The sequence below is a fragment of the Cervus elaphus genome, chromosome 19 (genome assembly GCF_910594005.1).
Source record: "Cervus elaphus chromosome 19, mCerEla1.1, whole genome shotgun sequence".
Taxonomy (NCBI): domain Eukaryota; kingdom Metazoa; phylum Chordata; class Mammalia; order Artiodactyla; family Cervidae; genus Cervus; species Cervus elaphus.
In genome coordinates, this window is record NC_057833.1 from 41,690,430 (window position 1) to 41,978,787 (window position 288,358).

A 288,358-nucleotide genomic window follows, 5' to 3' on the forward strand; every position below is an offset into this window, starting at 1 on the left:
CTCTGTGTTGTCAGGGATGGTACAAAATGGGGATTTACCCTGACTCCCATCTCCTGAGGCCTCTGCTCACTGTCTGTGCGACTGAAAGGAAGACTCGCTGCTGGAGTCCTGGCCTCTCCCAGAGCACCGGGAGCACCCAGGAAGCGGGGACCGCATTGAGCCAAAGACGGTTTTCTTTGTTGATGCCTTGTTGCCAGAAAACAGAAATTAGATCCTTGGCCAGAACCTCCTATCAGCAAATCTGAGCGTCAGCAAACACTTCTCAGTAAAGGAGCAGACAAATAGCAACCTCCTGTTCCAAAGCTCAGGGAATTTCAGACCTAAAATTAGGTTCCGGGTTTTAAAATCACATGCACACATAATGAACCCATTCACAATTCTCCAAATGTTAGTAGAAGTAAATTTGGTATTTGTGAATATTTCTAAAATCAGATTTTTAGGTTTGTTTTCTTTTGGCTTTGTTTTGTATTTAGATCAAGAGGGACGATTTCTGGAAACAATTACTGGCAATGATGTCATTTTTAGAGGAGACTGAAGCCCAGAAAGGGAAAGAGACTAGCTCCAGGTCACACAGCATAGCATATTTGATCGGGCTGGGATTATAATCTAATGGTCTTTCCACTCCCCCAACCAGAGGGCTGGGTGAAAAACAGATGGCACACAAGTCATTATGACTCAATTTTTCAGTCTCAAAGGATGAATGTTCTTACCACTACCCAAGATCATAAATGGCAGAAAGCAAATGTGATTTTTATCAATTTTTTAATAATGATTGAATATATTTTTGCTATTTTTAAAAAGTATTTATTTGGCTGTGCTGGGTCTTCATTACAGCACATGGGATCTTCGATTTTCACTGCAGCATGTTGCAGACTATCTTGCAGAGCTCTTAGTGCGGGATTTTAATTGCAACATGTGGGATCTAGCTCCCTGACCAGGGATGGAGCTTGGATCTACTGCACTGGGAGCAGTCTTAGCCACTGGACCACCAGATAAGTCCCTAGAAAATGTTTTTATCTGTTGGCTTTCTTAAGGGCTACAGACTCTACCACTGCCCATCAAAGAGGCAGGTGATCTCCCCTGGTTTAGTGGAGCAGACTCTCTCGGCCAGAATAACCCCATTCCCCACCCCCGTAAAACACTATCTTGGCAGTATCTTCCTTAGAACCAGCATCAAGGACCCCAGATATTCTCTGGATTAACACCTTTTTGCTAACCATCTCTGTTTCTTCAGTAGGAATGCTCATACCTTCCTTGCAGCCCCAAGCCCCTGCCAACAAAATGAACTGTGACCCAATATTATCCCTGGGTGGTCCCCAAAGCTCCTGTTTGGATTACCTGGAGATAAACCAAACATTTGGGAGAAGAAAAACAAATGCTAGATATTAAAACAAGCCTCCCTTTATTAAACAAATCAGATATAAACACTAAAATCCATGAGCTGGAGAGTGCCAAAGGTGGGGGAAGGGGGAGGGGGGCTCAAAATACACTCAGATGAAGAGTGGAATCAACCAGAAATCCATTTTTTCTCCCTGAAGAACAAAACATCCCTCTCTCGGGCAATGTAGCCATGGTGCCCACATTCAGGTAGGATTAAAGATTTTCTTCCAGAATTGCTGGGATGAAGAGCCATTCTACTTCAACCCTTGAACAACAGTTTTTAAAGACAGCAATCCTAGGGCAGTCCTTTCTGGACTAGTGCATAGTGGAGGGTGAATCAAAGCTTCCAGTGTAAGGGTGCTCTGTGCTAACAACACCAGAGTAAAAAACTCCACCCAGGCCTGGGGAGGCTGACCCCTCCATCTCATAGTCTTCATCAGAGCTGCTCCTTTGCAGAGCCTGGGGGGCCCTCAGGGCAGTGACTTGAAGCAGTTCTGACCTCGCCATAGACTCTTCAGAGTCACAGCCATCAGCTCTGGGAGAGACATTGGCTGAAAGGCACAGAGCCAGAAAAGCCTTCTGAGTCCAATCACACTCTAACTTTAGATCTGGGCATGCATGGGAGTTGTTTCGCCAGGAATGGACTTATTCTTTCTGCTTGAGTTTTAGGATCTGCAGCAAATGAAGTGTGTGTGTGTGTGTGTGTGTGTGTGTGTGTGTGTGTGCGTGTGTGTGTGTGTGTGCGTGTGTGTGTGTGTGTGTGCGCATGCGCACGGCAGGGAGGGGGGGAAGGGGTGACTGGGCTTTGAGAGACAATCTGCTGGGAAAACCAAGACAGACAGACAGACTGAGGCAAAGCAAGCATCCTTAGGCACAGAAGGGAGATTCGCTGACTCATATTAACATGTTAATTTATACCGTGGCTCTGTACAAAAATAAAAAAGTTCTCATAAGATTAACAATTTAAATAAATATTTGATAGAGTACTCTTCTTCTCATTTTTATAGCTCATCTTTGGGATTGATATTCAGTTCGTGCTTCCCTTGCTGTTCTTGATCCAGGATCGCGATCACTTCATCGGCCTGTATTCGCTCCTGTAAAAAAAGACAATATAAACATTGCTGTTACAAGTGATGCCAGCGCCAGATGCTCCCCCAACACTTCCAGGCATCATGTGTACATGGATGGACACTAAATCCAGCTAAAGATGTAGCCTCATTCCGTCCCTATCCAGGTGTCTTCTCTTGACTTCCCTGTGTACTCAGCAATTACCTTCCAAGACTCCTCCCTTGTCAAGAAATCTTATATATTCAACTACAACTCCTATTTCTAATTTCTGGTCCCACAGACATCTCCAACTCAGTTCTCCAGCTCAGCGGTCAAACTGAATTCTCCAGCTTCTCCTCCGCAGACCTACTCTGTCCTCTTCATAGAATTCCTCTCTCAGTAAAGACCACCATGACTTCCACATTCACCCCAAAAGCCTGATGATGGTTTCTTGGATCTGATATATCACGTAGTCCTCTCTATTCTGCCCCTTTCATTTCAGTGCATGTACTGTTGTCTTAGAGGAACCAGAGATCAAATTGCCAACATGCACTGGATAATCAAAAAAGCAAAAGAGTTCCAGAAAAACATCTATTTCTGCTTTATTGACTATGCCAAAGCCTTTGACTGTGTGGATCAAAATAAACTGTGGAAAATTCTGAAAGAGATGGGAATACCAGACCACCTGACATGCCTCTTCAGAAATCTGTATGCAGGTCAGGAAGCAACAGTTAGAACTGGACATGGAACTATAGGCTGGTCCCAAATAGGAAAAGGGGTATGTCAAGGCTGTATATTGTCACCCTGCTTCTTTAACTTATATGCAGAGTACATCATGAGAAACACTGGGCTGGAGGAAGCACAAACTGGAATCAAGATTGCCAGGAGAAATATCAGTAACCTCAGATATGTAGATGACACCACCCTTATGGCAGAAAGTGAAGAAGAACTAAAGAGCCTCTTAATGAAAGTGAAAGAAGATAGTGAAAAAGTTGGCTTAAAGCTCAACATTCAGAAAACAAAGATCATGGCATCCAGCCCCATCACTTTATGGTAAATAGATGGAGAAGCAGTGGAAACAGTGAGAGACTTATTTTTGGGAGCTCCAGAATCACTGCAGATGGTGACTGCAGCCATGAAATAAAAAAGCATTTACTCCTTGGAAGGAAAGTTATGACCAACCTAGACAGCATATTAAAAAGCAAAGACATTACTTTGCCAACAAAGGTCTGTCTAGTCAAGGCTATGGTTTTTCCAGTGGTCACGTTTGAATGTGAGAGTTGAACTATAAAGAAAGCTGAGCATCGAAGAATTGATGCTTTTGAACTGTGGTATTGGAGAAGACTCTTGAGAGTCCCTTGGACTGCAAGAAGATCCAACCAGTCCATCCTAAAGGAAATCAGTCTTGAATGTTCTGGAAGGACTGATGTTGAAGCTGAAACTCCAATACTTTGGCCACCTGATGCAAAGAGCTGACTCATTTGAAAAGATCCTGATGCTAGGAAAGATTGAGGGCAGGAGGAGAAGGGGAAGACAGAGGATGAGATGGTTGGATGGCATCACTGACTCGATGGACATGAGTTTGAGTGGCCTCCGGGAGTTGGTGATGGATAGGGAGGCCTGGCATGCTGCAGTCCATGGGGTTGCAGAGTCTGACACGACTGAGCGACTGAACTGAACTGAACTGTTGCCTTAGTGTAGGTCAGTGTTTCTCAAGCTTGGCCCTGCTGACATTTTAGAGCAGATAATACCTCATTGTTTGGGGGGTGTGGAGAGGTGTCTTGTGCATTGAGGGTGTTTAGCAGCATCTCTGGCTCTGCCTACTACAGGTAGCCAGTGGAACCAAGCCCAGAGTTGTGACAATCAAGAACAACTCTAAATGTTGCCAACTGCACGCTGGCAGGAAAAAAGCGCTCCTGCTTGAGGACCCTGTTGTCTCCTAACTGAATTGCTGTGATAGTTTTCAAATTGATCTATTTCATACCCCCTCCCACATGCTCCTGTTGGACTCTCTGCACTGGAATCATGACCACTTGCCTTTCCAGCTCACTACTCACAGCTCTTGCATGGGTTCCCATTGCTGGATGCTCTAGGTGCACATTTCTTGATGTGCTTTGTAAGGACTTGGACTTCTCTCTTCTTCAATTCACCTTGTCTTCTCCTTTTGCCTCCCCTTACACTCTACCTTCCTGACTTACCATGAGATCTCTGAATACAGCAGTCTGAGAAGGACTTCCTCCTCCTAGTCTAGGCTGAGTGTCCCTAGGATTTGAAGGCTGCTTCCATCACATCCTGTGTTTCTCTTACTGCTCCCCCACCATTGACCCAGTTGGCCTACTTCCAAATGACAACTCCAGTCCCCCACATCTTTTTCACCTTCTCCACTATGACTCTAGTCTATGACACTTTAGCTATGGCAGTCTTTCCTATCCTATAATTCCCAGGACCAGGGGAGGCAGTGGAAAGGGTAAGGGACATGGCTTCTTTCCCCTTGGGCAGGTCAAAAATTTTGTTCGGATTTTTTCTATGCTGTCTTAAAGAATACATTGGAAGAGAATTCATATTTCCTAAACAGCTCATCAGGGCTAACTGTTGCCTGTTCTGTGTTCTCTCTTCAGCCCATTCTCTACCTTGCATACAATGTTCTAGCCACCTTGGCCTTCTTTGCTTCTTGACCATTCTGTGCTTCTTATCTTTGGGCCTTTACAACCTCTTCTCCCCTGGAACACTCCTCCTAAGACCTTTATCATGGTTGGCTTCTTCCTTTCATTTGTCTGGGGAGCCCTCTCACACTGTGCTCAGTTCAGTTCAATTCAGTCACTCAGTCGTGTCCAACTCTTTGCAACCCCATGAATCGCAGCACGCCAGGTCTCCCTGTCCATCACCAACTCCTGGGGTTTACTCAAACTCATGTCCATCGAGTCAGTGATGTCATCCAGCCATCTCATCCTCTGTCATCGCCTTCTCCTCCTGCCCCCAATCCATCCCAGCATCAGGGTCTTTTCCAATGAGTCAACTCTTCGCATGAGGTGGCCAAAGTATTGGAGTTTCAGCTTCAGCATCAGTCCTTCCAATGAACACCTAGGACTGATCTCCTTTAGGATGGACTGGTTGGATCTCCTTGCAGTCCAAGGGACTCTCAAGAGTCCAACACCATAGTTCAAAAGCATCAATTCTTCAGTACTCAGCTTTCTTCACAGTCCAACTCTCACATCCATACATGACCACTGGAAATACCATAGCCTTGACTAGATGGACCTTTGTTGGCAAAGTAATGTCTCTGCTTTTTAAAATGCTGTCTAGTTGGTCATAACTTTCCTTCCAAAGAGTAAGCGTCTTTTAATTTCATGGCTGCAATCACCATCTGCAGTGATTTTGGAGCCCCCCAAAAATAAAGTCAGCCACTGTTTCCACTGTTTCCCCATCTATTTCCCATGAGGTGATGGGACCAGATGCCATGATCTTAGTTTTCTGAATGTTGAGCTTTAAGCCAACTTTTTCACTCTCCTCTTTCACTGTCATCAAGAGGCTTTTTAGTTCCTCTTCACTTTGCTACCCGCTCCTTTTTACTTTCAAATCAGTTGTCCTGTTTTCTTTCCCATACATCATTTCTCACTACCTAAAATCCTTCAACTGTTTATTCTTTATTTATTTGTTGTCTTTTTCCACTAGAAGTTAAGCTCCATGAAAACAGGGAATCTTATCATTTGGGGGGCACCGTTCTATTTCCTGTGCCCAGAAAAGCAACTAACATTTATCAGGATGGCTCAGTGGTAAAGAATTGGCCTACAATGCAGGAGACATAGGAGATACAGGTCCCATCCCTGGGTTGGGACGATCCCCTGGAAGAGGACACATCAACCCATTCCAGTATTTTGCCTGGAGAATCCCGTGGACACAAGAGCCTGGTGGGCTATAGTCCATAGGGTTGCAAAGAGTCAGACATGACTGAGTGACTGAACACAGCACAGCACAGTATAATAGTTAATTAATAAATACATGGGTAGATGTCTAACATGCCAAAAATGTCTCTCCCTTAAGAAATCATGCTCATCCTTTAAGGCTCCTATTAAATGCCATCTCCTCCATGAAACCTTTGCTGGTTCCCTCTTTCTGTCTCCTGAAAACAATGCATTTTTGGCTCTAATAATTCTTGCTGAACTTTGTCATGTGTTTTAATTACTCAGGTCCCTGTATTGTCTCTTCACTTTGACTTCAAGTTCCCTGAAAATAAAAGTTATGCCTAAAATAATTTGTATCTCCTATAGGTAGTCCCCAGCACAGTTCCCAGCATATTAAGTTATACAAAGAACTTGTATATTTTATGACTTGATAATAAAATCCCCTTTATTCAAGAGCTTATAATTGAGCATGATGTTGACATAAAAGCACCTACAAGGACCAGATATACTAAATAACAAAAAACTAAATTGTTGTCATAATGTCCAAATAAAATGTGTGAGTTGGTGTGTGCATGCTCAGTTGTGTCTGACTCTTTGCGACCCCATGGGACCCCATGGACTATAGGCTGCCAGGCTTCTCTGTCCATGGGATTTCCCAGGTAAGAATACCGGAGTGGGCTGCCATTTCCTCCTCCATCGGGTCTTCCCAACCCATGGATTGAACCTGCATCTCCTGTGTCTCCTGCATTGCAGGCAGATACTTTATTTTGGAGCCACTAGCAAAGCCCCTGCATGAGTACTACTTTATTAATACAGGGAACACACCTCACTGATTAGCAAATTGATATAGATACAAAATGCTCTGATCTGACTGCAGAAGAGACTGTTGCAATTTTGTCTCTCTTGAAAGAAAAGAAGTTGAAGAGAGAGATGGAACTGTCTAACAAGGAACCAAAGCTTCTAATGTTGGGCGTCCATAAGAATTTATGATGCTTAATACTCCTTGAGAATTCAATGCCTTTAAAGTAAACTCTAATGATCACATAAGTCTGCCAGCTCTGATAACGTCTTGAAAGGCAGGCTTTCTTTGCTCAGGGATTAAACCCTAAAGGAGGTGCCTAACTCCTGGTTCAAAATTGGGAAAGGAGGGGGGAGGAGCTAAGATGGCAGAGGAATAGGACAGAGAGACCACTTTCTCCCCAACAAATAATCGAAAGATCATTTGAACGCTGAGCAAACTCCACAAAACAACTTCTGATCACTAGCAGAGGACATCAGACACCCAGAAAAGCAGCCCATTGTCTTTGAAAGGAGGTAGGACAAAATATAAAAGACAAAAACAGAGACAATAGAGTTAGGGACGGAGATCCGTTCCGGGAAGGGAGTCTTAATAGAGGAAGTTTCCAAACACCAGGAAACCCTCTCACTGGCGGGTCTGGGGGAAGTTTTCGAATCTCGGAGGGCAACCTAACTGGGAGGAAAAATAAATAAAACCCACAGATTACATGCCTAAAAACAACTCCCAGCAGAAAAGTACCCCAGATGTTCGCATCCGCCACCAGCAAGTGGGGGTTGAACGGAGAGGAGCGGGCGGCAGTGCTTAGGGTAAGGACCTGGCCTGAATGCCCTGAGGGCAATGGGAGGGAGCTAATGTAAGATAGCAACTTAAACTGTGGGATAGCAAGAGAGAGAGAATTAACCTGGGAAAAGCCCTAAACTTGGGCACTACCCGCCCATTCCCAGAACAAAGCACTGAGCGAATACCAGAGAAGAGCTAGCCAGCGGACTGGCCCATCCCCCACCAGAGGCAGGAGTCAGGGAGGAGGGGAAAGGGGCAAACTTGGCCCCAGAGACAGCATCCCCTACCAAACTGCAAACAGGCTTCCAGCTTCTAACCAAAGACTTCCTGAGATTCTGGATAGTTGACATCTGCTGGGAGGGTCACAGCCAGAAATCAGCTCCCCAGAAGAGACACAAGGCGCAACAGACCAGCGCGCCCGGAAACTGAGGCTGGGACCGCAGAGGGGATAAGGCGCACTGCACCCGGGGAGAGTGCGCTGGTCAGGCTCCTGGCTGCCTGAGCTGCTTGGATGGAGAAGGCACAAAACACAGGCCCAACCGAGTCTGCGTCTTTGTGGAGTACCCGAAAACCTGAACCTGAGTGGCTTAGGCCTGGGAAGTGCATGCAACTCAGGGCCCGCTCCCTGGAGAGCAGCCTGGAGCCCGAGCAGTGTAGCACACGTGCCGTGAGCGGGGGCAAACCCAGTGTGGCCGGAACACTGCGAGTGCTCCCCACACACGCCAGTGAAGTTTGTCTGCAGGGCCCCTCCCTCCCCACAGCGCGACTGAACAAGCGAGCCTGAACAAGAGAGCACCTCCACCCGCGTGTGTCAGGGCGGAAATTAGACACTGTAGAAACCTGCAAACAGAAGCCAAATAAACAAAGGGAACCGCTTCAGAAGTGACCGGTGCAACAGATTACAATCCCTGTAGGTAACACCGACTACACTGGAAGGGGCCTATAGATATCGAGAAGTGTAAGCTGGAATGTGGAGCTATCTGAAACTGAACCGAAACCACACTGACCTCAACAGCTCCAGAGAAATTCCTAAATATATTTTTACTATTTTTTGAATTAAAAAATTTTTTTTCTCTTTCTTTTTTTTAAAAGTCCTCTATTACTCCTTAATTTTCATTTTTATAACCCACTAGAACCTGGCAAAAAAAAAAAAACAGACCCTATTTTTAAAGTGAACTTCATATATATTTCTTAAATTTTTTGTGTTTTTGTTTTTTTTAATATTGTATTTTTAAGAGTCTAACCTCTACTCTAGATTTTTAATCTTTGTTTTTCAGTATTTGATATCAATTTTGGACATTTAAGAATCCAACCTTCATTACCCATTTTTACTCAGGAGTGTGATTACTGGTTTGATCACTCTCCTTTTCTCTCTCCTTTTTAACTCTCCTTTTAAACTCTCCTTTTAACTCTCCTTTTTCTCCCCCAGATCACCTATATTTCCTCCCTTTTAACTCTCCTTTTTCTCCCCCAGATCACCTCTTTTTCCTCCCTCCCCCTTCTTTTCTCAATTCAATTCTGTGAATCTCTGTGGGTGTTCTGGGCTACGGAGAACATTTAGGGAACAGAGTACTGCCTAGATCCATCTCTCTTCTCTTGAATATCCCTTTTTCTCCTCCTGCTCATCTCTATCTCCTTCCTCCCTCTCCTCTTCTTCATATAACTCTGTGAAACTCTCTGGGTGTCCGTTACTGTGGAGAATCCTTTCACCATTAACCTAGAAGTTTTATTATCAGTGCTGTATGGATGGAGAAGTCTTGAGGCTACTGGAAGAATAAGACTGAAATCCAGAGGCAAGAGGCTTAAGCCCAAAACCTAGAACACCAGAGAACTCCTGACTACAGGGAACATCGATTAATAAGAGATCATCCAAAAGCCTCCATACCTACACAGAAACCAACCACCACCCAAGAGCCAGTAAGTTCCAGAGCAAGACATACCACACAGATTCTCCAGCAATGCAGGAACATAGCTCTGATTGTCAACATATAGGCTGCCCAAAATCACACAAAACCCATAGACCCATCTCAAAACTCACTACTGGACACTCCATTGCACTCCAGAGAGAAGAAATCCAGCTCCACCCACTAGAACACCAACACAAGCTTCCCTAACCAGCAACTCGACAAGCCAAACGTCCAGCCCCACCCACTGGGAGAAACCTCCACAATAAAAAAGAACCACAGATTACCAGAATACAGAAAGGCCACCCCAAACACAGCAATCTAAATAAGATGAAAAGGCAGAGAAATACCCAGAAGGTAAAGGAACATGAAAAATGCCCACCAAGCCAAACAAAAGAGGAGAAGATAGGGAATCTACCTGTAAAATAATTTAGAATAATGATAATAAAAATGATCCAAAATCCTGAAAACAAAATAGAGTTACAGATAAATAGCCTGGAGACAAGGATTGAGAAGATGCAAGAAATGTTTAACAAGTACCTAGAAGAAATAAAGAGTCAATTAAAAATGAATAATGCAATAAATGAGATCAAAAACACTCTGGAGGGAACCAACAGTAGAATAACAGAGGCAGAAGATAGGATAAGTGAGGTAGAAGATAAAATGGTGGAAATAAATAAAGCAGAGAGGAAAAAATAAAAAAGAATTAAAAGAAATGAGGACAACTTCAGGGACCTCTTGGACAATGTGAAATGCCCCAACATTCGAATCATAGGAGTCCCAGAAGAAGACAAAAAGAAAGGCCATGAGAAAATACTCGAGGAGATAATAGCTGAAAACTTCCCCAAAATGGGGAAGGAAATAGTGACACAAGTCCAAGAAACCCAGAGAGTCCCAAACAGGATAAACCCAAGGCGAAACACCCCAAGACATATATTAATCAAATTAACAAAGATCAAACACAAAGAAAAAATATTAAAAGCAGCAAGGGAGAAACAACAAATAGCACACAAGGGGATTCCCATAAGGATAACAACTGATCTTTCAATAGAAACTCTTCAGGCCAGAAGGGAATGGCAGGACATACTTAAAGTAATGAAAGAGAATAACCTACAACCCAGATTACTGTACCCAGCAAGGATCTCACTCAGATATGAAGGAGAATTCAAAAGCTTTACAGACAAGCAAAAGTTGAGAGAATTGAGCACCACCAAACCAGCTCTTCAACAAATGCTAAAGGATCTTCTCTAGATAGGAAACACAGAAAGGTTGTATGAACACGAACCCAAAACAACAAAGCAAATGGCAACGGGACCATTCTCATCAATAATTACCTTAAATGTAAATGGGTTGAATGCCACAACCAAAAGACAAAGACTGGCTGAATGGATACAAAAGCAAGACCCCTATATATGCTGTCTACAAGAGACCCACCTCAAAACAAGGGACACATACAGACTGAAAGTGAAGGGCTGGAAAAAATATTTCATGCAAACGGAGACCAAAAGAAAGCAGGAGTCGCAATACTCATATCAGATAAAATAGACTTTAAAATAAAGGCTGTGAAAAGAGACAAGGAAGGACACTACATAATGATCAAAGGATCAATTCAAGAAGAAGATATAACAATTATAAATATATATGCACCCAACATAGGAGCACCTCAATATGTAAGGCAAATGCTAACAAGAATGAAAGGGGAAATTAACAACAACACAATAATAGTGGGAGACTTTAATACCCCACTCACACCTATGGATAGATCAACTAAACAGAAAATTAACAAGGAAACACAAACTTTAAATGACACAATGGTCTAGCTAGACCTAATTGATATCTATAGGACATTTCACCCCAAAACAATCAATTTCACCTTTTTCTCAAGTGCACACAGAACCTTCTCCAGAATAGATCACATCCTGGGCCATAAATCTAGCCTTGGTAAATTAAAAAAAACTGAAATCATCCCAGTCATCTTTTCTGATCACAATGCAGTAAGATTAGATCTCAATTACAGGAAAAAAACTATTAAAAATTCAAACATATGGAGGCTAAATAACATGCTTTTGAATAACCAACAAATCATAGAAGAAATCAAAAAAGAAATCAAAATATGCATAGAAACAAATGAAAACGAAAAAACAACATCCCAAAACCTATGGGACACTAAAAGCAGTGCTAACAGGAAGGTTCATAGCAATACAGGCTTACATCAAGAAACAAGAAAAAAGTCAAATAAATAACCTAACTCTACACCTAAAGCAACTAGAGAAGGAAGAAATGAAGAACCCCAGGGTTAGTAGAAGGAAAGAAATCTTAAAAATTAGGGCAGAAATAAATGCAAAAGAAACAAAAGAGACCATAGCAAAAATCAACAAAGCTAAAAGCTGGTTTTTTGAAAAGGTAAATAAAATTGACAAACCGTTAGCCAGACTCATCAAGAAACAAAGGGAGAAGAACCAAATCAACAAAATTAGAAATGAAAATGGAGAGATCACAACAGACAACACTGAAATACAAAGGATCATATGAGACTACTACCAGCAGCTATATGCTAATAAGAAGAAATGGACAAATTCTTAGAAAAGTATAACTTTCCAAAACTGAACTAGGAAGAAATAGAAGATCTTAACAGACCCATCACAAGCATGGAAATCGAAACTGTAATCAGAAATCGTCCAGCAAACAAAAGCCCAGGACCAGATGGCTTCACAGCTGAATTCCACCAAAAATTTAGAGAAGAGCTAACACCTATCTTACTCAAACTCTTCCAGAAAATTGCAGAAGAAGGCAAACTTCCAAACTCATTCTATGAGGCCACCATCACCCTAATACCAAAACCAGACAAAGATGCCACAAAAAAAGAAAACTACAGGCCAACATCACTGATGAACATAGATGCAAAAATCCTTAACAAAATTCTAGCAAACAGAATCCAACAACACATTAAAAAGATCATACATCATGACCAAGTGCGCTTTATCCCAGGAATGCAAGGATTCTTTAATATCCGCAAATCAATCAGTGTAATACACCACATTAACAAATTGAAAGATAAAAACCATATGATTATCTCAATAGATGCAGAAAAAGCCTTTGACAAAATCCAACATCCATTTATGATAAAAACACTCCAGAAAACAGGAATAGAAGGAACATACCTCATCATAATAAAAGCTATATATGACAAACCCACAGCAAACATTATCCTTAATGGTGAAAAATTGAAAGCATTTCCCTTAAAGTCAGGAACAAGACAAGGGTGCCCAGTCTCACCACTTCTGTTCAACATAGTTTTGGAAGTGTTGGCCACAGCAATCAGAGCAGAAAAAGAAATAAAAGGAATCCAGATAGGAAAAGAAGAAGTAAAACTCTCACTGTTTGCAGACAACATAATCCTCTACATAGAAAACCCTAAAGGCTCTGCCAGAAAATTACTAGAGCTAATCAATGAATACAGTAATGTTGCAGGATATAAAATAAACACACAGAAATCCCTTGCATTCCTATACACTAACAATGAGAAAACAGAAAGAAAAATTAAGGAAACAATACCATTCACCATTGCAACAAAAAGAATAAAATACTTAGGAGTATATCTACCTAAAGAAACGAAAGACCTATATATAGAAAACTATAAAACACTGAGGAAAGAAATCAAAGAGGACACAAATAGATGGAGAAATATACCGTGTTCATGGATTGGAAGAATCAATATTGTGAAAATGACTATACTACCCAAAGCAATCTATAGATTCAATGCAATCCCTCTCAAGCTACCAATGGTATTTTTCACAGAACTAGAACAAATAATTTCACAATTTGTATGGAAATACAAAAAACCTCGAATAGCCAAAGCAATCTTGAGAAAGAAGAATGGAACTGGAGGAATCAACCTGCCTGACTTCAGACTATACTACAAAGCCACAGTCATCAAGACAGTATGGTACTGGCACAAAGACAGAAATATAGATCAATGGAACAGAATAGAAAGTCCAGAGATAAATCCACGTACCTATGGACATCTTATCTTCAACAAAGGAGGCAAGGATATACAATGGAAAAAAGACAACCTCTTTAACAAGTGGTGCTGGGAAAGCTAGTCAACCACTTGTAAAAGAATGAAACTAGAACACTTTCTAACACCATACACAAAAATGAACTCAAAATGTATTAAAGATCTAAATATAAGACCAGAAACTATAAAACTCCTAGAGGAGAATATAGGCAAAACACTATCCGACATAAATCACAGCAGGATCCTCTATGACCCACCTCCCAGAATATTGGAAATAAAAGCAAAAATAAACAAATGGGACCTAATTAAACTTAAAAGCTTTTGCACAACAAAGGAAACTATAAGCAAGGTGAAAAGCCAGCCTTCAGAATGGGAGAAAATAATAGCAAACGAAGCAACAGACAAAGGATTAATCTCAAAAATATACAAGCAACTCCTGAAGCTCAATTCCAGAAACATAAATGACCCAATCAAAAAATGGGCCAAAGAACTAAACAGACATTTCTCCAAAGAAGACATACAGATGGCTAACACATGAAAAGATGCTCAACATCACTCATTATCGGAGAAATGCAAATCAAAACCACAATGAGGTACCATTACGCGCCAGTCAGGATGGCTGCTATCCAAAAGTCTACAAGCAATAAATGCTGCATAGGGTGTGCAGAAAAGGGAACCCTCTTACACTGTTGGTGGGAATACAAACTAGTACAGCTGCTATGGAGAACCGTGTGGAGATTTCTTAAAAAACTGGAAATAGGACTGTCATATGACCCAGCAATCCCACTCCTGGGCATACACACCGAGGAAACCAGATCTGAAAGAGACACATGCACCCCAATGTTCATCACAGCACTGTTTATAATTGCTAGGACATGGAAGCAACCTAGATGCCCATCAGCAGACGAATGGATAAGGAAGCTGTGGTACATATACACCATGGAATATTACTCAGCCATTAACAAGAATACATTTGAATCAGTTCTAATGAGATGGATGAAACTGGAGCCCATTATACAGAGTGAAGTAAGCCAGAAAGATAAACACCAATACAGTATACTAACGCATATATATGGAATTTAAAAACATGGTAATGATAACCCTATATGCAAAACAGAAAAAGAGACACGGGTGTACAAAACAGACTTTTGGATTCTGTGGGAGAAGGCGAGGGTGGGATGTTCTGAGAGAATAGCATTGAAACAAGTATACTATCAACGGTGAAACAGATCACCTGCCCAGGTTGGATGCATGAGACAAGTGCTCAGGGCTGGTGCACGGGGAAGACCCAGAGGGATGGGATGGAGAGGGAGGTGGGAGGGGGGATCGGGATGGGGAACACATGTAAATCCATGGCTGATTCATTTCAATGTATGGCAAAAACCACTATAATATTGTAAAGCAATTAGCCTCCAACTAATAAAAAATAAATGAAAAAAAATTGGGAAAGGAGTACATCATGGCTGTATGTTGTCTTCCTGCTTATTTAACTTATATGCAGAACACATCATGCAAAATGCCAGGCTGGATGAAGCACAAGCTGGAATCAAGGTTTGGGGGAGAAATATCAATAACTTCAGATATGCAGGTGACACCACCCTTATAGCAGAAAGCAAAGAGGAATTAAAGAGCCTCTTGATGATGGTGAAAGAAGTGAGTGAAAAAGCTGGTTTAAAACCCAACATTCAAATAAACGAAGAAGATGGCATCCGATCCCATCACTTCATGGCAAATAGATGGGGAAACAATAGAAACAGTGACAGACTTTGTTTTCTTGGGCTCCAAAAGCACTGCAGATTGTGACTGCAGCCATGAAATTAAAAGGAGCTTGCTCCTTGGGAGAAAAGCAATGGCAAACCTAAACAGTATATTAAAAAGCAGAGACATTATTTTGCTGACAAAGGTCCATGTAGTCAAAGTTATGGTTTTTCCAGTAGTCATGTAAGGCTGTGAGCCAGACAATAAAAAAGGTTGAGCACCAGAGAATTGATGCCTTCGAATTGTGGTATTGGAGAAGTCTCTTGAGAGCCCCTTGGACTTCAAGGAGATCAAACCAATCAATCCTAAAGGAAATAACCCCTGAATATTCATTGGAAGGACTGATGCTGAAGCCGAAGCTCCAGTACTTTGACCACCTGATGTGAAGAGACAACTCATTGGAAAAGACCCTGATGCTGGGAAAGATTGAAGGCAGAAAGAGAAGGGGATGACAGAGGATGAGATGGTTGTATGGCAACACCGACTAGATGGACATGAGTTTGAGCAAACTCCGGGAGATGGTGATGGACAGGGAAGTCTGGCATGCTGCAGTCCATGAGGTCGCAAAGAACCAGACACGACTGAGCGACTGAACAACTCAGGGACTCTCAAACTGTTACACATTGAAATCATCTGGGGAACTTTTAAAACTTCCGACACCTAAATTAATCAATCTAGAATTTTTAAATGTGGGAGCTAAAATGTCAATAGTTTGTAAAGACCCCCAGTTGACTACATTGTGGAGCAAAGTCTCAGAATCATGTCATAGGCAAGATTTTCCTGGTAGCTGCCATAGAAGCTCTGGTCGTTTTCTTCTGTGACCACTAGATGTCTCCACTAGCCTGGAGACTGGAGGATTTTCCCTAGTACTTTCAGGTTAGGAAGGAAAAAAGAGAATTTTGTGTTATTTGTGTGTGTGTGTGTGAGAGAGAGAGAGAGCTTATTTTGATAGAAACAAATATCTTGAAGGAGACGCTGAGATACTGAGTAATAAAGCAGATAAATGTTTGTTGAAAACTAAAGATTAAAAAACAACAGACAATTATCCAACAATGTTATCTCCACTGTGTACTCATGTACCTAGATTCTTTAGTCAAGAAGGGGTGATGTGGGGAACGCTGGCACTTTGGCTGTGGAGAGGCGAGAGGAGGGAGGAATTAATTACATGTAAAGGAGACTACTCAGTCCCTTGCGATGTTTTCAGATCTCTCCCTGCCCTGGTCCCTCTGCAGGATTGTTCTTTCTTCCGTGCCCAGCTGTCATCCTCTGCTCTTTTAGGGTTGCCCTATATTAGCAGTCCTGGAGAAGGAAAGGAAAATGGCACTCCTTGCCTGGAAAATCCCATGGACAGAGGCCTGGTGGGCTGCAGTCCATGGGGTCGCAAAGAGTTGGACATGACTGAGCGACTAACGCTTTCTATGTAAGTAAGTCTTCTTTGATATCTCCCTACAAACGCAGATGGCTGTCTTCTCCCTATCGTTTTCCTGTTGGCCTCTCCAAGCTCCTTGTGGTCAAAGCTCCGCTTTGTTCAATCATGTACCCCTGGGGCCCACTGAGTGGTTTCCCAAGCACACAGTAGATCTTTTATAAACATTTGTGAAACATATGAAATAATGTTTAGGAATGAGGCCTAAAAACTGAGTTATGTTTGGATGGCAAAAACAGTATATAAGAAAGAGAAATTCATTTTAAACTGTTTCTGATGCAATTGGATCCAATTTAGGGATCTAAAGAGGAAAACTGGTTCACATGCCAGTTTAAAGACTAGAATTTCATAGCTTCATTAAGACTCAAGGCTGGAGGAGACTTTGAAGTCATTCGGTTTAGCCCCTACCATGACGATTTAGGTTCAGGCTCAGCTTTCTACGCCAAGAAGTTGCTGAGGCTGTGATTGGAGTCATCCAATGACAAGTAACCCTGTGCTTCCAAAGAAGAGAATTCCACCAAATGGTGGAGTCGATTTGAAAGTTATTCCTTATGTTGAGCCTAGACATGCTCCCAGGGGCTGTATCTGTAGGATTTAATTCATTCCTCTATAGCTTCATGTGCTGTGCATGCTGTCATTTTAGTCATGTCCAACTCTTTGCGACCTTATGGACTGTAGCCCACCTGGCTCCTCTGTCCATGGGATTTTCCAGGCAAGAATACTGGAGTGGGTTGTTATCCCCCTCCACCAGGGGATCCTCCCAACCCAGGGATCAAACCCAGGTCTCTTATGTCTCCTGCACTGGCAGGTGGGTTCTTTACCACTAGCGTCACCTGGGAAGACTTATAAACACGATAACCTCTGCTCAGAACATCCAGCAGGGTGAGATCACAGTCTCTTATCCAGACTGTGTCCTCAGTCACTTATAAGAGAATAACAATATTTTAATATTTAACTTAATAGTAGTAAATAATAAATTTTCATGTCCCCTCACTGATTTCTATGTGTTTCATCAATGATTTGGTGAACTTTTTAAGGGTTTGTTGAGAAAACAAATCAGTCTTCCGGATGACCAGTGGAAAATGATTGCTCTCTCCTGATGCTACAATTTGTTAATAAACTCTGGACTAATTAGGAGAGTGCTAAATATCACTGAGGTTTCTATTTCTGCAAACATTCATCTATAAAAACCCATCTGATCAAGAACTGCATTCTTAGCCCCTTTTCCTAAAACTTACAGTGCAAGCATCAGATGTGTAATTGCTAAGTCATGGATCTGATTAAGAAAATGTGTTTCTTGAAAAGGTGCTCAACATCACTCATTATTAGAGAAATGCAAATCAAAACCACAATGAGGTACCATTACACACCAGTCAGGATGGCTGCTATCCAAAAGTCTACAAGCAATAAATGCTGGAGAGGCTGTGGAGAAAAGGGAACCCTCTTACACTGTTGGTGGGAATGCAAACTAGTACAGCCACTATGGAAAACAGTGTGGAGATTCCTTAAAAAACTGGAAATAGAACTGCCATATGACCCAGCAATACCACTTCTGGGCATACACACTGAGGAAACCAGATCTGAAAGAGACACGTGCACCCCAATGTTCATCGCAGCACTGTTTATAATAGCCAGGACATGGAAGCAACCTAGATGCCCATCAGCAGATGAATGGATAAGGAAGCTGTGGTACATATACACCATGGAATTTTACTCAGCCGTCAAAAAGAATTCATTTGAACCAGTCCTAATGAGATGGATGAAACTGGAGCCCCTTATACAGAGTGAAGTAAGCCAGAAAGATAAAGAACATTACAGCATACTAACACATATATATGGAATTTAGAAAGATGGTAACGATAACCCTATATGCAAAACAGAAAAAGAGACACAGAAATACAGAACAGACTTTTGAACTCTGTGGGAGAAGGTGAGGGTGGGATGTTTCAAAAGAACAGCATGTATACTATCTATGGTGAAACAGATCACCAGCCCAGGTGGGATGCATGAGACAAGTGCTCCGGCCTGGTGCACTGGGAAGACCCAGAGGAATCGGGTGGAGAGGGAGATGGGAGGGGGGATCGGGATGGGGAATAAGTGTAAATCTATGGCTGATTCATATCAATGTATGACAAAACCCACTGAAATGTTGTGAAGCAATTAGCCTCCAACTAATAAAAAAATTAAAAAAAAAAAGAAAATGTGTTCTTGCTTAGAAAACAGAGCCAGTATTGGAAAGCAGACAGAAAGGATTCTGTAAAAGTTTTTTCCGCCATGATCTCTAAGATTCCTGAAGGGTTATGAATCAACTCATAAGAATTTTCAGGTCAGTTAGTTCATGAAGCAGTTCTATAGGGTGTCTCATTGACTTTCTGAGGGTGAGGGGTCAGAAACTCACCAATTCTCTATAAAGTGGGTCCAAGGTAAACCACAGAGCCACAGCACACCTCTGGCCCTTGGTGACTGCCTTCACCCCATGTGGGTTCTCTCCTCCAGACGAGAAGCTGATCATGCGCCCACACTTTGGTTTTATAGAGGCCTGAGAAAAAAAGTGAAAATATGACTCTTAGTTTCTATACTGTGAACATTTCTACAATCCCCCTTCTCTATCCTTCTGCTGAATTACTTGAGTCAAGTTTTGAATCAAAGATCAATGGAATCCTGGGGCTGAAGAAGACATAGATCATTTCCAATTTCCTCATCTATGAGACAAAGATAAGGTCAAAATAATACCTAATTCAGGAAATAAAGTTATCAGGTAAAATGTCATCACAGTCCATGGCACATGGTAACTGCTCAATACATGCTGTGTTGGTGGCTGGCAAACCCCTTGACAGCAAAGGCTCTCTCCTTTAATTCATTTCTCTAATTTTAGTACCAGCACAGCCTAAGTAAATATACATTTAATATTTGTAGAGTGACAAAAACAAATCGAGGGGAAATCTGGAGTGCTGGTAATTATAATTGATACAGGTAGTGGTGTGTATGCTTAGTTGTGTTCGACTCTTTGCGACCCCATGGACTGTAGCCCACCAGGCTCCTCTCTCCATAGAATTTTCCAGGTAAGAATATTGGAACGGGTTGCCAGTCTTCCTCCAGGGAATCTTCTGGACCCAGGGATCGAACCTGCATCTCCTGCATTGGCAAACAGATTCTTTACCACTGTGCCAGCTGGGAAGCCCAGGTAGTGATGCACACTTTCTAATTCCTTAATAGTGTTATTTATGTTTGTGGACTTTTCAAAATACAAAAGTTTTAAAAATTCAAGTCTAATCTTAGTGGCTATTTTAATTCCTGTTACAATATTCCTGCCCTGTCGTCCTCAGCCAATATTTCTATACCCCTAGTGATGAGAACACATCACTCCTTTAGGTGACCCATTCCATAGCCTCCAGGGCTCTGAAATGATTGGCACAGTCCTTCCAAGCTTGTGCATGGCTCAGGTGGAGTTGCTTAGGGAGAACAAGGTATAAGGGAAAGAAGTACTGCTTAGATCAAGCAAGCAGGCTCCCTTAACTAAATAAGCTGAAGCAATGGGATTTTAGGGGTCTTGCTTCCATGTTTAAAGTATCTGATCTAAGCAGAGTTCATTTTTCTTTCTTGAGAAACATAGAAACCAGACTTATTCCATAGTTCAGCTTAGAAATAAAAGCAGGAAAGTGGTACCAGTTATTGGACTATTTGATAAGACGGACCGGTTCTAATTAGCTATTTTCTGAATTGACTTGAGTTGATAGATGCCCATTAGAAGAACCTTTGGTTCCCTTCACCATAAAATTCAATGGCTAAGTTTTCTCACAGGCAGCTTCAGGAATAATAGTTGGAAAATTTCCTGAAGTTCTTGAATGCTAACTAACTTAGACTGTGCGCCAACAAGTGGAAGGTCAAAAGTAAGTGGAGAAGTGAAAAACCCTGAGACCCAGGTGTGTGTGTGTGTGTGTGTGTGTGTGTGTGAAAGGGAAGAGCAGAAAAAAATAGTCACTTTTCTGGTTACTCCTCTTGTCTTTGCTGGAGAGAGTCGCTTTTCTTAAGCAGCTTTATCAAAGTCAAAGTAACTTTCTGATGTAAATTTAGAGAGCTTCCTAGTTACTGGTGCCTTTAGTATTAATCTGATTTTGTGTTTCTGGAGGAGGAATAGCAAAATCACTGATAATTGAAGCAAATGAGACAGGGCAGGAAAGCCTTCCTATATACATGACTATAGGATCTACTTTTAAGTTTTCTGAGCTGCTCATTCCCTGGTGCTTGTCAGGACTCACTTATCCACATGTGGTTGCTATTGCTTCTATGTGATTATGGAGTCTTGGCATCAGCATCTTACAATACTAAAGAGAGGGCATGGGGACAACTTAATGCTTTGTCTCTGATGGAAGAATTGAGAGTATGTTTACACATAAAGGTCTCTGGGAAAGCTTAGAAGAAGAAGCTATCAATTGCTTGAAGCTATTGGTATGGGTTATAGGCGCGTGGGGTCACAAAGGACTAACCCTCATCAAATGGAGAGCATCACCTCTCATAATTCAGGTATGTGAAGAAATAAACAAGTTCCACTGATGATGTTGCTTCTATGAGAAAATGTGTTCTGAAGTTTAGCTAAATGATTGTAAACACACTTTTGGAACACAGCCCCACTGAGTTTAGTTTTTCGTGAAGCGAATGGAACTCATTAGATTTTATCTTTTTCAAACTTGCACAGAGAAACTAAAATTCCTAAATAACTGTGTTTCACAAATATACTGCTGTTGAAAATAATCCACGTTTCTTCCAAGTATGACAAAAGAAAGTTCCTTTTGCTTTATATCTAACTGATGATTAAAGTCAGAGAAGGCTCTGTGCCGTACTTGTCTTGAATAAATGTAAATCTTAAGCCACCATTCAGTAATTATACAACTTCCAGATTTTTCTTTAATTTTTTTTTTTTTTTGGCTGTACCACACAGCTTGTAGGGTCTTAGTTACTTGTACGTGCATGCTGCTAAGTCACTTCAGTTGGGTCTGACTATTTGCAACCTTATGGACTGTAGCCTGCCAGGCTCCTCAGTTCATGTGATTCTCCAGGCATCAATACTGGAGTAGGTTGTCATGCCCTCCTCCAAGGGATTTTCCCTACCCAGGGGTCAAACCCATGTCTCTTACATCTCCTGAATTGGCAGGCAGGTTATTTACCACTCAGTTCAGTTCACTTGCTCAGTCGTGTTCAATTCTTTGTGACCCCATGGACAGCAGCACGCCAGGCTTCCCTGTTCATCACCAACTCTTGAAGCTTGCTCAAACTCATGTCCATCGAGTCATTGATATTATCCAACCATCTCGTCTGTCGTCCCCTTCTCCTCCTGCCTTCAATCTTTCCCAGCATCAGGGGCTTTTCCAATGAGTTGGCTCTTCACATCAGGTGGCCAAAGTATTGGAGCTTAGGCTTCAGCATCAGTCTGTCCAGTGAATATTCAGGACTGATTTTCTTTAGGAATAACTGGCTTGATCTCCTTGCTGTCTAAGGAACTCTCAAGAGTCTTCTCCAACACTGCAGTTTGAAGGCATCACTTCTTCAGTGCTCAGCTTTCTTTATGGTCCAACTCTCACATCCATACATAACTACTGGAAAAATCATAGCTTTTACTAGATGGACCTTTGTTGGCAGAGTAATGTCTCTGCTTTTTAACATGCTATTTAGGTTGGTCATAGCTTTTCTTTCAAGGAGCAAGTGTCTTTTAATTTCATGGCTGCAGTCACCATCTACAGTGATTCTAAAGCCCAAAAAAATAAAAGTCTGTCACATTTCCATTGTTTTCCCATCTTTTTGTCATGAAGTGATGGGACCAGATGCCATGATCTTTGTTTTTTGAATGTTGTGCTTTAAGCCAGCCTTTTCACTCTCCTCTTTCACTTTCATCAAGAGGCTTTTTAGTTCTGCTTCACTATCTGCCATAAGGGTGGTGTCATCTGCATGTCTGAGGTTATTGATATTTCTCCCAGCAATCTTGATTCCAGCTCGTGCTTCATCCAGCCAGGCATTTCTCCTGATGTACTCTGCATATAAGTTAAATAAGCAGGCTGACAAAATACAGCCTTGACATACTTCTTTCCCAATTCGGAACCAGTCCATTGTTCCACGTCTGGTTCTAACTATTGTTTCCTGACCTGCATACAGATTTCTCAAGAGGCAGGTCAGGTGGTCTGATATTCCCATCTCTTTCAGAATTTTCCACAGTTCGTCATGATTCACACAGTCAAAGGTTTTGGAGTAGTCAATAAAGCAGAAGTAGATGTTTTTCTGGAACTCTCTTGGTTTTCCTATGATCCAACGGATGTTAGCAATTTGATCTCTGGTTCCTCTGCCTTTCCTAAATACAGCTTGAACATTTGGAAGTTCTCGGTTCATGTACTGTTGACCCTAGCTTCACCATTTCTCAGGGAGCTTTACCACTTCCCAATGGCTTTCTCACTAGCTCCCTGGGAAGATCCTTAGTTCCCGGACCAGGGATCAAATCCCAGTGCCAGACATAGAGTCCTAATCACTGAAGCGCCAAGGAAATTGCAGATTTTTTGAAAGTAAAGAATTTAGAACAATTTTCTTCCTTGTGTAGCCAAATGTTGGGGTATTTCCCTGCTTCAGAAGGAAATCAATTTTTCCCTCCAGAATCAAAGAGGTGAGAGATAAAAAGTAAAACTACCCATTTCTCCTTGTTATTGGCACTGGTTACCTCAGAATTTTACTTAGCTACAAAATGTCCCCTAAACTCAAGCATATGCATTCATCTAAAGTAGAACTTATTTCGGCAAATATGTCTTCTCAACTTGGAACTTTTTCATTAAAATATTGTTTAAATTAGTACCCTTATGTACATTTTATGTACACCTTTATTTTAAAAATATAAATATCTAAAAGGGGAGTAGTGTTTGATTTCACATCTTTAAACATCAAAATTACAGTGAACTTGCATTCAGAAATTGGTGAATTCACATATGTTAGTGATTCATTAAAGTAACGATTCATACATAGTATTCCCGGCTGGTTTACTTTCAAACATTGGACATTTCCAAATATGGCCACTAGATGGAGTAGAAGCAAAGAAATCTTTGAACCACCTGTTTGATTCCTTTTCCAATTGTGTGAGATGCAAACATTTCTGAACCTGTTAACAGAGCTCAGAAATCAAATACGTTTTGCACAGAGGACTTTCAAAAGGTGATAGTCGTATATTAGGATTTAAACTGAGTGCAGATCATCATTCTTGATTTAATTTCCCAGATCATGAAACATCAAAATGCTGACATGTTAAAATTTAAGCTTTTTACCAAAAAAAAAAAAAAAGTTTGAGGCACCATGACCTTTTAAATTACAGTATATTAAACTACATGGAATATTTTTCTTAATTATATCAATATTTATGGACAATTTTAGCCAGAATTCTCATAAGTTTTCCTTTTAAATCTGATAATACATTTTTTATATCATCTGCTTAAACCCCAGTTGTATGGCATAAATGATACTGAGAAAAGTACAAAATATGAAGGAAAATACATAAAACTCATATAAGAGTTGTGGAAATAGCCTATATAATGCAAAATCCTTGAAGTTTATCACATACATGTTTCAGTAATTTTAGCTCTGCATAGAGGAAAGAAATGTGTCATAATCTATTTATAATTCAATTATCTCCTCAATCAGAAATTATGTTTTTTCTACTGTGGCACATGCTATTTGACTTAAAGACCAAAGATTCTGGCTATATGGTTTATAAGTGCTCAGTAGGCTGGTTTTCCAAAGGCATTAGTTTATTTAGGAATATGGTGGCTGATTTTAACTTTTGATTTTTAGTCTATGATGATGTGTTTAGAATCTCTTCCAAAGTGTGAACATGTAACACATATGTGTCTGTATGAATGTGTATATATCAATTTTCAAGTATAGGTTTACTTACCATCAGAATTATGTGAATATATATATACACACACATATGGTAATTTGAATAATGACGGGTATGATGACCAATGTTCGCTCTAAGCACGCAGGACACCAGGGTACATGAAATCATTCTGTAGAGACATGTGACTTATCCTAGTAGTGGGTGATTTAAGAACAGGTGTTTTTATGTCTCCATCAAATTACTTGAAAAAGAATCTGAAGACCTACATTCTGGTTCTAACACTAACCATATGATCCTTAATAAATATTCTTTAAATAACCCATATGTAAAATGGACAAGAAGATTTTTATTGATGATTCCGTTTCTAACATTTTATGATGTATAAATTTACTAGGTCTCTGTTCGCTTCTTGAATTATTCTCAAGCTCAGGAATATTTGAAATCCAGCAGCCCTTGGAAAATGGCAAAATTGAGACTAATACTAGATAAATTTGCAAGAACAGACTTGCTTACAGTCACAGTCTTGGCATCCATCTCAGTGAATATGAATTCTCCTCCTTCAAAGTCATCATTCATATATAGGAGAGCACTGTAAGAAGAAAGGGAAACCATTTGTCCTCTTATATGCCTGCACGACATCACCGCAGAATACCGGAAACTGGACATGAACTGACCAGCCAGAGTAGTAAGTTTCCTCTGAGCTAGAGATGAAAATGATTGACTTTCCTAAACTTCAAGAGTAAGATCAGATGTAGGGTCATATAAAGGGAAAGTGAAAGTCGCTCAGTCATGTCCAACTCTTTGCGACCCCACTCCATGGAATTCTCCAGGCCAGAATTCTGGAGCGGGTAGTAGCCTTTCCCTTCTCTAGGAGATCTTCCCAACCCAGCGATCCAACCCAAGTCTCCTGCATTGCAGACGGATTCTTTACCAGCTGAGTTACAAGGGAAGCCCAGGGTCATATAGGAAGTATTTATTTATTCCACTTATGTTAAAATTTTAATTATATTTCAAACCTTATCTCACATTTCACTTTCCAAAATAAAACCTAACTAGGTTTAATCTTGGAGAAGGAAATGGCAACCCACTCCAGTGTTCTTGCCTGGAGAATCCCAGGGACAGGGGAGCCCGGTGGGCTGCCGTCTACGGGGTCACATAGAGTCGGACACGACTGACGTGACTTAGCAGCAGCCGCAGCAGGTTTAACTTAGCTCTTCGATGTTTCCCACAGAATCTAAAACTCTCTTCTTTTCTTTTATACTAGTAACTCTGAAGGACGCAGTTTTTCCTTAAGCAGCTGGAGAGTTCCAAGGGGAGTAGCCTAGCCTTGCAGGTAGGGGGCGCTCAATAAGCGCTTTTGTATAGAGCACAGTGTAGTAATGAACACATTATATATACATGGTGACTACAACTCTTGACTCTTTCCTTTACACAGTAAAATATAATTCAATAAGAGAATACATGCTTTCCTCCTGAGTTTCTAGTTTCTTATTTACAAGACGCAGACATAGGTAAATTATATGATGACATCCCTCTGCATGTGGAGATGCATCCCCTCTGTTCTCAGACTGAGATGCATATAACACAAGGATATATTTAACTGAAAGCCAAGTGAGGAAAAAAAAAAACCCATAAAGTTCACTTTTTGTGTGAAAACAAAATGGATGTTCTGTGAGATAGGATGCAACAAAACGAGCAGGGATTTTTAACATAAAAATATGACATGCTGAAGGCACTTCCGGGTTGTGGCAGCTGCTTAAGAAAATTATCGGAGTGTCTCTGCTTCATTGAGATGAGTGGGATGACAGCAAAACAGATCAGCTTTCTAATTTCCATGGGGTTTTGATAACTGTTGGGCAAAAGTTTTATTTTGAAGCAGGTGCTGGTGGTACCTATAGTCCCGGAATGTGTAAGCAGGAGGCTCCTTCCAGCATTCATTGGCCTCCGGATCCAGCAGGCAGTTGTCAGCATGGATGGGATGACTGAGGTCATTTCTTCTATCTTGTTGACCTGCCAGAAAAGGGAACAGGGAAGCATGAAAGATGGCGTGCCATAACCTCCAAAGAGCAAAGCTGACAATCTATCTGTCTTTTCCTATGGATGATGCCTCTTGCAAATTTGAGGAGTCAGAAGGCAGAGCAGACTAAAGAACACTGGGCAAGCACAGTCAAGTGACTCTGATCCTGTTTTGATACGAACTCGTTGTGAAAAACTGTAAGCAAGCTGCACCTGTCTTCTTCAGCTATAAAAGCTCTCTGATATAAATATACATGCGGAAATTCCATGCATTTCATGTGCTCTGCTTGTGTGCAGCAGGAAAAGGTTGAGGATAACATGCCAATGTCAAAAAGAAAAGAGTTGATGCAGCTGAGAATTCACAAGTGGAAAGTCTATATCTGTGACATTCTTTGCCCCTTCCTCCATAGGAGGGTGTAGAAGAGAAGACGTGGGGAAGAAATAATGATGCCAGTGAGTGAGGAGGTCTCTGTCTTTTTAAAGAACATTTCTTTTAATGTTTCCTTTATCTTCCAAGCACTTCCCTTCAATGCTTGTGGATATAGTGGTGACTAATTTCCAGGTTCTTAAACCCTTAAAAGGGAAACCTAGAGCAGAAAAGTTTTTTTTTTTTTTTATGTGATTGAAACAACCAGAAGCAATGGATTTGGAAAGGAACACAGGCAGAGTGATGGCCTTCTAATAGTTTAGGGCCGAGCAAAGTAGAAAAAGAGGGAAGGGAAAAGTCAGAATGAGTAAGCTTCTTTTGTTTTAAAAATGTAGAACTCTTCTACATCAAGTCTGACACATTCCTAGAGCTTTGTTCCACATTGTTTTCTTTCTCATTTCACAGAGAGTAAAACGGAACAAGTTCAGACTCTGATATCTCACCCGACAGGGCTGTGCGGCAGACCATGTGCGTGTAGGAAAAATACAGGGTTGAGTTCAGCATGAAATAGGATTCTACAATCTTTCGAGCCTTCTCGCTGATGTCATAAAACAGACGGGCGCTCTTCAGGGGGACTCGGCCTTCATAACCAAACTGAAGAAAAGGAAGAATATTAGAAACCACTGGGTTGATTGGAGGGCTCGAGGCAATCAGACGCCAATTAATGAGGAAATCATTAAGCCAACATAGGATGCTCAGCTCTCTGCTGGCTTGTGGGAATACTACTACAGACTTGTGGGTTTGGGTTAGGAAAATGAGCCCTTGAAAGAAGCCTAATCACAGAGGGGAAGTTAAAAGCTAATCACCCTCTTTTCTCTCAGAACAGTTCCCTCACTCCTTTCCAAAAACATTTCTAGCAGTACAGAATGATAACCTGAGTATGTTTTCACCATTGTACCTTGAGCTCCTTGAGGACAAGGGTGTTGCATATTATTTGCCAGATGCAAACTTAGGAAATAACAGAGTTTGGTAAGTTGATAACTGAATGGATTGATAAATGAATGATTAGAAACAATGAAGGTGTCATTTCTTTTATTTATTTATTTATTTATTTTATTATTATTATTTTTTTTTTCCAGTGGGTTTGTCATACATTGATACTTGCTCCCTTCAACGACCTGATAGGTCTATATTCTAAACCCTTCCCTTCCCTGAATCTGGCATTCCTAGATCTTGGATTAACACTTAGGAATTTAAATCCAAAAGAGTTTAAGACTTTACTTTGAGTGCTTTCAGGACAGTTGCACCTTCGAACTTTTCATTGGGTGTATGGGGTGAAGTTTTTCCTCTGTATCCATCACCAACAAGCATGATCCCCTGGAAGCAAAATACAAGACGCTCTATTAAGGATGATTATGGATTCATCACAACCCCCTTTCTGCCTTGACTGCCAGAAAACTAAGAACCAAAGTCAATAGTCAGAACCATCCCCATTTTATTCCAGGATTCCAGTATCAGTAATTCTTCCAATCAAAAGAGGGATCTTTACTTAACTTTCACCCCACATTTGCATTATAAAATGCCACCACCACATGCTGTAGAAATATCTAGAATATAAATAATTAATATATTGACTGTGCTGTGCTGTGCTAAGTCATTTCATCTGGGTCTGACTCTGTGCGACCCTATGGACTGTAGCCCGCCAGGCTCCTCTGTCCATGGGATTCTCCAGGCAAGAATACTGAAGTGGGTTGCCATGCCATCCTCCAGGGGATCTTCCCAACCCAGGGATGAAGCCATCCTCTCTTACATCTCTTGCATTGAAACACAGGTTCTTTACCACTAACGCCACTTGGGAAACCCAATATATTGATTAATTTCTGTCAAATATAAAGAGATTTCCCCAGTGACTTCATATGATAGCGGGACACATGCTGGATACTGAAGTCCTAGGAATTAAGCCTCTAGCTCTTCCAGACCCAACAGCCGTGTCCAGATCTGGACAAAACTATAATGACCCAATCCAAAGGCTCCGAAAGTGCCTCCACAATCAATGTCCTTCTCCTACAGACAGCGGTATTTCAGGCCTGGTTCCCTGGCTTCAAGTAAGCCCAGGACCAAAGCACTTCCAGGCTGAGGCCAGGCCAGCTCAGCGTCAGGCTTCCAGTCCTCACACTGGCCACGCTGTGCAGCTCCCGGCACTGCTCCTCCGACAGGACGTTATCCAGGAGGACGCGCTGAGTCCCGTTCAGCTGCTCCGAGTTGTAGACAAACGTGATGTCCTCATAGAGCAGAGGGCCACCTGCAGAGACAAACACATGGCTGTCCTTGTGATCTCGGTCCCTAAGCCGGGAAGGCTGGGACACCCAGCAGCTTTCAACGTGCAGTTCAGGAGAGTCGGCTTCCTCACTGATGTTGAGGAATGCAAGGACACAGCCACACACTGGGAAGCTCGAGAAGCTCCATATAGATTCAACAAAAAGGCAAATGTCTGGCTAGCAGGTTTCTCCATGATATCATAATTAAAACGTATTATATTTGTATAGGAGTTTCTATTTTTTCACTTGATTCCAGGGAAGAGTCTGCAAAACAGACTGGGCATCTTATGGGATTTGGCTCAGAAAATCATAGAATTTTCCAGAATTCTCTCAGCAGTTGGCCCCTCCCTTCTCCACAGCCTCTCGGTTCCTACTTCAGCTACAGCATCTCATGCAATTACCGGGTGACACAACCTCAAGATAGGTGAAGACCTTTAAAAAAGACAGCAGGACAACCAAACACTTGAGAAAAAAGAAAGAAAAGCATTTACTTGATGACATATTTGTGCTGTCAGTTTCACAAGTATCTAGAGCAGTGCCTTCACCAGATAAGTCAGGGAATAAATGCACATCAGGAGAGTCACATTCAAGTCACCTGACTCCTTCTCAATCTTCTTTCCACCACCTATTGATTCCAGATCGTCTGGCTTTTGGAATACTTATTTTTATGCGCGCGCGCACACACATACACACACACACACACAGAGTTTATAAAACTAGCCCCACATAGACTCTTCAAAATGTGGTGCTTTGGGGCTACGTTTTATGTGGTAAAATTACAAAATCTAGATCTGACATGGTCCTTTCCTTACAGAGAATAAGACTGAAGGACAAAGCCTCTGATGGTGAGAAGAAATCTTCTACTGTAGCAAAGTACAACCATCTTGAACCAGAAAACTGAGCAGAAAAGCAGAACTTGTTTTTCTCTTTATAATATTCCTAAAGGACCTGATGTCTGTCAACTGTAGGACCTTACCGTGGAGGACACGGGGGTGGGTGGGGCTCCCACAGTTGTTTCAAACAAGAAAGAGACAATTGAAATTGATGTCTACCCTCTGGCTTTAAATTAGATTAGTCAAACTAGAGAACAGCACTGAATGTTACTAGTCCATTGGGATGAAAGAGTCACTACAGCCCATGATTAATGGAATATTAAAATAATGATTCAATGTTTCTCAATCTTCAGTAATGTATGTTTATCTCTGCTGACAAATTATTTGCACTGCGATTTTACTTTCACATTTACAATCATAAAAATATGAGTACAGTATTTATTTTTATAGCTTCATATAACTATCATATCCAAACCAATTTACAAGATTAGATAAAAGCAGGACCATAAAATGAGCTAAATTCAAATTAACAGTGTTAATAAAATGGCTAATGTTGTTTTGTGGAAACTAAAAGGCAATGTTCCACATGAATATTCTACTGAGCAATCTGGCCCAGGTTCTTCTGAGCTAGCATTCCTCGGAGTGCTTTTGGTATGTAATGACTCACTCTACTACAAGTTTTCTCTGTTGAAACTACTATGGAATCTTACTGGACCATGATGAATTTTGGCCTTCATCTGGTCCTAATACATTATTCATAAGTTTGTCCTACTTCATTTCTTATTAGTCTTTGACCACTGAAGTGTTATTAACAGATGCCAATGTGACGGTAACTGAATCCATACCCACTGAGGTATGAAATCTCATGGCATCCTTGGATAGAAGTGGTTATTCAGATGACCCACTAGTTGCCCCTGTTAATTTTTCTAACTGACCAGCAAAATTTATAAATATAGAATTTCTTGGGATCCAGGAAAATATCAATATACCCACAAGCTCCCAGTTTTAGTAACAATCTTTTGGATAAATAGAAAATATACACATAAACTCAATATCTCAAATTCAATATTTCTCAAACTTTATACTACAGAGAACTTTTTAATGAAAAAGGGGTTTCTTGATCAAATATGTTTGGGAAGTAGTGGGTTAAACAAAATTTAAGAGGATATCTTAGAACTTTTAATATGTGAACAGTGATTATAAATATCCTAAGCATCAATATAACATGCAGCAGTTCTCACCCTAAAATAAGCATAATGTCCACCCTTTCTTCCTCCCCTCCTTCGTCTCTTCCTCTTTCCTTCCTACCTCCCTTCCTCCTTCCCTTCCTTCCTCCCCCTCTTCCTTCCTATGGCAAAGAGACTCTAGGTTGGCCCCTAAATATCACTGCCTACTGGTACTCATAGATTTGTGTACCTCACTTCTCTTAAGTGTAGGTGGGGCCTGGTGTTTGCTTCTAACTAATAGAATATGGCAAATGTGATGGGCTATCACTTCTTTGATTGGTTACATAAAATTGCAACTCCTATCTTCTGGTTGACTTAACCTGTCACCTTCTCAGCGTACTCTCTGATGAAATAAGTGGCTGTATCGGACAGGCTCACATGGCAAGGAACTGAGGGCATCCTTCAGCCAACAGTCTGCCAGAAACTGAGAACCACAGTCCAATAGCCTTTAGGAACCAAATTCTGCTATTAAACTTGGAAGAAGATAGTTCTTCAGCTTTAGAAGAGATGTTAGTCCTGATCAACACTTGATGAAGCCATGTGACAGATCCTGAAGAATGGACCCAGCTAAGCTAACCTCAGAGTCCTGTCAGAGACCGAGATAGTAAATGTATGCTATTATACGCTGCTATCTTAATGCTCAGAGAAGGGCATGGCAACCCACTCCAGTATTCTTGCCTGGAGAATCCCATGGACAGAGGAGCTTGGAGGGCTACAGTCCATGGGGTTCCAAAAAGTTGGACACAACTGAAGTGACTTAGCATGCATGCACATACCTTTGTGCAATTTTTTTTTTCACAGATTGGAATGGACGTCTTAACAAAAAACACAGTTGATTTGAGAAAGGTTGCTCTAATCCATATAGTTAAGATTTATAGGCAGTTCCTCAAATATTCAAAAGCAAACTGCATATTCCATTTCCATTCAGAGATATAGAGAAAGATGGTCCTTCAACAAAAAAGACAAGATACTTGCAGATTCACTGGAAATAACTTTCTAGTATAAAATTCAAAGAGAAATGGAAGACAGATCAAGGGTTTAGTGGAACAGGTTGGTTTGTACTTTGCTGTTTTTCTCATTTTCTATATTGAGAGTATATTTAGCTTATTTCAGAGCATGATTTCAAAAGTTCCCTAATACTAAGACATTCAGAAAAATGCCTACCATGCACTGTATAACTATTTTCGATGATGATGATGATTGAATTGGTAAAATCTGCCTGGTATATTGTGTTAAGCTCTGAATTAGATCTCTCTCTAAATAAGCACATGGCATAATGGGGTATTTTTAAAAGCAGGCTTATAGTTCAAGCTATTTTGGGGGCAGGAATATAGAGGCAGATGTAGAGAATAGATGTGTGGACTTGGTGGGGGAGGGGTGGGATGAACTGGAAGCCTGGGATTGACATATACACCCCACCATATGTAAAATAGAGAGGAAGCGGGAACTCGCTGTGTAGCACATGGAGCTCAGCTCGGTGCTCTGTGATGACCTAGATGAGTGAGAGGAGGGGCGGGCAGGACGCCCAAGAGGAAGGGGGGATGTATATGTATACACACACGTATAGCTGATTCACTTCATTGCACAGCAGAAACTAACAGAACATTTTGCAGCAACTGTACACCAATAAATAAATTTTTAAAAGTCAGTTAAAAATAAAAAATAAAAGAGGGTTACTGAGATATTGCAAAATTTCCCCAACCATGCCATAAGTAACATAACAAAGATCAAGTTAAGGGACAAAGTGTAACACGGAGTCTAAAATACCTAAGTTCCAACAGGTTCAGGCAGAATCTATTCTAGAAATCTGTCTTTCATGTAGCTATAACAATCACCACTAGGCACAGAGTTTCATACGGAGGCTTCCCACGTATACATTTAACAAAAGACAATCAAAACCCTACCTACTAATCAAAAGGAAAAAAAAATATAAAAGGAAAAATAAATCCTGCCATTCAAAAATGCACGTGGTAGAAAAAATTCTACCAACCTATGAATGACTAGTAGCACACTAGACAGAGAAAAACATTAAAATAAAAATAAAAATGTAGTCCAATAAGTTGTGGTTCCTGGGATCTGATTTGATGGGTTCAGCCAACTCTTAACCACAGCCCAAGGAAAGTTAGTTGAACAACTTAATTCTCTCATTCATAAAGTATGTGCCTGGCTCTGGCTCTCTCATTGCAATAAAGAAGAATCATCTAAGAAAATGCTCCTTTGTGTTCACTGCCCATGACTTATGGCAAGAAGATCTATTTTACCATAATACAACAAGGTCATACAAGTAACAACAGGAGTGTGCTACCAAGCTCTTATATGAGCACAATCCCTCACAGTTTACAAAAGACTTCATGTTCATCCTCTCCAAAGAGTTGCTATTCTTCTGTTACAGGTGAGGATCACAAAGCTCAGACAGAATGAGTCTCCAGTTACCCATAACTCTGGAGAACATCAGACTAAGATAAGCTTCCTGATTCCAAGGTCAAAGTTATTTCTACTATATCCCCACTGACTCAGCGATTATTATCAAGCTGGGTTTTTGGAAAACCGGTGGTTGAAAGAAGAATGGATAAATGACAGATGTTTTTAATAAGATGACATGCATATTCCATGGACTGGAGTCACTCTGGGATGCAGTAGCCCTGAGTCACTCCCATCTAAATGCCTGGGAGTCATCCAATATGAATACTACTAAATACTGTTAGATAACCAGAGTAGATGACAATATTTTTGTGGAAGATGAGAAAAGGTGAAATATATTCTACTCTGGAAGCATGCATTCTTTTGTGCTTCCCTGACACACGCTTTCAGCCAGACTGATGAAAATGTTTTCTGGTTGGGAACTTCACCGCTGTCTACCACTGTACTTAACTTAGACCTTATTTTGATCTCCAGTGATTGCACAGAAGGCTTTTGAGTAGGTTCCCAGAGGACATTCTAAGATCCTAAGATTACCTCATTTAACTGCAGAAATGACAGAATTTGATAACCCAGTCAATCATGACCTTGCTCCATCCTGTGTAGTCTTCTGCTCTACTCTTCCCACTAGCTTTCCTAGTCAGTTTCTGGACATCAGATCCCCTGGTAGCCAGGGGAAGGGGGGAGAAAATGCTCTGAAATTTGGCGACTGTCCTAAAGTTTCCCAAACTTTTACAGCAAAGTGCCGGCTTACTGGCATGCACTTCCTGGGTGATTTCTCGCCTTAAAAAGTAGCATGAACTCTGGCTGACCATGAAGCTCCCTGGCACTTGTAAAACAGCCTGGGCTTCGTGGCCACAAACCCAGGTCCAGGTCAGATTAGATGAGCATATTATCCTGTTTACTGCCTCAAACTGACTTGGCAGCTGAGGAAGGAAAACGGCTGGGAAATGTGAGAGGTGCACAGAGCCAGATGTTTTCAAATCAGCTAGAGGAAATGTGCTGACAGCTCATTTGTTAGAGAAAGGAGGACTGTACTTCTTCTCCATGCAGGTTTTTGAAAACTTCTTATCTTGCAATGACTTAATCAATGGGGGATACATTTTGGATATCTAGACATTTCTATGTTCCATCATCAGACGAAGAGGAGAAAACGAGATTTGGATTCAAAATCCTCCTCAAGCTAATACGAGCTCTGGGGCTTTGGATGGATCAGCAAGTCTCTGTGACCCTCAATTTTCTTGCCTGTGAAGTGGGAGACACTTGTCTCACAGGAGATGCTGCCAGTGTTAAAATGAATTGTATATAAATTTTCTGGGAAAATTGGGAAACATATAGAGGTAATAAAAATTATAAAGGATTGCTACTGTCATTTGTACTACACTTGCCAGTAATTTATGATAACAATAATGTTTAGCTCTATTTAAAAACTACTTTTGGCAATACTCCACTTATGTCTCCTCTCATTTTGAAGTTATGCAGGTAGACATCTAATATCCTGTTCTCTCCTTCTCAATGCCTTTGTGGCATTTGTTGTATCCACTTGAATGGCTCCCTCCACACTTCTGTCAATCCAATCTAAATTCTACTGGTTTATCAAAGCCCTGATCAGATATATGCCTTGAGGATCTTAGGTTAACTAATCGAATATCCCTGTGACCTGTCTCTTCAAGTTTCCCCCAATACATAATCTATTCTATGAGTTTAGCACTCACCTGCCATGTGAGAGAGGCAAGAGAGGTAACCTCTGCAAGCCTGGGGTACTCAGCTAAAGACTGCATAATCATACAGTTCCTGCCTAACTCACAGGACTCCTGTGAGTGAATTTGGAAGCCCTTTTGTTGAAAACCAAAGGTAATAATATACACACCTGAGGCATTCTTGCTACAACTTGCTTTCAGAATGTTATGAACTGGTGTAGTTTAGTCCTATCCTTCATTTTTCAGTGAAAATGCTTTCTGCCCTGTTCTGGGTAAGAACTGGTCTTGTCAACAATACTTACCTTCTCTTAGGTCTCGGCCTATCTTGGGCAATGACTTTTTCCCCATTGACAATCCATGAACTTCTGCCCCCTCCACATTCACTCCTGAAGGGACCCTGCCCATTCAAAAAAAAAAAAATGTTGTTGCTGTTTGGCAAAAATCAACACAATTCTGTAAAGCAATTATCCTGTAATTTATAAATAAACTTAAAATTAAAAAAGTTGAAATAGCAATATCCTATTGATTAAAATTGTTCAAAGGCAAAGGATACCTTACCCAAGTAGTCTATAACTTCATACTGTATGTTTATATCATACATAAGTCCCCATCTTTCAAGATCAAATTAGATGTCATTGCTTTCATGAAGCTCTTCTCTATTTCCCCAATGAGTGTGCTCTATCTCACTTCTCTAAATCTTTGCAACCTTTATATTCCTTGTATCCATAATGTAACTCCTTGATATTAGACTTTGAAAACCAACACAGCAGGAAAAAAATGACCATGTACATGTTTATAATGCTAGGAGCATTGTGTGTATAATGCTCAATGTGTTCTATGTCTTGAACATAGAGTGCATCACTGAACAATGATCAAACTGACATAAATCATGTTTAAATGTAGTGGGTCTTGAAATTTCCAAGAAAGAAGACACAATTTTGTGTCAAACTTTGTAAACACACTCATGATAGCATGTTGCCCTTTCAACATACACAAATTGAGCAAATCCAAATATGCATGTAGCATTCTTGGATATCTTGCAAAAAGTTGAGGCTAACCGGGGGTTGAGCCTGGCCTGTTGTAGTTCACGTGGTGACTTGGCGACTGAATAACAAGGGTTGAGCTCTTGATTCTTAGAGGAAGACCATAAGATTTTGAACAAGAAGATCTGGATCTTCCAGTCAGTCCTTCGTGGTGAGATACTGAGTCCAAGTCCTTTGCCCTGTCAGGGCCTCAGTTTCTGATTTTCATAATAGTCTGGACTTCATGATCTTGTGGATTAAGAATGTGTGTGCTGCCTCTGACTCTCTGCAACTCCATGGACTATAGCCCACCAGGCTTCTTTGTCCATGAAATTTTCCAGGCAAGAATACTGGAGTGGGTTGCCATTTCCTACTCTAGGGGATCTACTTGACTCAGAGGTTGAATCTGCTTCTCTTGTGTCTCCTGCATTGGCAGGCAGATTCTTTATCATCTGAGTCACCAGGGAAGTCCTAAAATAGCTGAGTGCATAGCAAAGGAGTTATTTCAATGAGCCCAGGCACTTCCATCTTCCCAAACAAAGGAAAGTGCTAAATTAACTTGAGATGTTTTTCTTTACAGTACTCTTTTGATGTTCTGACTACCTGGTTTTTGTAACAAAACTCCTATACATCCCGGTTCCGCCCTTAGCTCTTTGGAGCAGTCACTCAGAGCAATCTTAGAGTTTGTATCCTGGGCTTGCAGTCTTCAGAAAATTTGCTGAATAACATATAACTTTCAACTTGCAGACTGTATTTTTTTTTTTCTTCAGTTGACAAAATCAAACATATAACTATCAGTCCAATGTTCTATGAGTCCTTGAACTGCTTGGAATATGTAAATTTTTTGACATCTGTCATTTTTTAAAATTGCACTTATTTATTTCTGATTGAGTTCATGACACTTAATGTTTTAGCTTGCAGAAAAACTTTCCAAGCTTGATGCTTTCAAATTAATGCAGTAAGAAAATTCAGTATTGAAAAGATAATTTTGTTGCTTTGTTTCCTATTAATAAATCTAAAACAGCATCCAACTTTCTCTGATTTAGAGTCATAGAATGTTTAGCTATCAGAGATTACCTGATTTAATCCATTCACATAAGGAAAAACAGGAGACCCAGTTTTGTTTTTTATTTGTTTAGTCACAAGTCATATCCAACTCTTTTGCAACTGCATGGACTGTAGCCCACCAGATTCCTCTGTCCGTGGGATTTTTCAGGCAAGAATACTGAAGTGGGTAGCCATTCCCTTCTCCAGGGAAGCTTCCCGACCCAGGGATCGAACCCAAATCTCCTGCATTAGCAAGCAGATTATTTACCACTGAGCCACCAGAAAAACCCAGAGACTCAGAGAGGAAGATAAATTATTTAAGGTCCCTCAGAAATAAGAGGAAGAGCTGGGGACAGAATGCAGAATTCCTAATTCCCAGTTCAAAGCTCTTTCAATTATGTCATGTTGCCTATTCCCTAGAGCCAAAGTTCCTTATGATAAGTATAATTCTAAGTGTTCTGTCTCTTTAAAAACAAACATTCTATATGGAGAACTTACCTATTCTCATCTTGTCTTCCTCCATAACGAATCCAATAATTCTGTTTTAAATTAAAAAAAAAAAGTTGGTAGTTTTGTCACTAATATTCCATGTACAGAAATAAAATAAAACACTCAAAAGACCTAAAATATTAGAAAACTTGCATATTATATAAAGCTATAATATATTTATTTATTTTAAAAGTTTAGTGAAAGGGAAGGCTAAGGTTGATGTAATTTTGGCAAAGACAGATGGATTTTTTAAAAAATAGCATGGAATTAGCTTAGGCATCCACCTTTTGGTTAAAGAAAGTTATTTAGAATTTGGTGGCAGGAAGACACTTATAAAATCATTAAGTACAACTCCTACCCCTTTTATAAATAAAAGAAACAAAAAAGTTAAGTTTGGTTAATCATTTGTATAGCATCATAAAGTAGGTGATTTTTTTCCTAGGGTCATTTGGGATAACATAACTTTCACAAATAGCAAGTAAGACTGGAGCTAAACATATTAGAAATGTATATTAAAATCATCTTAATTTTAAAAATGTGTCAATAAAAATATAAACAATAAAGAGATGAAAATGTATTATATATAGTATATATTACAAATAGTGTTTTTTAAATAGTATTAACATGTAAATATATAAATTACTTATAAATAACCAACAGATAACTGAACAAAATACATGTCCAAGTAATTCAAATAAGAGGGAAAATAATCAATTATAATTTGTGAAAATTGATTTTTTCTGGTCATCAAAGGAACACAAATTAAAACAATAGTGATGCACAATTTTGTACACAATATATTAGGAATGTGGATGATTTTAAGATGCTATTTCTCATTGCTGAGATGTTCAGGGTAAACTTTATGTATTGCTAAGAATAATAAAGGTAGCAGAAAACTCTCTTAGAAAAACAATCTCAAAACTTTAAACCTTCTCATATCTTTTTTGGCAGAGTTATTCCACTTCTGGGAATTTATTCTATGGCTATATAGCTCAATAGAACAAAAATACTTAATGTACTCATTTTGACAGGAAAAAAGGCAAACCAAATGTTTAGCAGCAGGGAAATCATTAATTTATTTATTTTACATCAATCATTGTTGTTGTTTAGTTGCTAAGTTGTATCTGACTCTGCAACTTCATGGACTGTAGCCCATCAGACTCCCCTGTCCATGGAATTTCCAGGCAAGAATATCGGAGTGGGCTCCCATTCCCTTCTCTAGGGATGATCTTCCTGACCCAGGGATCAAACTCGTGTCTCCTGCCTTAGTAGGCAGATTCTTTACCACAGAGCCTCTAGGGAAGCCCAATACCAACAATAGGTGTAGCTAAAAATAATTTTGAAAGGTGTAATGATATAGAAATTGCTTATGCTATCTTAAAGATCAGAACAGAAATCTGTCTATACTATAGCATTAGTTCTACAAAAGGAATATATTCCTATGATTAATATTTAAAATAAAACATGGACAAGTGGAGAAAGACCAGCATGATGGTAGTACAATTGTGTTTGATTTTGTTCTTTCAAAGTCTTTTTAATTTTTACAATGTTTAAGAGAAAATACAAAATGTACAGTAGTTAGGAAATAAAACAATCCTGAGGCAATCACATCATGTATAAAACACTTCTTTCCCATGCAAATATATTTGCTTTGACTTTAGTGCTCAGTGACATGGAAATCTATTAACGTTTGTTAAAGTTCATCACATATACAGAGTAAACACCCCCGCTGCCAGTTTTTGTTTATGCAAAGTTGGGGGTTAGAATCATCAACAAATGCATCTGGGGAATAAAATTATAAGTAAGAAGCACTCTGAATAGTTCTTTTAAATAACTTTTTCTCTCTACTCTTTGCTCTTACTGGTTCAGTGTATGAAAATCCCAGACCCTCTGCAGCTGATTTTATTAGCTCTGATTCCAGCTTATGCCGCTTCACATACATCGCCAAATCCTATAAAAAAAGGAAAGAAAACATATATTCAAATAAGTTAAAGGTTAAATGTATGTTTAAATAACAGTTAAGGTATGATTAATGTTCAAAGCAGAGACATTACTTTGCCAACAAAGGTCTGTCTAGTCAAGGCTATGGTTTTTCCAGTAATCATGTATGGATGAGAGAGTTGGACTATAAAATAAGCTGAGGGCCAAAGAATTGATGCTTTTGAACTGTGGTGTTGGAGAAGACTCTTGAGAGTCCCTTGGACTGCAAGGAGATCCAATCAGTCAATCCTAAAGGAAACCAGTCGTGAATATTCATTGGAAGGACTGATGTTGAAGCTGGAACTCCAATACTTTGGCCAGCTGATGTGAAGAGCTGACTCATTTGAAAAGACCCTGATGCTGGGAGAGATTGAAGGTGGGAAAAGAAGGGGACAATAGAGGATGAGATGGTTGGATGGCATCGCCAACTCAATGAACATGAGTTTGAGTAAACTCCGGAAGTTGGTGATGGACAGGGAGGCCTGCCGTGCTGCAGTCTATGGGGTTGCAAAGAGTTGGACATGACTGAGCAACTGAACTGAACTGAATGTTCAAGTGGAAATTTTTTCTTTAGACAGTAAGAAATGAGCTAAAAAATATTCACAGCTTCAAAAACTGTCTCTATTTCCAAAGATTTTGACAAGTTAGCATGTATGTGAAATACATGCTTTTATGACTAATATTTAAAGTTAGAAAGAATTGAATCCTAGAACCTTTACTCAGTTGCTAGCTATCTTTAAGAGAAGTGTTCTGTTTTTGCCAGCTCTCCCCAGAGCACCCAGCAGGATTACGAGTTTCTTCTCAGACATGGGTCTCACCTCTCTGGCCTCGACAGATGCTGGGTCAAGGTTGTCATCCAGTAGACTCTCATAGTAATCCACATTGTCGAGGACATCCTCGTCATCTGGATGCAGTAGAAGATAGGCCTTGGCACACTCCAAGGCTTTTACATATTCGCCAACTGAAAAACCCAGGGGTTGGGGCATTAGAGTCAGCCTAGACTTATACAAAATTTTTAAGAGCTATGTCCACATGTCTATGACAGCCAGCATTAAATGATCAAAAGAGGGAAGGTGCTACCTTCCTGTATAGCACAGGGAATTCTACCCAACACTGTGTAATAACCTATATGGGAAAACACTCTGAAAAAGAACAGATATATGTGTATGCATAACTGAAACACTTTGCCATACACCTGAAACTAACAAGACATTGTAATTAACTGTACTCCAAGATCAAATAAAACTTAAAAGAGGAAAGATACTGTGAAGTTGCAAAAACAGTGCAGATAACAGGAAGGATGGGATTTCAGATATTCCAAAAGTACTAATTTTGGTCTGCTAAGCTGCTTGATGTCTTCAACAAATTATCAAAAGCCTACACCCGAAAATGTTTGTTGGCAATTTATATTATTTAATCCTGAGTAGAAATTTTGGAGTTAATTCTGATTTCTGTACTGAATTTGAAAACATGATATCTAAGACCAACTTTAGCAATCCAAATTCTAGCAATTGCTTTTAAACATAAAGGTACTCATTCCTTCTGTATTTCTCAATAGGACAAATGGAAATTAAAACTTTATGGAGATACCAGTTTTCACCTAATATAAGATTTGGGAATATCTAAAAATTTGATAATATATTTTGTTGCTGAGCAATGAAAAAGGTACTCCATGTGGAGGAAAAACTGGCAACATCTGTCAAAGTTACAAATGAATAAACAGTTTGATGCATCAACTGTAATTTTGGAAATTTATCCTATAGATATTCACATGCAAATGTAAATGATATACATAAAATATTTATTTGATCCCTGATTGTAAGAGTAAAGTATTACAAACAAAATAATGCTCATCAGTAAGGAGACACATTAAATAAATTATACTATGATGATACCCAGATATAAATATGAAAAAATTTATAATGAAGATCTTTATGTATTGAAGCTACTAGATTGAACCAAATAAAACTGTCAAAACTTGACCATTTTTCATCAAGCAAAAGGGGATTTCATAAATCCAAACTACCAAAAAAAAAATCTGATATGTATTATTAAGTGAAGTAAACAATGTAGGGGCAAGTATAAATAATGCATTATCTTCTATTTGTAAGTGGAAAACATAAGTCAGAGACTGTGCTTGTGTGTATGTGTGCTGTTTCTGTGTAAAATTTTGGAAGAGTAAATAAGAAACTGGATTGTAGGACATGAAACTAGGTTGTGGGGAAAATAAATAGAGAAGCTTTTAAATATTTAGTCTTTTAAGCCTGTGAGTATATTATTTCATTTATTTTTTTTTTTGCAGTGCTTTTATTTATTTATTTTTTTTCGTGAGTATATTATTTTTAAAATTAAATTTTAAAATCACATAAAATATCAATGTAGTATAACTTTCAGGGCATTGTCACAACATTTGTGCACTTGTAGCTTCACCTTCTGCTCTTGTTCTGAGCTGCAGCAACATGAGGTGAGAGAGAAAATGCATCCACTCCCATCTCTTGATCACAACTGAAGAAGGCAGAGGACCAACTCACTGACAGTTCGACATCTGTTATGATAATCCACACCCCTCCCCTAAAGGTCTTCACAGATAATCCACGCTTTACCTCGATAGTAGGCAAACTGTAGGTAGTCATAGTGCAGGGGAAGAAAGTTCTCGATTGGCGAGAGGCGGCCGGGGCGTGTGGCAAGCTCCCTCACACATTCATGCTGACAAACCAGCACTTGCACATAGTGATCTGGAAAACAAGAGCCAGGATGTGGTCCCTCTCCACTGCTCAATGACCAGACTTCAGAGTGAGGGCCACGGTCACACACGCACTCTAACCACACACTCTGAGAGCAATATCATTATTCTTCTTCTTCTCACTTATGACCAGAAGTTGTTTTCACAGCAAAAAGAAAGTAAGTGACTTGTCAAGGCTTCCTAACCAGCGATCACTAGACTAATTACTAGTAGACTCCAAATCTTCTGGCTCCCAGTCCTTCCTCCATACATCACTCTTTCTTTCTGGGATCCTTTACATGGCTTCTGAAATTGACTCAGGCTATCTCATCCCACCCACACCCAGCTGAGTAGTGACTTCCTTATTTAACAACATCAGGTCTCTCTTTGGACTTAGATGGTCTGAGGTGTCCTGGAGTTGTGATGGGAAGTTCAGATCCCAGTTACGTTAAGGACCAGATGAGAGAAAGGAACTACTCTGTTCACGGGGAGATCATACAGAGAAGTGAAGCCACAATGCTCCTTTTTCTTGGTTAATATTTTCAAGCAACCTTTACTAAAGGAGAAATAGAAACAACACTCCTTTGCATCTATTGAGTAGGAACCTATTCTACCCAGTTACAAACTAGTCTATCACCTGGACTTTATAAATCCTAATACTGTTGGTGTTTTAGTAACTTAAGTTGTGTCTGACTCTATGACCTCATATCGCATATGTCTATGCGACCCCATAGACTGTAGCCCTCCAGGATCATCTGCCCATGGAATTTTCCAGGCAAGAAGACTGGAGTGGGTTGCCATTTCTTTCTTCAAGGAATTGTTCCAATCCAGGGATTGAACCCTTGTCTCTTGCTTGGCAGATGGGTTCTTTACTACTGAGCCACCTGGAAAGCCCCCTAATACTATAGAAATTGGTAAAATAGGAGAAGGATGAAAAGTAAAGAATTTGAAGGAGCACTTTGTCTCTTTTTCTCTGTTTCCCTTTCTTTGTCCCTATTCTTGTCACTTGCAAATGGGTGGGGATCCTGAAGTGTAGCAGTTTTCATGCTCCTTTTATTAACAGCTTTGGATTCTATCTCATCCAAGGAGGAGCTAAGGAAACACAAGAGGCTAATGTCCCAGAAAGAAAACCCTTCTTATACTTTGCCCTGACTCTGATTTTTACAATAAAGAAGGAGGCAGTCTTTTCCATTAAGAAAACAGTCCATTCACGCTTGTGCAGAGCGAGTTCTCTTGAGAATAATGATAAAACTTCCCTACTTTATTACTGTATATTCTAATTCACAACTGCCTCCTTTCAAAAGGCTTTCTATTAGGCAGAGTTTGGCTTATATCTGGATGACCTTGAAGATGGAACCCAAAACAAAACAGAAAGGAAATACATGTTTTCTGGTGTGTAGGACAATATGCCAGTTCTCTAAAACCTGGCTAATCAATCCAATATAGGACAGAAAATAGCATCACTATTATCCTTTGGTTCTTAATTCCATTTGGAGGATGTGAGGAGAAGAATGGGTTCTGTTTATTTGATTGGTATGTTGGAAATAAATAGCTAACTATTTTACTTCTTAAGAAAATAACAAACAACTCTCAAATGTTTCTCCTAGGTTTGCTGGCCATTTGCTTTCCTCTTTACCTTGTAATAAGCACTACTAATTTCAAATGACAAGCAAAAGGAAAAGGTGGGAAATGCACACATCACAATCTGAATGAAAGTATTTTTCAAAGCAAGGTATAAAAAGCAGCAAAATAAGAGTGGCAAAATTATATCCTTTAGGGCTTTCAGTGAGCATGGCTAGCAATCAATAACTTCATTCAGAAGACATTTGTAGTTTTCTCCAATTTGCAACATTCTTCTAAATCTAAAATTAAAAAATTCTGGCTTTCTAAATACATTCTGTAGTTTAAAAGCCAATTTTACTCCTAATTGAGAATAGTTTTGAATCTGATAGGAATTTACATAGAGTAATGATATCCCTTTTATTAGCTAGATTCCTCACCTCCATTCTGTATCAAATTTTATTGTGCAATTAGTATGTTTTAATATGTTTGAGACTCAAGATACTTGTATGGAAATACTTTTAAAGATTCCTATCTCATAATAAAGTGGCTATGCTTCAAATTCCCAAGAAGACAACATACTTCTGTAACATATAATATTTGATTGAACTTAGGGACCATGATTTTTTTTATTGCTGTTCTTTATTGGAAGTGGGGCGATGGTGGTGGTAGCTGTGTAAAGTATTAATAGCCTGAGTGAGAAGACAGTATTCTTTCCCAGCAACCAACAGCTGTGGTGACCTCAGAAAATGACAAAATGTTAATCTGTAAGAATTTGTCAGTCATTTCTCTTTAACCAGATATAGGATATTTGCCAGAACTGTTCAGTGGCCATTGGTAGAGGTAGGCATAGAGACGAATGTGGGCATGAAAGCAGGGCACCTATCCTTAAAAAAACAGAAGATAGTAAACTTTAATAAAGGAAACCAGTAAACTAAATAATAAACTTTAATAAAGGAATCAGTGAACTAAAATGGACTGGCGTGGGTGAAGATGACCATTATATCTACTACTGGGGGCAAGATTCCCTTAGAAGAAATGGAGTAGCCCTCATAGTCAACAAAAGAGTCTGAAGTGCAGTTCTTGGATTCCGTCACAAAAATGACAGAATGATCTCTGTTCATTTCCAAGGCAAATCATTTCATATCATAGTAATCCAAGTCTATGCCCCAACCAGTAATGCTGAAGAAGCTGAAACTGAATGGTTCTATGAAGACCTTCTAGAACTAACAACCTTCTAGAACTAACAACAATGTCTTTTTCATTATAGGGGACTAGAAAGCAAAACTAGGAAGTCAAGATATACCTGCAGTAACAAGCAAATTTGGCCTTGGAGTACAAAATGAAGCAGGTCCAGGCTTGACAGAGTTTTGCCAAGAGAATGCACTAATCATAGCAAACATCCTCTTCCAGCAACAAAAGAGAAGACTCTACACATGTACATCACCAGATGGTCAATTCCGAAATCAGATTGATTATATTCTTTGCAGCAAAAGATGGAGAAACTCTATACAGTCAGCAAACACAAGACTTAGAGCTGACTGTGGCTCAGATCATGAACTCCTTATTGCCAAATTCAGACTTAAATTGAAGAAAGCAGAGAAAGTCACTAGACCAGGAGGCAGTGATCAAGACCATCCCCAAGAAAAGGAAGTGCAAAAAGGCAAAATGGTTGTCTGAGGAGGCCTTACAAATAGCTGTGAAAAGAAGAGACGCTAAAGGCAAAGGAGAAAAGGAAAGATATCTGCATTTGAATGAAGAGTTCCAAAGAATAGCAAGGAGAGATAAGAAAGCCTTCCTCAGTGATCAGTGCAAAGAAATAGAGGAAAACAATAGAATGGGAAAGACTAGAGATCTGTTCATGAAAGTTAGAGATACCAAGGGAACATTTCATGCAAAGATGGGCACAATAACAGACCTAACAGAAGCAGAAGATATTAAGAAGAGGTGGCAAGAATAGACAGAAGAACTATACAAAAAGATTTTCAGGACCCAGATATACACGATAGTGTGATCAGACATCCTGGAATGCAAAGTCAAGTGGGCCTTAGGAAGCATCACTATGAACAAAGCTAGTAGAGGTGATGGAATTCCAGTTGAGCTATTTCAAATCCTGAAAGATGATGCTGTGAAAGTGCTGCACTCAATATGCCAGCAAATTTGGAAAACTCAGCAGTGGCCACAGGACTGGAAAAGGTCAGTTTTCATTCCAATCCCAAAGAAAGGCAACGCCAAAGAATGTTCAAACTACCACACAATAGTACTTATCTCACACACCAGCAAAGTAATGCTCAAAATTCTCCAAGCCAGGCTTCAATAGTACATGAACTGTGAACTTCCAGATGTTCAAGCTGGATTTAAAAAAGGCAGAGGAACCAGAGATCAAATTGCCAACATCTGTTGGATCATAGAAAAAGCAAGAGAGTTCCAGAAAAAATATCTACTTCTGCTTTATTGACTACTCCAAAGCCTTTGACTATGGAGATCACAACAAACTATGGAAAAGTCTTCAAGAGATGGAAATACCAGACCACCTGACCTGCCTCCTGAGAAATCTGTATGCAGGTCAAGAAGCAACAGTTAAAACTAGACATGGAACAACAAACTGGTTCCAAATCAGGAAAGGAGTACGTCAAGGCTGTATATCGACCACCCTGCTTATTTAACTTATATGCAGAGTACATCATGTGAAATGCTGGGCTAGATGAAGCACAAGCTAGAATCAAGATTGCTGGGAGAAATATCAATAACCTCAGATATGCAGATGACACCACCCTTATGGCAGAAAGTGAAGAAGAACTAAAGAGCCTCTTGATAAAAGTAAAGAAGAGAGAGAAAAAGCTGGCTTAAAATTCAACATTCAGAAAACTAAGATCATGGCATCTGGTCTCATCACTTCATGGCAAATAGATGGGGAAACAATGGAAACAGTGTAAGACCTTATTTTTTGGGCCCCCAAATCACTGCAGATGGTGACTGCAGCCATGAAATTAAAATACCTTTGATCCTTAGAAGAAAAGCTATGACCATCCTAGACAGCATATTAAAAAGCAAAGACTTTGACAACAAAGTTCTGTCTAGTAAAAGCTATGGTTTTTCCAGTAGTCATGTATGGATGTGAGAATTGAACTATAAAGAAAGCTGAGCCCTGAAGAATTGATGCTTTTGAACTTTGGTGTTGAACAAGAGTCTTGAGAGTTCCATGGACTGCAAGGATATCCAACCAGTCCATCCTAAGGGAAATCAGTCTTGAATATTCATTGGAAGGACTGATATTGAAGCTGAAACTTCAATACTTTGGCCACCTCATGCGAAGAGTTGACTCATTGGAAAAGACACTGATGCTGGGAAAGATTGAAGGTGGGAGGAGAAGGGGACGACAGAGGTTGAGATGGTTGGATGGCATCACCAACTCAATGGACATGAGTTTGAGTAAGCTCCAGGAGTTGCTGATGGACAGGGAAGTCTGGCGTGCTGCAGTCCATGGGGTCATAAAGATTCGGTCATGACTGAGCAACTAAACTGAACTGAATAAAGGAAAAGCCTGCCCTTTCTCAAAGAAAAAATTAAGTTAAAAGAATATTCAGCACTTGAAATATGAAGCACACATAAACTGACATTCAAGTGAGCAGTACTTTCAAAAATGCAGGTAAATGGCTCTGGCAGAGACGCAGCAAAAGAAAACCTTTTGAAGAAAATTCCCCAACAATTCTGTATTGATTTTAAATAAATTGAGTTGATTTTTGGTAACTGAATGTGTATGTAAGAAGTCACTTTGCAAATGATATAGTTAGAACTAGATGAATATATAAAGATGATGTGATATATATATGTATATATGACATCACATGTATGCCATATATATATATGTATATCTCCTGTGCAATATTACTCAGCCCTCAACCATAGAAAAGAAAGAAATTTTGCTAATAGCAACAACCTGGATGGACCTAGAAGGTATTATTCTCCTAAGTTAGACACAGAAAGACAAATATTGTATGGTTTCACTTACATGTGCAATCCAAAAAGAAAACAAATGTACAAACATAACAAAACAGAAACAGAGTTATAGAAAACAAACAGGCCAGTGGGTCGGGGTGGAAGGCAGATGGGTGAGGGAGCTTAAGATATACAAACTTACAGTTGCAAAATAAATGAGTCATGGGTCTGAAATGTATAGTATGGGGAATATAGCCAATAAATATATAATATCTTTGTAGACTCCTTCATGTATCACAACTTTGTCCTGGCCAAGGGACTCGTATAACTCAATGAAGCTATGAACCATGTCGTGTAGGACAACCCAAGACAGATGACTCATAGTGAAGAGTTTTGACAAAATATGGTCCACTGCAGAAGGAAACAGCAACCCATTCCAGTATTTTTGCCTGAAGAACCCCATGGACAGTATGGAAAGGCAAAAAGATATGACAGAGATTAAGAAGAGGTGACAAGAATACACAGAAGAACCATATAGACTAGGTCTTAATGACCTGGATAACCAAGATGGTGCAGTCACTCACCTAGAGCCAGACATTCTGGAATGTGAAGCCAAATGGGCCTTAGGAAGCATTACTACAAACAAAGCTAGTGGATGTGATGGAATTCCAGCTGAGCTATTTCAAATCCTAAAAGATGATACTCTTAAAGTGATGCCTTCAATATGTCAGCAAATTTGGAAGACTCAGCTCTGGCCACAAAACTGAAAAGGGTCAGTTTTCATTCCAATCCCAAAGAAAAGCAATGCCAAAGAATGTTAAACTGCCACACAGTTGTGCTTATTTCATGTGCTAGCAAGTTAATGCTCACAATCCTTCAAGCTAGGCTTCAGCACTAACTATGTGAACCAAGAACTTGCAGATGTGCAAGCTGAATTTCGAAGTAAAGGAACCAAAGATCAAATTGCCAACATTCGTTGGATCACAGAAAATGGAATTTCCAGAAAAACATCTGCTTCATGACTACGCTAAAGCCTTTGACTGTGTGGATCACAACAATTTGTGGAACATTCTTAAAGAGATGGCAGTACCAGACCATCTTAGCTGTCTCCTGAGAAAACTTTCTGCGGGTCCAGAAGCAAGAACTGGACACAGAACAATGGACTGGTTCAAACTTGGGAAAGGAGTACAACAAGGCTGTGTACTGTCACCCTATTTATTTAACTTCTATGAGAAATATAGCATGTGAAATGCCGGGCTGGAATCAAGATTGCCAAGGGGAGAAATACCGATAATCTCAGATAGGCAGAAAATACTCTCATGGCAAAAAGTTAAGAGGAACTAAACAGCTTCTTGATGAGGGTGAAAGAGGAAAGTGAAAAAGCTAACTTGAAACCCAACATTAAAAAAAACTAAAATCATGGCATCCAGTCCCATCGTTGTTATCATTGATCAGTCACTAAGTCATGTCCGACTCTTTTGCAACCCCATGGACTACAGCACATCAGGCTTTCCTGTCCTCCACCATGTCCCAGAGTTTGTTCAAATTCATGGCCATTGAGTCAGTGATTCTATCTAACCATCTCATGCCCTGCTGTCCTCTGCTCCTTTTGCCTTCAATCTTTCCCAGCATCAGAGTCTTTTCCAATGAGTCAGCTCTTCACATTAGGTGGCAAAGTACTGGAGTTTCACCTTCAACATCAGTCTTTCCAATGAATATTCAGGGTTGATTTCCTTTAAGATTTACTGGTTTGATTCTCCTTGATGTGCAAGGGACTCTCAAAGGTCTTCTCCAGCACCACAATTCAAAATCATTAGTTATTCAGTGCTCAGCCTTCTTTATGGTTCAACTCTCACTTCTGTACATGACTACTGGAAAAGCCATAGGTTTGACTACAGGGACCTTTGTTGGCAACGGGATGTCACTGCTTTTTAATAGGCTGTCTAGGTTTGTCCTTCCAAAGAACAAGTGTGTTTTAATCCCATGACCACAGTCAATGTCAGCAGTGATTCTGGAGCCCAAAGGGGTAGAAAAAATGTCACTGCTTCCACTTTTTCCCCTTCTATTTGCCATTAAGTGTTGGGAACAGATACCATGATCTTAGTTTTTTGATGTTGAATTTTAAGCCAGCTTTTTCACTCTCCTCTTTTATCCCCAACAAGAGGCTCTTTAATTCCTCTTTACTATCTGCCATTAGAGAGGTATCATCTGCATATCTGAGGTTGTTGACATTTCTCCCAGCAATCTTGATACCAGCCTGTATCAAATAGAGGCTCTATCAAATAGCCTGTATGGCAAATAGAAAAGGAAAAAAGTGGAAACAGTGAGAGATCTTATTTTCTGGGGCTCTAAAATCACTGCAGTGACTGCAGCCATAAAACTAAGCAAAGGAGACACAGATGTAAAGAACAGACTTTTGGACTCAGTGGGAGAAGGCAAGGGTGGGATGATTTGAGAGAACAGCATTGAAACATGTACATTACCATATATAAAATAGATGGCTAGTATAAATTTGATGCATGAAGCAGGGCACCCAAATTCAGTGCTCTGGGAAAACCCAGAGGGATAGGGTAGGGAGGGAGGAGGGAGGGGGGTTCAGGATGTGTGGGATGCATGTATACTTGTGGCCGATTCACGTTGATGTATGGCAAAAACCAACACAATATTGTAAAGTAATTATCCTCCAATTAAAATAAATTGATTTTAAAAAAAAGACACTTGCTCCTTGGAAGAAAACTATGACAAACCTAGATAGCTATTAAAAAGCAGAGACATTACTTTGCCGACAAAGGTCCATATAGTAAAAGCTATGATGTGAGTTGGTCCATAAAAAAAGCTGAGCACTGAAGATGCTTTTGAATGGTGTCACTGGAGAAAACTTTTGAGAGTCCCTTTGACTGCAAGGAGATACAACTAGTCAATCCTACAGGAAATCAACCCTGAATATTCACTAGAAGGACTGAATGCTTTGCTGAAGCTGAAGCTCCAGTACTCTGGCCACCTGATATGAAGAGCCAAGTCATTGGAAAAGACGGATGCTGGGAAAGATTGAAGGCAAAATGAGAAGGGGGTGGCAGAGCATGAGATGGTTAGTGGTTAGATAGCATCACTGACTCAATGGACATGAGTTTGAGCAAACTCTGGAAGATAATGGAAGACATAGGAGCGTGGAATGCTACAGTCCATTGGGTTGCAAAGAGTCAGACACAACTTAGCGACTGAACAACAACCTTTGTATCATGACATATTATAACTAGACTTATTATGGCAATCAGTTTGAAACGTGTAGGCACATACATTTCTAAAATGTAAAAAAAACAAAGGCCAAACAAATGCAAATTGATTTTCAGTTTACTTCCTAAACTGATAGACAGTTTCCTAATTATTTTGATAGATATTTCTAAATTTTGATAGACATTTCCTAATTATCCCACTAAAAAACCTCAACAATTTGACTTATATTTTCACAAATACAGAATATTATTAGCCCTTTTAATGTTTGCAATATGATTGATGGATATGTCATCTCCTTTCTTCTTTCCCTCCTCCCTTTCTTCTTTTCTTCCTTCCACCCATTCATTTAACAAATATTCACCAAACACCTGCTATTTGCCAGTCACTGTAAGTAGGCTATGGAGAAGAAAAGGGCAACCCACTCTAGTATTCTTTCCTGGGAAATCTTGTGGACAAAGGATCTTGGTGGGTGACAGACCATGGGGTCACAAGAGTCGAACACAACTTAGCAACTAAACCAACACTACCATAAGTAGGCACTGAGGATTAAGTACTTAAGAAGATCGACAATAGCCAAGTGATAGAAAATATTTTCAATTTTCTATGAGTGGAAATGAGTATGACATACCCTAGGAATTAAAAGAAGTACAGCAGGAGTGGATTAAAGAGAGAAAAAGACAGAGGAAGAAAATGTATACTACTATGCAGTGATGAAAGTCTTTGTTAAAGGTTTTGGATTTCAAGTGTAGTGGAAGCCACTGGGGTGTCTAGGGATGTCAGTATGTCTATAAGCAGAATTTCCATTTTTTGAAAACTGTCCTGTCTGCTCTACAGAATCAAACCTGGTCAGAACATGAGGACCAGGAGGGAGGCTATCACAGGGGATTAGTTAAAATACACTGCTGATTTGAACTGGAGAAGTAGCAAAAGGAGTGGAACGAATTAGGAAATCTTAAATGCTATTAGGAAGCAGTCTCCATCAAAGTTTAGTAACAAGTGAGAGGGGAATGAATAGGAATTGAAGGAATGTGAGAGTTAAAGATATCGAGGGCTTTGGTTTGATCTGCTAAATGAGTGATGCTTTTGATGAAGACAGAAAACACTAGAAGTTGGGGAAAGCAAATTGACTTTATTAATTTGGATTTCTATGAGTCTGTGTGCAGGTGAACATTGTTTTTCATGCTTTTATAACTTGGAACATAGTATACACTCAACAAATATGCATTAAAGATTTATTATTGACTAAATAAACTTTGCCAATATTTCAGCTGTGTAGATCTTCAAAGTATGGGCTACAGAGTGACAAAATCCTAGGTTTGATTATCAACTTCACCTTAATACCATTACTTAATCTTTCTGAGGTCTAAATCCTCATTTAAAAGGGGAGAGGAGGTTGAATAACAATACCCACAGGGAGTTGTTTAGAGGATTAAAAGAAATATAAAAGCAATATAACTATATAAGATGTGTACTGCAACTGCTAAAAACTGTTACTTATTGTTATTACTACCAACAAGCAAAAATAAACTGCTACTAATAATAATTCACAGACTGTTTAAATATTAGTGATATTAACTGCTTACCTATAAACATTTTGCAACTTTTCCACTTACCACTAAAAGTCAACTTGATTTATAGTACCTTTTGTGTTTATCAATCTTTTAAATTCTTTTTCTTCAAACTTCTCATCTTTTATCTAAGAACTATCCTTTTGTTATATTAATATTCTCTTACATTTTCTTCTAACAGTTCTATTTTTTAATATATTATTAGTATAATACAATTTGTTTTTGTGCATTTTTTTCATATGCAGCAGAGAACTCAATTCCCACCATAAAGTTAGGTTAGGTTAACTAGTTAACCTCTCCAGTTAATGTATAATGCACTTTACTTAGTATTTTAAATGTCACTTTGTGATATATTAAATTTCTGTATGTAATAAGTTATTCATTTAAGTAATTGAAGAAAACTATACAAAGGTATTCATTACTACATAAAAAATAATGAAAACATAATGAAACACAATGTTTAACATAGTTAAACATAATGAAAAATTGTAACTTTCTTGATATTCATCAGTAAAAGACTAGTCAAATAAATTATGCTTTCCCCATATAATGCAGTAAGGTAGATCTACATGTACTTACATGAGAAGAAATCCACAATATGTTGTTAAGCATAAAGTAAAACAAAAACAAAACATATACTGAAAACCAGTATTTATAATATTGACTTATTTTAATAAAAATGAAATAATAATTATAATAAATACATAGATATTTAAGTATGCACACAAAAAATCTTGGGAGCACAGTCACCAAAATTTAAAGTAGGAAGAGTAATTCATGGGAGACATGATGCAATACGTACATAAGAATCTTTGGACACTATTTAATTTTTACAATACATCTACATTGTTGGAACAGTTTGGCATCTAGTGTTTCTACAATCAGGAAATCAAAGAAAAAATTATCTTTACCTGCAATGGCTTCATAGAGACCAGCTTTGTACCCTAGGTATTCATATTCCTCAAATCTCTGAGGCCCCTCACACAGGACTCTGCACTCCATGTCTTCATTGAAATATTCTCTTAAAGCTTGTTCAAAGTACTTGATAGCTAGTTCAAAGTCATCAGCTTCATAATGTTTGACTCCTGCACTATAACTCTCCTGTAAAGAAACAGAAAAAATAAAATTTTTTAAGATCACCCAAGAAGAACTTGAATGGCAAGAGACAGGCAGATTCGAGATCACTTAGGAGGAGGGGCAGGGGATTCTTTCACTGTGGAAGATAAAGGGTCACACTGGGAGATAAAGGGTAACTGCCCTGGCTTCAGTTCAGTTCAGTCGCTGGCTTCAACTCATTATAAATGAGAAGGGATTGACTGAGTAAGCCTATTGCTGTGGCATCAATCAATTTCATTTTCTTCCTGAGATCACTCAAGACTTTGATTTCTAACCTGTTTGAATGTAGGTAGGGCTATGCAACCAAGTGCAGCAAGACTGATGTGGATGGATGAGATGCTCATTTCCAAGCCTGGTTCAATTTTTTAAAAATGAGGAAAAAGGACTTCCACCTAAAATCTCCCTCTCTTAGCCTTTTCTTCAGTCCCTTGAAGGCCATACTTTGAGAATGGTGATTTTATTGAAAGGAATAATTGTATGCATGCATGCTCAGTCTCTGCATGGCAGAAAGCAAAGAGGTACTGAGGAGCCTCTTGATAAAAGTGAAAGAGGAGAGTGAAAAAGCTGGCTTAGAACCCAAGATTCAAAAAACGAAGATCATGGCATCTGGTCCCATCACTTCATGGCAAATATGTGGGGAAACAATGGAAACAATGACAGACTTTGTTTTCTTGCGCTTCAAAAATCACTGCAGATAGTGACTGCAGCCATGAAATTAAAAGATGATTGCCTCTTAGAAGAGAAGCTATGACAAACCTAGACAGCATTTTAAAAAGTAGAGACATTACTTTGCTGACAAAGGTTCGTATAGTCAAAGCTATGATTTTTCCAGTAGTCGTGTATGGATGTAAGAAGGCTGAGCACAAAGAATTGATGCTTTTGAACTGTGGTGTTGGAGAAGAGTCTTGAGAGTCCCTTGGACTGCAAGAAGATCAAACCATTCAATCCTCAAGAAAATCAGTCCTGAATATTCATTGGAAGGACTGATGCTGAAACTGAAGCTCCAATACTTTGGCCACCTAATGCAAAGAGCTGACTCATTGGAAAAGACCCCAATGCTGGGAAAGATTGAGAGCGGGAGGAGAAGGGGACAACAGAGGATGAGATGGTTGGATGGCTCACTGGAAAAGACCTTGATACCATGAAAGATTGAAGGTGAGAGGAGAAGGGAGCAACAGAGGGTGAGATGGTTGGATGATGTCACTGACTCAATGGACATGAGTTTGAGCAGGCTCCAGGAGTTGGTGATGGATAGGGAAGCTTAGCATGCTGCAGTCCATGTGGTCACAAAGAGTTTGACATGACTGAGCGACTGAGCCGACTTGATGCTCAGTCGCTCAGTCCTGTCAGACTCCTTGTGACCCCATGAACTGTAGCCCTTCAAGCTCCCTTGTCCATGGAACTTTCCAGGCAAGAATACTAGAGAGGGTTGTCATTTCTTGGGGGACAAGAAATGTCCTTAGGGGATCTTCCTGACCCAGGAATTGAACCCACATCTCCTGCATTCACAGGAGACATGTGAATTCTGCATTCTTTGCCACTGAGCCTCCTGGGAAGGAATAATTATGTAGCTTTGTGGTTATTTTTCAGTCACTAAGTCATGTCCAACCCTTTGCAACCCCTGGACTGCAACATGCCAGGCTTCCCTGTTCTTCGTTATCTCCCAGAGTTTGCTCAAACTCATGTCCACTGAGTCAGTGATGCCATTCAATCATCTCATCCTTTATCATCTGCTTCTCCTCCTGCCCTCAATCTTTCCCAGCATCAGGATCTTTCCCAATGAGTCAGCTCTTTCCATCAGGTGACAAAAGTATAGGAGCTTCAGCTTCCTGCTTCCGTTTCAGCTTTATGTAGTTTCTAAAAAATCAAAATTTGAAAAGTATGAGTACCCTGGAAAAACCACTGAATTGGTTTCTGGGAAATCATGGGGTGACTTTGAGCAATTCACATGGGTTTCAACTCTAGTGGGTAGTATTAAAGTGCTGAGGGTGAGAGGCATAGGGGCATAGGGGAAGGCTGAGGCCCAGAAAGGGCTACACATATTTACTTCATGTCTTACTTTTCACCATATCATACTGCTTTTCTAAGTTAATTTTCATTTCTCTCTCAATATTTTTAACCCTGAACTACAATGTTTCATCTAGAGACTCTTAAATTATAAAAATGATACTGTATTGGAAATTGAGAATCAATGTGAGATATCCACTCATAAGAATTTGCTCTGAACCCATTGAACCTTGGTAATACTTAACTCCTCATGGTTAGTGCGGGGTCCCCAAAGCTCACCAGGTGTGGTCTGGCCTCCTGGTCTACCAGTTGGAGGTCTTCAACGCCCGCCGTCGTTCTGTAATTCTCGATACTCTGCTGCATTTCCATGTGCTCGGGGTTGGCCATGAAAAATGTGTGTGCTGCTGCTGCTGCCTTTTCCATCTGGTTAAGCTATAAAGAGGGGAAAAAAAGGACCAAATGAAGGCAAATATTTCTAAACCACATTCAGTACCAGTCCAAGGGTTCACAGACTGAAAGTTCCAGGGCTGGGTTCATTCCCTCCACCCAGTCTCCACTCTAAAGGGCAGGAGGTTAATAAACAAGTGCTCCTAAAATGATATGTGGGTATGGGTATTTTAGCTATGGTGAAAATGGATAAATGTGCTTTGTTCTAAGTTTGTTCTCTTCTCCCTCAGTTTGAAGCCATCTGTGTTTCCTGGCAAATTGAATCTACATGCTTCCATTTGTTTTGTGATTGATCAAAATTAAAAACTGCCAATGCTGTGCCGTGTCTGAAAAATATTTTCAATATTTTTGTCTTTTTTCTCTGAGTTTCTTTTTGTTCCTTTTGCCTTTAATCCTGACAATAGAAGAATAAACTGTGACTTTCTGAAGTATGAGATTGGGAATACATCCCACTACACCAAGTTTGTTATAAAGGCTTTAGAATATGAAGAACACAGATTTTAAAAGATTTAATTATTCCAATCCATACGAGATACTAAATATAGTACAAAAAATGTACTACTATATTCCTTTGATTAAGAAATTGATTCCAAACTTACAACTTGGATTCTTATTAATACAAAAGGAAGGATTTTTAATAAAATACAAAGACTCTATAAATTTCCTCTTAAACCACTTAATATGCTGTTCCCTATGTAACATGCAGTGATGCATTTTTTTTTACACAAAATGGAATTAAATTTACTTGATTTAATACATTTTGTCCTATGTTTTCTCCATGAAGAATATCTATAAACAGAGTCTGGCCTCAATTCAGAAAAGTGAATATTCACACTCAGTTCAGTTAGGTTCAGTCTACACTAGCACTAGTCATTTTCACAATGAAATACAAATTACATTAAGTCTACTTTAAAGTGTAGAGAAAAGAAATTCAGTTACGGAACAAGTAAATATGGAATCATGGAAGACATAAAATATATTCAACTGAGTTGGCTTTTGACAGTCTGGCCCTCAAGTATCTGTAAGAAATCCTGAGCTATTTCATGATATATAAAGAATCTTATCCATCACTATAGAAAACATAAACTGCTCTATTTTAAGATCGGGCATCCGTATCTTTGTCCCATAATATAAAGCTTCCCTTTGTAATTTGCATATTCTTAGCTACCGCTCCTCCCTCCATTAAATCTTCCCTGATACCAGCTTTGCCTGCCACCTTCACCCTTGTTCTCATTTCTGTGGTTTCAATCATTATTTTTGCTGTCAAAAATCACTAATTTAGGATTTCTTGTTCCTTCATTAATTAAAATTTCCTCAATTACTCACACACCAACACATACAAATATGAATTATATGGACTCTACATAATGACAAATATATACATACAGAGGAAGAGGAATAGGTTCTAAATTGGGTATATGTTTACACTGACTGAACAAATGAACCTGAAAAAAGTCATTTAAACATTTGTGTCTTGGTTCTACATTAAGAAACCCCCAAAACACCACCTACTACATAGGACTTTGGAAGGATTTATTGATACTACATAGGACTTCGGAAGGATTTATTGATAGTGCTTCAGGAATCACTAAAACCTTGAAAAAATAAATAAAAGGATACAATTTATATATGATCTATTAATTTCAAGGATGTAAATATATTAATGCTAAGTATGTATAGTCTGCAACTGCCATAAAAATATAATTTATGAGGATATAATAAGGTACTGGTGGTCGGTGAAAAAGGCCTCCAGTTAAGAGTCTACTATAAGTTATGAACATAACAGGTTAGCATTGACACACTCTAGTTTTATAACACTGGCCATTAACATTGAATGAACACAGATAAAGTTTTATGTATTGTTCACCTTCCTACCTTCATGTTTTGCTCAGACTGTAGCCTGATCTTGAGATCCTTTGTTGATTGTTCTTCTCTTATTGAAATCTAACATATCCTATAAAGGCAAGCTTAAATCCTGGCTTCTCTAAGAGATTCTTTCTCAACCCTAAAGCTATAGTCAAGCACTGCTTATCATCTTACCCTTATTGCTCTACTGACATTTAGACTTTGCCATGCATGGCACTTAGCTGACTGTACTTGTTACTTCTAGTAAAGCTCTCTGAGGATAGGGACCACAGGACTTGTTTATCTTTTTTTCCATCTACTTTATAAATAGATGACGTCAATGACATGTCCAAGTAAAGATAAAAACAAGTTCTAAGAAGCAAATATTTATACACACATCAAAAGGTACATTACATATGAGTGTGCTTCACAGGCTATAATGGACTAAAAAGATGGAAGCTTAATAGCAAAATCTCTGAAGCTATTATTCACACTGAGAGCTTCTAATACTGATTATCACTGATGAATGTGACTCAATAGCTCTTGAGAATGGTCAGCCAACACTGACAAATTGGTTCCATCTCTTAAATTTGACCACATTAGTTTTTTGCTTATTTGGTGCTTTCCCCATTTATAGCCCATTATTAAACATAATCCCATGTTCTCCAATATAAATATAAAGAAGATTCAATGACTTAAATTTAATCCATAAAACTGGCTTTTAAATTATTGTGAACCAGTTCAGGAAACTAGCATTGCCTGCCAGAGACTATAAAACAGGCCATTATTTTAACTGGAAGCCTGATATCTGTGTACACCTTTTTAGAAATTAGACACACGCCTAACAGGGTAGAAAAAGTCCAGGTGAACATGTGTATGCTACATATGCAGCTGAACTGTTAGATGGAGATCATTATAGGGTCTTACAAGTATTAGGTTTCAGCTAAGGAAGCCTCTACCCACTATTCCACTGAAACAAATAAGAAGCTAACTGCTTTTAAAGGCTTCAAACTGGACTTCCTTTAAGAACAAGTTAAAATATACCCACAGGAGAGAGTAACTCTAATGCATTAGAAATATAAACTGTAAAATAAAGAACAGCTGGAGAAAGGAAAATGATTCAACAAGATGGTATGACAATTTTAAGGGACTTTGCTGCTCTACCGTGATATGAGAAATACTGGTAAGAAATGCCTTTGAGAAGCACTGAGCCATTTCATCACAGGCTATGAAGAGCTAAGGCAAACATTTTCTCCTGCCAGCCATGCTGCATGGAAAAAACTAATTAAATCAACACCCTGCTGATGTTCGGAAGTTACTCTTTCCACTGGTGAGTGAATCAGCCTCTTGCTGTTGTAGTTCAGTCACTAAGTTGTGTCTGATTCTTGTGACCTCGTGGACTGCAGCACACCAGGATTCCTTGTCCTTCACTATCTCTGGGAGTTTGCTCAAACTCATGTCCATTGTGTTGGAATCAGACTCTACTGACTCAAAAATGGTTTTTCACAACAAATAATAAAGGAGTATTTCAAAAATATACATTGACTACTGAAAAACCTTCAATAGCTATCCAGTGACCACCGTGGTAATTTCAGAAACTATGTTCCATGGCATTCAAGACACCGTAGGATTTGGTCCCTGCTCTATCTTTCTATTCCTATTCACCACTATGCAATTTTTCCCAGGAAATTTCTAGAAAAACTCCTAGAAATTTTATAATTTCCTATCCTCTTATTTAAGAAAACACAGATAGACCCAGAACTCCAGTCATACCAAGTTCTTTATTTCACTCATTCATTTATTCAGCAAATATTTATCTTGCACTAAATCTATGCCAGGCACTGTGAAAGTCAATGAGAATAACTACACAGCCAAAATAGACAAAAACCCCACATTCCAGGTGCTTATGGTCTCATCCAAGGGGACAAGACTTAAGTAAATAAATCATTAATGAAAGTAAGTGTAGATTGCTTTAAGTGCTAGGAGGAAATGAATGAACAGACAGTCCAGTACAAGCTGACTGGGTTGGGATAGGACTCCTTTAGATGAATTCGTCAAGGAAGGACTCTGCGATGGGATTTTTGAGCTGATACTTAAACGCTGAAAAGCCAGTAATGAGCAGAAGAGGTGGAAGAGTGATTCAGGCAAAAGAAAGTCAAGGGCAAGAGCCCTGAAATGGAAAAAGTCTTGACATGTTTCAAAAGCAGAGTGAAGACTAGGGAGAGTGATTTGAGAAGTCAGAGAATGGATAGCTTGTAGGCTATGGTATAGAGTTTGAAAATGGCATCATCAACTCAAAGGACATGAGTTTGCACAAACTCCTAGAGACAGTGAATGACAGGGGAGCCCTGCGTGCTGCAGTCCATGGGGTCACAAAGAGTCGGACACAAGTGAGCGACTGAACAACAATAAAACTAAGTGCAAGAGGAAACCATTAAGGAATTTGAAGTAATACTTAATTCATATTTTCAAGTGATAATTCAGATTGCTATGTGGAGAAAGATCTTGGGTAGCAGGCAGGAGAACATTTCAGTAATGCAGATCAGAGGTAATGTTTTTACATAACAAAATACAAATAGGACAGCACAGGCTTGCCACCCCACTCCTCCTCTTTCACCCATCCCTCTTCCATTCCTTTCTTCTCCTTTCCATTTTTGCCCATTCTTGACATAGCAATGTTTCTCAATTCAGAAAGCAGACGCATGGCCCAAAATGAAACAATTCTAATATTTTCAAACTTATTTTAGGGAAGATGCACAAATTTCTTCACTTCTGAATTAGCATAAATATGAAGCTGAAACATTTGGAATATGAGTTTAGAACAGCTTGTAAGACATGGGCAAGAAAGGAAAGGGATTGATTCTAAACCACATTAAAACACGTTGAGAACACTGCGTACTTTTGAAACAGTATTTAAGATGATGTTGCACCTTCTGAAGGCTTTTTATACAGTCAGGGTAAAACATCAAGCCTGAAATAAGTAATTTCAATTCTTGTATGCAAGCAACATTTTCAATAAAGAAGGGAATTCTTTCTCTATTTTTATCACCCTAACTTTGGGAATTCATCTGATACCATGCATTACAGCTTGATGCAATGTTATTAAAACTTGGCTCTTTGCTTAAAATTTCATGATAGTGACAAGAGAATTTTTAACCCCATGTGAAGTTTCTTACCTACTACCAAATATGTAAATAGACAGTGAAGATATCCCTTTTCTAAGCCATAATGAATTTTTAAGCTTTGATTAGCAGTATAATCACACCAGCTGGAGGGAAGGGATGTCACCAGATTACAGCATGCATATAATGCAAAACACTAAAAATTTATGGGCTAAAAATGTCCATCTTTCTTTTATGAAGCAGGAAGATTTTTTTTTTAAATAATAGTGAAACCCAATCTTTTCATAGATATTTCAGCTCTTGTTAATGTCTCCAAATTTACCTCAAATTTTTGCTAACCCAAAGTTAATTTTCCTTCACAAAACCACATCAGTAAATAAGTAAATTTTACATAATTGAATAACATATTAAAAGAAGACCGTTAAAGACCCACCAAATTTTGAAAAAAAAATTGGAAGCAGTTTGTTCAAATGACTGAATTAAACTAAATCCTACAAATTACAGTGTTTCAAATGTAAAGACCAGGCTTTTCAATGAAAATTCAAACTTAGGAAATGCCCCAACATTTCCATATAATGGAGTCAGACTTTCAGAGAGTACAAAAACAGCCATATGAAGCATAACTTTACATTCTTATTCCACAACTTCTGGTGAGGTTACCGTCTTTAATGTTGCTAATTTAACTTGTAAAAAGCCCCATATATTGAGCTATTTTCATAATTCAGCTATGCTAGATAATTGTTTGATTTTCCTAATTCATATAATTAATTTTACCAGACATTGAGGACTACCTGATAATCTGTGTTGTCCTTTTTGTCTTGACTACTAGGAAGCTCAGAACTAAATTTTATTCTCATTTGCAGTAACTGTATTATGATGCATTCTAGTATATCAAACAGAAGCTAGCATATTTTCATTTTTTTCTTTGAGTTTGTTTTTGTTTTTTTTTTCCCATTTCAAAAATCTCATTACAGAAATAATTGATTTAGCAAGGTAACTTCAAGTTCTTTTGGACACAGAAAAGGTATAATTTACTCAAAAGATAATGCCCCTCATTAAAGGAAATTTCTAGTAATTAAATTCTTTCCTAATGTCAAGGTAGAAAATTTAGAATTTTTTAGCTTTAAAGACCATATATTAATTCACAAATTAGGTGTTCATGTTAATATAGAAAGGGAACTTATCTTTGCATTTATGGAATGCTAGTCTAAAGTGTAGTCATGGTTATGAGTAAATATTTGTAGCTTTCAAAGTGCTGTTTGGTAAGGATTAGATGAGAAATGACACATTTAAAGAGTAACATTTAACATTTTCTCTTGAGGAGTAAGTTGGAAAGGAAACATAGGTTTTTTTAAAGCACTTTCTTTTGCCAAACAGCTTATACCCTTATTTATTGTCCTGAGCCTGATTAATAGACTTCTGTTTTTTTAAACACTCTGGTGCAGTTTTAATCTGATGTTTACAACTCAATGTTAAACACAGATAGTAACTCGCCACCATCAAATGAGCTCTGTGGAACAACAAATCTATCAGTGTAGCATGCTAGAAGATTTCTTATCTAAATAAAAACCATCTTTTAGGGTAAGGAAAACACTAAAGTGAAGAAGCAAAACTTTTAAACATATTATTTCATATTAGAGATTATTTAAAACAAAAAGTCCTTGACTTTTTGAGGGGAAAAAAAAAAACACTCACACACACAGGGAACTCAAAGTATTAGCCAAAAAATATGTGTGTGCTTAATTTGGACCAAATCTCTCAAGCTGTGTATTGTCTAAGTTCCTAAGAAGACAGCAGCCAAGACTTGGATGGCTGCTGGATGAGGAGAGAGGACTGTCTCAGTGATGCAATGTGGACAAGTCCTATCTACCACATATCAAATGAAACTGATGTGTGGTTTACTGGTATGCCACTGTTATTTTTGGTTTTAAACATTAGGCCAGGGTAAGACTGCACAACTGAGAAAGCATCTCAACCTCTGTGGTGTTGTCCAGACGTCTCCCTTGAGGTGTCAGAGAATGACTAATGGTTACCGAAAAGTGAGTTTGGGCCAAGACCTCTCTGACATTTGCTTCCTGCTACTGTTTTTGGAGACACAGCTTAATCCTCTTTGAAAATGTCTTTGGAAGGTGGCTGTCACTCATTTTCAACTCCAGTTTTGCCAATGTCCCACGTCTGTTGTAGTAGTCATTACCAACATGTAAAGAATCTTATTCATGTCTGATTTTGAAAAATAAATAAATTTTAAAAATCTAGTATTTCTCTTTGTGAGCTCAGAACTGCACTTTCCTTTGTGACTCCCATATCATGTGAGCACCATTTCGTTTGTGAGTTTGTTAATAAGAATTTACCCTTGTATACTATTGTATAGTTTGCAACACACTTTACAATATTACTGATAAAAATATTATGATCATTTATCAAGTGTATATTCTTCTTGTGAAATTCTTGAAAAATGTGGAAGATGAACCCCCACCTCACCTTAGGTCCAGTACAAAAGTAGTTGACTATTATTTACAAGAACACATTATAATACAAACAATGAGCTATAATTTCATGGGGAAATAGTGCTGGCACAGACTGAGTGGCCCTTAATGAACTCAGTGGTATAAAAACAAAGTTTGTTGTTCTAACTGTTCATGCATGCTTAACTTCTGCCTGGTTTTCATTATGATAAATGCAGATGAATGCTGTCTATCCCTAGTGACCCATTAAAAAAGTTCTAGCTAGCCATCACTTTGCTCGAGCCAACAGCCTAATTGCTTACAACCAGAGTTATGTCTCTGTAGCCATCAGCAGCCAGATCACAGTTTTTTCACTCCGAACTGTACAAAGGTGCAATCTCTTTAATTTATCTGTCAAATGACTGACAAATAATTGCAAATGCAAACAAACTAGATTCGGGCTTTCTGCTTCTAAGGTATCCTTTAAAAATCAGCAGTGAAATAGCTTAATATAGATCCGACACTGATTTTTTATTTCTTGAGAATAGAAAAAAAGCTTTTCCAAACTTTTCTGTATGTTAGTGGCATGGTTTTGTGAAATAAAAAAGTGACGGGTATAAAATGCTTGTCGTAGGTGAGAAGGAATGGGAGAACCAAGGACTGAGACTCCAAGTTTGTGTTTATGTTCTGTTTCTCTCATAAGCACTCAGGTATCCTAAGGGGACCACAGATGGAAGAGTATGTGTCAGGGAAAAGAAGTAACATACTGGGTTTGGCCTTGATAAAAATTGTAACAGTACTAGCATAGCACTAGAGATAGCTTGCCAAAATTGATGACTTGGGGAGGGGCTTTAGAGTTTAGTGAGTATATAGAAAAATTCAGCCATTGCAATTTCTCTTTCTTTATTGAGGTGGACCATTTTTAAGGTCTTTTGCTGAATTTGTTACAATATTGCCTCTATTTTAAGTTTCAGTTTTTTGGCTGGGAGGCATGTGGGTTATGAGCTCCCCCACCAGGGACTGAGCAAGCACCCTCTGCAATGGAAAGTGAAATCTTAATCCCTGGACCACTAGGGAAGTCCCACGTTGTTGGTTTCTAACATCTTTTCATTTTGGTCTCCCTTCCATTTTGTGTTTATGAAACAAAATTTAATTTTCTACCCAAACCAGTCCACTGTGAGAAATGTAAGAAAAGCAAACAAGCAAAGCAAACACTTTCACACGTGCACCTTTTTGGTATAAATATGCCATGTTCCTCTATGAAATACCAACTTTTTCTTACTCTTATAAGGGTGGAGAGACTTACTTCAAAAAGTATTTCAAAGCCTTCATTTCAGCTCATATGGAAAAAGCACCATAGCTGCAAATTAAACGGAGAGTCACTCCAAAGACCACACTTGGAGGGGGGACGTCTAAAAGAGTCTAGGGTCCTTTCATGTTTTTAACGCATCAGGCAGACTAATGGGACTCAACCTGATAGGTCACAGGGTCTTACTAAAGAGGTGGTTTTGATGATAAGAGTTCTTTCAATGTTTCATAAGCTCCTCTGGCATCAAACCTGCACTTTGTGAAACATTCAGTCACAGCAATAACCTTAGGCTATATTGTAGATTAAATATTCCTGCATATGCACAGGTTAACTATAAACTCAGATATTTCCTCCATATCTCAGTCAATAGACTATACTGGAAAGAAGTTCCAGTCAATTTGAATTTCTGAGGAGGCTAAATCTTGTAGAGCATTTGCTTACTTATTAAACATATCAGGTAGCATCCATTTTCTGTTACTTTGGTGGCAGCTGCATTGGTCTTCTGAAAACTAACTTCTATTAACCATAGATAACCAGGGCTAGAAAGGCCCTTTAAATCATATAGTACCATAGTACCACTGCTTCATTTAATGTGTGGATAAAACATTCGCAAAGAAAATCAGGAGCAAGACTATGGTTAGAATCTGTATCTTTTCTTAAAACATTCACAAACACATACTTGGGATTTTAATCCCTGTAATTTCAAAGTAGAGGTGGGTTCATGCATATCTGGCCAATGTAAAAAGTGTTTGCTGATCACCTCTTCCATAGAAAGAACTATGTAGATGTTCTCTGAAGATATAAATTATTTATAATACTATCCTCAATCATTTGTTAAGTACAGTTCAACAGGACAAGGAGACACACACAGATTGTTAATCTCAAGAATTAAGATTCTAAAAAAAAAAAAAGAATTAAGATTCTATGTGATTAGAGGGGAGAGTAAGTTACACTCAACACAGTACTATAGAAATTGAAAGAAATTTGAAACCACAGTAACCTATAATGTACAGGAAAGACATCATTGAGAAAGTGGGATTGAAACTGGGTCTTGAAGAATAGAAAACATGTAGATATCTCAGATGCAGAATAGGATGAGCTGAAAGAAATAGGGGTGACTCAAATGTTTTTATAGAATAGTAATTTGGCTGAACTGACTCATGCAAAAGGTCTAGATTGCAGAGTAATAGAAAACAAGGTTGAACAGGGATGGAATTTGGTGATCTTTGAACACTAAACTAGAGTGCCTTGATTTTTATTCTTGGAAAAAGAGACTCGGATGTATCTATGTGTGCATGTATGTGAGTGTAGTCATGAAAATCTCCCCTGCTTCATTTCAAAAAGAATTTGGAAAATAACAATTACAATATTTGAGGTAACTACAAAAAACTTGTCCTTAAGATTTTATTTTTTGGAGCTCTTTTAAGTTCAGGGCAAGATTTAGAAGGAAAAAAAAAAACACAGAGATTTCCAATATCCCCTATGCCACCAAACAAGCATAGCCTCTCCTATTATCAATATTCCTAATCATAGTGGTATATTTGTTACAACTGAGAAACCTATATCAACACACCATAATCACCCGAAGACCACAGCAATCTCTCTTGGTAGTGTACAGTCTATGGATTTAGAGAAATGAGTAGTGACATGTATCATTAGAGTATCATATAGAGCATTTTCATTCCCTAAAAATCCTCTGTTCTCCCACCTATTCATCCCTCCCCACCCCAGCCCCTGGCAACCATTGATCTTTTTATTGTCACCAAAGTTTTGCCTTTCCCAGAATGTTATATAACTATAACCACAGTAGAGTGTCTTTTCAGATTGGCTTCTTTCACTTAGTAATATGCATTTGAGATTTCAATGTCTTTTCAAGACTTCATAGCTCATTTCTTTTTAGCATTAGTATCTGGATGTAACACAGTTCCTTTAGTTATTAACCTACTAAAGTATGTCATAGCTTCTTCTAAGTTTTGCAAATTACCAATAAAGCTGCTACAAACATCTGGGTGCAGGTTATTTTGCAGAAACAAGTTTTCAACTCCTTTGGAGAAATACCAAGGAATGAGATTGCTGGATGGTGTAGTAAGAGCAGTTTAGGTTTGCAAGAAACCACCAAGTCATGTTCTGGAGTGGCCTCACCATTTTGTATTCCCATCAGCAATGAATGAAAGTTCTTATTGCTCCACCTTCTTGCCAGCATTTGATGTGAGTGTTCTGGATATTGGTCTAATAAAAGCATATTAGCATTTCATTTTTCCTTTGATTTGCAATTCCCTGATGAAATAAGCTGTAGAGAAATTTTAATACACTTATTTATTATTTGTATATCTTTATTGGTAAGGTGTATGTTAAGGTCTTTATTCATTTTTAAATTGGGTTGTTGGTTTACTTATTTTTGAGCTTTAAGAGTTCTTTGCATATTTTGGGTAAGAATTTTTTATGTCAAATGTGCCATTTGCCAATATTTTTCCTAGTCTGTTGCTTGTGTTCTAATTCTCTTCCCATTGTCTTTTGCAGAATAGAAGTTTTTAATTTGAATGAAGCCCAGCTTATCACTTATTTCTTTCATGGATGGTGCCTTTGGTATTATATCCAAAAAGCTACTTCCATATCCAAAGTCATCTGTGTTATCTTCTAGAAGTTTTATATTTGTGCATTATACATTTAGATCTATAATCAATTTAGAGTTAATTTTTGGGAAGGACATAATTTTTTTTTAAAGACTACCTTTGCTACATGGTATTGTCGTCACTCCTTTGTTAAAGATAACTGAATATATTTCTATGGGTCTATTTCTGGGCTCTTTACTCTGTCCTATTGATCTACATATCTGTTTTTGTGCCAGTACCATACTATTTTGATTACCATAGCTTTGTAGTATAGTTTAAAATGTGAGCACATGATACATCCAGCTTTGGCTGTGTTATGTTTGGTACATTTTTCAAGATTGCTTTGGCTTTTTGGGGTCTTCTGTGGTTCCATACAAATTTTAGGAGGGTTTGCTCTAGTTTTGTAAAATTGTCCTTCATATTTTGATAGAAAGTGTATAAAATCAGAAATTAATGACAAGAAAAAATTGGAAAAAAAACACATGGAAACTTAACAGCATGCTACTAAACACAAAATAAGTTGATGGATAAATCAAAAAGGAAATTAAAAAAATACTTTGAGACAAATGAAAATGGAAGCACAACTGTCCAAAATCCATAGGATGCAGCAAAAGCAGTACAGTGAGGAAAGCTTGCAGTGATACAGGCTGAAAACTTTTCCTCTAAGATCAGTAAAAAGACAAGGATTACCACTATCACCACTCTTATTCAAGATATTGGAAGTCCCTGCCACAGCAATTAGAAATAAAAGGCATCCAAGTTGTAAAGGAAAAAGTAAACCTGTCACTATTTGCATATGACATGATACTATATATAGGAAGTCCTAAAGACTCTAGTCCTCCTGAAAAAAAAGTAGAACTGATAAGTAAACTCATTAAAGTTGTAGGTCCTTTCCCCCCGGTGACCTAGTCTCTGATAACACTGAGGCAAGTTAGGCACTGGTTAGTTAATTTTTCCTGAGGATGAGCCTTGTTAAGAAGAATGAAGTTTCTCTGGTGTACTTCAGAATGGTTTCTTGTCCCCTGCAAGGAGCATGAGCAGATTTTTCTCTAATACTTACTGTGAGAACCCAATTGAGTTCCCAGAGGTAAATCTCACAATATTGAGTGTGGCCCTACATGGCTGCCTCCACCAACACGAAGTTTTTAACTCTCAGAATTGTCCACACTGAACCAAATGCAATTTGTTGACTACAGTTCAGGTTTTCCTACCCCTGCACTGATTCCCTGAATGGTTTCTGCTCATGGGTCTCTGCTTCATAAGCCAAGCCAACCTGTATTCATCTCTTTATCTTTCCAATCTTGGAAGCAGTTGGTTTGCCCTGTAGTCTCAACCTCTTTTATGGATCCTAGAATAATTGTTGATTTTACTGTCTGTTTAGCCTTTTACTTGTTGCTAGGATGATGGCAACCTTCAAGCTCCTTACACTCAGACCTGGAAATCAGAAGTCTGAAATAACATTTCATTTCTCATCAGGGAGAAGAGTATAGGAATGGTGCTATGTTACCAACTTGATAGCCTTCCTCTTGTAGAAAAGTTAGCCTGGTTTTTGTAAGATAATCCAGGAGTAAAGAGAAACTGGAGAAAAGGCAAAATTCCTGGGAAACATAGCAATATTTTTCTCACAAAAAGAAGAAGCAAGTTGATTGTCTTGGCTTGAGCTGTTGTAATGAAATACATTGAATAGGTGGCTTAAACAAAAGATATTTATGTTCTCATATCTCTGGAGTCTGGATCTCTGAGATCAGAATGCAAGCAAGGCCAGGTTTTGGTGGAAATTCTCTTCTTGGTTTGCAGATGGTCACCTTCTCCTTTTGTCCCCACAAGTACTGAGCAAGCTCTCTAGTGTCTGTTCTTACAAAGGCATTAATCCTATCATGAGTGCCCCACTCTCATGACCTCATCTAAACCCAATTACCTCCTAAAGCCCTCATCTTCAAATGCCATCAGGTTGGTAATTAAAGATTTAACATGTTAACATTGGGGTAATTCAATTCTGTCAACTGCATTAGTCAAAGGAAATGTAAAAATTAAGAACATCCTTAAAATTTCAAAGACAGTCAATTTTGGAAAATGACTGAAACAGCAGTGGAAATCAGCCTTTAGGCAATTCCAAAATTTTATTGTGGGTTGAAGAAAATAATCATTTCATTTTGAACTAGGTTGTGTTTGGTATAATGGTAGGCATGCAAAAGAAGACAACCCTTTAGCAGTGAAGAATCTAGACTGGAGAACTGATCAGTTGAGGACTGGGCAAGGCCTTCACTTGAGGCAGACTTGGAGTCTATGGCCAGAGAAAGTGAGAAAAGACTTTTGAGGATGAAGCCATGATCAATTATTACAAGTAACTCAGAGCAATCCATAAGCACAGGGGGGAATGTCATTGAGTTTGGAGTTAACCTTTATCTTGCTAAAAAGTGTACTTTCCTGGATGGTCATGAGACATTTAAAACAAAAAGTTTTTATAGTTTGTTGCCAGATAAATTGTATTAAAAGGTAAACATTTAAATAGGGGAAGACTTTTAGAATCTTTAACATGCTACTGTGATTGTTCATGTCTATGAATGGAATATATATATATATATATTTTTTTTTTTAGCCAGAGAGCCACCTTCCTGTTTCAGTGACTCAACGGACTGCCAGCCAATTTTCTGAGGCTCTACTTCATTGGTATGTATATAGCAACCCACATTTTGGGTAAACTCCATTACCTTTGATGAAAGAATGGCCTTAAATTTAAGTGAGCCCAGAATCACAAAATGCCAAGACTGAAATGATCCTTAGACATTATTTGGTGTAAGACTTCCTCCTCTATTATACTTACATGATTAAGGTAACTAAAAGATAGGGTGAAAAATTGTTTTCAGGGTCACATGAATCCTAATAGAAGTGTTAGATCTTACAATATGGTCTTCTGATTCCAAAGTTAATGGTGTTTCTAGTAAACTTCATTTCATTTAAGACTAAGTGGCCAATCCTCCATATTCAGCAGGAAGATAAAGAATGTACCATTTTAGACAAGGACATACAAAAAAGTTCACCTAAAACATATCCCTCCAAAAGACATAAAAGAATGTTTTCCTCCATGCCACCTAGGGTAAGCCAAATTAAAGCTGCCAAGTGGCTGCTAATGAGTGCAGTAGAGAACTGTAGGATTGGGTTCAAATGAAGGACTGGTGTGAATTGAACTACAGCCTAGAAAAATCATATCAAATAAACTATAAAATTATACTCAGTGGTTAAAAAAAACTCAGGGTTTCTGATTTTGATTTTGCACATACTGTGGGTTTACACTGGCTTCTTTCCCCTCAAAATGTTACTTTGTGGCAGAGTTTAGCAGCTGCATGTTCCCTTTGTACTAAGAAAAAACTGCCATTATGAAGTTCCACATATGGAGTTCAATGTTCCCATTTCATTTGCATAGGACAATATAAGCTTTGTACTTCTAGGGAAGGGCTTCTCAGGTGGCACTAGTAGTAAAGAACTTGCCAATGCAGGGGATACAAGACTCAGGTTCAATCCCTGGGTTGGGAAGATCTCCTTAGGAGGGCATGGCCACCTACCCCAGAATTCTTGCAGGGAAAATTCGATGGACAGAGGAGCCTTGTGGGCTACAGTCCATGGGGTTGCAAAGAGTTGGACACAACTGAGTGACTGAGAACACACATACACTTTTAAGGAAACTGAGATTCAGGCTACTTCACTTTGTCGTTTGATTCAACCTGACCAACATTTAACAAGAAACAGCAAGGAGAGACAAGAAAGCCTTCCTCAGCAATCAAAGCAAAGAAATAGAGGAAAACAATAGAATGGGAAAGACTAGAGATCTCTTCAAGAAAATTAGAGATACCAAGGGAACATTTCATGCAAAGATAGGCTCAATAAAGGACAGAAATGGTAGGGACCTAACAGAAGCAGAAGATATTAAGAAGAGGTGGCAAGAATACACAGAAGAACTGTACAAAAGGATCTTCATGACCCAGATACTCACCTAGAGCCAGACATCCTGGAATGTGAAGTCAAGTGGGCCTTAGGAAGTATCACTATGAACAAAGCTAGTGGAGGTGATGGAATTCCAGTTGAGCTATTTCAAATCCTGAAAGATGATGCTGTGAAAGTGCTGCACTCCATATGCCAGCAAATTTGGAAAACTCAGCAGTGGCCACAGGATTGGAAAAGGTCAGTTTTCATCCCAATCCCAAAGAAAGGCAATGTCAAAAAATGCTCAAACTACCACACAATTGCACTCATCTCACACGCTAGTAAAGTGATGCTTAAAATTCTCCAAGCCAGGCTTCAGCAATACGTGAGTGGTAAACTTCCAGATGTTCAAGCTGGTTTTAGGAAAGGCAGAAGAACCAGAGACCAAATTGCCAACATTTGCTGGATCATCAAAAAAGCAAGAGAGTTCCAGAAAAACATCTATTTCGGCTTTACTGACTATGCCAAAGCCTTTGACTGTGTGGATCACAATAAACTGTGGAAAATTCTGAAAGAGATGGGAATACCAGACCACCTGACCTGCCTTTTGAGAAACTTGTATGCAGGTCAGGAAGCAACAGTTAGAACCAGACATGGAACAATAGACTGGTTCCAAATAGGAAAAGGAGTACGTCAAGGCTGTATATTGTCACCCTGCTTATTTAACTTATATGCAGAGTACATCATGAGAAACGCTGGGCTGGAAGAAGCACACGCTGGAAGCAAGATTGCTGGGAGAAATATCAATAACCTCAGATATGCAGATGACACCACCCTTATGGCAGAAAGTGAAGAACTAAAGAGATTCTTGATGAAAGTGAAAAAGGAGAATGAAAAAGTTGGCTTAAAGCTCAACATTCAGAAAACTAAGTTCATGGCATCTGGTCCCATCACTTCATGGAAAATAGATGCAGAAACAGTGGAAACAGTGGCTGACTTTATTTGGGCTCCAAAATCACTGCAGATGGTGATTGCAGCCATGAAATTAAAAGACGCTTACTCCTTGGAAGGAAAGTTATGACCAACCTAGACAGCATATTAAAACGCAGAGACATTACTTTGTCAACAAACATCCATCTAGTCAAGGCTATGGTTTTTCCAGTGGTTGTGTATGGATGTGAGAGTTGGACTATAAAGAAAGCTAAGACCGAAGAATTGATGCTTTTGAACTGTGGTGTTGGAGAAGACTCTTGAGAGTCCCTTGGACTGCAAGGAGATCCAACCAGTCCATCCTAAAGGAGATCAGTCCTGGGTGTTCATTGGAAGGACTGATTCTGAAGCTGAGACTCCAATACTTTGGCCACTTGATGTGAAGAGCTGACTCATTTGAAAAGACCCTGATGCTGGGAGGGATTGGGGGCAGGAGGAGAAGGGGACGACAGAGGATGAGATGGTTGGATGGCATCAGCGACTCAATGGACATGGGTTTGGGTGGACTCCGGGAGTTGGTGATGGACAGGAAGGCCTGGCGTGCTGCAATTCATGGGGTCTCAAAGAGTCAGACATGACTGAGTGACTGAACTGAACTGATGCTGGGTATTGGGTGGATAGGGATGGTATAGGAAAAGCGAGATTATTACTCCTTTTTTAGTAGCTAATCTGGGGGTAGGTGGCTTCCCAGGTGGCACTAGTTGTAAAGAATCCACCTGACAGTGTAGGAGACTTAAGAGAAGCAGGTTCAATCTATGTATCGGTAAGATCCCCTGGAGGAGAGCATGGCAACCCACTCCAGTAATTTTGTCCGGAGAATCCGATGGACAGAGAAGCCTGGTGGGCTTTAGTCCATAGGGTCACAAAGCGCTGGACATGGCTGAAGTGATTTAGCACGCATGCACACTGGCGGGTAGGGTGGGAAATCTGACAGACACCTATAATTCAGGGATGTGTGTGGTACCATAAGAGAAATCAAAACATACACTATAATTCTTCATGGAGATTTTACTATGAATATGGCATTTCTAGTAGACCCTGAAAGGTGAATGGAATTTCAATAGGGGCACCAGGAAGGGCATTTCATCATTGGTAAGACACCAATGAAAAGTGTTCTCCACACATAAGGATTAGTTCGTTGGGAGTACAAGTGCTGACTGCGGTTTAGAATACACGAGAATACTTAAAAATGAGGCTGAGGCCAGCATGGTATGGGTTTGAAGTTAAGCACATATTTTGTCTTACTCAGAAGGGCACTTGAAACTTTGAGAGCAAATAGAGTGACTGAAATCTTTTGAAACTCACTTCCTGAAACATCTCCATCTCATTGGAAAGGAGTAAGTCTAGGTTACTAGGGTATACTAGGACAGTCTGTAGTGAGATAAACAGCTAAGATCAACCCACTGAGCTCCAGGTGCCAGTTCTCCCCTCCCCCTCCAAATAGGTCTTGGTTTGGCCTTGGTTCCCGATTATTAAGGAATCAGGTCACATAATCACACTCTGAAAGTTACAACTGGTCAAGCATGCCAATAGAGTGCTAAATTGCTGCATTTCCCATTACTGAAAGACCAACTTTCTGTTAATCTAAATCCGATTTAAGGTTTTCAAAGCATAAAGCCTTTTAAAGACTCCATGGCAAGTCCAATTTTCAATGAGAAAGGAATCTCAGCCAAATTATTAAAATGAATACAGCCTTTCATTTAGGAGTTGCCATCTCTGCTCTTTCTACTCAGAAGAACATGTGGTCCTACTCCAAAATAAAATAAGCGGCGTTCATTCTTTGCATTTGAAAACACTCCCACGAGGCACTAAAGGAATTCTCCCTTGCCTTTTCTTAGAGACAGTGAGGCAGAGAGATTCTGTTACATTTTCATTAATCTTTGCCTCATTCCCATGTGATCAGATGAAGTCTTATAAGAAAGGGTATATGAATTGTAATTATTAACCTTGTGCTTTCCTGTCCAGGAAATGAGGATGCTGAGACCTGCGAGTAAAATGAATCCCTAAATCCTACTCTTCCTCCTCCCAGTTCTAGTGGAAAAGAAGCTCACAGCAAATGTTTACTTCCTTAAAGGGAAGAAAGTAAGTATGCATGTGTGTATACTTAAGATAAACAACAGTGCCCTACCACTTATTTTATGAAGAAATTTAACATAACTAATCTCAGGTCATTATCATATGTAGGTGGAGCAGATGTAAGTCATTATCATATGTAGGTGGAGCAGATGTGAACTTCCCAATTTCCACAATGACAAAAACAGCTCAGAGAGGTTAAATATTTAGTTGCTACTATTATTAAGCATATAATATGCCAGAAACATGAAATGAATGTCACATATATCATCAATTTGTATGTGAATATTTGTATTCATATATCACATTCATATGCGAATTTAGCTGAATTCTCACCCTAGGACCTAAGAATGTGACTGTATTTGAAGACAAGGCCTTTAAAGAGGCAATTAAGTTAAAACGAGGACTTTAGGATAGGTCCTTATCCAATCTGACTGGTATTTTTATAAGAAGATGAGGACACAGAGAGAGGTATCGGGGCACTAGTGCACAGAAGAAAGACCGTGTGAGGACAGAGGGAAAGGCACCTGCAAGCCAAGGAGAGAGGCCTCCGAAGAAACCAATCCTGCAGACAACTTGATCTTGAACTTCTAGACTCCAGAACTGTAGGAAAATTAATGTCTGCTGTTTAAGCCACCCAGTCTGTGGTGTTCTGTTACGGCAGTCTTAGCAAAGTAATATATTACATCCTAACAATGAAAATAACAGTGAGGGAGGAATCAATACCTTAATTTACAATTGAGAAAACTAAAAACCATAAGTAGCTGAATCTGATTTTAAACCCAATGCTGTCTTACACCAGAACTCTGGCCCTTCATCTCACTGCTGTATCTTCCCAAGTGATAAGCTGATCAATGACAATGCTTGCAACTAAATTAGGACATTATACCTTTTAATTCAGTGTTCTTTTCATCAAAATATCATGAATTATGTTGGTAGGCCAGTTTTGACTTTAAAGGAGAGTGGGAAACAAGGTTAAGAAAAAAATAGAGTTCCAAATGAAAATTAAAATGCCTGTTTCCTTTATAATTTCTCAGGATAAGACCAAAATATTCAAGGCAAATGAATCTTTTCCATTCTGGAATGGTACAGCTGTTTTAATTTATGGTAATTAAAACCTCTCAGTTTGGTTTATTCTGAAACAGAATTTGATCAAAACTCTTCCTCTAAGGATCCCTTTCACTTTATTATAAGCACAAAGTTTTCCTAATGCAAAAAGCTCCTAAAGGGAAGATACTTCCCTGGTATTATTTTAACTAGCTGGTAAAGTTCCTGCAAAATGCTGAAAACCCATAATACCAGAGAACTAGACAGAGAAGGCTGCCTGGGAAATATCATCCCAATTTTGTTAAGCAGAATTTTTGAGACTCCACACTAACTCTGATCTGATTAAATTAAAAGTGAAGTTTATAACAATAGGAAGAGATTAAATCATAGCATAATTATCTCGTAGAATATTATACACCCACTGAGACTAATGAGCCATGCAAAGATGCTCATGATACACATGAAAGAAAAAAAGCAGACTAGATAAAGCTATGTATAGTAGGAATCCACTGATGTTACATCAGTTCATAAAAATATTTCATACATCAAATGCTAATAGTAGCTGTGTTCAAGTGGAGTCAGGGAACTTAGAACTTAATAATTAATCACTATTGTTTATCTTGTTTTCTAATTTTCAAACACAAATATATGGTATAGGTGTGTTATGAAGAAATAGGATGGAAGTCAAGTGGGAAAGTAAGCGAAAGTCAAGGTTTATCATGAATATATCAGGAAATCAATATACCAGGCCATTTTGATTTCTAGAATTTTAGTAAGACAAATGAAATTCTAAGAATCTGTCTCTGTGTGTATGCATAAAGGGCATCATATTTAAACGTAAAAAGGCACACAGTGTGGGGAACTTCTTGTAAACTGTTACCCTTAATCTATTTACTGTATTGAAGCCAGAATGATGTTTCTAAAATGCAAATCTGATCTTATCTCTTCCTGGTCAAAATTTTCAGAGGACACCCCCACCCCCGCGCCAGTCTAAGGATAAATTCATATTCCTTAAGCATCTCACAAGCTTCTGCCTAAATGGCCCTGGTTTACCTGCCGAGATTCACGTCTCACTATAGTCTGTTTCTTTCTCAACAATGCCCTGTTGAATTTTGTCTCAGTTCCATTTACACTCTTCCGTCTGAGTTTCTATGTCCCTTTCTTTCATAAAATTCTCCTAAATCTTTGCATTCTGATTTTTTCTTACTCATCTTTAATGGTTTGCTTAGACATCATTTCCTCTGCTGTGTCTGCATGAATAACCAAATCTCACATGCCTGGACAGATTCCTGAATTCCCCTCATAGTGCTTTCCTCAAAGTGTTGCAATCATTCATTGATGTGCCTAAGTTCTCCATTGGTTCTTTGAGGGGCAGAGTTCTGAAGATGTTGTTTACCAGTAGACAAAAGAAGATTATGAGATTTTCAAGTTAAAAAAATTAATGCACTGTAAAAAATAAAAAAGAACAATATTCTCTCTTTTAATTTGAAGGTATACTCAACTCACAAAAAGCTGTGTCTCTCTGTAGCTCTGATTGGCTATTACATTGCTAGGGATTAACCTCTTTGGCAGATCTTGGGTTTTCAGTAACTGGACGAAAGGCTGTTCATGAATTTGTCCGCTCATCAAACAGTGGAGAGTTTTGCTGAGTGTGTCACTGTAGGCTAGTCAGCAATTACACATGGCAGGCATATGAAGTGTGAGTCTATCTCTCAATATATATCAATATCAAGAGAGTAAGAGATGATAGCATCATCAGAGGTACAATAAGTAGACAGACAATAATCAGATAGTCATGTGCAAAAGAGAATGATGTGGGAATGCAGAAAGAACACTTAAAATATGTGGCATTCATTATATCATCAATTTTTCAAATTATGGAAGCTGATTAAAAATTATAGCCCTATCCTGATAGCTGTTTTCTGAAAGGAGTTTGGTTCAACGGGAACTAGCAAGTCATTCTTAAACAATTTTTTTAAAAATAAAGCAAGTTAATGGTAGTGATAAGGATCTGTTAGCAAACTAACTGAAAGACATTTACTCAATTAGGCATAGATTTCAGTCAGCTACCCGATGACAAATTCATTACTGAAAAGACAAGCAGGTCTGTTTTCCTGCCACATGGGTTGGGGAGAGGGTGAGAAGAGAAGAGAAAAATAGACAAATAAGACCTGCAAATTCCAACAGAAAACAGATTTTCCTTGTAAATACTTTCCCTTAGGACTTCTGACATCCTTTAGGGAAATGATTACTTTAACAACCCCGCCTTTGCATGCTGCTGGGTTTTCAAATACTTTTTCCAGAACTGGAGGGTAAATGGAATGGTGCAGACTGCCAAATGGTGATGGGTTCAAATCCTTGATGAGAAGAGAAAATTAAGAGTCAATTAAATAATCATTTCCTCATTTTTGGATATGAAATATTGCACTGAGACCAGGAATTTGGTATGGGTTAAGTATCAGTAAATTGGATTTCATCCAATTTTTTTTTTACTAGGAAAAAAAAATTTATTTTTTCTTTGTATTTGTCCTCAGTAAAAATACTTCTTTGGGAATTTACTGTCTATGATGGAGAAAAGATTTTGGTGGCAAAATTTAGACAATAAACAGCTGATATATGAGGAGCACTGATTAATGAAAGGTGAAGAATTAGGGAGAGATACATGAAGAAAAGTTATGACCAACCTAGACAGCATAATAAAAAGCAGAGACATTACTTTGCCAACAAAGGTCCATCTAGTCAAAGCTATGGTTTTTCCAATCATCATGTATGGATGTGAGAGTTGGACTATAAAGAAAGCTGAGGGCTGAAGAATTGATGCTTTTGAACTATGGTGTTGGAGAAGACTCTTGAGAGTTCCTTGGGCTGCAAGGAGATCCAACAAGTCCATTCTAAAGGAAATAAGTCCTGAATATTCATTGGAAAGACTAGTGCTGAAGCTGAAACTCCAATACTTTGGCCACCTGGTGCGAAGAACTGACTCATCAGAAAAGACCCTGATGCTGGGAAAGATTGAAGGCAGAAGAAGAAGGGGACGACAGAGGATGAGATGGCTGGATGGCATCACTGACTTGATCAGCATGAGTTCGAGTAAGCTCCAGGATGGACAGGGAGGCCTGGCGAGCTACAGTCCATGGGGTTGTAAAGAGTAGGACATGACTGAGTGACTGAACTGAACTGAACATGAAGAATATAATATGTGCTGGTTTTTGAGGAGAAGATGCAATTTGCATATGAGGTGTAGGCACTCAGCGAAGGTTTGTTAAACTAAAACAATAAATGAATGAATGAATGCTTATTTCAGGTCTACATGAAATTGGAGAATTTCTTGAATTTTGTTGTCACCAAAATTGTATTTTCCAGTTTTACTTTTTAATATAATTTTATTTTCCAGTTGTATTATTTTAGAAAATAAAATTATTTTCATTCTTTCTTATAGAAAATTGGACAGAGGATCAAGAGGTATGGTTATGTGAGAAAGCATATCATTGGGGAAAGAGAAGTAAGACAAAGGAAGGGAGGCTTGAGATCAACCTTGACAGATGGATAGGGTTTGATAGGTGAAAATGGATAGAAACATGTGTTCTAAGAGAAGTAACTATACTGAAAAAGCATGCTATGTATTGACAGAGAAGTCCTTAATCAGCTGCGACTGAGGTTGATGATGGGCAGAGTGAAAAATTAGGCTGAAGGGGAGATTTTCATTGTGAATGTACTTGAATGAAAGAACAAATGTAGACATCAACCCTGAGCCCAGAACATCCTCTGTGGCTTAGGTCAAAATGAGGGGTTCACTGTCTTTTATGCCATTCATGGGGTCTTATGACTTTTCCACCGTGTTGATCTTAGCATGGAAACCATCTTTATCATTCTGCTCTAAATCACTCTTCCCAATAGCGAGCATCATGTTCTTAAGCTAATGTCTTCAACTGCAGAAAGTTCTTTGCAGAGGAAAGAGGAAGGAGACACTCAGGTAACAAAGAAAGTGTGAGACCAGGACACAGGAGACTTGAACTCTAGTTCTGGTTCTGCTGGCAACTTGTTGAGTAACCTAAGTAAGCCTCAATACCTCTGAATCTGCCACTTCACCTGTAAAATGAAGGCGTGGGGCCAGATGATCTTTAAGATGACTTCTACCTTGCTACCTTTATGTAAAAAGATGATATAAATTTCAAGAATGAAAGGCATAAATAGCAAAATTAACTTAGTCCATTTTAGGAACTTAACTGTGAAAAACTTAAGAGTGTTTCAGAATATACAAGCTTTACCCAAAGACTCTCTGGCTCACTCTACCTCCCTACACTCAGTTCAGTTCAGTTCAGTTGCTCAGTCGTGTCTAATTCTTTGCGACCCCATGGACTGCAGCACGCCAGACTTCCCTGTCCATCACCAACTCCTGGAGCCTAGTCAAACTCATTCCCATCGCATCAGTGATGCCATCCAACCGTCTCATCCTCTGCCGTCCCCTTCTCCTCGCACCTTCAATCTTTCCCAGCATCAGGGTCTTTTCCAATGAGTCAGTTCTTGTATAAGGTGACCAAAGTATTGGTTTCAGCTTCAGCAACAGTCCTTCCAATGAATATTCAGGACTGATTTCCTTTAGGATGGACTGGTTGGATCTCTTTGCAGTCCAAGGGACTCTCAATACTCTTCTCCAACAACCACAGTTCAAAAGCATCAATTCTTCAGTCTTAGCTTTCTTTATAGTCCAACTTTATAGTTGGACTTCTTTATAGTCCAATCCATACATTCCTGAAGAATAATTCATTCTCATCCCAGGCTCTTCCTTTCATGCCAATCAAACTGTATTCTACTAGAAATACCATTTATCTAGGAATCTGGCATGAACTCTCTTTGTCTAACTTTCTCATCCCCTTTTGACCAACCTCGAACTATTCCTTAAGCTAAAATATCTACTTGATAATGGGTTCAGCGTTTCTGGTCTTTCCTAAACTGGCATCTTTAGGATCTGTTTAGTTCAGCATCATTGCACTCACTCTGGGCTCCCTACAGAGGGCAAGTTGGGGCCCTCATTACTTCAGCCTTTTAAGGGTATTTCCAGAACTAGCTAAGGTTCAGCACCTTTGAAGAACCACTTTGGACAAATCATAATTGCTATATTCTTGCCTGGCCTTAGAGTCTTCCCTAAGGATAGGACCGGAGATGAATGGTCCACTGGAAGTAAACAGTTAGGAAAATCTGGATAGAGGAGTTTGTGTATATGTTTGTGGTGGGAGGAGGAGGAGTATTTGCATTATGCTTCTTGAATGAGTATTTTCCCTTGGAGTTCAGGCATGCTGGTGGGTTTCTAGTAAATGTATTTCTCTTTAGTTTGCCATTCTGTCTCCCAGTCCTCTTGCTCAATCATCATTCACTCTATCTCTGTAGGAGAAGAAGATCACTGGTGGGATTTCCTTTTCGTTTGCTGATTTTGGTATGTGATGAATCATAATCTAATTGCCTGGTGTGTTTAATGAGAATAATAGTAGTATTTAATTTTTATTCAGTTTACCTCATTTTTTAACCTGGAATGTGATTTGTGGAAAGAATGACAAGTTCCTAAGTTACAAATCTAATAAAACTTTACTATACTCCCACTGCTTTTTTCCAATTCAATCTCATTGCAATTGAAAAGATCTCAAGAGTCACTTGGCCAAAGCTCTACCCTCTCTTCTGGTGCTTAATCCTCTGCAAAGTTCTATCAATGATCATATGACTTCTACTTGAATACCCCCAGTGACAGGAAATTCACAACCTTCCAAAGCAGCCTATTTTAGCTTTGGACAGCTCTGGCTATTCCAGTGTCCTCTCTTGTGCCGACTAGTATCTCTCTTAAAATTTCTACTAACTGGTCTTCAATCCACTAGCCACAGCCATTTCAAACAGGTCTAAGGTAGCCCTTCAAATGTGTGTACAAAATCAATGTGTCCTTTCAGCAAAAAAATGTGGTTCCCTTAAGAATATTTTATCAGTGGCTACTAATATGCTATCTTAGATCTGAAGCCAGATAGGTGGCAGAACTCTATGGACCTGCTCCATCTTCTCCTTCTGTGTTCCATTGCATTTGGTCCTCAGTCCCTTTCCAGCTGTCCTGTCAGCCAATAGTCTCCCAAATCCTAAACAATTTTGTTCAAGGAAGCAGTATATCATATGACAATGTCATTTATTTTTCCTTCATAAATCAGCCATGACTTAAGCAGTGCAGTGAAATTCTACTTACAAGTACAAATTTAAGCCACCTCAGCTGCTCTCTCAGGAAAGAAAGAAAAAAAAAAAATTACTGTTGGTTCTCCAGTTACCAAGTTTGGGAATCATCCCAAAAAACATTTCAAAAGGATATATTACTTCCAGAGGGTAAATAGCACACACATGGGATGGGAAAGTTTTGTTGATTCTATGGAGCCAGTTAACAGCATGGTAAATATGTCTAATTCTTGACAATAACCAAAACAAGTCCCAAAGACATCTTGGTTAATGTGAAATGAATTTAAAAAGAAACTTTCCTCTGGATTTCTCCTTAGCACATTCACTGCCAGCAGTACACAGTTATGTGTTTGCTATCAAGCCACACCCTAAGCCACAACACATTATAGATGTGGTATGAGGTGTGGAGTGCTGTGGATGCTACAGCTCCTGTTAGTCTTGGAACAGGAGTCAAGCTTTGTTTGTGGATTCACAAGCAAACAGATGAACACTGTAACTCTCCACAGTCTCCATTTTCTGAAAGGTTTCTCTCTTTGTCTTTGTGGTTAAAGCCAAACATTTCAGAATACTGGAATGGTGAAAATTGATCCCAAGTGGGCAGAAAGTTAATGCCAGAGAAAACTCTCTGATGCCCTAGACCCATATACACCGATATACATATATACACATACATATTAACTCAAGTATAAGGGATTTGAACAAGTCAGTGAAAATGAATGTGTTTGGCTTATCTATCCCATGAGCTGTCAGATAAATGAAGACACAGAGGTCATTTCTATAGACTTCTTATGAAGTTATCCTCTTATTAGTCTGCTTTTACAATTAACTGTTTAAGAATTATATGAAACTTTATAAGGAAGTGTTATTCTACTCAGTTATGATAATTTCTAATAAGAGGGCATTTAATTTATTTTCTTAGCCACTGCTGTCTGTTTTGATAATTATTCACATTTCTCACCAGTTCAATCTCACTTGTACACAGATGCATATTTCTGCAAAGTAACAATGATAATAGTAACAGCAATAACAATAGGTTACCATACATTGTACTGCTGTGCTGAACACTTAAAATATATTATCATATTTAGTCTTCTTAACATCACTATATCGGGATTCCCTAGTGGCTCAGCGGGTAAAAAGTCTGCCTGCAGTGTGGGAGAACTGAGTTTGATCCCTGGATTGGAAGATACCCTGGAGAAGAAAATAGCAACCCACTCCAGTATTCTTGCCTGGAAAATTCCTTGGATGGAGGAGCCTGGCGGGCTACAGTCCATAGGGTCACTGCAAGGTGGGTGGGAATAATCTCACTTTAAGATGAGAAAAACAAGGCTTAAATTTTCAGGTCATTCTAACTCCACAACTTCACACTGGTAGTTTGTTTTTATACTATAAGCATAAGGTTTGTTGTTGTTGTGTAGTTGCTAAGTTGTGTCCAGTTCTTTGCAACGCCATGAGCTGTAGTCCTCCAGGCTCCTCTGTCCATGGAATTTTCCAGGCAAGAATACTGGAGCGGGTTGCCATTTCCTTCTGCAGGGGGCTCTTCCCGACCCAGGAATCGAATCTGTATCTCCTGCTTGGCAGGTCAAGTCTTTACCACTGGGCCACTTGGGAAGCCCATAAACGTAAGGAGAAAATGAATTATAAGTGGTTGTGGATATATTTTCAGATGTTAATACTTGGATTGTTACATTCCTCTCTTTAAGTTGTTCAAAAATTTAGGGCAGAGTAAATGTTTCTCTTTCCCTCTAATACAGATGTCTGCAACCTCCTTATATGGTAGTAGGTGAGATTATTATGGAAATAGATGCAGAGACCGTAATGCCACTGTGACTAACGCAGGAAGAAATCATTAGATTCTGCACCAGCCATCCCTATCCAAAATATACACTGGAGACTTAGAACACAAAGGAATTTTAAACTTAGTTTGACCAGGGCTCCCTTGAAAAAGCCAAGAGAATTGCCATTCATTCAATAACTGGGAAGATGCAGTACACTCACTTCTTTGACCTGACATTTAAGGAAAGGTTAGTTAAACAAACAGGAGGAAAACCCCCATGGGGAACTGGCCCTCCCAGTGTCTGTGAACATAGACTCCTCTCAGGCAATGGAGATTAATGATACCAATATTACTTTTAACCACACTTCCCCCTAGAATAGACATCTATTTTTATGCCAAAATACAAGGTATTTCTTTCGAATCCAGAAGTACAATATCAGAGTTTCATATTCAGAATGCTTGGAGAGGTTAAGCTTAGTTTCCAGAACTAAGGAATGGTCAAAACACTCAGTGGTATTTGTTCAGTGATTTATTGATTTAGTCTTACATGAGAATATTCCTTTCCCATAGATGGTAGGATGCTCATGGTCATTCCCACTTCAGCTAACCATTGAACAATGCATGGGACCTATCCTCCATGAAGTAAAAGTTTTCATATAGCTTTATAATCAGCCCTCCATGCAGTTCCCCCATACCCACAGTTCAGCATCTTGGGATTCAACTACTGAAACCAGCGTGGGTATAAGTGGACCCATGTGGTTCAAACGTGTGTTGTTCTAGGGTCAAGGATAGTGTTAAGTTGACACTTTGCAACAGTAAGCAGACAGATGAGGTGGGTCTGTCTTACATGTACAGAACCTTACCCAAGGCACCACTCTTCCCTCCTAGTTTCAATAACCTCATTAATGAAATAGCAATGATGATTTCTAGATGGTCTACCTGAGGAGCTGCTGTAAGGAACAAATAGAAATATCTATGTGACTCTACTCCAAATCCCACACATTAATGCATATACAAACAAACACACAATTGATGTTGCTGCAATTATTTCTATTTAAGTATGTCTTCTCTTCATTCTGATAACAAAAACTTGTCATATTTTCTTGTTATTGGGTAGGCATTCAGTGGATGTTAATGATAATGATGAGAATGAAATTTATAATGACTTGCCCATTAGACACAGTTCTGTCAGTAGTCATGATTACTGGCAGCAGGAAACAGCACAAGCCTGAGGACTTTTATTAGAAAGGTTCACAGTTGGTCTACTTCTGTAATAAAGTAGGATTTCAAAGTTTCTTCCATTAGCTGTAGGGGCCACTACCTCCAGAAAGCCTAAGGTTTCTGGTACAAACAAAGGTAGTGATTCAAGAAACCTGTATCAAATGTCTCCATGGCATTGGACACAAAATCAGCATACAAGTGGGTTGTATGAATGAAGTAAAAGTCAAAGAGATTTAGGAAAAAGTAAAGTCAATTAAAATAGTCCTTTCGGGAAACACTGGAAGAATTTTCCCAACGGCCAAGATGCTTCTTCTTTTCCATCTTAATCCAATCATATTTTCCTTCTTTTTTTTTTTTTAATTGAAGCAGCTTACTGGATCCCCAAACATAGTATCAGCAGTAACTTTGAAGAAGCTACAATGAGTCCTTCAAGAACTATCCCTCATTAGCATCGTTTTTATGGCTGAACAGACCTGACCTCCAGGTCTCATCTTAAAAGTCAAAGCTTTCCCCTTTCATGAAAGCCTCCTATGTCTGATCAGTCCCAGTTACACAGCAAAGTTAAATAGGGTCACAGTTAAGCATGGGTCTCTAGTGTGAAGTCCATCCAGGGGTGGGGTGATTTTTCCTGTGCAAGCCCTACTTGGGAAGCTGCCATAGACACATTTTGAGTATTTAAAGCCCACTGAAATGCCTGAAGCCTAACTGGCCTTTCAGAAAGGCTTCCTAAGGAGTCATTTTTCCAAGAAGGAGCAGACTCAGTCAAAAATGTAAAACAAAAGGAAGCAATGTCTACAGAGTCCCAGTTAAAATGCTGGAGTGAAAACTGGCTAGTTCTGGAGTTGCAAGAAACTTTGAGGCAAATTTCAGTACAAATCCCACAATTTTATGAGAAGAAACTGAGACCCAGAAAATGGAAATTATTTTCCTAACGTCACTTGGGAAAATTCCATCCCCAAGACCCTAACTAACTATCTTTGCCTTATACTACTCAAGTCTTACAGATGTTTAGTCTTAATAATGCCCAACTACTACAGGCATTTGGAAACCCATGCTTACAGAAAACCCAACATGAAATGCTTCCAAATAATAAAAAATTTGGATTGAAAAAATCAATATAACAACAAAAAACATTTGGGCTATTTCAGAAATTTCACACCAATTATATAAATGTTTTAATCTGCTGAAGTAAACATATCAGAAAGTACAAAAGTGGTTCCTTTTCTTATGCATCATTGTGGCTTACTAAAGAAATAATAATTTGCTTCTGTCTCTGTTTATTTTTTGGCATTTCTTGAGCCTGGAAAAGTGAAATTCAATTGGCCTGTATCACTTTGTTTTTAAAGTCTTCCTTTTTTGAGATTTTCAGCACTGCTATAATACCTAAGTCCAAAACAAACACATTTTTTTTTCATTCATAATTTCCTTTTTTTAAAAAAGTAGCTTGCTTTTCTCTGCAAATATTTTATTCCTAGATCATGTAAACCCTTGATGATCAGCCAGTTTTAAAAGATGAAGTCTATATTTAAATCTTAATTGTACAAACTTTAATATTCATACTGACAAATACTTACCCACCTGGCTATCCACTGGCCATCCATCCACCCATCCATTCATCCATCCATCTATTCCTTGACTTCCTTTTTGTTAGCTTATTTACTTAAAAATTAAATTCTGGAGAATTCTTACAGCTCCTCATAGTATTGTTATAACAATTAAACTGAAATGAGCAGAGTTTTGTAAACAACATATCATATAGATATTACTTCTTCTAACACTGCAATATGGTTTTCCAATCAGTGAAATTCATGGCCCTGATTATAAGCTCAATGAAAATTTACTGGGTATATAAAAGTATAACATTAAAAGTTTAGGCTAGGAGAGAACCTCTAAATTTTATTTAAAACATTACACTTTCTAAAAGCCAAGTCCTTTTTTAGGTTATTATATGAGTTATTAAATTAACTCATTTAATCCACATCATAAAGTGGGTACTGTTGTCATTCTCATTTAAATGCAGGGAAACTGAGGCACTGAAAGTTAAAGGAACTTGCCCAAGCTAACAGAGCTAGAAATAACAGAGAACATATTTCCAGTCCAGGCAGTTTGGCTCTGAGGCATGTGGTTTTAAACTATGATGCTTAATTAATTCCATGTGCCACCTAGCTCTGGAGAGAAAAATGCCCAAATAGGTAATATCTTGCTATGAAGTACAGATGATATAAATTTGCCTTGTGGTATTATACCTCTGTGTTCTATCCATAAGAGCAATCAGGAAAGTATATCATAGCCAGCTAATTCAAGCCCTATGTAAACTAGCTAATGAGAGAGACTGGCTATCTGGGTACCTGAAAAGTCTAAAATAAAAGAATTCACTGTGAGAAATTATGACCATATAATGAAACAACAGATTATAAAGAAGGAGGTTATTAGTTAAGCTGTATTGTAAATATGTGTTGCATTTTCTATAAGATAAAATTAAGAAGTTCTCTAAATAGAGAAGATACTGTTAATATTACTGACTCTTACATGTGAAGTGGACTCATACACTATTATTTTCCAGTCATTCCCTGCTCAGGATTTCATGTAGCTGTCTTGCCTGTCTCCAAATGCCAGTGCGTACATGTGTGCTAAGTTGCTTTAGTCATGTCCGACTCTTTGAGCCCTCCAGGCGCCACCGTCCAGGGGATTCCCCAGACAAGAATACTGGCGTGGGTTACTATTTCCTTCCTGAGGGGATCATCCTGACCCAGAGATTGAACATGCAGGTGGGTTCTTTTCTACCAGTGCCATCTGGGAAGTCCTCTGGATGCTGGTACATGTGTTTTACACAGAGGAGCTCCTCTGTCCCAGGTCTGAGCAACCACCCTCCTCCCTGTTATCACAGAGGACAGCTTTAAGGCCAGGTTTCTGCCACCTTGTTTGCCTATATTGCTGCCTGAGGCCTCTGTACTCCATTCCTTGGCTTTTCATTAGACGTGACTCTCTTATTCATGTCAACAAGTTCCCTAGATTTCCAGAAGAGTGACTGATAACCCCCACAATTTTCATGATTTGCAACCCAATTTATAGTGCCATGCCTAATAAGAGACAAATAATAAATGTTAGTCCTTTCCTGAAAGGAATAACTACCATATTTGGTAAGCGACTAGGAAAGCCATTCTTGTGCAGGATACCCAAAAATAATTCCTTTCAGCCCTACTTTCCCAGAGCACAAAGCCAGGCTTAAAGTCAGGATTGGGAGGAACAGAAATACATGTTTAAAGAGCTTGCTGGCCAAGCCCTGGAGTCCAGAAATTCCCCATCTCTTCAGCTGGCACCCTTGAACAGGATATTCTTTGCAAGAAGTTTGCATGCTGAAATGCTCTTATACAGATCATTAGCCACAGATCAGACTGAGAGTCTGTTTGACCACAGATGTCTTGACTTAATCTTTGTAGCGCCCTACACTGGGTTTGGTATGCAGTGAATGCTCCTAGAATTAATCGAAACTCTATGATTCTTAGAATGGAGACCCCATGTTCTATTATGATACTATCATTTCTGCTTTTATTTGATCAAGGCAATGGTTTTTCCGGTAGTCATTTATGGATGTGAATGTTGGACTATAAAGAAAGCTGAGTGCCAAAGAATTGATGCTTTTGAACTGTGGTGTTGGAGAAGACTCTTGAGAGTCCCTTGGACTGCAAGGAGATCCAACCAGTCCATCCTAAAGGAGATCAGTCCTGGGTGTTCACTGGAAGGACTGATGCTGAAGCTGAAACTCCAATACTTTGGCCACCTCATGCGAAGAATTGGCTTATTTGAAAAGACTCTGATGCTGGGAAAGATTGAAGGCAGGAGGAGAAGGGGACGACAGAGGATGAGATGGTTGTATGGTATCACTGACTCAATGGACATGGGTTTGAGTTAACTCCAGGAGTTGGTGATGGACAGGGAGGCCTGGCATGCTGCAGTCCATGAAGTTGCAAAGAGTCAGACATGACTGAGTGACTGAACTGAACTGAACTGAATCCTTTTCTCTTAGTTTCCTACAAAGTCCATTTTTTAAAAACCCAAACATATCTCTGAGATTATCAGAAAAGAAAACAATGATGTGTCAGCACCTGGGCTAAGTCAGTCTAGGGAGAGGAGAGTGAGGAACACAAAGGAGAAATCTCCAGAAGCCAAGATGGAGGTAGAAATCCTGAAATTACCACTGACTCACAATGTCACTTATAGGTCTTTTTGATTTTTTTTAGGCTTTGCCAACTCCTAGAAAGCTGACCTGTATTTCTTAAGTAAATATTTTATTACCTCTTAAGGACTAGAGTGAAGGTAGATAATATTTACTGAGTGTCTATGGAGAATTTAGCATCTTGCTGGCATCTCACATATACTATCTGATTTAACAGAGCTCTCAATAACAGAATAGAAGAAGCTGGTGATGTCAACACCACCAGTAAATTGATTCAATTTACCATGAAGCCATTATATTAGATGATGCCAACAGCTGAGACTGATTCAACTCACCATGAAGTGGGCTAAATTGATTCAGTCCTGTCCCACTCTTTGTGACCCTATGGGCTGTAGCCCACCAGACTCCTCTGTCCATGCAGAGTCTTCAGGCAAGAATACTGGAGTGGGTTGCCATGCTTTCCTCCAGAATATTAGAAGTAGAAAGTGAAAGTCATTCAGTCATGTCTGACTCTGCGATTCCATGGAATTCTCCAGGCCAGAATACTGGATTGGGTAGCTGTTCGCTTCTCCAGGGGATCTTCCCAACCTAGGGATCAAACCCAGTTCTCCCACACTGCAGCCAGATTCTTTACCATCTGAGCCACTAGGGAAGCCCAAGAATACTGGAGTGGGTAGCCTATCCCGTCTCCAGTGGATCTTCCCAACCCAGGAATTGAACTCCGGTCTCCTGCATTGCAGGCGGATTCTTTACCAGCTGAGCTACTAGGGAAGCCCTATTAGAGGTAGACCTCTAATTTAATCTCCTGTTGATAATTGTTAAGAAGAACACTTTAGGAGCTCAAAGAAATCTAGGAATTACAAAAAAAAAAAAAACCTGCAGACTGTTATCCATAATTATTCTTTAATAGCCCCAAGTGTACAATTTCACTTGGTAAGAACTATATATTTGCATATTAGGTTGTGGTTAGTCCCTCACAAATGATAATCCTCTAGAAATGCCAGTAGGCTACAGGAAGTTGATGACTTTCCTTTTTTTTTTCAATTAAAGTATCTCATCTGTGTCTTGCATTCAACTTAATTTTGGACTCAAAAACATATTTAATGATAAATATTAGAGAATTGTTAGCACAGTGCTATTAACTCTGTTATGGAAATTTGATCAATAAATCAAGATATGATAAAAATGAAAGTGACAAAATGTATCACTATTTGAGGAAAATTAAACTATTTGCAAAACTGTTAATTTAATGAGTTCAATGAAATAATTGTATAAAAATTGATCATATAAAGATGTTTCATTTTCCTATATTTAGTAAACAATTTAAATATATAAAGGTAAAAGATAGCATCTACACATTGAATATGCAAGCCTTTAAAATGATTACCTTTTATAAGTTATGTATTATAGCTGTATGAAGAAAACTATAAAATTTCACTAAGAGGTAGAAAACATCTAAATAATTAGAAAAACAAAGATTTGCTTAGAGCTTGACCAAGTGATTCTAATGTTCACTTAAAAAACTGAAAATATCAAAGAGATAATATTTTGAAAATCAAAAGCAATGAGGCTAAACTTGCTGCGAAAGATCCACAATTATGAAAATAATCTAGTAGTGAGGGACAACTGCACAGAAACCAAAAGAACAAATTGTCCATGAACAGATCTTAGAACATAAAGGAAATGACTGTAGTAAAAATGAGGCACTATCAAGTAATGAGAATAGTACATGAATTCAGTTAATGATATTAGAAAAACTGGTTGCTATTTAGAAAACATCATTTTGATCTTAGCATGATATCAAACTAAATAATAAACTGCTGATGAAGTAGAATTACAGGTACTAAAATGCATCACAAATTATATATTTAAAAAATTTAGAACAAAGATAATGTGACTATTTCTTATACCTATGTAAGGATGATTTTATTATGCTTACAAGTTATAGAATACACAGTAAACTTGAAGTGAATTAAATACTAAATAACATAAAACAAGCTATAAAACAACTAGAATAAAATACTTGTAGATAATTCTTATTTTCAGATAATAATTTCTTATCTAAATGATAAAACATATCACAAGTTAAAAGGTTTCAATTTAATGTACATAAACTAGAAAAATAAAACCAAAACAAACCCTTATGTATATCTAATAAAATAATTATTCTGGGAGAAATATTTTAAAACTAATGTTAAAATCTTAGTATACATATATGAAGTTTTTGTAACTTTTAAGCCAAAAATCACTAAAATTAATAAATATGAGCAGGTAACTCAAAAAGCGAAAAGCAAAGGAGAAAAGGAAAGATATACCCATTTGAATGGAGAGTTCCAGAAAATAGCAAGCAGAGAGAAGAAAGCCTTCATCAGTGATCAGTGCAAAGAAATAGAGGAAAACAATAGAATGGGAAAGACTAGAGATGTCTTCAAGAAAATTAGAGATACCAAGGGAACATTTCATGCAAAGATGGGCTCAATAAAGGACAAAAATGGTATGGATCTAACAGAAGCAGAAGATATTAAGAAGAGGTGGCAAGAATACACAGAAAAACTACAAAAAAGATCTTCACGACCCAGATAATCATGATGGTGTGATCACTCACACCCACCTAGAGGCAGACCTCCTGGAATGTGAAGTCGAGTGGGCCTTAGGAAGCATCACTATGAACAAAGCTAGTGGAGATGATGGAATTCCAGTTGAGCTATTTCAAGTCCTAAAAGATGATGCTGTGAAGGTGCTGCACTCAATATGACAGCAAATTTGGAAAACTCAGCAGTGGACACGGGACTGGAAAATGTCAGTTTTCATTCTAATCCCAAAGAAAGGCAATGCCAAAGAATGTTCAAACTGCCACCAATTGTACTCACCTCACACACTAGCAAAGTAATGCTTAAAATTCACCAAGCCAGGCTTCAGCAACATGTGAACCATGAACTTCCATATGTTCCAGCTGGTTTTAGGAAAGGCAGAGGAACCAGAGATCAAATTGCCAACATCCACTGAATCATCAAAAAAGCAAGAGAGTTCCAGAAAAACATCTATTTCGGCTTTACTGACTATGCCAAAGCCTTTGACTGTGTGGATCACAGTAAACTGTGGAAAATTCTGAAGGAGATGGGAATACCAGACCACCTGACCTGCCTCTTGAGAAATCTGTATGCAGGTCAGGAAGCGAGAGTTAGAACTGGACATGGAACAATAGACTGGTCCCAAATAGGAAAAGGAGTATGTCAAGGCTGTATATTGTCACCCTGCTTATTTAACTTATATGCAGAACACATCATGCAAAAAGCCAGGCTGGATGAAGCACAAGCTGGAATCAAGATTGCTGGGAGAAATATCAATAACCTCAGATATGCAGATGACACCACCCTTATGGCAGAAAGTGAAGAAGAACTAAAGACCCTCTTGATGAAAGTGAAAGAGGAGAGTGAAAAAGTTGGCTTAAAGCTCAACATTCAAAAAACTAAGATCATGGAATCCAGTCCCATCACTTTATGGCAAATAAATGGGGAAACAGTGAAAACTGACTGACTTTATTTCTTTTGGGTTCCAAAATCACTGCAGATGGTGATTGCAGCCATGAAATTAAGAGGCACTTACTCTTTGGAAGGAAAGTTATGACCAACCTAGACAGTATATTAAAAAGCAGAGAGATTACTTTGCCAACAAAGGTCCGTCTAGTCAAGGCTATGGTTTTTCCAGTGGTCATGTATGGATGTGAGAGTTGGACTATAAAGAAAGCTGAGTGCCAAAGAATTGATGGTTTTGAACTGTGGTGTTGGAAAAGACTCTTGAGGGTCCCTTGGACTGCAAGGACATCCAACCAGTCCATCCTAAAGGAGATCAGTCCTGGGTGTTCACTGGAAGGACTGATGTTGAAGCTGAAACTCCAATACTTTGGCCACCTGATTCAAAGAGCTGATTTATTTGAAAAGACCCTGATGCTGGGAAAGATTGAGGGCAGGAGGAGAGGGGATGACAGAGGATGAGATGGTTAGATGGCATCACCGACTCAATGGACATGGGTTTGGGTAGACTCCAGCAGTTGGTGATGGACAGGGAGGCCTGGCGTGCTGCAGTTCATGGGGTCACAAAAGAGTGGGACACGACTGAGTGACTGAATTGAACTGAACTTAATTCAAAAAGGGGCTTACAGTTAATATCGTGGTAAAGAACGAGCTTGCCAGTTCAGGAGATGCAGGAGACCTGGGTTTGATCTCTGGGTTGGGAAGATCCCCTGGAGAAAGAAATAGCAACCTGCTACAGTATTCTTGCCTGAAAAAGCTGATGGACAGAGGAGCCTGGTGGGCCACAATCCGTAGGGTCACAAAGAGTTGGAAACAATTCAGAAACTGAACACACACACACAACTAACAAAGAAACAAATGCAGCCTGGTAACAAATGCTTATTTATTTATTTATTTTATTTTATTTTTTGGGCTCCAAAATCACTACAGATGGTGACTGCAGCCATGAAGTTAAAAGATGCTTGCTCCTTGGAAGAAAAGCTATTACAAACCTAGACAGCATATTAAAAAGCAGAGACAGTACTTTGCCTACAAAAGTCCATCTAGTCAAAGCTATGGTTTTTTCAGTAGTCACGTATGGATGTGAAAACTGGACCATACAGAAAGCTGAGTGCTGAAGAATTGTTGCTTTTTGACTGTGATGTTGGAAAAAACTCTTTCGAGTCCATTGAATTGCAAGGAGATCAAACCAGTCAGCCCTAAAGGAAATCAACCCTGAATATTCATTGGAAAGACTGATGCTGAAGCTGAAGCTCCAATACTTTGGCTACCTATGCGAAGAACTGACTCATTGGAAAAGACCCTGATGCTGGGAAAGATTGAAGGCACTAAGAGAAGGGGACAACAGAGGATGAGATGGTTGGATGGCATCACCTACTCATGGACATGAATTTGAGCAAGCTCCGGGAGTTGGTGAAGGACAGGGAAGCCTGGCATGCTGCAGTCCATTGAGGTCGCAAAGAGTCGGATATGACAGAACAACTGAAGTCAACTGAACAAACATTTAAATTTTCAGTTAAGATTAACAACAAACTTTTTAAAACTTCAACTGCCATAATTGACCACTAAAGGTTCCAAGATTGACCACTAAACGTTCCGAGAAAATGAAAGACAAATATTGACTGAGAAACCATCACAAACTCAAGGAGACTAAGCAGACATACAACTGATACAATGTTAGATCCTGGACTGATTCATGGAGCAAAATAGTGATGGTACTGGAAAAATTGATGACATTGGAATAAGTTCTGTAGTTTACTTCATAGTATGGCATCACATGTTAATTTCCTGGTTTTGATCATTGAATATACCATGGTTTTAGTAGTTAATAAGAACAACTGGGTAACTGACATCTTATTTTTGCAAGATGTCTGTCCTATTTTTGCAAACTTTCTGTAATTCTAATACATTATTTCAAAACACAAAGTTAAAAATTAAATCACCATGTGACTAAAGGGGAAGAAAGAAAGAAAAATAAGAAGTGTTGTATGTTACCAATAAAAATAAACTACAAAGTTTTTCTCAGAAAAAATAGCTCAATTGCTATGCAATTGATACAAAGATACAAAGAATTACAAATAAGAATTAAACCCTATGGTTTAAGCAGTTTACAAAAGAGTACAGGAGCCTGTCTAGCCTGAAATCCCATGTTTATGTTTCTTTTCCCAAGCAGAAGGGAGTAACATTCACATCCTGTCACTCAAGATGAAGGTTTTCCCCCTTTCAACAGTTTTGTTCTTTCATAGTAAAACATTCAATAAACAGAAATTTGCATACAACAGTTCCCTTGGCAACCAGGGAAGCTCATATTTTCTGCTTTTGGATATACATTTAATTTCCTAACATAGCTCTTCCTACAGTTTCATATTCATATTATGAAATGCTGTTTAAAGTAGTATTCAAAATGAGCATGATGTTCTAAACAGATTTAATGTTGTTTCCTATCAAATGGCAATGTAAGACTCCAAATTATGCAAAAATATGAAAAGGAATTTACCTAGACCTCTATGTAATAATGTTGTGCAGAGGGCTTGATTAAAGAGGAGGCTGATATACCTAATCACATATCAATAACTGTTCCTCATATCAATCAAAAGTTCGACTTAGTAATGATGAAGACACAAAAATAGTAACAGCTGGATTTCTATTCTCCATGGTGATTTTACCTCTAGACATATTAGGTACAGCCTTTAAGTGGTATAATTTGAACAATGATTTACCTCAGAAATTGGACATCACCTTTCACAATGAACATGGGAATTCAGCAGTTTCTACAGGATGGGAGTTTCAGATATAAATACAAATATAGGGAAATATTCACAAATATTTCAGGTAATTCTAATCATTCAAAATATTTTTGAAAACAAAAAGGCAGACTCAAAACTTTAAGAATATCTATAAATGAGGCTTTGATTTCACTTATAGATATTGCTGAGGACTTTACAGCTGACTCAGTGGTAAAGAATCAGCCTGCCAATGCCAGAGTCACAGGAGATGTGGGTTCAAACCCTGGGTTGGGAAGATCTCCTGGAGGAGGGAATGGCAACTCACTCCAGCATTCTTGCATGGAAAATTCCATTGACAGAGGAAAAGTGTGACAGGCTACAGTCCACAGGGTTGCAAAGAGCCAGACACAACTCAGCACACACACAAACAGAATATTGAAATCTGAGGAACAAAGAGATAACTAGTAGTCAGGAACTGGGGACAAGCGAGGGACTGACTGTAAAAGGGCAGCATGAAGAAATTTGGGGGATGATGGAATCTCTGAATCTTCATTTTGGTGGCAGTGGTTACTTGACTCTATCAAATTATCTATCAATTATCAAAATTAATAGAACTGCATATCAGGAGTACATTTTACTATGCAAATATCAAAAATATATTTTAAATATCTGAAATACTTTACTGAATATTTCCTCTCCTCCTCCACCTTTTCCTTCTTCTCTTTCTTCTTCTCCTCCTCCTCTTCCCCTTCTAATCCCCCTCCTTCTCCTGGTCCTTTTGTTTCTAATTGGCTTCCTTTGCCATTAGAAACAGTTGGCCAAACAAATGACTTGGCATCAAAAGACCAGCATTTGAACTGACTCTTACGCTACTTGTTACACGATGTTAAAAGAGCATTTTAACTTCTCTGGTGCATTATAAAGAAAATAAGTAATAGGAGAATTGACACCCCACACATACCATTGTATTTGGAAACTGAGTGAATTTATTGATGTAACAGACTATTAACATTATCACATTTTATATGACTATAAAGCTCACTAAAGAGATATAAAAAGTTTTAATTCACTAAAGATTACAGGGTCTTAAATTCTTTAAAATTTTATTTTCTATTTTGAACTCTTGATTCCATTTTGGTAGACATCCTCTTTGACATTCCCTTTTGGTCCATCAGCTATGATCTATAAATTAATTTCCTATCACCCAGGATCAAGGATCCTATGGGTTTCCCTTTTACTTCTGCTATTTTGTTGATACTGCTTACATGACCTTTGCCTTAATTTTCACTAAAAGTACCAAGGGTGGAGGTGTGGTACAATCGATAATTCAAAGTTATTCTCATTTAAACAAAAGCAATGACCAAGAACCATCTCTTGAGCTTGGGGGGATTGGGGGATTTAAAACAAACCCAGATCTCATGTAGGAATGTCTTATTGGGCTTTTTCCCCTTAACATATATGACTAATTAGAAGTGAGATTTGGAGTTAGGGCTGGGAACAAGCGGTATAAACAGAATATGGGCCCAGTTGTTAACTAAATTTAAGTCATAGATAGTAGGCTGAAGTGGAAGAGTCCCTGGAAACTACCTACCTACCAGTTGGATGAGTATCTTCTACTAATAATTTTATTCTATTACAATCACTGACTCTATTGTTTTGCTTTTGCATTATTTTGCTTCCCATTTTTCCATATTCAGAATAAAATTTACTTCTGAAAGTCCTAGCTATACCTACTACCTCTTTCTTACCTCTCTAACATGAAGTGGCAGTTTCTTTTTGTCGTATGACTTTCCCTTTTCCAAATTCTTTCTCACTGCTGTCTCCTATTCTCATTTGAGAAGTTTGCTCTCTACTAATGATGCATCCCAATTATCTCATGTGTCCCCAATCAAATACTAAACAATGAGCATACACAGACTACATATATATATATAATATGTATATTACATATATATGAGTGTGTCTATATATGTATATATTCAAATATATTTTTAAAGAAATAAAACACTAGTTAAATCCCATCAGAACAACTCCAAGAGAGTAAGCCAGTAATTTCTCACTTTGGAAATGTGTTGAAATGATTATTTCCTTAATGATTAACAACATTTAAAGTAGTGTATCACTTTATAGTTGACAAGCTACAATCTATAGTTATAATTACATCATGCTTACTATAATCTTGTGAGATTATTCTTTTTATGTCCATTTTTAAAATAGTAACATTGAGTCTCAAAAAGAATATGAGAATTTAGGATTGCATGGAGGATACAAGGCAGGGAATTCCACTCATAATCTAACCTCAAAACACATGCATTTCCATTCTTTCCACTTCTTCCTCAGTCTCATTCACTTAACCTACCATTAACCTTTATTCAAAGCAAACAAAGTTAGTTCTTCCAATTTCCCTTTGTAGAGCCTGACACAAGCCAGTGATATTCCAGCTCTGCCCTAGCACATGGCCCCCTGCTCCTGCCCCTACTATAATACAGAGCAGGCAGTGGTCATGGTATGTTAGGTAGTTATATTGATTCACTTAAAAACAAAGGCCTCCAAAAACATGGAAAATCTATAAACTGGAGAATCATTCTTTGAAAAACTAGGCTGACAAAACTTGCAAGATAGGAAGGATTTGTTGACTTGGTAACACAATACAATTTTTAACTAAAAAAAAAAATGTATCATGGATTAGCAGACGCAGAAACCCAAGTAACTTAAGACAACAGTAACAATCTCTATAACACATATCTATTATTATTTATTCTGGTCAGTCACATAACCCATCTCATTTGACTCTCAGAAGAGAAAGGATTATCTGCCCACTTAAAAATAATGATACTGTAGTAGAGTAATTTGTCTGAAGTCACATAAATAGAAAGGAAAGTATTAGTACTATAATTTATGTCTTTTCACTCCAATTTTAGGATCCTTTCGCCAAGCACACTGTCTTCCCTAAGAGAAGAAACAATAAGTCAAATATGCATTAGTGATTCTTAATATTACTGTAATACTAATTAAGCAATTAGGATCTAGGGTAGCTCAGTCAGTAAAGACCTGCAATGCAGGAGACCAGGGTTTGATCCCTGGGTCAGGAAGAGCCCCCAGAGAGGGAAATGGCAACCCCCTCTAGTATTCTTGCCTGGGAAATCTCATGGACAGAAGATCCTAGTGGGCTACAGTCCACAGAATTGCAAGAGTGGGACATGACTTAGCAACTAAATCACCACCATCAGTGTAAACTTTAGAAAAATGTACATAATTTTTCTCATGTATACACAATTTTGCATGTAATACAAGTGGATCTCATAGACCCCCTAAGTCTCAATGAAAATATGGACTCTGAGGGAATATCATGCTGCTCTGGATAAAATCTGCAGAAAATAATAAAATACTATGATTTGAGATTTTAGCAAATGGATTATTTTTTACTATCAATCCTTTTCCTCAGTCTCAATCCCTCATTCTTTCAAACCTATGCATTCCATTTGCACGACACTGCTTTCCTCATATAGTTATTAATCAGTATGCTTTTCAAGGTTATTTTAAATTCATTTGAAGCATGAATATTGATGATTCTATGGAAAAACATTTTCATAAATCAAATCATAAGCAATTTAACTATGGATGCTGTGACTAGTTCTTTTTTGGTTGTTTTTGCTTTCCTTTTGCTGTCATATATTGGAGCAGACATTCAACGTTTGTAAAACGAAATAATGATTTAAAAAAAGGGGGGCACGATGGATTATTCCCACTGCAGTGAATAAACAGAAGCTGTGAGCTTCTACCCAGGGAGCTAAATACACAAATTTGATAAGGCTGGCCCCTACCACAAGCACCCTTTCCTTTCCTCTCCTGACTATGATCTGGTGACATTCAACACTCAGAAAATCCTCTAGTGCCTTTGGCTTATGTATTCTACCCTCGGTTCAGTTCAGTTCAGTCGCTCAGTTGTGTCTGACTCTTTGCAACCCCAACAAAAGCAGTTGCCTATGGGTCCTCTCTCTCGCTAGGTTCCCCCAGCTGCTTGGTTGCACTGGTCCCTCAATGTTCCCACTGCATGACTCCCTCATGGCATGCAATGCCTCTCTCTCTCACCAAGCTGTGAATATAATAAATTCTGTTTTCTTAAACCTCTTTCTTTTCTCTTCTTGCAACCACACCTGACTAACCATCTCATGAAAAATGCAAAACACGCTCAAATGGTTTCAGAAAATGCTCATCTACTGCACCCAATGACACAAGTCAAGACTGACACTGGCATGGAATCGTGATTGGTCCCAAGCCTCCTGGAGACCATGAGTGAGTAACAAGGGAAGACACACAGATGAGAACCTTCCAGCACTTGACCTGCTGAGGTCTCTCTGTCTCCTGAGTATCCACTTTACCTCCAAACTTTAGGCACAACTCTGTATTATCTCAATCATCTCCCATATTCTAGGTAAAAACCTAGATATACACAAGAAAAACTCACTCCAGAGTGGGAAAAAAAAAAAGTAAAAGACACAAGCAAGAGTCAAAGAAAATAGCTATCTAAAATAAAAGCTAACTATTTTTCAGTTCAATTTCCATTTAAAATTCCAGGGATGAAATAAGGATAGCAACTGGTATTGTAGCCTAAAGAAAGTTGTTCCTCTAAGGTGCATTAATCATCAAAACCAGAGATGGAAGTGACTGCATAAGCCATTTAATTCTTCCTCAAGGCAAGCCAGAAATACACCTTATAGTTTCCTTCCTAAAGTACATACAGTATTTATCATATCCTGAATAGAACCATATGCCATAATAATTCATATTTTATGGACAAGACAGAGGTTAAAAGTTTGAAGAATAAACTTTAGACTTAGTATGCTTCATTATAACCTTCTTTAATTTTTTTTAACAATTGAGCACTATAAGGAAGGAAAATTTTATGGGACATATGATGGCTAAGTCTTCTACTAATAATAAGACTTCTGCAAGCCCTTTAAACACTATTGCCAGTTGTAGTTAAATGGCAACTGACAACAGTTAAGTGAAAGCATATATTTCATTTTAATATGAGTGATTCTGTACATCAGTATAGTGTTTGACAGTTTGCAAAAATTTAATGCATATAATTTTGATATCATGCAAAGTAGCATGTTTGAGGTGTGGTGAAGGTTTTAATTTAAGACACGCACATGTTTTAGTTTGTTGGTTTTATACAAAGTGACCTCAACTAACAGCAAACTGAATTATTGTCTGTAAAGCTACTGGCCTTGCAGATAGATTGAAATCATATCTATCATACTATATGCAAAAAATTGATTTAACCAACATGCAATCCATTCAACCAATACTTACTGAGCATCTACTACATAGCTCCTATGTAAGAGTCATTTATAAAGCTCCATTTGGTGACTTGTGTGACCTTTAGGGAAGCACTAAAATCTTCATTCTATACAAATTCTTCATTTTTTATTTTCATATCCTGTTTCCTTTACCCTTATTTTCACCAAGAGGGTGGGAATAAAGACAAGAAATCTTTACTGCCTACTCAGCAAAATGTTTAAAATCTCAGTCCAATAAAGGGTCCTGAGAAGCTCACAGCTGGCTTCAACTCAGTGCAATTACGGAATGAAAACAGTGCTTTGGTCAAAGCCTGCTTAAAAGTTTCCATGCCTGACTTGCAAATACTTAAAGGAAGTAATAGCTACTCTGCAACCTGAAAGGTCCCAAAGACCTGGGTCAATAGCTCAGCATCTGGTCTGGTCACTGTTTACCTTCTATTAACATTTTAAAACTTAAATGAAGTAATTTCTCTCAATTGCTTTTATATGGCTTTATATGTCCCGAAGGACAGAGAGAGACAATCTGCCTTTATTGGCCATAAGGACAATTTTGAATTGTTAAGTGGAAAGTAATAATATAAACGGAACTTAGACTTCATGATCACAGGAAGTTCAGCTTTTTTAAATTTCTCAACGAAAGAAAGTAATTACTTAATTTTGCTTACCTAGTATTTTTTTTTTTACAGTTTAGAATCACATAACACAAAACACATTCCTCAAAGGGAATATGTTAATGTTAAAGTTTATAATTGCCTCAAGGTCATCTGACAATTAGCTGATTTTAAATACCATAAACTGGCCCCAATTTCCCAATGCAGTGGTTGGAGCAGTGCAGAGTGGGAGGAAGAAAGATATTTACTTTGTTGAAGACCTATGTGGAGTAGAGTCCCCTGATGTGTAACTAACCTAGCAGACATGAATAGGAATCTCAGATTCTACTGTGTTGGGGACTGGGGCTCACTGGATATTTGCTGATTTTTAACAAAAACGATCCAGTCCATAAAGTATGTTGCAAGTATCTACAAAATTGCAATAAAGAGAGCAGAAAGAGTACAGTGTCAGGAGACAGATGACATGGCTGCAATTTTTTTTTTCACTTGTTTACTTTGAGCTTTTGTCAGGACACTCTACAAATGTCATAGTGTGTGTGCGTGTGTGTGTGTGTGTGTGTGTGTGTGTGTGTGTGTAGGAATATGTGTGTCCACCTATCTCACAGGAGTATTGAGGGATACAACAAAGTATATCAAAGAATGTTACAAACGCTAAAGCTAAATAGTAATGTAAGAGATTATTGTATTTGTAAGGAATGATTTTTAAAAATTAATATAACATCTTCCTTCAGAACAACTTATAAATAAAACTATAATACCGTATTTTCTATTTCACATAATTCCCAGTTCTTACATTAAAACTTTTGGCCTGGATTTAAAGGAATGGTTCTTATTTTACACTGGCATAGTTATTGTTACCTTTTAAGGGTATGTGGGATTCCAGAATGCTGACTGTTCTTAGTAACAAGAGGCAGTGAAAATTTGTCCCCAGAGCTCCACATTCTGGAGGAAACTGGTGAAATCTTATGTTTGCTTTTCACGGAAATTAAGAAAAAAAGAAAAACAAACAGTTTGGTAGAAAGCCCAAGTAGGAAAGGAAGCTGATGACTCTACTGAAAATGAAGGTAGGTAGAGATTTTCATCTGACATGGAATCATTAGAAACCGTCACTGTATTTTTTACCTAAAATAATCTCCAGTAACTGAACAGAGCCAGATATATAGCCTTTTAGTGAAGGCTAGTGAGAGAGCAAATATAAGAAAGTGCTTGGGAATAAATGGAATGAAACAGAATTCTAAAATCACTTTTACAATATCACTACTATAAAAGAACAGAAATGGAAGTATGTGTGTCTGAGATGGAGTCTTACATTTATCACATTTCTAGTTAACAAGATCTCATCTAAGGCTTATTATATGCCTTCATGGAAATGTAGGCAGTTCTCACCTGCTAAGAATTGGAGCAACAAATCAAAATTAAGGAGCCAGTGTCTCTAACATCCAGAAGGCCACGCAGGATTCCACAGACAAATGGAGACGCTGAGGCCCCAGAGTGATGAGTAGAAAAAGTCCTGATTTGCTATGGGTAATTCACAGCTTTCAGCAACTTTTCATTCTTGAACTAGTACCTTATACTGGTGGAAACGACAAAGGCAGCTTGTAAGATCTTTACTGGCAAAATATTTCTATTAAGCCCTTATACTGTTTGTGATATTGACTTTTTATAGATCATGATTAGAAATGATAATGAGAATAATGATAATCAATTCTCAACTGAAAGCTCCACATATCCTCAGCAATGTCTCCCAGGGTTGGGAGGAGGAGGCTGATGTCACAGAGTGACACAGTGTCAGGGCTGCAAGGAAGCACAGAGGCCATCCTCTTTGATTTTTCTCTAGAGGACACTGCAGGTCAGGAGCAAATAGGGTGAGGATGAGAGGTTTGCTCAAGGTCTTAAGGGTCAACAGCAGAATCAGAGCTAACTTTCAGGTTTTCAGACCCTTAGTAAAATATTCTCTCTACTGTATTCACAGTCTCCTTTATAGTTTTTTACAACTGCAGGAAGAGGAAGGAGATAAGGAAATCTAATGAATTTGACTGCTAAGTCAGCAAGTTCATTTTTGGTGGAAAAGGGAAAACAATTAAAACACTAAAGCTTGGAATCCAAAAAGACTTTGAATCTCAGTTTTATAAACTACTGGCAAAAGTACTGAGCCTCTATGACTCTTACTTGCTTGTCTGAAGTTTAACTAGGATATGACTTATGTTTATTTTCTCTTCCTAGTTTCTAGAACAATATTTTTCATTTAGTAAATCTTTAGTAATTGGTAGTGCCTGAGGGAGGCATGATATTTTAAAACAAATTTGGGGCTTTATTAATACTCCAATCAATTTCCTCCTGTATGTTTGCATCTACAACATCACTGGACTGTCCAGGCTCTGTGTGAGGTCTTTCAGGGATGAGATGCTCATTGGGTTATTATAATAAATTATAAGAGAATATATAATTACAATACATTGGACCATGCTGAACTGTGACTTTATAAAATCCTTCCATTTGTTCTGATCTGACTTCTCCAGCCATTTCTAAGAAGTCCCATCTTATTTCTTCCTTATATTCACATTGAATATTGAACACAGCTCTTAAATTTTCCCATTTCTTAGACCTAAATGAATATACTATCTTATTTTCATTGGCAACTATTATAACACGTTTTATGTACAAGGTAGGACAAAACATGCTACTGATGACACAAAACCAAATCAGAAGCCCATCTAACTACAAGATGGTTAATCATTTGATGACAGTTTTTCATCCTGCCCAAAGGTAGTCCAAAAATTTGTATAAATGACATGCTGTTAGTTGGACCTCCATTAGCAACATTCCTCTCATTCACCATTTTAGGTTTATAATTACTAACCAACTTCAGCTGGAGAAGACATTCCTTTTGTAATTTATGAATATTAGCAATGCTCCTGACTATGGGTCAAGGTTAACCTCTTAAATAGTTAGCATATGTAAATAAATATGAGTCTCCTGCCTTTATCTATATTGGTGAAATATTCTGGGAAAAAATTCAGTCAATCTAGTTATTTCATAATTCAAATAATACTGGCAATATAGGTGATCTTTAGTGCATTGAGATACAAACAGAAAATTGCATTCTTGCAATTGTGACTTCATAAAAGCAAATGACACTTGGGGAAACTTTCTCCTCCTAAAACTAAAACACTCACATTTGCTGAAGAGCAATCATAAATCACAAGCATTCTTTTCTGATGATTATTAAAAATATAATTTTCTCTTTTGAGTTCTCTTTTGCTTAGTAATTACTTTCTATCCTATTGTATACCCTTTCATGACTACCCAAGTAGGAGCTGGTGAAATTCTATGTAGTCCCTTTCCAATTCATAAATTCTCCAGTTCAGTTCAGCTCAGTCACTCAGTGGCGTCCGACTCTTTGTGACCCCAGGGACTGCAGCATGCCAGGCTTCCCGTTCATCACCAACTCCTGGAGCTTGCTCAAATTCATGTCCATTGCGTTGGTGATGCCATCCAAACATCTCATCCTCTGTTGTCCCCTTCTCCTTCTACCTTCAATCTTTCCCAGCATCAGGGTCTCTTCCAATGAGTCAGTTATTTGCATCAGGTGGACAAAGTATTAGAGTTTCAGCTTCAGCATCAATCCTTCCAATAAATATTTCAGACTGGTCTCCTTTAGGATGGACTGGTTGGATCTCCTTGCAGTCCAAGGGACTTTCAAGAGTCTTCTCCAACACCATAGTTCAAAAGCATCAATTCTTTGGCACTCAGCTTTCTTTATAGTCCAACTCTCACATCCATACATGACTACTGGAAAAACCATAGCTTTGACTAGATGGACCTTTGTTGGCAAAGTACTGTCTCTGCTTTTTAATATGCTGTCTAGGTCTGTTACAGCTTTTCTTCCAAGGAGCAAGCGCCTTTTAATTTCATGGCTGCAGTCACCATCTGCAGTGATTTTGGAACCCCCTAAAATAAAGTCTTTCACTGTTTCCATTGTTTCCCTATCTATTTGCCACGAAGTGATGGAATCGGATGCCATGAACTTAGTTTTTAGTTTAGTTTTTAGTTTTCTTAGAGTGGACATAATCACTCATCTGTTACCATTACTGCCCCTATGATGTCCTGATAACCTATATAAATTCATATTCTTCCTACCAGTGAACAATATAAGTGGTAGAGAAAATAAAGTACAACATATTTCATAAAATATGTGCTGACAATGATATTCAAATTGTGCATTTATAATCTGCCCATAAGATGATGCTTTTTTTGAACACACACATAGCAGAGTAAAAAAAACAAACAAAAAAAAAATCCAGAAAATCTGTCTTAAAATCAAGTCTTTGTTACTAAAATAGAAGTTTTGGAATATTATCTGGATGAATTCCAGGGAAAAATCAAAACAACAGAAATATCTTGCTTTACAGGCTTTCCCAGGTTAAGAATAAATACTTTGCAAAAAAGTATAAAATAGAAAATAAAGTTGTTTACTTTTTATTTTACTTTTAGCATATTGCACATCTGTTAAAATATATCCAGGGTCAAACAAATGTTTTGAAAATGAAAGCAAAATAAAAGCCCTAAAAGGGAATGAAAGGTGTCCAACTTCATTTTCCAGATAGTTTGAAAATCATCAGCCCATTGTTCAGCACAAGTGAGAAGTAGAAGCTATTCCCTAGATACTCACCATCTTCTCACGACACTTCATAATCCCAACACATTACATATTAGTTTCGGCTGAACAAGATGCCAAATGGGAGGAATTTTACAGTACAGAGGAGTCAGCATGGTGGAATGATACAGAAAATTTCAGCCAAGGCACATTCCCTTGGCTTTCAATTTCCTTACAGCTGCCACAATACTTCCCAGAACACATCACATACAGCACACTCTCCTGACATCTGCCTCCCTGTGGTCCCAGTGAGAATTCTACAGGTTGATATATTATATTCTACTCAGGACTGGAGCATGAGACACCTCACCAGGGACACTTGATTAATTCTGCAAAAGCACACATTTATCAGCAGAGTGTATACACATAAAACTTCCAAAAATAATATTTATCCTAAGGCAGCTTACCATAAAAATGTATATAAGAGGAAAATATAGTGTTAGAAGGAAGGATCAAAATTATACAGAAGGAGTGATACCTGGAAAGTAAACTGAGACTCATCTATTCATTCCTTAATTATGGAGTAAAGCTCTACAAAATGTCAGGTAAGGCTCTTGTCACTATGATTCAGTGAAAAGCAAAAACAGTCTGTTCTCCAAAGATAACAGAGAAAGTGAGATATACAATAAAATTGAATAGTGGGATACAGTGGATGAGGGGACCCCTTAAACTAGGTTGGCCAGGAAGACCCCTCTGAGGAGGTAATATCTGAGTTGAGACCACAATAGCAAGACCAGGAAAGAGAAGACTTGGAGAAAGGTATTCAAGGCAAAGAGAAAAGTGCAAAGGGTCTTAGAAGAAGTCCTTTGGTTTCTTTGAGGGAAAAAAAAAAAAAAAAAGTGCTGCTTTGTCTGGAAACTCACAGGCTGGATAAGAAAGCAAAGTCCAAATCATCTAAGGCATTGCAGGTCAAGGTAAGGAGCTCAGATTTATTGCTAAATGATAGGAAAATTAATGCAATTAAAATTAGTGCAGTTTATACTTAGACTGAGCTCCCTAGCAACTGAGATCTTTATACTTGTTTTTTCTTAAGCAAGGAAAAATAGGGCTTTCATTGAAAGAAAAGGAATCTGAAAAAAAACAATCAACAAAAATATTCTTTCTTCGATTAACTTACCTTCCTATTTACTAGATTTTATTCTTGCCCATCCTCCTGCCCCCAGATTCTTTCATAAATCCTAGTTTCAATTACAGCAGAAAGAACGGGACACACAGAGATAGAATGAAAACTAACAACAGAACTGTGATGGTCAGTTTCATGTGTGAAATTAGATAGGCTACCATCCCCGATCAAACTAACCTAGATGTTGCTGTTAAGATGTTTTGTAGATGTGACTGATGTCCATAATCAGTTTACTTAAGTGAAGGAGATTACCCTAGATACTCTGAGTGGGCCTGATTCAATCAGTTGAAAGGCCTTAAAAAATAAAATTTCTTCTTCCCTAAAGAAAAAGAACTCTCTTCTATAAGTAGCAGCTTCAGCTCATGACCAAGAGTTCACGTTTGCTCTTCCTGATGGACTGTCCTGTCGAATTCATACTTACCTAGCCAGCCCCCAAACTGTGCAAGTCATTGCCTTGCAGTAAATCTCTTAAAATATATCTTGTTCTATTGAACCTGACTGATGCTATGTCACACTTACTTTGAAGTAAAACAAAATGTATGCCAAACATCAAAGGGGTAAGGATAAGCATAATTCCTTCACTTCTATGACCACACAAAATGGATTTGTCTATGTGGAAGATGAAGAAAACAGCAACAGTCAACTTGTATAATGGAGCCAAATTCAAAATTCCTTGGTTCTGGACAGATGACCTCATGGGTTTCCCAGGTGGCTCAGTGGTAAAGAATCTTCCTGCCACTACAGGAGACACAGGTTCGATCCCTGGGTCAGGAAGATCCCCTGGCGAAGGAAATGGCAACCCACTCTAGTATTCTTGCCTGGGAAAACCCATGGACAGAGGAGCCTAGTGGGCTACAGTCCATGGGGTTGCAAAACAGTCTGACACAATTTCGCGACTAAGCAACAATCAGTATCATGCTGGCAATTGAAAGCACTAACTGCTTTAGACTGAAAACCAAATGACACTATGATTCTTCCTCTTTTGTGGGGAGGAAGAAAAAGGAACCTAGAGCAGCAGTAGTTCCTAAACCTGGGGGCACAAAAGACCCACTTAGGTAAGTTTTATTAATTTATTTATTTTAATATTTTGGATGCAAAATATTAAACATAATATCTACCAATTCAGACCTTCCAGGACTGTGAGCCCCAAACTTGTGTTTTAGAAAGCTTGAGATGGAGCCTGAGATAACAGAGCTGCTTGGGACATCTGACCTAAGAATGTGTCTTCATGTTTCCCTGCTTCAGGATGCAGTGACACTAAGAAAAACAAAACATAAGTTGGGCCATATTATCTTTAAAAAAAAGAGGTAATTCTTTTGGCTATCGATCTAGATTTGCTTTATACTTAATCACAGAGAGCTTATTTCATCTGTCCTGATGCATATGAGACTTCTGATTTCCCATATTCTAAAACAGTGGTGGTCACACCAAGTCCCTGGAGGACACAGAAGAGACACAGTTTTACCACTAAAACCCTCTTCATTCATTGTTATATTTCGCTTCTTTTTTAAAATCAAAACCATTCAAGAATTTTCATTTGAAAAATGACTTCTGCTAATTTTAAGAAAAGCGGTTTGAAAATAACGGCTCCAGATTTTGCGTCAATTTTTTAGAGACCTTTTTGACTTAGGTTATTGATGGACTCTGACATTAATAACTAAACACTTTAAAAAGAGAGCAAGAGACAGAGAAAGTACAGAAAACATAAGCTTGATATTATATCTTTGACCTATTTGAAAGCTACTATTTTCCATTTCTTTGGCTAACTGTACTTTATGTAATATTTATATAAAATATTCATACACATATTCTCCTGGAGCAGCTTATCCTATTTGAAGACTTAATGTCTGATTGCACTTAGAGACAACAGCTGGAGATCAGCTGCAACATGTTTTGGAGGCACTGTTTCTTCTTGATCAGTATCACATCATTCACAAATTCAAAAAAGTCCTGTAAGACAGAGGGAAGGGATTCTTCTTGCTCTTTCTTATCCACATATACTAAAAGTCCTAGAATCTTCCAGAGGAACAAAAATAATAGTTTAAAAAAAATAGCTTTGCAGGTGTGTGCATATGTGCCAGATAGCATTTCAAGAACTAAACAGCAGTATTAGAATTTGGTTCAGATTTTGGCTTCAAATTACAGAAGACGTGAGTAAGGGCACGTCCATGACTCAGTGTTCAACCCTTGCCAAAGTAGTAGTTTTCTAGGAAGAAAACTAGAGGCGGAAAAAACCCAGAAAGTCGGAAAAAACCCAGAAAGTCAGAAAAAAGAAGAGGCAAAGAAACTGCAATACATGTTGATAACTCATGCTCATAACTAAATCTTGACAATGCCATAAAGAGCACAGGCTCAGTGTTTAGAAAAGAGACATTTCTGTATACACGTGGTTATTTTCAGTCACATTAATTAAGCTCTGTGCATGGTGCTTGCACATAAATAAAACCAGATGTTTAAGCTGTGGTTCAACCCTGTATTCTTTCACATCTACTCCTGGCCTCCCTTACCACGCTCCAGAAATTGGCTTTTTGCCTAAACAGCAAGGGAGGGAAGGAGAGAATTAAAAAAAAAATTGTTCTGGGGTTGCAGGCTTACTTTTCTCTTGATGAGCAGTTGATGATGTGTGGTTACTATAACTGGCTTTCATGACTTCTCTAAGGGAAAGTGGAGAATTGTAGTTTTCTTGAGGCAGTTGGGATCCTAAAAGGATTATTTATTCATCATGCTATCAATTTATCAACCATCGAGACATCTATGTTTCAATTTTGTCAGTTACAAGCATGCCTTAAAACTCACTCTCTGAGGGCATTATGCCAAGTAAAACAAGCCAGAGAAAGACAAATACTGTAGGATATCACTTATATTTGGAATCTAGAAAATACAGCAAACTATAGAGAATGTAACGGCAACCCACTCCAGTATTCTTGTCTGGAGAATCCCATGGACAGAGGAGCCTGGCAGGCTTTATAGTCCATAGGGTCACAAGAGTCAGACACGATTTAGCCACTAAACCACCACCACCAGAGAATATAACAAAAAAGAAGGAAACTCACAGATATAGAGAACAAACTAGTGGTTACTACTTGGAGGTGCAGTAGAAGAGTAGGGGACTAGGAGGTGCAAACTAGTATGTATAAAATAAGTTACAAAGGTATATTGTACAAGACAGGAATACAGTCAATATTTTCTAACTATAAATTGAATGTAACATTTAAAAACTGTGAATCAGTAGTGCATACCTGTTACTTATATAATATTACATAACAACTATCTTTGAATAAAAAAGAACAAATCAAAGTCTAACAAATTATATAAAAAACTCACTCTCTGATACACAAGCAGAAGAAATGCACACACATAAATACAAATGTTAGTTAACGTGTGAATATGTTAACAAATATGGAGAGAATCCTTTCATGGAATTCAAGTCATTGGGTCTGCCTCCTATAATAATGCATTTCTCAATATGTATTCTGAAGCACACTTGTCCCACAAAATGTAACATTGTCTTTAGGATTTAAGGAAGTTTGAGAAATGCTAGGTTACAGGGTTACAGAGATTTCTTTAGTGAGGGACTTTCAGAGCTTCTACTATGCTGATGCACACTGAATATTCGAGAGAGCAACATCCTTTATATTCTCTCTTAAACAGAGTTGACTCAGAGCTTTGTGGATTGTCCTGTGGGGGCAGTGATCTTCAGGACATGTAAGAAATGTTAATCTCAGTTAACCTAAAATATCTGTCCAGGCTCTGGTTGAATTTTTCCTGAGTGAATTGCTACTTTCCAAAAAAGCCCATTGTGTCCTACAAAATATCTAAATCAAACACAATCTCACTAACACTGAACCATAATCTACTTCCCTATACCTTCCACCACTGCTCTTATTTTTGTATTTTGAAAGGCCAAAAGCAGGCATAATGTAATCCCTTTTTCTGGTGATATATGTTAGGCAACAATTAAATTCCCACACAGGCTTTCATTGTGCAGAAAAAAAAACTCTAGTTCTTAAATAAATGTGTTAAACTACATGCTCTAATCCTAGCTGAATGTCTTCTTTAAGAGAAGGCACCCAGAAACGAACACAAATTTAGATATGCTTCAATAGATGAAGTCTTAGATCTCATTAGTTTTTGTCTGGTGGACATGTCTTACTGATTCCTATTAATTTACCAAAGTTTTTGAGTCCTCATAAATTTCGTGACAATGCATGAATGTGTGTTTTGATTTTTTGAGAAATGTTGGGAGAACACAAGTCTGCTAGATTTCATTTGCCCTTCGGCACAGAAACTCTTCTGTATAATAAATTGGTTCTCTTTTCTCAGTCATCTTACCTCAGTCTCATGCACATTTTATCATTCATGAGAATGGGGTGTAGCATCCTGGTGCATGTGTGCTCAGTTGTGTCTGACTCTGAAACACCATGGGCTATAGCCCATCTCTGTCCATGGGATTTTCCTGGCAAGAATACTGGAGTGGGTTTCCATTCCTCCTCCAGGGGGAGACCCAGGGATCAAACCCACATCTCCTGCATCTCCTTCATTGACAGGCAGATCCTGGTATTTTCTACCAAACTCCTCTTTCCAATTTAATACTACTTCATTATCTGACACCATATAAATCCTTCTAAGCCATTACAAAACCACATGATATCAATCAGAAAACAATTCTCTAGATGATCATGAATATTAGAATACAATAAAAGGCACTGTCTGAAATAAAATGCCTTCTGAAATTAAGATATTGATCTGTAACAATTTCCTGGTCTGCAAACCCAACTAGCCAGTCTCCTAACTGTAAATAATGCAATTCTTATTAATCCACCATGTATGTCATCTTTAACAGTACCATCACATAATTTGATATGTTGTGAATGTTATGGAATGGAATAGGAAAATGTTCACTGTAGTTGATGTAAGTCCAGGTTAGGATTTGAAGAAAATGTGTTGTCAACAGATGACAGGTCACTTTGAATGACAGGAGAATGAGGAAGCAAATGAAGAAAAATATCACCATAGTCATGATGATAAGCAATCAGTACACAGGAAGGCTTTTGCTTTCATTTTTGTTTTTTCTTTGCAAAAAATGGGAATGGGAAAAGAGGTGACATAGACTTTTATAGCATCAAAATAAATAATGTCATTTCACTCTTTGCTCAAACAATACACTTTAATGTGAAAGGGATAAATAATTTGCTCAGTCTTCTGTACTGCTAAAAAACCAAACACCCAAATGGATTTTTATCCTGGATATTCAGTAGCTACAATAATAAGATTTTACCTAAAGAAGAGATGAATTTGAAAAGTTATATAGCTTGGTCTACTTCTTTTGACAAATTAAAATAAGCAAAGGAAAACTGCCACTTGGCAAATTCAAGTCTTGTGAATTGTCTTAGTCCTTACAAAGTCTCTCATCTGTAAAATCCCCAATGATTTAATTGCAACATTTAAATAAATATCTGCAATACATGTTTGTCATTTTAAGAACAAACATTACTTTCAAATTACTTTTTCTCCCGAGGATTTAATCTGCCAGGTTTCAGCCCACAGTGAATTCTTGCAGCTGGGTTAGGATCCCCCAAGAAAGGGCGTTCGAAACAAAAATGCTGAGGGAGGCAATTCAGCCAAGGAAGGCATTTCAGCTGTGGAGGAGGGCAGAACGCTTCTGAGCTCAAGGTTTTCCTTCTCAAGCCTGGAAATGCCATCTTACAAGATTTGTTCTATTCATGCTTCCACAAAAGTCAGATCTTACCAAAAGAAAACCAAACCAAAACAAACAAAAAATCCTCTAGAAAATAGTTCTTGAGGGAACACAGTTTTGCTCCTAATAACTGACATTCTCAAAAATTAAAAAAAAAAAAGGCAAAATCAGAAAGGTTTAAAAAGAGGTGAAGTATTACTACAGGGGAATAGTTTTATTTAGCATTCATTGAGTTCTTGCTCTGTGCCTAGCATTATTTTTCTCCTTGAGGGAAATGATATCATATCACCACTTTATACAAATAAAAACTGAAAGCAGAGAGCTTATTAATTTGACTAAGAACATGTGGTTGTGTGTACACAAGTGTAAAGAAAGTATATGTATGTGAGTATGCATATGTGTGTGTATATATGTGTGAGTGCATATACATGCATATATATAATCTTTAGTTCAGTCCAGTTCAGTCGCTCAGTCGTGTCCGACTCTTTGCGACCCCATGAATCGCAGCACGCCAGGCCTCCCTGCCCATCACCAACTCCTGGAGTTTACTCAAATTCATGCCCATTGAGTCAGTGATGCCATCCAGCCGTCTCGTCCTCTGTCGTCCCCTTCTCCTCCTGCCCCCAATCCCTCCCAGCATCAAGGTCTTTTCCAATGAGTCAAGTCTTCGCATGAGGTGGCTAAAGTACTGGAGTTTCAGCTTCAGCATCAGTCCTTCCAATGAACATCCAGGACTGATCTCCTTCAGAATGGACTGGTTGGATCTCCTTGCAGTCCAAGGGATTTTCAAGAGTCTTCTCCAACACCATAGTTCAAAAGCATCAAATTTTCGGCGCTCAGCTTTCTTCACAGTTCAACTCTTACATCCATACATGACCACTGGAAAAACCATAGCCTTGACCAGACGGACCTTTGTTGGCAAAGTAATGTCTCTGCTTTTTAGTAGGCTATCTAGGTTGGTCATAGCTTTCCTTCCAAAGAGTAAGCGTCTTTTAATTTCATGGCTGCAATCACCATCTGCAGTGATTTGGGAGCTCAAAAAAATAAAATCTGACACTGTTTCCACTGTCTCCCCATCTATTTCCCATGAGGTGATGGGACCAGATTCCATGAACTTAGTTTTCTGAATGTTAAGCTTTAAGCCAACTTTTTCACTTTCCTCTTTCACTTTCATCAAGAGGTTCTTTAGTTCCTCTTCACTCTCTGCCATAAGGGTGGTGTCATCTGCATATCTGAGGTTATTGATATTTCTCCCGGCAATCTTGATTCCTGCTTGTGCTTCTTCCAGCCCAGTGTTTCTCATGATGTACTCTGCATATAAGTTAAATAAGCAGGGTGACAATATACAGCCTTGACGTACTCTTTTTCCTATTTGGAACCAGTCTGTTGTTCCATGTCCAGTTCTAACTGTTGCTTCCTGACCTGCATACAGGTTTCTCAAGAGGCAGGTCAGGTGGTCTGGTATTCCCATCTCTTTCAGAATTTTCCACAGCTTATTGTGATCCACACAGTCTAAGGCTGTGGCATAGTCAATAAAGCAGAAATAGATGTTTTTCTGGAACTCTCTTGCTTTTTTGATGATCCAGCAGATATTGGCAGTTTGATCTCTGGTTCCTCTGCCTTTTCTAAAACCAGCTTGAACATCTGGAAGTTCTCGGTTCAGGTATTGCTGAAGCCTGGCTTGCAGAATTTTGAGCATTACTTTACTAGCATGTGAGATGAGTGCAATTGTGTGGTAGTTTGAGCATTCTTTGGGATTGCCTTTCTTAGGGATTGGAATGAAAACTGACCTTTTCCAGTCCTGTGGCCACTGCTGAGTTTTCCAAATTTGCTGGCATATTGAATGCAGCACTTTCACAGCATCATCTTTCAGGATTTGAAATAGCTCAACTGGAATTCCATCACATCCACTGGCTTTGTTTGTACTGATGCTTTTTAAGGCCCACTTTACTTCACTTCTTTACTGATGTGTAATTGGTGACCAACAAATTGCAGTATTAAAGAACACAACTTGATAAATTTTAACATATGTATTCACCATGACGGCGTATCATAATCAAAATAATGAATATATCCACTGCCCCTACAAATTTCTTTGTATCTCTTTGTAATCCATCTTTTTTCCTTTGTACATTCTAATGCAATTACTGATATGCTTTCTATGTAATAGAAATTTCTATCCAATTTTCTATCCAATAGAATTTTATGTAAAAGGATTTATGCAACATATACTTTTTTAACTGGTTTCTTTCATTCAGCAGTTTGAAATTCAAGTGTGGTGTTGCACATATCAGTATGTGAAATTATTATCAATTATTCCTTTTTATTGCTAAGCAGTATTCCATTGGATGGCAATACCACGATTTGTTTTGTCATATTTTTGTTGATAGACATCTTCTTCCAATTATTAACAATACAAATAAAGCTGCTAAAAACATTCAGGAACAGGTTGTTAAATTTCTCTAGTGATTTTTAGTATCTTTTCAAGTACTTTTTTGCCATCTATATATCATCTTTGGTGAAGCGTCTGGTCAAATATTTTTTTAATTGGATTATCTTATTATTGAGTTGAAAGGATTCTTTACATAGTCTAGACACATATCCTTTGTCAGATACATATTTTGCAAATAATTTCCCTTGGGCCATGTCTGTCTTTTCATTTTTATTATGGTGTCTTCTGAAGAGCAATACTTTTAAATTTCAGTGGGGTCCAAGTTCTTCATTTTTCCTTTAGAGTGTGCGCTCCACTCCCAATTTAAGAAATAATAACCAAATTCAAAGTTACCAGGATTCTTCTCCTATGTTTTCTTATAGAAGTTTTATATTTTAATTCTTATATGTAGGTTTATAATCCATTAGAATTAATTTTTATATATAGTGTGAGATAAGGATTTCAGTTCAATTTTTTTTTACGGCAATCCAGTTTTCCATCACCCTTTGCTGAAAAACATTATTCTTTCTCCATCAAATTCCCATGGTACCTTAGTTGACTATATATGAGGAGGCTTATAACTAGACTCTATTATACTATGCTGTTAATCATTACAGAGAATTACACTTAGAGGTCATTAGCTAAACAATGGGGTCACTGAAATAATGCCTAATCAGAGCCCCCGACACCCATTCCATACTTCAGTTTCCAGATGTCTAATTAAATTAAAAGACGTTTGCTCCTTGGAAGAAAAGCTATGACAAACCTAGACAGTGTATTAAAAAGCAGAGACATCACTTTGCTGACAAAGGTCTTTATAGGCAAAGCTATAATTTTTCCAGTAGTCACGTATGGATGTGAGAGTTGGATCATAAAGAAGGCTGAGTGCTGAAGAATTGATGCTTTTGAATTGTGGTGCTATAGAAGTTCTTGAGAGTCCTTGGACAGCAAGGAGATCAAACCAGTCTATCCTAAAGGAAATCAACCATGAATATTCATTAGAAAGACTGATGCTGAAGCTCCAATACTTTGGACACTAGATGTAAAGAGTCTACTCATTAGAAAAGACCCTGCTACTGGGGAAGTCTGAAGACATGAGGAGAAGGGGGCGACAGAGGATGAGATGGTTGAATGGCAGTACTGACTCAACGGACATGAGTTTGAGCCATCTCTGGGAGATAGTGAAGGACAGTTAGGCCTGGCGTGCGGCAGTCCATGATGTCGCAAAATGTCAGACACACTGAGCAACTAAAAAACAAATAAATGAAGCAATTTAGGCAATGACAGTATCTGGCTTATATAATTATAGTGTTCAAAAGAAAATCATAGTCCAAGGAACCTGCATTTTGAATAATCTGCAGTGGACTGGCCTGGTCTCTGAGGAGCTGGTAAAGTTATCACTTGCTACTCAGTTTGACCTGAGAGCTCATCTCAGAAGGGATATTCAGCTTTGTCTTATCTTTGGGGTGTTGGGGGAAGGCAGGGAGAAGATTGCAGAATCTCAGAACCAGTCTGGCAGTTCAGCTGTTTGACAACATCTTTATCATGCTGATACCTTTATTCGGTTATCAAACTTTGACTGGATTCCTACAAAGAAGTCAACTCTCTCACTTCCCTTCTCAGGGCAGCCTGATCATCTATGGAAAGTCCTTGTTCTATGATCTTGCATAGAAGTTGCTTTCTATGCAACTTCTATGATCCTGAAACTCTCACCTATGAATCCAAGTTTTGTGGCCTCACATGAATTTTACCTGCCTGGCCGTCAGTCATATGAAGACACAATCAGTTACTGCCCTAATCACCCTACCCCATTCACTGTTATTGGTGGGGAGGGAACTAAGGAAACTAATCTTAACATTCCCCACTCTTCACATTATAGAGTTGCATGCCCCTTACCATCTTGTTCTCTACTTTGAATAACTCTCCTTTTATAATATCATTCTTAAATGATTAGCCCACAACTGAACACAACCAATCCTTCAACATGGATATCACATGGTAACAAGAACACTGACCTCTGTGCCTATAAACAAGCTTTAATAGTGCATTTTTGGGTTAGAAATAATAATAAGGTGTGCATAACATATGGCCTCATGTTTAGTAGTCTCCTTCTTACTTATCCAAGTTTGTTTTAGTTTGGATAAAACTAAACAGTTTCAAGTCGATTCTGCTGCCAAAGAGTGATGTTACAATTAATTTTTTATAAATCTAACTTCTGCAAAATTGAAATTCACACTAATATGTTTTTACTTATACTCCTTTACTTGAATAACAACCATATATAACACAATGTATTTCAGTTCTTATAACAAGTACCTTTAGATGTTAAACAAAATGTAAGCAAAATTCTTAGACAGAAAGTCTTGCCAGACACAAAGTATTATTTTTCTCTTTCTCTAGTTTCACCAAATACCAAAAGGCCCAGTACTTAGATATGTGAGGCATCTGCTAATTACATTTCAAGAGTCAGGCAATGGTCATATTTACATTTCACAAAACTATCACATTCTCTTGAGGGAAGTCAAAGATTATTATGTGGGCATTGAAGCAAGTATGAATAAAATAGACTCTGGTTTCCAAAAAGAGAATATAGAATATAATATCATTCTCAATTTTATCCTTCTGGCTTTACTGATATCTTTGATGAATGATAAAAGTAATATTTATAAATTAATTCCAGGTAATACAACTCTAAAAATAGCCTCTATCTTCCTTATTCTTGGCATGTATCATACTTTGCAATTAGGTGTTATTTGTATATTTAGTTGTGTTGTAGGGATGCTTATGTTCCTCTCGCCCCTTCCCCATTCATATGCTGATGCCCTAACCCCAGTGTGGCTACATTTGGAGATAGGGCTTTTAAGAAGGTAATTAAAGTTGAATGAAGTCATAAGGATGGGACCCTGAGCCATAGAATTGGTGTCTTGGATCGGGCTATAAATCAGAGGTTTTTATAACACCCTCTTCAGATTTGATTACTTTGCTGGAACAGCTCACAGAACTCAGGAAAACCATTTTACTCACTAGATAACTGATTAATTATAAAAGAAAATAACTCAGGAGCAGTCAGATGAAAGAGAAGTCCTGGGCAAGGTATATGGGAAGAGGCACAGGGTTTGCCCTCTTCAGTTATGCCACCCTCTCTGCATCTCCATGTGTTCACCCAAAAGCTCTTGGGGGTTTGTCCTTTGGGACTTTTAAGGAGGTTTGGGAACAGAAGTATGATTAATTAGTCATTGGCCATGGGCAGCCGAGCTCAGTCTCCAGCCCTCTCCCCCATCCTGGAGGAGTGGAAGCTGGGCCTGAAAGTTCCAACACTCTAATCACGTGGTGGGTTCTTCGAGCAGCCAGCTCCCATCCTTAGGTGACCTAAGGGCTTTCAAGAGTCACCCCATTAACATAACGCAAGGCGTCTTCATCGCCCTTTCCCTGGGAAATTTCAAGGGTTTTTGGAGCTGTGAGGCAGGAACTCTGGACAAGCACCAACTGAGAAGTATATTTTGGTCATCTGAATGACCAAATATATATTTCTTACAAATCATAATATCACACTCTGAAAGGCCATATCTATAGGGAACATTATTTCAGAAGGGTATGGGTGATAATCAGGGCTAATTCTTGCCTCTTTAAGAGACAGACCGCAATCAAGTTTCTAGGCACTAACAGAAATGGCAGAGACGTTTTCCTAGCTGCAGGCTACTGGATGCCTTAAACACGCCAGCACGGCCTTATTTCATGAGTCTAGGAGACTGGATTGGAACAGCACATGCAGCTGCTCAGGCCTCCCCACTTCCTCTGCGTGAGACTGTCCTCAAATCTGTGCTCTGCCCAGACACTGCTCTGTCTTACACGGGCTACCCTTCCCAGGCCTCAACAGCCCAGACAGGCTCTCCGCCTTCACCACAGGCTAGAAACACATCTTTGGAAAATATGACCTCATTCCAGGGTGACCCGGGTTCATTTATAATGGAGAGAACCCATGAAGCTGCTGCCAACCTTCAGACAAGGGAGCGGGGATAGAGGGAAACAGACAGTGATGTAGAGCAGAAAGAGATGGAACTCAAAACTACTTATAAATCAATTCTGAGACATTTGAAAGGTCTGACTTTAAATATCTTCTTATCCAGCTGCCTTTTACATAGTGATGAGTAACTTAGAGTCTTGCATCTCGGGTGTGATCCCCAGAGCAGAAGCAAAAATATCACGTGGAAACTTTTCAGAAATGCTACTGAATAGAAATCACATTTTAATGAAATAGCCTAAGTGACTTGTACATATATGAAGGTTTGAGAAGCACGGGTTTTCAGGGTTAGGAATAAGTTGAAACCTACCAGTTCTGGTTCCCAGTCAGGCCCTGGATGAACTCTTTGCTTCCTCATAACTCTCTCCTGAGATCTCTCTCTATCAGGGCAGTCCCTTCTCTTGTCTCCTGGGGACAGAATCCTGCATCACTCCCCACCTGAAGCAAGCACTTGGTCCTTTGAAGGTTTCTCATAGGTGTCTACCTAGGTTAATGATGTGGATGTGAAGAAGGAAGAAAGAGGCTTCCAAACCTCACAGATCCTCCTGTAGGAGACAAAATTCAACCAAACTTGCTAAAGGGTGGGGCAAATAGAGATGGTGTGGGATGAGGTCTTTGTTTTAGGTAGAATCTAAATTCATCTACAGATTTCCCTGGTGGCCCTGTCTGCAATGCAGAAGACCTAGGTCAAGAAGATCCCCTGGAAAAGAGAATGGCAATCCACTCCTGTATTTTTGTCTGGAGAATTCCATGGACAGAGGAGCCTGGTGGGCTACACAGGGGGTGCTACTCCATGGGGTCGCAAAGAGTCAGACATGACTGGGCAACTAACACTTTATCTTTCAAGTTCATCTGCATTCCAGAAAAACAAAACCTTTGGCTATCAAGAACATCTTTCCATAAAAACATGGGAGTGGAGAAAAAGATGAAAGGATAGGAACAAATCTATTTTCAAAGCATATGGAAAATGGCGGGGGGCGGGGTGGGTGCCGGATCACCATTACAGGATCCTCTCCCCTCTTTCCTTCTCTTTCTCCATCATTTCCAGCACTAATAATGCACAGTTGACCTTCAACCTACAATAGTCAGAAAGAAGAAAACAACGTGAGATCTGGCTGTGAAAGATGGGGGTAATTGAGATAGAGAAGCAGCGAGGGCAGATCAAAAAGGGGATGAAAAGCTATCCTCTGAGCACCCTTCCCCCAAAATAAAAGAGTACAAGGGAAAGCATGGAAATTCCCAAGATCACATCAGTAGTCCCTGAGTGAGTATAACTTGAGAGTGAGTGCATATTCTTAACATGTACCCGACGGGGGCCAACACAGTGCCTTGTACACAAAAGATTTTAGTCCATATCTTTTAACTGTCTTGTTGAAGACCTAGTCCTTTTCCAATAATATGGGGATATGCTACACTCTCCTGCATACAGTTCAGCAGCACTTATCAAATATCTTATAAGTCAATTCTTTTTAATTTTACGTTAAGATAATAGGTCCTGATGACCCTTCAGGAGGTAAAAGTATCTGAATTAAGGCAAAATCTGCTGGGATCTACAGGAACTGCAAGAGACAGACTCCTGTTGTTTCAACCCCGGTCAAAGTTCTGAAGATGGAATGGGGAATAAATGATCCCAAGAATGCTGGAAAAACTTGGTAACAGAGTGGGAGTGAGGGCAAGAAGGGGAATGACCAGGAATGGAAAGGATGAAATGTTTATATCAACTTAAAAGTGATGTATTGTCTTGACAGGTTCAACCACATGCTGGAAGCTGGAGGGAGAAGGGGCCTCCTGCTTTGCTGATAGACAGCAAGTTACAGGGACGATGTAAAAAGGTCAGCAAAGTCAATCTTCATTTGAGCTACTGCTGTTATTTTAACTCTGTTGCAAAGGGTCACAGCATTCCATCCCAGATAATGAAAGGATGTCGGGAAAAGATCAGAGAACGCACACACAAAATGGAAACTAACCAAACAAAGGCCAGATTTCATGCAGGGTGACATCAATTGGCTTCTGTTGGAGAGTGTCTGCAGTGACATACTGTGGCTCCCTTTTCCCTCTGCTGTCTGATAGCTTAATGGATTGGGGAAGGAGGACATTATCATTAACCACCAACAAGGCACAACCAGTGATGGAAGTTCCTCCTTGATAACCACTTTCTGGGATTGCCTCCTGGTACCCAGGCCCTCCCTTGGACAAAGCTAGACCAGAGAAGACAAGCATCTGCTTCATGGCAGGCAGGGAGGCTGCAGTGGCTTCCTACCCGTGCGTCCAGAGGCCTGTTGGCATACCTCTATTAACATCAGTCAGAGCCGCATAATGACTTGTCTTCACATCTGATTGTATGTTCTTTGAGCAGAAGATCTTCTACTTTCCATTTTATAAAGCTGGTGTACATTGCAGGTACAGAGGAGCCTGGCAGGCTACAGTTCATAGGGTTGCAAAGAGTCAGACATGACTTAGCGACTAAACAGTAGCAACACTGTCGGTGCTCAGGATGTGTTTGGGAAATACATCCCAGAGAGACCTTCTCCATGAGTAAGGGGCTCCAAGCACGGCTGCAGCAGACAGTTACACTCTCAGTCCAGCTGCACGAGGCAATGTCAAAAGTGCATGATTGTCATTCAACACTGGAGAATGAGAAATTGAAAAGGTCACTGGTTTCCATTATGGAGACCCTTCCCTCCCTGCCTCTCCAGCTATAATGGCATCTTGAAAGAAGCAAAGACCAAAGGAAGGAGAAAGCTCTGAATTGTCAGAACTGGGGGGAAAAAATGACAATTTCCTGTTCACCATCATACCCTCATTTCACTGCTCTACTTGATTCCCAGGACAATTTGCCTCCACTGGATCTGCCACCCACACCCTCCAACAGCTCTGGACACCACCCACTAATGCAGACCTCCTGGTTCTGTGAACTTTTTAGGATGTGAGGGAAAAAATAAAACAACAACTGATGTCAACTAATGGACCAGGCCAAATAAATTTCTTGAACTTGCTTTTGTATCTTGCAAGAAGCCTAACCATGCTCTCTTCACAGCACACATATGTTCATAAGTCTAACTGACATCTTATTTTTCATACTGTGGAAGTGAGGGTTTCTGCTCATAAGCTGAGTTTTTGTAAGGCCAAGGAGTACCATCATGATTCTAAACTACATTTAAAAACCCTAACTATGGGAAGCCATACTTAACCCTGAGTTATGGTTCCATATATGGGAGAAAAGATAAGTTTTTACCAACTGCAATTTAATGAAGAAATTCAAAGAAATAATCTTGGACTGCTGAGATATGAAGGTTTTGCCAAAATAAAGATTTTTTTTTTTTAACAAAATAGGCTTTATATGTAACTTGAGCATTTCAAACATTTTGATGAGAACATTTCACTTAAATCTAATCAAATGCCTAAGGATTACCTAGTTTTGTAACAAATAGCTGGAAATGTTTGTATTCAAGTAGTCTTTAGAAGGAAGCACCAAATTTATTGAAATTCACTTCTTTAGAAGTTCCTAAAATGGGTGGAAGTTAAGGGAAAGTGGCAGCAGTTAGAAAAATACAGTATCTGTCACTACTAATAAAGCATATGGCTAAAACCTAATCTAGGTCTCTATTTTTAAATTAGGCTTAAGATTTTAAGGAAGTCCATATCTAAATTGTAACTCATTCAACAGTCTGAGCTGCCAAGTTTCTGAAAGTTACAAGTGAACACAAAATCTATTCAGGCTCACATACTAATTTTGTAGGAATTGGAGGGACCATCAATGCCAAATAAGAAAAAAGTTCCTGTATTTTTAAACAGGCGTTGACTCATGGAAGTATTTCCCTCTTACTTGCTCTAATTCCAACTCTTTTTTATTTTTTTCAGCAGTTGTTCGTGCTTTTGGTCAAGCCATCATTTCTCTGTTTTTAAGTAACTAAATGATATACTGTATCTTAGTCACAATAGCCTAATTTAGACAATGATCTCTACTTCCTAAGATGAGGTATTCCCCCAAGGGCAAAGCAAAGATTTCACATCAAAGTATATTTTGCTCATCTATCTCATAAATGGGTGAATCCGATTATAAAACTTCAGAGAAATAAGAGTGGATTTTAAGCCAAAATCCACATATTAACATGCTAGAAATGTAGAAAGAGGGTGGGATGGAGGGAATAACTGCATGGCTTGCTCTATTTTGATTACCCTTATAGAACACCAAGAGCCATTAGTAACGTTCATTACCGATGGTGGGGTTCTCAGCACAGCCAATGCTGCTGTTTCTGACCATAGAGCATTTATAAGTGAGATTGAGCTGGAATCAAAAACAAAACTAAAACATCTTATTTCCCTGCTTTCCTTTCTTCTTTCCCCACAACTGCTGGATAATTCCTCCTCCAGTTTATTTTTCCCTCAGCCTCAGGACAGCATTCACAAAATATGCTGTTTGGGAAGCATCATGTCCTAATCTCAACTGAGGGAAAACTGATGTCCCATCTAAGTCCACAGATTCCACTGAAAGGTTGATGTCAAGAATCTATGGGTAGATATTACTTACTGCTACATGTATCGATGCTTTTGATCAAAAACTCTGGTGATAAGGTAGAAGTGAGAACAAAGGTTCAAGGAAAGATCAGGAATTACAAAGACTAGCAGCAGGATGATGGGAATGGAGTTTAACCACAAAACCCAGAGACAGAGACAGGTCACTCAGTCTGTGTTTACCATGCCTCCTACTATAGTTAAACAATTGCAAGCCTTGCAGATTTCAGCTCCACAATGTTCTACAGGCTGTTTCTTATTTCTGTTATTTTATCAAATATCCTGCTTAAGGCTACCAGTATCTCTCAGTCTTGCCTTCTTCCTACTCATAAGCAAACTGATGCCTAAACAGTAAATATACTCATGCATTCCTCTCTTAAGAAATCTTAAGGGTTCCTCATCGTCTTCAGAAGAAAAAGAGTACCATGGAATGAAAAGAACATATGTGAGGATCCATGCAAGTTTGGATTCCAACCCCAGTGTACTTCCCGCTGATCTTGGGCAACTTCCTTAGTCTGTCTAGGCTTCGATTTTCCCCTTGGTAAAATACAGAAAAGAATAACTATCTGTGGTTGTGAGAATTACATAAGAAAAAGCATGTAAAATGCCTGGCCACCTTCCTGGTCTTTTGTTTCTTACATACCCTACATCAAAAGTGTTCAAATGCTACCCACCCTTCAAAATTCAACCAGAATACTATCTCTTTGTTCTCAAATATATCCCTACTTCCTTCAACCTCCTATTCCCTTGTGAATTTCATAACTCTTTACATTTACTGTCTTTTGGCACTTTTTAATCCTGTGCCCTGTACTGTAGAGAGGTGTATATATCACACTCCCTCCTACTGGAAACTTGGATGCACATATCATTTTAACTTTCTAATCTCAGTGTGTTTTGCAAGGAATAGCCCCATTTAACAAATTCAAATTGAATATGTGAATAAAATTATTTCTTATTCTCAAGAACAGCTCTGATAACCGAAACCCCATGGGCAATGCATTACCCACTTTTCCATCACTGAATGTTGAAAAACTATACTTATCATAGGCTTTATAGGTGTCCAGTGAATACTTACCAATTGCAATAATTCTGGCATTATTTTCATGTGTGAGCATTGCATTTTAAAGCAAAGCTACCATACCTATGTTGAAATCCTAGCTCTTCTATTTACTAACTTGGGCAAATATCTTAAGTTTCTTAAGCTCTTTGTGCCCTGGATTGATCATTTGTAAAATAACATCTTGCTTCAAAGTGAGTAACTTTTTCCTCATAAATACAAATATCTCTTATATCCACAAACCCTACTCTCTGCCCTAACCATCCCCAAGGATTTCAGTAGGGAACAAGTTCCTGATATAATGAACTGGTAAGAAGAGAATACAGAATACTAAAGTGGTATAATACCAACACTGGAAGAAAAGATAAGAGTGTGGAGGCAGGTGGTAATTGGGAGGTAAGCAGTAGCTGGGAGCCACGTACAAATCCTATGGGACAATTCTATTTGTGTTTAGTTCTAAGCTTCCATTACCACATATCTTCATGTATTTAAAGAAGTTATGTCAAGCTATTTTTCTATTAAGCCAGTATACTGGGTCCAAACCAAATTCTCCGATAAATGGCTTCTGAGATGTTTTACTTCAAAGTTAAAAGTTCTACCTTAACAAATTGCTTCATAATCTATGAAAAATGTGCCATGTGTGGAATGCAGCTACTGGCAAAGGGCAGGTTGCTTCTCGTTAGTCAGTGATGAATAGTCTGCAGATAGCATGAGCTGTGAGTTATTGAAAGGTAAACAGTCATTTTGCCCTGGAGAGACTCAGAATTCATTATTTTCAAGCCCAAGCTCAGAATTCTAGTTCCCAGGATGCCAAAGGCAAAAGAAAATGTTCTCTGGACAAAGATATTTTGCTAAACTCTAATGCTGGTCAATGCATTTGGATATTACATTAAGGACAGACTGCAGTACTAAAGGTTTTTTGTTTTTTGTTTTCAATAGGACAACTCCACCAGACATTGTTTGGTTAAAAGAAGAAAAAAAGTTATTTTTAAAAGTCATGTCTGCAGTTGCTTCCAAGACTTCTGTTTTGCATTTCTTGGTTTGAAAGGCTCTGTTTGAATGTTTTATGTTCTATTAAATACCAGGTATGTGCTTTGTCAGAAATTCAGATGATAGTGCTTCAGTAAAATTTCCACCCCTGGTGTTCAGTGACATGTGAGTGTGTCCAAGTCTCCTCCTCCTCATTGTCATGGTTGTTGTGATTGTAGGTAATATTATTCTTGGAGTGAGTGAAGCCTGTGGTGACCAGCAGAGACCCAAGTTGCCTCTGGAACTAAAGTTGTCACTTGGGACATACAGAGAAATAAGTGGGAAGAGAGACACAGAGGTCTTAAAGGAAACAGCTCATTTCTTAACTATTCTCTGCAAGGAAAGAAATTGAGGAGCTTCCATTCTTCTCTTTGTGATGAGTTAGTCATGATGTTGTTTATGATTAACTATGTATCCATGTAAACAGTTAAATTTAACTCAATCTTGAATAAAAAGTAAACTGAAATAATTTTAGCATAAACATTCCCAACAACAAAATTCCAGGTCAAAATTAGGTCATTTTGTTTCTGATCCTCTCTGAGGAGTGAGTGGGGAAACAGGGCAAATGTGAATGGCCAAATGATCTGAATACTTAGAGACTAGAACTGATAGATTCAAGCAGGGGCACATTTTGTAGTTTGATATAAATACAAACAACATATGATATACCTGTCCAGTCTTTGTGTGTTCACATATGCATTTATTGTTTTAACCTAAATTTTCTGAGAATCAGGGTGTGCAAAGCACGCTGATAGGCACCAGGAATAGATGCAGAGAAAAACGGCAAAGCTCTGGGTTTTACTGAGATGATTTAATGGCCTAAATTTATATATGTTAAAAGTCAGAGATGCTCACATTTTATTTTTTTTATTTATTTATTTTTTTATTATTATTATTTTTTTTCCAGTGGGTTTTGTCATACATTGATATGAATCAGCCATGGATTTACATGTATTCCCAATCCCGATCCCCCCTCCCACCTCCCTCTCCACCCGATTCCTCTGGGTCTTCCCAGTGCACCAGGCCCGAGCACTTGTCTCATGCATCCCACCTGGGCTGGTGATCTATTTCACCATAGATAGTATACATGCTGTTCTTTTGAAATATCCATTTTAAAAAGATGAAATTTGAGCCATTCTGTATAATTTTGTAAATCTTCCACTAAACGAACATGGCATCTTGAGCATATTCCTGGTAGGGGAAATAACAGGAAGACCTATTGGAGGATCACAGGTAAGCCTTCCTGTTTTATGCCAGGCAAGCTTCAGGTACACACAAAGCCTTTGGATACAGAACAAATTCAAGATGCAATGCAAACATATTAGATTCAAACGGGAGACTGCAGGGGCTGTTCAGCTAATTTTATCTTCAAGGTTAAAGCTACTTTTGCATAGAGTTGGGCTCTAGGCTGGCTCACCCTGATTGGAGGACTCCCTGCCTAAAGATTCCTTGCTACAGAAAGCAAGATGTTCAAAGTCTCTAGGAAAGTATGATCTCTATGGAAGAATCCAATCTCTCCCAGGATCAGACATTGCCAGTATTTCAATGTCTGTCTGGCTTTTTCCTAACTAAATCTGCTTTCCTTTCATCTTGAGCACAAAGCTAGAGCATATTTCCCAGTCCTTTTGCATTAATTGTGGCCATAAGACTGAGTTAGACAGTGGGGAAAGTATGCAAAAGATACGTCATTTTCAGGTTTGATCCCCCAAAACCTCCCGTGTAATCCTGCACTCTCTCTTCCCTTGCCTACCAACTGGCTGGCCAATGCCAATTATCCAAGATGACCTTGGAAGCCATTTTAAAGTTGAAAATGGTACGGTGTTCCCTACCACCGCCTACAACCAGCTGGACATTTAAACTCGTTGGACTGCAAGGAGATCCAACCAGTCCATCCTAAAGGAGATCAGTCCTGGGTGTTCACTGGAAGGACTGATGCTGAAGCTGAAACTCCAGTACTTTGGTCACCTCATGCAAAGAGTTGACTCATTGGAAAAGACCCTGATGCTGGGAGGGATTGGGGGCAGGAGGAGAAGGGGACGACAGAGGATGAGATGGTTGGATGGCATCACTGACTCAATGGGCATGGGTTTGGGTAGACTCTGGGAGTTGGTGATGGACAGGGAGGCCAGGCATGCTGCGATTCATGGGGTCGCGAAGAGTCAGACACAACTGAGAGACTGAACTGAACTGAAACTTCTATTATTTTAAGTCTTGAGATTTATAGTTTATCTTTTACAAAAGCCAGAGGTTATATTAATAAAGAATGCAGAGGTTTTTTTTTTTTTTTCCCCCCCCTTTATGGAAACTTCAGTTAAAGTTTCTCTCTTTCTCTCCCTCTCTCTTTCTAGCCAAATCCTTCATTGACATAGCATTCAAGGAGAGATATCGTTTGATATATTTTACCATTTCCTTAATTTTATATATAACAGCCCAGAAATATTTGGTTACCATATCTGTCTTTGTCACCATGATATGAGAAAATCTTTCTGGGCTACTGCAAAAGCTAGTATTTAACACTGGCATTTAATTCAGTCACACATCAGTCTGTCCTCTCACAATCTACTGTCTGTACAATTTAATGAAGCAAATCTGAGAGTGCAGTTCCTCTACTTAAAACCATTGAAAACCCACCATCTACATTACAGATTTCTTAATGGGTCATTCATACTCATGGGCATCTGGCTCCAGCCTACATCTCCAGTCTTGCCTGTTCAGAACTCATGGAAAACAAAAACAAAAACGCCAGAGAGCCACTCATCTGGGCTTTTTCTCACATTGATCCTCCCACCTAGAATGTCTTCCCCTCCTGCCTTTCAAGATCCAGTTCTTCTCTGGGTAAAGCTTCTCTGAAAGTCACTAGCTGAACAATAATTCTCTCCAGAATATTCACAAGTAGTTTATCTTGACATTTAGCTATAATCATCAGATTCTTAGGTCTTTGTACACACAAAGTGAATCTGACCCATCTTTTTAACCAGTAGAATGAATGTCTTTCAACAGCTATTTATTGAATAAATAATATATGAGGAGAAAGGGGAAGGAAGAGAAGAAGGAAGGAGAAATATGAATAACTGTGAGGTCCTTTTCTACAGTCTAGAAACTTAACTTTCATGTGTCTTCCACAGAAACAAAGATACAAATCCTTCTGCGATCCTCATATCCCTCTTAGTTATTTTTTCCCCTTCTACACACAAAAGAAAAGGAAATAATTAGTGACAAAAACTCCCAGTGACAAATCTTCAGTGTCCTTTCCACCATATGGTGTCAGCTCAGTTTCTCTAGGGCTTTTCTTTTGATACTCAGTGGTTCTCTCATGAGGTTACTCTCTGATATTTAATATTAATTTACCTATGGTGCTTACCCATTTACCTATTAAGCATACACTTATGATCCTTCTCACCCATAAGTGTCCAACAAAAAGTTATATTTTAAGTATTTACAAGAGCATAAATAAATTTTAGAAATATTTAAAGCATCCTTTCTCAGAACTTTAAAGAGGATTTATCATCAGCAAACATTTCAAAAGGAGCTTGAGAAGGAAAGCAACCTGTTGAATGTCAATAGTCAGTTAAAACTAAAAGCAACATTAAATAACAAGAATGGAAGAAAGTAGGCAAGTTAACCTTGTTCCATCCTCTGATGCTGACAAGACTCCAGATACCTCAACCCTAATGGTCACTGAAAGTCCCCCATTGGTCTGGCCACACGAGGGGATGCCCACCCTGAACACACATAGATGTTGGTAGGAAGTTCAGTTGGTAGCTAGTTCAGTTCAGCTCAGTTCAGTCACTCAGTTATGTCTGACTCTTTGAATGACATATTTGGTAGACTGGACTTACTCTAAACCCTAACTGATATCAAAACTGGACAATTTTCTATTTTTAAAAAACATTTCTAAGAACTTGGCAAAGACACATAAAGTAAAACTATATAGTAGATTAGTCTACTTTGAAAAACTACCCTTTCATCAAACTACCAACGCAATATTCCTGGAGGATGAAACAGGAGCAGAGAGGCAGTTTTATAGTAGCCAAAGCTGCAACTTCCTGAGTGAGAAGGCTTATCACTAAGAAGGGTCACCTGTTTTGTTCAGTGGAAAGACTGACACTTGCTGATCTACATAATGCAGTTTTCTTTGGCAATAATTTTCAGTTCCCCTATATGTTGATTCTTTTACATCCAAAAACAAAATAAGCATAATTTTTAAGACTTTTATTTTTTAAAAAGAAGTTGCAATTTTTTTTTTCAGAGACCAGATATAATCTCCTATTATGACTCTCTAAACTTCTGGTACATACACCATTCCATGCCCAGTGGTATCCTAAGAAACCATGGGAAAAAAATGCTTCATATTAATGAGGTCAATGTTTTCATAGGTGACAATTTAATTAGTTCCAATAAAAATTATATTCTCTGGTATATTTGTCCAAGACAGCCTCACCCATCAGTGCCTTCCATGAAGCAGAAGCTCAATAACTATTCAGGGAATTAAGGAACAAATGGCCTCCATGTGGTTTGGCCCCAGACCATAGAGTTGTACCCTTTGCAGATAGTACACCAAGAAGAATAAGAAAGTCTGTGACACACTTTTGGTTTCTTTTCTGGAACATTGCTAAGACTTTGGTTCCCAATAAAACAAAATTGCAACCTTCAGTGCAGGGCCATCTCTTCAAGACTGAAATGTCCAAGCTGTCCAAAATTCAGAGGTAAAGTAAAAGAGAAGATCCAGCAAAGGAGATAGAAAACAGCTAGTTAAATAGAAGGAAATCTAGCAAGAGCAAAGGAAAGGAAGGCTAGGGAAGGGAGAGTTTCAAGATACAATGTCATGAGAGTGAAATAACAGCTGAGAGGTCAAGAAAGTTAATTCAGATAACTGACCATCAGTTCTAAGAAGGTGTAGACCACTGGGGATGTTTATGAATGTCATTACAATGCATGGTATAGATGGAAATCTAGCATCAGCACTGAAATAGGTGAGAGGAAGTAGAGACAGAAAGTCCAGATAAGTTTTTAAAGTTGTGATAATGGAGGGAAAGTGAGGTCAAAGGTGGTTTCTTGTTTTAAGATGGGTGAATTAAGGCAGGTTTGTGAGCTGATGGCAGTCATCCAATGGTTATAGAGAAACTGACGATGTAAGAGAGAAAAAAGAATAATTGCACGCATGAAATCCTTTAGAAGGCTAGGAGAAATAGGCTAGGTTTAGGGCACTAGTCAAAAATCTTGATACCGTGTGATTTTGCATAGAGATTTATTTTATTTCCTTTTATGTTGTTATTATCATTAGCATTAGTATTGAGATTAGAGGGAGGGGCTTCCCTGATAGTCCAGGGGTTAAGACTGTGTCTCTAGTACAGGGGATACAGGTTCATCAGTCCCTGGTTGGGGAACAAAGATCCTACATGCTTCATATAAAAACCAAAACATAAAACAGGAGCAATATTGTAACAAACTTAATAAAGACTTCAAAAATGGTCCACATCAAAAAAAAAAAAACAAAAAAAACACTTTACAGAAAAAGAAGAGATAGGAAGGAAAGAAGCAGTGTCTGTCTACCTACAGAAGCCGGTGGACCCACGGACTTGACTTTGACAAGATGAAACTGTTCTCATCACATGATCTCTACCTCATTCTCTTGAAGTCATAATACATTAGTAGCTGTAGAAGTGGTTCTAAAAAGAACCTTGATTCAATCTTCTTGTCTTGCATGCGAGTTAATTGAGGAATTAACCCAATGGACATTAAGGGCATTGGGACAAAGGACATTAAGGACATTGAGGAATGTCCAGTGTGTTTCTAGTTACAAAAATTGATGCATCCTCTGAAAGAGTATTGGGAACTTTGCTTAGTCTTGCTCCCTCTCCTTTTCTTCTCCTGCTTATCAAGAGCTGTAATCAAGAGCACCCCATCAAAGGAGTGAGAGCTCATACTTATAGCAAAGAGGCAAGAGTTGACAGGAAAATAAATCTCGACTATATATATATATGTATATATGTGTATATATATATATATATATATATATATATAGCCATTTATCCCTCCCATGTTAAACATTCTTATTTCTAACAAGTCATATTCACAGTCTGGCTTCTCAGAACTTATCTTTAGTAAAAACAAATTATCTGCCTGAAGTGGTAATTTCCATTACCTCAAACTTGCCTCAAATACCAGACTTCTCTACAGTTTCAAGTACCATGTTATATCTTGCCATCACTTCATTAACTTCTGTTAATTGAGTCAAAGGTTAGTCTTTAAGCTTAATCATATTACACAGAGACTTCTCAAGATCTTTCTTCAATGATTTAAATAAATAAAATTAAGAAAAATAATTTATTAGAGAAATTTTAGAAAGTAAAATAACTTGGCTCTAATCTACGTTCTGAAACATTTTTTTCCCCACTAGCCTCCAAGAGATACATCAAATCTAAGTTCCTAATTTCCTCAGTAAATCCCAACATATTCCTGGATGACATCTTTGCACTGAAACTGATGAACTAAGCAAAGTTCCAAGACCTTGGCTTTAGCTGTCATGATTTGTTTTAAACAGTAACCAAATGTTGACCAGCTGAACGCTGAAATAAATTTCCTTTAAAAGGCTTACATTAATTTTGAAATCTTTTATTACAAACTACAGTAAAAAGGCTTTTCAGTACCAGTCCCTAAAAGGAATTTGTTGCCTAGACGAAAACATTGAAATAAAATATTCAGTAAGTGTTTCCCAGCAAATCAGCTCAATATGCTAACAGTTCTGAAGACACATAAATCCATTCTAACTTCTGTAATTACTAAATAATCCTGCATTGCATAATCAATGAGCAAATATTGATTGATAGCCACTATCAATTTTTATTAGAAAGGTTAAAAATAGGATAATTACTACTCAAATTATTCCAATGAGAATTTTAAAAGTACTGTTGGACTATTTCACTACTTTCCATTCCAGAAAAGATCACAGTCACTATCTTCTTGTACTATTCATGGGTCTTCCTAGGCACACATGTTGAAATCATAAAGAAAAAGTTGCAAATGTAAAACAGTCTTTTGAGACTGAATAAAAGGGGATTTATTTTTCTAGTCCTTAGATTTATTTCAAATTAGCTCTGGGTAAATGTTCTGACCTCAAGTCTGAGTTTGAGTGATAATTCAAGAAACAAAGACAAACAGAAGAATATGTGTAAGATTACTATCTCCTTAGTCATAACATAAATCCTTTATAGCAATAAGAGAAATAAATGATGCCTCAGTATGATGGACAAAAGACATAAGCAATGATCAATAAATGTACTTTTACAGATGATTTATATTGATAATCAACAATGCATATGAAGACAAAATGAATTTTTTTATCCATCAAATTGTATAGTTTCCTTTATGTAAGTATAATTTAGAAAGTTGGCAGTGCTTTTAGGAAACAAATATTCAGCCTCTGATATTTAGAGTATTAAGTGATACCAACTTCCTCAAGGGCAATTGGCAATATATATCAAATGTCTTAAGGCATGTATACTATTTGACCCAGCAAATCTACTCCTAGGAATGTATTTTTAAACAAATGATGAGAAATGAAAATTTAAATTAAATAATGAGTATCATGTAATATGTATGGGAGTGTAAAACTGAACACAGTTCAAATAACTAAGCAAGGATTTGTTAAATAAATTGCAATATATACATACAATAGCTACATTATAGCCATTTAAAATTTTAAGAGATTTATTTCATATTTTTAATTGATAAATATTAGATAATAATATGCCTTGTATGATTCAAATTTGTTTAAATATACATGAACATGTGGTGTGTGTGTATCTGAAGTGGTATACATTAAAGTGTTATGAATGGTTAAGCTTAGGTGATAAAGTTGAGTAAGTATTGATTACTCGGATTTCTTTTTTGTACTTTGCTTCTCTGTATTTTTCAAATTATCTACAATGAACATATAGTATTCCAGAAAAATAAACATTATTCTTAAATCACTTAAGAATAAACATTATTTTTAAACTGCTATTTTAACAGCTTCATATCGTAGATACTATCTTCCTATACTAAAACTGCATTTATATCACTGCAAATAACAAAAGCAAAATCAAACTCTATATAAAAAGATGATATAAACAGTAGCAGGTAATCAATCCAGTAAAAATATTGATTGTCAGAATTTGGCAATAATGAAACAGACATATCTAATTTGGAATTTTGAATAGATTGCAAATGATGATAAATAGTCTGCATTAAGCAGATGCACAGTGTGTGACTTACAATGTGTGCAATTTTATGTATGTCATACTTCGGTGAAAAACATTAAAAGCGAATCCAGCCATTGAGCCCTGGCTTGGTCCTAAAGACTCACAGCCGAGTTGGCAGGAAACCAGGAAGGGCACTGAGTCTAACCCCTCACCCCACTTCCTCAAAGCTACAGATAAGAAATGCTTCAATGGCTTGGGAAGCATTCCACTGTTTAAACAGCCCTGATAAGACCTTACTCCTCACAATGAACCACAAACCATCTGCCTCCTTTCAACTTCCAGGCATAGTCTGAGATAATCAGCTACAGGCACGCTTGAGTGTAGACAGTGAAAAGATCATCAACCACAAAGGCCTAGAATGCATCCTGTCACGTGGCCTGGGGACTGTGGCTGCCATCACAGCTCTGGTGGGAATGATCGAAGGATGATGACAGTTGTGTGCCCAGAAACTACAGTGCGGTCAAAGAAAGTAGGACAAGTGCAAACAGCAGGGCCAGAATTTCTATGGCTTGGCTGATGGTAAGCTGAATTTCTTTTTCCAAACCCAGTGGTGCAGTGGGGTATGGATGCCCCATAATCAAGAACTAAAGGAAGAGATGCTTGCGATAGATAATGGAAACAGACAGTTCAAGTGCAGCCAAAGACTTTTGCTCCTTTGGAACTAAGGCCATACCTCAAATGAGCTACAAATAAGACTGTTTGGTGAATATGGACTTTGCCTGAATATTTTAAAATTATAAAGAGGACTTACTAAGAATTCTTTGAGGGCAGTTCGTTTATTTTGACTCAGATCACTCAATGAACGATTTATCATTAGATTAAAAAATATCCCCAGACCAACAAAAAACAGGATATTTAACCTATGATTTAAGATTGGATTTCACTCTTGAGTCTTTATTTAAAAAGCTATACAACTCTAACTAAATTACTCGCTCTTGAATAGTTTCAACTTATTCATTAGTAAAGTGTCATTGAACCATTTAAGATCACATTTATTCCAGTGAGTCTGAAAGTAAATCTAGAACACTAAGATTCTAAATTTATAATCCCACAGTAAAGACATCTCTGTAAAGAGAAAGCAATCTCCTAAGATTTTTAAACACAACATAATTTTCATGTTTACAAAAGCTGTATTGTGTATGAGTATTATGGAACCAATCCCATCTCATTACAGTCACAGGGGGGAAGATAAAGAGAGAGAGGGTGTGTCCACAAGTAAAGGGCAACCTATTGTCTCTGTAGCCAATCAGTGAAACCCCTATATATGAATGAGTTCCATTCAGAGGGCACATTTGTTAAGTTCAATTGTTCCTATGTCCAACAAAGTTAGCCTAGGTATCTGACTAACACCATCAGCAATATAGTATTGGACTGTAATAGATGTACAATTCTTCTCACACAAATAATACATAAGAAATCAACACAAAAAATAAAAAGAAAACACTTTAAATCTTATAGTACAGTACCTTGAAAAGTACAGTAGTACCAGCTACCTCACTGCTGTTTTTATGCTTGCTTCCAGAATCCTGGGCTTGAAGTAAAGATACTGTATATCTGTACTCTATACAGTACTATATAGTAAAGCACAGAAAAGCATAACTATTTGTTCAAGATGCACACAGGTGACAATACACACCAGACACATGAAATAACTTACGTGACTGGACATGTGAATGCATGGTCACATCTTTGAAAGTTTGCAACTTGAAGGTTCATATGTAGGGGACTTACTGTAACTTTTGATTGTTTCATGCCTTTCTCTTTCACTTTCTCATGCATCCTCTTAGTTCCCTTTGATAAATTCAGGTCAGTTCAGTCGTTCAGTTGTTCAGTTGTGTTTGACTCTTTGTGACCCCATGGACTGTAGCACACCAAGCTTCCCTGTCCACCACCAACCCCTGTAGCTTACTCAAACCCATGTCCATCAAGTCAGGGATGCCATCCAATCATCTCATCCTCTGTCATCCCCTTCTCCTTCTGCCTTCAATCTTTCCCAACATCAGGTTCTTTTCAAATGAGTCGGTTCACCGCAGTTCTTTGATAAATTACAAAACTATAATCAAGAAAGAAAAGATCTGAAAGTACAATAGAGAGAGGAACATTTGCAAAGAATTAAACCCTTGGACAATTAAGACAGCTCTGCCTACAATCACTTCCTTGTGAAACCTCTCCTTTTGGTTAGAATGGATTTGTCCTCTCACTTTGCACACTGCTGCTCTCCCTTCACCCTGCGTGAGGTCACCTGACAAACAGCACTTCCTCCAGATCTCACTCATCCACTCCATCACTTATTAGCATATAATCCATTCATCCACTCCATTACTTATTAGCATATAATTAGCATATTTTGACCAACCTGGAAGTAAAACAGAAAGGGCCCTGTTCTCAACGAGCTAAGCACCTAGTAATGAATAGAAAACTGGACCACGAAACAACTGATCCACAAGGTTGAAAAGCATAAATGCACTCAGAGATAAAACCTTGTGAGATTTCTGAGATGGGAAAAAATTCTCCCAAACTGCACAGATCTGAGGAAGCTTCCTGAAAGATAGAGCACGGGAGAAAGGGCTTGAAAAGATGATAGGATCCAGACATGTAAGATGAGAGGGAGCAGGTACCAAGGAAAATAGAAGTAGGAAAGTGTTTGGGTTGGTACCTGGGAGACTTAGAAAGGATTAGTGGAAGATCAGCCTGAAAGATAAGATGGCTCAGATCCTAAAAGTCTTGAATTTCAAATTAAGGCAGTCAGACACTATACACGCCATAGGAACCACTGAAGATTTTACATTAAAGCAGCAATATGATGAATCTGTGCTTTGGAATGGTTCATGCTTAAACTTCTCCAAACGAAAGTATTTTTTCTGAAGATGTATCAGCAACCTTTCAAAGAAAATCCTCTAGGGAAATTTAAACACAGCTTTGTCTTATACTACTCATGGTAACATAAACTGTTGCTCTGCACAGTATTCAAAGGAGATTAAGCAGATTTTATTTCATCTATTCAGTTCATATTTCTTGGACAACTTTGGGTTCACGTCTTCCTGGGCTCAACCTTCACTGTCAGCATTGGTAGCTTCCAGCTATTTTAGGATGTGAAATTACATATATGTTAAAACTGAAACAATTAAACACAAGTATCCTTAATTTTGAGAGACTTATATGCTTTGGCAGGAGTACACTCTGAATTTTGAGAGCCAAGAGCTCCCTGCTTCCTATAATCTTGACAAGTGAGAGAATGTGTTTTATCAAAAACCAGCAAAAGCCAGAACATTCCCTGAAGTTGTTCCTGGCTCTAGGAAATGAAATGCTGAGCAGTCCTTAAATACATTGAAGTGCTAACTTAATCATGCAAAGAGGAAGGATCTATTATGGCTCCAGCAGTGACAGGACTTGCTTAGTGACCCATATCATCTCCAAGTTTACCTTGTGATCCACATAGGATGAATGTAATTGATCAGTTTGGTGACATCTGTCTGTGGTCATAGAATGAAATAAAGCTAAACATTTCAGAAGATATTGTAATCCACAAACCTGGCCTCAGTGATCTGAGTAAAAGGAAACCCACAGAGAAAAGAAGACGTGCATAAGACTGTAATGACTACTTATATGAGTACAGAGATGAATAAAAAGGTTTCTTGAGTCCAGGTAAGAACACACCATGCTGTCTTCTCTTACAAACAGTAAAAAGAATCTTAACCTTAACTCAGTAATGATGATTCATTTGATCAATAACTTCAACTACCTCAAAGGAACTCTGAAAACAAGCAAGTTAAAAGTCCCTTTTAGCTTACTATTTTCAGAGAAAGTGTTTCTCATTCTGAATCATGGTTTAAAACAGTTTATAACCCTCTGCCTCAGGTGGTACTAAAAATGTCTAAGTATTCCATATTTACCACTGAATCTTTAATTAGGGGTTTATACCTAAAAAAGTAAAATTTTTTTTAAAAAAAGAAAGTAGGAAAACTTTCTTGACAGCTTTTAGCTCTGGTTGATTCTGACTCAGCCTCACTGGCATGCGTGATTCAATAGTTTATGTCAAACACAAATTCCAGCCCAATGCCCTCCATCCAATGTGTTCTCATTCCCGAGCCTGACGGCAGAACTGGTCTCCTAGCAACACTGGACATTTTCTCTGCCTAGTCATCTGTAGCAATTGGCTCTTTTTCAAGGTTTCCCTCTCACTCTCTGTCCAGACAAACCAAAAACCTTTATGCCATTAAAAGGATCTGAGGTCTGGATTCAGATCTGGAACATCTGTTGAAATTTTTTTCTCTCCTAACTAGATCGTCTTTTCCTCTTTTCTCTAATCTCTTTTCTCTCTCTCACTCAAACACACACACACACACCAGCAAAGAGAGTGGCTGTTGATATGTATTCTGAGTAATGGCAGTATTGTGCTTAGTTAGTTGCCCAGTCATATTTGACTCTTTGTGACCCCATGGAATATAGCCCACCAGGCTCCTCTGTCCACGGGATTTCCTAGGCAAGTATACTGGAGTGGGCTGCCATTTCCTACTCGAATGGTAATACTGTCTAATACAAAAACATGGAGTATTCTTTGTTGCTGCTTAATTTCTAAGTTGTGTCTGACTCTTTGTAACCCCATGGACTGTAGTCCACCCCATCCATGGGATTTTCCCAGGCAAGAATACTGGAGTGGGTTGCTGTTTTCTCCCAACCTCGGAATGGAACCCAAGTCTCCCACATTGTTGGGTGGATTCTTTATCACTGAGCCACCTGGGAAGCCCAGGATGCTCCTTAACTAGTGGTCAATTCGGGAATCCTCTTCACCTCTTTAATTACCTCATTATGTAAAAGTGGGATGATAAATATCCATCTCACAGAGTTTTTGTGAGAATCAAAAGAGACAATGAACAATAAAGGGTTTTGAAATAATAAAGGCTATATGCACATCATATTGGAGAAGGAAATTGCAACCCACTCCAGTGTTCTTGCCTGGAGAATCCCAGGATGGGGGAGCCTGGTGGGCTGCCAACTATGGGGTCACACAGAGTCGGACACGACTGAAGTGACTTAGCAGCAGCAGCACATCATATAGCCTTGGTTATGATTGTAATAATTTGGTCATTACATTAACCAAATTAATTTTAACAAGCAGAGGAAGTATCCTTTAGATACATATTTAGGAAGAGAAACAAAGGAACAAGGCTGTGAAAACTAGTCATTATTCACTTAAGATCAAAGTTCGTATCATGACATGACCGGAATTTACCATCTCTTCATTATCCAAATACCACATTTAATCAGAGCCTCCCAGAGAGTAGTGATTGCAACTGATGGGAATATGAGACCAAGAAAAGGAAAATGTCATTAAATGTAACAGTTTGCAGATGGTTCAAAACTCATATGGGCCCAAGGTGAATAAATAGAGGGCCCTTCCAATTGCATCCAACATAGCTCAAGAGAAAATAGGGGTACCGTAGCTACTCTGAACCTCTCCATTGCCTTCCTCAAAAGACAATATAGTAAAACTGGAGTTTAGAGATAGGTGGGGGGCGGTGTGAGGGGGAATACTTAAGGGGAAGAGGAACTTGGTCATCCTTCAAAGTCCCTAGACTGTAAACTTCATAAATCCAGGGATCAGAGTTGCTTGTTTTCTCTTTTATTGAATTACCATTGTATCTTCATTGCTTAGAATAGAGTCCAGTATTTGGTAACCTTTTGATAAACATTGAGAGATGGAAGAATTCAGTAGTCAGGGCTATGAAACTGCTCATTTTAGCAGTTTTGCTTACATTTACAATGAATTTGATTCAAACTAATATGATTACTGCTGTTCAATCATTCGGCACTTAATAAGATCCTAGTTAGAGTCAGATATGGCTTAGCCACTGAACAACAACAGTATCCCAATAAATGGGCGCTGCTGTTTTTTCATCTTCTACTACTATCTAATTCAATCATCACTCCTCATTACCTGCTCAAGGCAAGTGATTACAGGAAATTATATACTAGAAGCTTTATAATCTAGCAAAGGAGACTGACAAGCAATAACAGCCCCATGAGACAGGAGAGTATATGTTAAGACCAATTGGTATATGTGTCCATAGACTGGGAAGGGCTATAGGGAGCAATGTCAAGTATTATTATCTTCATTCCTAATTTCATAGGGAAGGAAACCCAGGTTCAGTTCTCTCAGGTCTGATTGTACATACAGACTTGTCATTTCTTTTTCATTTATTCTTTCTAAGATTATCACTTACTTCCTGCAACAAAGATTTTGCACTTTCAGGGAAGCAGCAATGAAGGCAACATATATGCCTGAATATTCTTATTTCAATGGTGCAAGAATGGTTAAACATTTCTCTTGGACTCCTCAATAGAAGGTGCAGGAGGGCAAGAGGACTATTTGAATGAAGGCCATATGCAGAGCAGTTAGAGGTGTGGGCTCTGGAGCCCAAACGCCCACCATGCCTCAGTCTGAGCTCAGTCATTCACTAGCTGTGTGACTCTGGATAGCAACTTAACTTCTCTGTGCCTCAATCATTCACTTTGAAAAGTGGGAACATAACAGCACCTACAATAAAAGATTATTGTGACAATAAAGTTAACACATGTAAGCACAAGAGAGCAATAAATACATTTTAATTTAATTTAAATTGGGTCTTTGTTAGGATATGATTTGGCAGCATTCCTTTAGATATATTCCCACAGCTCATGACACCTTATTTCCTGGTTTTCCTGGGATTGTGTGAAGGACCTTCGGTGTCGTTATCATGACACCCAAGAGTTTCAGTCTTTATCCCATTGTCTCCAGATGATCTTAATGACAAACCTGGCAGAGAATTAAATTTGAGCAATTTTTATAACCCTCACTATGGGTGGGAATAAAACTTGAGGGAAAAATCATTTAAAAACCCACTAATCCAGTCAATGTCTGTGATGAAGGAAATATGGGAGAACAAAATTAGAATAATGGCCTGCTGGATTCACAGACACCTTCTAGAACCTCTTAGTTAAAGAAAAAGAAGCATTCTGTTTCATTCCTTCACAGACAATAATTTACTTCAAAAGAAGTGCAAGGTTTAGATTACTATGTTTATGTTCACAACTGACATTCATACCCAGGTAGACGATCTAACGCGTACGGTGACACCCAGGAGAAAAATGGTACTTCTGTGCCTCAGTTTCTGAGTTTCCTGTGTAATAAGAAAAGCATGCATATCTTTTTCACTGTGTTATAGAAATTACCAGAGTATGGTATCATTCATTTAAATAAAGTCTTTAAGGTTTTCTTATCTGATTTATTATTCTTATTTTAGTATATAATATATAAAAATATAGTTTCATGTTACCATGGACCCCAAAATAAATGATTATAATAGAAGGGCTTCCTACATTGAGTTGTATATTAGTATATTATATGTTCACAAAACTGAAATTGAATATAAGCAGTAAGAAAAAGAGTGATTTGAAAAGGGGAAAGGCCCTTCACACTTTTTCAGGAAAGCAAGTCTGATTCCTAGAGTACAGCATCATCTGGTTTGACCGTATTTTGCTCTTTAGGCTGATAAGAACGAGAAATGCTTTCTAAGCCCATCATTCTAGTCTGGAACAGAAGCTAAGTGATACATCTGCCAGCACTGTTTCTATGCCTACCCTAGATATTATCATTATGCATTGTATCATTTTCCTCAAAATCTTAAAATGATCAATTTACTTTAACTCAAGACTATCTTAGAACAAAAACTAGGTTATAATATGAAATGCAGAAAAACTGAAGGGATTCAAAGAATCAATGATAGGACTGTTGCAGTAGGAAGAATGTGAAAATACCTAGCCATTCTGTCTAGCAAAATTACAATTCATGGAGTTAGAAATGTTCTGAATTACTATGGCAGTCTGAGGCCTGAGACTCAAGACAGTTGGCTTAAGAGGCTAAACAAATTTATGGCTAAAACACAGGCCTTGCTGTGAGAGGACCCTCAGATGCCAGTCCTGAATTTGCCTTTCCTAATTGTATGATGTGCAGAAGGCAGTCTGTTTCCTCAGCTATAAAAAAAGAAGAATGCCTACCTCAAGACGTATGGGAAATGAGTGAGTTTCTGAAGGGCATGTGCTTAGCAGAGTGCTTTGCATAGAGTAAATGCTCAGGAAGAATTAATTACCACTACTATTATCCATAAGGAAAGCAATGACAAACCTAGACAGCATATTAAAAAGTGGAGACAACACTCTCCCGACAAAAGTTCATATAGTCAAAGCTATTATTTTTTCAGTAATCATGGATGGATGTGAGAGCTGGATCATAAAGAAGGCTGAGCTCCAAAGAATTGATGCTTTCAAACTGTGGTGCTAGAGAAGACTCTTGAGAGTCCCTTGGACAGCAAGGAGATCAATCCTAAAGGAAATCAACCCTGAGTATTCATTGGAGGGACTGATGGTCCAGTCCTGAGCCCTGAAGCTCCAATACTTTGGCCACCTGATGTGAAGAGCCAACTCATTGGAAAAGACCCTGATGCTGGGCAAGATTGAAGGCAAAAGAAGAAGGGGACAAACAGCGGATGAGATGGTTAGACAGCATCACTGACTCAGTGCACATGAGTTGGAGCAAATTCCCCCAGGAGACACTGGAAGACAGACAAGACAGTCTCATAACAACAAGAAACCATTCATAATAAGGGTAAATGGAGAATAACTTTCTGGAAGAAACTAACACAAATGCATTTTTTTATGAAAATTGAAATTTTATTGCAATCATATTTTGGTTAAAGAACACAATATGCCAAGTTTAAGTGGGTAAATATATATGTATAACTAGAAACCCATAATGCAGAAAATCATGGAACTTACCTGCATCTGCCTAAGATCATCAAAACTGAGAAGCTAATAAGGATGTCTAGGATTTCCTCTTATGATAAAATTGATTTTCTGAAGTCTTGAAAACCAAATTATGAAAATAATTTGCAGTCTTCCTTCTTCAGCATTTATCCAAGATCACATTTGGCCTAAGAAATGCAAAACCTCTTATGTATTTTAAGGAAAGACAGGGAGAAAAGGTGGGAGGCTCTTGTCAAAGTCTGAAAGGCAGGAAATATTAACGTCATCAAAAGTGCTGGGGAGGAGGTGTGTCTCATGCATCCACATCAAAGGGAGAAAGCCCACACCCTTTCTATTTTGGATAAGGAAAAGAAATCAACTCTCTGATGTGTTCTTTTCCACTAAAAACTACAGCCTGCATAAATTTCCTCAAGACTCCAAAAAAAAAAAAAAAAAAAATCCACATGTGAAAAAAAGGACCAAGCCATTTTCAAAGTGTTTTTAAATGTTAATCTTTCAACTGGGGAAAAATGAGGGGATAGAAATTACATCTGTCATCAAATGATCCTCCCTTCTAAAATGTGTAATTGTGGTATGGTCTGCCCCATCACTGGCATAAAAGCAGCTCTAAATAAAAGTACTTTCTAAAAGAATCAGCTGTGTATAAAAATTCTCGAGGCACCCATAGAGACCAAACCCATCCTCAAATCATGCACAGCCTTTCAGGAACATTTCAGATTAACATCAAACATTGTTTTCCCCTTTGCCAACTGCACTCAAGATCAACCCTGGGTCCATACAGGACAATCATGCCTTGTAGCTCCCACCGGGCTTGTATTTGTGTTCCGACAAAGTAACTAGCTTGTTTAAAAGTGACAAACAATAACCACAGACTTGTTTGGAAGTTAAAATGGGAATTTGGATGTCTTTATTATAGTAACAGTTGATAGATTAAAAGCCTTTTAATGTATTCCATGCTCATTATTCTGAAAACTTATTACCTAAAATGCAAAAGATATGTGTCAAATCAAATGCATACATAGCAAGAAGTTAATTCGAAGAGTGATATGATCCCTCAGTGATTTAGTTGGGATCAAACAGCTGTAAAAAGGCAGAGTCAGGGTTTGAGTTAACCCATGAAAAGCTCAGGACTCAAATAAGCTGGTTGTGTATTCTGTGCATACTGTGTGTATAGTTAGAATTCCTGAATAATTTCTCACCAGTCACCTCCTTTATTTTACAGCAAAGCCTGCTCAATGTGTTTGTAGCTAATAATGTTCAGAATGGAAAGATTTCATAAATAAGAGGTCTCTACTAACAATGGGAATGTGGGTAACAATTAATTTGAGGATTTTTTTTTTTAACCAAACTCTGCCATGCTTTAAAGCAGCATTTTTCCATCATCTAAAACATAAATAACATTATTTTGTGTCTATCTGAAAGTTGTCTTAATTTTCCCCATCACTTGGCCAGAAGACACACTTTTAGTTAGGTCACGTTATTTACTTACAAGTTCTAAAAGCATTTTGAAAGGGTGAGAAACTCAACTGTGAAGACTCTGTAAAAGCCAAACATGAGTTGAATAAAGGAATATTGTGAATGCTAAAAGTAAATATGTTATTCTAACCAATGGCTTTGCAGTTGTAAAATTTAATTAAATATTAAAAAATTAATACATAAAAGAGTCGGGCACGACTGAGTGACTGAACTGAACTGACTGAATACATAAAAACATGTCAATGCTATAAATTGCCTTTTATTTCTTTATTCTACCTTTAATGAAACAATATGAAACAAAATGCACGAGCTTTGGAGTCATACATACCCCATTTCCAATCTTTTGTCAACTGGACGTTTTGAGCCATCGTCTCCTCAGTCCTGGTTGTGGTGGTTGTGGTTTAGTCCTTAATATATATCCGATTCTTGCAACCCCATAGACTGTAGTCCACCAGGGTCCTCTGTCTCTGGGGCTTTCCATGCAAGAATGCTGGAGTGGATTGCAATTTCCTTGAACTTTCTGAGCCACAGTCTCCTCAGTCCTCAGTTCAGTTCAGTTCAGTCCCTCAGTCGTGTCCGACTCTTTGCGACCCCATGAACTGCAGCACGCCAGGCTTCCGTGTCCATCACCAACTCCCGGAGTTTACTCAAACTCATGTCCATTGAGTCGGTGATGTCATCCAACCATCTCATCCTCTGTCATCCCCTTCTCCTCCTGCCCTCAATCTTTCCCAGCATCAGGGTCTTTTCAAATGAGTCAGCTCTTCACATCAGGTGGCCAAAGTATTGGAGTTTCAGCTTCAGAATCAGTCCTTCCAATGAACACCCAGCACTGATTTCCTTTAGGATGGACTGGTTGGATTTCCTTGCAGTCCAAAGGACTCTCAAGAGTCTTCCCCAACACCACAGCTCAAAAGCATCAATTCTTCGGTGCTCAGCTTTCTTTATAGTCCAACTCTCACATCCATACATGACTATTAGAAAATCAAAGCCTTGACTAGATGGACCTTTGTTGGCAAAGTAATGTCTCTGCTTTTAATATGCTGTCTAGGTTGGTCATAGCTTTTCTTCCAAGGAGTAACCGACTTTTAATTTCATGGCTACAGTCACCATCTGCAGTGATTTTGGAGCCCCCCAAAATAAAGTCTGCCACTGTTTCCACCGTTGCCCCATCTATTTGCCATGAAGTGATGAGACCAGATGCCATGATCTTAGTTTTCTGAATGTTGAGCTTTAAGCCAACTTTTGCACTCTCCTCTTTCACTTTCATCAAGAGGCTCTTTAAGGTGGTGTCATCTGCATATCTGAGGTTATTGATATTTCTCCCGGCAATCCTGATTCCAGCTTGTGCTTCACCCAGCCCAGCGTTTCTCATGATGTACTCTGCATATAAGTTAAATAAGCAGGGTGACAATATACAGCCTTGATGTACTCCTTTTCCTATTTGGAACCAGTCTGTTGTTCCATGTCCAGTTCTAACTGTTGCTTCCTGACCTGCATACAAGTTTCTCAAGAGGCAGGACAGGTGGTCTGGTATTCCCATGTCTTGAAGAATTTTCCAGTTTGTTGTGATCCACACAAAGGCTTTGGCGTAGTCAATAAAGCAGAAATAGATGTTTTTCTGGAACTCTCTTGCTTTTTCGATGATCCAACGCACATTGGCAATTTGATCTCTGGTTCCTTTGCCTTTTCTAAAACCAGCTTGAACATCTGGAAGTTCACGGTTTACGTATTGCTGAAGCCTGGTTTGGAGAATTTTGATCATTACTTTGCTAGTGTGTGAGATGAGTGCAATTGTGGGCTAGTTTGAGCATTCTTTGGCATTGCCTTTCTTAGGGATTAGAATGAAAACTGACCTTTTCCAGTCCTGTGGCCACTGCTGAGTTTTCCAAATTTGCTGTCATATTGAGTGCAGCACTTTCACAGCATCATCTTTCAGGATTTAAAATAGCTCAACTAGAATTCCATCACCTCCACTAGCTTTGTTTGTAGTGATGCTTTCTAAGGCCCACTTGACTTCACATTCCAGGATGTCTGGCTCTAGGTGAGTGATCACACCATCATGATTATCTGGGTCATGAAGATCTTTTTTGTACAGTTCTTCTGTGTATTCTTGCCACCTCTTCTTAATATCTTCTGTTTCTGTTAGGTCCATACCATTTCTGTCCTTTATTGAGCTTATCTTTGCATGAAATGTTCCCTTGGTATCTCTAATTTTCTTGAGGAGATCTCTAGTCTTTCCCATTCCATTGTTTTCCTATATTTCTTTGCATTGATCACTGAGGAAGGCTTTCTTATCTCTTCTAGCTATTCTTTGGAACTCTTCATTCAAATGGGTATATCTTTCCTTTTCTCCTTTGCTTTTCACTTCTCTTCTTTTCACAGCTATTTGTAAGACAGTCAGCCATTTTGCTTTTTTGCATTTCTTTTTCCTGGGGATGGTCTTGATCCCTGTCTCCTGTACAATGTCATGAACCTCCATCCATAGTTCATCATGCACTCTGTCTATCAGATCTAGTCTCTTATATCTATTTCTCACTTCCACTGTATAATCGTAAGGGATTTGATTGAGGTCATACATGAATGGTCTAGTGGTTTTCCCTACTTTCTTCAATTTCAGTCTGAATTTAGCAATAAGGAGTTCATGATCTGAGCCACAGTCATAGAAGAGACCCAATATCTATCTCATATATTTTTATTTAGATTTTTTTAAAAAAAATCAGATATACAGATTTTGGATAAAAAATTAGAATTATGTTAATCCAAAATGTTGAATTAGAGAGCACATGCAGGCTTGGCTTAAAGAATTGTGTTTGGGGCTTAAAGAACTTGGATATAAGTTATTCTTTTGTTGCTCCTGGTGGAACTTTGTCATTTCATGGATATAAAAACTGAGGTTCAGGAAAGAATTGATAATTTTTTTCAAAAGTGAAAGAGAAAGTGAAGTCGCTCAGTTGTGTCTGACTCTTTGCGATCCCATGGACTATATAGTCTACCAGGCTCCTCCATCCATGGGATTTTCCAGGCAAGCATACCAGAGTGGGTTGCCATTTCCTTCTCCAGAGGATCTTCCCAGCCCAGGGATTGAACCTGGGTCTCCCGCATTTTAAGCAGACGCTTTACCATCTGAGCCACAAGGGAAGTCTTTTTTTTTCAGAGTTACATCAAATAAGGGGATGAGAAGGTGCTAGAACACAGTGATCCTTCTGCTGCACAGCACTGTCTAAGGATGCAGTCATTTGTGATGTTTGCGGTTTTTATTGGGGATTTTAAGTGTAACCAAGAGGGCCAAAATGATGATATACCTATCTTTGTAGATGCAGACAAAACCTACAGATAGCTAACCCCTTGAGATGCTACAGATCTTAGATATGTGCGTGCATGCATGTGTGCTAAGTCGCTTCAGTTGTGTCCAACTCTTTGCAACCCCATAGACTACAGTCCACCAGGCTCCTCTGTCCACGGGATCCTCCAGGCAAGAACACTGGAGTAGGCTGCCATGCCGTCCTTGTAAGCTTTTCAATGGAGATGTGTTGACACTGCAGGAGAGTGACTGACTTCCCAGTTACTAGACAAATGCCTGCACAAATTATCTAGTCATGTGCAGCTCTGCATAATCTAACAGGTTAAACATGCTTCTTGTAAATCAGTGACTCTTCAGAATTGTTACTCTCATTGGAGTTACGCACTTTCCTGCCCATCGTTTGATAACAACTACTTTTAAACTTTTATTTGAAATAGATTAGAAAATCCAGAGGGAGAAAATACTACTGGTTGTGAACTGACTTTTGAATTGGCATATTTAGTATGTTTGTTAAAGTTCCACTCCATTCATTGACATGGATTATTAAAATGTGGTGTATTTTTACTTTGTTGAAAACTTCCTCCTCACTTTAAATTGAAAAATCCACACTTCTATATGTTCCCAGTAATTTTACAAAATTAGTAACATGTAATGGTTTTGATTTGTAAGTTCTCCCTGGGCAGGCAAAGAGAGATGAGCATATTCTATTGAGTACAGCAAAACATATTGAAAAGACTTATGCTCGTTCTCTATTACTGTTAAGACAATTACCAAAATTAGCCTCACTGAATTTACTTCCAAATGCATTATACTATTTATTTGATTGATGGCATCACTAGCTGCATCATCACCCAAGCAACAAATGCTGCTGTCTTCTTCAGCTACTCATCTCCCAAATTCAAACTAAATCTGTTTAATCTTCCTAATATATCCTGACCCCACTGTTTCCTCTTATTCTTCACCAAGTCCTCTAATTGGTGTCACTGGATAGTCTCTCCCTGGATGAGAAATGAGGATGGATAGCTCAGAGAGAAACCTCTAAAGAAAGAACCAGATTTTTATGAAAGAACCTAAGTACCATAGCAAGAGGTGTTGGCTTCCTTGGGTGTGCCCTAGGAGCACTGCTGGGGCCCAGATGCCCAGGTCTTCCTTCTACTTCCCACCCTGCAGCAGCCTTCCTGGACTCCTCAGCCTGCATATAGTGCAAAGGGGCTCTAGTACTCTAGCTTGCATAGAAGAAACATCAGAACTGATACAACTGTGCTTGTGCAGAAGCCTGAAGTCATGCAATAAGAATACAGTGTGTAAAATTTCATAAAAGATTAGGACTAAGGAAATCATAAATCTGGACTCTGCTCTCCAAAAGGTCAAGTGAAACCAACTGTACCTCAGTGAATACCAGTCCAGGGACCAAAGCCAAAGGACTCCATGAGGATCTGGACAAATCTCTGCTACCAAGAAGTCACATTAAATCCTTTCAAATACCCAGGGGAAAAAAAAGTTATATTACATTGGAAAGGGGCATGGGGAAGAAAGGGAAAATCTGAAAGACTGAGTGTTTTCCCCAAAAGACTGAATTATTTAAAACAGACAAGTCCATAAGGGAATGAGATTAACTGGCAAGTTAAGTTCTTCTCCATAACCCAGCCCCTGGCCACTACTCAGTAGGACAGAAGTTTATGAGGAAGGTTAGATCTGTTATGGAATATAAGCTTTAACTTCTTTCTGAATAGTAAGTAAAGTTGTATCCTCTATAAAATAATCCATGCTACTGATTCTAATTTGAACTCTGCAAACTCTTACCCACCTACCCAGACCCAGTTAAGGTCACCTCTTCTTATAAGGTTGCAGTCTTAAAAATAGCAGCAGGTAGGATAAATTCCTTTCTATGCATATTCTGCAACACTCTGCATGTACCTCTCTATGAAAATAATTTTCAAATTCTATCACTGCTTTTTAAACATCTGTATCACCTGCTTTAACATGAGACTCTTCAGGGAATGGTCAGTGTCTTGTCAATCCACACTGCTCTGTAATATAAATTAAATATCTTCGTACACTGCAGGATCTCAATATTTGATGAAGAGTTGATGAGCAATTCCAAATTCAATGCTCCCGATTCTTATGGGTTTTTGTTAGTTTTGTTTCTGATGATGATTCTTGGATAGAAAATGAGTGGGAAGAAAAGGCCAGGCAAATGGAAGAAAGAAGAGAATGGCAAAAACTGTCTGGATTACTATAAATTAAAGGGAAGGTTGACTATCCTATAGTGTCATAGACAACGAATTTGAAAGATGCCTGACTATATTTCACCAACAAACAAATTTTAGAAATAAATGCATTGGTCCAAGTTTTTAACAAATTCTTGAAGTGACTGCTTTCTGACTCCTCAACATATGAATTACATTGTTAAAGTTTTTCTTATCAAAACTTACAGGCCAGATTTTCAACTTGACTTCAGTCAAGGTAAATTTAACAGAGACCAAACATAAAATTCCATCTGGAACACATGGAAATAATCTTCAATTCAATAGATCTAAAGGCTCAGTTGTTGATAAGCATACATGTTAAAGCCTTTTTAAAGAAGTTCTTACTTAGGTCCTTAAAACAAATATCTCCTTTAAACATTTTTGGAATAACAAAAATGTTATTTTTGCAGAATATGAATATACCTTGTATTGTATCTGGATAATCATGCTGTGGAGTAAAAATCCCTTGGCAATAATGAGTTACAGAACTGTACTGGACCACATTAGAAACTTCTGAGAAGTCTTGGGTAGAAGGGAGAGAAGACAGAATATTCATTAAGCTCAAAAGTTTTATACGTCTTTGTTCATCTGGAAACTAAATCTGTGCTTCTTTCTACACTGCTGATGGTAAAGAAAACATGTGGGTCTGTCCTGTGGCTGGATTGTCAACAAAATGAGTCAGATTTGGGGACAGAAGGATAAAATGTGTGACTAATATCATACCCTTCTCAAGAAGTTATCTTTACTTGATAATTGCAATATTGGGGTGAACATTAACACAACATATGAGGCCAGATCTAAAGAAGGGTAAAGGGAAATTGTTTTTTCTCTCCTGAGTAACAGCTATGGACTTTTAAGAATATCAAGGACTGATCTAAAGAAAGATCTCTGCTTGTATATCTTCTCACTTTAAAAAAATAAAAATAAAAAACTAAATGTATTTTTTGATTAATGAGATTCATTTTTATTAAAATGAAAAATCTTAAGTAGCATTTATATATATATATGACTGCCAAGAAAATAGTCACTATAATACTTGGGGATGTTCAGTAATGCGCTTCCTCCCACCCACAGAATGTGCAATACTTGACCCACCTATAACCCCTGCATATATACTGTCCAGAGCACTCAGAGTGTATGAGAGCCAGAGGCAAAAGAAAAGCTAGATCTAGTTTGGTTAGAAGTCTTCCCCGTAACCCCGAGTATCCCCAGGCAGATGCTCGGGGGTCCACAATCATACTGCAAGCTTAGTCCTTTATCTCCTAGGATCCTTGCCACTACCATCCACACAGATAACAACCAGGGAAGCTTTCAACTGAGTGAATCAAGTGTTGAATTTAATTAAAAATGCCCAAGTAGCCCTTTGAAACAAAAGCAATATAGGATGGGACCCCATGTCCTGAAGACAGATTATCAAGAACTGCTTAATCTCTCCTTCCTTGTGACCTTCTAGCTCCACCCTGGTCCTCCTAGCCAGCAGCAGGACCAGAAAGATACTCTCTACCGACTCGGGTGTCACAAAAGCCTACCTGAGATCCCATCCTGTATCTCTCCTCTTTCTGTATCTTGTCAGTGCATGGATTACCTTTTACAGGAATAAGCCAGGGAGGCCTTTGAGACATTTAAAGGAAAACACGTCAGAAACTAGGAGACAAGAGCTTGGTTGTCATGCTGGGGCTTCCTAGCTCCATGGAATCATCATCATCTGGGAAGGTCAAGATGGGTGTCCAAGTTGTGAGGTCTGTTAAAAAAGACTTGGAAACCACAAAGCTACCACCCTAGTGCAATGTGGGTTTTTGATCCCATATTTAGCTCTACGATTGCCTGCTTCCACATCACATTTCAGTCACAGGGTGAAGAAATGATGAATGAGGGCCTTTTTGGGGAAGGCGTTCCGGGCCTGGCACAGTCTCAGTGGTTGGTGAGGTAAAGGATTTGTGGTCTGGTGTCTGCGCCATAAAGTGGAAAGAATGTGAAATCAATGACTCTCTGTAGGTAGATCATCAAGGAGGACGGGGTGGGTAAGGCTTCACAACTGCTCCCTCCTTCCTGCCCCAACAGCACCTTTCATTTCTCATTATGCATCTTACCTAAATAAACATGGCTATGTCCTCAAATAATTGGCCATTTCTTTAGAGGACATTACTCATTTCCTTTTGCTTTTCTTTTTAGGGTCTTCCAGATCATAGGCACTAACCATGTTGAGTTAAATGTTTACTGAAAAAAAAATATTAATCTGGTAAACAACAAAAAAAAAATTGTATAGATCTCATTTTGCAGTTCTCACTGAGCATATTAAAGACTTGAAAAATCTTGACCAACTAATACTTTAGAAAGTGGACTGTATTGTATGCCCAGCAGAATTCCTCATTGGGCATTTAAACATCTCCAAGTCCTTATACAGGATCCTCCTCTTATTTGGATCCTGTTTCCTCTGTAGGAGGACCTCTCACTCATTTGAAAGGCAAACTTCAGTGTTAACTTCCCAGAGAAATTTTCCTTGACTCACCCAGAGTTATCCATCCCTGATGAGTCCTTCTCACACACTATTTTTAATCGTGACTTCTGTGTCTATGTACCCCTCCTAGAACTATAAACCTCTAAAAGTTTTATAACTAAAACCTCTAAGACAGAGTCTGTCTTTTAAACAGTCATTCTGTTATATTTAGTTTATGACGTTTGTTCTATAAGTGAATTAAATACTAATTTAATTTTTTATTGTACAAATGAGAAGGACTATCAGCCACAAATAAATCATAAAGCAGGTAATCCAAAAATTATGTGTGTTGATTTTCTTATTAACTCTCACTTGAAGACACAAATTTACCTTCTAGGTAATGTTTGTCAAGGGATAACATCAAGCTTAGATTTGCTAAGTGCCTTCCGGTCTGAGGTAAAGCATCCAGATTGATGGAAGTGGTTCTAAGAGTCATATTTTGGCCACATGGAAACACAAAGTGAACACATTTGTTACCCTGATTTAATGGTTACTAAATTTAATGAATATAAACTCTCAATTTCATGCTTCTCCCTAAATCACAGTGAATGAAATCATATCATAAGCTGTCCCAGGCTGCTTCCCAGTTCGAGGAAAGAGAGGGTTGTTACAAGCATGCAGCACCACTGACCACTTAGGTGAAGAAAAGAAATACCTCGATGTCTATAAATGAATATTTGGCACTGTTACGTATGTTTATGATAGATAATTTTTAATGCCATCTATAAAAGTTTAAGGAAATAGGGCAGAAGCCAGACCGCTAACAAATAGGCAACTTGGATAACTGTGAAAAGCATGATGAAGTTTTTAAGAATCCATAAACTTGGCAGAGTAAAAAGGCATCTTGACATTATGAAAGAAAAAGGATGCTGGAAACTCAGTATCTTTTTCTTGTGTTTTGACATTCTCTATGAAGTGGGGAAGGCAGGATACAAAGAGGACTGGAATATTAAAGAGAACATTATAGAAAATGAAGAAAGAAGCTGATCTGAGCTTTATGTGTCATCAAGGATGTGAAGCCACATTTCCCAATAAGTCATCGCCAGACTATATTTCTATCAAAGAGGAAATGTGTCTGCTGAAATAATACACGAGGGCCATGTAGATATATATTCAGGACAACTTGCTACTAAAAAACAACCCCTGTGCTAGGTGTCACTTGGCACCAACTCTGTCAATCTTCAACTTGCTAAAAAGCAAAATCCTCTGAGGAGACAGTTGGCTCAGCAAAATAGCTGGTGCTTAAGAAAGACATAAGAAGTCTAGAAAATATTCCCATTAAGAGCTGATTCTCACCAACATGGCTATTTTTAAAAATAAGAGGAAGGGCAAAGGACGTAGGGCATGTTTCCAAAGACAGAATGCTGCTCTAGTTATCTGACATTACAGAGCTTAAACTTGATTTATTAAGAGGATTATTCTTTATGGAAGCCAGGACCTGAACTCTTTTTTTGTCTCTGGTATGTGCTCTTTTATTTTGGAAGCTCATTTATTTGAAGCAATAAATTTTTCTATTTTATGAAAGGTAATTAAGCACAAATAATTAGACTTTTTACAAGAGCAAAGAGGAACAGAAGTGGCAAGGGAAATTCATATTCTCTCTCCCTATTCTACTTTCTTTCATATATTTTTGTTTATGTTCATGGAATCACAAACCCCAGGCTCCAAATCTCTGGGTCAGTTCTGGTCTCCCTCTTTTTCCTTTTCCTTCCTATCAACAAAAGTAATACAAATGCCTATTAATTTCACTTTCCTAATGTCTCATTAAGACATGCCCTCTCTTTTTTTCCCCAACACATCACTTTAAATACTGTCCATTATTAAGGTTTGCCTTTGTAATGTGGGAGACAAAGTTATTCCTAGAATAAAGGATTACAGATTTGGGGACTATAAATAATTCTGGACATCAACTCTGAGAAAAAATATTGAACAGCACAATGTCAGGAAGTAGTAGACCTTAGAGGCATGGCTGTGTGGCAGCATCTTCAGCGTTCAGCAAATAGGGGTGCATGTGTGCACGCTCAGCTGTGTCTGACTCTTTGCGACCCTATGGACTGGAGCCCACCAGGCTTCTCTGTTCATGGGATTCTCTAGGTAAGAATACTGGAATGGGTTGTCATTTCCTTCTGCAAGGGATCTTTCCCACCGAGGGATCGAACCCCTGTTTCCTGCGTCTCCTGCATTGCGGGCAGATTCTTTACCACTGAGCCACTGGGGAAGTCTAGTGAATAGCAGCTGAGCACTGCAAAGCTTGACAAGATGGAAAATTATGAAAGACAGTGACTGCAATCTTACTACACTGCAAATAAATGCCCATAGGCCCCTATCCAAGGCAATACTTAGAGTAGCTGTCCATGGGGTTGGTTTGGACAGAAAGGTAAGTAGAGAAAGAAAGGAGGTAAGTTCTGAAATACTAGAGAGCTAGTAAGGGCAAAACCAACTAAAGACATTTGAGAAGATTAAAGGAAAACACTCAAAGCAATGCTCTTGTGATGGTTGAATTCACCAACGTTGGTAGTTGATGAAAGCAAGGGCAGTGATAAATTGACAAAAAAAGAAGCTGAAACCATCAGGAAAGGTATCCAGAATGGCAAGAGGGAGATCAGTAGATGGCACTGGTAAAAATGTGACAGGATGTGGGAATCAAGTAAGTGACTGTACAAGGACTGTTTGTTTTCTTTGTCTTATTTTGGTTTAATATCATTGCTGCCAGGATTAGCAGTGGATACATTAGAAATAACTGAAAAGTCAGTGGCTTTTTTAAAGTCTTGCAAAACTTACCACATGAATCTTTAATAAAACTTCCATGAAAATTGAAGATTAAATACTATAAGTTTATATTGTTCACTGAAAGATTCCATTGAAGTTATTTGGGTTTCCTTTCATATGATAAGAAATTCACATCCTTTCCCCATTATCACCTCTGCTTCCAAGAAGAAAACTGGTACTGCGTAGCATAAACCAAGGTGATGTAACTTCTGAGAATTTCACAAACATTGATACAGAGCAATGACTAATGACCCAATATACTGTTTAACCAGATTTGGGAAGGCGCTGATCTGGCAAATTAATCTCTATTCCATTGCCTGCACCTGCGAGGCTATATACATTGCAATAAACACTGAACAGCAATCTAATGCTAATACTATTCCTTCCACCCAGGAAAACAAAACCTTGGACCACATCCTCACATCTACATCCACATCCGTTTTGAGTTACAAGCAGGAAATCCCAAGCCGTGAGCTATGTTTCCTATTTAGCTTTCTTCAGCACTACAGTCCTAGCCTTGGGATTCTTGCAGAAAGCATTACTTTGGGAAGTTATTTTCCATTTCTCTTGCATATCTGATGTCCTTCAATTCTATGACCCTGGTTGCTTGTAGCAACGAGAACCATTCAAGACAGATCTGTCCAAATGTATGAAATAGTGAACCAAATTTAGCAGCCAAGTAAAACAGCCCACTGATTCACATTTTCCCCACAATTTCCATGGAACTCAGGCACAGTGCCAGAAAAACTGGGACAATGGTGGCCTTGGAAAGGCTGACTCAAGGTCAACAGACCTGATATAACAGTTTGGTTGTGCTTGAGTACAATATAGCAACAACAGTAGGGCACTAGATTCCTTTGACATTCTGCTCTGCCCTGCCCAAAAGCAGAATTGATAAATTGGGATAAAAAGAAGCCACATATACAGAGTATTTTGAAATATACAAAGTTCTTATAAAGCTAATACAAGAAAGAAATATTTCCCTAATAATTCTACAAAGTAAGATGAACAAGTATAAGTATGCCACTTTTCTTTATCATAATAGAAATCTCAGATTAAAAATATAAAATTATTTGTCCAAAACCATGCAGCTAGAAAGGGAATGACTAGGACAATTATCCAAATTTCCTAAGTGATCATCTACAATCATTTGGTAAATCAAGACAATTCTGCCATAGCCAAGCCAAACTTAATCAATACTACAAATTTGAAAACTTAGTAAAAGGATAGACAGTATTTCCCAAGGTATGCTCTATTAGTTCTAACAGAAAAGTTAGCATGTGTTTTATACTAATAATGTGTTAGGCATATCTAAGCATTTTATATGAATTGGCTCACTTCATTGTCATAATACTTCTAGGAGCTGTTCATCTTACAGACAGGAAAACTGAGGCTTATTACCATGCTCATTTTCCAGATGATAAAAGTGATTCTTAGAGACATTAAGTAACTTGCTCAAAGTTACAAAGTTATACACACAGAGGGGTTTAAAACTTACTTGTACCTTAAATCCAAAGTCTATGAAACATGAAGAAACTCCTCAGAATGATACAGTGTTTAATATTTTGCTTATAATCCCCAGTGAGAAAGGACCACTAATTCCATCCAAAACTTTAAGAGCAGGGATTTAAGTGGAAATTTCTCTTGGGCCACAAAGTAAGAAAAAGAGAGAGCTAAATCCATGAAGATACATCAACTTAGATGAAAACTCAAAAACAAGTTGTAAATCTAACTTATTACAACTCAAGGGAAAGACAAGTAAATGCATCATGAAAGGCAAAATCAAAATGAAAACAACAGAACCACGTGTAATTGTAAACCATCTCTTTCAGTGTATCATTTTAGACTCTGAAAATCGTGTCACCCTTTAGCTGATCAGAGAATGGAATCCACATTGTGTATCAGTGTTTACACAGAGCACAAGTAGTGTGTTTACAAACGAAATCCAAACATACCCCAAGAACTGGACAAACATAATCGAGGACCATACAACTGTTGACTTCTTTTATGTGAAACGGACAATTGAGACTATTACCCAGATGGCTCAAGGAAGGAAGAGGAGGATGTGTATTCCACCTCAGATGGGAAAAGCTTTGGGATGATCCCAAATGCAACTGTGCCATTGTGCTAGCTGTTGGCTGGAAACAGTATTCTCACACCCAGCCCCTCCCAAGTTGTCATAGATCAGTGAACACAGACACCCAACAAGGCCAGAAGCGACCACATATCAAAGAGACGGCCAAATGGCTGAATAAGAATCTTTTTAGCTTGGAAACACCACATATCAGAAAAGATAAAGAAATGGATGAGCTGCATCATGAGGACCTTGAAATGGAAACTTACCAGAATTGAAAGCTTTGTGGTTACAAAGGACTCTTCAAATCTGAACAGAGAACAGCTGTGACATATTCGCAAGAACACTGGCCTTGGGGCCGGAATACCTCCACTGAGTCACAGAGGACATTCTCTCAGTGTCTGACTGGACAAACCAGGGAGCCTCTGCTTTCCTTCTCACAGGGTTGGCATGATGAAGTGAGGATGTGTGTATGAAAGTACTTCATCAATTTTTGAGGGTGATGCAAGGATGAGAGATGATTTTCATTTCTGTTGTCATTTTCACCACATGAAAACAAAGAGAGCCCAGTTCAGGAAGCTGAATGCAGGGGTATGTTCTGCATATGCTGACTCTGTCGCTGATACACTGCATGACTTGCAGGAATTGCTCTGATTTTTTCCAACACTGATTTTTTCCCATGTGTTTGAATGTTAGAAATAATGATGCTGGCTTCTTATAAAGCCAGTCAGTGAAGCAATCAATAAAGAGACAGATAAAACAAACAAGTTATTTTTTAAAAATTTTTTTTAAACCCTACGAAGGCATAACTCTGATATAACTTCAACCCTATGATTTTGCCAGCTATTGAAAACTAAAAACTGTTGAGATCCCAGTTACTACACCATGGAGCCAACTCCGATCTCTCTCACACAATCACATTCCTTTATTTCTTTCTACCTCCTGAATCACATCTGTGTGCTATGGTCAGTCACTCAGTTGTGTCTGACCCTTTGTGACCCCATGGACTGTAGCCCACCAGGCTTCTTTGTCCATGGAATTCTCCAGGCTAGAATACTGGAGTGGATTGCCATGCCCTTCTCCAGGGGATCTTCCCAACTCAAGGATCGAACCCGAGTCTCCCTCATTGCAGGGAGATTCTTTTACACCTAAGCCACCAGGGAAGCCCTATATGACATCTAGAAAGTCTCATTTGAAGGCTCAATTTTGATTGCCTCTAGTTTTCCCCAAAATTGCCAGATCATCTTTGGGAGCTGGTGTTATCATAGGAATTCAAAACAAGAAGCTGCAAATATTCTAACCATTGAACTTATCAAACAATTCCTGCTCCAAGTGTTGTTTCAAGCAACAGCTTCCACTCCCTTATTCCCCACCCCCCAGGGATAAAGGCATGCATGGGTCTGGAATGTATTAAAGGAAGTCAGAGATCTTAACAATTTCAAGGACAAAAAGAAACCTCTACATATACTCTCTTAAGTCTGCACAGCCCATATTTGATTTATGCAAGCTCAAATGCATTTGGAAAAATACTTTTAGGTCACATTATTAAACTTCACGGCTAGTATGGATGTTGTCATAGTTCAAGGAAAAATGAGTAGCCTAGTGTGGTAAAAAAAAAAAAAGAAAGTTTTACTACTATAGTAATAGTAATTTTATGACATAAAACAATTTACTAAAGAATTCGTATCTTAAATGAATAAGAAATTACTTGCTTTTACACTACATTTGTACAGCACTTGAAAATTTTCAAAATTACTTCCTGGATTCTTACAGTAAACCTGTTGTATAAATAGAGTAAATATTAGCAGTAGCCCCCATTCCAGAGAAAGGGAAATGGACTCAAAGAAGTTAAAGACTTTTCCAGGGATCTGAGGAATCAGTCTATGCTTTGTAATCGGAGTGTATACCATTTAGGATTTAAAGAGCACTAGGGTAGGGTTCAGAGAAGGCAATGGCACCCACTCCAGTCCTCTTGCCTGGAGAATCCCATGGATGGAGGGGCCTGGTGGGCTGCAGTCCGTGGGGTCGCTAAGAGTCAGAAACAACTGAGCAACTTCACTTTCACTGTTCACTTTCATGCATTGGAGAAGGAAATGGCAACCCACTCCAGTGTTCTTGCCTGGAGAATCCCAGGCACGGGGGAGCTTGGTGGACTGCCGTCCATGGGGTGGCACAGAGTCGGACACGACTGAAGCGACTTAGCAGCAGCAGAAGGGTAGAGTTAGGGCTTCCCAGGTAGCTCCAGTGATGAAGAATACGCTTGCCAATGCAGCAGATTCAGGAGACGTGGGTTTAATTCCTGGGTCGGGAAGATTACCCTGGAGGAAGGCATGGTAACCCAGTCCAGTATTCTTCTCAGTGAAACCCATGGACAGGGGAGAATGGCTGGCTACAGTTTATAGGGTCACAAAGAGTTGGACACAACTGAGGCGACTTAGCATGCATGCACGCAGGGTGGAGTTAACCTCACACAACTAAATTAAAAATTAAGAGGATGACGTCTGAAATTAGAACTGTCACAATTCTAAGGTTATATAAGAAATATGTGAGACAGAATAATAGATGATGGGCAACCCATTAGAAAAAGAGCAATGATAATAACATAACATCAGCAACAATTACTATGTACTAAACACTTACACTATGAGCCAGGTGCTGTTTTAGGTGCCTGATGGGTATCCTCTCATAAATCCTCACGACATCTCTATGGACTTAACCTTGTTTTAAAGACGGAGACTTTAAGTAACTTGCTGAAGGTCATAAAACATCATCTTATTTACTTTCTAGACCAATATTACTTAAAATACATCCATTGTCCATGGCTTATTACATGGACCACCAACAGTTTCAGACTTAAAAATGATTTTGTTAAGGCATATTTAACTAACTGAAAATGTAAGTTTAACTACAATTTTCATAGAAATCTCTTTTTTTTTAATTGGAGGATAATTGCTTTACAATATTGTGTTGGTTTCTGCCATACATCAACATGAATAAGCCACAGGTACCATTACAGTTTTAATAATCATGACAGTCTTAAGGTCATACAAGCTCTTTGCTGCACCATTCTGGGAGTTTCCTATCAGCTACCATTCAGTTATCAAGGTGCATTTAATCTATTATTTTATAACATTTATAGATTGTTTTATCATTATTAAATTTGCAATTATATTATCATTGCTATATTTTGATATAGCACCATTCTACAAAAAAAAGAAAAAACAAATACAAAAATCATGGTCCTTTAGTGATTCACTAAAGCCTGATAGTAGAGATAAAAACAGTAATAAATATCAGAACTAAAAATAATATAACTGATAAAAAAGACATTTTGCAAAGCTATGTTCTTTGTAGCAAAAATAATTACACTAAATAATACTGCCAAGAAGCTTATACCAAAAAAAAGCCTAAAACTTATAACACATATTATGAGTAGAAAGAAAGAAGAAAGAGCATCTGGAAAATTTCATTTTCAAACGACTGCAAGATGGCACATAACAATAAAATAATACCTGTGGAAGGACAGTTTTTATTATACATTTTGCTCTAACTATAACTTGTTGTAGAGTTGAATAATCCATTAGAGAAGAATCTTCTCTGGTCAACTGGTACATATGCAAGGAAAAAATCGAGAGTAACTTGTTTATCACTAAAAGCCTGTGCATCATGGAAAAGACTTCAATGTTCTGGATTAACTCATATTGTGAATCAGAACATGGGTGGGTTAGAACAAGACATGTTGAAATCAAAACGGATGACAGAGCACCAATTTTTTTATGCAGCAAAAAAAGATTCATCTCATATAAGAGGTCTTGTCTGAATCTTGATATTCAAAATGCTTTATTCATAAAGAACAATTGGTATTAACATTTTATATTCTCATCTTGACATTGTCATTGTCCTTGTCATAAGAGGAAATAATGAAAATGTTGAATAAAACTGAATCTTAACTATTAGCTTATAAATTTTCAGAAGGAAGTCTATAGTACTGTGTAGTAAATATGCTTTTTCTAACACTGAATATAGAGAAGAGGGATATAGTTATTGAATTGAGTGATGAGATCAAGATATTTCTTCAGGACACTGATACTTCTAAAAACCAAAGACTTATTTCTTTGATTGCAAAAGCTTGCCTATTTGGCTTTCCTCTCCAATATAGTCAATATTTTATATTGCCTGAGGTTACCATTTTAGGGTATAACATCAAAATTTTTAAAACTGAGGGTAAGATACTAGTAGTTACTGTGGTGCAAACAGTTCAATCACTGAAATTCACAGTTTACTAACTTTTAATGACCTGTTTTATCAGAGGAAATATTCAGCCACACATTAAAATATATTAAAGTTAGTAGAGACTTTCAAGATTATACACTCCAAACATTTCATTTGTAAGTGGAGAAATTGAAGTCCAGGAAAGGAAAATTCATCATCTCAATAGAGAGTTAGTGCTACATTATAATTAGAGCCCCAGTTTCCTAGCTCCTTATTCTAATACTGTCTCCAGTGTACCCACCTAAACTCATGTTCATAATCATGAAGATTATGACTATTGACTTATAAAGTTGGCACCCTCATGAAAGAGCCCACTTTACAAATTATGGCCAAGTGCACAGAATGGTAATTTCAAATGCCTAATCACAAGGAGTATTAAATTAAAAATTCATGCTGTAGGAGAACTGACAGTTCAATTTCAACAAACAAGTGTCAAGTTCCTACCAAGTGCAAAAAAAAAATCAAACAGTGATGTTAGCCATGTTTGAATGTTGAAGTCAAAGACTTACACATAGTAATCTGGAACACGTGCTGGGCTGAGTCGTTCAGTCATGTCCAACTGTTTGCAACTCCATGAACTGTAGCCCACCGGGCTCTTCTGTCCATGGGATTCTCCAGGCAAGAATACTGGAGTGGGTTGCCATGCCCTCCTCCAGGGGATCTCCCCAACCCAGGGATCGAACCCACATCTCCGACATTGCAGGCAGATTCTTTACCAACTGAGCCACATTATGGGAATGTCATATGGATTTTGGAAAACTGAGAAAAAAAAAAAAGAGAGAGAGAACTGTTTCTTCAGTTCAGTTCAGCCAATCAGTCGTGCCCAACTCTTTGCAACCCCATGAACTGTAGCGCGCCAGGCCTCCCTGTCCATCACCAACTCCCAGAGCCTACCCAAACTCATGTCCATTGAGTCGGTGATGCCATCCAACCATCTCATCCTCTGTCGTCCCTTTCTTAGGAGCATTCTTTTCTTATTCTAAATCCTAAATAAACTAGTCTCCCACATGTAACATGGTAAATAAATTTTTATTAAGTATCCTGTTGGGAAAATGAACTGATTGCATATTTATTTATTTATGAAGAGTCAAATCACATTTAATCTAGTATACCAGAGGGGTCTCCTCTACAGACCTATAAATAAGTGAAATGGCAGACAACACCTTTAAAGCCAAAGCAGGAAAGATTCTTAACAACTTGACATGAACCATAACACAGACTAGTTGATCTACTTAAGAATGATTCAGTGGTGGTGAGATTATTTTTTGTTTTTACTCGCTAGATCACTGGTTTACTATAAAAGGATATAACTCAGGAACAACCAAGTGGATAAGAGGCAGAGGGAAATGTATGGAGAAGGAGCACAGAACTTCTAAACACTCTTCAAATGCCCTACTCACCCAGCACCTCTCCTTGTTCACCAACCCAGGAGCCCTCCAGATCCCATTCTTTGAGGGTTTTATGGAGGTTTCATTATACTCATGATTGATTACCTCATTGACCATTGGTAAGTGACTCAACCTCTTGTCCCCCTCTCCTCTCTGCAAATCAGTGGGCAGGACTGATAGTTCCAACCCTTCAATCAAGGTTTGTTACCCTGCAACCAGCTCCCCTCCCCTCCTCAGGTGCTTTCCAAACTTCACCTCATTAACATAAACCCAGTTGTGGTGGAAGTTGTGGTGAATCTGACTAGAGTTTTGTTAGAAAGACTTTTCTGTAGTTTTCTTGTGGTAAAACATTGGTAACGCAGATTACTTTGAGTTTTTTGAAATTGAGCCCACTCAAATTGTATTTATTATCATCACTATAATTTAAAGATAATTTAAAAGAATCTGCATAAAGACTTCTAAATCTGAACAAAGTGAAATAAACTCATTTCTCCCTAAACTTTCTCTTGAGCACAACATAAAACCTCCAGACCAAAAACACAGGACGACTGAAAGATGGCATGAAGAGGTAGGCAGACCAAGGACCTGGCCCTTGAACATAGTGATACATTTCCTGGGTTTTCCTTTTGTCTCCTATGTACCCCTTGGAAGAAAAGCTATGACCAACTTAGACAGCATATTAAAAAGCAGAGACATTACTTTGCCAACAAAGCTCTGTCTAGTCAAAGCTATGGTTTTTCCAGTAGCTGTGTTTGATGTGAGTTAGACTATAAAGAAAGCTGAGCACCGAAGAATTGATGCTTTTGAATTGTGGTGTTGGAGAAGACTCTTGAGAGCCCCATGGACTGCACGGAGATCAAACCAGTCCATCCTAAAGAAAATCAGTCCTGAATATTCATTAGAAGGACTGATGCTGAAGCTGAAACTCCAATATTTTGACCACCTGATGCAAAGAACTGACTCATTTGAAAAGACGCTGATGCTGGGAAAGATTGAAGGCAGGAGGAGAAGGGGATGACAGAGGATAAGGTGGTTGGATGGCATCACCAACTCGATGGACATGAGTTTGAGCAAACTCTGGGAGTAGGTGATGGACAGGGAAGCCTGGCGTCCCGTGGTCTATGGGGTCGCAAACAGCTGGACACGACCGAGTGACTGAACTGGACTGATGCATCCTAGATCAGACTGCAGAAACCTGTAACTTGGACATAATAACGGGGGTAGACACAAAAAAGTCCACCCCCACAAAGTATGTTCCTTTAGTTAAAGGAACAGAATATTTAGCACAATAGAAGAGGAACATCTGTGATGATACCCTCAGAACTCCAGCCAAATACCAGGGGAAAAAAATCTTGCAGACTCCTGACCTTGGTCAGTTCCTAATGCAGGGAACCTAGACTTTCACTCCCCTCCTCCCCAAGGGTACCAGGCACCACTGACCCCCCCCCCCACCCCTAATTAAAAAGTAAGAAAGTAATTTCAGAGGAGAGGGAGCCAGATAAAGGAATTTATTAAATATTATTTAGGAACATTTAATATTCTTTAAATATTCTTAAACATAATATTCTGGGAAGACCCCCTAGCAACTCATATGCGAAACTGAACAGAATTGACATTGGCAAAAGGTTTGATAACTGAACTACAGTGTGGAATATGGCCAGCTTTTTACTTTAGCCTCTGGATAGCACACAAACAAAGCAAATTAGAATAGCAGCTCCAAGGCTCTGTGAATGAAACTGGGTATGTTGTAATGTACTTGCTAAGAGAGGTGCATCCACTTTCAATTTCTAAGCACAGATGCTCTGATTAGTTGTCACCCATTTACCCTAAAACTGTCATTGGTCCTATGGAGCTGCAACTAAATCCTTTTCAGATGTTATCACAGAAATACTTGAGCCAGAAATCAGACAACTGATGCAGATCATACATATGGATACAGTTACTGCTAAATATTCCATGTGTATGTTTCCCTGTGTGTTTTGAGGCCATGGCACATTTTTTTTTTTTTTTGTCTCTTTCCGTTTATCCTTAAGTTATTTATAGGGAGTGTGCTGATGACCCAGGTTTAAGAGTACATTAGCCAGAATTAAGAAGCAGGATAGAGAGAAAGCTGCATGGTTTTTCCAATGAAAAAATCTTTAATGATACACCATCCGTGACTATAAGACAAATTTTCATTAATAAGATCATAGAGTCTTATTAACTCTGGATTGGAAAATATACTAAATCTTATCTATCCTACAGGCTCAAGGATGTATTGTACAAGGAATACAGTCAATATTTTCCAATAACCATAAATGAAAGTAACCTTTAAAAATGTATAAACTAGTTTAAAAACAGAAATGCAGTTAAATGGTGTGTGTTGAAAAAAATCTTATTTTAACATCATTTTAATGTTTGAAACTTAAATGCAACCTCCCTATTTAAGTTGATTTAATGTAAGTTGTCTGACTTACATTTGAACACCTTCTTCTTGGGCTATTTATTATATTTGAACAGTTGTTAGTGTTGGGAAAGTCTTCCATATTTGAGCTAAGATCCTGTTTTGTGTAACTTTTGTGATTGGTCCCACTTGTTCAATTCTTAGGTGCCATAAAGACCCAGAACAGTTGTCTCAGATAATGATCTTTCGAAAGCCTCTTTTTTTGTTTAGTCTACTCATCCGTATTTCAACTGTTTCTCATAAAACAGTTCTGAGTCTTTTATTTGTATCTTTTAGTCCTTCCTGCTCGTGCCCTAGTTTATCTTGTACTTCTTAAAGTTCCACCAAATTAAATATTAGCGTGTCCTTCTTCAAATTTTATTTTAAAATGATTGTCGAAAGGTGAAGACTAGCATAGACACACTTCAAGTATCTCCTGTCTTTGACCTTTCAGACTTCCATTCTACCACTTCGTATTCCATACACTATCTCATCATTTCTCTTATCCATAGATAGATTGTTGGCTCCCTGCACCAGTCCATAAAAGTATTCAACAATGGTTTGATCCCTGGGTTGGGAAGATCCGCTGGAGAATGGAAAGGCTACCCACTCCAGTAATCTGGCCTGGAGAATTCCATGGACTGTATAGTCCATGGGGTTGCAAAGAGTCAGACATGACTGAGCAACTTTCACTTTCAGGCTGAGAGAGGTAGAAGAGTTCTTATAAGCCATCTGGTCCAATTCTGCCCTTGTCCAAATAGAGACCTAATGGCATTAGTGACACCACTGGGGACACAGCCTAAACTGCCTGATTTCTGAACTCATAATTCCCTCTATTTTATTTGAGCTACTCTCCCATTTGCCTGTCATACAAGAAGCAGTCTTATTTCTGGTGTCTGTGATGAAGAGATGTTTGTTGATTCCCAAACCTAGGCCATCTCCCAGGAGTACTCTAGATCAGGGTGGTGAAAAGGCTTAAAGCAGTTTAAAATTCCCAGGGTGTGTTGGTCTGTGGGAGGAGATTTTATCTGTTAATAGAAAACAGCAAAGGTTTGGAATGTGTTTGAACACAGTCCGTTTTTGACAAATACAAAGAAGAGACCACAATCTTGTGGAAATTGTGAAATCAGGGGGATGGAGAATGAAATAGCGGGAGAGCAAAAGGACTTTTCTCAAACAGCAAAAAATAATCTCAAGATATCAATAAGAAGAACTTTTGTTTTAGTCTCATGTTGAAAGGAGGCCAGTAAGCTTACACTCCAAGGTCTAGGGAATTGAAGTTAGGAGCTCCAACTGAGCAGGTCAAATTTTTGTTTTGTGTGTAATCAAATTTTCTCTACCTACTGTACATGTTTTAATTATTTAATTATTTAATTATTGTTTTAATTTATCATAATGCCTAACTCTTCTTTCGTCTTTCATATTTCCTTACAAATTTGCTCTCTGCACAGCAGCTATGAAGCAAGGAAATAATTTGACCCTTGAAAAATATGGAGGGATGGAGGCTCCAACCTCTGTGTGGTCTAAATCTGCTTATAAACTAATGAAAATCTACTTTATAACACAGAGAACTCCACTCAATGCTCTGTGGTGACCTAAATGGAAAGGAAATCCAAAATAGAGGGGATGTATGTATACATATAGTTGATTCACTTTTCTGGACAGGAGAAATTAACACAACATTGTGAAGCAACTACATTCCAATAATTTTTTTTTAATCTGCATATAGTTTACAGTTGGTCCTCTTTATCCATGGTTCTGAATCTATAGAATCAACAGCTGGGGATCATGCAATGCCGTAGTATCCTCATAGTTCAAACTGTGCTGTTCAAGGATCAGTTGTACATCTGTGTCAGTGCTGACCTAGATGAACTCAAAATATTTTTTTCTTTTTAAAATTAATTTCTCACAAGAAGCCAGGGAAGTAGGTATCCCATTTTCCAAATAAGGAACTCATATTTACACATGTGAACTTTTCCAGTGTCATATAATAAAAGGGAGGACTCTTTTGAATACAGGCCGCAGTTCAGCTCAGTTCAGTCGCTCAGTCGTGTTTGACTCTTTGCGACCCCATGGACTGCAGCACGCCAGGTTTCCCTGTCCATCACCAACTCCCAGAGTTTACTCAAACTCATGTCCATTGAGTCAGTGATGCCATCCAACTATCTCATCCTCTGTCGTCCCCTTCTCCTCCTGCCCTCAATCTTTCCCAGCATCAGGGTCTTTTCAAATGAGTCAGCTCTTCACATCAGGTGGCCAGAGTATTGGAGTTTCAGCTTCAGTATCAGTCCTTCCAATTAATGTAGGCCTGTTTCATGTCAAAACCAAAGTTGTGAAAAGTGAATGAGAACTCGAGTTTTGTCACAGAAAAACCTGGATTCAGATTCTGACTCTTTACCTACCAGCTGTGGGATCTTAGATATACCATTTAGCCATTTAATCTGTGATCCTATTACAAAATGAAGAAAAGGAGAACATTTAGCTCCATCTAGGATTTCAAATAAAGTTAAAATGGCAAAATGGCATTTCCCCTTAACATTTGGTAAACACTGAGTGCAGGTCATGTAAAATCTCCCCAAAGACATCCCTCCCTTCTCTGTTCCACACAGAAACTGAATGGCTCTGCTACCCTGGACCTTATCATGACAGAAATGTCTCAACCGAGTCTGGGGCCCCTGGGTGAAGAACGACCAAGATTTGCTTCTGAATGATTGGTTTTATTACAGAGACATGGATTTCAGAGAATGCAACATCCATGTTTCTTTCGTGTAAACTCCTTTCACATGCGGGGCCCTCTCAGACTTTAACGTACTGTTCTTGCCTTCTATTATTAATTTTGTTACCATCACTCCATCTTTCTCCATCTATTTCTGCATTTCCCTCTGCTTTGGTATGAATTTTTGTGTTCCCCAACATTCATATGTTGAAATCTAGTTCCCAAGGTATTACAAGGTGAGCATTTGGAACTGATTAGGTCATGAAGAAATGAATTCAGGCCTTTATAAAAGAGGCCCAGAAACCACCCTGCAATGTGAGAGGTTACAGCAGAGCATGACTCTCACCAGACACTGAACCTGCAGGTACCATGGTCTTCACCTCCCAGTTTCCAGAACTCTAAGAATTAATAGATAATTAATAACTTTTGTTTATAAGTCACCAGCATATGGTCTTCTGTTATACCAGCTCCAAAGGACTGAGATACCCTCCGAGCTTCTCTCTCTCAGTCTCACAATCATTCCTTTTTCTTCTGATGCCCTCTCATTTTTGCCACTTTCCAGTATCCTATAAGGTGGCATTTTGGATTTGAGTCAAGCTGTTTTCTAAGAGCATATGTGATAAAGAACTAACCCCAAGAAAACTAAGAGTTGCAGTGGATTACTTTTAAATGACTGAGTTTGGTTACTTTCCAAGTTGAATAAAAAATACATTAATTCTGGAGTTTGGAGTTCACGATTGAAAGGTGTTCGTTTGTATTGCTCAAGTAACCTATACTGTCATATTCCAATAATAAGTAGAGAGAAGCTAGTTACTCTGGTCTTTCCTGCAACTTGAACTAGCTTAGCCATGAGGGAGGACCAGCAAAGGGGTATAAGCCAAGTGATTTGCATCTTGGAGAAAGAGGCTCTATTTCGATTGGAATTCCCCTCATAAAAGGTATCAAACTAAAGCCAAACTTTTTCAAAAATATGATTCATCATTGGGCCCAGCACCATCTAGCATATGTTGTCAAACACTTGATTTGTACTTGTCTAATCTTAATGTCCAGTTGTCTTAGATATGGCTACAGGTTTAAATCAGTGGTTCTCACAATAGGGTGATTTTGACCCCAAGAGACATGTTGCAATGTACAGAGACATTTTTGGTTGTCACAGCTTAGAAGCAATTTGAAGTGTGTTGCGAATGCTGTCTAGTAGGTAAAAGTCAGGGATGATGCCATCCTAAAATGCAAAGGACAACCTATCACAACAAAAATCAATCATCCCAAATATCAGTAAGCCAAGGCTGAGAAACTCAAACTTAAATACCTACTGATCCATAAACCTGCAGACTTCATTGTATGACTGAGCCCTTGGTTATCCTATAGAAACAATGATTGTGGAAATCTCCATCCCTAGTAGCATTTCTAAATGCCTTGGGCTACAGTCAAATTGTGATTGTTGATCCTGGATTCAGCCTGAAAAATATTACTAAGAAATAATTTTTACTTCAGTGGGGAAATAATTTTTATGGCTTTCTGGATTAGTCTTTGATACCATAATTTGAGATCATTTTTGAAACCAGCCAAATCTGGCTTTAAGGTAATCCACTGTGTCTGGTGTCCTAATTATGTGTTGATTTCTTCATGCAAGCTTATTGATCTTGGCAAAGTGAAAACTAGAAATTTAGCATTCAAGCAGAAAGAATAAATCAAAATTGGCTCAATTAGCTTTACTGCGATTCAGGGTTTGTTAACAGTTCCTCTGTTTTGTTTCAGATTTATTTATTTTATCATATCTTTTGCTTTTCTCCATTCCTTTTCCAGAGTTCCAATATAATTATGCTGTAATCTTCAGCAGTGTCTCATTGCTTGCAGAAAAACTGAATCTATTATTTGCAGATAATGAATTCCAGCAGAATCATTTTGATAGCCCTGAACTTCTGGAAAATCTGACATCTTGGATCTCCCTCTTTCTGGCTTTTACACCTTCATCTCCCTTCCATAGAAGATTCTTTGCTCCTTCATTTTCATTAGGTTTATTGGAGAACAGTATTAATCCAGGATCCTGTTTCTGAGCTTTTCCCAGAAGTGGGCAGAACAGTAGTGCAAGGAACAACATTTATAAGGTAGCTTTTATTTTCAAGGTATATCTCATTTGGGAAATAATGTAAGTGGCATGCTGTGCATATGATATTAACTTTGGCAAGTTGAGGTATTCAGTGTGTGTCTTATAAATAGTGGTCATCAGCAATGTCACAGAAGTAGGAATCAGTGTTGTTAGATTCTAATCCTAGTTCTTCCATTAAATTGCTGGATACATGTGGACAACTTGATTCTTTTCCAGACTTTATTCTCCCTTCTCTAAAATGAAAGGGTGGGGGCACATATGTTCTATGAATGTGGCAGGAAGCAGTTGCAGAAAGATGGGGACCCAAGAGGAGAGGGAAATGAGTATCTTTCCCAACATATATCCAACTCTTGCACAGATCGTATGGGTGAAAAGGACATAAAAAGAATTTCATAGAAGTAGATGCCTATGTCTACGTATCAAATTAAGTAAGAGGCTCTCTGGGCTTCATTTTATTAGAACCAGAACCCTGACATTACCTGGAGTGCTACTTGTTTCTCTCTTCCCTTGATTGATTTCCTCAACCTGCTCCTTGGCAGATGTAATTTCACTATGGAGATCATCAACAGGACAAGGAATGGGGAAGAAGAGAGATGGAGAAAGAAAGTAAAGCAGAGAGGGGTGTAGTCAAGTGAAATCGGCTTCTTCTGATCATAGCCAGCAGCTCTCCTCAGTACTAAACCCCCAAAATCATACACACAGCACTGAAACATACCACACAGAAGGCTGACTCCAGCTCTCTTTTTTTTAAATGTGTTTGGGACATTTGGCAAATGAAGGCCAGCCCTCATGGAAATTACATGGCTAGGAAGTCAGTCAGCAGGAAAGGAGGGATGAATAAAAGAACAGAGAAAGAATTATAGGAGAAAAGCTAAATGGAAAAAAAGACAGGAGAAATTATTTTTTCCTAATGAGAAATGCAAAATTTTCCACCAGACCACTGTGACTCTTGGCTAAGCTGGCCTACATCTCATGTGAATGAAAATGCAGAGTGGGCGGGGCCGTCCAGGAAGCTGGGCCTTGTGTCTGCTCCACCTCTGGAGGTACCAGGTCCATTGCAGGTCTCAGAGGTACCATTGATTTACCAGACTGCCCCTCTGGAGGTAACCATGCCCATTCCACAGAGTCTGGAAAGAGCACTGTGCATGCATCCTAAGTCATTTCAGTCTTGTCCAATTCTTTGCCACCCCATGGTCTGTAGCCCACCATTCTCCTCTGTCCATGGAATGGGTTGCCATTTCCTTCTCCATTTCCTTCTTCCTGACCCAGGAATCAAACCAGCATCTCTTACATCTCCTGCATTGGCAGGCAGGTTCTTTACTACTAGCGTCACCTGGGCAGCCCAGAAGAGCACTGGACATTCTGACCCAGCTCCACTTGTTGATCCTCTTTGATTCATATGGAACCTCTGAGGCCATCAGCTATCAAGTAACAAGGACAGACTTTATGAGTTCTGAGGGTCCTTCCAGCTGTAGCATTTTATTGCTTTTAATAACTATCACTCCTCACTCTTGCAAGACCACATTTTTTAGGCAAAATATGTATTCCTCCCTCTGTCACCCTTACTTCACTGTCCCAAACCAACTATTTAACTTGAAGAGACAGAGAGTTGAACAAGATATTCCCTTGGAGTCCCTTCCAGGTCTCTAAGATCTGGGATTCTAAGATACCCAAGGTTACTCAAGTCCTTAGTAGTACAAAAGGACCATTATTACACCAAGTCCAATGAGCTTTCATTTTAGATGAATCCATCTACCTTTCAAAATTTTCAAACTCTATCCATGAAGCAAGCTGACATTTCATCAAACATTCTCAAAAGAATTCCACACACCTACTCCTTTGGAGTTTATCACTGAGCAAATGGTATTCATGATAGAATACATTTGTGTCTCAGAGATGGAATCTGTGAAGAGAGACAAGTTGTTTATTACTTCCTTTTATTAAAACCTATAAAGAAATCCCTTTATAGCTTTGAGATTTGGGGAAAGTTTTCACCAGACTAAAATAGGAGCTGTAAGCAATTGCTCCCTTCATTTAATTGAATTTTAAGCTACTATTTGCCAGTCACAATGGATGATTGATAAAGAGCTGACTGGGCCTTCATAAAGTCAGCCTCCTAGCAGGAAACAATTGATATTCTATCTCCTTAGCACACAGGACCTAAGAGCTGGCTACACCAAGAAGTTCCCAGGTTTCTTTCCTAACTAGTGGGACAGAAAGATGATGACTAGTGGATTTTGATAAACCAAGCCTGGAAAAAAAAAAACTGTAATACGAAGAAAGAAAAAAAGCCACATCCCTTGAGGAAATAACCACTAGGAAATTTCAAAACAACTATTTTAAGAAGACATAAATTCAACTCCCTATTTGAAATAATTTGTGGACAAAATGTACATAGTCTACAGATAGGTTAAAAAGAGATTTAAATATGAGACTTGGGAAAAGCTTTTATTCTGAACTAAAATAATATATAACAAGCACATATCATGTGACCTAAGTTTCAAACTCATTTTTCTTAAGGCATTCATCTAGAAGGAGAAAGAAATGGATAAAGCAGAAAAAGAGTGAGGAAAATCTTTGAGCTTGTTTTTTTTTTTTTTTTTAGAAAACACTAATCAAATAAATTATGGTCAAGAAAAAGGAATTTGGGGGAGATGACTGTAGGAGGGAGATAGAATTGCCTAACTTAATTGCATTCCCCCCCCACCCCCGCCTCTAATCTTAAGAAGAAAAACAAATGTCAAATGGCACACAGCTCCAGTTTAGAAACAAAACATGGAAGGGCAAGCTTGTTTTAAGTAAAAATAAAAAAAATAAAAATAAACAGCACTGGATATCTTTTTTTTCCTTTTACTAAATGGCTGGGAACACTGAAATAAAAACAAATACTGTCAAAGTATTCCTGATTGTAAAGTACACAGATAAGCAAAAAATAAAAGGATCTCGCTTACATTTGTTTAAATTCCACAAATGTACATAAAGCAGGCACAGTGTGTCAAGAATTTTCCGAAGCATAGTTTTAGAAAATAAGGATTAAATTAGGAAAAAAGATGGAGAGGGAAGGAAAAGAAGTTTGCAACATTAGCCAGAACTTGCAAATGGAAAAGAGTGAAGTCAAGCAGTCTACAGTTCTTTTGTAACTTTCTTCCCCAACTGACCAGCCATGAAACCTGATAACTAATATGAGAAGACTTCCTATCACCATGCAACAGCCTTTCTCCACAATATTTTGTACACAAGCAACCAAGATATTCATTCAACAAACATAAGCTGAATATTTACTGCTACCACCCCCTGTTTTAGGTATTTGGTTGGGGTAGGGGGGATACAGATGCTGAGACTGAACTCAGACCTAATGAACCGAAATCTCCAATTTTAAATTATATTTTTAATGCCCAGGTGATTCATAATAATCATCTATCTACTGATGTTCCAGATCTGGAAACTCCTTCATTAGGAGGTACAAAAGTGACTTTGACCATTCTGCGATCTCCAGGAGCTCACATAAGTGATAACAAATACATGAACTTCTCCAAAATAATGTTAAAAATGAAACATGATGTGAGAGGATCATATTCTTTATTGTGGATATTCAGAGGAGGGAGAAATAATGGACTGTTGGGGGCTGCTGATTGAGGAAAAGAGGATGTCACAGAAATAGGTACGTGCGTGCTTCCCACAAGGTACTAATGGTAAAGAACCCACCTGCCAATCAGGAGACCTAAGAGATGTGGATTCGATTTCTGGGTCATGTGGATTCATTCCCTGGGTGAGGAAGATCCCCTGGAGGACGGCATGGCAACCCACTCCAGTATTCTTGCTTGGAGAATCCCATGGACAGAGCAGCCTTCAGGACTATAGTCCACAGAGTCACAAAGAGTTGGACACAACTGAAACAACCTAACACATATGCTCATGCTTGTATAGTTACCATTTGAACACAGAGAAGGAGGTGGGAAAATCTACTACTCTTATTATAACTAACCTACTACCACTATAACTAAGTCTGCTACTATTATCATTAAACATACTATTATAACTAATAACAAGAGACACATTTCCAGTGTTTCTGGAAATAGAAACAGGCCCTGTTCTGGGTGCCTTATATAAATCCTCTCTTAAACCTAAACCAACCAGTTAGGTTCTATTATTTCTATTATCTACAAGATGGGGAAACTAAAGCTTAGAAAGTTTATGTGAATTTTTCACAGTCACAGAGCTGGAGATTGAAGAGCTAAAGTTCAATCTCAGGTTGATCCCATTCCAGAGCCTCTGTGCCTCTCAAAGAAGAATAAACAAACCCAGATGTGCAAAAGTGTCAGACACAAAAGATTAAGCATCCATTGCTCTGGCTGAAGGATGGCAGAGTCAGGGAGAAATTGAGCCGGTAAAGTTAAAGGTCAGATAGGCTGTAGTAAACACTGTGGGCTCTATACAGTAGCAAAGGGAAACCAGTGAAGGTTTCCAAGCAGAGACTATTCTGATCAAAGCTTTATCTTAGATTTTAGGCTGTGAATTATGAGTTATATGACACAATCTGAAATAATAGAATTTGAAAGTCCAAAGAGTCTTGCCCTGCCTTTAAACAAAAAAGTGTGCTTGGGATCTACGTAGAACTACCACCTCACCTCAGAGGAATTACCAGCATGCCAGGACTTAAGGAAAAATCTACAGAACAGCCCTGAAGATAAATACAATGAATGTCTGCTACCCCACAGCACAAGGACTGACTCATTCCTGGAGCTGTCCAAATCTGGCAAACGGATAGCCCCAGGGACTCAGCATTCCATGGGATCTGAGGTGTCCCCAAGGGGCAGTGGGTGTGCACAGGCATTATCAATTGTTAGCAGAGCCCAGACCTCTGACTCCCAATCCTATGCTCAATTCATCAAGGCAAATCACATGTGACACTGGGTAAGCCCTTTTCCTATCTGGATTCTCCTTTCCTTATTATGATATGAGAAATTTATATCAACAGACCTTAGATTTCACAATTCCCAATCTCTCCCTTCCAATACTTCAGCATAGAGAATTCTCCTAACTGGAATTTGGGGGAGCAACAGCATCTCTGGAGAGCTCCCAGAGTTTGCAAACCCCTAGCTGAGAACAAATGTATTTCCTTATCTCTAGGAAGTCTAGTATCACAGGATTTACTATCTCAAATCTTAGTTACAAAGTCCTCACTGAATTCAATCTGGCCCAGGATTATCCTTTTCAAGTGCAGAATGCATCACTGATGTCCAAAGTAAGTCAACAACACAAGGTACCATGATCATACGCAGGCATATTCAGGGAACCCCTCTATCATCAGGGAATGAACACTTTAGAATTCAAACCTGTCAGAGCCCAACTGTACTCTGTTATTTTCAGAACTTTGGTTTGCGCTCAGAAGATTGCGTGTGTATGTGTTTATAAGTCAAATTTCCAAGAAGTCAAGCAAAGGCTAAAAGTTGGGTGGAGGCAACACCTTATTTGATGTTCATAAAGATAGTCCTGATGACTCCAACTCACCAAAAATGAATTTCCAAAGGGGTAAGAAGATCTCCTTAAGAGATCATCAATTCTGTATACCCAAGAAACTGTGCCTATTGGAGTAGAAATGAACAGGAAGAAGATGCAAGATGTGTTCTGCTCTCAGAAACATTGCTGGTAAAACAGAAATTAGCACACAAACTCACATATTTTTTAAGGGACTTCTTCAGCTTCACTGGTTCATCAGACCACACCCCGTAGTTTACCCACAGAACTACCCATGAGTGACTAACTCTTGTAATCAATTTACTGCAAAAAACTGAGGCATATTAAACCTATGGCTTCATCTTCTTTGACTTCCAACAGGAGATGGAAGTAGGAGTGTGATAAATGTTAACATTAACAGTGAAGCAAGGGTAATTACAGAACCAAAGACACTCACATTCTGAGAATTACCTCACGGTTATTTATTTTTATAGAAGGGAAAATAAATACGCATTCCTTTCCCAGACCTGAAAAAGGAAAATGTTCCCAAGATGTGTGACAGAACAATCAGCGGGACTGCCAACCTCACATCTGAGACTCCTGGGAAGACAGTGTTACAGGGACCAATCTGGACCACCCACGTTCTGCTCTGGGAACCAGCCGAGTGTACCTTCAGCTGTTGGGTACTCACAGGCCCCTCTCTGCCTACTACTGACTGATTTCTCTAAGACTACCCAAAACTGTGATATTCATTTAAGAGAAAGCAGATTTATAATTAATACATGTCTCAGCAAATCCTTAAGGATGCACAAGCAAGTAGAATACAGATGCTGAAAAGAATTCAGGCTTTCTCCTTATTTCTTGCCCAAGATACTAAATCCAACACCTTAGCCAGAGCACTGTGAGTTAAGAGTGAGTTACAGTTGTGATTTCCTGAGCTCCACCAACAACTGCAAATCTGCAAAGACCTTGTGGGATGAGCTGCAAAGACATCAGAATGTCTGCACCTGGTGTGTATTGTCACCATCCCAGAAATGCAGCCCAGTCCATTGGCTGGCATGACCAACCAACCCCCAAAGCTGCCACTTCAACAGCTGGAGAAGGGACGTTGACAAAGGGACAAAGAAAGGCGAAAAGGGGAGAAAGTGTAAGTTCAGAGAAACATAGATCAGAGAGAGTGGGAGTCTGAGAAACACAGGCTAAATTGTCTCCGCTGAAGCATCCACATGGATCTTCAAAATCGTGAATGTGAGGACAATGTCAGTACACTGTTTACCTCCGTCACTAACTTCAGGCAAGTTGAATACAAACAAATAAAACCAGAAGGAGGGGGCATCTGATGGTGAACAACTCAGTACAATGCTTACTTCCAGAAACTAGAAGCGCTCTATCAAAGGACAGAGTCAGTACTTTGGGTACTTTAAGTGAGACTGCCTCACATAGAACCACCTCTTACACGCATACCTCCTCTTTAACCTTTGATCTTCCCTCTTTGTGTAGGTGCAGGGAGAAAGAGGAATGGGATTCAGAGCAAGTCTACCTTTAACTCAGCTGTTCCGGGAACACTGTGTTAAACTTCAAAGAAAAGGTGCACACTAGCCTGTATGAGGGATGAGGGAGCTGAGATGGAAGAGAAACGATCTGAAGCTAGACCAAGAAACGAAGCGAGAGGAGATCTTACACTAGATCCGGTTCTGCCAACGTTCAGACATTAGCGCTGAATGGGTACATATCAGTGCAGTCCTCTTTTTGAGAGAGAAGAGGATGCCTTAAGAGTTAATGGCTTGCCCAGATTCATCTAGTGTTGGTTACAGAGCTCAGCTCGGGCCACCAGATATCTAGATTCACCTAGAGACAGAACCATTCAGGGAGACCCAGTCTGACCCGCTAAGGAGCCGCGCGACGGCCAGGAAGACGGGAGCCGCGGGAGGGCTCGAGACACCTCGAGGCGCGGGAGGGCGTGAGGTGTGCGCTCTGGGTACCTTGATGTAGGCCCGCTGCAGGTAGTTGTAGGGCACTCTGCGCTGGAAGTCGCTGCGCACATCCTCGCTGGCGCGGTGGCGGGACGCGGGCCCCCCTAGGCGCTGGCTCTGGCAGCTGCGGTAGCACCGCGCCCGCTCGAGCAGCGCGCGGAAGAAGGGCAGCTCGGCTCCCGGGCCAGCGCCGGGCGGCGCGAGCGGGCGGCGGGCGGCGCAGTGGCGGGCGCAGCGCGCGCGGATCTCCCGCAGGCGCCGGTGGCTGCGCAGAGCGGCTTCCAGGTCGCGCACAGCCAGCTCGTAGTCCCCGCTGTAGTAGGCGGCCACGCCGCTGGCATAGAGCAGGTCGAAGGGCTGCAAAGGCCCAGGCTCGGGCTCCCGCTCCGGGTGCCGGCTGTCCGGGGGGCCGCCCCACAGCGGCGGCGGCAGCAGTAGCCAGGGTAGCAGCAACGGCAGCGGCGCCCAGATGCGCTCCCGCATCCTCCGTGGCGGACGGGCGCCGGCCGGGCACGCTCGCAGTCGGCTCCCGGCACCTGGCGTCCGGGTCGCGAGTCTCCCGGCTCCTCTAGCGCGACGGCCGGCCCCGCCGCCAGCCGGCTGCCCTGCGAGCCTCAGGTGACCGGCGGCGCTCGGCGGACTGAGAGGCGGAGGCCGGCTCGGACGGCCGCTCTTAAAGGGACGCCCACAACTCACACGCTCCTCCTGCTGCCCGAGCCTCCGCGAGCCGCTCGCCGGCGCTCAGCGCGCGCCCTGCAGGCTCGGGCCGCAGCCTCCCGGAGGCCGGAGGCAGACACCCAGGTGTCAGCCAGAGAGCCCGCGCCGCTGGGGGCCAGCCAAGGAGGGGCCCCGGGGGCGAGCCTGATGTATGGGTTCCCTTCGAGGTTGCAGAAGGGACATGATGACTCCCTTTTTTAGAGAGGAAGAAAAGCCAGATTAGTGACCTTAGAGCTCTCATTTTTTGTAATTTGTGATTTCGCTGTTTGTCCGTCACCTTCATGTGAAGTACTGAAGCTCCAGCTCAGACTAGGAAAGCCCTGGAGGGCCAGTTGGCCCCGTTGGGAGGCTTGAAGAGCAAAGTGCCTAGACCATGTTCATAGAACTGTGAAAGGCAAATGGAGTCAACCCTGGGCCTTTGGAATCAAAACTTACTTCTCCTTCTCTTAGGGAAGGTCCCACCCTTGCTTCTCAACCCACTTTGTATGGGTGTGCGTCCGTGCATTAGGGCAGGGAATAGGAACAAAAGGATAATGAACATTCCACTTCTCTGTGTAGAGGAGGGCATTACAGGACCCAGAGAATTGTTGGAATGGTTATACTTACATCCTGCCTCCTTCAGGTTACCAACCCTGTAAACTTGTGCACTTGAATCTAGTTTCCTCTTCTTCCAGGACAGACAAATATCCCAATATGTTCAATGGTTTTAAGATATAAATTATTTTTGCAAGAGCTGAACAAAGAGGCAATTTAATAAATCCACTACCCCCAGGACTTAAGCGGTGAGCATCACCCTAGGAATGGGAAAGCTGTCAGAATGGCTGCCAAACCCAAAGGACTAGCTGGAGGCTATCCTATTCCTCTGTTTCTCCTCCCTTATAAATACCTCCTGAGCCAAGGTGTTCCCTTCATTCCTGTTCCTTGGCTTCACACTCTTACAAGGATTCCTGAGAGCTTATGCACTGGACCCTTGACTCCAGTCTGCCTCCTGGAAGCATTCCTGTGGTCTCCTAGTGCTTGTAGCAGTTTCACTGAAGTCTCCCTGGCCACTGGGGTGGTGAATGAGAGGGAAGGGCAACAGGAAAGAACACTTATCCCATAGTTGATATGAAGCCCCCAAAGAAGGCCTTTATGTGGGATCACCACTATGCCCTGAAGGCTGGCAGAGTTTCACTCTAATTCCTTCACTCATTTTGTTGGGTTTGACCACTTGGGCCATAAACAGTCTGGGCTCTGTAACTCCAAGGGACCCCAAAGAATCTTGCTCTTATTACTTTCCTCCCCCAAACCTCGCTGGTGTGAGGCTTATTCCACTGATGGAGAATGTTCGGATGTTCAGTATTTCAGAATTTGAACTTGGGTCATAGGCCCAGACGTTTGCTCTAAGGATTGTCTCTCTTTTCAGATAAAATCTTTGGAGTCCAGAGTTATTAACCAACTTGTGGAAGGTTTTGAAGCACAATGGCTAGGAAGTCCTGCTATGGGATTGAGGGCAAAGCACCAGGATGCTTGACTATAGATTATCTCTACATTCTTTGACATGAACACATCATTTAATACATGCCATTTAGATTTACATCTTTGTATAAATACTCTCAAAGTAGGTATTTTGGGGGAAAGGGTTGTAATATAAGGTAGAAATGGTACATGTTAGACTATGGGAAGGACTGATGCTGAAGCTGAAACTCTAGTACTTTGGCCACCTCATGCGAAGAGTTGACTCATTGGAAAAGACCCTGATGCTGAGAGGGATTGGGGGCAGGAGGAGAAGGGGGCGACAGAGGATGAGATGGCTGGGTGGCATCACCGACTCAATGGACATGAGCTTGAGTAAACTCCGGGAGTTGGTGATGGACGGGGAGGCCTGGCATGCTGGATTCATGGGGTTGCAAAGAGTCAGACACGACTGAGTGACTGAATTGAACTGAACTGAAACTAGATTCAAAGTGCTATAGAAACACAGAGCCTGCAAAGATGACCTTCAAGTTGAAGGATCTAAGAAAATGTAGGGGGAAGAATTGACACTGGCACAGAATTGAAAGCTTATTGGTTGTAGCCTTACTAAACTTTCTATTGATCCCCAAAGTGACATGTGCTATCAAACTTTCTTCATCTTTTATTGTTATAAGGAAAAACAAAGTCTGACCCCATGTTGTATGTGTTTCTTTTATTTTGACTTTTCTTTCCCTATTGTTTTTGTCCACTAAAATGATACTGTCCATACATAATTGCTTGCCTTGGAGAAACCTACCCTCTACCTAAACAGTAAATCAAAATGCCTTTGTTCAAGACCCTGTCCACCTGTGGATGGCTACAGGAAGGAAGAAATTAAAACATACTTTCCCTGAGACTGGCCATTCCAGGAAACATTTGCAACATTAATGGCCTTTTTGCTTTTCTTCCTCACCTCCCCTACCCCACCTCTGTTCTACAAAAGAACCTAGCATCTAGACCACAATAAGATGGTTATTTTGAGACATTAGTCTGCCATCTTCTCAGTCTACTAACTTTCTGAATAATGTCATTATTCCATGCCCCAACACCTGGTCTCCGATTTATTGGCTTGTTGTGTGGCGAACAGAGGGAGTTTGGAGTCAGTAACACTATTATCTTCCTTGGTACAAACCCTATCCGACTTTATAGAAAGTGTTAGACCTCTCAATGTTTCCTATACATTGGAATTATCTGAGAAGGCAAATACTGATATCTGAGTCTGATTCTGAGAGCTTCTGATTTATTTGACCTGGGGTATGGCCTGATCATTAAGATTTTTTAAAGTTCCCTCAGTGACTCTAATATGAAACCAAGATTGAGAAACACTGGTCTGGAGTCAAAGCATAACCCAAAGCATAAGTCTATGAATCAGGGCACCAGGTGCCATAGAGGATTCGTGAATCTAAGATGAGCCATCACTCAGATCTCCCCTCTCCATGAAAGACAATCTGATCTACCTTTTAAGACTCAGTTAGAACAGAAGTATGTAAACATATGGTAATAAAATTCACTCAAGGTGAAGAATTTTATTCCAGCCAATGCTTTGCTTAATGGTATCAACTTTGTGTTGAGAAAAACAGTCCTCCCTGGATCTCTAACATTCCTTAATGTCTTTCTGAGTATGCCAAGAATGCACTTCTTTACCTAGGCAATTTCTTAGACAACTGGGTACCATCTCAGAGTTCCTGTTTCATCAAATCTTGAGTCGAGTTAAAAAATGTGCATTTCTAACAAGTTGCTTGGTGATGCTGAGACTTTTGGTGCAAGAATCATACTTTGAGAATCACTTCATCAATACAATTCCTCATGAACAGTGGTACTCAAACTTTACTGTATGTGTCAAAGCTAATTAAAAAACAAAATACAGAGGCCCTATCTTTGTAACATAATCAAGTTTGGGCCATTATGTTTTTACCAAATTCCCCAGAGGTTCTGATACCCACCAAAGTTTGAGAACCATTCCTTTAATTAATGACTTTTTCACCCCATTTGACAATGTCTGGAGGTACTGTTGGTTGTCACAACCAGGGGAAAGAGTACAGTTGTACTGTAGGCATCTAATTGGTAGAGGCTACAGGTGATGTTAACCACCCCTTGCTGAATAAGACAGCCTCCCAGAAGAAAGAATTATCCAGTGTAAAGTATCCATAGTGTACAAGTTGAGAAACCCTTGGGTGGATCATGGTTTGAGCACTGCAAGTCTAACTCAATTCCCTTACTTTACAAATGAGGAAACTTAGGCCCACAGGTCACATAGATAGGCAGCGTTGGACTATTGTGCTTAATTTTATATACCAAAGCATAAAACTAGTATGCAGAATATTGTGGAGCACTGATAGTAGCTTGTAACTATTTTTTAAGAGAAAGAAAACAAATGACTTGAGAAAAGGAGCCATTGGAAATATAGATGTTGGAATTGCTGCTAAGATGGGTAAGAACTGGGAGCCTGCAATTTTGCTTTTGTTCACCATTCCTTACAAACTCAGAGACAACCAAAGCACAAGAGAATCCATCCAAAAGCTCTAAGAGGGATTCAATCATTGTCTTTTAAAATTATATTTGGAATAAGTCTTGACAGAAGATTGAATTTCCTTTTGACTTCTGTTTATAAGTCAACGGCATCATCACACCCCTTGCATTTGGGAACCTCCAGCAGGAAGAAAACAGGAAAGGGAAGGTCTTCAAACACTTCTTATTTTCCCCAAATCAGCTACCTTTTTTTTTTTTTCAAAGCTAATTTTTCACTTTCCTACAAAATCTTTATGGAGCAATAAAAAGTATGCTCAGACTTTAGCAGTAGACTTAAAAGACACTTTACATAAGCAAATCTAATACTCGCTTATTTTGATCATGTGTAACTAGAGATCTTGCTTACCCCAAACATCTTTGATTCTCTTGAAATGAAAGGGATAATTCTCACTATGCAACAACCTAGGCCTGTTCAGTTACTGTTGATGCTGGCCACAAGGGAACTGTTTGGAAGATTTTTTTTTTTTCTTATTCAAATAGCATCATCTGAAATTTTTTTTCCTCCAAATAAGTTAGTGTGAAAGGCAAGCCACCAATAATCTGTCAACATAAGTGAGAAAGAGAGAATGAGGCCTCCCTGCAGAAAGAGGGATTTTTTTTAGAAAAATTAATATTTAACTTATATTTAAAATCAAACAGGAGCAGCCAGATTCCAGGACTGTCTGTTCCTTTCCAATTTCCTTAATAGCTCTGTCCCTGTGCTTACCTTAATTCCTGATTGAGCTCTAAAATTCCAAATCAAATAAAGCATTTGCAAACAGCCTGTTTCCACACTCTTGTCATGGAGGCTTTCCAACTTCATTTCTCAGGAGACTCACATTTTAGTTGAACAAGAAAAAATAGTTAAATAAAAAATAATAATTATTCCCCATAAAACCTGAGCTAAAAACACAATTTAGATTGAAATTGAGAATTGGTGGGCCTTCCCTAATCCAGTGGGCTGGGCATCATGCCAGTTCTTTTCACAAACATTTAGTCACTTAACTTGCAAGGGTCTCTTTGAGTAAGGCATTAATTCATATTATAGTTTCACCAATGAGAAAGTTGAGGCTTATAAAAAAAAAAGCATCACTTACTAAAGGTTAGTTTGCAAGTTACAGGGCAAGGACTGAAGCTTATTTAGTGTTTCTCCCACCACACTACACTACCTCTTTCTAGACCTACCTAAAATATCTTCATAGCTCCTCTCAAAATTCTGCTTTGGTTAAACTTGTATATACCACATTTTTATTTAGTTACCAACTTTGTTTTATGTTGAGGAACATAAAACACTCAGCTAGACTCACAGACTCATAAAATTTTTCTGAAGAATAAGTGTGGACAAGGTGTGTATATGTGTGTAAAACCATATATATTGGACAGAAGCTGAATATGACTGAAGTCAACCTGATAGGGTGATATGATGCCTGTAGAAACAGTCGTAATGACGAGAGTAAACAGGTTTAATTCATTCTTAGATTAGAGATGTCAGATAACTGTGCATAGATGAAAAGAAAAACCTTACCAATCAGAAATTCTGGGAGAGGTGACTCTGCATATGAATGGTTTATCATTCTGAGATCGTGTGTGTGTTAGTCACTTAGGTCATGTCCGACTCTTTGTGACCCTGTGGACTGCAGTCCACCAGGCTCACCTGCCCATGGATTCTCTAGGCAATAATACTGGAGTGAGTAGTCATTCCCTACTTCAGGGGATCCTCCTGACCCAGGGATTGAACCCAGGTCTCCTGCTCTGTGGGCAGATTCTTTACTGTCTGAGCTAGCAGGGAAGACCTATTCTGAAATCACTCTCATGCCATCTTTGAGATCCCCTTCCCTTCTCCACCCTTGAATTCTCCATGTGAGATCCCATATTTCAGGGTCAGCCCTGCTGCAATAATTGGAGGAGATTTTCTCCCCTGGCAAAGACAGTTTCACAGTTCTTCTACTGGTCTATTCTGCCCTTGAAATCTGGTTTAGAGACTAATACCCTTGTCTTCTTCTGTTGCAAGATATTTGGGTTGATAACTAATAACTTCTCTTTTGTTTCCAACTACAATTTCTAAACCATTTGAGTAGACTCAAAAATGGAAGCATAAATTCCCAAATATTACCTTTGCTGCTGAAAAGCAGGTTTGGAGGACATGAGTTTTAATGTGAGTAAATGGCCTTTCTGTACTTTCCAGGTGGCTCAGTGGTAAAGAATCCACTTGCCAATGCAGGAGATACAGGAGATGCAGGTTTTATCCCTGGGTCGGAAAGGTCTCTTGAAGGAGAAAATGGCAACCCATTCCAACCCAAAGCAACCCATTCTTGCCTGAAAAATCTCATGGACATAAGAGCTTGCAGGGCTACAGTCCATGGGGTTACAAAGTGTCAGAAACGACTGAGAACACATGTAAATGGCCTTTCTATTCCTTCTGCCACCTAAAGCCCTCAAATCAAACTTACCTGCTTATGCTCAGGCCAAGGTGGGCAGCTTCTGAAGCATTCTTCTAGAGATTTTCTCAAGACAAAGAGAATAGGGACTCCCTTCCAACACTTTACTTATCTAATAATAGAATAATTATCACCCTACTTCCTATGAAATGGAGCCCTGCTTGTTCCTGCTTGCTCTGAGACTGTGTTTTTTTTTTTTTAAACAATCCCCTATTCCCAAATTTTGGGCATCACCAATGCCATTATCCCTGGAGAAAGAAATGGCAACCCTCTCCAGTTTTCTTGCCTGGAGAATCCCATGGGCAGAGGAGCCTGGTGGGCTACAATCCATGGGGTCACAAGAGTCAGACACGATTTAGTGACTAAACCAACCAATGCCATTAAGCTGCTTGGACCAGTGCCTAGTTCTTGCTGACAGTGTCCTTAGGAGTGAGCTTTATCTGTCTGCTGTGGCTCCCTCTGTCTCCTCTCATAGCCGCTCCTGAAGCTCACTGCTTTGCTTTGGTCCAACTGGTTGACTATCACCCTGTTGATTGCTGATTTTGTTATTGCTAAGCCTGGTCCACCAAAGTGTTTCTGATCTATTGTCCAACCTCCCATCCATGTCCGATTTACCCTACTTGTGACTGGTTTCCAAGCTGACACTGGGACCTGTCCTGGCTATAGGAGAGTTGTAGATATTCTCATCTCTTTGGTCTCAGCTTCATGGGGAAAGGATAGAGAAGATCACGTCAAAATGAAACACATTCCTTTCCAGCAAAAACACATTTTGCCTGGGATCTAGATGGAAAGCTAAATGTAGAAAACACAGGAAGAAATATTGACATCAAGCTATCACTTCTTTGGTAGAGAATTTACATTAAAATCCCTCACAGCATTAAACTTTCATCTTTGTTCAGGTTCAGCTAATGCTAATTAAAGATTCTGAGCTGGAGACATTTTGAGATTTTATTTGTTCCTTGACATTTGGATTTAGGGAAAAATTAAAGATACATGATTATGTAACAGTTAGAACTGGACATAGAACAATGGACTGTTTCCAAATTGGGAAAGGAGTATGTCAAGGCTGTATATTGTCACCCTGCTTACTTATCTTATATGCAGAGTACATTATGCAAAATGCCAGGCTGGATGAAGCACAAGCTGGAATCAAGATTGTCAGGAGAAATATCAATAACTTCAGATATGTAGATGACACCACCCTTATAGAAAAAAGCAAAGAGGATCTAAAGTTCCTCTAGATGAAGGTGAAAGAGGAGAGTGAAAAAGTTGGCTTAAAGCTCAACATTAAAAAAACTAAGATCATGGCATCCAGTCTCATCATTTCATGGCAAATAAATGAAGAAACAATGTAAAACAGCGACAGATTTTATTTTCTTGGCCTCCAAAATCACTGCAGATGGTGACTACAGCCATGAAATGAAGATGCTTGCTCCTTGGAGGAAAAGCTATGACCAACCTGGGCAGCATATTAAAAAGCAGAGACATTACTTTGCCAACAAAGGTCCATCTAGTCAAAGCTATGGTTTTTCCAGTAGTCAGGTATGGATGTGAAAGTTGGACATAAAGAAAGCTGAGCGCCAAAGAATTGATGCTTTTGAATTGCAATACTGGACAAGACTCTTGAGAGTCCCTTGGACTGCAAGAAGATCAAACCAGTCAATCCTAAAAGAAATCAGTCCTGAATAGTCATTGGAAGGGCTGATGCTGAAACTGAAGCTCCAATACTTTGGGCACCTGATGAGAAGAGCCAACTCATTAGAAAAGACCCTGATGCTTTGAAAGATTGGAGGCAGGAGGAGAAGGGGATGACAGAGGACGATATGGGTGTATTGCATCACTGACTCAATGGACATGAGTTTAAGTAAGCTCTGGGAGATGGTGAAGGACAGGGAAGCCTGCAATCCATGGAGTCCTAGACAGTTAGACACGACTGAGTGACTGAACAACAACATGATTATATAAACTTTGCAAATATAGAAATTTTGGTAGAAAAAGTGAAAAGTTCACAGACCAAATAAGTTAGGGAGTCCCAACTTGATTGAGCACAGAACCCACTTTCCTGAAGCTCTTTTCCTTCTCCTGTTAGGGTGTCTAGAGGATTTTTTTTTTTTTTTTTTTTTTTTAGTACATGGTGATAGAGGTTTTGTTCTAGACAATGTCTTTAGCCTTTCCGATAACCTCCAAACTAGCTTCTGGTAAGATAAAAGGGAAATTAAAAAGTCAAATATTAGGCAATAAAACCTTAGTTGCCTTCCCTGGTGGCTCAGATGGTAAAGAATCCACCTGCCAAGTTAGGAGACCCTGGATCGATCCCTGGGTCAGGAAGAGCCCGTGGAGAAAGGAATCACAACCCACTCCAGTATTCTTGCCTTGGAAATCCTATGGACAGAGGAACTTGGTGGGCTACAGTCCATGGGTTCACAACACTACCACTTTCACTCAAATTCTCAGCTACTAAGATCTCCTGAATTCTAGAGTGCATGCTTATCTCTCTCACACTGTCTTCTTTGCCCACATATCAGAATTTTCCTCTTTTTGGACCATCTCCAGCAATGTCCACATCACAAATGGTCCAGCCTCTTTTACTCTGCATGCTGGCATCCCTGTTTCTCTAGATAGCATCTAGATGAGCCTCTGTCGGGTCTACTGAGCCTTCTCCTCTGTTCTGTTCTCCAGTATCTGATAGGTACTAACAGGCCTCCCAAACTGCTGCAGGATGAGGTCTCTCCAAGTCTCAAGAAGATGTATCATCCTTCCCCACCCCAGCCCAGAAAGTTCAGCATCTCATTAACAGCTTTGTCTGTGGCAAGACTAGGATAAACTGCTTTGAAGGTAATAAAATAATGTAACATATAATTTTTTATTTTAAATATATATAAAATATCAGTACCCCATATTTTACCAGAATTTGATTTGTAGACACAAAAATTGACAATTTATATGACTTACTACCAACTATAGAATAAAAGAAAAATTTAGAGAAGAGGCAACATATACTATATAACCTGGTAGGGAAGAGAAAAATTTTTCTTTTTCTATTGAATAAAGAAAAGTATCCTCTGCAGAATTTTTCAAACTGTTCAGTAAAACTTAGTTATCAAAATAAAATTATCAAAGCTAAAATACCAAAATATGTGCTTTTTAAAAATAGATTATTCTGCTTATCACATTGATTTTAAAGAATATACGCAAGCAAAAACATTGCCAGAACTTGCCATAAAACTCACCAATGTGGCTCTGCTGGAGAACTTGTCACTCATTGTATTGGAATACATTAGATTCTGACTTTAAGACTTATTTTGGCTCCCCTGAAAATAGACTCCAGCTTTCTGATTACCTGGCCACCTGTGCCTTTTCCCCAGCCTGGCTGAGTGCCTGTCTGTGGTTTCTTTAACCATGCTACCCAAAACATGAGTACACTCCTACTGGTTCTGTTCCGAATTACCTTTCATTAGCAGAACCTGACCATGTGTAGATTATCCAAATGGAAATTTATTTTAGAAATCCCTAATGAACATCATTCTCTTACGCTTTGGGGAAGAAAGAGATTCATGAGATCTTAACACTGTGTTCTAGAAAATATTATTTGAAGGAGTGAATTAAATGAATGTGTTTCAAAAGAAACATGCACATAATATAACCCTGGACAGAAAGTCTGAATGCCCTGGATCTGATTCTGGCTCAGCTGTGATACTCTAGGTAAGACATTCCTTCCTGGGTCTCCTCTACCTCCAGTCAGTAAAAGAATTTGTGGAACTAGACTTCTGAGTTTCATTCCAGCTCTAAGTAATTTCTGATTCTTACATTTTAAAAGTGTAATATCACATTGTTAGTGGTTTTCCAAAGAATTGCTTCCCTTCTTCCTATATTTATCTCTGGGATAAAGCTAAACTCTGATTCCCAAGCAAATTTGCAAGCTCCCTCTGGGGTCATTAAAAGTCTCATCTTACTCAGCTTGTTGGTTTTGCCTTGAAATATCAGCCAGCCTTAGCCAGTAGGGCAGGAGACTGGAGTTATTGTTTTGAGGCAACGCATAAGTAAATAAGTAAGTGTTAGTTGCTTAGTCATGTCCAACTCTTTGTGACCTATGGACTGTAACCCTCCAGGCTCCTCTGTCCATGGGATTCTCCAGAAAGAATACTGGAGTGGGTTGCCATCATCCAGGAAGATCCAAGTGATCTTCCTAACCCAGAGATCAAATCCTGGTCTTCCTCATTGCAGGCAGATTCTTTACCTTCTGAGTCGCTAGGGAAGCCCATAGCAGAGTAACAATTTCAGGCACTGAAGAACTGATCCGTATGTCCCCACTCTCTGGGGAATTTCCAGCTTCAGTCTATCCAGCATATGTATTCTCGGCTGGCCCCAAGAAAGAATCTTGAAGATAATCCAGGATTAGAGAAAATAATGAGTAGAGGTACAGCTACCCTATTCTCCCATCTCAGTTGATAAATGGAGAAGGTAAGACCCAAATTCAGTATAAAGTGGCTCAATTGAAAAAAAAAAAAAAAACCTTGATAAATAATTGACCAAACCAATATCAACTCCTCTCCCACTCAGTCCGACCCTCTTATCACCTTACCCTTGGAGGAGGTCAGAATGTAAGTAGTATTGTTGGAGGAAGGGACAGTTTGTATTTACAATTTAACTTAAATTTATCTTAATTATCACTTTAATATAATTATCTCCAAACAACTTTCAAATTTTTTATCATAAATTTTCAGGCACTGTAAAATATAGATATTTATACATAATATATATATATGTGTGTGTGTGTGTGTATGCTTAAAAACTTTTTAGATAACTTTTTCCTCTTAGTTTCAATGATGTAAATTAAATAAAGTATATCTAAGAAATAAATAAATATGTAGATTAAGTAAAATCTCCATTTTTCCCCACTTCAGTACTAACATACCTACAGGAAAATGGGGACCCTAACTTGACATTTTGCATCTCAAAGACTGCCAGACCTTGGATTCTACCATGCTAAGTATAATCATATGTTTATTCATTAAACAAATGTGTCGATAGCCTTCAAAGTAGATATTCCAGCAGGATGCCATATCATATGCTGATTCCATTTATGATACCAATGTTTTGGGGAGGATTTATAGAGAAATTTTGCATATTATTTTATACTCAAAACTGAATTTTTACCAAAAAAAAAAAAAAAGGTCTTCCTTAACTTACTTTCCAGAATTAACTTCAAGTGACACTTGGATGTTTTCTGGAGTCAAGAGTACTTTGAAAGATAAAGAATACTCTCATTAAAAATATTGAGTGACTGAAGCCAACCTTCTAATGGGTCAGAGACTTTCCTTTTGACTCATGAATAATTATTTCATGCATAATAATATTACTTTTTAAAAAATAGTATCATCTTAATTTTTGTAATACTTGATCATTTTCAAAATCCTTCTACACACGTAAAATGATAGATTCTGTCTCTTCACCTGATCTGGTCTCCTGGGTATTTCCTATTCAAAGGTTTTGGGTCATATTGCAAAGCAAGGGAAATTCAAAATCTCACTCAGCGGCTAAGACTACTTTTAGCAAACCAGAGGCAATCTACTCGCCCATATCCAGGGACTGAATACTCCAAAGCAACCCATCCTTCTTCTTTTTCCAAAACTTCATTCCGTCTCTCATTGGAAACATTAGCCAGGAGAGAAATAATTTTATTAAAGTAATATACTTAACTTTCTGAAGGTATTGTTGCACGTTGAGAGATAAACTTAACCAAAATGATTCTCATATGTTGGGATATATGAAAGAGTTACTGTTGAATGTCCTATTCCTCTATTTTTTCCCCACTTCATTCCTGATATACCCACAAGAAAACAAGACTGACTTCTACACTCAACATTTGAAAGACTGCCAGACCTCAGATTCTATCAGACAAAATTGGAAATTCTCTAGAGATCTGCTTCTGTATTATTTCAAAAGAGCAGAAAAGAACAGATGAAAACAACAGCTTATCCTCATCATCCCATTTTAATCAACAAAACTTATAACCCTTTCCTTGGAAGATTATGTCATAATTGATGAAGGCTTTCTGAAAAGACTTAGAGACATTAAAAATCAGAGATAAATTTTTTTTCATTTATTAATTTCTCCACAAGTGGCATTACTCTTAAGAGGGTTTCTCATTTGACATTTTAAGAACAGATCAATGAAGCCAAATTATGTATTTATTCATAATCTTGATTCTTTTTCCATGAGGATAAATCAAAATTTTTCAAATGTTCCTGGTAATGAAGCAGATCAGGACCTGAGGATTTCCATCATCTTCAATCCCACAGTGAGTCTGGAACTAAGTCAGCAAATGAAGCTGGGTAACTGGCTATCTGATGGTGGTGAGCCAAATCACCAGACTCTTCCAGCAGGCTTGTCCAAAACTCCCACTACCTTCCCTTCCTGCCACGACCACACACTGACCTACCATTTAAAGTGGAAAATTGAAGAGGTTATTATGAGCATCAGTCTTCACAGAGACAATCTGGCAAAGTTAAAACTCACACTATGTTCTGGAATGAGAGAAACTTTAGTGCTTTTAAGATCCCAGATTCAACTGAAGGCCGCCAGACCTAGATTGGAAAGTTAACACACAAGCATATAATGGCTGGCAGCTAATCTAGCATGGAAATACACTTTTGCAGATAAAGCCTTTTCTTGGGAGAAAGACCTTGTCAGGATTGAGGTTTGAACTCTCTCTTTCTAGTTTGCTTGGGTTTCCCAGATGCGTTAGTGGTAAAGAATCCACCTGCCAATGCAGGAGACAACAAGAGACTGGTTTGATCCCTTGGACAGGAAGATCACCTGGAGTAGGCATTCTAGTATTCTTACCTGGTAAATTCCATGGGCAGAGGAGCCTGGTCAGCTACAGTACATAGGACCACAAAGAGTGACAGGATTGAGCAATCCAACCAGTTGCTAATTTGCTTAGATTGTTAGACTGCAATCTGTGGGATGCTTAGAGGTACTTAGAGTGCCTGAAACCTTTTGAAACCTCTGCTTCCACTTCAGCCAGAGTTCTTAGATTTTATTTGCATATAATGCATTAGAAAAAAAGATACTGTGGTTTGAAAAACTCTCATTTCAAAGATACCACATTTTCAAACAACATAACCTTATAAAAGTCCAGGTAGGATCTGAGAAGAAGACATTCCTGAGGACAAAGAAAACATATACATAATTCTCAAGGGTCCAAATTTGAAAACATCAACATTGTTCATTTGCACGAGACTTCATAAATTGGAAATAAATTGTTTTTGTTTTTATTTTCCATTGCATTTATGATATGCTCATATTTCTGTGGAAGAGAATATTATTTGCTTCTAGGTTACAAGTCAAGATGCCCAAGGAAACAAACAAAGCACCCTGAAGTCAGCAGCTCTGAATCTGAATCCAGTGTATCTATAGTCTGAAGATTGATGGAAACACAATGAAAATTCAACAAAGGATCAGGGATGGACTCTCAAAAATAATTTTACATCCAAAAGGCAAGTCATATAAACTTGCAAAAACAAAGATAAAGCCACTAGGTAAATCCAACCTATTTCCTCTGGGAACACCATGCAAGAGAAAGTATGCCTTTATCAAGCTTTTTGCCTCAATTTCATTTGTTCTTTTCTGGTCTTCCCCATATCATTAAATTCACCAATATCCATCTAGTTGCTCAAATCAAAAAATCTAAAAATTATTCTTGAGATTTATTTTTCCTCATACTCAATAGCTAATCACTCAAATTAAAAAATATATTTATTCATTCAAATTTTAAAATACATCTCTAATTCATTCCCTCTGTCTCCAATCCAGGCCACCACTCTAAACTAATCACCATAATCTGTCACATGGTGAATGGAAACAGCCCTTATCTTCTGGTCTTCCAGCTTTCATAATTGTTCTTCAATTTATTCTCCATACAACAGTAAAATGATCTGTTAAATTCATGTAAATGTAATTTTGTCATTCCCCATCTTAATGTTCTTCAATGTTTTCCCATTGTAGTTGAGGTAAAATGCAAAATCTTTAATTTTTCTACAAGGTAATACATGATCTAGCCAATGCCAAATTCAGTCTTATTTCTTGCAAATTTCTTCCTAATTTCTACTCTATCTGTACTGGACACCTTTCATTTTCTTAATGTGCCCTGATATTTCACACCTCACATTGTTTCTACATGTTACTTGCTCTTTTTAGAATTCTCCCCATCCTTCAGTTATTTTGGGCTTCAAAATCCCTGCAGATGGTGACTGCAGCCATGAAATAAAAAGATGCTTACTCCTTGGAAGAAAAGTTATGACCAACCTAGGCAGCATATTAAAAAGCAGAGACATTACTTTGCCAACAAAGGTCCGTCTAGTCAAGGCTATGGTTTTTCCAGTGGTCATGTATGGATGTGAGAGTTGGACTATAAAGAAAGCTGAGTGCCAAAGAATTGATGCTTTTGAACTGTGTTGTTGGAGAAGACTCTTGAGAGTCCCTTGAACTGCAAGGAGATCCAACCAGTCCATCCTAAAGGAAATCAGTCCTGGGTGTTCATTGGTAGGAGTGATGTTGAAGCTGAAACTCCAATACTTTGGCCACCTGATGATGAGCTGACTCATTTGAAAAGACCCTGATGCTGGGAAAGATTGAAGGTGGGAGGAGAAGGGGGCAACAGAGGATGAGATGGTTGGATGGCATCACCGACTCAATGGACATGAGTTTGAGTAAACTCCGGCAGTTGGTGATGGACAGGGAAGCCTGGTGTGCTGCAGCCCATGGGTTGCAAAGAGTCGGACATGACTGAGTGACTGAACTGAACTGAACTAAATTTGAGTTATCAATCTAATTATTACTCTCTCAGAAGGATTTTTGTTGTTTCTATTATGCTAAATTCCTGTCATTATATTGCACAGTGCACTATCATTTTAATTCATGACCCTGACCACGACATATATATTTGTGTTTAGTTTTTGTTTTTCTCTTTATTAAACCATAAGCTCTTTGAAGGCAGGAATCTGACATTTTGTTCACCATCATGTACCCAGCAGCTAGAACAGTGCTTGATGTTTAGCAACACTGTCAGTTGACTACTTAACTTCATGACTCAGTGAAATAAATTGAAGGGTAACAAATAATCAGCTGATACACACCTTGAAAACCTCAGGGAAAACATTTTTTTCAATCTGTATGACCTCTGCAAATTCTATTAATTTGTTTTCATCTTCCCCCATGAGAACAACAGGAAGTGTTAAATCCATTCACTTGGTAGCTCTTTAGATATTTGAAATAGCTCTTGTTTCTGAATTCTGTCATCTTTAGAAAGATATGTAATAATTGCATGAATTTCATATATATTTCTTATGTTTGTTATTTAATGACAAATGCAAGAGTAGATAATAGACCTGTCCTCAAAAAAGGACAATCTAGGTGACATAGAAGCAAGCACAATTCAAAGTACAAGGTGACTTGTGTTTTAAGAAACTTCAAAAGACTTCAATACTTCTAGCTTCTGAGGACTTCATGGAAGAGGTTATAGTTGAGTTGAAATTTATAGGACAGGTAGGAGTGCAGTAAAGTCACAGGGGAGAGATAAAACTGCACTTCAAGGAAAGAAAAAAAATATTAAAATATGCACAACTTTAGAAATCATAGGACAAGCTTTGAAAAGAGAAAAGAGCCCAGTTTTCTTAAAACATATGTTATAAGCAGCTACCTTATGACCCAGCAATTTCACTCCTGTTTATTTACCTGAAAAAATTAAAATATTAGTTAATAATAATAATAGAAAATACAAAATTAGGGCAAGTTGAGGGTAAGTGTTGGAAGGAACAAATAGTCAACAAACATTAACTTTGACATTTTGAATGAAGTTAGATTTTGTATTATGAGTTGAATTAAATTCATGCAAAACATAATGTATAATTTGAACTGATAAAATAAGCAAATATTTGTAAATGATATCAAATTGTGAGAACTTTACATCTGAAAATATTTTGCATCTGTGTATTCAAATTTTGTTATTAAACATTTTTTTCCAGCAAACTGATTAAAAATCAAAGCACCTGAGGGCTATGTTTTACATACACAGCAACAGCCCAAGATTAAATTCCAAAGATCCTCTGAAAAGGCTCTGTTTTTATGGAGAAAGCAGGAAAACAAAATTCCTCTCTTTTATGCAACATATATCAAATGAAATTCCAACAGAATCAAAGTTAAATATAAAATCTGTAGACATAAGGAAATAGGAAAAAAATAAAAGTCAATGTTTGCTCTGTGAGGGAGGAATTTCTGAAACATGAAAACTAGTAGTTTACAAACTAAGAGATTAATAGATTTAATAACATTTTTAATATGAAAATTATAAATTATTAACTGAAAGTTTTCAAAGTAAATTACACACAGAATTTTTGTCTTAAATATAAAGAATTATCATAAATAATAAACTGAATATTTCAAATGTTAAAGAGCAAAAGACATCCTAAGAAACTAAAAGAAAGACAAAACAAATAGCATTTGAAAAAATGTTGAACTTTTTGAAATACTCCATTTTCAGTCATCAAATTGGTAAAATGTTTGAATAATAGTGACTGACAAGTCTATGAATTATTCTTCTCATTCACTCTGGGAAGGATTATAAATTCATCTGGATCTGCAAACTTCCAAAGTTCAAAGGGTTTTCATCGCTTGTTTATTTGGTGAAACCAGACTTGAATTGATAGAAGGTTTCTGAAAATTTTAATTTTTCTACTTAGTGAGAGTATTAATACATTTTGTTTAAGGAATATTAGTGTATTGGATTGAAGGTGTTTCTCTATACCTAAAGAAGGATGTTGGGCTTCTGAGGTGGCCCAGTGCTAAAGAATCTGCCTGCCAATGCAGGAGGCACAAGAGACATGGGTTCCATCCCTGAGTTGGGAAGATCCCTTGGAGTAGGAAATGGCAATGCCCTCCAGTATTCTTGCCTAGAAAATTCCAAGGACAGACGAGCCTGACGGGCTATAGTCCGTGAGATAGCAAAGAGTTGGACATGACTGAGTATCTGAGCAGACACACAGCACACACACACACACACAAAGAAGGATGTAACCTAATGTAACGTAAATGCAGCATACTTTCTAAAATCCTAAAATTTCTGAATTCCAGACTCTAAGGATAAGGAGTTGTGTTAATTTTGGGGAGAAGAACCATATTTCAGCAGTTTGGCTAGTGTCTTAGAGAAGTTCTATTTTGACTTAAAAATAACAATACACTTAGGAACTTATTCTACATAAAACTAGTGAATAATATTCAGAAATATTTATAAATAAGGATATCCATTAGTGTTATATCTAATATTAAAAAATTGAAAATAACCTTTATGTTCATCCATAGGGGAATGTAAGATAAACAGCGGTGCCAACACATGCTGAACACCATACTAAAAACATACATTCAAGCAAATCGGATGATGTAACAACAAGACACATAAGTATGCATGAAATAATAGTACCAACTGTATATTTATAAAAAAAATATTTGAAGGAAATTATTAACTCTAAAAAAGTAGAATTATGGGTTGTTTCAATGTTTTTAAAACTTCACCCTTTTATAAATCCTCCACAAATAACGTATGACAATTGCAAGCAGAAAAAAGTGATTGTTATTTAATTTTAAATTTTTTGATTCTTTCAATTATTTAATCTCAGAGTTTTAAAAACAGAGTCCTAGCTTAGACATCTTCAGTAATATTTTCATGGCTGACTTCCTGACTTGATTAAATCACAGGCCATATATTAGCCTTTGAAATACTTTTCATTCAGCAATTACTGACTCAAGCATATATTTCAAAGTGTTTGGTATTATTTGTCATTTATTGTAATGGAATGTAAAAAAGCCTTAGACATGGTTAAAACCTCAAAATTCAATGTTATAATGTTTAGAACGTCACCTTCTGTTTCTATAGCTTGTTAGAGTTTGTGAAGCATTTTCATGTATGTTTTCTAATGAGCTCTTTATGTGCATTTCTGTGATTCTGGATTATATAAAAATAAGATTTCATAAACGCAAAAAAGCAGAAAAAATGACATAAACTTCTGAGTTTTCACAATCTGGTGTTAATAACTATTAACATTTGCCATTTTTATAAATAAGAATAAACATTCTCTGGATAAAATGTTTCCGGAATGTATGTACACATATGTACATACATACATCTCTCCATGAACAATATATAATCTTTGTGTTGTGTTTCAGGGTTATTTTAAATTTTATACAATTTTATACTGAACATATTGTTTTGCCCCTTATTCTTATTTCAGTATTGTAAGTTGTATGCTTATTACACACACACACACACACACACACACACACCCCATTTGTGTAAACTAAACAAATTTTACTGTCATTTGCTCTTCAAAATAATCTTGTAAGTTATACAAGACAAAAGTTTTCATCCCACTTTACAGATATTTACTGAATTACCAAGATGTATGACAAGAGGCTTAACTGGAATTGTTCTAACCTTAGTCCAGTGTTCAGTATTTCTTCTCTGACAAAAAGCAACTTTAGATAGAAAAGCCAGACTTATATAAACATAGAAACTTACTACTAGTTACAAATCATGTTGCCCTAGAGAATATCTGGAGATTTGTCTCTTTTTCAGGGACTAAAAGAGCAGGAAACAATGACTTCAACTTTTATTAGTATAAGTCATATTGTATTCATGACATAAATATGTATGTATGTATGTATGTATTTCTCTGTCATTTACATTTTAATCAATGGGAATAAGTCTTCCCAGGCCCTGCATAACAGATCCACAGGTCTCATGATTTCAGTCCTGGTTTTTGTTGTTCTTAAGTCACTGAGTCGTGTCCGACTCTTTTGCTACCCCATGGACTGTAGCCTGCCAGGCTCGTCTGTCTATGGGATTTCCCAGGCAAGAATACTGGAGTGGTAGCCATTTCCTTCTCCAGGGAATCTTCCCAACTTCCCAGTCTTCTCAGGGATGAAAACGGTGTCTCTTGCATTGGCAGGCTGATTCTTTACCACTGAGGCACCAGGGCATAAATAGAGTCTGAATTTAGATATTATAATGTTCTGTTCAAGATACTGGACAAATTTCTGAACAAAATTTCCGTTTCTTGACAAAGCAGCTAATTGACCCCTGGCCAAGTCTAGATCTATTTCAGGCTAAAGACCTGGAGTGGGGAAGGGACTGGGCTGGGCATGGTAGTTTCCTTCTGCTTTCTGCTCCCTTCCTGCTTCCTTTTTTGCCCACTTACCAGCTGTTTACAGATTTCCTTCTACCAGAATGTCAGCAGGAAAAGAAGGGAAGAGCAAGGATAGCACTTTTCTTACTAGGGTTTCTGTCATTCATAGGGTGAAAGATAAGAGCCAAATCTTTTCCTGGTTAAGTTTTCATGAGTTCTGTGGATGTCCTTTGCTAGATCTCTCATTTAGTTTTTCTGGATAACTCTATTCCAGGTGGCTAATATTTGTAATTCTTTCTTTAGCACCTGGTTATACAGGTTACACATTCAGTCTCTTCCTTGAGGTCTTCTTGCCATTTCAGGCAAACCTTTTGGAGAAGACCAAGAAGACCCTTCACTGGCATTCTCTCATACGATCCTTACTTGAACTTTGGAAATATTCAAGCATCCCAAAGCCCTTAGTGATGGATCCCAATGCAGAAGCCCTTTCAGGACTCTCCCCACCAAATCCGAACTGCTTTTGTCCTTTAGAATTCCTTGTTTGTAGCTTGATAAAGTTTTCTCAGGAAAGAGGCAGGCACAGTGTTTTGTACTGCCCAGTTTTTTTTTTTTCCAGATGTTCAAGCTGGTTTTATTTTTTTTTTTTCATTTATTTTTATTAGTTGGAGGCTAATTACTTTACAATATTGTAGTGGTTTTTGTCATACATTGACATGAATCAGCCATGGATTTACATGTATTCCCCATCCCAAGTTTTGAGGACACACTTCAAAGCCCTTTCAGGTATAACCTTCTCCTAATGCTTGGGGTAAAATGTTAACCATGTCCCTCCCCTCAAATGGGTGGGGTGAAAATTTAGAACATAACACAATGTTTCCAAAGAAAAGTCTCTGCAAATCCCCTCATCACACTTTCTCTTCCAGTCCTTTTTTTTTTTTTTTATTCTTGATCTATCTGAGTGATTTCATGGCTCCAGTATCATTTCAGGTAAAAAATGTGTGATAAGAAGGGGTTTGCTTTACACTTTGATAACCAATATTTATATTATTGGGCCCTCAGTCAAAATGAAGAGGGAAAATCTCATTCTAATTTCCTGCATCACCTGACCAGGTGACACAAGGCTAATCATTGAACCACTCTGCAATTTCTGACTCATTTAAAATGAAGTGTAAATGAGGCATGAGATAATAGTAGTATTTAATTCATAGGATTGTTGTGATTATTAAATGAGTTAATACATGTAAGGTCTTAAAACATGTCTGGCTTGTCATAAGAACTTTGTAAATGATATTATTTAACTTTGAAACTTTCAGTTATAAATTGAATGTTATAAGGACGCAAAATACAGCATGGTAACTATAGTCAATAATAATCTTTTGCATATTTAGAAGTTACCAAGAGAGTAGATCTTAAAAGTTCTCATAACAGGAAGAAATTGTATATCATGGTGGATATTAACTAGATCTAATGAACGGTGATTGTTTCAAAACATATACAGATATTGAATGGTGTTGTATGCCTGAAACTAATATAATGTTACATGTCAATTGTACCTCAAAAAATAAAAAAGACAAAACAAAAGAATTTAACTCAGTTGCCATTTTTCTAACAAGTTTTTCCTGATTTATTGTCAGTGTTACATGCCTTCTTCTGTGTTCCCAGAGCAACTTAGGTGCATCTGTCTCTTTGTGTTTTCAAATTCATGTACCACATTCCTATAAATAGGTTTTTATATACATATTTTCCTCTTTACTCATTTAAGCCAGGGATTTTGATTTATTTTTGTTTCCCAAGCATGTCTGATGGATGCACAAGTGAACATGACATATAAGATGGCTAGACACTCAAAAATAAATAGATCCATCTGCTTAATACTGTCAGTAGATAATCAACTTTGCTGAGGTAGACAAATGAATGAATAAAACCTGAATAGCAAACAAATCCCTGAAAGCTCTAAAAAAGCACGGAAATATGCACAGTTTATACATGAAAGTGCCAATATTTTCCTACTAAAGCCATAAGAATTTATAACAAAAGCAGACTAATGAAGCACTGGATCTTACTGCATGTTTAATGATACAAGGTTGTGTTCAGGAAGCAAAGCGCAGAGTTGATAATCATCCCACGTGATAATTTGTTGAAAGAAATATCAGCCTAAGAAATGGAGATAGCCATTGATCCCTATTGCTATTGGATAATTCCAGCTAGTCAATATTCTTTAAACCTCAAAGAGAGAACATGGATACACAAATAGATCAAAGTAGCTAGATGATGAAACTATTGAGTATTAACACTGAAAGTTATGATAAAGCTATGATAAAATTATAAATAATACTTAACTATAATTACCTTATACTTATAATGATTAAAGATGAGACTACAATAAATAGAGTTAAATATAGTACAATTACATTCTTTTTATTTTGATTCATAAATAAATTTTAGTATTAAATTAATTCCTTAAAATGTTATAAGGTTATTTGAAAGTCACTCAAACAAATAAAACTGATTTCCTTGATATTCAAAAAGAATTTATTTTTCAATATTTTTCAAATGGATACTTTCTTCAATGGTACAAGACAGCTGCTAAAAACATTAGCAATCATTAAGAGAAAATAATAGTGAAGAAGAGTTTTGCTTTTTTATGTGTTTTTCCTCTTTAAGCCAAAATGTTCCTCTTATTTAGTTCCATCAGATCTGAAACTTGGGAATGTTTTCAGCCATAAAAAATAAAGTTATATTAACTTGTAATTCTCCACGAATTCCTCTCTGTAGCATGGATAACTACTTTGTGAGCCCTGTTGAAACTTTAAATACATCCTCTTGTGGAATTGTTATCCTGCCTACTTTAGTCCTAGTAAGTCCTGGTAATTCCTTTTAAAGGCCTGGATGGTAATATGAGTTATGGGAAATGAGTTAGAATCATTCTGCCTTTGCTTTGCTATTTGATTTCGGGCAAGTTATTCAATTCAGCTTTAGTTATAAAGTGGGGTATTTGTTTATTATTGGTAAACTGGAGATAAGTACATTTATATCTTAGAGTTATTTTAAAGATTAAGGTCAGTCTTTATTCAAGTGCTTTGGAAATACCCACATACCCTATAACAATAAGATTATTGCCTTAGGAATAGATTTTGATTCCAAGGAACAGGACTAGTTCAAATAAAGGAGGGATGAGTGGGCAGTACTCTGCAGGGAGGGCCAGAGTGAAGCGGGTTCAACTTTCCTCTGTTCTCAACTTGGGATATATTAATATATTCAGTCTAGCTCAGAGAGACTTACTCTGTGACTGAGCAGGTGTAAGCACACTTACTTGGTATATGAGAAGTTGAAGCTCAGGGAAGACATTTAATAAACTCACAGTGTTGACTCGATGTTTAAATTAGAAGTACACGAGGGATGATATTCCTCTTTACACTAGAGCAGCTCTTCCTAAGCAATCATTAGCTGGCCAAGGTGCAGAGTTACTTCTGTGGAAAACAGCTCTGAGTACTTAGATGGTCCTCAGGTCTTGCTGATGTAGAAGTCACAGACCACCTGTAGACTATTCCAAAGGATGGAGTCCATGAAGAATCTTCATCCCCTTTCTGCTTTCATGATCCCTCCTCTTTGGACTTTCTCTTTCAGAAGTTCTCCTTCAGCTTCTTGTCCTACATGGGCTTAATACTAATCAGAAAGAGTTTAATGGCCAACCTGATGGGGCCTTAAGACTTAGCAATACAAAATACATTTTATACCCTCATTGAATGCACGAGGGGTCAAATCATTAGGAACACAACTGCTACTCTTTGCCGTCTGTGAGGGCAAAAGAGTGATTCATTTCCTTCTTGATACATCAAGAGGTGACAACTGGGGATTCCTTATAAAGCAGCAAAATAAGTAAATACATAAAAATCCAAACATAGGTAGCTTCCTAGATGTGCAAGTGAAGAAATAAAGTACTGAACTCAGGCCTCCCAGGCAGTAGAATGCCAAGCAATAGGGAGACTATCTCTCAGCAGTCATACCATTTTTTCTCACTGCTTTTTCTCTGTAAATATATTTGCTCCTTTTCCCCATTTATTATCCAGCTCCCTTGATATATTCATCTTGCACATAATTCAGTATGATCACTATTCTTGGCTATACATTATTGACAACTTAGGTCTATCACCTATCTACTGTTCACAACAATCTCTGTGTCTCAGGTTAGAGAGACAATTAAATTATCCCAGATTAGTATCAACTCTCTGAAAACACCAGCAAGATAAACCAAGGACCACCAAAGTAGCGTCTTGATAAAGGAAAGTAGAGTTTGTTGTTGTTGTTCAGTCACTAAGTTGCATTTGACTCTTTGCAGCCCCATGGACTATGGCAGGCCAGGAATCCCTGTTTTTCACTGTCTCCCAGAGTCTGGTCACGCTCATGTCCATTGGGTTGGTGATTCCATCCAACCATCTTATCCTCTGCTGCCCCCTTCTTCTTTTGCCTTCAATCTCAGGACACAGATGAGGATTCAGAGGTGTAGTTTGAGCTAGATTGAACAAGTTTGTGACATAGTTTAGGGTTGATGGACACAGAGAAGTAAGAGTTTCTAAGGGTGCTGAATAAATAGTCTTCTGATGAATCTACAGAAGTTTCCTATTGTCCTAAGATAGAGTCAGAGTAGTTGAGCAGTTAGTTGTTGGGATAAATGGATTTGGAAGGTAGTTATTGAAACAAATATGAAAGTCACTTGGAAATTCATCCTCTTGGACTAGAGTTTCCTGAAGTCATGTTAATTTAGACAGTAACCTGTATGCTTTCAATAGTTTTCTGTTCTCAATTCTCAATGCTGGCTGTTATTAGAATCACTTGGAGAAGGGAGGGAATTAAAAAACACAGATCATCCCACATTGGGATATTTAAGTGTTTATCTTCAGGAAAGATTCTTGGGCACTGGTAATGTTTTTTTAAAAATTCCCACTTGACTCTAACATTCAGGTGTGTAGTAAACCGATGACCCAGGACATCATTTGAAGCCAGGCCACGTAAGTCAGATATATCTGGTCACCCAGTGGTTTTGTTGGTTTGTTCAGCTGTCCATCAGTGGTGGTGATGGAAGAGGGGAGGAGGATGCCAGGACATGTAAAATATAAGACTGATCCTTCTAGAGGCAGTGGGTGCGGCAGGTAACTGGAAATTGTCTGCTAAGAGGTATTTATCATCCCTAGGGAGTGTCTGATCTGAGTTGAATCATGGTTTGTACATGCCACTTACATTTTTTATCCAGGTGTTAAAAGACCAACACCCCTGGAAGTCATAGGGGTTTGAACTGCCAGGACATGCGTGTGTCAGGAGCCTGTGTAGGCTGGATATACCAGGTGCCATGGTTGCTGTTGATGACTAGAAATGGGTGGAGGCAGCAGAGGGAATCTTGTTTTGTTCCTGGACTGTGGCCCAGAGGCACCAAAGAACAGCCATTGAAAAGATGATGAATCAGCTAATCACTGCGGTAGTGCTAGATTGTGGTCAGAAAAGGGCAGTGGGAAACATTAAAGGAAAATGGACAAGTGGGAGAAAGGCTGGGGGTCTGTTAGGATAGATTATGGGTTTAAACCAGTGTTCCATGGTACTCTTGCTGGAGAAGGATAAACAAAGTAGGAACTAGAAATGAGGCACTAGGGAGAGCCGCAGAAAGAATCCGGTCATGCAGTAGTAGAGAAGAAGAAGGATTCAGTCGGGGATAGTTGCTGGTGGTATTTTGATCTCACTCTACTTGACAAAGGTAAAATTGTAAAGACTATATATGACACCAACCACAGTTAGCATGGTATAGTTGGTTAGTAGCAGAAAGTTGGAAGGGACAACTTTTCAGTGTTTTCCTCAGTGAGACAAAAGACAGGTGAGTAAAGAAAACCTCAGAGAGTCATTGGAGAAGGCAATGGCACCCCACTCCAGTACTATTGCCTGGAAAATTCCATGGACGGAGGAGTCTGGTAAGCTATAGTCCATGGGGTCGCTAAGAGTTGGACATAACTGAGCGACTTCACTTTCACTCTTCACTTTCATGCACTGGAGAAGGAAATGGCAACCCACTCCAGTATTCTGGCCTGGAGAATCCCAGGGACGGGAGCCTGGTGGGCTGCCGCCTGTGGGGTCACACAGAGTCGGACACGACTGACGTGACTTAGCAGCAGCAGCAGCAGAGAGTCATTGTTCTCAGTGAGGAATCCGATGGCATCAGACCTATGAGTCAATTACTCATAAACCAGGAAAATTGGAAGGGAAGAAAAGTAGCCATACTATTGAATAATGATATTAATAAGGCAAAAACTAGTTTGACAAGATTATGGAAGCACAACTATGTCATACCACATAGGGAATTGAGGATATAAGGAGAATGAGATTTAGTCCATGCTTCCAAGACACTTACAATATCTAAAGACAAGTACGAAGAAAACACACACACGTAATTATAAAGGTAAGTATAAACTTTTATGGAAAGACATATAGAGAAGTAAAAAAAAAAAAAACTACAATGTGGATAGAATATTTTAGATTGGTGCCTAGGAAAAGTAATTTTTTACAGCAGGCACAGAAAGAAATGGTGTTCAGAAAGGAGAGCATAAATAAAAAGGCAAAGGGATACAACACTAAGATATTTTTAGTAACAATACTTAATATTGTGTGATTGGATCATACAGATTGTAGAGGGAAATGGAAGAAAATGGACCTAGAAATTGGAGCTAGTTCATAAAGAGCCAGGGCTCCCCTGGTAGCTCAGACTGTAAAGAATCTGCCTGCAATTCAGGAGACCCCGGTTCAATCCCTGAGTCAGGAACATCCCCTGGAGAAGGGAATGGCTATCCACTCCAGTATTCTTACCTGGAGAATTACATGGACAGAGGTGCCTGCAGGCTATGGTCTATGGTGTCACAAAGAGTCTGACCCAACTGAGCAACAAACACAGTAAAGAGCTGAGAATGCCGTATTAAGAAGTTAGGGGTCCAAGTGAGCATTTCGGCAAAATAATGCTGCTGGTGATACGGAAAATAGGTTGAATTGATGCTAATCTAGAGGGAAGAATATAAGAATATTATCCATCAAGTATTACTAGATGTTGGACCATGTTTAGATGGAATCTCTTCCACGTCAGTCACTACAAATATAGCCTTGGGTCATCGGAGGTGAACTAAGGGTCAGAGCTAGAAGGATTAGCCTACTCATGGCACACCAGAGAGAAGCCAATATTGAGGCTCAAAATAACTAGAAAAGTAGAGCACAAAGTTGCTCTTCACCCAGTGGAGAAAGCGTTCTGTTGACTATTTCTCATTATAAAGAAAAAATAAATATGTTTTTCGAGGCAAAACCAGCTTTCTTGAATGGTTCCACTGTAAACAGGAGGCCTTTGTAACTGCACTCTTAAAATTCCAGTCAACCTGCCAAAAGGTGGGTCCCCTTGGCTGGAATAGTAACACAGATTGGCTCCTTCACAGGAAAACTGAGAATTTGCAATAAACCATTAATGACCCTGAGAGCACTTGCTTGAGTGATATTGGTGGTTGTTATTGAAGTGACATTCTGGCTGAGACAGAGTTTTTCTTTAGCCCCCGCCCTGCTCTCCACACACCTTCAAAAGTATACTGTTCTGTATGTCAGAGGCCTTTTCTCCCTTAGTGAAACCCTTTCATCCTGTGAGTTATTTATAAGGTTGCTTCACCTCTCTGGGTTCCAGACCCCCTCATCTGAAAGGAAATTTTATTTCTCTGAACTAATTGCGTCTTGGTCTGGGAATACGATAACGTATTACTCAGAAGCTTGGCTTGACTCCCTCGTTCAGTGTCCTTCTTCAAATCCCTTCCACTAATAAAAGTGAAGGGAATGGAATGTTTCTGACGTGTCTCAAAAACATTCCTGGTGCCTTCTAGCCTTTGAGGGAAATGATGATCCAAATGTGGTTCCTGATCCATAGAGGATTTGGCATAGAGCAGTGAATAGTTCAGGGCCCAACCAGATGAAGATGGGTGTAATTCAGCTGATCCCAAAGGATCTCAGAACTTGGCACCAGACGACTTTCCCATGAGTGTGTGGGTGGATGCTCTGACCTTTTCAGACTTCCTGAAGAACTCCTTTGAGGATGAGTTACCTGCTTGGCTCCACATCAGACTATTTTTATGGTTTTATTTCTTTTTTTTTTTCCAGTTATGGTTTTATTTCTTACATCTGATCCCAGCAGAATCTTTCTCTTATGATGAGGTTGAAGTCCTTACCCATCTTACACCTCAGAGTTGTGTTAGTGAATTCAAAGTATGCCATATAAAGAAGGAATTTGAAACAGGTGATCTAAAGATCATTTCAAAAACAACCTTCTTAGTCTCATCAAGATTCAGTGCTGGACTTAGGGGATGGAAGGCTGTGTAGAAAAAGCTTTGATAAAGTTCTTCTATTAACTGTTAAACTTTAGGTAAATGATTTACCTCCCAGGATCTCCAATTTATTTATAATTAAAATCAGAAACACAGTCACCACATAGAAAAATTGTTACAATGGTCCTTTGGAGGAGAAGATTCACTTAAGAAATCTTGGAGCCAAGAAGGTGTTCAGCACGGGTTAATTCAAGTTACTACTCTACTCAGTGTAACTAAAAAAAAAAAAAAAATGCTATTGCTTTCTAGTATCAGTCTTGAATTTTAAAATTGCATTTTCATAGGTAATTTTCTTTCAGTTTTATTTTAAGATTAAAATAACCTTATTATAAATAGGTTATAGCAATGAGAATGTAACCAAGGTGGATGCCATGGGACATTAGGGGGCGGGGAAAAGGGCTTCCACCATGTCCTCTGCTTTAGCTTCTCCCTGAAGTACCCACATAACAGCATCTGATGCACATTTCCTGAGTTGTTTCACAGATGTGAACACCCACCATCAAATGGAGGATGTTAACTGTTAACTACTTGATGACTGTGAGCACATAGCCCCAGGCCTCCTGGAGCCTAAGGACTGATAGAGTTAACACCTGTGACATCACCCTGTTCTTTCACTATCAGCCAACCAGGGAATTGTGCACAAGCCAATCACATACCCTGCGACCCCTACTCTGCCATCTGGCTTTTAAAAGTGCTTTGCTGGGTGAACATGTCCATCCCAGTGTACAGCACTGCTGTTATTTAAAATGATTAACCAACAAAGACCTACATAGGAAACGCTGCTCAATGTTATGTGGCAGCCTGGATGGGAGAGCAGTTTGGGGCAGAATGGGTACGTGTATCTGTATGGCTGAGTCTCTTCACTGTTCACCCAAAACTATCATAACATTGTTAGTTGGCTATATCTCAATACAAAATAAAAGGTTTTTTTGTTTTTAAGTGCTTTGCTGAGACCCTTCAGAGAGCTTGGGGTTTTTAAGGCCAGAATTTCCTTGCTTGGCCCTGCAATGAAGCTTTCCCTGCTCCAAACTTCAAGTTTCAGTTTGCTTGACCTCACTGTGCATTGGGGCACATTAAGCTGCCTTAACAAGATTGTGGAAAATATGGGAGATGGGATGGCAATTTTACTTATTCATATTCTGATCGTCTCAACTGGCCACCACTGTAGATTGTTCTCATACCTCAAAAGCAATGTATTGTATTTCTCTGGGACCTAAAAGAGGATGCTGTGAAAGTTCTACACTCAATATGCCAGCAAATTTGGAAGACTCAACAATGGCCACAGGACTGGAAAAGGTCAGTTTTCATTACAATCCCAAAGGAAGGCAATGCCAAAGAATGCTCAAACTACCGCACAACTGTACTCATCTCACACGCTAGCAAAGTAATGCTCAAAATTCTCCAAGCAAGATTTCAACAATACATGAACTGAGAACTTCCAGATGTTCAAGCTGAATTTAGAAAAAGCAGAGGAACCAGAGACCAACTTGCCAGCATCTGTTGGATCGTGGAAAAAGCAAGAGTTTCAGAAAAGCATCTACTTCTGCTTTATTGACTATACCAAAGCATTTGACTGTGTGGATCACAACAAACTGTGGAAAATTCTTCAAGAGATGGGAACACCAGACCACTTTACCTGCCTCCTGAGAAATCTGTCTGCAAGACAAGAAGCAGCAGGTAGAACCGGACATGGAACAACGGACTGGTTCCAAACTGGGAAAGGAGCATATTGTCACCCTGTATATTGTCACACTGCTTATTTAAATTATATGCAGAGTGCATCATGGAAGATGCCAGGCTGGATGAAGCACAAGCTGGAATCAAGATCACCGGGAGAAATAATAACCTCAGGTATGCAGATAACACCACTCATGGCAGAAAGTGAAGAGGAACTAAAGAACCTCTTGATGAAAGTGAAAGAGGAGAGTGAAAAAGATGGCTTAAAACCCAACATTCAAAAAAAGAAGATCATGGCATCTGGTTCCATTACTCCATGGCAAATAGATGGGGAAACAATGGAAACAGTGACAGACTTTCTTTTCTTGGGCTCTAAAATTACTACAGATGGTGACTGCAGCCATGAAATTAAAAGACACTTGCTCCTGGGAAGAAAAGCTATGACCAACCTAGACAGCATATTAAAAAGCAGAGGCATTACTCTGCCAACAAAGGTCCATCTAGTCAAAGCTATGGTTTTTCCCAGTAGTCAGGTATGATGTGAGAGTTGGACTATAAAGAAAGCTGAAGACGGAAGAGTTGATGCTTTTGAATTGTGGTGTTGGAGAAGACTCTTGAGAGTCCCTTGGACTGCAAGACGATCCAACCAGTCCATCCTAAAGGAGATCAGTCCTGAATATTCATTGGAAGGACTGATGCTAAAACTGAAGCTCCAATCCTTTGATCACCTGATAAGAAGAACTGACTCATTTGAAAAGACCGTACTGCTGGGAAAGTTTGAAGGCAGAAGGAGAGGGGATGGCAGAGGATGAGATGGTTAGATGGCATCACTGTCTCAGTGGACATGAGTTTGAGCAAGCTCCTGGAGTTGGTGATGAACAGGAAAGCCTGGTGTGCTGTGGTCCGTGGGGTCACAGTAAGTCAGACACGACTGCGGGACTGAACTGAACGGAACTGGGACTTCTTCACACCTCTCTTTGTGTTGATCTTTCTTAGTAGAAGCCAACTTTTTGATTACTCTGTGTTGGCACCTGAATAGTCAAAAGTAGCTGGAGAAAAGCAGTACATATGCTGTAACTTATAGCTCCCTTTAGATTTATTTACAGCACAAACCTCAGATGTGACCTCAGGGATACTGAGCAATCCAGCTCCACTGAGTGAGTCAATACACCATTCTCTCTTTAGACAGTTTACACCTTCTCTCTCTTACCTCCTTTTCTGATGCATGTAACTTTATCATATTCACCTGAAAAACAAAAAAAAAAAAGCCCTCAAAATAGAGATGTGACATTCTCCTTTCAGCAAATTAAAGCTGAACTGCAGTAGAATCTGTATTTTGTGCCATCCTTTCTGTTAAAATGATGAACTATCCTGTTCATCATGTTAAAGTAGGCATTTTCTTGCATGCCAAACCCTATTTCCTCTTAACTTCTCAAGGATGTTACTCATACTTTATAAATTTTACACTTTCTGCCAAAATATTCCTATCAACATAAACCTGCTGTGATATGTTTTATCTTAAGACAACAGATCTTTATAGATCCCATTTTTTTTGCTCCTCGGAAATTAGTCTGTACCTAGCCTCCTAGTCTCCTAGCCTAGCCTCCTCTTATCTGCTCCTCAACACACTCTCATCAAGAACCTATTCCTCTGCTCCACTGAAACTACTTGTCAAGGCCACCAACAGGCCCATTAACCAAATTCAATTATCAGTCCTGTCTTTAAATTATTTAACTTAAGAACAGCATTACCAGCATTAATGTTCCTTTTTAAAATACTTCTACTTATGGTTTTCAGTATCTTCTCAATTAGACAAAGGTATTCTAAGTTTATGAAGAGCACTAACCCATAGCAGCTTTGCAAGTAGATAAAAATAGAGAGACTTTTCTCAAAAAAAGTTGTGGATGTGATTTTAGGGGTAGACAGTGACATCTAATCAAGGGAAATATATAAAGTTTAAATAAAAAATATAAATTTTATATAAATTTTATTTTTAATTTTATTTTTAATTAATTTTATTTTAAGTTTAAATATATAAAGTTTAAAAGAGACGTGCTAAGAAAAATACCACCAACTTTGACTAAAGGAGACTAAGAGAGTCCAAAAGGTTAAAAAAAAAAATACCTTTGGACTCCTAAATGTCTGTGGGCAGGCTGTAGATTGAGAAAAATTCCCAGCTACAAACACAGGCCAATTTTTGATGAAAAGGAAAGACATCTTAGAGGCAGAAATGAGAAAGACAAAAACACTGGATTGGATATGAAAAGGCATATATATGTATGTACATATATAACACATATATCACTTTGTTGTACACCAGAAACTAACACACATTGTAAATCAACTATACTTTAATTTTAAAAAATCTGAAAAACATTGGATTAAAGAAGAATTCTAATTGGACTGGAAATGTTGGATTAAGGAATTTAGTTCAAAAATATTCCCTGCTCTTAGAGTAGGGAGTTCAGAGATCATTTGCTAGCTGTGTTTCAGAATTGCTTAGAAGCAATTATGGCTCAGCAGGTAAAGAATCTGCCTGCAATGCAGGAGACAGTAGATACAGGTTGAATCCCTGGGTCAGGAGGATCCCCTGGAAGAGGAAGTGGCAACCCACTCCAGTATTCTTGCCTGGAGAATCCCATGGACAGAGGAGCCTGGTGGGCTATAGTCCAGAGGGTATCAGAGATTCAGACATGATTAAGGACACACACACACACTTGAATTACTCTGTCACTCCCCACTCATCTTCATTTTGATTGAGAGTGTCTATAATTGTTTTGGCTTTGTAACTTTATTGTTGGATAAGTTTTTTAAAAAATAACTCCCCAGACTGGAGCTTTTTCCACTACAGTTAAGCTTCATCTATATCCAAAACTAATGTAGTTCATAAGATAAGATTTAGCACTTTAAGTCTAATATGATTGGATGATATTTGAGGATCTTGGTATGGTTGAGTGTAATCTGCATGTGAGAGGGACAGATATTTTACTGGGAATGATGGACTGGATGAAGCATAAAGCTGGAATCAAAATTGCCAGGAGAAAGATCAAGAACCTCAGATATGCAGATGACACCATCCTGATGACAGAAAGTGCAGAACTAACGAGCATCCTGATGAAAGTAAAAGAGGAGAGTGAAAAGATTGGCTTCAAACTCAACATTCAGAAAACGAGGATCATGGCATCTGGTCCCATCACTTCATAGCAAATAGATGGGGAAACAATGGAAACAGTGACAGACTATTTTTTGGGCTCCAAAATCACTGCAGATGGTGACTGCAGCCATGAAATTAAGACATTTGCTCCTTGGAAGAAAAGTTATGACCCACCTAGACAGCATATTAAAAAGCAGAGACGTTACTCTGCCAACAAAAGTCCATCTAGTCAAAGCTGTGGTTTTTCCAGTAGTCATGTATGGATGTGAGAGTTGGACTATAAAGAAAGCTGAGTGCCAAAGAATTGATGCTTTTGAACTGCGGTGTTGGAGAAGACTCTTGAGAGTCCCTTGGACAGCAAGAAGATGCACCCAGTCCATCCTAAAGGAGATCAGTCCTGGGTGTTCATTGGAAGGACTGATGCTGAAACTGAAACTCTAATACTTTGGCCACCTGATACGAAGAACTGACTCACTTCAAAGACTTTGAATGCTGGGAAAGACTGAAGGCAGGAGGAGAAGGGGACAACAGAGGATGAGATGGTTGGATGGCATCACTGACTCAATGGACATGAGTTTGAATAAACTCCGGGAGTTGGTGATGGATAGGGAGGCCTGGTGTGCTGCAGTCCATGGGGTCACAAAAAGTCGGACACGTTGAGCAACTGAACTGAACTGATTACAATAATAGGTTCCGAAGAACATTGCCTCCGGATATCTATGTTCTTGTTTTGCACTCTTCCATGTTAATTCTGGGCTCCAAGTTCCTCTCTTGGATTGGTGAGAAAACACCAGCTACAATGGAGAGATTTTGAAAAGGGCTCATGCACTGAGGTTCATGTCTTATAATCCTTTACTATGCTATGAAGAAATCCAGGAGGAATGACCATGTGGAGAAAGAGGCCAAGCTTTGTCAATATCACTGCTAAGTCTACACTCCAACCACCCTGCCAGCTGCACATGGCTACATAGATAAGACCAGATTAGATGGACAGAATAAGCACCCAATCAATCTACAGAATCATGAAAAATAATAAATCATCATTGTTTGAAGCCACTGTGTTTGGGGGTAATTTGTTAATCATCAGATATAACTGATGCAATATATTCCTGACTTCTAGTGGCAGTTATATCTTTATTAACTAGGACTAGATGTCCAATGTCCCATGTAGTCAAAATTTGACAAAAGAATCTTAGTACATTAATTGCCCTTGGTCAGAATATCAAGGGATGGAGAATGGCAAAATAGTGCTAAGAGACCTGAAAGCAGCTAAGAAAAAGATTTTAACACATGCTAATATAATTCTTTATTTTATTAACATCCATAGTTTAATTGGCTGTCTTTTCAACACATTCTTATCTTTACACAGATATGCATTTTGGGAGACAATATAGTATGCTAAGGCACTAATAATGTAAGGTTGGTCACTTACTAGTTGGGTGATATCTGGAAAGCTAATTTAAAACTTCATTCTATCTTAGCGTCCTTACAGGTAAAGCGAGAAATAAAAACGATGCCTCTACTTCATGGATTATTATGAAGATTCGTGGAGTATTAGCAAGTAAAAACCTTACGAAATGGCTCAGTGTAGTAAACACTACATCTACATTAGTTCTAATGAAATATTAGTGGAGAGAACGCAAGTTTTCTAGTTTTAGCTGTGCTAACAATGTGATTACCTACTAACCTCTCATTATGCATGATTTGGGTAGTATATTTGAATCTATTGAAGCAGCCTCCATTTTTTGATCTGTAAAATATAGATATTTGTTTATGATGTTTTAGCAAGATAATAAATACAAAAGCATACATTAAAAAAACAAACTTTACATCACTTATTTTTAAAGTATTTACAGCATGGGTTAGGAATAATGGGTGAAAATTATGAAGAGAACAAAACAAGCAAACAAAAAAAATCCCTAACACTCAAAGAACAGCCCAAACCCAAAGATGGCAGTCTGGTTTGAGATAGTTTCATTCCATTCCAGCAATTCATCTTTCCTTATTAGTATATTCAATCATTTATCCCACATTTGCTGAGTATCTATTCTGTAATAGGCCAGTGATATTTAGAAAAGCATTCTCTGTCAGAGGAGGTATTTGCCGCTGCTGCTAAGTCGCTTCAGTCGTGTCCGACTCAGTGCGACCCCACAGACGGCAGCCCACCAGGCTCCCCCGTCCCTGGGATTCTCCAGGCAAGAACACTGGAGTGGGTTGCCATTTCCTTCTCCAATGCATGAAAGGAAAAGTGAAAGTGAAGTCGCTCAGTCGTGTCCGACTTTTAGCGACCCCATGGACTGCAGCCTACCAGGCTCCTCCGTCCATGGGATTTTCCAGGAGAGAGTACTGGAGTGGGGAGCCATTGCCTTCTCCGAGAGGAGGTATTTAAACGGAGGTAAAGACCTGACTTCATACCAAGCATCCATTGGTGAATCAGTCACATAGGGAATTCAATCTTCAGGTAAACAGTTGAACTAGATTAGAGGTTCCACAAACGAATGATCTCAGCATAATTTAGATAAACTTTTTTCTTTTCTTTTTTTTTTTCTAAAGTTGAAGTATAGTTGATTTACAGTATTTCAGAGGTATAGTAAAGTGATTCAGTTATATATATATATATATATATATAATATATATTATATATATATATATATGGGCTTCCCTTGTAGCTCAGTTGGTAAAGAATCTCCCTGCAGTGCAGGAGACCTGGGTTCGATCCCTGGGTTGGGAAGATCCCCTCGAGAAGGAAATGGCAACCCGCTCCAGTATCCTTGCCTGGAAAATCTCATGGACAGAGGATCCTGGTGGGCTGCAGTCCATGGGGCCGCAAACAGTCGGGCACAATTGAGTGACTAACACTTACTTACACACACACACACACACACACACACACACACACACACATATATACTTTTTCATTTTGTTTTTCATTATTTGCTTAATTTCTAAGCCGTGTCCAACTCTTTTATGATCCCATGGACTGTAGCCTGCCAGGCTCCAGTCTGTCCATGGGATTTCCCAGGCAAGAATACTGGAATGGGTTTCCATTCCCTTCTCCAGGGAATCTTCCTGACCCAGGATCCAGGGATTGAGTCCAAGTCTCCTGCTTGGCAGGCAATTTCTTTACCACTGAGCTGCCAGGGAAGCCCATTTTTCATTATACATCATACAAGACACTGAAAAGTTTCCTGTAAGTCATTCAGTCGTGTCCAACTCTCTGCGACCCCATGGACTATACAGTCCATTGAATTCTCCAGGCCAGAATACTGGAGTGGGTAGCTGTTCCCTTTTCCAGGGGATGTTCTCAACCCAGGGACTGAACCCAGGTCTCCCGCATTGCAGGCGGATTCTTTACCAGCTGAGCCACAAGGGAAGCCCTGAAAATAGTTTCTGATGCTATAGGAAACTATAGTAAGTCCTCGTTGTTTACCTCTTTTATATTGCTATTGCTCAGATGCTCAATTACGTCTGACTCTTCGTGACCCCATAGACTGTAGCCCTCCAGACTCTTCTGTCCTTGAGATTTTCCAGGCAAGAATACTGGAGTGGGTTGCCATTTCTTTCTCCAGGGGATCTTCCCAACCCAGACATCAAACCCAGGTCTCCTGCATTCCAGGCAGATTCTTTACTGACTGAGCCACCAGGGAAGCCCTCTACTTTATGTACAGTAGTGTATACCTGTTAATCCCAAATTCCCAAATTATTCTTCTCCCACCCCCTTTCCCCTTGGTAGCCATAAGTTTGTTGTCTATGTCTGTGAGTCTATTTCTATTTTGCAAATAAGTTTATTTGTATCATTTTTTAGGTTCCACATATAAGTGATATCATATGGTATTTGTATCACTCTTTCTGATTTATTTCATTTAGTATGATAATCTCTCAGTCCATCCATGTCACTGCAAATGGCAATATTTCATTCTTTTTTTAAGTAGCTGAGTAATACTCCATTGTATATGCCACATCTTCTTTATTCATTCGTCTATCGGTGGACATTTAGATTACTAAATGGAAAAAGAAAATGTGGTACAGGTAACTTTTTAAAAATACAGATTTCTAGACCCTAGTTCTTGATTCTACTGGATAGTAGTCTAGAAAATGAGGGAGGGAGATCACAAGGAATCTAAATATTTCACTAAAAAATTCTAATGTAGACAGTCCACAGATATTGACCAACTTAAAAATGGATTGAAAGACCTCTTAATTCATTTCAATATAGAAATATAATGGCCATGCGTGATCTGTTGCTCAATTGTGTCTGACTCTTTGTGACCCCATGGTGTCTAGCCCATCAGGTTGTTCTGTCCATGGGATTTCCCAGTATTCCAAAAATACTGAAGTGGGTTGCCATTTCCTCCTCCAGGGATCTTCCCAACTCAGAGATCAAATCTGTGTCTCCTGCATCTTAAGACAATCTTATATAAAATAAATGAATGGTACTGCTTTCTTAATTTTGACATTTGAGGATTATGATACTAGTCCTGTTCAGAATTTCCTAAAGAGAATGTCATCATTCAGAGAGTAATAATACTAATCAGAATGTTAGAAAAAACACACTCCAACACCTCTTATACGAAGATCCAGAACTTTTATTCAGTGGTATTAAGTATCTTGCTTAACAAATCATGATAGGGACAAATCCTCTTTTTGAGCTTAGATGGTTTTGCTCCATTTTTACTCCATGTTTGAGTCACTACAAAATTATTGATAACAAAAAGGAAAGAGGTGAGAGACCATAGTAGAAAAAACCTATTTCTATTATGAGAAAGAGCTTGCAATCTGTGAGCAATGGTTTTATCATCATCCTTAACAACGAAAAAAAAAATCGACTAATTGTAGATATTTTTATTTTAGGTTTAAAAGTTAAGAAAGAAACAGTAATAAAAATTAAACTTTTTATTGTTATATTAAGTAGTTTCTGGTTTTCTAATGGCTTATAGGTCAATCTGTCGTTAATGCCTAATAAAAAATGAGGATAAAATGTTCTCTTTTAGATGCAGAAAATAACATAATTTTGGAACACAGATCATTAGAAATGGAGGCATTTTAGATTTATCTGTTTAATTTTCTTGTTTAACATGTATTTTCCCTATGTCCTGGAGAGGTAAGTGGTAAAGTACCATTGACAGAAATGGAGCTAGAATTTGTCTTCAAATTCCTGTTCGGCAATTTTTTTCTTGTTAAATAATACCTATGCCAATTACAAGTCAACATGCTATTTATAGTAATAAGATTATTTTATATGGATTTCAGAACAGGAACCATAAAGGTATAAATATTTATATGTTTATTTTAAATGCTAAAGCATGTGAGCATCTTGGTGTCACATTTAGCTAAAAACATCTTTCCACTATTTACATATTAAACACCAACAAGTTTTAGGTAGATTCCTTTGGAAATTTGGCATTGCTTCCTGAACTAGAATTAAAAAATGTTTTCTTCTGAAACAACTGGAAGCATGGTACATGTTCTATTCATTGCTTCGTACCAAAGCCAGCCTTACAATTCCTTTTCTGCTTTTGTCCCGACAAGCCCAAATTAGCTACTACATAACTAGCCCAGACACCCTTGCATAATCACAATTGGTTGGCACACGCCATGAACTTTGGCAAAACCTGTGTTTTCTTGTTCTTTTATAAAGTGCTTAGTTTAGAGGGAAGTGAAAGTCAGACCATTGCCGTTTTCCTAATGTTACCTTCTTAGAATCATACAGTGGTAGAGTTTATTAGAATAAAAAAGTACTTTGGGGATCATTTGGTTGTCTGTTTCTGTGAAAAGGACCAGGTGCTTGGTTCTTTCACTCCACCACCCATCTGTCAAATATTGATACTTTCAGGAAAACAAAATTAATTAGTAGAAAAAATGATAAGCAAAATATGGGCCTTATATTTTATCATCTTTCCAAAAGAAACCTGATCAGTTTGATCAGGTTTCCAAAAGATTGTCAGAATGTGGTTGAATGTTTTTAAATATTTGCTTTCAATTTCTGTACTCAGAGCAGTAACTAACATTTTAAGAACTGGCACTAGTCTGAGGGTCCTGCACTAATACAGTTATCTCTTTCATTTTATACATAACATCCCTGAGATTCATGGGGGAGAGCTGACTTACATGAGATTACAGGGCCAAATGGTACCAGAGATAGGATCTGTTGCCATGATCTTTGACGTGTAAGCCAATGCCCTTGGTAATTTGTGCTGCCTCCACTAGTAAACTCTCAATGCAGGACTTAAGGAAATCTTAGAAGTCTATGCAATTCAAACACTTGTGCAAGTCACCACCAGAATTCAAATGGATTTAAAAAATGTTTCACTTTTATATAAATCTAAAACAAGAGTTGAGTTCTTCAACATTTCCTTCATAGATAAGAAAGGCTAAAAAACTTTTATGTAGAACTGGTTCAAATGAATTCTTTTTAACGGATGAGTAATATTCCATGGTGTATATGTACCAGTTCTAATGAGATGGATGAAACTGTAGCCCATTATACAGAGTGAAGTAAGCCAGAAAGATAAAGAACATTACAGCATATGAACACATATATATGGAATTTAGAAAGATGGTAACGACAACCCTTTATGCAAAACAGAAAAAGAGACACAGAAGTACAGAACAGACTTTTGAACTCTGTGGGAGAAGGTGAGGGTGGGATGTTGCGAAAGAACAGCATGTATATTATCTATGGTGAAACAGGTCACCAGCCCAGGTGGGATGCATGAGACAAGTGCTCGGGCCTGGTGCACTGGGAAGACCCAGAGGAATCGGGTGGAGAGGGAGGTGGGAGGGGGGATCGGGATGGGGAATACGTGTAAATCTATTGCTGATTCAGGTCAATGTATGACAAAACCCACTGAAAAAATAAATAAACAAATAAATTAAAATTTTAAAAAAAAACTTTTATGTAACTTTTATATTTTTATTTTAAAACTTAAGAGTATTACTTTTGTTAAATGATTAAATTGAGTATAACAATTTTAATATTTGACTTTACCCAGGAGTTTAAAGCATAACAAGTCCATGTGATTTATGCATTTCATTTTTTCTTTTAAATTTTTTCTGGATACACACTGATATTCAAACAGATGACCCTTATTTTTGCCTTCTTAATTAAATTCTCCCTGGGTAATAGACTACTAACTGACCTTGATAGTTTCTATAAGTGTCACAAAAGACTCACAGAAGAAGATAAAATATATAAAAAAAAAAGTCCACATAAAATTTTGCACGTTAAAAATGTGGTCCCTCTTAGACACCCAGTAACACCTCCTAGTTCTTAAGCTTTATTTTCATGTTACTAATTGTTCAATGAGAATAATTAAGAAGTTAATAATATCAGAGACATTTTAGTATGTGTTCATAAAATTATATATGGTGTAAATATTCAGTCAGTTTCCAATTTATCAATTGGCCGGTATATTAATTATATGAATGGTAATTTCTATATAGGTCTTTTCTAACTTATTTGTTCCTTAATGGAATGATATTGACTGTTAGAGTGATGTGGTCCCTGGTTTAATCAAGGATGAGTTAGGTTTATCCTTGCTTCCCTGGAATACTGTATACCGCAATTCGAAAGGGTCAGTTCTTCGGGACTCAGCCTTCTTTATACTCTGACTCTCACGTCTGCACATGGTTACTGGAAAAACCAGAACTTTGACTACATGCACCTTTGTTAGTAAAGTGATAGCTCTGCTTTCTAATACTCTGTTTAGGTTTGTAATAGCTTCTCTTCCAAGGACCAAGTGTCTTTTAATTTTGTGTCTATGTGCACCATCTGCAGTGTTTTTGGAGTCCAAAAAAATAAAATCTGTCACTATTTCCACTTTTTCCCCATCTGTTTGCTATGAAGTGATGGGACCAGATGCCATGATACTACTTTTTATAATCTTAGAAAAGCTTAAAAGGAAGATTCAAATGGGTCAACCTGTTTCTAAGTAATTTAACATCATTCCAGAACAAAGATGGAGGATCATTATAAGAATATAAAAGTATCCAGCACAAATATCCTTCCCTAGCTGCCATACAAAGTACCAAAAACCATGTGGCTTAAAACAACAGAAATTCATAGGGCATTAGTCACATTGTATTAAGGCCCACCCTAATAGCCTCACCTTAATTTGATTACCTCTATAAAGACTTTTTCCATGTAAGGTTACATTCTAAAGTACTAAGGATTAGACTTTAACACATCTTTTGGGGGGAACATGACTAAACTCATAAAGCGTACTCTAGAATGTAAAATTCATGCTATCTGGTATCCAGTCAAAATGACTTGGCTTACAAGTTTCCTTTAACAACACGAGGAAATTAACTCAGAGAGTTAAAATGAATTTGAGGCTACATACCCTTGAATAACAATCAACATTTATGATTTGGGAGTTATGACGTAGCCTTTTTCTTATCTTAGACACAAGAAACTCTATGTGACTGAAAAATATATAACATGAAGGCATTGCATAGATGAAGGATAAACAGTAGGGACCTGGCCAATTTCCCTTTCAGAATTCTAGTACTCTCCAGAATACACATTCTAAGACCAATGCAATGCATTTATTTGGGGTTTTATTGGAGACATGACCAGGAACATTCACAATGGAGACATTTTACAAGGTTTGGTCAGGAGACTCTGGTGCAGTTTCCATGTGAGACATCTTTTAACTGAAGATGTGGTTTGAGGATTTAATTCCTCTCAGCAATTATTGCATACTATAGCACTTTCTTCATTTGAAAGGCTTATGGAATTAAATGGTGGTAACTTGCAGTGAAATACAAAATAGAGAAAAACAAACCCCTTGAAGTGGGATATATGTTGAAGAAAAACACATTTTATTATCTTAACCAAGGATGCCATTGGCTGGAAGAAGATGACTTAAATGAGCTGCTGTCTGCCAGGCCACAGCCTGTGGCACAAACTCAGAAGAGTGAGGTCATAGAAGTAGCTCATTACCCCTAACACAATATTGATTTTAATAGAAGCCTGGTTGGGGCTTGATGTGATGTTGAAAAACTGGATTGGAAGTCAAGACTGTGGGTTCTAATCTTAGTTTGACTGGTAACCAGATGTTAGTCTATTCCTCTTTTTTGACCTCGGTATCACTGAAACTGTTAGTCATTCAGTCGTGTCTGACTCTTTGCGACCCCTTCGACTGTGTGGCCCACTAGGTTCCTCTGTCCATGGGATTCTCCAGGCAAGAATACTGGAGTGGGTTGACATCTTCTTCTCCAGGGGATCTTCTGGACCCAGGGATCGAATCCTGGTCTCCTGCATTGCAGGTAGATTCTTTACCATCTGGGCCACTAGCGAAGCTCGGTATCACTATTTGTGAACAAATAATGAACGGGTAAGTTGAGATGATGCACAGGACTTTTTCCAGTTTGGCAACCAATCAATACATATTTATATAGCAATGATATGTGCCAGGAACTTTATTATGTTCTGGGAATACATTAATAAGAAAAATAGACTTGCTGTTTCTCTTTATTTCAACATGAGAAAGAGCCAACAAATTGATGTAGAAGGCCTTTATGATGCCTTAAATATTCTTGAGAAGTTAGAAAGCTGCAGGAGTTCTATTGCTGTGCTTCAAGGGAGCCATATATTTGTATTAAAATTTTACTGCAACTCCCCTCTTTATTGTCTCATTAAATTTTGTTGGAGTCATTGTAACCACCTCCTCACTAGTGTCTTTGTCTCCATTCTCAGCCCCTCCGTGAAAGTGAAAGTGTTAGTCACTCAGTTGTGTCAGACTCTGTGCGACCCCATGGACTGTAGCCTGCCAGGCTCCTCTGTCCATGGGATTCTCCAGGCATGAATAACAGAGTGGATTGCCATTCCCTTCTCCAGGGGATTTTCTTGGCCCAGGGATCGAACCCAGGTTTCCCACATTGCAGGCAGATTCTTTGCCTTCTGAGCCACTAGGGAAGCTGGTGCTTCCACACAACCATGTAAACTGTTATCAGAAGTTGCTATCAGTGTTCCAAGAAAAGATTAATACCATTCCCTTTTTAAAACATTTTGTCTTTCTATGGCCAGCAAAAGCATGCAGATTCCTTAAGATGAGATTCAAAGCCCTTCATGCTCTGGTTTGAAACTTTCTTCCCTATTTTTGCCCAGCACGTGTATTAGTCTGTGTTCTAGTGGAGATGAACTAGTTATGTGGAAATCCATAGTATGTATTGCAATCTCACTTAGAATACAGTGTTAGTTTCTGTCACTATACTAGGAGCCCTTGGAGAGCAGAAATAGCATCATATTTATGTCTGAATTCCATGGTGTCAACCAGTACTTGGTAGCACACTGAAGAAGTGAAGAAGTAAATTTGCTTCATTGTATCCCACTCTTGGTGACCCCATGGACTGTAGCCCACCAGGCTCCTCGGTCCATGGGATTTTCCAGGCATGAATACTGCAGTGGATTGCCATTTCCTTCTCCAGGGGATCTTCCCGACCCAAGGATCGAACCCAGGTCTCCCTCATTATAGGCAGACACTTTACTGTCTGAGCTACCAGGGAAGCCTAATGGTAGCACATTAGGTACTCAATAAATATTTGTGGAATTGATTGGATACACCTTTGCTGGATCTTTCCCCACCTATTGTGTCTTTTATACTGCAAGCTCTCAATGAATAACATTTGTTTGATGCTCCACTAGTGCTAGGCATCAATAAGTTCCAGTATCAACTTCCTCTGGGAACCTACAAGAAATGCAAATTCTTAAGACATGTCCCAAGCAGCTTTGAAGGTGGGAGCTACAGAATTGATGCTTTCAGATTTTGGTGCTGGAGAAGACTCTTGAGAGCTCCTTGGAGAGCAAGGAGATAAAAACAGTCAATCCTAAAGGAAATTGACCCTGAATATTAATTGAAAGGACTGATGCTGAAGTTTCAGCTTCAATACTTTGGCCACCTGATGCTAAAAGACAGCTCATTAGGAAAGACTCTGATGCCAGGAAAGATTGAAGGCACAAGGAGAAGGGGGTGACAGAGGATGAGATGATTAGATGGCATCACCAACTCAATGGACATGAGTTTGAGCAAACTCCTGGAGATGGTGAAGAACAGAAAAGCTGAGTGTGCTGCAGTACATGGGGTCACAAAGGATCTAACACAACTTAGTGACTGAACAACAACAACAGAAATACCAGATCTCTCCAGAATTCTTATGCATAATAAAGTTTGAGCAGCAAACCCACTAAACCATTACCAGAAGCTAATTTATAGACTCTGACTCATTTTTCATTTGATAAAACTGTGGTTATTCAACTAGTGCCAGAACATTTTGGCCAGGGGTTCCACTAGTTGATTAAAATCTAAAGTCAAAGCCAGAATAAAGCCTGAGAATTGGCAAGCTTGAGACAAATATCAAGATTTTTTAAGCTACTTTACTTATCAAAGATCCACTGTAGTCTTTAGCTCTATTCCCAATAGCAAAAATAAACACTTGCAAGGGTTACATAATGTGATCAAACTCCCCTATACTACAAAACTGGTGTGTATTGGGCAAGGGTTAGGGATGTGTTAATATGTTAACACACCTTGATAACACAAGTTGAGTTTACAGAGATCTCCATGCTATCAATAATTTATTCACTAATTAGGTTTATTTATTTTTTAATTTAGGGCTTCCCTCCATGGCTCATAGAGAAGGAAATGACAAACCACTCCAGTATTCTTGCCTAGAGAATCCTATGGACAGCAGAGCCTGGTGGGCTGCCATCTATGGGGTCGCACAGAGTTGGACACGAATGAAGTGGCTTAGCATGCATGCACGCATGCCTTGGAGAATGAAATGGCAACCCACATCAGTATTCTTGCCTGGAGAATCCCAGGGACAGAGGATCCTGGTGGGCTGCCGTCCGTGGGATTGCACAGAGTCGGACACGACTGAAGTGACTTAGCAGCAGCAGCAGCCCATGGCTCAGTGGTAAAGAATCTGCCTGCAATGCAGGAGCCAAAATAGATGAATATTCAATCGCTGGGTCAGGAAGATCCTCTGGAGGAGGGCATGTCAACCCACTCCAGTATTCTTGCCTGAAGAATCCCCATGGACAGAGTCTGGTGGGTTACAGACCAAAGGGTCTCAAAGAATCAGACGTGACTGAAGCAAATTAGCACACATTTATTTATTTACTGAAGGTCTACTATGTGTAATTATTATGCTAATTATTGTAGAATTGCACAAATAATTAAAAGGCACTGTCTTTGCATGTAAATTGCTGACTATAATGGGGGAAATATTCAACAAATATGCAGTTTTAAAGCAACACCATGTGTGTTAATTAGGAGTAAACACCAGTGGTCAACCAGCCCAGCACATAAGCCTTAACTCAACTTCCAGGGTTTGGGAAGCTTCCTGAAGGAACTAGTATGTTGACTGAGGTCAGAAGCACAAGTGGGAGCTATTCAGGCTGAATGTACAAGGAGAAGCAATAAAGTGGAGAATAGGGTAAAAGGATGTTCCAAATGGAGGAAATTGCATTTACTTTGGCCATAGGACTGTGCAGAAAAGCAGCAAAGTGCCTTCATGGCACTGTAAGTTGCTCAGTCTGGGTGGAACATAGAATACTAAAAAAGGTGAGGAGAGATCAGAGTTGTGTGACATGGACCAAATTGTGAATGCCTCCTAAACCATATTAAGGTGTTTGCACTTAATTCTTGAGAAGGAGTGAAAGGAATTAGAGTGAGGGAATGAGGAGACAAAGGTCAGTCAAAAAGACCTGAAAACATTTCAAGCATCAAAATAACCAGTTTACTTTCAGCATTGTGTACAACTGATTAGATTGGGACAAGACTGGATGCAGGGAGGTCCAATAGAAGTATAGCAACCCGAACCAAGTCACAGTAAGGAAGGAAGAAAAGATGGCTGCAAGAGATTAAGTGCCAAGAAGAAACAGGCTTGATTGGATGTAGGATGGAGAAACAAGTCTAAAGATGGTGCTTAAGTTGGATCTTGGGACAGCAGGTGGGTATGAGTTCATGGAGACAAGGAACTCAAGATGAGGGATTCAGAGAGTGGACAGCCGTAGCTGAGAGAGCAATGAGAAGACTTTAATCTCATAGTAAGAAAGTTTTTTTGAAAGTTGAAGTCTGTTGTTCTACAAAGGAACACTATGAGACCACCAGTTCTGCTCTGAAAGATCCTTGGATGTTTTTGAATACATATGTTCCATCTCACAGACCTAGGAGCTGCCAAGGACTCTGGATTGAAGAGGAGAAGTAGCCATAAAACAGCTCTCTGTCTCATTATTCAGTTCAGTGAACAAAGGAGGGGGCTGAAGACCTAAGACTCTGCTCCTCAGTTACTTATAACCTCTGTGCTTACCTTTTTTTATTTGAGAAGAGGGAAAAATATATTAACCTACTTTGTACCACTGCCCAAAGGAATTTCCAATTAAAATGTATATTAAAATTGTATAACTTGAACATGATAATAAATGCATTATAACTGACCTGCAAAACTTAAAAAAAATTTCTTAATCTGTGAAACTTTTCAACAACCTGTAACTTCTTTGAAGCCACAAGTCCTGAGTTTTTTAAACTGAGTATTTACTACCCAGTCGCTTAGCATAAGATCAAGAGAATATAACATTTTCTCTGATGTAATTAAAAGCATGTGAAATCTTGCATTGAAACATGTATATTACTATATGTGAAACAGATGACCAGTCCAAGTTAGATGCATGAAAGAGGCCACTCAAAGCTCGTGCACTGGGACAACCTAGAGGGATGGGATAGGGTGGGAGGTGGGAGGGGGATTCAGGATGGGGGGGGCACATGTACACCCATGGCTGATTCATGTCAATGTATGGCAAAAACCACCACAATATTGTAAAGTAATTAGACTCTAATTAAAATAAATAAATCAATTAAAATTTTTTTTTGCTCTGGGATTAGAAATCCAGAACCATTCATATACTGCTGCTGTCTAAATTTTGAGCCACTGGTGCTTTATTGCTATTGTGTTTAAGGATTCTATTATTCCATTTTGATTAGAAGATGATATTTTGAAGGGAAAAAATATCATTATTAGATTTGATATTGCCTAGCTTGGTGACCTTGGGCAGACCGCTTTGTGTCTCACATTTCAATCACTTTTTCTATTCTGTGGACTGAAGGTGATCATTTTTATTTTGCTTTCCTCACTGGCATGACTAAAATTTTATTTGAAAAGAGTTTACTTAGGGCTTACTATATATAGAGCAGTTTGCTAAGTTTGGTGAAGGAGGGGAGATGCATAGAATGACTAGAATGACTGTGGAGATGCATATTTATTCAGAAACATTACAAAACAACATGAAACTTACTGTTCATTTCTTCAAAGAGCTATAGGAGGGAAAAAAACAAAACTAACAGCCTAGGCCAATCAAAGAAGACTTGATAAAGAAGGTAATATTCAAGATATAATCTTGAAGAATCTGATTGAGCAAATGGGGGGATGAAGTCCTCTGCATTCTAAATAGCACGTAATAAAGGCATAGGGTCATGCTCGGGACCCTAGCATGAGAGATAATTATCACTATTGAGTGTCATTTATATGCCCAAGTACTACTGAAGAAGAGAGGCAAGGCTCAGATCTTTTCCACCTACAAAGCCCATAGCTTTACCCATCAGTACCTCTTTTGCTCATACCTTTACTCAGCACCTAAATGTAAGCACTGCACACTAACTTTGTGGTCTGAAATAAGGGAAAGATTGTGGCCCAAAGGATATTACCCAAGGGATCCAGGAACAATGAACTGGAAAGGAGTATGACTCAAAGTCATCAGCACTCAACGAAGTTCAAAGTCAAGGAATCCAAGTACGCCTGCCAAGTCTTAAGGGCAGAAGGTAGGCCACAAGATGGAAATGAAATCAAAGGTTAACGCAGGATGGACAGTGGCATGACACCAGCTCATAAAAGGAGGAAAGGCCCTGGAATCTAGTGCTGAAATAGTGTAACTTTCTTTTACTTCTCATTGGGTACATGGAATGACTTGTATATAATCAATTTTATTTATTTTTTTTCCTAATTCTGCTTTTGCATTTCATTGATTCCATTTCGTGTATTGTAAGACTTGCATCTTGGTTTAAAAAGTGTTCTGGCTTTTAAATCCCATTTGAACTTACCATCTATCTTTACCTTCACCCTATCTTCGCCAGACATTAATTCATTCTGCAGATAGCCAAATTCTCTCTTTTTTTATTTATTGAAAGTTAACGTTTAGAAAGATTTGCCCAAATGTTATTTAAATGCCTATTAATGAAAAACTAATTTTTTTCTTTTTTTAAGATTTGAGGTGAAGGTTGGAAAATATACTTAGGATGCAAGAAAACAAACACATTCACATCATTTTCAAAGGGGTGAGAAATGAATTTTTCTTCTTATAAATGAAGAATGTAAAAGTTTACTGATAAAAGAGTTTTATCTAGATCATTGAGCAAAATTCTTAGGACTAAAAATTCACACTATCTTCAAAGAAATATAAACTATAATAGTAAGTCACAGTTTATATTCCAGTAGATTTTTAAACTCTAAAAGAAAATTTTTGAATATCCCAAGTTGGCAAGGCAGTGGGAAAATGGACATTCTTTAGGATTGCTAATGAGAGCTAAAAATAGTCAAAAGCTCACTAGTGAGCAGTTTGGCTATGTATGCAAAACTTTAATAAATGTCTTGCTCCATTTGTCTCAGAAGATCTACTTCCAGACATTTAGCTTCTAGATGGAAAGCCTTATGTCTCCGTGTTCTGACTGTCCCAGAAACTCATTTCACAGTGAAGAAGATACAGCAATGAATGTACATCCCTGGAATACAAAGGCTTCTAATGTAAATTTTAAGTACTTTCAGAACTTAGGCTCTTTCCTTCTCTCCTCGGGAAGAGAATTCTAAATTCTAAGTCTCAGTTTGTGCAAGAACTATATATTGGGCATTTCTAACCCTGTGTTCAGTTCAGTTTCTTGTGTGATGCTGTAAATCCATGCTCCTCTTTTCTTTTTTCTTTATTATTAAGTATGTCTTTATTTGAGATTTATTTTGCTTTCCAAATGAGAATTTTCCTTAATTTTACTGGAAAGGAGTCATATGTGTTTAACATGAAATTTGGGTAGCTTAGAGCTTAGAAAATCAGTGTGCTTCAAATTCCACAAATACCTATATACAGTTAAAAAATTAAAGAAAAATTAATTATTTCCCTTTTGAAATAACATTTTTGAGTTATCTTGTCTGTGACATATATTCTATGTATTATATTTCATGTAATACCTTAAATTGCACCAAAATCTTTTAAACTTCAGTACCATTTCTTTCTCATAACAACCTCATGAATAAGCTCTAATTTTATTCCATTTGACGGATGATGAAAATGAGTTTCGGGGTGGTGAAGTAACTTGTAAAACATTTAGCTAGTAGTTATAGTTGGGCTCAGGCTCTTCATATAACACTAGATGCCTTTCTGGTCTCCTTAGGAAGACCTCTCATAACTGCACCAGAATCTTTGGCAATGTCTGCCTCCTGGACTATAGATTATTTTCCAAAGGTCTTCTCAGTGGGATCTTCTGACTGTGTCCGAGAGCAGAACATTCAATAGCACAGTTGCTTTCTCAAGATCATCACCTGCATCCATATCAGAGTCCTATGTAACATCAGAGTCATTTCACCAACGCCACGTTCTCAGTCCTCGAGCCTCTTGTTGCTGTTACCACCTCACTTTTCCACCCCACACATACACAAGATACTTGGCTGGATAGCTACCTATCAGAGTCTGGAAAATCTTAGGATATTTCTAAATTTAGCCGAACATTTATATTTCTCTTGGTGTACCTTAAAAATCTTACTGCATCTGTTAAACAGCTTTCTGGAGCCCAATTTCAAATCAGGCATGCTTGGAAACTGAAGAAATATTTAAACTGCTTCTGAATTAGTTGTGAAAACAATAGCATATATTCAATTGTTATTTATAGAAGCTTTATGGATATTACCAGATGCTACAGAGTTCCCCAGAGAATACTGGCTCTTGCTCTGGTGTCAACAATAAAGATCAAAATCTGCATGGAAAGAACTGCCTATTAAATCCAGTAAACTCCAACCTCTACTGTTTAAGGCACACAACCATATTGCTTAAACGTACCTTTTCAGTCTCTTCTTGAATCAAATTTCAAGGACCCAGGTAAATACGGATTATTTGCTTTCTTGAACATGCCTTTTGTATTCACACTTAATGACTTTATTATTCTGACCCTTTTCATACTGTTCATGGGGTTCTCAAGGCAAGAATACTGAAGTGGTTTGCCATTCCTTTCTCCAGTGGACCGCGTTTTGCCAACAAAGTCAATCTAGTCAAAGCTATGGATTTTCCAGTAGCCGTGTATAGCTGTTAGAGTTAGACTATAAAGAAAGCTGAGCACTGAAGAGTTGATGCTGTTGAACTGTGCTATTGGAGAAGACTCTTGAGAGTCCCTTGGACTCAAACCAGTCAATCCTAAAGGAAATCAGTTCTGAATCTTCATTGGAAGGACTGATGTTGAAGCTGAAATTCCAATACTTTGGCCACTTGGTGTGAAGAACTGACTCACTGGAAAAGACCCTAATGCTGGGAAAGACTGAAGGCAGGAGAACAAGGTGATGACAGAGGATGAGATGGTTGAATGGCAGCACCAACTCCATGGACATGAGTTTGAGCAATCTCTAGGAGGAGATTGGTTGTGATGGGCAGGGAAGCCTGGCATATTGCAGTCCATGGGGTCACAAAGAGTCAGACTTGACTGAGTAACTGAACTGAACTGAACTGATGATGACCTTTTAGCTCGGCAGAATAATAGTTCAGTTATTAAGGAAAGTTTACATTTTCACAAGCATCTCCATATATATTTAATTTTATGGTCTTAACAGCCATTTTACAAGTGAAGAAAATGAAACTTTAGGAGGGAAATGCCTTATTGAATGTCTTACTCTTGAAATCTAGGCTTCAAAGCTTCATCATGCCATACTGCCTTTCTAGGTACAAAGTAACTGAAAGGTACTTTCAAAACTACAACTGCATATTTATGATGGGGCTTAAGGAAATTATATAGTGACAAACTGATATAAATGTCATTGGGATAAAAGAATAAATAAAAATAAAAAATTTAGACTTTAAAACAGCAGAAAATAGAAGGATCCTTCACACATAGTATTCTCTCAGAGTAGAACATTCTTTCCCTTCCTCTTTTTAAAATTCTTACTCAGCAATGTGATTTTAGCTTAAGTATCACTTCTTGTAGGGAGCTTTTTCTGACTCCCTCTCACTTCAGGACTGGAATAAATAGTCTTTCCAGGGGATTCTATGGCCCTGTGATTTCTCCACCATAGCAATTAACACATTGCTATTCCTTGCTTCATTTTCTATTTTACTGTTAGATTGAAAGCTCCATAAGGGACAAAGATTGTACTATTCTTTAACGTATACCAGCATCTTATACATCTGCTGGAACATGGTAGTCACTTACATTTGATGAATGAAAGAAAAAAAAGAGAGAGAGATTGGTGGTGGGGGAGACAGAAAATGGTGATAAAAAGCCCTTAGATTCTAGAGTCTAACCAAACTTAGAAGTTTTTTACTTTGAACAGTTACTCAACTTCTCTCAATGTATAGTTTCTCATCAGTAAAACAATCATGTTAGTTAGAATGACAGTAAATGGGTCATACTAGCTAGAATAACAGCTATTTATAAAAGGTCTTATGAGGTGCCTGGAACATAATAAAAATGAAAATAATTTCTTTCTGATGTCTAATTACATGACATTCTCTCCTCAGTTTATAGTATGACTCTGAAGAACTTCTATTTATATATTTTTGGTAGCAGTTCCTCTGATAATATCCCATGTTCTAATCATGCAGAGAGCCCTTGGACATTTCAAAATCAACACTTCAGACTTGAATTCATTGTCTTTCCTCTCAAGACTTTTCTCTCCCTTCATTTCCAATTCCCATTAAAGGTACCGCCATTCACACAAAAGACAAAGTCTGAGCCAGAACCCTTGAATGCTGCCTTCACTGCTCTCATTTATTCTTAGTCTATAGCTCTGTGGCTCAGCTAGGGGACACTTGAGATGTCTGAAGATGTTTCTGGTTGTCACACTGGGGAAGAGGTGGTAGGCAGCATCTAGTGGACAGAGGCCAAAGATGCTTTGAAACCTCTTATAATGCAAGGACTGCCTGCTACAGCAAAGAATTATTCCACTCGAGGTACTAGTAATGCTGAGGTTGAGAAAACTGGGTGTAGAGTGAGGAATTAGTAATCTTCCAAAACTGGCATTATAATCACTGGTCTTTGAAACTACTGACAGCACTGCATAATTTACTGGTGGAAAGAAAAGGCTGACTTCCTCCAGATAGTGCTGTAATGACCCCAGATTTCAGTAGAACTGATGAGACCTGAGGTTGACTGTTGAGAAATATAAATTCTATCGATTTCCTCTAGAATAGCAGTCTCAAAGTGTGATCTAGAGGCCCCTAGAAGCCCCTGAGACTTTTTTAGGGAATATTCAATAATAATAAGGTGGGTTATTTGCTCTTTCATCCTTTATCTTATTTGAATAGAGTGGAGATTTCTGTAGTCTGTATGGCATACAACATTGCCACATGTTAAATTAAGGAAGAAGTATGAATATCCAGCTGTATTACATCAAACCAGACATTCAAGAGATTTGGAAGATTGTATAATATCTCTATTCTCACAATTATTTTTTCTAAAATATACGGTTATTTTTCATGAAAATGTTATTATGTTAACATATAATGGATTTATTAGTTACTTTACTGTTACTTAAAACTGTAATGTTCTGATTTACAGTAGAAGTGACAAATAGATTCAAGGGATTAGATCTGATAGACAGAGTGCCTGAAGAACTATGGGCAGAGGTTCATGACATTGTACAAGAGGCAGTGATCAAGACCATCCCCAAGAAAAAGAAATGCAAAAAGGCAAAATGATTGTCTGAGGAGGCCTTACAAATATCTGTGAAAAGAAGAGAAGTGAAAGGCAAAGGAGAAAAGGAAAGATATACCCATTTGAATACAGAGTTCCAAAGAATAGCGAGGAGAGATAAGAAAGCCTTCCTCAGCAATCAATGCAAAGAAATAGAGAAATACAACAGCATGGGAAAGACTAAAGATCTCTTCAAGAAAATTAGAGATACCAAGGGAACATTTCATGCAAAGATGGGCACAATAAAGGACATAAACGGTATAGACCTAAACAGAAGCAGAAGATATAAAGAAGAGGTGGCAAGAATACACAGAAGATCTAAAAAGATCTTCATGACCCAGATAACCATGACAGAGTGATCACTCACCTAAAGCCAGATATCCAGGAATGTGAAGTCAAGTGGGCCTTAGGAAGCATCACTACAAACAAAGCTAGTGGAAGTGATGGAATTCCACTTGAGCTGTTTCAAACCCTAAAGGATAATGCTGTGAAAGTGCTGCACTCAATATGCCAGCAAATCTGGAAAACTCAGCATTGGCCACAGGACTGGAAAAGGTCAGTTTTCATTCCAATCCCAAAGGAAGGCAATGCCAAAGAATGCTCAAACTACCACACATGCTAGCAAAGTAATGCTCAAAATCCTCCAAGCCAAGCTTCAGCAGTAGGTGAACTGTGAAATTCCAGATGTTCAAGCTGGTTTTAGAAAAGGCAGAGGAACCAGAGATCAAATTGCCAACATCTGTTGGATCATTGAAAAAAGCAAAAGAGTTTCAGAAAAACATCTACTTCTGCCTTATTGACTATACCAAAGCCTTTGATTGTGTGAATCACAAGAAACTGTGGAAAATTCTTCACGAGATGGGAATACCAGACCGACCACCTGACCTGCCTCCTGAGAAATCTGTATGCAGATAAAGAAGCAACAGTTGGAATTGGACATGGAACAACAGACTGGTTCCAAATAGGAAAAGGAGTATGTCAAGGCTGTATATTGTCACCCTGCTTATTTAACTCATATGCAAAGTACATCATGGGAAATGCTGGACTGGATGAAGCACAAGCTGGAATCAAGATCGCCGGGAAAAATATAAATGACCTCATATATGCAGATGACACCACCCTGATGGCAGAAAGCAAAGTAGAACTAAAGAACCTCTTGAAGAAAGTGAAACAGGAAAGTGAAAAAATTGGCTTAAAACTCAACTTTCAGAAAACTAAGATCATGGCATCTGGTCCCATCACTTCATGGCAAATAGATGGGGAAACAATGGAAACAGTGACTTTATTTTGGGGGGCTCCAAAATCACTGCAGATGGTGACTGAGGCCAGGAAATTAAGATCCTTGTTCCTTGGAAGAATAGTTATGACCAACCTAGATAGCATATTTAAAACCAGAGACGTTACTTTGCCAACAAAGGTCTGTGTAGCCAAAGCTTTGCCTTTTCCAGTGGTCATATATGGATGTGAGAATTGTACTATAAAAAAAGCTGAGCACCAAAAAATTGATGCTTTTGAACTATGGTGTTGGAGAAGACTCTTGAGAGTCCCTCGGACTGCAAGGAGATCTAACCAGTCCATCTTAAAGGAAATCAGTCCTGAATATTCATAGGAAGGACTGATGCTGAAGCTGAAACTCCAATATTTTGGCCACCTGATGCGAAGAACTGATTCATTTGAAAAGACCCCAATGCTGGAAAAGATTAAAGGCAGGAGGAGAAGGGGATGACAGAGGATGAGATGGTTGGATAGCATCACCTACTTAACAGACATGAGTTTGAGCAAGCTCCGGGAGTTGGTGATGGACAGGGAAGCCTGGTGTGCTGCAGTCCATGGGATGGCAGAGAGTCAGACACAACTGAGAGACTGAACTGAACTGAACTGAAAACTAATTAATAAGGTAATATTTTGAAAGCCTTCAGTGTTCATTTCTACCACAGGAAATATTGATAGATTATAACTTATTCAAGCAGAAATACTTTGGGATGCTCAATAATTTTTAAGAATGTAAAAGGGGTCAACAGAACCACAAATTTTGAGAACTGTTATTGCAGTGCAGTGTCTCTTATATGCTGTATATTAACTATATATAATATTTATTTAATATTTATAATATATTAAAACACAAAACACATACTCTGATTCAGTACATACGATGGCTAATTTTATGTGTCAACTTGACTAGGCCATGTGGTGTCCAAATATTTGATCAAATATTATTTTGGGCATGTCAGGGTGTTTCTGGATGTGATTAACACTTGCATCTGTAGACTAAGTAAAGAAGATTGCCCTCCCTAATGTGAATGGGTCCCATCCAATCACTTGAAGACCTGAATAGGACAAAAAGAGTGATCTGCCTAGATTAAGAGGAAATTCCTCCAGTTTTGACTGCCCTTAAGCTAGAACATTGGTTTTTCCCCAACCTTCTGACCAAGACTGAAACACTGGCTCTCCTTGACTTTCATCAGCTGTCATTTAGACAAGTACGTGCCATCTTCAATCTTGGTTCTCACACCTTGAGAATCAGATTGGAATTATACTACCAGCTCTCCCAGGTCTGCAGCTTGCCCACTGTATTTCTTGGGTCTTGTCACCATCCATAATCACATGAGTCAATGCCTTATAATTAATTTCTCCATATGTATTTATCTCCTATTGGATCTGTTTGTCTTCAAACTCCTAACATATTAGGTCTGGGGTGGGGCCTGAGACGCTGCATTCTAACATCTTCCCAGAAGATGCTAATATTGCTGATCCATGAAATGCATTTCTATTGGCAAGGGTGAAAATATTAACATGGGAGTTTATTAGAAATGCACAATCTCAGATCCTGCCTCAGTTCAGTTCAATTCTTTTGCTCAGTCGTGCCTGACTCTTTGCGATCCCAGGAACCGCAGCACACCAGGCCTCCCTGTCCATCACCAACTCCCGGAGTTTACTCAAACTCATGTCCATCGAGTCAGTGATGCCATCCAGCCATCTTATCCTCCGTCGTCCCCTTCTCCTCCTGCCCCCAATCCCTCCCAGCATCAGGGTCTTTTCCAATGAGTCAACTATTCACATGAGTGGCCAAAGTATTGGAGTTTCAGCTTCAGCAGCAGTCCTTCCAATGAACACCCAGGACTGATTTCCTTTAGGATGGACTGATTGGATCTCCTTGCTGTCCAAGGGACTCTCAAGAGTCTTCTCCAACACCACAGTTCAAAAGCATCAATTCTTCGGCGCTCAGCTTTCTTCACAATCCAACTCTCACATCCATACGTGACCACTGGAAAAACCATAGCCTTGACTAGATGGACATTTGATGGCAAAGTAATGTCTCTACTTTTTAATATGCTGTCTAGGTTGGTCATAACTTTCCTTCCAAGGAGTAAGTGTAGATCCTGCCTAGAAGCTATGAAATTAGAATCTGCATTGGAAAAGTCCCCCTGGCTCATTCATGTGCACATTGAAATTTAAGAGACACTGTTCTGGTGGACCCTGACTTGTGTAGCTTTTAGGGAAGAGGCTTGGACTCCACTTTGATCAAAGACCAATTAACTCAGAATCTCAGAGATGGTTCTAGACATCCTTACATTGTAAAAGCTGCACAGACGACCTTAGTGAGCCATCATGAATGGAAAACATTGGTCTAAAGAAAAAGCTGAAGATTAACAGTCGCAAGAGTTTAACATGTTTGAGGCTTTTTTAAGAAAGTTAATTAATTACCTAGGGTATGGGATGAGAGCAAAGGATGGCAATTTGTCACTTGGTATTTTTGTATATGTAACTGTAAAATAAGATATGAAGGGAATATTGTGGCACTACTGTCTGGAAGAAGAGATCATACAACTTGTGTGTCTGATGTTATTTTTTTCTGGAGTGGGAACTTAGCTTTGAGTGTTTACAGAAAATTCTTTCTAAATCTAGAATTCTTAAATTGTTATGTGAAACAAATTGTTATTTAGAAATAGATCCACAGAAGTGGAAGGTGTCTTAGGGGTTATCTAATCTAATTCTTTCATTTGTAGGTAAGGAAACTGAGGCTCAGAGAGGTGCCCTTCACTCACCATAAGGGCAGCATCCAATAGTGGAGGCAACAGACCTGAGTGTGACTCGCAGTTCTTATACCACCTCTGGACTCATTTCTTCGTTCCAAGAACAAGTTGCATGCTAGGGCTAGCACTGCTTGAAGTCTAGAAGTACAGTGATCAGGTATGTGCAGTGATGCCTTCATTAAAAGGCATCACATTGCTTATTACTGAGTTTTTTAATTCCACACCTATTTAGTGAACTTCTATCAAGCAGTGCCGGAAACACAGTAGATACACTTAAAAATAATTATTTTGTCATACTGCAATTTTCTGTGCAATTATTCAGTAAAGCCAAACTCTCCTGATTTGTACTTCAGTATTTGTTTAACTTCATGTCATACGGCCTTCCTTGGCAGATGAAGAGGGCTGAGTATTGAACTATTCACCCAGCTGAAAAAGTGAGATTGGGACCTTGGTTCTGAACTGATTATACTGCTCTCTTTGCAAACAGACTTGAGGCCTGAAGAGCAGAAATTCATGTTGGAAATCCTTAGTAACTTAAATTTCCTCCCAGCTTTTCCTCCTTTCTCTGAAAACAGAATGCCTTAAAAAGAGACAGAGAGATGAATAAAGGAAAGAAAAGAAAAGGCACACTGTTGATGTACTGTATGTTGGAGGGTTCTGGAAAAATTAATAATGTGTTCTGTACTCAGAGACAAAATTTTCCAAAAGGACATTTATACTATTTCCTTCCAAGAGTCTGCATCCTGTTATAGTCTGGAAGAAGTGACCTCATGGTGTTTGTATTTGTCTCTCTCACAAAACCTCTTTTATAGTATTAATGCATGTGCCGATCCTAGGATATGTAATACATGAGGCTCTGACTTTGGCAGGTCATTCAAAGAACATGCTGCTACTTTCATGCTGGCGTCATCTTGTTTTATAGTGGCAAAGGGTCTGGGAGCGGGAGAACTGGCTAAGATGAAGTTCTATGCCAAGTTACTTGGAAAATATATGCCACAGCAATCTAAGGAACCTAATAAAAGTGAAAGAATATTAACTAGTGATACTTATTATTGGTCTCCAAGGAACTGACAGTAATCACGATAATCCCTGACAGCCTTTTAGAATTATAAGGTGATTGCTTGCACATTACCTCACTTGAACAGTACTTTACAGTTTATAAAGTACTTCCTCATAGATCATCTCAGTTGTTTCTTCCAATGTCCATCTGAGTTATGCAGGACCATCATTTTCCCAAATTTCTCGGTACAACAATTGAGGCTTTGAAATAAATAAATTCTTTGAAATAGACTTTGGCAATATCAGAAAGTGTATATATACATACACACACATATATATGTATATATATATGAATTCATTTGGTTTCCACAAAAAAAATATCTGCAGTAAATAGAATTATGATCAATCCCATTTGCTTATAAGGAATCCAAGAAGCAGAGACTAAATGACTTAACTAAGATTTTGCAGCAAATTAAGTGGCAGAATGAGAGTTCAAATCTAGACTGACTCCTTAAAAAGTGCTCTTTCTACTGTATAAAACTGCCTCTCTAAAGAGCATGGGCTTGGAGTCAGCCAGACCTGTGTATAACTCTTGGCTCTTGCACAAGAGAAGTGTAGGGTGAAGTCTGAGAAACAACTTAACCTCACAAAACACAGCTTTCTAATCAGTAAAAGAGGAAAAGGAATCCCTACCTCATGGGATTAGCATGAGGGAAAAATGAGCTAATGTTTGTAAAATGGTTATTAGTGTTGAACACACAGAGTGGGCCCAATGACTGTTTTTGTAATAAATTGTATCACTGGCCCCTATTAGTATACAAGCCCATCCCATCTCAACTTTAGTCCCACCAGTGCAGCTCAACAGTGTTGGAAAACATAACTCATTTTTTTCCAGCTAAAGCTGTGTACTCTTCTCCCAACAAAGCAGAAAGATCTGCACTAATCTCTGGAACAGAAGTCAAGATTGGAAGGGTCAACACTTTCATCTCCCTCCTTTTCTGTCTCCTAGATCTCAGGCAAGCCCTCTCGTTTTCAGTCTCTATTCCCAGCTGTAGGTCTGAGTGAACAGGACAAAGTAAGAACCACGCTCAGAAGAAAAACAAACTCAGGCTGTATCCAGACATCTGGTTAAAACTTCAGAGCCCAGGACCCCACACCAAGAGGCTCCTGCTACTTCATGGGGTGTTTCGTCAATCTCTGCTGTCTCCACTGCACCTCTAAGAAATCAAGATCTAATACTAAAGGTGGGTTTGAAGTAAAGCAGCACTTATAGTCAGGGAATACATAAAGAAAGCGTGTAGAAATCAGTCCTGATCATTTATTTGTTAAACATGCTGCTCGTTCTCATGGGGGATAGATCCTTGCCAAAACTTTTGCCCCCTTCCGCGGGCTCAGCATCTTATTGTATTCGAGGGATCTTCAGGACCCTGCCTCACTGGCTAGGCGCCTTAGCGTCTGACACTCCCTGACATGCACTTTGTATTCCCCTCATTCTGAGCTGGTTTGAATTCTTCAAATGCACCTTGTCTCTCACATTGTAGTGCTTTGCACAAGCTATTCAACGAGGATTCTCATTCATTCTCTGAACAAGGTGAGTTATTACAAGGTGAGTTCCTATTCTTCTTGAAGATGTAGCTCAAGTAACTCTGAAGGAAAGTCTCCTGGAGGCCTCTCTTCCTCAGGAGCTGTCTGGGGTAAAATCAGGGATTTTTATCTTTTCCCTGTCATCGTCTTTCTTATGATATTTAAAGGCTATATATAGGGGTCTGCTCAGTCACTTTGGTGGTGTTTGATTCCTTGCCAGCCTATGAACTGTAGTCAGCCAGGTTCCTTTGTCCATGAGATTCTCCAGACAAGAATACTGGAGTGGTTGCATACTCTCCTCCAGGGAATCTTCCTGACTCACGGATCAAGCTCACTTCTCCTGAGTCTAAAGCACTGAAGGTGGATTCTTTACCTGCTAAGCCATCAGGAAAACCAAAGAAACGAGAAAAAATGTGAAGAAAAAATCAGACACTATCTCTAATAATGTGCAACATGTGGCCACTGCTAAATGCTATTTATTTAATAAATCTATTAATAATGATTAGTATTATTAACTTTAAAAGTAATATTATTGTTAGGCAGCATTATTAGTTTACTGAGATTTCATGGGACAACAAGAGAAGCCCAAATACTCTGGATTTGAATCCAAGCCTTGGTTTTTTTAATTTGTTTTGTGACACGTGCCCCTTTAAATATCAGTTAATTCATCTGGAGTGTGCAGCTAATATTACCTGCTATAAAGCTTTTTTATAATGAGTAACACAGTAACAAATGTGCAAAGTCTTGGAAATAGGAAATGCTCAATAAATGATCAATTGAATGAATGAGTGACTGATATTTTAAATTTATTAATTCTACTTCATTGGGTCTGACAAACTTTACTTCTCAATGAAATTAAACATTCTCAAAAAGCTAATACTGATTGTACCTGCTCATTGAAAATCAATGAAAATTATGAGCAACTATCTATTTTTACAAACTGAAAGTTAAAATTTAAAGATGAAATCAACTCTACTTTTACAAACACATTTTTACCAGATGCCAAGATTTTTCTACAAAAATCTGAAGAGGGGAGTGGGTTAACTAAGCAAAACATTTCAGTTAAAAGATCAATACAATCATAAGAAAATGAAATTTAAAATGAAGTTTACTTATTTCTAAACACTATTTTTACGTGTCAAATAGTTTTAACATGTAACTTAAGAACACATTTCAATTGATGGAGAAAGATGCAAGGAAATATAAAATACTTTGGAAAAAACAGCTAATTAAATATCTAAATAATTAGGGGATGCAAAGGCTAAGCATTTATTGAACACAGGTGCTGGTGACACAGAGAAGTGGGACAGTTCAATTCCGCAGTCTGATTGCTCAGAAGAGAGGGCCAGATCCTGAACCACATCGCAGATTTGCCCTTTGATTAACTGCTGACTCCCACATTTTCCTCAGCTGTTCATCTATGCTCCAGTGTCTCAAAAGCCAGAGTGGATGTAAAGTGTTGCATGTGAGCTGCAGAACTCTGGCCACCCCAGAGGGCTTGTCCTAAGTCTCTAGCTGATGTTTAACATGAGAATAAAACATTAACAGATGCAGTGTCTTAACTTTGCCTGCCATCTGACTGACTTCTCCAGGGGGTCCCTCTTGGCTAATGATCATTTGACTGTCATTTTGGAAAGCTGCCTTGTAAAGGGAGGCAGAGAAGAGAGAGAGAGAAGAGAAACAGGCAAAGCAAAACATCTTGTGTTGTGTTAGGAAACTAAAAAATCTGGAGCGTGGTTTCACTGCGGCAATGAACTTGGTGACAGAATTTGAGAAAGATACTCCCTCTTTCTGTGCCTCAGTTTCTTCATTTATAAAATGAAGCAATAGGAAACCTGATATCCCTTCTAGAGCTAGCAATAATAGTCATAGTCTAAATTTCAGTTTTAAATTGCCATCTATCCTATACAGTAATAGCCTAACAAAACAATAAAATCTTTACAGTAGAATAACGGGGACACCTGGATAAATAAGTTTTATTATTCAGTCAATAAAAGAGAGGAGAAAACCAATACACAGCATGCTTACCATCTGCCATACACTTTCATAAAGTTCCCATCTTACATGATGACAAAAATGTAAGTACACTTTCCCCATTTTAGAGAAGAGTAAAATTAAGTTCTGCTGCTGTTGTTTAGTGGCTAAGTCATGTTCGACTCTTTGTGACCCCATAGCTTGCAGCATGCCAGGCTCCCCTGTCCTTTACTACTTCCTGGAGTTTACTCAAACTCATGTCCATTGAGTTGGTGATGCCATCCAACCATCTCGTCCTCTGTTGCCTGCTTCTTCACTTTTCCTCACTCTTTCCCAACATCAGGGTCTTTTCCAATGAGTCTGCTCTTCGCATCAGGTGGCCAAAGTATTGGAGCTTCAGCTTCAACATCTGTCCTTCCAATGAATATTCAGGGTTGATTTCCTTTAGGATTGACTGATTTGGTCTCCTTGCTGTCCAAGGGACACTCAGGAGTCTTCTTCAGCCCCACAATCTGAAAGCATCAATTCTTTGGTGCTCAGTTTTCTTTAAGGTCCAAGTCTCATATGTGTACATGACTACCAGAAAAATCATAGCTTTGCCTATAGGGATCTTTGTCAGCAAAGAGATGTGCCTGCTTTTTAAAATACTGTCTAGGATTGTCATGGCTTTTCTTTCAAGGAGCAAAGGTCTTTTCTAATTTCAGGGCTGCACTCACCATCTGCAGTGATTTTGGAGCCTAAGAAATTAAAATCTGTCACTGATTTCACTTTTTCCCCCTTCTATTTGCCATGAAGTGATGGGACCAGATGCCATGATCTTAGTCTTTTGAATGTTCAGTTTTAAGCCAGCTTTTTCACTGTTCTCTTTCACCCCCTTCAAGAGGTTCTTTAGTTCCTCCTCACTTACTACCCTTATAGTGATATCATCTGCATATCTGAGATTGTTGATATTTCTCCTGGTAATCTTGATCCCAGCTTGTGATCCATCCTCCAGGCATTTTACATCATGAATTATGGGGAGACAATCTACAGCTTTCCTGCTGGGTCAGAAGTAAAGAATCTGCCTGTAACACAGGAGACCCAGATTACACCCTTGACATACTCCATTCCCAATTTTGAGCGAGTCCATTTTTCCATGTCCAGTTCTAATTGTTGCTTCTTGACCCACTTACAGGTTTCTCAGGAGACAGGTAAGGTGTTCTGGTATTCCCACCTCTTTGAGAATTTTCCACAGTTTCTTGTGATCCACACAGAGGTTTTAGCATAGTCAATGAAGCAGAAGCTTTTCCAGAACTCCCTTGCTTTCTCTATGATCCAATGAGTGTTGGCTGTTTGATCTCTGGTTCGTCTGCCTTTTCTAAATCCAGCTTGAACATCTGGAAGGTCTCTGTTCACAGACTGCTGAAGTATAGATTGAAGGATTTTGAACAAAACCAATTATCTTGAAAAGATCTCTAGTCATTCCCATTCTATTGTTTTCCTCTATTCCTTTGCATTGTTCATTTAAGATCATTTTCTTAAAAAAAAATATTTTTAATTGAAGGATAATTGCTTTACAATACTGTGTTGGTTTCTGTCATACAACAACGTCATTACCCGTAGGTATACATATATCCCCTCCCTCTTGATTCTCACTCCCACTTCCCACCCCATTCCACCCCTCTAGGTTGTCATATAGCCCTGGTTTGAGTTCCCTGAGACATACTGCAAATTCCTCCTGGCTATCTACCTTACTTATGCTAGTGTATATGTTTCCATGCTACTCTATTGGTCCCACCCTCTCCTTCCCCTACCCCCTGTGACCACGAGTCTGTTCTGTGTGTCTGCATCTCCACTGTTGCCCTGCAAATAGGCTCATCAGTGTGCTGAGTGTGTGCATAGCCACTCAGTCATGTCCAACTCTCTGCCACCCCATGGACTGTAACCCGCCAGACTCCTCTGTCCATGGGATTCTCCAGACAGGAATACTGGAGTGGGTTGCCATGCCCTCCTCCAGGGGATCTTCCCAACGCAGGGATCGAACCTAGGTCTCCCAGGTCTCCTGCATTGCAGGTGCATTCTTTACTGAATGAGCTACCAGGGAAGATTCATCAGTAGCTTCTTCCTAATATCTCTCCTTACTAGTCTCTGGAACTCTGAATTCAATGAGGTATATCTTTCCCTTTCTCCTTTGCCTTTCACTTCTCTTCTTTCCTCAGATATATGTAAAGCCTCCTCAGGCAACCAATTTGCCTTCTTGCATTTCTTTTTCTTGGGGATGGTTTTGGTCACTGCTTCCTGTACAATGTTACGAAGATCCTTTCGTAGTTCTTCAGGCATTCTGTCTATCACTTGATTTAATCCCTTGAACCTATTTGTCACCTCCCCTGTATAATCACAAGGGATTTGATTTAGGTCATACCTGAATAGCTTAGTGATTTTCCCTACTTTATTCAATTTAAGCCTGAATTTTGCAAAAAGGAGCTCATGATCCAAGCCAGTCAGATGCAGATCTTGTTTTTGCTGACAGTATAGAGTTTCACCATCTTTGGCTGCATAGAATATAATCAGTCTGATTTTTGTTCCAGAGGCAAATAACTTGACTGAGGTCAGGATATAACTAGCAAAGTCAAGATTTGATTCCTTGTATTTACTCATTGGGACCTCCCAGGTGGCTCAGTGGTAAAGAATCTGCCTGCTAATGCAGGAAACACAAGAGACACGGGTTTGATCCCTGGGTTGGGAAGATCCCCTAGAGAAGGAAATGGCAAACCATTACAGTATTCTTGCCTGGAAAATCCAATGGACAGATGAGACTGTCAGGATACAGTCCATGGGGTCTCAAAGAGTCAGACATGACTGACCGATTGAACGTGCATGAACACATTTACTTATTCCTTCAATAAACATTACTGAGCACCATGCCAGACACTGAATTAGGTATAGAGTTAGAACAGGGAATAGTGTCTCCAAAGCTCATATTTCTTTTTGTACTACAGTGAAGGTATACCCTTGCCAGAACATCTTGAGAATGTTAATCTTTGGTGTTCTGAGACTCAGTTTTCAACATGGGCAATAGAACAAGGAGAGTGGCGGGGAGGAAAAAAAACTTCAAGAAAGAATAAAAAACATATTTACATAAGGAATTTAATAAAATATAATTTATGTCATTTATCATGAAGTAGGGATCATTGACATATTTAATATTGACTTTTCTAGGTCAATATTATTGCCAATGAATGTCGGTGTGTTGTGGACTATAAAATAATTTATTCTTCTCAGTGGGGTTGTAAATCAGTTATTTCTTTCTAAATAAATTTTGCCAGTTCAGAAAAGATGGTTTTTTCTGCCATCTAGTGGTCTATTTTATTATGTTATCAGCTATAAAATGAAAGTACCAAAATTAACCTGAAGACATATTTTAATTATGTTATGTGCTATGTGAATATGCGAGACTAGCCAATAGACCTGCAGATGGTGATTGCAGCCATGAAATTAAAAGACGCTTACTCCTTGGAAGGAAAGTTATGATGAACCTAGACAGCATATTAAAAAGCAGAGACATTACTTTGCCAACAAAGGTCCATCTAGTCAAGGCTATGGTTTTTCCAGTGGTCATGTATGGATATGAGAGTTGGACTGTGAAGAAAGCTGAGCGCCGAAGAATTGATGCTTTTGAACTGTGATGTTGGAGAAGACTCTTGAGAGTCCCTTGGACAGCAAGGAGATCCAACCAGTCCATCCTAAAGGAAATCAGTCCTGGGTGTTCATTGGAAGGACTGATGCTGAAGCTGAAACTCCAATATTTTGGCCACCTCATGTGAAGAGTTGACTCATTGGAAAAGACCCTGATGCTGGGAGGGACTGGGGGCAGGAGGAGAAGGGGAAGGTGGAGGATAAGATGGCTGGATGGCATCACTGACTCGATGGACATGAATTGGAGTAAACTCCGGGAGTTGGTGATGGACAGGGAGGCCTGGCATACTGCGATTCATGGGGTCTCAAAGAGTCGGACACGACTGAGCGACTGGACTGAACTGAACTGAACTGAGCCAATAGACCTAGAAAATATTAAAATCTTAGGTAGACCCTTCTCTTGGGCACCCGTTGAATATACTCTTCCTCATAAAATCTTGGAAAACTCATAAATTAACTAGGAATAAACCTAATATAAAGATAATTAAAGAAGCCTACCAAGGAATAAGGGCTTCCCTGGTAGCTCAGTGGTAAAGAATCCATGTGCCAAGGCAAGAGACACAGGTTCAGTCGTGGGTTATGAAGATCACCTGGAGAAGGGAATAGCAACCCATTCCAGTATTCTTGCCTGGGAAAACCCATAGACAGAGGAGCCTGGCAGGCTACAGTCCATGGGGTCACAAAAGAGTCATATACAACTGACCAACTAAACAACAACAACCAAAGAATACAGAGGAAAGAGTATATTGCACTTACTGAAAAAAAAATTTATTATTATAAATAAGAATACCATTTCCAAATTTAGCTATAAATCCAACAAAATCCTATGCAAATTCCCAAAATATATTTTTTGTTATATATTGGAATGTCATAAATAGGTACTAATGCTTAAATGAAAAAAAAATGTGAAACAGTACTCCCCATAAGACCTGCTTAAGATATATAAAGATCATAAAATAATAGTCATTAAAAGATGTAAAGTATGCAGAAATAAAAGTAGGATGACTGAATTGCATACAGAACCAAGAAACAGAATGATGCAAAAAAAAAAAAAAAATGTTGACGTTCAGCTGATGATTAAAGTGACATTTCAAATCACTGGAAAAAAAGAGGAAATATCCAATGAATTGCATTGCCAAAATGTGTTATGCTTTTGGGAAAAACAGTTATTTTCAACTTTGAGCCATCTATCAGAGTAAATTCCTTATGGTGTAGAGTGGTTAATGTAGAAATTAAACTATAAAAGTGTTAAGAAGAAAATACAGGGTAACTTTTATTACCATATGGTGGGGGATATATACACAAAACACAACTCCAGAAACATAAAGAAGATGTCTGAAATACTTGACTATATAAAAATTTTCAATTTCTCTGTAATGAAAGACCCCATAAACAAAATTAAACAAGTGACAGACTGGAAATTACATTCTGAATATAAAAATGCTTTTCTATATCTACACATCATTAAGAAAGCAAATCAATAGAAAATGGGCAAATGATTTGTATCAGGATTCACTTAGCATATATAAGTGGCCAATAAACTGATGAAAAATGCTCAAATTTAACACTAAGAAAAATGCAAGTTAGAATCAAAATAATGTATTTGAATGTATTTTTAAAGTTCAGTATTATCAAGAATGTGTAACAATGTGGGGCAACAGGCACTCTCAAACCCTCTTGAAGAGTGATAAATCTGTGAAGCAGTTTTGGAAGGCAATTTGGCAGAATCTATAAAATTTTTTTTTTTTTAATCTATAAAATTTTAAGTGCACACATCTTTGGTAAATCAGGTCACTTCTGGAATCAATCCTTAGGAAATATTTACATATGTGCACAAAGATATATGTTCGCTGCTTAATTTAAAAAATATAGAGAAAAATGTGGAGCATGTTAAAGTGAAAGCACTTTCTTCTCTTACTTTCCAAAATGTTGCACTCTTCTGACTTTCTCTCTTCCTCAAATGGCCCCTTACTCAAAGAGACTGAGTCTGTTTTCTGGGTTCCTCATCGTCTCCCTCACTTCTTCCTGTTTCAGTTTCCCAGGACTTGGTCCTAAGATCTCTTCGTCTATACTGTGACCTCTTCTAGTCTCTAGATTCCCTGATTCAACAACCACTTCTCTCCATTTGAAAATTTATGTTTCTAGCTCAGATTCCCCCTCTCACCTCCAGACTCATACATCTACCTGCCTACTGACAGCTTCTTTTTCATATCTTATATACACCTCACCTCACACACAGCTTGAAAAATAAGCTTTTGATCCTGTCTTCCAAACCTGTTCTCATCTTAGTCTTCCAGAACTGAATAACTAGAAACTATCATTTCAGTAGTTTAAGCCAAAAGCCTAGAAATCACTGTATGAAATCACTTTTTCTTATCGCCATCCCATTTGGCAGTAATTTGTACAATCTTATTACAGATGTACTGTAAAGATCTTTGAAGAATCCAATCAACGCCCACTTCCTCCATGCTTGCTCTGGTCTGAGCCACTGCCATCTGTAACCCAAATGCCTAAAACAGCCTCCTACCTGGCCTCCCAGCTTTCACTCTCATCCATCTGCGGTCTGCTTTCAACAGGGCCAGTAGAGTGATTCTTTCAAAATGAAAGTCAGATTCTCTGTCTCTCCCGCTTAGAATTCTCCACTGGTTTCCCGTCTCATTCAGAGTAAAAGTCAGGATTTTTACAATAATTTATCTAAGTCTTAACCTACGTTTTAGCCCTCACTTCTTTCCTCCCAATGTTCCCTCCCCTTACCTTTCTCACCTTGCCTACCAGGACTCTCTTGGCTCACCATCTTTTAAATCTTCAAAAACCCCAGACATAACCTCGGCACAAGACCTGGGCACACACTCTTATACCATCTGGCATGCTGTATGCTTTATGCTTTATAGAATCGTGTGCTTTTATTTTTTGTCTCCTTCTACTGGATTGGTTTTTGATTTGGTTTTTCTTTGGTTGTTGGGATGATTTTGCTTATTATTATTCACTGGTGTACCTCCACATCTTCAAATACTTAGCACACAGTAGCAAGTAAGCATCAGCTGAGTGAAGGAATGATGGAAGTCCATCAATAGGAGAGTATTAGAAGACTACTGTCTTTAAATTTTTTTTTCAATTTTTCCTCAGAAGAATTTTGAGAAACTGTGACATCGGCTTTATTTTAATCATAGTGTTTTATTGCAGATGTGATTTCTGATGTTTTTAATATTGTGCCCATGCTTTAAAAATATTTTTATCCAAGTTTAAGGCTATAAATTCACTCAATCAATATATTCAAAAAGTCTGCCATATAATTCACATAGCAAGGATAGCTCTCATATATCAAAAATATTTAACTTTATTTGCAATTCAAATAGACATATATACCTAGTCAAGGGACAGCCATCTTACTTCTGAATTCCAGTGCAAAGCTATTTCAATTGCCTGAATGAAATCAATATTGCATTCTCAATGTTTAAATTTTCTATGCCTTGCTCTTCCTGGCCCCTTCCCCTAGAAGCTATGCATTCTTCAAGTGTCCTTTGATTTGCACTGTGAAGTGTTTTATATTTTGAAGCAATTACTTCATAGTAAATAATAGGAACTGGTTAAAGACATGCTTTTCTGCTGTTAAAAAGAAGAATGGCGACTGATGGTGAAAGTGGGGAGAGGAAAGAAAACCAATCTGATCACAGGAGCATTCTCAGGCAAACAAATTTGGAGGCAGAGCACACTGGAAAGTTAAGGATTCAGGAAATCAATTCCTTTCTTCACTCACATGTATTCCTGGAAAGAGTATGACAAACCCTTGGTATGTAGGCACTGAAAATTCATTCTAAAAGGAAATTACACTGTGGAATTTTATGCAATAGTAATTTTAAAAGAAGTGCTTCTATATGAAATTATGCAGGAATTTTTAAGAAATAATTTTAACTGAAAAGCAAATTGCATAACTATGTTTCCATTTGTTTTTGAAATGTGCAATTCACTTACCTGTATATGAAAGTCAACTCATAGAAGGGGGCTGCAAAATGCAGACAAATCTATTAGTGGTGAGGACCTCTGAGGAAGAGTGGAGGAGTGGTGGCTAGGGGACACAGAATAAGAGATTCACATTTTGCTTAGCTAATGTTGTTGCTGAGTCTCTAAGTCATGTCCAACACTGCGACACCTTGGACTGCAGCAGGCCAGGCTTCCCTATCCTTTGCTATCTGCCAGATTTTGCTCAAACTCATATCCATTGAGTCGGTGATCGCCATCCAACCATCTCAGCCTCTGTCACCCCCTTCTCTTCCTGCCCTCAGTCTTTCCCAGCATCACTGTCTTTTCCAATGAGTCTACTCTTCGCATCAGGTGGCCAAAGTATTGGAGCATCAGCTTCAGCATCAGTCCTTCCAATAAATATCCAGGGTTGATTTCCTGTAGGACTGACTGATTTAATCTCCTTCCAGTCCAAGGAACTTTCAAGAGTTTTCTTCAGCACCACAATTCAAAAGTGTCAATTCTTTGGTGTTCAGCCTTCTTTATGGTCCAACTCTTACATGTGGACATGACTACTGGAAAAACCATAGCTTTGACTATACAGACCTTTGTTGGCAATGTGATGTCTGCTTTTTAATACTCTCTCTAGGTTTGTCATAGCTTAAACTAATTTTTTCCCTAATTTTACATACTTTTAAGAAAAGCTAAAGTTAATTAAAAACTAACTAAGAAATATGCTAACAGACTCTGATTTATAGTGTTGAAATAATCTTAAAGCATTTTTTTTGGCCTTAGAGCAGCTTGTAAATGTAGTTGAATATTATCAATAGGTTTTCAAAAATATAAGTCAGTTATAGCAACTCCTACCTTACTCTTCCCTTCTTACACTAATATTTTCCTATACCCTTGATATTCACATTGAGTCTTCATCATGTCATGTGTTCTGCTGCAGCTCTTTCTGTCTATAACTGCTTCCCTTACTAGGTGGTAGATTCCTTAAAAACTACACCATTTTCAACTTTGTAGTCCCCATATCTTACATAGTGCTTAGGGCACAGTAGTCTCTCAATGACATTTTGAATGAATTAATGTGTGAATAAGTGAATAGAACGGAACAAGAAGTCTGTCCTCTTGTCTTTTCTTTGTCTCACTGATTTAAAAATAAATAATTTTTTTTCTCTTTCATGCCTAATGATATCTTCTCTACTTATTGAACAGGAAGTTCTAGACATTTGACACATTTACAGACATTACCTCATTTTTCTTCCCCATTCTGTGGTAAGGAACCACTAGTAGAATGTAGATTCAGCTTACACATAAAGAAGCAAAAGCCCACAGACAGAAAACAGCTTTCTAAGTGCACAGCCACAGACCCTGTGCCCATTATAAATGTTAATCCAGCAGCATGAAGACCCGTGGATAACTTTAATACTTAGCAAACAGCTATTTTAATAGTATTTTGTGATATTTGAAATTTAAAACATGTTTTTTAAAAAGCCTGGAACTCTACAGTTCTTCTTTAGTAAGTTAGATATAATTCATTAAATCACAATTTAGATGGCCTTTTAAAAATCATTTAAAGTTGCCTTCAGCTAGTTCTTGAAATTTTTAAAAGCAATACCAGAGAAGGTCATCTCAACAGATACATTTTTTCAAAGGGAAAGAAGAATGATTATTGTTATGACACAGGCACATGTTTGAACACATTTACTAAAATAAAAGCAAAATGGAAACTATAAAAGCAGAGAAAACTTTTATTTGCATTTGAGTTCTGTAGTACTTTTGGTATTAAATATTAGTAGCAGTAGCAGTTAAAACAGTAACAATGAAGCAAAATAGCACAGTCAAGCAGGAACGTGGAAAGAGACTTCAACACCCTTCTCCATGCTTCCTCAAAGATATGGAGCATTTGCTGAATAGAAGCCATAAAGCCATTTCTGGGTTTAAAAGTAATTACTGCAAAGTTTTATGAGGTGCAGCACTAAGACAATATTCTAGATCCCTAGGTAGTATGTGTTTTTCACATTTCAGACCTATACAAAAAGAAATGTAGTATTTTCAGAGACAGAAGTGGATATAAGTTGGACTCTTACCTCTTATAACCTCTAGACCAACAGGTGTGGTTCATTTCAAAGATAGTATTATAGCTTTTTTTTTTTTTGAATCAGCATGAATTTTTATTGTTTGAAATGTTATTGCTTTTACTATTTCTTCACATTAAGCACACCTCCAAGTGCTGCTAATTATTACTTTAAGAAAATGTCTCTACATATCTTGCTTTTTCTTCTTTTAAAATTAATTAATTAATTGTACTTTACAACATTGTATTGGTTTTGCCATACTTTGACTTGAATCCACATGGGTGTACATGTGTTCCCCATTCTGAACCCCCTTCCCACCTCCCTTCCCATTCCATCCCTCTGGGTCATCCCAGTGCACCAGCCCCAAGCATCCTGTATCATGCATCGAAGCTGGACTGGCGATTCATTTAACATATGATAATTTACATGTTTCAATGCCATTCTCCCATTTCATCCCACCCTCGCCCTCTCCCACAGAGTCCAAAAGACTATTTAATACATCTGTGTCTCTCTTGCTGTCTCACATACAGGGTTATTGTTACCATCTTTCTAAATTCCATATATAAGCATTAGTATACTGTATTGGTGTTTTTCTTTCTGGCTTACTTCACTCTGTATAATAGGCTCCAGTTTCATCCATCTCATTAGAACTGATTAAAATGTATTTTTTTAATGGCTGAGTAATATTCCATTGTGTATATGTACCACAGCTTTCTTATCCATTCGTCTGCTGATGGGCATCTATGCTTCCATGTCCTGACTATTATAAACAGTGCTGTGATGGACATTGGGGTACACATGTCTCTTTTGATTCTAGTTTCCTTGGTGTGTATGCCCAGCAGCAGGATTGCTGGGTCATATGGCTGTTCTATTTCCAGCTTTTTAAGGAATCTCCACACTGTTCTCCATAGTGGCTGTACTAGTTTGCATTCCCACCAATGGTGTAAGAGGGTTCTCCCTTTTCTCTACACCTCTCCAGCATTTATTGCTTGTAGACTTACAGATAGCAGCCATTCTGACTGGCGTGTAATGGTACCTCATTGTGGTTTTGATTTGCATTTCTCTGATAATGAGTGATGTTGCACATCTTTTCACATGTTTGTTAGCCATCTGTATGTCTTCTTTTGAGAAATGTCTGTTTAGTTCTTTGGCCCACTTTTTGATTGGGTCTTTTGTTTTTCTGGAATTGAGCTGCAGGAGTTGCTTGTATATTTTTGAGATTAATTTTTTGTCCATTGCTTCATTTGTTATGGTTTTCTCCCATTCTGAAGGTTGTCTTTTCACCTTGCTTATAGTTTCCTTTTTGTGCAGAAGCTTTTAATTTTAATTAGGTCCCATTTGTTTATTTTTGCTTTTATTTCCAATGTTCTGGAAGGTGGGTCATAGAGGATCTTGCTGTGGTTTATGTTGGAGAGTATTTTGCCTATGTTTTCCTCTCGGAGTTTTATAGTTTCTGGTCTTACATTTAGATCTTTAATCTATTTTGAGTTTATTTTTGTGTGTGGTGTTAGAAAGTGTTCTAGTTTCATTCTTTTACAAGTGGTTGACCAGTTTTCCCAGCACCGCTTGTTAAAGAGATTGTCTTTTATCCATTGTATATTCTTGTCCCCTTTGTCAAAGATAAGGTGTCCATAGGTGCGTGGATTTATCTCTGGGCTTTCTATTTTGTTCCATTGATCTATATTTCTGTCTTTGTGACAGTACGACAGTGTCTTGGTGACTGTGGCTTTACAGTAGAGACTGAAGTCAGGCAGGTTGATTCCTCCAGTTCCATTCTTCTTTGGTTATTAGAGGTTTTCTGTATTTCCATACAAATTGTGAAATTCTTTGGTCTAGTTCTGTGAAAAATACCATTGGTAGCTTGATAGGAATTGCATTGAATCTATAGATTGCTTTGGGGTCATATACTCATTTTCACTATATTGATTCTTCCAATCCATGAACACGGTATATTTCTCCATCTATTTGTGTCCTCTTTGATTTCTTTCATCAGTGTTTTATAGCTTTCTATATATAGTTCTTTTGTTTCTTTAGGTAGATTTATTCCTAAGTATTTTACTCTTTTTGTTGCAATGGTGAATGGAATTATTACCTTAATTTCTCTTTCTGTTTTCTCATTGTTAGTGTATAGGAATGCAAGGGATTTCTGTGTGTTAATTTTCTATCCTGCAACTTTACTATATTCATTGAATATCTCTAGTAATTTTCTGGTAGAGTCTTTAGGGCTTTCTATGAAGAGGATCATGTCATCTGCAAAAAGTGAGAGATTTATTTCTTCTTTTCTAATCTGGATTCCTTTTATTTCTTTTTCTGCTCGGTTGCTGTGGCCAAAACTTCCAAAACTATGTTGAATAGTAGTGGTGAGAGTGGGCACCCTTGTCTTGTTCCTGACTTTAGGGCAAATGCTTTCAATTTTTCACCATTGAGGGTAATGTTTGCTGAGGGTTTGTCATATATAGCTTTTATTATGTTGAGGTATGTTCCTTCTATTCCTGCTTTCTGGCAGGTTTTTTAAATCATAAATGGGTGTTGAATTTTGTCAAAAGATTTTTCTGCATCTATTGAGATAATCATATGGTTTTTATTTTTCACTTTGTTAATGTGGTGTATTACATAACTTTCTTTAGGAAAAAAAAAAGACAATTAAAATGTGTGTTCAATCATGTCCAACTCTGCAACTCTATGGACTGTAACCCGCCAAGTTCCTCTGTCCATGGGATTTTCCTCACAAGAATACTGGAGTGGATTGTCATTTCCTTCTCCAGGGGATCTTCCTGACCCAGGGATTGAACTCATACCTCCTGCATTGACAGGTGGATTCTTTACCACTGAGTCAATGAGGACATCTACTCAATTGAAATACAACATCAATTTTAAATTTTCCAGAAATATATTTCCCTATACAAAGAGAAATGACTCAATAGGAAAGCAGGAGAATCAGGAAAAATAATTTGATAAATGACAACTAAAGACTAGAAATTAAACTTAACATTTTACACATCAACCAGATCTTCAGAGTGAAATAGTAAGGTCAGAGATATATTCTTCCATTCACCGTTTGAGGATAAAAATAGATCCAGGGAAATTCACTCATGTAAATTCTAATACCAGACTTAAGTGGACCTCACTTTTAAAATAATGAGAAAGTGGAAAACAAAATAAAGAAATAAAAAGAAAAGAAGTACCCCATAGAAACTATTAAAATATTTTTTAACATAAGGCAGGCAAATAGTTACTGAAGTGCTCATACTTCTCTTCAGAAATACTGTATCAACACAACAGAGGATACAATAATATTCAGCTCAACTGTTGCTAAAAAGATATGTATTAAAATAATTCTCAGTATAAAATATTTTAGAAAACTAGAAATACTAGTGATTCTCTTTAAGTTCAAGGTAGCAGATGAGAAATATGATAAAATATCTTCTTTCTATACAAAATCAGTTAAAATAATAAATATATACTTTTTAATGAATAAATTTTTAGCCACACTCAAAAACAAGTAAAGAATAAAACAAACTTGAATCCACCACAGAGTGCTTCTTCACTATCATGAAGCTGGAACTAAGGCTGTGTTGCTTGGAAACAGATTTTGAGATGTCACTGCCTAGCAGACAAATCTAAAACTAAACGATTTTCAAGGCTAGTATCTATACAATACTGAAGCTGGTATTGTATACCTAGTGTATACACTAGGAGAAATTCCCACCACAGAATATGGAAAGGATTCCTCTACAACAGCCAAGAATCACAAAATAGCTAAGTAACACTTTCATCTTTACAGAAACACAAATAAACTCAACTACCAAAAGAACTTATAACTAAGGAAGTAGGGACCATAATACAAACTAAAAAGTATTTTAAGTGTTAGTCCCTCAGTCATGTCTGACCCTTTTTGCCCTGCCACCCCATTCATTGTAGCCTTGCAGGCTCCTTCCTCTGTCCATGGAATTTTCCAGGCAAGAATACTGGAGTTGGTTGCCATTCCATTCTGGGGGGATGTTCTCAACCTGGGAATTGAACCCAGGTCTCCCACACTGCGGGCAGATTCTTTACCATCTGAACCACCAGGGAATAGACCATAATGCAGAATAAAAAGGATTTTAAAGCAATATTTAATATCACAAAAAGCCAAAGGAAGTAACTTCTTTCAAAGCCAGCTTCAAAAAGTGAGAACCAAGTGTTATGATAAAGAACAAGTGCTCATAAAGAACAAAATAAAAATTCTAGCAATTAAAAAATTATTTTAATTTTAAAAACTCACAAAGGGATTAAAAAATGTGCTAGAAAACAGAGCTGAGAAACTTCTCTGAGTATGTCCCAAAATACTGAAAAGATTAAAGAAATGTCAAATACAAGAACAGGTCCAGAATCAGACCTGCTCTTTGCATAAACTGACACCTATTTCTGTCAGATCTTCATCCAGTGTGTCTTTAGCACTGGGTTCTGCTTAGTTTATGCAACACTGATAAATGTTGCTTTGACTTATGTTTCCTTCTAGGACTCTTAATTTGCTTTGTGATTGAATTTTACTGAAACTGTTCCTTCATGGGTTTATTTATTCACATCTCAGCAGTTATTCAATTAATTTACCCTAAACACTTACTTGGAATTTTACCATGCTGTGTTAGGCACTGTATACTTTTGCATATGTATACCTCTCTTCATCCAGTGAACATTTGGGACAGCAAAGAAATGAGAATTGTGTCTTTTTTCCATGAGGAGATCACAGTATAGCTATAAACTTAATTTTTATCACACATACATATTAAAAGGCTATAAAGAGGTACAGGTAAAATGTGACAGGAGTATATAACTGAAAATGTTACTTCTGGAGTCTGAAAATCGGAAACATGATGGGAGAGATGTAATATATTTGAGTCTTGATGTATCATCATAATTTTCAAATGCAGAAATGAGAAAAAAAAATTTCAGAGCTTCTAAGCAACTCTAAAGAAATTGATTGATTCTTGACCTACAAATTCTTCCAAATTGTGTGAGTGTAATACCTGAACCTCAGCCACTAATTTGCATTCAAATTACTACATTGGTCTTTTTTCTTAGTTTTGCCTTAGTTTGGACATTTATTCATTTGGAGAGATGGCAATGCTTTAACTCTGCCCTATTTGAAGGATTAACTAATAAAAAATGACTTCATAAGAACCTCATTCCATAAAAGACATTATTTTGTTGTAAATATTTATGATCATTAGCTATTTTCAGCAAAGCTGAAAATGGACTCTAAAGAAATCATAACGAAAATTGTACTTTAATATGGCCTCTAGAATGTGTGGCCTTGTTAAGTGTTTATTACCATGTCTCAGTAACACAAAGTCCTGTAATATACTTCTCAAAAATAAAATCATTAGTGATTTTATAGATCTCCAGCGTTAGTTCCTTTCATTATTCGTGGCAAAGAGCACATTTTCCTGGGAGAATAGAAACCTCTCAGCTTTGCTACAGAAACCAGCTGCCACTTGAAAAACCTTCAATGATTGAGGATCTGAAAAAACAATGTTTCTGCCCATAGAGGGAGCCAAAGGAACACAAGTTAAATAAACAATTAATGGAAGACTTGAACTCATCACTCAAGCAGATACCTTTTTTTATTTTTCTTTTCCTTTTCTTTCTTTCATTCAGTTCACTTCAGTGGCTCAGTCGTGTCCAACTCTTTGCGACCCCATGGGCCACAGCATGCCAGGCCTCCCTGTCCATCACCAACTCCCGGAGTTTACTCAAACTCATGTCCGTAGAGTCGGTGATGGCATCCAACCCTCTCACCCTCTGTCGTCCACTTCTCCTCCTGCCCTCGACCTTTCCCAGCATCAGGGTCTTTTCAAATGAGTCAGTTCTTCGCATTAGATGGCTGAAGTACTGGAGTTTCAGCTTCAGCATCAGTCCTTCCAGTGAACACCCAGGACTGATTTCCTTTAGGATGGACTGCTTGGATCTCCTTGCAGTCCAAGGGACTCTCAAGAGTCTTCTCCAACACCACAGTGCAAAAGCATAAATTCTTCTGTGCTCAGCTTTCTTTACAGTCCAACTCTCATATCGATACATGACCACTGGAAAAAACATAGCCTTGACTAGACGGACCTTTGTCAGCAAAGTAGTGTCTCTGCTTTTTAATATGCTGTCTAGGTTCGTCATAACTTTCCTTCCAAGGAGTAAGCAGTCTTTTAATTTCATGGCTGCATTCACCGTCTGCAGTGATTTTGGAGCCCCCAAAAATAAACTCTGACACTGTTTCCACTGTTTCCCCATCTATTTGCCATGAAGTGATGGGACCAGATGCCATGATCTTAGTTTTCTGAATGTTGAGCTTTAAGCCAACTTTTGCACTCTCCTCTTTCACTTTCATCAAGAGGCTCTTTAATTCTTCTTCACTTTCTGCCAGAAGGGTGGTGTCATCTGCATATCTGAAGTTATTGATAATATTCTTCGCAATCTTGATTCCAGCTTGTGCTTCTTCCAGCCCAGCATTTCTCGTGATGTATTCTGCATATAAGTTAAATAAACAGGGTGACAATATACAGCCTTGATGTACTCCTTTTCCTATTTGGAACCAGTCTGTTGTTCCATGTCCAGTTCTAACTGTTGCTTGCTGACCTGCATACAAGTTTCTCAAGAGGCAGGTCAGGTGGTCTATTCCCATCTCTTAAAGAATTATCCACAGTTTATTGTGATCCACACAATCAAAGACTTTGGCATAGTCAATAGAGCAGAAATAGATGTTTTTCTGGAACTCTCTTGCTTTTTCGATGATCCAGTACATGTTGGCAGTTTGATCTCTGGTTCCTCTGCCTTTTCTAAATCCAGCTTGAATGTCTGGAATTTCATGGTTCATGCATTGCTGAAGCCTGGCTTGGAGAATTTTGAGCATTAATTTGATAGTGTGTGAGATGAGTGCAATTGTGTGGTAGTTTGAACATTCTTTGGTGTTGCCTTTCTTTGAGATTGGAATGAAAACTGGCCTTTTCCAGTCCTGTGGCCAATGCTGAGTTTTCCAAATTTGCTGGCATGTTGAGTGCAGCACTTTCACAGCATCAGCTTTTAGGATTTGAAGCAGATCAACTTGGATTCCATTACCTCTATTAACTTTGTTCATAGTGATGCTTCCTAAGGCCCACTTGACTTCGCATTCCAGGATGTCTGGCTCTAGGTGAGTGATCACACCATCGTGATTATCTGGGTCTTGAAGATCTTTTTTGTACACTTCTGTGTATTCTTGCCACCTCTTCTTAATATCATCTGTTTCTGTTAGGTCCATACCATTTCTGTCCTTTATTGAGCCCATCTTTGCATGAAATGTTCCCTTAGTACATCTAATTTTCTTGAAGAGATCTCTAGTCTTTCTCATTCTATTATTTTCATCTATTTCTTTGCATTGATTGTTGAAGAAGGCTTTCTTATCTCTCCTTGCTATTCTCTGGAACTCTGCATTCAAATGGGAATATCTTTCCTTTCCTCCTTTGCTTTTTGCTTCTCTTCTTTTCACAGCTATTTGTAAGGCCTCCTCAGACAGCTATTTTGCTTTTTTTGCATTTCTTTTTCTTGGGGATGGTCTTGCTCCGTCTCCTGTACAATGTCATGAACCTTTGTCCATAGTTCATCAGGCTCTCTGCCTATCAGATCTAGTGCCTCAAATCTATTTCTCACTTCCATTGTATAATCTTAAGGGATTTGATTTAGGTCATACCTGAAAGGTCTAGTGGTTTCCCCTACTTTCTTCAATACTTTCTTTCATAGAGGAGCCGTTTTTTTTTAACCATTCTTTGATTATTTCTTTTTCTGTAATTAAAAAAAAATATTCCTTGTTTCTTTCTCCATATGTTTCTTCTTCTTTCTCTCTCTCTTTTTTCCTTCTTAATTAAAAGCAAAGTTATTATAGGGCTTCCCAGGTGGCACAGTGGTGAAGAATCTACCTGCCAATGTGGGAGATCCAGGAGACATGGGTTCTATCCCTGAGTTGGGAAGATTCTCGACCTGGAGGAGGACATGGCAACCCACTCCAATAATCTTGACTGGAGAATTCCATGACCTGAGGATCCTGGTGGGCTACAGTCCATGATGTTGCAAAAAATCGGACTTGGCTGTGCATACATGCATGCATAGAACTATATACATTTTCATACCAAAATGTTAGAGTCAGAGTTTATATTTGCAGGGACCCTTGATGATGTTCTAGTCTAGTTCCTCCTGCCTGAGTTTCCAGGACCACAGTCTTAGGAATTTCAGGGTTCATCAGAAATCCTGCTTTCCCAATTGACTAGATATGTAGCAGGAGTCTTGAGATGGAGCAGTTTCTTTCTTTCAAGAAATATGTTTACTGCTTCCTGCCCGCCTCAAGAGGGCGTTAGTCTCTCTATAATTAGCATGGAAAGCATCCATTTACCTCTCAGTGACATTTCTTAAGACTCTCATCTTTGCTCAAAGAAAAAATAATTTGAGAGGTGAAACAGCAGTGATGGTAATTCAATTCTTTGCTCAGGAAATACTTCTTAAGTGCATTCAAGTTTTTAGTATTTTAATCTCAGATATTTCTCTCCTTTCCTCCGTTAATAGCTGTTAAAGCAGCTGAATCACAGTAGGAGGCAAAAGGAAGAAACAAGGGTTACTGTAGCAGTGAGAGAAGATCAAAAAATATAACCACACAAAGTAAAAGAAAGATGAAATCAGAAATTCTCACCCAAGCTGTCTAGCTATCAGATCCCCAACATCACTTATTCTGTGGCCTAAACTATAGGAAACTTGTCACATTGGTCTCCCAGAATATTCATAGAATTTTTCAGATCTCCCAACAGAAAAAATATTTTCTAATTTACATGCCTCAAAGTCCCACATTGCAAAAGACATTGCTTCTGATTTTGTGGCAAATTATTAAGGAAGTGGGAAAATCATCTTTGTTCTTGAGGAACTTAAAAATGGTGGTGGAACAAACCTCATTGGAAAAACAAAAAACTCCAAGGCTATTATAGAAACACTGTACACAATACTCATACCATAGTGGATGCACAGAGATGGACTCATTTCACGGGATCCACTTAAAACCCTTTTTGAAAAAACAATCATTAACAGTGTTCAGGAAAAAAGTGATTCTGTTCATTGGACGAGAAAGTGGGCAGCAAGCCATGCAAAAGGGAAGGTATATACGTAAGCTCTGGAGACAAATCAACTGCGTTATTTGCCTAAGAAAGTTGGTAATTTTTCTGGTCAGAATAGAGAATATGAGTTGAGGTAAAGCAAGATATTTTGTAGATAACTACTATCTTCAAAGGTAAAAGATAAGGAGAAACAACTGCAGTTTTAAGGTCACCCAAGAAGTAATTTGTAAAACTATAAAAGAACATCTTTTTATTTTAAAATATTTTGCTAGGGAAATTTTCAAACTTACATCAAAGTAAAGTGGGATCTGCTGATGGACATTTAGACTGCTTCCATGTCTTGGCTATTGTAAATAGTGCTGCAATTAACATTTGGATGTATCTTTTCAAAGATTCATGTGATTTTCTCTGAATATATGCCCAGGAGTGGAATTGGTGGATCATATGGTAGCTCTGGTTTTAGTCTTTTAAGGAGCCTCCTTACTGTTCTCCATAGTGGCTGTACCAATTTACATTCCCAACAACAGTGTAGGAAGATTCCTTTTCCTCCATATCCTCTCCCTCAGTTTTTATTTGAATGGAAAAGATGTGATATATTTACACAATGGAATATTATTCAGCCATAGGAAAGAATGAAATAGTGCCATTTGCAGCAACATGGATGGACCTAGAGATTATCATACTAAGTGAACTAACCAGACAGAAAAAGGCAAATATCATATGATATCATTTGTGTGTGATATCTAGGGAACAATAATACAAATGAACTTTTTACAAAACAAATAGACTCACAGGCATAGGAAACAAAATTATGGTTACCAGTGGGAAAAGGGTGAGGATGGATAACACTACTACATATAAAATAAGTAACTAACAAAGGCCTACTGTATAGCACAGGGAACTATCCTCAACATTTTGTGATAACCTATAAGGTAAAAATAATCTGATAAAAATTGAGATATATATATATATATACATATATATGTGTGTATATATATGTATATAAAATGTGTAACTGAATCACTTTGCTATACACCTGAAACTAATACAACACTGTAAATTGACTATACTTCAATTAAAAAAAAAACTTGCAAAAGAAAAAACAAAATAGAGTGGAATTATGAATCTCTTTGTATCTGTTACATATGTGCTGATAAATATCAACATTTTGCTAAATATTGCAATGAATAAACAGGCAAATTATTTTGTCTCTTGTGAGTAGTAGTGACTGAGTACTTATATAGGTTATTAGAAAAAAAGCATGGATTTTCAAGCCAGAAAGCATTTATACATTTAGAGTAAGTCATATCAGTTCTGCTTTTAAATTAGCTTCCCATAGGCCTGACACAGGAAGAAAATGGGAAGTCCCTCGGAAATCAGGTTTTGATGTGATAGTCTTGCCAAGGACGTGGCTGTACAGTAAAGAGGCCTTCATGGGGACAGTGTATCTCCATGGAGGCAAATAGAAATATAGTTTAAATGTAGCTAAAGAAGTGAAATATTCTCATAGGCTAGAACCAATAATCATAGCCAGATCATAACTATATTTCAGATACTTAAAGTGGAAATGACATTTGATAAGAATGCTACCACATGTTATACTGGATATTTTAACCACATTGCCTCATTTAAACCTCATAAAAATCACTTTTAAGATAGTTTTCCTATTTCACATGTAAATTATCTGGGACATAGGGTTCTTCAGTCACTTGTCCATGACACATGACCAGTATGTGGTAGATCTAAGGCTGAAGCCCAGTTCAGTCTAACTTCCAGTTGTGTTCATATCCACCTTACAATCAAGAAACCAGGAGGGGCGGGAGGAACAACAAAGTGATCTTGCTCAAGGTCATGACGCCCAGGAACCCAAGGTAGAAATGATCTCTAAGAGGGTCTGATAGATGATGCTGAGCAGTTCAGGTCGTTCTGATATATATACAGAAGGAGAAAATACAGTTTGGATAAGACAGAACCTTCTTTGTCAAGGAGATGGTAGACTGGGCACTACTCAAACTATGTTATTTTAACTCACTTAGTGTGTTGTCTTTTATGTGTTTGGCCATGAAAGGAAGTTTGTCCAAGCATGGGACACAGGAAAGAGTTCAGAAAGATGAGGCCAAGTGGTGGTAGAAGATTTCAGGATGGAGTAAGTAAATAGGTCAACCTGGTGACTTAGATAGATATTGAAAAAGTGCCTAATACCGGGAGAGGATAGTAAAGGGTGCTGGCTCCATTCCCAGCTGGACTTTGTCTCACAGCTCTCTGGAATTAGGACAAGTATCTTAATGGAACCCTAAAGGAAACTTTGAATTTCCCAAGGTATGATTTGCTTATAATGGAATATATACAAGATTTGGGGTGCAGGGATTAAAAAACAGATTTAAGTTATCCATTACATTTCATGAGTATTAGAAAGCATTTTTTCTGAATGTGTGAATTCATAGACATGATTAGTTAGAACAAAGCTAAAGTTTTGAAAATTAATTTAGAGAATAAAATTAAGTTAAAATAGTGTGGGTATTGTATTGGTAGACTAAGGCATTTCTGAGTAAGGTAGTATATGCCACGTAAGTCTACATTGGAAAAAGAGGAAAGACATGATGGGGACGTGTGGGTGGAATGGTCGGGGTAAGGCTGGGCAAGCTAATGCCACAGGACAGTTGGTCATATGTTAGTGACATGCTTCAGAGAACTTCCGCAAGTCACAAACAGGAAATTTGAGGTCTGAAGGATAAGATTAATTACCAGCTATCTCATAGAAAGTCACTTATAGAGCAATGACTGGATTTTGGGGATTTTGCTTCACAACCCAGTATTTTTTTGTTTTGGTTTTTTTTACTAAGCCAGTTCCTTCTTAAAAAAGTATTTTGTTTATATAGGAATGATGTCACTACTCAATTCATTATGAGGCAAGTTCTTACCCATACCCTTATTTTTATATTATCTAATGTTCCAATTTAATTCAAAAAGTATTTGTCTGGAGGATGTTCAATATCTTCATAATTTCATTTGAAAGATATCTACAGGTACATGCAAATGACTGAAAACATTTTTAAAATTGTCTAGGTAATTAATGTAAAATATTTTGATAGAAGAGAGTTGAGACTTGAACTGTGCTTCTTATTGGTAAGAGCAGAGGCGAAGAACCACAGGGACCCAGCTTGAATTGTTGATCCCCAGAAGGGCTGGAAGCAATGTACTTAAGAGTCTTGCGATGTTGGTTTTTATAACACGGGAACAATGAAACCTTCTTGCAAGATGTATTTGAAGCTTATAGAAAGTAAAGAGCACTGGTACAGCTCCAGAAACATAATAGGTATTAAAATAGGTAGGAACTATTATTATGTGTGTGATGGGGTAAGAAAAAGGAGAAGGTATGCTTCAAAATTGTCTGAAGACCAGAAACAGGAAGTATTTTGATGTGGTACTAACAGAAAGTGGATAAATAGGAAGAGAATGATAGATTTGGGTTTTTACAATTGCGTTCAGAGCAGCTGGTAAGTATGTGAGTTCTGCTTACATTATCACTTTTATTCTAGAGAGTGAATCATTTTCCTACCCTTAGAGGTTTTGGTAGTTATGCTATTTCACTTAACATTTGTGCAACATACTGATAATTTAAAAGGGAATTTCCTAAGCCAAAATGTAACTCCTACTATCTGAATTCCATGAAACTACAAAGTTGACAGATCTTAATGAACATTTTTAGCATCTGGGTTATATCAACTTCTCTTGAATCATAAATCTTTTATCATTCCCACTTTTGGAAAAGAAAATTTTTAATAATATTGTTTACATTTGGCTATATTTCTTTGCATAGAGGTACATTGAGACATAAAATGTTTTATGGGTGAAGTATGAAGCAAATCCATTTGTTTAAGACTAGAGTTAGCAGTAGATTCCTCAGATTTAATCTATATTATTATTAAAGTAAATACAAATATATTGTTTAAACTTATATAGCCCTTACAAGTTTGCAAAACATTTTTATTTTCACACATAGTATTTCATTTATTTTTCATGACAGTAGTATAAGCACTAATATTCTCATTTTCTAGATGAGGCAGCAAAAGCTCAGTCAGTATCTTGTTTAAGGTCACATGGCTAATGACAAATTGCTTCAGATCATCTGACTCCAAATTCAATATAGTTTTCACTTTGTACCTCCAATTTCCATCATTCTGGAAGCATGAAACAAAGCATGAAATATGTCTGTCCTTGCCCTTGAAGAATTCCCAATTTCATTTGGCAATGAACACACACACACACACACACACACACACACATCCCTGAGTGAAACATCACTACAGGCAAAACATCAATTATAATTCCAGATGCTTCACAAGTGTTTCTCATGAGGCTGTTAACACTAAAAGAGAAAGAGAGTGATTGAGATTGCTGAGTTGGCATGGCCAGGGACATAATAGAGGAAGTAAGAAGAAAGGTAAGAATATTTTTTGAGAGTAGAAAACCAAGCACCCACTTAAGATGATTGTAGTAATCAGGTTGTCCTCCACCCCCAAGCTCTAACTCTCGTCTGTAAACATTCCGAAAGGAGTAGGACATTGCATTCTTGGCTGGGAATTAAACAAGCAAATGAATCATCTGAAAAATTCAGTGTTGGAGCAGGTTTTCTTCTGATCACAATGAGAGATATCCACGTTTATGGGCTCACTGCTGACGAGGTATCCATAGTAACCAAATCTGTACTGCCTGTCTAATACGTTACAATGTGGATACCTTTCTCATATCCAGGCTTCAACAAGCCAAACCCTAGCATTTTGTCAATATGGTAAGTGCCGTGGACAGGGAGACAAAGGAAAGAGCACTGAATTAAAAATGTGAAGAACTGGGCTTTACCTTAGCGTTGCAGCAACTGTATGAGTATGATCTTGAGCAACTCACTTCTTTTCTTTGTGTTCCAGTTTCGTCATCTATAAAATGGGCCAAATGGGACCTGCCCAGCCTACCTTTCTGCAAAGAATTAATGATGGAGCAACATATGTGAAAGTGTCCTGAAAATGTTAAATTATATAAAATATTACACAAATGTATACATTATTTTATAAGGAAATGGCAACCCACTCCAGTCTTCTTACCTGGAGAATCCCATGGACAGAGAAGCCTGGCGGGCCATGATCCGTGGGGTTGCAGAGAGTTGGACACGACTGAAATAACAACACACATACATTATATTGATATACACTATATGCAAATACTGTGTATTGATTTTCAAGGGATCCTTGTATAGAATGTCCTCCAATTATCTTTTGCAGCTTAGCAAGTACTATTTTTTTGTGTGTCATCACAATTCCCAAATGTCTGATGTGCATAGAGATAAATGTGAAACCAGTGAACATCAAGATTGAGTAAAAAAGTCATTTTCCCATAAGCCTACTCTTCAGTGAAACTGCTGATTGACCTTTGGGGCAGGAGTCACTATATTAAGTAAACTTTTATAGAATTGTTGGATATGTGGAGGGTTGGATAGGACTTGGTGAATTAATTTTTTTTTTTTAATGTAAAGACTGAAGAACATCCTTCTCTGAAAACTTATTGAAACAACAACAACCAGTTACTGTGTGACATTTCAATCTCTAATGATGTGCTATTAAAACTGTTTGGGGGAGAATGGATACATGTGTATGTATGGCTGAGTCCCTTGCTGTTCACCAGAAACTACCAGAACATTGTTAATCAGCTATGAAAGCGTAAGTGCTAGCCGCTCATTCATGTCTGACTCTTTGCAGTCACAAAGACTGTAGCCTACCAAGCTCCTCTGTCCATGGGATTTTCCAGACAAAAATACTGGATTGAGTTGCCATTTCCTCCTCTAGCAGATCTTCCCAGCCCAGGGTCTGAACCTGGGCCTCCCTCTTTGCAGACAGATTCTTTAACATCTGAGCAACCAGGAAAGCATCAGCCTAATACAAAGTAAGAAGTTTAAAGTTTGAAAAAGAAATGGGCTCTACAGACCAGCCAGAAGATAATACCACCCAGAAGCCTGTTAGAAATGTAAACTCCCCAGCCCTGCCCCAGATTTGTCTCAGAATCTTCATTTTTAACAAGATCCTTGGTGATTTGTATGCATATTATAATTTGAGACCCACTAGCCTATGAAGCGTTATCAGATATATTACATCATTTGATTCTTGAGACTATTGTTTTAAAAATAGTATGAATACCTTGTCCTCCCCACACCCCCTATTCAAGAGTAACTCAGAGAAGTTAAAGCAGTGACATGACTAAATGTGGTAACTGAGGAATTTAGATGTCAACTTTCTGACTGTAATGTTTTGTGCTTCTCCCACTATAGGTCTGTTTTGTCGCCATCTCGATCTCTGATATGTTGTATGAAGACCCACTTTGAAAGTGGATGTAACTTCCAGCAATCCTTTCTGACTTAAAGATCCACTGATTTATCTAAAGTACCCCACTCATGAAACCCTGCCTCATAATACAGGGAACATCAAACAAGTAGAGGAAGAACTGCTTCCTTTGGTGGCACAGTCAGACGCTTTGGATCTGTGCCAAGTTGATGACAGGGGAAATACCCATTTCACATTCTTCTTCATTTACTTGGATAACTGAGGTTTTAAATGACATCAGACTTTCTGAGAGATCTTTCTGGGAGTTCATTCTTGGCTGATCTCATCATCAGGCTACCACTATTACAGGGTGCCACACCTGGAATTGTGCAAACCCAGTGGCTGACTAGGTTTCTTTCAGGTGCCTCAAGAGCAGGGGTCCTTGGAATGCAGAGTTTGCTTGCATTGTAAGGTGAAAGCGTGATTCAACCGTGTACTCGAAGTGCTTGAAATACACTGCTGGACGTCCTTCAGCTGTCTCTTTCTTAACAGATTCCCGACCTTGTCACAGAACTCATAGGGATAAGCAGTCAACAGGAAGTGGTTTGAAAAGTTTCATCAACAGTGATTTATTTATAGCTGAGAACTGGGGGATTAACTATACTCCATGAAATATAATATATGTGGACAAACAATTGTAAAAAAGAAAACAAACCCAAAATGAAAATTCTGAGAACTGGTAAAGACACTATGATTGTGTTTGGAAGCTTCCTAATATCAACTGTAGTCCTACCCAGAAATGAGGTTTTTATTGTCTTTTTAAAGAATGACCTCAGAGAGCTTTCCAGGATGGAGAGACCTGGATTTACAATATATCACCTGCTTCCTGTCTACCCTTAGGATGTAGCACTGAAGACACCAACAGAATCTAGAGTGCTTTAAGTTAAGATTCAGTCAATTCTCAAAGTGAGAACTAATATCCAGATGGCTGTTCCTGTTCAGTTAAAGTCAATGAGCTACTTATTCCCCATGTATCCCCCACTAAGTCTGTTCATGCCTGGAGCCACAGCAGCTCTATGAGATGTGCCTTTAACTCTTGCACTATTGTTGCGTCTAATCTACAGATGCCCAAAGATCTCTTGAAATGTTCTCTTACCAACTCAACTATTTCAAATCCTGGACATCACTCAGTGTCATTCCTTTCTGAACACTTCTCTGATAATTCAAATCAAACGTAACCACCACTCACAGTGTATGTCTCTACTAGAACACTTGGGTTTTCTGTCTGTTTTAGAGTCACTTGTGTAATTGTCAATGTCTCCTACCAGGCACATCTCAGTCTGTTTTACTAGATGGTTTTTGTTTATGTGATTGTATAATACTTATTTCTTACTCATTCTGAAACACATGAGTGCGACAATAAATCACCATTTGAATAAGGACATCCCTCTCAGTGTTAAGAAAGAAACGTCAAGCCTTGCTCCTAAAGTTTGGACTAAGCAAGTTATATTTATAACCCTCAAACCCTGTGGGTGTTTGAGGTCACCTATGTACCCCAGGGGCTGAATCCAAACCTGTCGAACTTGTTTTCCAGCCCTGATGAAAAGAGCTCTTCACTTCAAAAAGAGGTTCCACCCTTTTCCATTTCATAAAATCTATTATCCTGTTCTAACATAATAGAACACTAGACTTTAAGATTTTTAAAAATCTTTAAGAAACTAGTATTGTGGCACAAGGGGCATAAGAAAAAAAATTATGGACATTAAAAGAATAAATATTATTATAAAGTATATTATTATCTTTCAATAAATATATCTTAACTTCTTTTTTAAATTGCTCTAGAGATAAAAGCATTTCAAGCAATCCTTAAAAAGAATAGTAATTACTCCATATTTGAGACTTACAAAGAAGATGGCTTTAGGGTGGGTACCTTCAAAGCAAAACTCTTAAATGTGTAAAAAATAGGCAAAGATTCCAGTGAGGGAGAATTGGAAGAGTGATCTTTGAAAGGATCTACAGTATCCTGAGATTTTAAAGGTAAATGAAAAAAGTTGAAAGGAGGATTTGAGATGACAAAATACTGTGAGTAAGGGATATTGATGGGGGAAAGGGGTATCTAGGAAATCTAGGTAACCTGTGTCTCAATTTGCTGTGAACCTAAAACCATTCTAAAAAATAATGTCTTTAAATATAACTCCAGATACTTCCAAATGTCTTTCCTGGCGGAGAACCACTGCTTTAGTACTTAAAAATGTAAAGTGTGGACACTGCCCCAAGTATACTGAACGAGATACTCTGGGGCTGAGGCCGAGCAATCAGTCTGTGTTTTAACATGCCTGCCTTGCCTTGTATTCTGATGCAGCTTAGGTTTGAGGTTTACCTACTCCTCAAAACACGTGTGTCCCAGAGGAGGTAGACTCGTATTCCTTAGTGTGAGGAACATGGATTATCTACATCAGACTCACATTTATTGTTTCTTGAAGCAGCATCTAGGGAGCCACTGAGAGTTCTTTAATCAGAATCTCATAGGGGATGGGGGAAGATAACAGTGAAGTAGAAAACAGGGATCCAATGTTTTCCTTTATTCTTATTTTAAGTAAGCATATCCCAGTGTCTCTTACAAAAGCAGAAGTTGGACACCACTGACTAATACAGACTCTGCAGACTTTCTTTATGTATATCATTGACACCGCAAGTTCTGGTTTTGTGTTTTCAAAACAGCTTTCTGATGACAAATTGGCTTTTGATTTAGACCTACCTACAGCAATGTTTCTCAGCCCTGGTTGAGTTTTTTAAACACCTGGGGAGATTTTAAAAAGCATCATTATCCAGTCCCCACCCAAGACCAATTAAATCAGCATCTCTGGGGGTGGTATTTTTTTTTTTTTTTTAGGAGTCCTAGATAATTCTAATATGGGACTAGGCTTGAAAACCACTGGCCTGTCAGGGAAAGCATCTAGTTAGTTTAATGCTTACATATCTCATTACAAATTATGAAAGTAATGTTCTGATTTGTATTTTGTTACTCTTGTGTGTATCTCTTTAAACCATCCCATTTCTAAGGATCACAGCTAAATACCAGACTCCTTAATGCAGTAATGTAATTGGGATATTCTCCTTTCCACACCACATGCTGGCCTTACCTGTTTTCTCCCTTCCATCTCTTGCAAGTCAATCTTCAGGGTTTGTTCGGTTAATTATACTAGAGAAATGGCTGCAAATTTCGGTCTTCAGAAATAGAGGTACTTTGATGTTAATGTAATCAAGCTTTTAGATGTTTCTTCCAATACACAGGGAGTGGGGGGAACAGAAGAACAAACCAAATACCAACAAGGAAGGATTTAAACTAACCCAGAATGCAAACATTTTATAGAATAGTTATCCTGTGTCTTCAGAAATTTAATATTATAAAACGCAAATAAATCAAATCAAATAATATGTTATGACATTAGAAGAAAGAATATTTTAAATTGAAAGAGACATAACTTTCTCTGGGCCTTTACTGAATCCCAGTTGATGGAACAGCTATAAGTGAAATGATGGCAGTGCTTGGAAGAATTTGAATGTGATTTGGGTATTAGATGATGTTAAGAAATTATCCTTAATTTTGGTAGGTATGACAGTATTCTGTTTACATAGGGAAAGGTCCTTATTTTTAGAAATGAGCAACAGTGACAAGATTCATACAAATGCAGCAAAATATTGTTAACAATTGTTCAATCCAATCTGGGTTATTATTATTATTAGAGTGTACATTATATTGTTTTCTCTCCTTTTTTCATCTCTTGGAATTTTCATAATAGAAAATGACAAAAAAGAAAAAAGAAAGCATTTAAAGGCAGTTTAGATAGTGGAGATTCCTCTGGAATGGGAATAAAACCACCTGGGTCTGGTCTTGACTCTGAGTAGGGCCTTCTCTGGGCCTCATTTGTTCCTATGCTGAATGAGAGGATTAGACCGAGGTCTTTTCTGCTGTAATCCTGGGATGAATGTCCTCATAAACAGTTTTATTAAAATATGTTATAGTAGGGCATTTCTAAAAGCAAGATTTGCTCCCGAATATGATTTATAACCTCTCTGGGTAATAAAAATTGTGGATGTTGGGTGGTTTTTTTTTTTTTTGGAAATATTTTCTATTGTTAATATTTCAATAGTGAACAGTGAACAGAAATGGTAGCATTTCTCTTTGGAGTTTATGGAAAACTTGAGTCCTGTAACCAACAGTAAGAAAGCCTCGGATCAAATTCTTTTTTTCTTTTAATTATTTTTCTTTCTCTTTTAAAGTGTAGTTATTACCATGTTGCATTAGTTTCTTTGTACAGCAAAGTGATTTAGTTATAAATTTGTTGTTTAGATACTAAGCTGTGACTGACTCTTTGTGATCCCATGGACTGTAGCCCGCCAGGATCCTCTGTCCATGGGATTTCCCAGGCAAGAATACAGAAGTGGTTGCCATTTCCTTCTCTAGGGGACCGTTCCAGACTTCTATGAGGGAGGCACTATTGTTTTTTATCTCCATGTTGCAGTTGAGGATTACTGGAGTACGGAGACATGATACCACTTGCCTGATGTGACCAAACTGGGATTTGAACTAAAAGCCCAGCTCTAGAGCTTGTACTCTTAAGCCATATCTCTACACAAAGCTGGAGCAGTAGTGTATTCCAGGAAGAAGAAATAGAAATTGCAAAGGTCTTCGCAGAGAATGGACTTGGTATGTTTGACCACAAGAAGACCACTGTGGCTGATGACCATAGCCAAGGGTAGAGAAGAGGAAGAAGCGGGAGGCTAGAGCCTGATCATGTAGAGCTGTGAAGGATTTTAATCCAATTACAACAGGAAACCTGTAGGAGGTTTTGAGCAAAGGAGTGATATTAGCTGGCTTTCACTTTCTATTATTTTAAAAATAATTTTTATTGGGGTATAGTTGCTTTCCAGTGTTGTGTTGGCTTCTAGTATACCCCAAAACGAATCAGCCTTACATATACATCTAACCCCTCCCTTTCAGACTTCCTTTCCATTCAAGTCACCAGTGTTTTAAGTCCAGTTCCCTGTGCTACATAGTTAGTTATCTATTTTGTATGTATCAGCAGGGTATATGTATCGATCTCCACTCTCACTGCTCTGGGAGGATGGATTCTAGAGGAGCAAAAGTGAGGCAGAGAGACCAGTTAGGATGATGTCATAGAACAGGCAAAGACTAATGTAGCTTAAGTTGGTATTGTAGCAATGGGTGACATGATGAGATGTAGCTGGATTTGAATCTCAAAGAAACAGAGACGAAAGAACTTTCTGGTGTGTTGAATATGGGATGTGAAGGTAAAAGAAGAATCAAGGACTACTGGAGGGTTTTGGTCTGAGCAGCGAGGTTGATGGTGGTATCATTTATCAGGAAAAAGAAGACTTGGGAGAAAGTAGCTTTGGGGAACAGGGAGAGAAGAAAGAAAACAGTAGTTTTATTTTGGCTGTCTTAAGTGTGTCTTGGTTGTTAGATATTAGCACCTAGATTTTGAGTATAGAAAAAGTAAACTCGGTTTATTCCAGTCAGAGAGAAAAGCATTATGGTAAGCAGAATTTCTTCTAAAATAAATTCAGACTGGGCAGTAGAAAGAGGCATAGTAGCCAAGAATTTATTAGTCTAGATAAAAAGTTGCAAATAAGTGGCCCAAGGATACATTTTCTTTGGAACTCAAAATGTTTTAAAAATTAAGTTACTTCACATAAAAATACTTCTGGCTTCTCTTTAAAAAAATAAGAAGACAAGGCAATACTGGGTCAATGTTTTCATGTTTGGAGCCTTTTCATTTTCCACAGATCTCACTACCCCCTAATGTATTGTTCCTGTCCAGCATTTAGAGGATTTTGAGATCATATCACTTGAACTAGATTTTAGTCTCCACTCTGCCACTTATGTTTGTCTGATACTTTGCAGTTATTTGTTTTTTTCTGAGCCTCAGATTCTGAACCATGAAGTATGTGCTGTGACTAACTCAGAGTTGGTAGGTCAGTCAGTTGTGTCCAACTCTTGCAACACCAATGGACCGTATCCCCCCAGGTTCCTTTGTCCATGAGATTTCCAACGCAAGAATACTAGAGTGGGTTGCAATTGCCTCCTCCAGGGGATCTTCCTGACCCAGGGATCGAAGCCCAGTCTCTGGCCTCGCAGGCAGATTCCTTACCCCTGAGCCATTGGGGAAGCCCTATAAAATGTGGACTGTGACTAGCTCACAGGGTTCTTTTGAAAATCACATTTCAATAATGGCTAACCCACTGAGTGAAGGTTGTAAAGTCAATATCCCTCTCAGATTCTTAATCAGTCCATTTATTAAAAAAGAAAAAAAGAAAAAAAGTTTGGGTCAAGTAACCTCTAAGACCTCATCCTCTTCTGACATTCTGAAACTTTTGAAATGCAGGTATAGAGTGAAAATAGTGCCCTTCCATTGTTATTAGGAGAGTATTAGTTGAACTTCCTATTAAAAATAAATGAGTCTCCAAGAGTTTCCAAAAGAACTAGAAGAACAAAAACAAACCACAGGTTACTTGTTCTTGTTCCCGAAGTCGGTGGCTTATGCCTGAAGGCAGGCCTTATATGTTTTACCAGCCCCCTAAGTGCTCCACTTGAATTGCTGGACTGAATGCCAACCAGGGACTCTGGCTGTGCGGGGTGAACCTTGTCTGATTGCATCAGCAGGCTGGCCTGGGATGCTCGATTCAGTTCAGAGTAGCCATTCAGCAGTTCAGTGACACATAGAAGGTCATGGACTTCAAAGAGAAGGCTGAATGTGGAGTTGAAGGCCTGTGCAGAGCAGCTGAGTTAATGATCATACTTCATAATTTCACGGTGTGCTGATTCTCCCAGCCACGGTGCTCAGCCTAACTCCTACTGGTTTGGCTTGGAAATCAAGAGCGTTCACCCCAAGATGCCTCCCTGATTCCTCAGCACATTTCACTGAGTATCCTCTTTTATGCATTTTTTTTTTTCTGCTTAGAGAACTTGGTAAGAGAGTGATTCTCATTGTGTTGGGGCATTGCTCCATGATTTACAGAGCCTTTTCACATCCATTATTTCCTTTGGCATCTCACTAAGTCTGTGAGCCGTGCAGGACAGACGCGATCACCTGGATCTGAGAGATGGGGAAACAGAGTCCGAGAGGAAAGAACTTGCCCTGATCACCACAGGCTAGGAAATGCCACATTTCCTCTTATCCAGGGCTCCTGCTGCTCCGCCATAACGTGTCAACCTGACAGCAGAGATGTTTTTAAGGCGTTTTATTCTTTATGTTTGAGAATCCCATGGACAGAGGAGCCTTGCAGGCTACAGTCCATGGGGTTTCAAAGAGTTGAACATGACTGAGCAGAGCAGCCAGTAATAGGAAAGACTTACTAGCTATCTAAGAAGCATGAGTTTCCTTCCTTTTGTATGTTTAAACCCTTATTGCTATTTTTCCCAAACACTCTCTTCCATTCCTCTTTGCTATGATTCTTTCTATCTTTGCCTTTTCCCTTAGCCTTCTATTATGACCTGTGAAGCTAATCACCTCTTCTGCTCATTCCTAGGGGGATTTCTAAAATCTAGGATGAGGTTATACAGGGCACAAGCTGCACCTTTTATGGGAGAGTATCCTAGGAATGAAGTTATTAACTAGACTATTTTTTCAAGGTCATCCTTGTTCCTCCAGCTCTTTTTAAAAAGTGGACATTGACCACCTTGACCCCAGTCACTGAAATGTCTGAGGAAAGCCCTGATGGCTAAAAAAAGTAGTTGTGAATTCATGAAGATTTGACCACAAGGAAAAGCTCCTGACAAAATGTCCAAGAGAGGTACCGTCAGAAGTTTCTGAGAAAAATTCATAAACGTGTCTGCGCATGAGGGGGTGTTTGAGCAACAGATGCCAGATTCTGAAGAAAGAACAGTTCTGGTGGAACAAAAGTTCACTGGGGCAAAACTAAGAAAGGGAAAGAAAATAAAACCCATCTTTTTCAGTTCAAGTTTGTCTAAAAGCAACAAGTCAGAGGTATCTGCACCAGCATTTAACTAGTTATTCCTCACCTGGAATGTTGAAATGGCTAACTCCCACACCAACCTGACATGCCCTCTGGGGACTGTGCATTATTATTTACTAAGAGGGCTGCTTTAAAGCAACAGACTTTAAAAGTTCTATGGATAGTTAGAGGTAGAATTTCTCTCAAAATTGCTATACAGACTGTATCTATCTAAAAATATGAAAATTAGAGTCCAGAGGCTGGCCTGATCCCAGACTTGCTTCTGATTTGCTGAATACACCTGACACATGTCAAACAGTCAGACAGAAGCATATCATTATGGGTGACGGAATTGTTTTTTGCACTTAATGCATACGGGCTGCGCCAGATCAGAGAGGCAGAAGCTGATGCTGGGGTAGATGTGTTTTCAAGATAGGAGACATACATTGAGAAATTTAAGATCTCTAAACTTATGCTCAGGCTGCTGCTGGAGAAAAGTGGGTCACTGAATTGGGAATACCTTTTATAAGACTGTCCCTGGGGTCTTGAAATCTGCAAGTCTGTATCTCTAGATATCTGTGGATGGGGCTGGGTGCTTTGGAAAGGCAAGGAAATCTCTTTCTGATGAAGGGATTGAGTGGGTGGAATTGAAGTTGGAGGCTCTTCTCTTTGTGCAGGTGTGTATGTGTGTGTGTGTGTGTGTATGTGTATGTGGGTATGCTGACCTGGACTTGGCTAAGCTGTTGTTTTGGAAGGCAAAACAACGGCCTAATTCCCTGGTGCACCATCAGCCAGTGTTTCAGTCCCACGATGGTGGTGGTCTTGGGAATCACAGCAGACCACCCACACAGCAAAGAAATGAAAACAATATCTAGCCCCTCAAGCTACTTTTGCACTTTTAATCTCAAAACATTTAGAAGCAGGAAATCTTTTACAACTTATTATTATGAAGTCCCTGGAACAGGCATCAGCATTTTAGAAGGAGGGAACCTAAAGTCCATATGAAGCATGATAATATCAGTATTGTATAGCAATAACAATGGTAATTTATACTTTCTATTCCTCCTTGAAGAATTTTTTCCCTTGGAGTTTCCTCGAGGAAGAAAATGCCCTTACTTTGGCATGGCTTAAATTACTGTTTTGACCCTGGCATTAGCTCTATTACTTTTGCAATTACCTTTATTTACCTGAGTCATAATGTCTCTTCAATAAAATGAGGAGAATTCTGCCCACATGAAGCAACCCTCATGACTGGGCTAATTGCATATACATATATGATATACATTCTCTCTCTGTAAAAATATACATGATAAACTAAACAATTGATAAAAAATATATCATACTATCAACTATTACTATTCTTATTTTGCAAAAACATTGAAGAATTATATGAAACAAGAAGAGGTATAGGCCACTTTTGATTCAATTTTTGAAAATTAAGACTCCACTTTAAAGTATACTTTACCCAAAATACAATTGAATTTTCATAATCAACACTAATAAAGCAATCAAATTGGTGTACTTCACTACACTAGAGCTTGGAGAAGTCACAAAAGAGTAATGACAGATGGGTTAGCTGGAGAAGCAGGACTGACACACAAAAATCAGACAAGAAGGAACACTATTAATGTATGTGTGTATGTGCGTTAGTCGCTAGATTGTGTCTGACTCTGTGATCCTGTGGACTGTAGCCCACCAGGTTCCCCTGTCCATGGAATTCTCCAGACAAGAATACTGGAGCGGGTTGCCATTCCCTCTTTCAGGGAATCTTCCCAACCCAGGGATCAAATGCAGGTTTCCTGCTTTGCAGGCAGATTCTTTACCTTCTGAGCCGTCAGGGAAGCCCATTAATGTGCAAACTCCTACTATTAATAATATCTTAATGATGAAGCTCTCTCATGTGTGATAATGGACTAATTTCTAAACTCTGAAGATACACATGGCTTGTCCTGTATCATCCCATAGACACCTCCTTTTGTACCTTTCAGAGAGCTTTTGAGGATATGTGGCTTCTACATTGCACCATCTTCTTCACTGATCAAGGTGACGATTTTCTTGCTGGCATTCTTCTCTTCCATAAACACTCATCAATGGCTCAGTGAGTTATACTAGCTCCCCTTGATCCGGTTTTGGAGTAAGCACTATGGAAGGACTAACCCAAGAGGATGGTAACACTATGGCTACAGAGACTTTGGAACAGAGAGAAGAGATACTATTTAGAAATTTGATACCCCAATTAAAAAAATAAAATGAAATGAAAGAGTAAAAAAGGGAAAGAGGAAGGAGAAGAAAAAAGAAGGGAGGAAACTGAAAAATGAAATTCATAAATATTTAATCAACAATAGCCAAAAAGAAATTTGGGCAGGCTTTCTACAAAACACGAAGTTCTGAGATTTTAAGTCTTCATGTATTCTTATTATCTCTAAATATAAAAGTGGAAAATAGCAAAAACACTCCACATTCCAATCATGCCAAAGTGAAAGTAAAAGTCGCATAGTCTTGTCCACCTCGTTGTGACCCCATGGACTGTAACCCACCAGATTCCTCCGTCCATGGAATTCTCCGGGCAAGAATACTGGAGTGGACTGCCCATTCCCTTCTCCAAGGGATCTTCCCAACCCAGGGATCAAACTCAGGTCTCCTGCATTGTAGGCAGATTCTTTACCAACTGAGCCACCAGGGAACCCCCAAATTGTGCCCAAAACTTGATTTAAACCATTCCTTGCACTGTCAAAGTAGCCAAGTATAACTCCCTTAATGACTATTAGCCCCAGTAATTTTTGGTTGCAGTTGTGGCCATGTGGCAGCACTTATGGTGTGCAATGAAGCTAAAGATTTCCACATCCTGCTCTCCTCCTATACACGTGTTTGACAGGGAGGACTGAGTAGCTAAGAGTTCCTCAAACCTTAGCGTTCCCAATGAAAACTTGTTCCAAATGAAGATGCTTAGCCATATCTCCAGAAGTCCCATTCCATAATCTTGGGGAAAGGCCCAGGAAACTGATTTATTGATTCATACCTCAGGTAATCTAATGAAAGTGGTAATCTAATGAAACTTTAAGAAATACTAACATAGAATCTGGGCTTCCTAGGTGGCTCAGGAGGTACAGAATGCTCCTGCAATGCACGAGATGCAGGAGGTACGGGTTCAATCCCTGGGTCAGGAAGATCCCTTGGAGAAGAACATGGCAACCCACTCCAGTATACTTGCTTGGAGAATCCCACGTACAGAGGAGCCTGGCAGGCTACAATCCATAGGGTCACAAAAAGTCGAACATGACTGAAGCATGTAAGCAACGTAGAATCTAAGAGCTCAAGATATCAAGTCAGAAAAATCTAGGTTTACATCCCAGAGCCTGAAGCTCCTTGCTATTTGCCATTGGGTGGGCTGTTCAACTTTTTAATCTTTAGTTTTCTCAACTATAAAACGAGAAGAATGACACTCATGGAAAGGGTGTACAAAGAACGTGGCTCAGTAATTGCCACATAGTGGGCATTGTTGACTATGGCTATTGTTTGATATGACTTTAGGCCTAAATAAACTCTGGTAACTCTTTAAAGTTTGACATCATGACATCTTGAAGGATCCAATTTATTCCTGAGTGGAAAAAAAATAATGGCATTATTTTCTTCACAGTAATGATGCAGATGATAGTACAGTGAGTTTATACTTTCTTTTCTGGCCAACTCCAGAAGACCACACTGAAGATGACAAGTCATTGGAACATTAAGGCATGACATGTTCATCCTTGGGGAAACTGTAATGTTGTAAGTCAAGTGCTGATAAATGGCTTTGAAACAGTCTCATGAGGGTATTGAAAAAGATTTTCATATTCATCATGGTTTGGGGTAATAAACATAATCTAGGACTGGGGATCCAGGTGACAGTTCTCCTGGTGATAATGTAAGGATTTGTCTTCTTCACAAGGATGTAAGCATCATGGAGATCCAAGTGAAAACAACTTGAAAATTGTGCAGCAATAAGATGATAGGATTGTTATGATGATACTTTTGCTCTAAAAACCAGAAAAGATAACTAACAAAATAAGTACTAGCATCTTTCATAAAGAAAGCCCAGTGTCATTGGCTGATGCTAAGTACAGTCACAGGCCACTGCTGAGTGACCAGAAGGCCAGACATCCACATGGCTAGAATAATGAAGGGCTGATTTAAGAATCAGGTAGGAGGCCTAGATTAAACTGTTTTCAAGCTTCGAGCCTGTGCAGATACTGGAAGATTCTAAACAACACTACATCTAATTAGACACTCAAGAAAACAGAGAAAGGAAATTCCAAATATTGCCAGTTAAGCTGTCACACTTTTTAGAAATTAAAAATTTAAGTAAAATGTGTACTTTTAAAAGCCTGTAGTTTTGAGGCTATAGCTCAATCAAATAAGAAAACAAAACCAAATTACAGACCAAGTTGTTTACTAAGTGAAAATTCTAGCCTTTATTATGGTTGTGGGATTTGGATCTCTCAGAGATATCACACCTGGCTCGTTGAGCAATAAATGCCTGTGGTACTATGAGTCAGATAGTGCATTAACTGGCGAGTTGAGAGAATCAGGACACAGTCATAAAATGACGTCTTTCTATCTGTATGGGAACAAATCTTGCTACCCACAAAGTAATGCGGCTTACCGTGGATAAGAAAGGGGAAGGTAGAGGAGGCAAGAGGCCCAGGACTGGGAGCTACTCTGGGGAAAATATCATTTCTACTGACAAACCTTCAGGTAGTTAGACTCCTCCTTCTGTGTTCTCTCTATACTTTGCAATTATCTGCCCTACATTTTATTTATTCATGTCAATCTGTCCTTTCAACTAGATCTGAGGTCCTAGAAAAGAAGATTGATAAGTATTTTTAGTCTCACCTTCTAACTCAGTGCCTGGTATTTGGTGTATGCTCAATGAGTATTTGTTGAATTATTTCAACTATCAAGTTCTGGGCTCTTTAAATATACTGCTCCAATTAGTATAGCAGGAAGTTGATTAATCCAGATAAGAATACGGAGGTCTACACTTTTTATAGGGTTATGATAAGGACTGGAAGATCAAGTGTCCCTGAGACCTGCACAAGGAAAATCAAAACAAAAAAGTGAGATTCTATTCAGTTTCTGGGAAAGCCACAGACTTAAGAAAATAGGGCTGCAACCACTGATGGAAGGGCAGAGCCCTTTTGCTCTCTGACTCGGTTTTATTATTCTTACTGAGAATAACTGGGCAATGACTCATGGTTGTTTGCCAGAGGCAAGAGAAAGGTTGAAGCAGAGAACAAATCTTAACCTGGAGTCCTGGCACATCCCACGAAATGTCTTTCTGGGCTCCTTGCTGTGAGAATTGTTCAAACAGAGGCTAGACACCTGTGGAGTAGGGATGCTGAGGGGAAACTTTCATACAGAGTCTCAAATAGAATTGAATCAGGTGGCCTTTAAGTCTTTACCCATTACATGTTTTTTCCAATTACTATATTTTAAAAATACAAGGCAAATCATTTATTGAGCATTGTGTTGGATACTGAACAAGGTGGTTTTTATTATATTAATATAATTATAGCCAACACTTGCAATGCATTTACTATGTGCTGAATAGAGTTCTTTTGGATATGTGTTTCATACATCTTCACATAAACCTATGAAGTAAGTATTATTTTAGCTTTCATTCTACAGATGAGAAAACTGAGATGCATGTGATTCAGGTCTGTACACAAGGAAGTTAGTAGCAGAGCTGGGGTTTTACCCCACGGTCTGACTCTCTACTCATATCCATTATACTATACTGCTGCTCTGAGTGTTACAATAACTGTGTGACCAGAGCATTGCTACTTTTTCTTTATCGAAGAGGAACTAAGAGGTAAGATATATGCTGTGTGACTTTGATCAGTATAGGGTCCTCGCCAACTTCCCTGTGGTCCCTACCTAGTTTAGTGCCACTCACTCTATGCCTGAGTTCCTGCGAAGACTTCTTATCTTTACATCCAACCTCTCTTCCCTCCCACTCACCCTTCAAATTGCTGCATGATGTCATTTAAGAATCTCCATTGGCTCCTTCTTGTCTGTGGCATCATGTTTAAATAAGTCAAAGTTGTGTGACTTTTCACAACTTGCCTCCCATATCTTTTCCAAACATCTCTGACTCTTTAAAATATAGTCTCTATTCCAATAAGACTTATAATTTTTCTACTTATATTTGTGAACTTTGTTTCCTAGAAATAACAATACTAATATGTCCTTGTTAGGTAACATATTCAGTTTATATAATCCTCAAATACAGATGTCTCTTTCTATCTCTCCACAACATTCATTTTGGCCCCATGTTCTGACCCTTTCATCAATAAACTCTTCTACTTGATATCACCATAATCTTAGCTCAGACCCTTGTTATCTCCAAATGAATTAATTCTCTATTTTTTTTTTTTTTTTGACTATTCTACTGCTGGTCTTGTCTCTCCAAAAGCCACACTCAGCTCAATAATGCTGATAAAAAACTTTTTAATTATACTAACTTTTTAGATTAAAAAAAAAAATTGGGCCTTGAAAGCCAGTCTGGGAATTGGATACAGAACATTTTTATATAGAATATAATAATATTAGAAAAATACATGTTTTCTTCTGGAGAGTATGGTACAGGATTGTGTTATAAACCAAGAACAAGATATCAAAGGTGCTTGAGAAAGGGGTAAACAAAGTTTTTGTTGCTATAGCTTCCTTTATTCCTCTTCTGTGCTGTGATTGTGTCTCTGGAGCAGGTTCGTTTGACAGGGAAAAGTCAAAGGAAGCAGAGGAGAAGACTGTGGATGACAGGGCAGTAGGACAAACAGAGCTAGGAAGCTGTGGACCTAATCTTCCTGGACTGACCATTGGATACCGTGATGAGAGCTTCTCACTCTTACTATAGCAGGCCTGTACAGCTACCCAGCTGCAGGAAAACTCAGATTTTGGAATAGACTGAAAAGTGAAGAAATCTAATTCAGTCTTTTGATCCCATTTCTGATCTGTTAGATCTTCTTTCTGTTTCATTGAGGTTCTATGGTTTCTTCATGGCCCCATTGTGAATTTTCATGTACTTCCTCAGATAGGAAGGACTTGTACCTTTCCTGCCAGGTCATAATTTGAATCCTTCACCTCCATTTCCTCTTCTTTTGGTATTAAAATTACATGTTAGACTTTAACATTTTCACAGTTCTTGGATATTCTGTAGTTGCTGTTTTCTTTTCAGTTTGGGAAATTTCTATTTGCTGATCTGTCTTAAAGTTCACTGATTCTTTCCTCAGCCATGTCCAGTCTGCTGATACATCTATCAAAGACATTATTCTTTTCCATTACAGCATTTCTTATTTTTAGTACAGTTAACTATCTATAACTGTGGTTTTACATCTATGGATTCAACCAACCATGAGTTGATCAGTAGTTGGTTGAATTCACAAATGTAGAATCTGTGAATACAGAACCTGTGGATATGGTGGGCTGACTGTACTATGCCATTTCATACAAGGTTGAGTATCTGTAGATTTTGGTATCCATGAGGAGTCCTGAAAACAATCCCCCATAAATACTGAGGCAGGCCCATGTTTACTTTTGATTCTTTCTTAGAATTTCCATATCTCTGCTTATATTACCCATCTATTCTTTCATGTTGCCTTTTTCCATTTAAGTTCTAACACAGTAATCACAGTTATTAATATTTTAAATTCTCTTATATTTTCAATATCTGTGTTATATCTGAGCCTGGTTATGAAACTTGTTTTGTTTCTTTAGCCTGTGCATTTTCACATTGTGGCATGTCATTTTTTTATGATGTATCACGTAATAGCTAAGTGAAGTCGGTCATTCATGTCCGACACTTTGCTACCCATGGACTGAAGACTACCAGGCTCCTCCGTGCATGGAATTTTCCAGGCAAGAGTACTGGAGTCGGTTGCCATTTCCTTCTCCAGGGGATCTTCCCAACCCAGGGATCAAACCCAGATCTCCCACACTGTAGGCAGATGCTTTACCGTCTGAGCCACCAGGCAAGTCATCACATAATAGGAGCTGAGGTAAATAGGACTTTATTGTAAGGATTTATATTAATCTGCATAAGAGTTGGGTTTTTTATATATATATATATATCTGCTGCAGTTATAGGTGTCAGAGGCTTCCAATTCCTGTGCCAACTCCTTGTTTTTGTCTCCTGCCTTGACTTTGGATTTTCATTAGTAGTACTCTTTCTCGGAGAATATCTGTGTCTTATAGCTCTTTCAACTGTAATCCTGTTATAACACTGAAAGCTGCTGGTATGGTGGGAAAGTGCGGGGGACAGGAAGAATTCTATAGTCTTATGATTAAATCTCAGTCTTCTAGCATGAGTTTGTCTCTGGTGATGACCTTCACAAGTTTCCTCAGTGATGTGGCCCATCCCATCACCACCTCAGGTGATACAGGAAGGCTAGAGGGGACGGAAGTTGGGGAAATTGGAATTAAGCTCCTGTAGTCTTTTTCCCTCCTGAGTAGGTCTTTGTCATGGAGAAAGCTTGTACATTTCACAAAGATTATACCCTCTTCATTCCTTTTCCCACCAGGGACATGAAACCAGTTTCTTGGATCTTCAATTTTATAATCTGATGGGATTCCTGGAGGTAAAAAACCACAAAACTGGGAATCTTTCTAAGACTGCATCCCCCATTTTTTCACATTCCTGTGATAATGTACACTCAGCCTCTAGCAAGTCATCAAAATCACCATTCAATCATTCCTATCAGTTTATAACTTTACCTTTTGCTCTAGGGAAGTGGATCTCATCTGAGTCTCTCTGAATTCATCTGTCTCTCTAGGATGGTGGTTTGCCCTGCAGTCTCACTTCTCTGATGGGTTAAAGCAAAGTCTTTGGATTGGTTTTCAATTTTTTCATATTTTTCTTCTTGTAAGCACAGGACTGAAGACTTCTAAGCTCTTACACTGTTGGGACCAAAGTCAATAGTTGGCTGTGAAATGGTAAAAGAAAGAGACATGTATATGCTGTACCTTATTCAACTTTACCTTAAGCCTTATGCCCAGCAGAATAGAGTAGGAAGCTCAACAGATTATGAAGCATTAGTGTTGAGTCAACAGAAAAATACAAACTGTTCCACACGTCAGGAAACTAGTACACTTAAGTTAATCAACTGAATCAGTGACTATTCTTAAGAGTAATAATTACATAAATCATAAAAGAGACATGTCCAATACAGAAGCATAGTAATGTTTTGCAGTGTTAGATATGCATTCTTGAATAAAATTACAGTCTTATACCGAGCAAGTTATTATTCATACTGCTTATAAATCTGAAACTTAAAAGAGAAACCTATAAATTTTCACCAAACAATAGCACCCACACACTTAATTCACATGTCTGCTCATTTCCAAGCACCAGATTTTACACAGCTGCCTGAAATTTTGGCAGAAAATATCCCAGATGCTGCCAAGATTGTGAGAGAAGAAATGAATCTTAACCTAGCTGCTTCCAACTTTTAGGAGGGAAGATTGTACGTTTCTGAGTGTTTAGCAAATGTAGAATTGGGAGGTGAGAACAATGGATGAGGAGGAGAAAATTTCTTTATGATCGAGACTAAATTCCTATTAAATACTTATGAATAGAATATAGCTTTAAGTTATAGTCCTATGTTCAATAGTAAATCAACTAAATATTTTACATGAAAATGAGCTTATACTGGTATCTCTGATTCTAATCAACCATCACAAGGTTCATTATTATCTTATAAGATGAGATGGTCAAGATTTTGATAGCAGAGGAGCTCTTTATATTAATGTAAACAGAAACATAGAAGTTCAAAAGCCTTAGTGCTACTGAAGGAAATGGGCTGGTCTTGCATGGCTTAGATGGGAAAAGGAGAATTATACTGTGAAAAATGCTGCCAATAGAAAAGGAAAACAAGAGATAAGCCTGATAAATGTACTGATATAAAGCAGAACCATACAATTAAGCCCATATGAAATATTTAGTTGATTTACTGTTGAACATAAGACTATAACTTAAAGCTACATTATACTCATGAGTACTTAATAGGAATTTTAGTCTCATTCATAAAGAAATTTTCTCCTCCTCATCCATTGTTCTCACTTCCCAATTCTACGTTTGCTAAACACTCAGACTTAGCTCTTTTCTTCCTTTTCTACTGGAAGCATTTTTCACAGTATAACTCTCCTTTTCCCATCCAAGCCATGCATAGACCAGCCCATTTCCTTCAGTAGCACTAAGGCTTTTGAACTTCTATGTTTCTGTTTACATTAATATAAAGAGCTCCTCTGCTATCAAAATCTTACCATCTTTTCAGGAAGGTAAGAATGAACCTTGTGGTGGCTGATTAGAATCAGAGCTACCAGTATAAACTTGTTTTCGTACATACACACAGATAGATGCTGAAATGAAAAGATAGATGTGTATGTACACTTTGTCAGTATATACACATATATTCCACAGATGTTAACATTAGGGGATGCTCAAAGGAGTTATGTGGGGAATCTCTTTACTATTTTTGCAACTTTCCTGTAAGTTTAAAGTTATTTCAAAATAAAGAAAGAAAGGAAAATGGAAAAACTTTGAGTCCATATGCCATGTAAAAATGTTTCTAACAAACTGAAAAGCTTACTGTGATTGAAGGTTTACATCAGCATGACCTTCACAAACCTCCCCAGAAGTCATCTGTTCCTTTCCCCATATGTCTTTATGGGGAACATTATATCATAGAGGTTCAAGCCTGTATCTCTATTCAGAGATATTTTTTTCTTATTCCTAATGGAATAAACAAAGAAAGATATTGGATGTGGAGGAGAAATTTGATCACACTATAAGAAGTAACTCCTCATTCCTTCTCTGCTGCATTCATAGGCTAGAATTTCACTAAGAGTCCAACTGAGTCTCTGAGAAAGCATGCTAAGTGGTCATTCTTTCCCAGTAGCTATGGAGAGAAGAACTTGGTTATAGTTGTGGGAGATGAGCAACCTGGTTTGAGGCAGGAATTCAGGAGTGGATTTTAAAAGGAGCTATGCTTCCAAGAAATAATTTTTCTCAGCATGAAACAAGACCCAATCACATAGAAATTGCAAGTATCCCAAAACTCTTACACTCAGGCTTCAAGTTCAGTAAATATTTGTGATATCTATCCTGGGAAAGGAATATAGTATAGCAAAGGAGTCTGGATTGAGAATCAAGAAAGACCCATGTAACCTCCAACCAGGTCAATAAATACCAGATGTGGCATGCTACAATGCCCCCATATACCTTTTTCTAATAATCACAAATACCCTTTCTCTGAAAGGGAGATGTATCCATATTGCTGTCAATGTGTTAATTAACAATTAATTAATAATTGTTAATTGTTAATTAACAATGTGTTAATTTTTTAATTGATGCAAGGTTTCCCATTATATAACTATTTGCCATTGTTCAGCCATGAAGTCATGTATGACTCTTTGCAACCCCATGGACTGCAGCACACTGGGTTTCTCTGTCCTCCATTGTCTCCCAGAATTTGCTCAAATTCATGTCCATCTCATCCTCTGCTGCTCCCTTCTCCTCCTACCCTCAATTTCTCCCAGCATCACGGTCTTTTCCAATGAGTAGGCTCTTTGCACCAGGCAGCCAAATTTTGGAGCTTCAGCTTCAGCATCAGTCCTTCCAATGAAAATTCAGGGTTGATTTCCTTTAGGATTGACTGATACGATCTTCAAACTAATCTAAATACCACATTTTATTTGCCCATTGTTGATGGATATTTGTCTATCATCAACTGTGTCACAAGTAATATTCTTTTGTTGCTGTTGTTTAGTCAGTAGGTTGTGTCCAACTCTCTTGTGATCCCATGGATTATAGCCCCACAGGCTCCTCTGTCCATGGGTTTTCCCAGGCAAGAATAATGGAGTGGGTTGCCATTTCCATCTACAGGGGACCTTCCTGACCCAGGGATTGAACCTGTGTTTCCTGCAGTGGCAGGCAGGTTCTTTACCACTGAGCCACCAGGGAAGCCAATACATGTAGCTTATTGCACACATGTAGCAATTTCTTAAATCCAACTTTTTGTTAGATTTTATGACAATAAAAATCAACTAAATGAGGAAAGCAAAGCTGTTTGACCAAGAACTTGCTATAAAGCAAAGGAGTCAGCCACTGTTACTTGCATTTTGGCAAAGACTCAAAGGCAGGCAGAGAAATGGGATCGTGTTATAGTAGAAGAAAGAAGACAGGCTACAGTTGTACCATTAGAGGCTGTTGGTGTGGGGAAGCTAAAGGGGTGCGTATTTGACTTTCTCTTGTAGGTCCAAAGTTGGAACTGGGGAGTATTAGGGAAGCCGTCAGTTAACAATCAAGTTCTGATCATTTGGGGTCAATCATTACAGGAATCACTGTTTATCTCCCTACATTGTTACTAGAGATAGAAACTTCCTACAAGTTCCCATTATAGAAAGCTGGTTTTCTGGACTCTTTCTTGTAGATAAAAAGTTGATTCTCTGGGCAGTTCACTGCAGGTGAACTGAGTCCTACTTTCATATATGGTCTGGCCATTGTTTATTTGTATATTCAGTCTCACACTTTTGTGCTTTCTGTCAAGTTATCTGGTTTTCTTGAGCTTCGGAGCATAATGAAAATACATTTCATATCATTTTTGTTAAAGTGGAATAATTTGTTGAATGCATATGTTGCTCTTTAACACATATGAATATTCTCTCTTCTTTACATTTCTTTCAATTCAATAAGTGTTTGACACTGTCTACCCGTGAACTTCAAGCAGCATTGCATGAAATGTAAATGTTATAAAAAAAATTCAAGCATTAAAGTATTGGAATGGTTATTTTTATATTCTTTCCAACTTCATGCATCCATGGTTGTGCTGTAGTATCCTCATCTTCCTTGTAAGGATAAAGGTTCTTGGATGTGGACCAAGGACCTTGACCCAAGGTCATATAGCTACTAAGCAGAACCGTCATTTATATCTAGTTCTGATTCCAAAGTATATGAATAATTTTTTCTTTCCTATATATAAATGTCTCCCAATAGTTTAGATATTTTCCTAACTTATCAGATCACAGGAATACTTGTAAGGTTATAATATGTTGATAGAAACTCATCAAAGAATTATAAACTATAATAAGCAATTTGAATACAGTAAGTAGCTAAAAATGATTTCACAACTGAATTGTTTCTAGCAATGATAAAAATTTGTATTTATTATGAGTTGCTTTCAACTTTATAACCAATGAAAATAGAGAATTAAAGTTATTTTGTATTTTATTTTGAGCACCATTTAACATGAAAATACTATTTTATATATACCCATTGTAATAAAAAGAAGAAGATGAACCACCCAATAATATGTTGATAGTCTTAAATTAAACTATTCCAAACATCATTAGTGCTTACATCTTGGAAAGATTATCATTTTTTTAAAAATAAAGGCTGTGGTTGTTTAATTTACTTTGAGGAAATCTAACTCTGCTTATTTCACTCAGTTATAATTTAAGAACCTCAAGATTTTGTTTTATTTTCTCTTTTAGCCATAGAATCTGTTTTTTCATAACTCAGTTATTCAAAATAAATGCTATTGCATTTTAAATAATAAATATTAGGATAATATGAAAATTAAATTATGAATGGAAATATTTCTTTCATTATTGTTTTCATAAAAACACCTATTAGCATTTCCTCAAGGACCTTTTAGGGAATACTATTATATTAAAACTACAGGGACTAAGCACTCATCAAAGGTGACAGTTAAGATGCATTCAAATTTTCCAGCTTTGCCATGCTTTTCATAGCTAAGATTTCACTCTTCTCTTATCTGACTAGTTGTCACTGAGAAGTTGGATTTTTAAAATAGCACTAAATTATAAAGAAAGAAGCATTCAATATTTGAAAATATTCCAACTGAAACACTGACTTGTTTATACATTCAACATAACATACTGCTGAAGTTAGCTGATATTTATCATGGAGGGTTTTTTCCACCTCCACTTTTAGAAAATAATTGTATGAATAGCTGATCCATGGAAATTATAAGGCATGGAATTATGGACTCCTTTATATAGCTCAGTAAAACTTGCCACCTTATTACTGTCCTTTCAGAAAAGTCTAAGTTAGCTCCTGTCCAGACCTGTGGAATCAGGCTGGCCTTGTTCCAGTCACTTCCTTAAAAAACCTAGCAAAGGCCACAGCTCAAAAAGTTTTATACTGTTATAAGAAACACATTTACAACATAAGGGTATAGAAAGAACGAGAGTAGATGGGTAGAAACAAGTATACCATGCAAATACTAGCCAAAACAAAATCAATGTAGCTATTTTAATATCAGATAAGATCTTTAACAAAAGAATTTCTAGGAAAAAGTTCATCTCAAAATGATTAAAGATTTAATTTTTAATGAAGATATAATTCTAATTTTTATGCAAATAATAATGCAGGTTTAGCTAATAACACAGACTCAAACTACTAAGATAAAATAAAAGTCATTTAACAAAACAATAAAAGCCAAGTTCTCAATGAATATTTGAAAAATATAAATGAAAACTTGATCTAATTGACATATAAAATACTATACTACAAACTTTAGAATATATGGTTTTTTTCAATTGCTGAAGGACAGCAGATAAAGAATCTATCAGCGAATGGCAAAAACAACTACAATGTTTTAAAGTAATTAGCCTCCAACTAAAATAAATTAAAAAAAAAAAAAGAATCTATCTGCCAGCAATGCAGCAGACACAGGATGTGTGGGTTTGAACACTGGGTTGGGAACATCCCTAAGGGGAGGAAAAGGCAACCCATTCCAGTATTCTTGCTTGGTAAATCCCAGGGACAGAGGAACCTGGCAGGCTACAGTCCAAAGGGTCACAGAGTCAGACACATCTGAGGGACTGAATGAGAAGGAGCATTTACAATAACTTATCAATTCTATATTATAAGGCAAACCTTAGCACATTTCAGTGGACTGACATGAAGTGTGTGTCTTTTACCAAAATACAATTAAAATAGAAATCAAAGATTTAAAAAAAGATAGCTAGAACTAATATCTTCACTTTTTTAAATTAAGAAATGTGTTTTAA

General features: G+C 38.4%; 1 protein-coding gene across 1 annotated transcript; it reads right to left on the reverse strand.

Annotated features, from left to right (window-relative positions):
• Positions 1–1,379: 1,379 nt before the first annotated feature.
• On the reverse strand, positions 1,380–178,768 carry P3H2 (prolyl 3-hydroxylase 2). Its single transcript, XM_043873909.1, has 15 exons — positions 178,101–178,768; positions 56,723–56,875; positions 54,232–54,421; positions 42,901–43,032; positions 41,116–41,258; positions 40,179–40,268; positions 38,327–38,367; positions 36,062–36,156; positions 29,439–29,566; positions 28,546–28,641; positions 27,768–27,918; positions 26,774–26,891; positions 25,395–25,470; positions 19,413–19,553; positions 1,380–2,474 (listed from the first exon to the last, which is right to left on the reverse strand). Exons 1-15 carry the CDS (start codon positions 178,572–178,574, stop codon positions 2,382–2,384), a joined length of 2,121 nt encoding a protein of 706 aa, XP_043729844.1. The 5' UTR covers positions 178,575–178,768; the 3' UTR covers positions 1,380–2,381.
• Between the last annotated feature and the right edge of the window lie 109,590 nt (positions 178,769–288,358).

What these genes read in the sequence shown, in the direction of transcription:
- P3H2 (XM_043873909.1), bottom strand. Translation starts at nt 178,574, where the DNA reads ATGCGGGAGCGCATCTGGGCGCCGCTGCCGTTGCTGCTACCCTGGCTA. An exon ending in TGCAGCGGGCCTACATCAAG is followed by an intron (nt 56,876 to 178,100) that starts GTACCCAGAGCG and finishes CCCTCTTTATAG; the next exon opens with CTTAACCAGATGGAAAAGGC. An exon ending in CTGTCCTGAAAGCACTCAAA is followed by an intron (nt 27,919 to 28,545) that starts GTAAAGTCTTAA and finishes CCTTTTCTTCAG; the next exon opens with TTTGGTTATGAAGGCCGAGT.